Source organism: Balaenoptera physalus (genome assembly GCF_965194825.1).
Source record: "Balaenoptera physalus genome assembly, chromosome: 13".
NCBI lineage: Eukaryota > Metazoa > Chordata > Mammalia > Artiodactyla > Balaenopteridae > Balaenoptera > Balaenoptera physalus.
In genome coordinates, this window is record NC_138892.1 from 30,823,894 (window position 1) to 31,033,372 (window position 209,479).

At 38.6% G+C, this 209,479-nt stretch overlaps 2 protein-coding genes and 1 long non-coding RNA gene across 16 annotated transcripts; 2 read left to right on the top strand and 1 right to left on the bottom strand.

Annotated features, from left to right (window-relative positions):
- Positions 1–770: 770 nt before the first annotated feature.
- On the top strand, positions 771–133,856 carry ATP2B1 (ATPase plasma membrane Ca2+ transporting 1). Of its 12 annotated transcripts, none has more exons than XM_082418883.1 (22): positions 772–1,262; positions 57,762–58,187; positions 71,660–71,857; positions 85,390–85,644; positions 85,733–85,858; positions 89,792–89,932; positions 92,397–92,435; positions 93,191–93,352; positions 94,866–95,080; positions 97,480–97,722; positions 99,075–99,316; positions 101,906–102,143; positions 107,295–107,474; positions 108,113–108,200; positions 108,576–108,682; positions 116,019–116,210; positions 116,441–116,654; positions 117,120–117,331; positions 118,710–118,817; positions 120,635–120,817; positions 121,203–121,289; positions 130,585–133,856. In XM_082418883.1, exons 2-22 carry the CDS (start codon positions 57,980–57,982, stop codon positions 130,894–130,896), a joined length of 3,750 nt encoding a protein of 1,249 aa, XP_082275009.1. In that variant the 5' UTR covers positions 772–1,262; positions 57,762–57,979; the 3' UTR covers positions 130,897–133,856. The 12 variants fall into 12 exon arrangements, with proteins under 12 accessions (XP_082275011.1, XP_082275009.1, XP_082275019.1 ...); XM_082418893.1 differs by having other exon boundaries at positions 121,203–121,354; positions 130,585–130,734; XM_082418887.1 differs by lacking the exon at positions 772–1,262 and adding an exon at positions 1,623–1,889.
- On the bottom strand, positions 66,353–71,649 carry LOC309640425. Its single transcript, XR_014252206.1, has 2 exons — positions 68,304–71,649; positions 66,353–66,645 (listed from the first exon to the last, which is right to left on the bottom strand). It is a non-coding gene; the product is annotated as an uncharacterized lncRNA (long non-coding RNA).
- A 9,047-nt stretch (positions 133,857–142,903) lies between the features above and the next one.
- Positions 142,904–149,739, top strand: LOC309640411 (uncharacterized protein). Of its 3 annotated transcripts, XM_082419157.1 has the most exons (3): positions 142,904–146,074; positions 147,411–147,677; positions 148,979–149,739. In XM_082419157.1, exons 1-3 carry the CDS (start codon positions 146,055–146,057, stop codon positions 149,124–149,126), a joined length of 435 nt encoding a protein of 144 aa, XP_082275283.1. In that variant the 5' UTR covers positions 142,904–146,054; the 3' UTR covers positions 149,127–149,739. The 3 variants fall into 3 exon arrangements, 1 of the variants encoding a protein (XP_082275283.1); XR_014252191.1 differs by having other exon boundaries at positions 142,904–148,264; XR_014252192.1 differs by having other exon boundaries at positions 142,904–147,664.
- The last annotated feature ends 59,740 nt before the right edge of the window (positions 149,740–209,479 follow it).

The following is a 209,479-nucleotide window of genomic DNA, read 5'->3' on the forward strand; positions in this document are numbered from 1 at the left end:
AGAAAACCCATTTTATTTCTGAAGATGTCACTACGGTGATTTCTTTTTTATTAACTTGCAAAATCTCTTGAAGGTTGTGGCACAGCATGTTACCTTTCAGCATCTCAATCCCTACTCCCTGAGATGCTACAAGTGAACTGAAGAGCCAAAGGCTTGGCATAGGTAGAAAAAGCAAACCCCAAAGGAAGACACGGGGATTCTGAGCGCAGATCCTGATGGGCCTGTTCGCACCGGCCGAACGCCTGCGTTAACTCTTTGGGCGCTGCAGCGGGTATCCCCGGAGTCTACGGGCCCGACCGGCAGAAACAGAGATGGGGCGCCCCTCGCCCGTGGGGGGTGTGGGCTGTCCTCCCCCAAGGAGGGAGCGAGCTAGGCGGCACTTTTGTCGTCCGGTGCGTGCGTCACGGCCCGGGACAGGAACCGAGTCCGGTACGGAGTTGAGCAGAGACGTGGCGAGGAGCCGCTCAAATGTCCGCGGACGCGGGGGTCTGCGTTAACCTGTCCTCGCCTTGAGGGCTCGCCCTAGCCCGCCCGCCAGCCCGGCTCCCGGGCTCGGAGGAGCGCAGGCCCGGGGTTGCCTCGGGAGGGACCCCAGGTAAAGGGCGCCCAAGTCCGCCTGCGGCAGACATCGCTCTCCTGCTTCCACAGTTGCGGGAGCCGCCCGGACCCGCTCCGAAACAGCAGCTGTGACTGACGGAGTCACCGCCCCGCTTGCCCGACCCACCCCCTCCTCCCCCTCCGCCCCCCGCCCCGATACGTCATGGAAACACGGACGTCAGAGCCTTTCAGCCAATCGCTGGCAGCGACAGGAGGAAAGGGGCGAACGGGAGGGGGCGGGGGCAGCGGCCGGCCGAGGCGCTCAGCGGAGGAAGAGAGGGAGGGGCGCGTGGAGGCGCGAGTCCCCCGCCCCTCACTCCGGCCACCCTTTCCCCACCGTGCGGCAAGTGCTAATCGCCGGGCGCGCGCTCGCCAGCCGGGGGCGCGCTCTCCGGGTCCTCCCCTTAAACGCCCTCTCCGCTCCGCTCAGCTCCCAGTCTCCGTCCGAGTCGCGCTTCCTCCCGCGCGCGCGCGCCTGCCCGCCCCCAGGCTCCCCGCGGGCCGCGTCACGTGACCGCGCCTAGCCAAGGCGGCAGCGGCGGCAGCGCGAGCTTCGGCGGCGGCGGCGGCGGCGGCAGTGGCAGCGGCAGTGGCAGCAGCTGCGCCGCCAGCGTGGAGCGGGAGGCGAGAGGGTGTGGAGAGAAGGGGGCGCCAGACCGGAACGGGTGAGTGTTCACCTCCCTTTGCCTCCCCCGGCAATCTTGCGGGCCACCCGGTGCAAGCGGGGCCCCTGCCCGAAGCTTCGCGCAGCCCCCTCGTGCTCCGCTGTCCGCTCTCCGGGGGCCGCGGGCCCCGCCCCGAGCGGGTCGGGCTGCGGTGCTCACGGAGGGGCTGCACCCCGCCCGCCGCTGCCTTTGCGGACGGCGGCGTGAGGCCGGCGGAGCTGCCCGTGCTGAGCGCGGCGCGCCCTGTGTGCGGCTCTGCGGAGCTCAGGAGGCGGGTCCTGCGGGGACGCGGGCGGCCACTCGGCGGCAGCCGGGCTCTGGGCGGGGGCCGGCCGGGCGCCGCCTCCTCCTCCTCCGCCGCCGCCGCCGCCGCCTCCTCGCAGTGCAGCGTGAGTAGGGAGCCCCGGCTGGTGGACGCCGAACCTCTCGGCTCCGTGGCCACCTCATCCTCGAGGTGCAGCCGAATCTCCGCGTGGCGCCCCGAGTCCTGCGAGCCGCCTGCGGACGGGCTGAGGACCGAGCCCCCGTTCTCTGCGTTTCCCGCTGTCCTCACCGCCCCCTCCCCCGACCCTCCTGCAGCCTCCCCTTCCTTTCCCCTTCGGAAAATGGTTCCTGCTGCTGGGTGAGGTGAGTGGCGGCCGCCGCCCGTCCGCGGCGGGGGCGGCGGGACAGGTCACCTGCGGGGGAGGCCGGGCGGAACACGGAGGTGGGGGCGTCGCGGCGGGGCTCCTGACAGCTGGGTGCTCCGTGGACTGCGCGGATTCGGGAGAAGTTGGCGGGGGCGTTCCGGCGCCCCCTCGCAGGTTGTCTCCCGCCGCGCCCGCCCCGGCAGATCGTAAAGGTGAGCGGCTTCCTCGGCGTGCGCCTCAGCGCCGGGTCCGGCCGGGAGTCCCCGCGCAGGGCTCCAGGGACGGGGCTCGGTGGGACTTCGCGTCTAACCCCCCAGCTCTTCAGTTCTCCGAGCCGCCTCCGCCGCGCCATAGCCCATCCTGCGGCCGGCCGCCCCCGCTCCAGCGCCTGGTGACCTTGAGGGCAACGGTGCCCGGCACTTTTTCCCCGCGCCCCGGGAGGGTCACCCCTCTAATCCCTGGCTTCAGCCCCACTGGCGCTCCGCGGGCGGAGAGCGGGGCCGGGGTCGGCCCCCGGCTGGGGCTAGTTGATTGATGCGTGTCACACCGGACGGTGATTCCCCGGGAGTTGGAGAAGCGTCTCGCCTTTATCCCAGCGTCTGTGGTCTGGCCTCCCAGGATGTTCTCGGTTGCTTCCGATTCGCGTTCTTAGACTTAGTTTAAAAGAAAGAGAGAAAGAAAAAATCCTGCGTCCTCCACCCCCTTTTTGGAAGGGTCAGTAAGAGCCGCATTCCAGTTGCGGGGGTGGGGGTGTGTGCTCCCTTTATTCCATCCTGCTGGAGAATCCTGTGGCTTAGCTAGTTAGCGACCCCTGGTTCTGCGTCGCGGTCACTGGCCAGGTTGGTGTCTGTGCGCATTTCATTCACCAGTTTTCTGCCGGACTCGCAGCGCTGGGAGTGCTCGAATCCTGTGCGGTGCAGCGGTGCTTGGCGCGGAGGGGAGGGCAAGAGGTGCTCAGGGGGTCTTTAAACCTGTGGAGGGCTCGACCCTCCTCTGCACGCGTAATTTTGCCTTTCCTGGGGTTAGAGCTCAGCAGGCAGCCACCTTTGGCCGCTATGCATGCTACTTTTCTGGGTTTATTAATAATCTAATGGCTCCTGTTGGTATCGATTGCTGTTCATGATAAATTAGTTATATGGATTTTTTTTCATACGCGTGTAGGTATATGCTTATATCTGGACTGTCTGCCTTTCAACATGGAAGCCTTTGTTGTGTTTCACCTCCCCCCACCTGAGGACAGTCTTATTTTAAAATAAAGCTCTTGTTCAGCGTGGGTGTATTTTATAATAAAAGTACTTGTAAGGATCTGCTTTGTATGAGGCTCTCCTCGGGCAGAGGGTGTGTAACCCTTTGGATAGTGGCCCACGTGAGTGAATGAAGGGCCTTCACCGCTTGTCCTGCTGCCAGCCTTCCCCAGACTCCCTGTCCTTGTGTGTGGCAGAGGCGGATTGGGGGAATTAGAGGGATTGGAGGAGAATCTGCTTTTTGTACTTGAGCGTTTCATCTGGGTCCCCCTCCGCCTCTTTTTTTCTTTTTTGTCCTGGTGAGTTCAAATTTGAAGTAAATAGGAACATATTCCTTAAAGGGAGACTTTGAGAACTAGTATATGAAATGGGCCCCATGATTTCAGGGGGACGTTTTAGTTTCTGTGCTTTGCATGAATCGCTGTAATTAAGGGCGGATCTCTGTCCTGATTTTGGCTTGGGTGTAACTGCAAAGATCTTTGAAAAGTAAGTTATTTCCTACCATATAGTCTGCAAAAGTGAGTCACAATCGGGTGAGTTGAGGACAGAGTGCCACCTTTAATTTAAAATTTCAGCATTTTCTTTTATTAAAATGGTGAAAATTCAGAGAACACCCTCTTGATTTTTGTTGCAGTTGTCATTACTGGCATCCCCATTTAGATGTGTAAGGTGAAATTGTCTTCATTCTCCTGTATTCTGCAATTCCTCACTCTTAGGGGTGTTTCTGCAATTGTATGGGAAATCATGGTTTCTTCACTGAAGCTTGGGATTTAGTGTAGAACTCTGAGATGAAGTGAGAAACTAGATTTGATTTGTGCTTATGATAAAATAATAGGGGCAATGATAGTTTGGATCTACTTAGGAAAAGAAATAAGGAAAGTAATAGCTTCATCGTAAATAGATATTTAAAACTAGCCGTTGCCACCAAATAAGGGTACCCACCACCAAGATAGTGGTTTTATAAATTTTTTTAGCTTCTGTGCTATAAAGAGATTCCAAAGTAAACATGCAAAATTATTAACCTTGTTTGAATAAGGTATAGTAATTTTTTTTTGTTTTTCATTTTCCAACAGCTTGCCTTTTATGGTTTGACTGCAAATTTTACAATTAATTGTTTTTAAATAATACAAATGAGGACTTCCAGCAGGAGTACTTACCCTCAAAGTTATTGAAGACCATATTGGAAAAAGTGGTTTCTGTGCATGGCTCTTCTCAAATGTATCAATATCTTATATAAAAATGAATGGAGTTTTTAATGCTTAGAAAACAAGTGCTGTAGTGATAGCTAAATGGGTGCGATTTCCTTCCCTGACCACTTGGTCCCTCCTGTCCCCCCTCCCTCACAAATCAAAAACTTGAGATACACTATGTCTTTAGACACAGGATATCTTCTGATGATTGTGACTGCAGATGTAACATAAAGAAAAAAGGATTCAGCTTTCAAGTAATGAATAAATAAATGTGTGGATATTACTAAATATAGTTTTAATTGCAAACCACAAGATCGTTACCATTTCTATCTGCATTTAATTTTTAATCCACCACTTGTAGTTTCTTCATAGACTACTGTAAAGCATAAGCTATTGAGCTACAGATAGTTTTATTAAGTTAAAAAATCTGCTTGTGATGAAAGGTAGTTTATGCTTTTCAGTCTGGAATATGGCCCCAGGTTAAAGGACATCATTTGAGCAGTTAGGTTGATGTATGCAGAGTGATTATACATCGTTACGCGTATCTTGATAGAATCCTTGATTTGGGGGTTAAATTTACCAATTTCCTTTGTCTGACAGATATGTTAACTTCATTTTGGGTGCAGCATTCTCTTACCATGTGAATTGAGTTGTATAGGTCAACAGGTTTTAAGAGGAATGGCCAACTGCAGCTATTGATGGTCTTTTGCAATACTAACAAAAAAGTGTATTGGCCCCCTTTTTTATTTTCCTTATGTTTTTACACATACATGCAGTTGAAACTGGTCATTTCACTTTTTACTTCTGGAATTTTGTAATGAGTGAGAAGATTAAAGGAGTAAGGATCAGGAAGCAGAAAATTAAGTTTTTGCAGCTTGGCTAAGAGTATTTACTCCATTGGAGAGGAATAGTTATTTTCTGATAGGTGTCATGATATATATAGAAGGGTACGTGAGAGCAGCTTATTTTGGAATGTATAGAATCTGAGGTAACATTGAAGGAAAATGATACAATAGGTATGGGGATAATTTTCAAAAAAAAAAACTTTAAAAGATTTGGTTTTTAGCTTTTACAGATATTTTATACACACACACATATACATTGTTGTCTTGTTAAAATTTTTTATTATGGAAATTGTCCAGCATGTGAAAGTAGAATAATATACTTAGTGACCAGTTTTGAGTTATCAATTCATGGTGCATCTAATTTCATTTCTATTTTTACACAAGAAATAGATCTATTATAAATGGGGGCATAAGACAGATGACTGTATTAAATTCTTATGTTTTATATTTATAATTTATAGGATATATACAATAATGTACAATATCTAGTTGAATCTGAAAGGTCAGTTTTTATGTTTGTTGTTTCTGTAATAGTCTGTTTTACAGCAGACACCTAAAGACAGTGTCTCTCAAATTTTACTCTTAATGATAATGCCTTTGATTTATAAAATGCTTTACAGTATTTCAGAGTGTATTACATAGTATCCCTTTTGAGTCTCACAATAAATCTGTGAAATTAGTAGATAGCTGTACCTTTCTTGTTTTTTAGGTAGGTAGAATGATTTCTCTAGGTCCTAAGGTCATATAATATAGCCAGCAGCTAGATTAGCCAGAACTGGATGCCTTCTAGTTTTTGCTTCATTGCTCTTTCCATTATACATGTCTGTGTAAGTTTGTGAAAGTTACATGTTTATGAGAATCAGGTTCTGACCACAGTAAATTTAATAGTGGAATATAAACAGATTTGTTTGGGTTTAACTTATAAATTTAATCATTGCTTGTATTTGGTATAATGTAAGCAGTTCATACCCTGATTGCTTAACAGCTGAGTAAATGAATTTGAACATATTTGAAATACTATATTTTTAATATTGTGGATAGGATTATTTTTAAGTTAGGAATTATGTTTACAAAGACTTGTTAGTCCTTGAAATGATTAGGGGTGTCTTAAATCTTGAGTTAAAAATAAAGTGGCCTGTACTAAAAGTTTCTTTTTCTAATTTCTGCTGTCATTTTTTCATGTATTTGGTTTTTTTCTGCCACAGCTTGTTACCTAAGTCTTTTTGAAATATTAATTCGGTATTTAATGAAATTTAATTTTAAAAGGTCCCAAATGAGATTTTAGTTCTTGATATCCAAAACCTTGCTATAAAGCTCACAGGGAAGGTGGTGGTTCTGCAGAAAGTGTGCAGGAGGGTCACCTGGGGGAGTTACTGAAAGTGCAGACTCCTTGGCATTGCCCCTGCAAATCTGATTCAGCAGATGTGAGTGGGGCCCAGTAGTCAGCATTTTGAGAAACACTCACGTTGAGTTTGCATTTCGCTTAAAATTATGTTACGTAGTAGAGATGCCTTTATAAATTAGAAAGACATCATTGATTTATTTGACTATGAACATAGTGCTTTCAAGTAGTTTTGACTATTGTAGCCAAGTTTGATTTGTGGACTTGGTGGTTTTTGTGACAATTGTAAGACTGGTAAATTGAAAATATTTTTTTATCTGTGTGCACTGTCTTCTTTCAGAAGATTCATCTACGGTTATTGAGTTACTTATTAAGCACTGTAAAAGTCCTAGATGGAAAATGTTCTTCTCTGTTTGTTTTCATGCCCCAGTGTCTGCCATTTCCAAATGACTTGAACATGGGGGCTTATGTAAAAATAATGCATGCTGTGTCAGTACAGTACTGTATATTTATATACGTATGATATGCTTTAGTCTAGCTCTTATTTTATGTTAGAAGGAAAGACTTTGGATGTTCCTTCAAACTAAAAGGACATAAATTGGTGGATAAGTAGTGGTCCTTATTAATTTCAGTTAACAAGTAGCTGTTCCTTCAAAAACAGCAGGTTAGTCCTTAATGATCTTTCAAGAGTATTAATAAGACTAATTGATAATTTACCATTCTGTGCATGAAAACAGAAGTTACTGCTGTTTCACTTAATGTTAAAGAACAGATTATATAGTTCAGCAGTCTACTGTAAGAGCCATTTGATGTAAACTGATCTGACTTTAACCATTTTATCTACTCTATATGGATTACCTTCTATTTAAGACCAGATTTAAAATGCAATTGTTTTTGCTTCATTTATGACACTATAGTAAGTAGCCTGCATCTGTTTTTAAAGTACATTTTATAATGAAATTAATTTCAAAGCAGGTCCATCTCAAGACTGTGCTGAACACTTTTTTGATCATTTGTTACAAAACCTTAGGCTTGTTCGCTGCGCTTTAGAATATATTTAGGAATCATGGGTTATAATTTACTAATGGTTGTGGAAATCTAAGCTCGTAAAGATTTCTGGCAGAGAGATCCAGATAAACTATGGGTTAACCTTTCACCATATTCTTTTAAAGCTATTTTTCATTAAAATTTTCCTAAATAACTGTGTTAATTATTCTAAACAGTATGCAGTGTTTTTAGTTACCTCTTTGGTAGGAGTATTATTTGGTATTTCTAAGTACAATAACTTCCAACAATGTGGTGTCTCAAAATCCAGGATACGTGGATTTGTATTAATATTTTTGTCACTTCGGCCTCTGGAGGAAAAAATAAGGATAGTTTTGAATGGACCAGTGCTTGCTTACATTGTGAAATCTGAGATGATACTCCCTAACTGTAAGCTGGTGTGACTATTATAAAGACTTAACAGATTTAGGACTAAAAGTTGTGTGTTCTGAAAAGTAGATCATAAAAAGGATTTGTCTGTTTAAAAGATGCTTTTTAAATAACTTGATTATTAACAATGTGGATTTATTGTTCATTGTATTAATTCAGTGAGTTGGTTTGCTCCCAGAAGGATTCTAAGCAATCTTTTACTCTCAAAATTCTCAGATCTGCTGCTCTAATCTACCTTTGATATTTGTGCCAGAATTTTCTTGTTTTTAAGTAGTTTTGCTGCTGTCATTTCTTGACTAAAACGCTCAGTGGTTCCTCATTTTTCTCTTTATCAAGATGCAGCTTGACTCTGAAGGCCTTTTATAAAATAGCTCAGTATTCTAAAGTGCATTTTAGAACACCTATTCTAAGAAATATTAATAGGGGTTTTATGGAGGGAGAGGGGCAAAACCCAAATCCGAGATAGGCTGGTTCATGCAGTTTCCCATTTGGGACTTCTCCCATATTTTGCTATGGTAATACAGACTGAATCTATCTAAATGTGTTTAGTGTTTTAAAAGCTCCCTGTTTCACAGAATCCCTTTTAGTGGAGCACCCACTTGTTGCTTTTCTGTATTACTTAACCAGGATCTCACCACTTTGCACACCTCCGGGGGGTGCTGTTCGCAATGTGAATCACGTTTCTGGAGTTGAGAGCAGAGCTGCAGTACTATACTGCTGACTCCCCACTGCGGGACAGTCATGTCTGGCAGTCTTCTGCGTACACTCTTCTCATTCCTTTTGCTGTGACTTCATTATGATTTTCCTCTCACTTGATGGGACCCTTGATCTTGTCTGTCTAAATGTTCCCATCCTTCAAAACTCAGCATTCATCTACCTTTCGCAGTCATCACTCATTAACTTTCTTGTCTGAATTGCTGTACATTTGTAGTCTGGGTTATACAGTTCCCATCTATTATATATCCTTTTTGTCTTAGTAATTTCATTCAGATAAGAACATGAGTTCTTGAGGATATATAGGGTTTTATCCCATAAATGTTCAATCAGTATTTTTCTGGCGGATTGAGTTAGGACTTAGACATTGTGTAACTCGCGTGAAGGTAAAGTGAATAAAGTGGAGGAACTTTTCTTGGAGAATTTCTAAAGACTTTTTACCTTTGAAATTTTAGCTTTGCTCAGATGGATTCATAGGACAACCTGTTTTACTTCTGAAGGGCAGCCGCGTTTCATAGACTGTTGCTGGGACAATAGAATTTAGCTTCTCCGTAGGAAGTCATTTCCATTTCTTAACTGCAGTGTAGTAATTTGTCCATTTTAGACAAATTACAGTAGCTAAAATTTATGTCTTAAAATGACCAGTTTCACTTTTCTTTTAGCTCATGACATCTTTTCCTTTCATCAGCATTGATGTTCTTAAGATGTGCTTGTTGTATCTGTAATCCATTAGCATATTGCATGATGTAAAATGCCATAATTTGAAGCATATATTATGGTCTAAAATTTACAGTATGATACCCTTGTAGTTACTGTTTATCGATAGGAGTACTCTTGGAGCTAAGTTTTTAAATGTCTTTTTGCTGCAGGTTCTGATTTTCTGAGAGAGTTCTTCTTCATGCATTGAGAGTGAACTATTGTCCCATGACTTGGTGCATGATCACTGTGGGCATCAGGAAGATGTGTAGATATTTAGTCTCTGTTAAAGTTTAAAGCATAGCAATGTGGTTATTCTTCTAACTGCCTTCCTTAGGTCAAGGCAGGAAAGCCTGTACCTGACTTTATCATTTCTGTTGAATGCTCGTGTAGTACGTGGAGTCATAATTTCAAACATTTAAGCAATTAATGATTTATATAGATTTGGCACATAAGCTGTTGTAGTTTTAAATGCTTGAAAAAAGTTGCTCTCCATAGATTATTCACTTTCCAGTGTTTAGCACCGCTGAAACTGTACAGGTGTACTGATCTTGAGTGTTCTCCCAACCCTTTTACATTTTATAGACCTAACTCTTGGTAAGGTATTATAGAAGGAATTAATCGTTGATCAAAAGAGGAGTGTAGAATGGTTTTAGTAGTGAAAAAAATAAAAAGAAAGCTGTGAAGGCAGACATCAGTGGAATCAGCAAAAGTGAAATGGGTTAGAGTATGATCTTTTCCTACTAGATTTTGATGTTTCCTATTGGGACAGACGTGGATGGCATTGGCATATACTCCATGCTGCCTTGCTTATACTTAGAGTTACGTGAAATTTTCAGTTCCTTTGCTATAATTCTGTCCTTTTTTTCTCTACTTACGCCCCAAATCAAGTGAGTGATGCTTTACCTACCATTTTTTGTTTGTTTAAAAAGTGAATCACAGACTTCAGGTACTTTGCACACTCTTGACAACTAGTACTGTGGTGGAGAACTGTTGAGTTAAAGGGCAAATATAGGGACCTGAAAACAAGGAAGGTCAGTCAGTGAAATGGGAAAGAGATGATGGCAAAGTCCAGGGAAAGGATATCCTCCAGCATCAGACCCTCTGCATGTCAGGTATCAGAAAAACAAACACCAATCAGCCCTTTTTTGCATGAAGAGTGGATTTAGGATACAATTTAAATTCACCTGCCTTTAAGCTTAAACTCCACTTCTTTAATATCTATATTGAACACTGGAACTTACCTGATTCTCTTTTGCCTCTGGATGCTCTTGCCACATCGTTCCTTTTGCCAGGAACGAATGCCCACCTTTCTCAGAGACTGTATATCTGTATTTTTTTGAAGTATAGTTGATTTACAATGTCGTGTTAGTTTCAGGTGTAAAGCTCAGTGATTCAGGTGTATATATGATTGGATTTCAGATTCTTTCCCCTTATAGGTTATTAGAAAATATTGAGTATAGTTCCCTGTGCTGTACAGTAGGTCCTTGAGCCTGTGTATCTTCATGGTATTACTATGTGTGACTAGACCTAAAACTTCTGATTTGGGTTTTTAACTCTGTGATGTTGTCTTAAGATCTCTTCAGATTTAAATTTGAGTTTTATCGTTGCCACTAAAAAGCCAAGTGACCATGGGTAAATCACTTGGTTTCTTTGTTACCTCCCACAAAAGTACAAAATACAAAATCAGAGAATTTTATTAACTTGTCTCTCTTGGAAGTTTTGACTTTTAAAACAATATGTCCACAGTAGGTCTTCTTCTCCCTCCACCTTGTCCCAAATTTTCAACTGTTGAATTTATTTTTTAGGTTTACCATCTGATTTTGCCTTTAATTTATCATTTGGTGTTTCATCGATGATATGCTGTTTCATTCATGAAGACAGTTTAGCTTTTCAATAAATCTATTTATCTAAGATTTCCATTAAAGAAGTGGCATATCAGTGGCATTTGACACCTGCTCCCTGTCAGAGTTTGCTAAAATGAGAGTGAGTGTGGGTTTACAGTATTTGTTAAGATCCGCAGCCACCTTCCCTCACTTTGCTTTCAGGATGCTGGCCAGAGTTGAAGTGTCTTCTCTGAGAACTCTGACTAGCTCAAGGGAAAGGAACCACTAATCTGCTTTCTGTCATTATAGATTAATTTGAACTTTCTAAGGTCTATATACATGGAATCATAAGGTATGTGTTCTTTTTTGGTCTGGCTTTCATTCAGCATAATTATTTTAAATTCATCCATGCTGCATATATTAATAGTTCAATTCTTATTATTGCTGGTAAAGATTTCATTGCATGGATATACCGCAGTTTGTTTATCCATTTACCCATGGATAGCCTTTTGGGTTCCAGTAACTTATGGTGTCTGTTCAGATCTTTTGTCCACTTTTTCATTAGGTTGTTTGTCTTATTATTGAGTTGTAGTTTGTTTATATCCTCTAAATAAAAGTACTTTGGGAAGCATTTGTGCTTGTGCTGGGGGTGGGAGGAGGAATGGTGTTTAAAGAGATTTATGTATCTAACACCTAAAACTGAAAAAGCAAGCAGGAGCACTGCAAGTATTATTTGTAGAAATGGAGTTAGGTACTGAAACGAAAGATACCTGTTCCTTGTTGCCTGTGAATGGAAACTGGGATAAGGGGACTAAAAAAACTGCTGATGTTTTTAAAAAGTCTTATAGACCTGTTTCTGTAAACAAACTTCATGCATGTATAAGTTTGTCAAAACTAAAAATGAATACATGAGTGGAATAAGTTTATATCTGTGGATAAGCCAGATATGTCCCCTGTTCCGTTCTTGTGTCTGCGTGCAGTCTTGTGCAACTGAGATGCAGAATTCAGTACTACTTTGAATAAAAGAATCCATTTTTACTAAAGCGTAAGTGAGCAATGTGGACTTGACTGAAAACTTATTTAGGGGAGGCAGTCCACTTAAGTTCCTTGATTTCTCCCTCAAGTCTTCCTCCACTTTGCAAGTTCAAATTTCTTCCTCCTTTATTATGTTGAACAGTTGCTTGCCTTCTTTGGTTCCTTAGTTTCCCTTGGATTGTCCCTCACCATCACCACTACTCCACATGCACTCCAAGCAGCTCATAAAAACATATGAAGACATTTTTTTCTAAATAGTTACATATAGTCCTGTCCCTAGCTAAGAGTTTGGTATATGATTTCTTTATTTCTTCATCTGGGTAAGTATAGCATTTAATCCCATGAAATGTTGATTTGTGAGAGACTCTTTAATATGTTAAGGAGTACCCTTCTGTAGGTGTGTCTTAACAATTAACCATATTTTAAAATTCCACCCCCTTCACTAATTTCCTGTCTTCCTTTTGAAGAATTTGATATTTGACAGAATTTCTTCCTCCTGCTCTTTCTTTGAAGGAAGAATCTCAGAGGGAGACAGTAGTCATCCCTTAAGAGATGCTGGAACTCAGAAAAGAAAAACAAAAACCTATGGTTCTTTTGTCAAACTGGCATGAAAAATAGACCAACTATAAAACACACTAATTACTTGGACTTAGATAAAGGGAATTTTAAAATGTTTAATAAAATGAACACTGGTGTAGCTGCTTTCTACCTGCCAGATACTGTTTCAAGGAATTTACAGATATTAACCTGTTTAAATGAGTGGGTTCTGTGGAATTTGGGGGAGAGAGATTCTCTACCGAAAAAGATGAGAGGGGTTATTAATGGTTTTAAAAGGGAATCCTGGAATACAGTGACTTACATAACTTTTCTATCAATTTAAAATGTAACAATACTGATTGTATAATTTTTGGAAAATATAGAACAATGTAAAAATGAAACAATCACTATCTCTGAGAAATAGCTTTAACATTTTGATTTATTTTTGAACTTTAAAAAAACTTGTACATCTATTAACATGCTTGAGATAATGTAGGTATAATTGTGTGATTTTAAAAAGCTTTGTATTATTTTCTCCTGTCACCAGATTTTTTTCATCAACATCATTTTAATAAGTGTGATATTCCATCCCATGGCTAGTCCCTTGTTAGTGGATGTTTGGGTCTTAAGTTTTTCTCTTATGTTAAATAATCCTCTAGTGAACATCTTTCTTTTGTAGATTTTATCTTCATTTATGATTGTTTCCTTTGTAATTTCTGGGTTTAAAGGATTTCGGTAGTTTGTTATCTTTTGATTAACATTCTTTGCCAGCCTCGTTGCTGAGAGGCTAGTTAAGTATTTAGGATTCTTTGTCTTTTCCTGCTATGTGTACAGTTTGTGCCACTAAACTTTTAGGTCTTTGCTTTACTTTCTCAAATTCTCATAGCCCTCTTAAAAATTCATAATTTGTTGTTGTTTACATGTTTGACACCTCCACGAGGTGTTCAGTTTGAGAGCAGGGACTGTTTATCTTTCTGTTACTCGCCTCTGGCACATGACTTTTACCTGTGATGTTCTTAACGACTCTTGAATGAGCCTCTTGTGTCTGGTCTTGAGCTTGAGTCCACTGACTTCAGACTCCAGTAAAATGCTTGTTTTGTCTCTCTTTATTTTATTTTATTTTTTAAAAGTCTTTATGGAATTTGTTACAATATTGCTTCTGCTTTATGTTTTGGTTTCTTGGCCCCAAAGCATGTGGGATCCTAGCTCCCTGACCAGGGACCGAACCCGCACCCCCCGCTTTGGAAGGCGAAGTCCCAACCACTGGATCGCCAGGAAAGTCCCTGTCTCTCTTTAGAAAGTGTAATATGCTTGTGGTGAGACTTTATCACAAGGCACTTTTTCTTTTAACTTAAGCTGAAAATATGTCAGCTGAATCATACTATTGAAGATGAGAAATAGTTTGTTATAACTGTGTTATATAAGTTTAATTCCTTCTGAAACGGTTCCACCATCCCTGCTTTTAAAGGGTAAGATAAACTTTACTAAGTGGAGTAGAATACTAAGAAGAAGCCCTTAGAAATAGATGTTACTTTTATTATTATTTATTTCAAAATGCTGATAAAGTTTTGTAAAATCCTTCTTACAGATTAATACATTTTTTTTTTAACAGAGGAGAAAATTCTCCAAAAGTTTGACATTAAGCTTTTAAGTGCAAGTGTATGTTGAATTAATCCAAAAAAGTGGAGGTTCTGTATTTGTATATGAAATAAAACTTTAGGTTTAGGAAGGTGTCCTAGCAGGCTCTTCCTGTGACATTGTATCTGACTTTTTTTTAGTGCTCAGACTTTGAGTGGAAAACTTAAGATTTTGGATAAATAAATTCCTTCAAAAAATAGTTATGTGATCACTGTGCTAGACAGTAATAACTGTGACCTGCCAAGAAAGAGAGTCTGTTATGCAGAGCTTTCAGTCCGTCTCACTTGGTGTGTCCAGCGTTCCTTCTTGGTTTCCTTTTTTGTGCGGTGATTCATCAGGTGCTGTATGCTTCCAAGGAACCAGTGTTAAGTGTATGCACATGTCTCCTTCCTAGTCTTTGCTCTCTTCCTATAATGAATAGGGATATATTGTTTCCAGCTATTCTTTTTTTTTTTTTTAGAGAATGACATTTAAAAAAAATTTTTATTTATTTTTAATTAATTTATGTATTTATTTTTGGCTGCATTGGGTCTTCGTTGCGGTGCATGAGCTTCTCTCATTGCGGTGGCTTCTCTTGTTGCGGAGCACCGGCTCTAGGCATGTGGGCTTCAGTAGTTGTGGCTCGTGGACTCTAGAGTGCGGGCTCAGTAGTTGTGGCGTATGGGCTTAGGTGCTCTGTGGCATGTGGGGTCTTCCCAGACCAGGGGTCGGACCCGTGTCCCTGGCATTGGCAGGCGGATTCTTAACCACTGCACCACCAGGGAAGTTCCTCCAGCTATTCTTATACAAAGAAGAAAGACATTTTGGAGTCAGCTGTCAAACCTTCATATGGCAGTAGTTTTGCTACCATCGTTTCCTATTCTTAGGACGCTTGATGGTGATCTCTTTCCTTCTGTCGCTATTACTTTTGAAGTTTTTTTGTTTGTTTGTTTTGTGGGTTTTTTTGTTTGTTTTTTAAAGTTGCACTGAGCTCTGCTTATATACCACATACAACCAAGGTAGAGAGCCAGACTGTCAGTTCTGAGTTGCGTCATAATCTTGGACTTGCCCCCACTGTCTCCTTTCTTCTTCTTTTTCTTTTTTTATAAATTTATTTATTTATTTTTGGCTGCACTGGGTCGCTCAGTAGTTGTGGCGCACGGGCTTAGGTGCTCTGCGGCATGTGGGATCTTCCTGGACCAGGGCTTGAACCGTATCCCCTGCATTGGCAGGTGGATTCTTAACCTCTGAGCCACCAGGGAAGTCCCCTGTCTCCATTCTTGTAGATTCAAGTTGAATGTTTCCCCAAGCTGAGGCTGTATTGGTGAAGGTCTTTGTGCTGAAAGGAAGGAAAACTCCTCCTTTGAGGGGTCTCTTTGGCTATGCCTCTCCAATATATTCAATACTAGGTAGCCCCATAAGGCAGGTGCTGCAAGGAGTTGAAAGGAAGAATTTTTGAGTGGTTTTTGGGATCTAGAGAGATTATAGTTTAACTTAAATCTGCAAATGTATGCTTAGAGATTAGAGTCATCAAAAGTCACTAGATTATAGCAGTGTTGAGGACTTTAAAGATGACAGCTGCAGAAGTGGGATGTGACAAGAGGAGGGAGAATAGGACAGATTATGTAGTTGGTTGAATGTAACTTTTTACATTTAGTTAGTAGTTAGACATCAACGTATATGTTTGACTATTCAAAGCAGGTTTTTTTCTCTTAAGTACTGCCTCTTAATTACTTAGAAAAGTTAAAGGTGTAAAAGGATAAAATTATCATGACATTCCTCTAATGTTGAAGTCAGTGAATAATGGTGGTCTTGTCATGGAGTGCAATTTAGTGGATTAATTGCCATCCAAAATGCCTCTGAAAGGGAAAAGAATGAAAGAGGAAGGAGACCAGAAGAATGGGGAGAGGTGTGGGATAGTTTCTCTCCTAGCCTGAAGGCTATTTTTTATCTAGCTTCCTGAACCATGTAAAACATGTAGAAAACCAGGAAATTGGCAGACAGGCCCTCTTAGAAGCCAGGAGTCCATGCATCAGATCTCTCAGTGCCTCGCTCCACTTTAGGTATTTAGTTTGTTTACTAGTATTTTAAATAGATTTCTATGGCATTTTGATAACTGGTTTCCCAGCACACTGCAGATGAGAGCAGATTTGGAGGAACTGGAAAGGTAGTTCAGAAGCAGGCACAAGTATTACCAAAAAAAAATTGAAAATTGATGTCGTGAAAAAGGTTTTTAAAATTAAAAATTGGAATTCACAAAACTTAATAGCCATGGAAAATTTGGTTCAAAAACAGTGTAGCTCTGTGCTGCTCTCCTCATCTGGACAAGTCATCTTGTAGGACTCATCATGAAACTGCTTCGTGAAGCCCTCCCAACCTCTCCAGAAAATTGGATGCTCTCTCTTGGCACTTACGGAATTCTCAGGTTGTCCAGTTAGACTCTGAGCCCCCCGTAGGACCCCATTTCTGCTGTCACAGTGATCACCTCAAGTCATACCAGGAGTTCTTACTGTGGTACAGACATGCCCAGCCTGCTTGTTATTCTCTGACTGACATATCAATACTTTGTACATCATACTTTGTCTAAGTTCCTCGTATTACAAAATACTGCTGTCTCTTCAAGACACACTTTAAAAGCCAGTTCTTTGATGAGGCGTTCCCCCACCTTCCCTAGGCAGGGTCATTTCCATGTCTGTGTTGCCATTGCTTTGTATTGTCAGTGTTTCCTTGGTTCTGAAACATTAATTAGAAAATAAATTACTGATTTAATAATAGTTACGGGAGGTAAAAGTAGAAATTAAAAATACATACAGAAATACTTCGGCTAACTGGCAGGGGCATGTTACAGGCATATTCCACTTTCTTCGGTATAGGAAAATCTGAGTCCAAGCCTTTCCTGAGCTTTAAGTCATCTAAATCATTTTGGCCATTTGATTAAGAATCACAGCATGGTAACATGTTGCTTTTTATAACCTATGTTCTGTGATCTTAACTTTCTTAACAACTTTACAGTTGACCTGTAACTTTGAAACTTATATATAGGTTTTGTCTGCATTTCTTATTGGTTTAAACTCAAGGGTTTTTTTTATTGTCTTTGTGTATTTTAATTTTTTTGTCTTTAATAGTAACTGACTGCTAATGCATGAAAAGGAAACACTGCCCTTTCTTAGTTTGATAATTCTGTGGTTTTTCTGAGAGGTGGCAAATTGTTCCCTTTAATTGTTTTGCCTGGCATGTGACAAACAATCTCTGTATAAACTAGCTTTTGGTTTCAGTGTTACTTTTTAATTATAAACTTCTGAAAGATATTTTAAGCAAAAATTGGGGATGCAAATTCCCATCAACTCAACAAGTGTGTAATTTCCTATTTTATGGGCTAAAAATGCTGGGAAGTGGAAAGAATGATTTCTGAAATATATTTAAGCCAGAGAAATACAGTATTTCTAAAATATCTTTTATTATCTTATATTTATCTGTCAAGTTCACACTCCTAGATAAACAGAGTTCTTCAAGGGTGAGGTCTAAGTTGGTGCTTGTCTCTATCCCCGGGACCTAGCATAACACCTGGCACATTATAGGTCTTTAAAAAGAAAAAAAAAAAAAAAGAGCGGTAATCCTCAGTGGTTACTTGCTGGTTTAATCATGTTTGACTTTTTCAAATTGTCCAAGAAAGTTTTGTGGTATGTTGTTGAAAGATTTTTGTGTAAAAATATTAAAATAAACTTTTTTTCTTTGTAAGGATAAGCTTCAGCTTACGGCAAATATCTCACAACCCAATTTTGCTCCATAAATAAGTGCTTTTGACACGAAGAGTTTGAATATTATACTGGTAACAGTCACAGACTTCAGATCACTGCTTTAGTTAAAGAAAATAGATTTGGCGTACTGGCTATAATATTTGAGGTCATGAGGATAAAGAATCTGATTTTCTTTGATAGTTAGAAGAAGATTGATTGTGTCAGAAGCATGTTACATGTAACAGTTACTATCATATTTATTCTGCATAGCAGCCCTCCAGATAAGATGATGGCTTCTTTCTCTGGAGATAGAGAAATGAGTCAATTCACCTGCCCAGATGCTCCGTGGCAGAGAAGGCCTGTGGCCCCAGCTGTCTAACCTGCCACTCTGCTGCTCTTACTGCTATATACTGTTGAGCCTCTCACGTGTTACCAGAAGTTTGAAAGTAATGTCAAGGGCTAGATTTTTTTTTTTTTTTCTTTTTCTTTCTTGGAACTAAAGTGTTCTTGGATGATTTTTGACATGCTTACTTGTTTACCTAAGGCTTGATGAAGAATGTACAGGAGGCTAGAGATTTGGCTTATTCTGATTGACTCTAAATATTGACTACAAAAAGCCAAATTTAAATCTAGTTCTGCTTAGGTTATAGGAAGTTTGTGCCACACATTTAAAGTGACAGTGAAGACGTGATATTATCTTAATCTTAAAAGGAGAATTTATGTTACCAAAGATATTAGGAAATAGTAATTGTTAATGAAGTGTGGTATGTCTGATGATATCTGGGGAAAAAGGTTAAGGTCTGTAATAGAAAAACATAACATTGGAGATTCAAGGAAGCGTTCATGTCAAAATTAATAAGTGATAAATAATAATTGGCAAAACACATGTTTATTAATTTTTTAAAAGCATAATTCTGTTGAATTCATTCCACAAGACTGAACAATTCATTTGGGTTTAGGATGTTGACATTCTGAATGGATTGAGATTCTGTGTTATGAAATATTGCCTTTTATAGACACTTGCCTATGATAAACAATAGGTTCTGTGATATAATTATGTTTTAAACCAATGTCCCTATAACATATAGTGTGTGAACCATTCACTTGTTAATGAAACTTATCTACAAAATTACTCTTGTTTTTTTTTTTAACATCTTTATTAGAGTATAATTGCTTTACAATGGTGTGTTAGTTTCTGCTTTATAACAAAGTGAATCAGTTATACATATACATATATCCCCATAGCTCTTCAAAATTACTCTTGTTGATGTATCTTCTAGAAAATGGAGATTTGCTGTCATTGAGGATATTTCCTTTTAAAAGTGCCCCAGACTCTAAAGGAAATTTCAAAATAGGAGTGCTTGAAATGTTTTTAGCAATGACAGCCTTACTAGGATGAGCTAACATAATTAATTCTTAGTGTAAAAATAGATATTGTTAGGTTATGTATTTTGATACCTCAGTTATTTCTTTATAGTCACACTACATAGTCATAGTAAGCATCTAGCATAGAGTCTAGATTTACTAGATGCTTAGTAAATACTTACTGGAAAGAATCCAACCATCCAGAAAGTTCACAACTGGCATTTCTATACATTTTAAGAGTCAATATGTCAATATGAATTTAATTCAAAAAGTGAGTTAAGCAGTCAATATGAATTTAATTCAAAAAGTGAGTTCCAGGTTTGTCATGGGATCAGTATGAATTCAGTGCAGACCATTACAACTTCTGTATTTATACTCTTCTACAATGACATTTAATATTTAGAAAACACTTGCTAAACTTCTGTATGCATAACACAGTGTGTACCATGTGTATGGTGTAGGATAGGAGATGAAGGTGAGGATACAAAAGAAGTATCTCCCTAATTGGTTTATGATACATTAGGTACGATAGATGAATATACGTATTTATATAGCAAATTAAAGAACAGATGAGGATTAAGAAACCATATTGATGGTTTATATAAAATGTGTGTATATATACGCAGTGGAATATTATTCAACCATAAAAAAAGAAAGACATCTTGCTATTTATGATAGCATGGATGAACTTTGAGGACATTATGCTAAATAAGTCAGACAGAGGAAGACAAATACTGTATGATCTCACTTATATGTGGAATCTAAAAAACAAACCAGAACAAACAGATTGGTGATTTGCGGGGGTTTTGGCGGGAGGCAAATGGGTGAAGGTGGTCAAAAGTTACACACCCTGGGGATGTAGTATATATAGCGTGGGGACTATAGTTAATAATACTGTATTGTATAGTTGAAAGTTGCTAAGAGTAGATTTTTAAAAGTTCTCATCACAGGAAAAAAGGTTGTAACTGTGTGTGGTGATGGATATGAACTAGACTCATTGTGGTAGTCATTGTGCAATATATACAAATATTGAATCATGTTTACATCTGAAACTAATATAATGTTACCTGTCAGTTATATCTCAATTAAAAAAATATTGAGTATAGGCCATTTGGAATAAGGCAGCCTCCGAGCTGCAGATACGAATTTGTGTTCTTAAGTTTCATCTTAGAAGCATGAAGGTTATTAGTTCTATTATTAGTCTGCGGCCAGGAAGGCAGGTCATATGGTAGAGGCTATTTTACAGTTCATTTCCAGTGTTTTGTAAGTGTTGTAAGTTGGGAGACCAGAGTGAGGTGAAGCTTAGCTATTGGAAGACCCAATTTCCTTCTGAGTCAGAAAAATTAAGTGTATTTAGTGTTTAGACTACTTTTAAACATTTGTTTGTAAACTGGTAATATTAAATCAGTACTAGAGTTGCTGTATTTTGCAAGTAGAAATACAGGGCACTCAGTTAAATTGAATTTCAGATGAATAATTCTTTAGTGTAAGTGTATTCCAAGTAATGGATGGGATGTACTTATACTAAAAATTATTTATTCGTTGTCTGAAATTTAGATTTAAGTGGGTGTTCTATATTTTACTCAGCAGCCCTGTTAAAACCTGACAAGACAGGCAGTAACAGAATGTGAATCTTTTCTCTAAGTTGGAAAACAGGAAGTTGAAATATAGATCATACATAGGTTTTTAAAAGTATGCCAATATTGAAAAAGTTTGAAGAGCATCTGTTCATTGCCAATCACAATACAGAGGAGGTTTTTAGATTGTGGATGGAAACAGCTGAAGTCAGTAGAGTGAACCAAGGTTCTGAACCATTAAAGTGAACTTAAAACTGACTCTACATTGTGGCTCACCTTCCGGCTTCTCATGTTTTTTCTGGTAGAAGAGACTATAAGCAAAAGATACGAGTAGTCTTAAATCCATGGAAGGGAACCACTGATATTTTTGCACTTGGACTAGGAGAGGTAATGAGGGGCAGCATTTTGAGGGCAAAGACTTTAAGAGCTAGAAAAGATCTTAGAGAACTTGGTCCAACCCTCTCTTTTTTAGATGAGAAAACTGAGATCTGGGCACCCCACAACTTGCCCAAGATTGCACAGTGAGGATGAAAAACCAGATCAGAATCCCATCTTAGTGCCCATTCTACTGTTAGGTGTTTAGCTCTCCTGAACTTTGACAGACATAGTATCCCTTCAGCGAAATATTTGAGTGCCAGCTTTATGTTGTCTCTGGTATAGCTTCAGGTACTATGCTAGGTGCCGGATAATTTTGGTTAAAGCAGGTAGTCTGTGTCCTGTATAAATGGAAATTTATTGTCTTTCCATTTATTTATTGTAAGCAGTTGGTGCTCAGTGAGCAAGGTGTACGATAAAATGGCTTCATTAACATGTGTAATCTAGAGCTAGAACTCTGATGCCTGATCCCTGAAGTTTACTCCCCTGTTCTGCAGTTTGTAATAGTTGTGCAAAAACTAGTGTCTCCAGATATTTTATAACCAAAACATCTATGCAACTGATAAGTGTTAACTGTTCTTTGTAGTTCACTCAGTTACCCTCAATAATGAAGAGTAATACCGATGAGACCTCAGTGTTTGTATGAAAGGAAGTGTTATAAATTCATCCCCTGGTAGACTGAACAGACAACAATCTTGGCCGAAGGCCTCAGCATCATCTTGGGTTAGATGCCTACCGAGGACCTTATTCTGGAATGATGTCTCGTTTGTGAGGTAGATGCCTTTGGGTGCTTATAAGGAGTTCTCAGTTGGTCAGCACTGTGGTCCTGGTTTTCCTGTTCTCACTTGGAAGAGAGCGTTCTTACGTGTTCCTGGGCTTTTTTCTTTTTTTAAACATCTGACTTAGTATTCTGCATATGACTGAATTGATGGAAAAGATGATCTTGCATGTACTGTATGAGTTTTGCCTTCTTATTTTGACATCTTTCACTGGTTTTCAGATATGTGAAGCATACTTGGTTTGATTTAAACATTGAAAACGCAGTTATTCTAACTTGTAAAATCTAGCAACTAAAATCACCGGGTGAGTAACTTTTATTTGAATCCCTTGTTGAACTTATCCCCCCAAATTAGTGTTTTTCTTTCTCAGCAAATATGGTTAAAACTTAATGTTTCTTTTATTCAGATGCCCCAGTTTTATAATTTTTACCATCAGTTCTTCATCAGATGATGTACAGTAAGAGGAAGAATGATCCAAATTTATACTTTCCCAAGGATATTTAGAATGTTTTAAAGATGGATCTCACTTACAAACTTGACTGCCTCTTTAAATTGGAGCAAAATTTTTCTAATCGATAACTCTTCAGGGTAAATTCTAATTAGTTACATTTTTTAAAGGTATTTTGTGTGGTAGCATCTTTATGGGAGAATGATACTGTCGTTGTTATTTAAATGGGGAAGGGACTAGGTGGTTAGATTGGTCACTTTCTTGACCTCACTGCCTAATAAGTTGGGAGAGGCTAATCATTTGTATTTCTAGAAAACATAAGTAACTCCATAAGGGTAATTTGTTAATTATGGATATATGGTAGAGACAGGATCATATTTTTGTTTGGATTAATACCCAGTTGTTTTAGTGTGTGTGTGGCCACTGTGGCCACTTAACTGTCAGTTTAACTAAGCATATTTGCTGTGTGTGTCTGTGCATGCACACACACACCACTTGAAATATGACACTCTTCTCAATCATGTAGTTTTGTGTTGAGATTGAACATAAATATGCTGTGCACTGATGTAGGCATAGTGAAGCATGTGGAAATAACCTGTGTCTAGAGGGTTCTCTGAGGCTGGTTAGGCTGTTGATGAATATGATTGGTTGGCTAATATTCATTTATTACCTGTTAGTATTTCTTAATGAAGAGTGTACTCAGTGTAGCACTATTTTTGCTAAAATTTCCTTTTAGATTTTTTGGAAGGTTTAGTGGTGTGCTGCATTATCACATTTTATTCAGTGTAGAATGGATAAAGGGGGAAATACAGTTGCGATTTTAAAATCCTTAACTACGAACTGAACTGAAAGTGAGTGTGCTCAAAAGCGTATTAGTTATCTGGCTTTCTTGTAGTAGGGGAAAACAGGGGACAAGAATTTGAGAAAGGGATCTAGTCTTTGCTTAGACAAGTAAAGAGCAGACCAAAGTCAAATTAGGATAGATTGTAGATATTGGAAGCAGCACCATTTTGTACTTGGAAATAGACTTCTAACAGGTTAAGCTGCATATGCTTCTGGTTTATCTGCCCAGGGAAGTGGGGTATAAGATAACCCTTCTTTTATCATCTAAAAAGGGTGAAATATTGACTGGAAGAACGAGTTTTACAGTTGCCTAAGGGAACTTCAGACAGTTTTCTTTTAACAATGGCCAGTATTTTCATTGATACCTAAAGAAAAATATCAGAATTAAATATTGCTTGAGGTAAAAGGGAATGTATAAGTCTTCTAGGACCACCGTAACAAAATAACCACAGGCTGCTTGGCTTAAACAACAGAAGTTAATTTTTCTCACAGTTCTGGATGCTGGAAGTCCCACAGATCGAGGTGTTGGCAAGTTTAGTTTTCTCCTGAGGCCTCTCTTCCAGGCTTGTAGATGGCTGCCTTGCTGTGTCCTTATCTGGCTTTTTCTCTTTTGTGCACCTCTGGCTTCTCTTTCTCTTATAAGGACACCAATTCTATTGCACTGGGCCCCATCTTTATGACCTCATTTAATCCTAATTACCTCTTTAAAAAGCCCTGTCTCCAAAGACAGTCACCTTTTGGGTTAGGGCTTCCACGTAAGAATTCTGAGGAGATACAGTTCAGTCCATAACAGGGAAAGCAAAGAAATTCACTCTCTAAAGTGTAATTTTAGTCAACTAGAACATGGTTCTCAAATTTTAGCATGCATCAGAATCACCTGGAGGCTTGTTAAAAACACATTGCTGGGTCCCACCCACAGAGTTTCTGATTTAATACGTCTGGAGTGGGTCTGAGAATTTGCATTTCTAACAAGCTCCAAGGTATGCTGAAGCTGCTGGTCTGCAGACCGTGCTTTGAGAATCACTGATGTTGTATTTCCCATTTGAATTGAGAGAAGTTGCTGAAGAATGCCCCCGAGAGTCCCCCAAGGAACTCTCTCCTTGGGGAAGGAAGTGATGAGATGGACTGCAGTGGGAAATAGAAGATGTACTGGGAATGTCGAGGAAATATTGGTCTGCTCACTGGCTACCATGTTTGTTCTCAGTAAGTTAAAGAGACATTTGATTGGATGTTGAAAGCAAGCACTTCTGTTTTCTGTTATGGGAGGAAAATTGACTCTAGACTTGGTTATTAAGGAATTTAATTCCCAGAATATTTATCACATCCTTCAAATCTTTGCTGAAATGTCCCCCTCTTGGTGAGGCATTCCCTGATCATCCTATTAAATTGCATCTGTGAATTTAAAGACTTTATCCCAAGAAAAGAGGGCAAAGGCAGGTGCTATAGTGAAAAATACAAATTAGGTAGAGTGGTGCCTGATGCTTAGAATTTAATGTTTATTTAGTTTAAACAGACTTTTGGCTTGAAGTGTAGGCCGTGAATAAAATTGGGTTGTACTTCAAAAGTTCATTTTTGTGGGTTTAGAACTTGAAACAAATTTTCTCATAGAAATAAAACTATAAACAGTTGGTCAACAAAATCCAAAAATGAAGTTAAATCACTAGTACTATACTAGCCTGAGATCTGGGAGTCCCCACTATATTAATATGGAGTAGCAGGCAAGAGGGAGAGAGACCAAATTCCCTTTCCTCACCAGTCTCAGATGGACCAAGAGAGAAGATTAAATTTTACAGTGTGAATATAAAGCTCTGTGTTAAATTCTCCAAAATAACCCAACTTTTCTTATAAAACACTGCTCTTGGTGTGGGTGATTTTAGCTGGGTATTGAAATAGCCCTAAGTCATTTTTTCCCCTCATACTTAGAAATTCTTGTATTTTAAGATGTGTATAGACATGTATATGTGTGTATATATGTTTCATATACATAAAAAATATATGAAATTGTGAATTCATACTGATAGCTCCCATACTAGTCCAGCCCACAGGGCTCTTTGTCCCCCATTCCATTTTTTTGGTCTCTCTCTACTTCCACAGTGAGAACTGTAGCTCCCCACATTAACACTTTCTTTGAGAACGTCTACATCCATGCCACGCTGACAGACAGAGGTACTAAGAGAAATTTAAGGCTTGTTTACAGTCCCTTTTCCTCTAGGCGAAGGCAATGTAGTAAAAATAATACTGTGTCTGAAAGTTAACTTGCATTGCCCCCCCCCAACCCCATACACTTTCAGAGTTGTCATTTTATTCATTTGAAATACAGTTGGGTTCATTTACTTATGTTGTATTCTCTTTTAACTTCTCGCCCCAACCCGTTTTGTTTCAATTTTATATTTTGAATATGTAGAACACTAATGTGCTTCCAAAAGTCAAAACTACACATAAAAAATGTATAATCAAAATACTTGGTCCTTTTCCTTTTCCCTTCTACCCTCTCATCCCTGTTCTTTTTGCAAGTAGCTAATTTTTTTGTTTTCTGGTTTATTCTTTCTATGTTTCTTTTCTCAAAAATAAACAGACTTGTGTATCATTTCTTATTTCTCTTTTCTTACACAAAATGGGGTGTATGCGGCTCTGCTTTTTCCCCTATTCCGTATACCCTGCGCATCTCTCCAGATTGGCTTATACATGGCTTCCTCTTTTTTCTTGGTTTTTTTTTGTTTTGATTTAATAGCTTTGTGGTATTCTGCTGTATGTGCTCCGCAACCACTCTCCTATGTTTGGACATTTTAGGTAGTTTTCAGCATTTTGAAGTTATAAATAATGCTGCAACAAATGTGCATGTGTATTTTCATATTGTTAAGATATATCTTCAAAGTAAATTCCTGTGAGATTGCTGATGTGAAGGGTCAATTAATAGTAGTTTTATTAGCTATTGTCAGGTTAGGGATATGCCATGCTCTGGTTGTCTGTTGCTGCTTAATCGTGTAACAATTCTTTTATTATGCTTCTAGATTCTAGGTCAGAAATATAGGTAGGGGGACATGAGAGTGGCTTGTCTCGAGCTTCTGTCTGGAAGTCTCAGGTAGCTGGGAGGTGACTAGAAACATTAGGGACTAGAATTCTCTGGCAGCTTCTTTACTTATATCTGGTGCCTGGACTGAGATGGCTGAAATTGGGCTCAGTTCAGACTGTCAACCAGAATATGTACACATGGTCTCTCAGTGAGCTTGGGCTTCTTGACAGAATTGGCAGCCTGGGTTCTGAGAAGGCATATGTATCAGGAGAGTGAGCATTCCAAGACAGCCAGACAGAAGCTACACGACCTTTTATGACCTAGCTTCCAGTCCCATAGTGTTGCTTCTGTGGTACTCTGTTGGGGGAGGTAGTCACAAGTCTGTCCAGATTCAAGGGTAGAGACATGAACTTCGCCTCTTCATGGGAGTAATGTCAAAAAATTTACAACTGTGTGTTACAACTGCTGCATGATATTTTGCATACATTGCTGGTGCATTGATTGTTTCCTCAAAGCCTCACTAAACAGTACATTTTCCAGCTTTTGAATTTTCGCTACTGTGTATGGTGAGAGGTGGTATTTCACCATAGATTTAATTTGCATTTTTCTTATAAGTGACATTGAACATCTTTCCCTGTTTTTAAGGACTGTTTTTGTATTTTAGTGAATTTATTCTTATGTGGTGTAAAGAATGCTTAGGTATGATTTTATCTATGTCTAAATAGTCAGTTGTCCCAATACAATTTATGAAAAAGCCCATCTTTGCTTCTCATTACTCTCAAGTCATTTGAGTTACCATCATTATCATATACTACTTGTAATATATATTTGGGTCTATTTCTGAACTTTGTATTCTAGTCCATTGGTCTATTCATGTATCAGGACCATACTCTTTTATTCATAGGGACTTTCCAGTACATTTTAATATCTGGTAAGGCTAATCTCCCCATCATAGCTCTTCCTTTGCTGTGGCTTCCTGTCTATTCTTGTGTGTTTATTTTTCCATATAAACTTTAGCATCAACTTGTCTAGTTCCAGAAAAAAAGCTCATTGTTTTTATTTGGATTGCATTACATTTACAAATTGACTTAGGGAAAATGGACATCTTGATGATGTTGAGAGGTCCTAATCATGAACAAGGAATGTCTGCATTTGGTCAAGTCTGCATTTGTGTCTTTCAGGAGTGTCAGGGTTTTTTTTAATATAGATTTTGAGCATTTGTTAAGTTTATTCCTAAGTTATTTTTAATCTTGTTGGTTGCTATTGTGATGAAGTTTTCCATTAAATCTTCTAATTGGTTATTAGCTGTGTATGAAAAGGCCGTTGATTTTTGCATGTTAATTTTAACCCTTGTGCCGTACTCAGTTGTTTTATTATTGAGTTAGTTTTCATTGATTCTCTCAGTTCTGAAGTTTAGGGTCTTCCAGGTATATTATCATGGCATCTGAAAAGATTGTTTTATTTTTCTTTTCCGATTCTTATAGCTCCAGTTGTTCTCTTTTTTCTAATCCATTGGCTAATACTTTCAGAATGATGTTAAATAGTGGTGGACCTGACAGTATTTTTTCCTTGTTTTTGACCTTATATTGAATGCCTCTAGTATTTCCCCATTAATTGACAGACTTTAAGATTGAGATATAGATAGATAAAATTTATTAAGTATTTGTTTATTTCTGCTAACTAATAGATTTTCTAATATTGGAGTATTGCATTCCTGGTATAAATATCACTTTATTGTGGTGTATTTTTTCCTTATGTGGTGTTGGAGTCTGCAGAAATCCTAAATAAAATATTAGCATCAATTTTCATAAGTGATATTAGTCTACACTTTTATTCTATCTTTATTAGGTTTAGATATCAATGTTATATTTGCTTCATAAGGAACTTGAAAGTTGTCTTTTATTTACTATTCCCTGAAGCAATTTATGTAGCATTGGGACTCTGGTCTTCAAACTTTTGGTAGAATTGCTCTGTGAAACTCTCTGAACCTGGTGCTCTTTTGTGGAGGTTTTTCTTTGGTAATGTTTTCTGTTTATCTTTGCTGTGGTCAGTTTTGGTAAGCCGTATTTTCTTAAGAAATTATCCATTTCATTTGGTTTTAAGATCTATTTACCTAGAGGTCTTCAATCTATTTTTTGAAGTTTCCTCTGCATAGTTATTTCCTCTTCTGTCATTTTATTTTAGTATATTTGTGCATTTTGTCTACTTTGTCAGCATGTATAACATGTACATTCTGTTCTTTTAACCATGTTCCCACCTTTGTCTTAGTTCTGTAGTTAAATGTATTAAATGCTCACCCTTAAACTTTTTGCTGAAGATTCCCCAAGGATCCCTTAGTTGAATGAAGTTCATCTTCTAGTAAATTTTTCAGGAAGGGCATGTGTACATTGTATTTCTGGGTTTTTGTGTCTTCACAACTGTTTTCTTTGGTAGACTTAATATTTGAAGGAAAGCTTGGCTCCCACATTCTTAAATTTCTTGAAAATGCTGCTCTGCTCCACTATCGTCTTTCATGGGTTTTTTTTGTTTGTTTGTTTTGGTGTTTTTACTAAGATGTGTCTTGAAGTAGATTGTTCCAGGTCAGCTTTCCCAGGTATACAGTGGACCCTTTCAAGGTGCTGGTTTAGATCTTATTTTTGGAAAGATTTCTTGAACAATAGTTTTAAATATTCTGTTCCATTTTTCTTTTCTTAAAGGCCTCTAATTATACAGTGTGGGATCTCTTGCATGTCTTATATTTCATACACTCTCTTCTGTCTCTTTTTACTCCTTTCTTATTTTCATTCTCTTATTTTCCTGCCTTCAATGTCTCTTACTAGATTTCCACTCAAATCCAATCTCTCCTGAGCACTTTGTAATTTATTCTTAATTTCAGAAATGGTTTTATCCTTTTCTCTTTGATTTCTTCTTTGAGATTGATAATTCCTGTTGCATTTCTTCCTAGAATTTTGTTCATTTCTGCTTTTAGCTTTTGAATGTTTTGTTCTAGGTGATTTTTGGTTTTGTTTTTAATGTCTTCAGATACTTGGCTTGAGGGTATTTAATTCAATTTGAAATATTGCTTCACAATTTTCTGATGTTTCATGGTTTTTGGTGTGTGTTGCTGTTTTGTGGGCGGAGTGTTCATTAGCTGAAATGTGATTTTACATTTTCTGTTTTCTTCCTCCAGTAGCTCTTTATGGAATTGGTTTGGTTTTTCCCACCTATTCCTAGGCATTTTGTGGACAAGGCTCTTAGTTCATAAATGCCTTCCGTCAAAATAGCAAAGGAGATTTTTCTAATGAATGATGGCAATAGTGAAGGGAATTAGGCAGAAATTTGTCTTTTTCTCTTTGGTTTCTTCAGGATCCTTAAATTTTCTTTCTTCACTTCTGTCTCTCTAAGGGACACCTCTCTTTTCTATTAATCTGCTTCTTCCCCAGAAGTGCTGCTTGTTTGAGCTTGCGTTTTTGTTGCTGTTGTCTTTCAGTCTCTTTCTGTGTCACTGATGATGTCAACTACCAAATTCCAGTGTTGAGTGTTTTGATATTTGATGTTGGACTTCCCTCTTCTGTGGGTGATTTTGTCTGTGCTTCATCTGTGTTCTCTGGTCCCTTCTCTTTAAGTGTCCCTTCTCCTGTGTCAGGCTCCCATAGGTTTGCAAAGGCAGTGGGAGCTCTCTTGGATTTTGGTGTTGATTTCTCCACTTGCAGGTACTTTGAAATTTGTGGTGTTCTGTCTCCTAGTAATATTGGAGGTCATGTGTGGTTTTATTTGCACTTTTTGTGATTTTATGTATTTTGAGGAGAGAGAGATTGGGATTCAGGCTGTTACCATTATACTTCTGACTCAGAAGTTCCAGAGGAGCTTTTTAAAATTAAGGTTCTTAAATGCTAGTCCTGGAGACTCTGATTCTATTGGTGTGGAGTGAAGCCTAGGACTTTATATGTTTTTTTAAAGCTCTGTAGATTAATTTGGATACAGAGCTAGTTGGGGAACTGCTTGCCTTAGACCAGGGACTAGCAAACTTTTTCTGTAAAGGACCAGATATTAATAATTATTTTAGGCTTTCAAGAGTCCGTACAGTCTTTGCTGCATACCCTTTTTCTTTTTTTTTTTTTTAACCCTTTAAAACTATTTTAAAAATCATTCTTAGCTTTAGGCCTTGCAAAAACAAGGTATAGGCAATTTTGGCTAATGCATGCCATTCAAATGCCTTTTTCTGAACTTGGCTTGAAAGTTAGTGTTTACTAACTAGTGTTTACTAATGTTTACTTTTTTCTGAGAACCTGGAACAAGGAATGTTTTCAGTGCGTTAAGCAGCTTTGGATCTTCTCAGGTGTATAAACCAAGAGATGGGTTGAGGTATAAGCCAGAAAGCATGGAAATAACAGTATGAAATGGAAAATGGAAATGTAGGTGTTACTGGTTAGCCGCTTCAAGAACAAAAGCACTTTATGTGATTCCTTGTAAACTACCTGATTTCACAAAATATTGCACTTTGATGGATGCCTAGCGTATTGACCAGCACAGTGTGTAAAAATATGCAAATGAGGAGCCCTTGGGGTTGCAAATATCCCTCTAGAGTTATTTGTTTAAATTTTAAGAATTTATACCAAATTTATTTGACTTTTTGCACAGCTGATACTGAGCTCTGACCGTGTACAGGTTCAATTCCTTCTTAAGGCAACTCTTGATTTGTGTTAGTAAGACAGATGTGAAATAGCTTCCTATTTCCCATGGCCACAGGGCATGTTCTTAGTCTTAAAGCTGTTATTCTGTTGTTTAAATGTATTGGAGAAGGTGCATGAAATCTTGCTATGTGGACCACCATCCTTGCCACTTCTGATTCCCCAGCAGTAGTTTTAAACAGGCTTTACAACATAAGTCTCATGTGAGGAGCAAAGAGATCATTTTGGAAGGTGAAGTAACACGAATAACAGTACTATAGAGGTGAGAAGGAGTAGAGCTTATTAATTAACAGGCTCGTTGTTATTAATCTTTAGCCGTCTCTGAATGCCATCCGCTGACAGGTTCTTCTCTCTCCACTTATTATAAGAAAACATGAAATGGAGGTCAAATGGCCACTTAAAAAAAAACCCAAAAAAGTCCTTTTAAACTTCGAGAGTCACATAGTTTAATCTTCTGTAGTCCATGAAGATATTGACTTCTATCATGGAATCCCTATGGTTTGAAGCCATGGGGTTTAAAAAAAAAAAAAAAAAGCACTTTGTTAGTCACCTTTATTTTTTGGTGACAAGTCATCCTGTTTATCTTCATTATTCACTGCTGCAGTCAGTGTTTAAAAGTCTTTCATACAGACTCTTTGTTTGGGAGGGGGAGGGGCAGTTAGTAGGTTAGTGATTTTGCTTGATGCAGTGTCCTTGACTCCTCCACTTTTTTGGAGATGCTGTGATTTTCATTTCCTTGCCTAATAAGAAAAATGGACAAATGTAGTTATAGTTCCATACCCTTTCCTGGCACCGTGGTGCATTTTTCATAGAAGCCAGAATAATCTTAAAGTACAAATCAGACCATATCACCTTGTAATTAATGTTCAAACTCCTTGCCATGGCCTACAAGTCCCTCGATATCTGGCTTCTCCCAGCTCATCACCCCGCCTCATCATGCACTGTGCAGTAGCTACATTGGCCTTCTTTCTCTCCCTTTGGATAGAACGTTTCAGCCTTGTTTCTACTTTAGGCCTCTCCTGTTTTCTCCACCAGGAATGCTTCTTCCTTCACACCTTCTTGAGGCTGCTTCCTTGTCATTGCTGAGGACACTCTCAAGTACTCCTCTTCATCCTCTCTGAAGTAGTGCCCCTTCCCTGCATGCTGTCCTTCTTTCATGCATTTATCATTCTTAGAAAATAGCTGGAGGAGACACATAGTTAGTAGAAGTCAAGGTTCATTAGGGCAGGAACATGGTCATGTTCACCACTGAGTTCTGGGTCCCTGAAGTATTATTGCCTAGCACACAATAGACATATGTTGAGGAATAAATGGAAGCTTTTGCCACTGTGTATGGTTTTTATTTCAATTATTATTCTCTTTCATTGTTGATAAAATATGAACAATGCTGTAATTCCCCCACCCCACTCCACTCCTCTTGGTGGAAGTTAAGGACTAATTCAGCTGAGCTTGGAAATGCAGGGGTTGCCTCTTACCTACTCTGACTATTTGATCCATGGGTTTTAAGAGTAAAGTTTTTTTAAAGGAGAAACATTTCAGCATTAAGGATAAGCACATAATAGTATATCTTGGAAAGCTGTCTATAATCAGTTACCTCTTTAAAATAAATTTTCACTGTTCAGTTCCATGAATTAGGTAACGAAGAGTTGCACTACTTGCACTTTTATTTGATTACCAGAATACCAGGAGGATGGTTTCACCTTTTTTTTTTTAAATAAGAGGGTGGTTTTTGTGCTTTCCCATAAAGGCATCTGAATTTAGATTTCTGTGGAAGTGACTTCTCCCTGGAGTTGCCTTAACCATTGACCCACACAGAAAAGGAGCTCAGATTCTCTTTGTGCTTTCAAGTCTTACACTCACCACCCCCACCCCAACCCCCATGAATATATAATCAAGTGCTTTTAAAACTCCCTGGCCAAGTTTCCTCAGTATCAAAGACCTATTCAGGGAAATTTTCAGGAGACTTTGAAGATCACTGCTGCCTTCCCTTCTGATTTAGTATAATGTTAATGCAGGCAGGCTTTGGTTGTAGCAAACTAAAACTCCTACTAATTTTTTTGAGGACTTCTCCATTCTGTACTTATGGCTTCCCCCACCCCCATTAGAAAATCTCAATGCAGGGATTAGTATTGATAATATTTCATCTTATTCCTTTTTTGTCCCACTTATTGAACATGTAGCCTGCTATCTGGTATATGAGATCTCCCCTAGTTGTGGCATTTGAAAATTGTATGTCTTTTATGTCTACCTTTAGGTTTTTGATGAAAAACATTGGACAGGATGAACCTATAATTTAATTGATAGGCTACTACTGGTGAGCTTAGGAATAGCCACACCTGATTTTCTGGTACTATAGAGAAGAAGAAATGAACACTGGTGCGGTTTGGTACCAGGAGAAATAAGCAAAAGCAAAAAGAGGTGAGGGAGCCTGGTGATGTGTTTTCAAGGAAGTGTAACTGGTTTTACTTCCAGTACAGTTTTCCTTTGAAGATGGTAGGGGAGGACACACAAGAGAGTACACTTGTTCTCTGTCATTTTCGGTCTTCAAATGAATGAAGTACAAGTGTCATTATAAGCTTGGTCCTGTGTTCTTGCATTTAAAAGATGGTGAATCAGATATTGCCATTAGTGAGTTAGGAGGAGAATATTTGAAGGACAAATTAATCTCCGTTGGGAACTATTTCTTAAAATGTTCATTAGCGTACTAGAAAGATTTGGGGAGGGTATAATCACTGCCTCCCACTTACCAGCACACAATTGAAATTAAACTCCTGTGGATAAATCACTCAAAACAGCTGGGCTTTGCATAGGAGTACCTCAAAAGTTGGACCCTGGATCCATGAAAAATACAAGGTGTTTAATATCCTGCAGGGTCTGTATTCAGTATCGTTTGGCAGTGATAAAGAAAGCGTCTGTCTGCTGTTCCTTGTGTTGCTTTCCTGGCACTGTTGGTTATAAGAGGTATTGTTAATAGTCAAAATTGTGAAGTACTTTTCGGACTAGCACTGTGATTGGTTTTGGAGGGGTGGTGGTTGTTTTTTGTTTTTGAGAAAGACTTAAAAATTTTTTGATCCATAGTGGATACTGTTTCCTACAGACTTTTCTTCTAAGGAGAGAACAGTGATTTGAAACTGTAAAAAAGGATACTTTTTCTTTTGTTTGTGTTCTGTAGTAATAACAATAATAATAATAATAATTAATGGCTGCTTTGTAAATCTGGGAATTATAATTGTTTTAAAAATGTGTATTTAGAAGGGTAATTATCTTGTAAAACTGTGGGAGCTGGAAAATTTTGTTTTATGTGAAGTGGCAACAGCTATCAAATGAATAAGCTGCATCTACTTGCAGTTTTTGTACCCTCAGATAAGTAAAAGTGGTGTCTTCACTAGTGGAGACTTGGTATTCCCCAGACTTTGCATACCACTTTGTTATCCTTTTAATGTAAATAATATCTACAAAAACAGCAATAGTAGAAACGCTCTTCTCATTTAAAAATTGAAATATAGTAAATGCTTATTTTTCAGATCTTTTCTAGGAGAACATTGTAATTTTTATTTTATTTTATATTTTTTTGAATTTTATTTTACTTTTTTCTATACAGCAGGTTCTTATTAGTTATCTATTTTATACACATCAGTGTATACATGTCAATCCCAATCTCCCAGTTCACCCCACCACCACCCCCACCCCCCCCCACCACTTTCCGCCCTTGGTGTCCATACGTTTGTTCAAGGAGAACATTATGATTTTTAACTGCACTTAAATCTGATGCTGCCGCACAAGGTCTTACAAGATCTATCATCAGTAATTCTGCCAACCATCAGCTGTATAAACTGTGTCTGTAATTCTTTTGCAGTGCCTTATATGGTTCTGTACATCCAGGGTGAAATCAGGAAATATTTATTGTTGAGAGTAAATCGAAAACCTTGGGTTTTAGCTCCTTAATTTCTCCTTGCAGAACCCGCAGTGGAAGAGGAAATTGGAAGGTTCTCCCTACATGCACTTCTTTCCCTATGACAATGCCCAGCCCCAGCTTCCAGTTTGTGTTATACATACTGGTCACTGGCAGACAACAGGTTCAGCTGCCTTCAAAGCTAACACCTCTCTACTAATTACCCTCTCCCTCCACGGAGGAAATATTTTGATGACAATAGGTCTCTGAGGTTGTAAAAACAATTTTCTGGCCTAAATAGATTTAAGTATTCTTTAAGTAGCATTGTTTTCCAAGAACCTTTTATCTTTTTTTTTTTTTTTCTGAAATAATTATACCTAAAAATAAGTTCTGGCTAGTTAGGGCTTTAAGTTAAAAAAGCAGCAGCACATCTACCACTAGAAGAAATGGATTCTGGGGCAGCCTGGAGAGGACCCTTTTCTTACCTGTTTTATTATAGTGGTAACTAATGGTTGAATCATGTGAAATATTTTCATGATTATGATCTTGAGTTGTGAGGGCCACTTTTCTGGCATGTAGTAAAAACTTCATTGCTTCAGTTTTAAGTTACATAACAGCAATATTGGGGAGGGTACAAATTTTATATTTGCATGGTTTTTCTAGCATTATAGTTAAATAGTACCATTTGTTCATTTAGCAAACATTCAAGTGCCTGCCTTGTGCCAGACTACATACTCCACTCTACGGGTAAAAGATGTGCTCCTTAGTCTTATTGTTAATACAGGAAGAACACAGATATTCTCAAAGTTCAGAATAATATCTTTAAAAGAATGAATAGTAATGCTGCTTTCAGGTACAAGTGTGTCATCCTTCATAATAGACAAGTATTTTGGCTTTGAAAGAGATATGTTGACGTTTATATAATACGATTCCCTATGTACTGTTACATGTATGTCTTAATTGTGAAAATCGTGAACATAAGCTTAATTGGTAGAACAAATTGAGGTTTTCTTGTCTGTTTTTAATGATGAATTCTCTTCTTGGTCTATAAACCTTTTCCTTTTTTTGGCTGCGCCGCAGGGCATGCGGGATCTTAGTTCCCCGGCCAGGGATGGAACGTGCGCCTCCTGCATTGGAAGCGCGGAGTCTCAGCCACTGGACCGCCAGGGAAATCCCTGTATTTTCATATGTAGTGTGACGCTTTTCACATAATGAGCTTCAGTAAATACTGATGATAATGAAAATTCCTGATCTCTTCAACATATGATCATTCAGAATTAAAATTCCCATAGAATTTTAGTGACATGCTGAATTTCTGAATAGATGAACATCTCAGAGAGGTCTAATATCATGCTTCAATATATATGTGAGCATATATGCAAAGGCAGGGCAGAGTGGGGAGGAGCAAACCACACTGCTTGGGTGTGAATCCTAGCTCTGTCCTTAACAGCTTTGTGACCTTGGACAAATTACTTAACCTGCTTCATTCACTTCAGTTTCCTCAGAGGGAAAGGAAAGTAATAGTACCAATCTCACAGGGCCATCGTGTTCCATAAAACACTATGGAAATGTTAGTTATCATTGGTAGCATCATCGTCATAATCATTCAACTTCGTGTAAAACCCATAGCACAATGCTCTCTATATAGTAAACACTTAAAATTGGTTGGTTCTTCTAATGCATTTGGCAACAAGCCAAAGAGGTAGTACTCAGAGGTCTCAGAGGTGTTTACGCCGTCATGGGCACAATTTCAAAGAATCTGTTTTTAATGCTACCTTGTGGCCAAAGCTTTCCCCACTTAGCCATCCCTGTGTTCCCCCGAATATCCCATGTGCATTTTGTATTTTCTGGCTAATTCGAAAAGGCTCTAATGAGACATACTGTTTTAAACCCTGTATGAGCTTAATGCCCACTTTTTTCCTTCTTCCAGATCTGTGAATAACTAAAAGTTAAAAAAGAATCAACTAGTGTATACTTACCACAGTTGTAGTTAAATAATTGTATAGTTAGTAGTTTCATATATATATATATATATATATAAAAATATCTTCTCCAGAAGAATGTAAATTCTGTGGAGACAGAGATGATTCTGTTTTGTTTCCCTCCGTGTCCCCAATGCCTAGCACTCAAATGCACCTTGAATGAGGAAAATGTTTGCATGCTTGTTCTTTTCATGCTAATGTTAGTAAGGGATTACAAGTAAGTGTACATGAATGAAGATCTTCACCTCTTCTGAAACTTGGTAGGCTAATTGAGGAGGTACACAGTTTATAGAGTTAGAAAAACCCAACTTTCAACGCTTGAATAAATGAGAAAACTAGCTGTATGCTGTTACCTATTCTATACCTCCTGATTGTAAGTATTTTCAGGGGGATGGCGACCCAGTGCTAGGTATGACATTCGCTCTGCCACTGTTGTTACTCATGCCATATTCATATTATCCACATTTCTCATTTGCCTCATTTAAAAGTCTCCAATAATGGCCAATATGTATAAGGCCAGTACTGCCCTTATTAAGAAGATGGATATCCTTAAGGTTCAAGTTAAAATTTGCCATAATAAAGAACAAATTCCATCTAATCTTAAGGGAGAAATGTTGGATGCTTCGGAAAGACACATTATACAAGATGTCATATTCATTCTCTTTTAATACTCATGACAGCCTTGAGGGGTTGATAACAACATATCTAATATTTATTTTGTAGACATGATCTATCACTCTTACGACAGGGTCTGAAATTCAGTGTTTCGGAGGGAATAGAAAGGATGGAAATGATTAGATTGAGAAGGAAAAGGAATTTAGCTACTGATTGGCTATTGGGGAGAGAGTGAGAAATCAGAGGCGCTTTTGAGCTGAAGTGGTCGATACTTTGACTGAAATAGGAAAGGATAGAACCGTGTTTCCTAAAATATTCTGTGAAACACTGGTTCCTAGAGATATTAATAGGTGCTCCATTGGCGGGGGTGGTGGGGGAGAAACAGTAGTTAAAAATAAGTTCAGGAAATGCTACATATAATATTTCCCTCTTGTAGATTCACAAAATTGCATGGCTGTGCAAAGTCTGACTAAAGAAACCTATTTGCTATGCTGACCTTTTCACATCATAGCTGTTAACATATTGTGAATTAGCCTTCTCTAAGACACCAGTTTGGAAAAGTCTGGTCTAGAGGAATTTGGGGATTGGTAATAGGAATGGATTTTGAGGTTTTAGCTTGAGGTTAAAACTAAAAATTAAATGACCATCAGGATTTTTGAGGTGAGTGAGAAATGAGGTCTGAAAGTATAGTTTTGTAGGTGAATTACATGGAAGCAAGAGACAAAACTGGAAAAGAAAATACTAATATCCAGTTGAAATCCTGAACCCAAGACTATTGAATTGCACCTGGGTCCTTCAGATAAAGGCACAGCTTTTCAATACCTCACGTATATGCAGAGATCATGTTGACTCTGTAGAATCCACAGTAGGCAGATAACGGGGAGTACAGATAGTGTTTGTAAGTACAAGTCTAGAGTTATAACTGTTGAGTGCTGGTGAGATAAGAGTAGAGGACCCCAGACTTTACTGGGATGGGTGTAGAGGCAGAAAGTGGATAGGGGAGCCAGTCAGAGAAACAGGAAGGGATGCTAAGAGAGATAGATATAAAACTAGAAAGTGCACGTGGAATGCGAGGGAGGAGTGTTTCACCGGATAAGCAGCCATTGGTGTAGATAAGAAAGGGATATCAGATCCTTGGGCCCAACTCCTCCATTTTACCCATGAAAAACTGAGAGCAAGGAAGGAGAGTGATTTGCTCAGGATTAAATGTTAGCACAGCAGAGTCAGGATTAGAATCTGGTCGCTTCTGTTATCTCTTTGTACTCTAGAGATGTCAAAAGGGAAGAGACTGCTAATGATAATGTTGAGGTTATCTCCTCTCTTGGGAGGATGAGGATTGGCTGTCCCCCAAAGGGCCCTCACAGGATAGGGATTACATCCCTTAGTAGGTTTACCATGATAAAGAGTCTGAGACTTGCAGGCTCTGAAACTCAGTTCATCTACACTCTAATAATCGATTTTTTGGATCAGACTATAATTATCAAAGCCTCATGAGATTGATATAAAAATCAGAATGTCAGTTTATTAATTTACGTGGGAAAAAAAAAGTAACTGCCTTGGGAAACAGATTCTCAAGTCCTGGCTAACACATTCTCTTCCCCGTAGATTTTGCCACATGAGATGCCATATTATAATTAGAAGGTTGCTTAGTATGTCAGCAGAACAAGTGGTATAATGTTTGGAATGTGTAATGGAGTCAGGCTTTTCTTACCCTCTCAAAGGCCAGTTACCTCATCTGGCAGTTGGGGTAATAATAGTACAATACCTTGTTCACAGGGTGTTGAAAGGATTAGGTAGAGTATACTGTGTATTGTTTAGCACAGTACCTGGAACATCAGTGTTATAGTTCTTCCCAGTTAGGATACAAATACTACTGGAACCTCATCGTGGCTTAGAATACTCTGCTAAACACTGCTTGAATGAGAAAGGCCAGGTTTTCTTTTGCTGTTCTAACAGCTGTCTTTTGCCTGTTCTTTCATGGTTGGCCCGCCATTTCTGATTGTTAAATGCCCCCCCCCCAATTAAGTTAAATTAACTCATTCAGTCTAGCTAATGTCTGACCTTGAGAACTGGGAACCATTTTAATCTTTTTAGTATACTTGATGTGGATACTCTGCTCAATCGATTATATTAGGTTGAACCATATGAAATTGCTGATATTCTACTGGTTTTCACATAGAAAAACGGCAGTGTCATATGGCTTAATCTAATATACTGATTTTAAAATTTAATTCCTTCCAGGTGGTCCCAGTAGTTTCTGTTATGAGGAGCTAAGTCTGTTGATGAGTTCAGAAGACTTTCCTTTAAATGCAAAGAGCTGTACTCTTATACTTCTCTTCCTGTGATCAGGTTCTGAGAAGGTTCTTCTGTTGTATGTCTGCTTGTGTCCTTTGTGTAGTATACTATTTTTCTTTTTCCTTTTTTTAAAAAAATTAATTAATTATTTTTGGCTGCATTGGGTCTTTGTTGCTGCACGCGGGCTTTCTCTAGTTGCCGTTGAGTGGGGTCTGCTCTTCATTGTGATGTGCGGGCTTCTCACTGCGGTGGCTTCTCTTTGTTGTGGAGCATGGGTTCTAGGCGCTCAGGCTTCAGTAGTTGTGGCACACGGGCTCAGGAGTTGTGGCTTGCGGGCTCTAGAGCGCAAGCTCAGTAGTTGTGGCGCACGTGCTTAGTTCCTCCGCGGCATGTGGGATCTTCCCAGACCAGGGCTCGAACCCATGTCCCTGCATTGGCGGGCGGATTCTTAACCGCTGCGCCACCAGCGAAGCCCTAGTATACTATTTTTCGTCTTTTCTTTACATTTACTCTCTTACTTGCTCAGGCCAGCATTGAACATATGAATGATTATTCGTAATTCCTAGACTGGTAGTTTACATGGTGCATTTTCTATTTAAGTTATTAAATCAATGTTTGCTGCTCATTGTACATTCTGTGTATGATATCCTGGATCATGGCCATTAACTTTAAAATGTTCAAAGTTTTGGTAAGGATACTGTGGGTCAGTACCAAAATAGGCAAATTCTTCCATTGCACTAGAATTTCAATGTAATGCTGATAGATCAAAGTCAGAATGTCTAATAATTGAAGGCAAATATGTCATTTTTATAATGCTCAGCTAACATCCACAGGATTTAAGAAAGACAGTAATCTGTAGGCTACTCTGACAAAACAGCTAATTCCCCCTAGTGTTTTCTGGTTCTTGTCCATTTACAATATGTGAATTCTAAATGGTTATAATCGTTGGATAGATATAGATCTGTATTTCCGCCCTGAATATTGTGCCACAAAGAGTTTTCCAGGTTGGTGTTTAGTTTTCTTAATCATTATTTTTAAGTTTTGAAGAATCTTCAACAATTAATCATCTAATTTTAATTGTGGGAAGAAAACCTTTTTTCTGCCTCTGGGGTGTCACTCCACTGTTCTTTTTTAAAGTAGATCAATCTACTTTGTAGATCAACTGTTAGAAAATTCTGGATGTGATCCAGGCCTCTTGCTTTTTAATTCTTAAATTCTGTTAGGTGTCATTATATATAAGGACATCACATTCAAATATTGAATTTAATGTCTTCACTTACTTAGCAAGTATGTATTATGTGACTTCTGTATCAGTAGCTTGACTTAAGTATTATACAATGTTCACTGCACATGACGGTTTATTGGAAACTAAAAATGTGTTACTGCTAATTATAACAATTAAATAGCTATGGTTTATTAAGTACTTACTATTAAGTGCCAGGCTCTAAGACATTGGGATGAGTTCTAAGATATTTCATGTATTAATTCATTAAAACCTCTTCAAAATTATGAAGTAAGTGGTGTTATCTCCATTTCACAAACGAGGAAGCTAAAACACTGGGTAAATTGCCGAAGGTCACCCAGCAAGTACAGAAAAGCGCTGAAATGAAATCTAAGAAGTTGTGGACCTGCCATCATCGTAGTCATGATTCCCTGGTGAGCCAGGCATCCTCTTGAGTGCTGAAATAATCTCTGCTTCTCTGGAACTGACAGTTCCATTTGCCGGCACCCGAGACAGGCCTTACTTAAAGGACCAGTATCTTAAATGCATTGCAACATGTTTTCCAGTTCAGTTCAATTACTCTGTATTGAGCCGTTTCTGTGGGAAGGTGTTGTAGCCGTAGGTGGTCACTAGGAGATTCAGAAATGAGCAAGACCAACTTGTCCTCAGAGCTTACATTTTAATCAGGAAGAAAGTCATGTACACAAGTAATTGTAGTACATATTGAATGTTATAGTGGCTCAAAACCTACAGAAGCAGAAGTAGACTAGTAATTCCATGTCATGGTGTCGAAGAAGGGAGGGCACGTTAACTGTTTCTTGAAGGAGAAGTTAGTAGAAAGGCAAAGGGAATAGGCCAGCTTTCATTAGGAAAAATGACGCTAGGAGATTATTTGAAACTTGTCCAAAGAAAAAGGAGGTGGGGAACCTGAGAGTGATACTGAAACAAATGGATGAGAGGAGTGGTGCTGATTTGGTACATGACACCATGCTGAAGCCGTCAATATCCACATTTCTTCTACTGAAGACCTCTACAGAGGAGAGATGCTTATGGGCTAGATGCTGCCCAGTGTCTTATCACCATCTTAAAAGTACTCCTTCCTTCTCATCTCCTTCCTGGTTCCTTCATTTTACTTTTTGCAAGTGCTGTGAAAGTGTTCTGACCTTTTCAAAGGGTGATGCACGTCTCTCATTGGTTTTAGAAGATGATTTATAAGAGTTTTATAAAATGATTTATAAATCATTTGTATTAAGAAATTATCATAAAGAAATAGGAAGTCAGGAGCTTTTGAAATCTGCATGTTTTCTCCCAAGTACTATATTAATATTAACCTGAAGTTTTGGGGGGGGGGTTTGTTTGTTTGTTTTTAATGTGTGTGCCTGATTTTTTAAATATTCTGTGATGGGAGCTTGAGGATTCTAATTGCATTGATCTTCTACAATTTAGATGGACTCTTACCCATTTTTATTCTAGTGAACAGTTAAGCAATTTATTAGCCTCTGTAAGAGCTATGAAAGGAACACAAGTTGTGGCTACTCCCTCAGAAAGCTTAAGTTGTATTTAAGAAGAGAAGATAAACTTTTAAGAAACCTTCCAAGCATATAAGTAGATAGTGTTTTTATCATGGTATCATCTTTTTCCTGTGCTGCCTCCTTATTTTCCTGTGCTCAGGTATGTCAAACTATCACTCACACGTCTGTTTTCAGCCCTTTCATCACCTCTCCCCAGCCCTGCCTCAATCCAGGTGTGTCCTAGACAGTGAAGCCTTTCTCAAAACCACATCCCCATTAACACTCGTCACTTTGTGTGCTCACCCAGCCTTTCCTGATGCTCTCTACAACACTTAATTGTGTTTGCTTGTATACTTGTCTTTCTTCCTCAGTTAGGCCGCAGACTCCTTGAAGAAAGAGAGTTGGATGTAGGGCTTACTCAGATATGTTTGGAACTGATAGGAACTTCAGAGAAAACAACAGATATGGAGGGGTAAGTGTAATAATATTGGTGATTGAGTTAGATTTGCTGCAAGATACTCAAATGTTCATGTCTGTTAACAATTGAAAACATTGGCCTGGAGCTTGATCAAGTCCTTAGATATAGGTCATGATGTGATATCAGCTTCTCTGAGAGGCCTGTGGATAGATCCCTGGGTGATAACCTCATTTAGGGTATGGTAAAGATTTAAAAAGCCAGGAAATATGTGGGCTGAGGAGTATTGCTTAGAGACCTGGGAGAACTAAGTAAGAAATATATTGGATAGGAGGGAAGAATACTGTCAAATGACACAAAAATACATAGGAGGCTGAGGACTGAGAAGAAGCCTGAGATTATTAATCACCACAAGCAGCCAACCTGGGAGTGGGAGGATGGATCTAGTTTGCCCAGCGTCAAGGTGAGAGCAGGTGATCAGGAAGAAGCGTTGAGGATAGACCTTACAAGAGGTGGTAAAAGGAAGGGAAAAAAACATATCTTGTTTGCCTAACAAAATCCAGGAGACGACTGTTTTGGGTGGGAGGAGGAGAGAACGGTCTTTTATGGGGTCGAATGTATCTGAATATTGAAGTTGAAGGAACCAGTACAAAGTAGTGGCCATGGCTTGCAGTGGCTGTCAAGGAAATAAGGAAGTATGGTCTTGGAGTAGACTTGAGTAGCCTGGAGAGGCAAGAGCTGGAGTAATTTAGGAGACTCCAAATAGAAAAAGGAACATGCTAGGAAGTTAGAGATGTGTCAGTGGATCATATGTTACTGAGAAAAACAAGTTTCTAATGGAATTTAAAATTTTAAACGGCATTGCTCAGCCAGATGGTATGTCTCTTCAGGGGTAGCTAATTAACCAGATGAGTGTAGTATGAGAATAAAAGAGCAAGGGACGACAGAAGAGCAAAACTGGAATCTCTGACCATTGGGAAGTTAGTTTTCTTAGGGAGGTAAGTATGATCAGAAAAGGTCTTGACTGCCTTTGAGCCTGGAGGTCAGGATATATATACAAGATTCCTTAAAAAAAAAAAAAAAAAGATTCCTTATAGGTGAAGAGAAATAGAAGTTGCACCAGAGAGGAAGTCTTGAAAATAGAACAATTCCAAGTGATGATGACTTCTAATGTGTAGCTCTACCCTTGAATAGCAGTCACAGAGTACAAATCAAAGTCTTGGAATTAAGGTCAGGAACTGTGTGAAACCAGGGAGTTTGAAGGATCATCAACATGATGTGATGGAGTGGTTACGGCTCAACACATCCCCTGATGTCCATATTCTTTGCCCTTTGGTGAGTTAACTGTAAATCAGGTTCTTGCCTAACATCCTCTTAAAATATAGCTTACCTTGTTTTTCAACCAGATTTTCTGAATGTGTTGCAAAAGTGAGTATTGATTTACTGGGCTGTTCTTTAGTAACCATGGCTGGAAATTGCAAAAGACCATCGACTAATCAAACGGTATAAAGAAAAAGGAGATAAAGGAATGGAAAAGGGTCTTCTGCCCTTAGCTCTGTGTTCAGTTGGTTTAAATATTGGAATAAATAATCCTTGAAATCTAGAGTTTTTAATTAAGAAGACAGAAAGCTCATGTTAAATTTATAGATAAGAGTTATGCTTCCCTAAATATTGCCAACTTTATTTTTGTGAGCTCGTTCAGTGACATAATGAGCATCCTGTTTCCTTAAGCATTTAAGTGTAGGTTCTTGTGAACTGACAGGATAGAAGCTCTTAAGAACTGAGTAGGCTGATAGAGCAGCTGGTGTGACATTCAAGTGTTCATATTGCCTTCTAGCTCCTGAACAGAAGGAAAAAAAACAGTTTTAATTTAGAAATCTTTCTTGACTATAGCTGAAATTCTCAAAACCAGTGAGACTAGAAAATGAGAGAACATTTCGTTCTCATATTTAACTGTAGATAGAATATGTTCTTATATTTGTTGGTAAGCAGCACTGGATTATATAAAATTGCTTCTGAGCTTTTCAAAGGCCTTTCTTTCGCGTGGAAACAATTATTGTTAGGATGAAAGTTCTTAAAACGCCTAAATAGAACAATAGGATAGGAGAAAACAAAGGATAGTTTATTTCTGGGAGAGAGCAGGAGAAGGTAGATATCTGAATTGTAGTTCTCTGTTAAATTTGTTAAAATTTAATATTTTTAGGTGTTTAAAATCATTTTACATATGTTCAAGATAAAGCAACGTGTCTTCACGTTTCTTTAAATAAAGGAAATTATTTGCAGTATTTGTATAATACATCAATATACCTGGTATTAAAAATAAAAACAAAGTAACTGTATTTTTAGAATATGGTGTGCTTTCAGTTATTCATGCAAATTAAGAATAGCATAACAAAGAACCATGAGTAATTTGCTTATATTGTTGTTGGGAAATTTTGGATTAAGGTGATAATCCAACAGTTTGTTCCTTAGTCAGATTTCAGGGCATACTTATTATCTATAATAGTGGTTCTCCAGACCAGCAGCATCAGTATCACCATCGCCTGAGAAGTTTTTCGAAATGTAAATTCTTGCGTCCTGCCCTGCATCTACTGAATTGCTGGGGATCAGAGATCACCAGCAGTCTGTGTATTAAAGAGCCCTTCAGGTCATTCTCATGCAGGCTGAGGTTTGAGAACCACTCATTCCTAGTTAGGACACCCTTACCAGAGACACAGGCATCATCAATGTTGGGAACAAGATGAGTCCAACTGATTTGACCATAAAGCAAAATTGTCTATAGTGAACTTCAAGTAATCTGTGTTTGGGATCATTCACATTAAAATTTTATCATATCTTCTGCTTAATTAAGTACTCTGGCATAAACAAATTATCTGTGCTGGAAATGACACTTATCAAAAGAGTAATTGTCTTACAGCCCCAGGGAGGGGGATGAATCACCAGTTTACAGAAACTGTTCTGCTTTGGGCTGACATATTTCTTTATAAACTAAAGACTATGGGGGAAAAGGAGCTGTACTGGGGGCTAGGATAAGGAAACTGGGTGGTTTTTTCACACTTTTACTAAGCCAGACTGCTATAGTGTGGTTTCATCATTTTAATTGAATAGTGAAATTATGAGATAGGAGAGAAACAACAAAAAAATGAACCTTGTAAATGCACACGCAAATAAACTGATCTCATGCTCGCTACCTAAAAACAGATGGAAACAGTTATGGTCAGGATTACAGTGCCACCCAATCCCTCTCCACTGACTCCCTTGACAATTTCAAGACGAAGAAGAAGCAGTGAAAAATGAGAAAAAGCAACCAGAGGTGGCACTGTGGTGGGAACAAGAGTCAACATCAGAGAAATTAAGGCAATAGTACATTTCAAGAGTGAGGTAGTGATTAACAGTAACAAAGGTTGCCAGTAGGTCAGATAAGAGGGACTAAATGTGTCTGTTAGATTTAGGAAAAAGAGAGGTCAGTGGTCACCTTGAAGAGTAGTTTTTGGTGCAGCACAGAAGCAGCTGGTTTGAAATGAGGTGATCTGTGAGTTGGAGATAAAATAGAAATGGCAAATTTAAGAAAGGATGATAGCTAGATGAGGGTTGGAGGATTTTCTTACCAATCTGCCTTTACAGGTAAGATTTTTATCTCTTAATTCTTTAGATCTAATTGCTAACTTTATTACCATATTGATTTGGCATAATTGTAATTTAACATGAGTAATCCTAACAAATTATTTCTCAAATAAATATATCATTTCTTCTAGGCTTTATGAAGTATTGAAGCTCAGCATTGTTGCTTTGCATAGCCTTGAGAGTCTAGGACTCAGTTAAGAACCACTGCCATGTTGCAGTCATTATATAATTTATTTGGAAATCTGAATTACCTTTAACTTACATTGTCTGAAATAATTTAAAGGAAAGTTTGTATATTTGCATACCAAAGTGGTTTGAAAACTCCTTGAAGGCTATGACTTTCTCTTAACAAACTAAACACCTAGCATATTATTTTAAACATAGCATTAGGAGTTTTGTATTGCTCTGCTGTTTGAATTGCCATTGATTACTAATGTAAAACCTGTTTTTCAAATTGATTTTTAGCTAAGGTTCAAACAGGAATATTTCCATTCAATAAACATTGAGCACCTACTATATTCCTGACAGTGCTGGGGTTAAAAATAAATGGCACAAATCCTGCCTTGAGTTCACAGTTCATTGGGGAAGACAGAGAGGTAAACAGATCATTGCAGCTGTGTGTTAACGAAATTGAGTTATTTGTAGTGAGGTGGATGGACCTAGAGTCTCGGGCAGAGTGAAGTAAGTCAGAAAGAGAAAAACAAATACTGTATGCTAACACATACATATGGAATCTAAAAAAAAAATGGTTCTGAAGAACCTAGGGGCAGGACAGGAATAAAGACACAGACGTAGAGAATGGACTTGAGGACATGGGGAGTGGGAAGGGTAAGCTGGGACAAAGTGAGAGAGGGGCATTGACATATATACACTACCAAATGTAAAATAGATAGCTAGTGGGAAGCAGCCGCATAGCACAGGGAGATCAGCTCAGTGCTTTGCAACCACTTAGAGGGGTGGGATAGGGAGGGTGGGAGGGAGACGAAAGAGGGAGGAGATATGGGGATGTATGTATATGTATAGCTGATTCACTTTGTTATACAGCAGCAACTAACACAACACTGTAAAGCAATTATACTCCAATAAAGATGTTAAAAAAACAAAAAGCTGTAATAGAAGAACAAGTTAGTGCCTCCACTATTCTAATCTACTTGCTTCCCACCCTGAGAGATTTGCTGAAGTGGTCATTCTGAATTTATCACTGGCAGCATCTGTAACTTGCCCTTGAAAGTATTATATTTAGTCTCTGTCTCTGAAAGAGTCTAGTGGGTAAGTAACTTACTGAGGGGAGTGGGACTAATTTTTGTCAACACAGACACAGCCATGGTATTCATGAATTTTTTTGAGACTAATAAATCAGGTGTTGTAGTCTGTGCTTATTTTCTGCTTATCCGTTCTATGAAACAAATCCTGTTTGGTGAATTTAATCTTATGTAAATGTATCGTTCTTTACTCACCTGATGTAAATTACTTTTCTAAACAAGCTTTATACGCTCTTTTATGCAAGCGTGTATGTTTTCTTTAAGCCCTTAAAACTCGATTAATGCACGTTCAGAGTAACATTAAAATTAAGTAATCCCTTGGTTCTTCAGAGTGTTTTAATGGAATAATTTGAATGTAACAAAATTTGGTAAAAGAAACTTCCCACCACTCACGATCTTGAGGTGTCCACTCTTTGATATGTATGATATTAGACCATCTGCTCTTTCCTCCATTACAGTCAAATATTACATGCTAGTACTTATATATTCAGTAATTTACAGTACATTTTTGTCATTTCTTATTAAAATTGCTTTAATTTTTTAAAGACTAAATTTTAGGGTATGAGTTAGGTATAAGATTTTTTTTTCTGCAGAAGGTGACTATAAGGAAGTTGAAAGAGCATAGTACCTCTTGCTTAAGATATGAAGATCAGAGATAAATAAGGCATGGTTTTTGTCTTTAAATAAATGTTCAGTATAACAGACCTAAATTTAGGCATAGTTATAACAGTCCAGATTCCCTCAGGGAACATTTAAGGTAGCGAGTTTCAGGTTGTTCACTGACTGAGAGTTACTGCTAGTGTCTGGTGGGGCTGGGTGAGGCTGGATTTCTTAATTTATGAGCTAGTGCTCACTGTCAATAACATGCCAATAGCAGCTACAGTGAGAAACAGCTATAAAGATGTTATCCCTCTTCTCACAACTACTTGTCTACAGAGGAATTTGAATTAATTTTTATGTTTAAAAAAAAAGCTAAGAAAATGGAGATTTTGTGAGTGTTCTTTTTTGAAAGGCTGCAGTCAAAAACTTTTACCCTTTTGTCAGTCAAATGGTGTGTCTAATAGTTAGGGTGTCAGTACCCATTTTGAAGTACAATGCCAGTTATTTCCCCATAGTAGCCTCCTTAAAACCTGTATGTTGTTACGATTTATCCCATGATTTAAATTTTGATCTTTTACTCTTCTTTTTAATGATTTTTGTGAGCATTTAATGCTTGCTTTCTTTTATTCTTTTTGGAAGTAGATGATGAGGAGTGTTTGGTTTCAATGGGTATAAAATGAGCAATTGAATTTGATCTTCAACATCCCTTTCAGCTGTTAAAGTCTATGATATTTTCCTTTGTAATCATTTTTTAGCAGAATGCTGGCTTTTTAAAATTTGTATATTGTTGGTATTTTTACTTTGATTTAGAAACTTTTACAATTTTTCTAAGTGAATGAAAATAAGCTGTCTTTAGAGGATTTTCCCCCCCAAACCCCAGATCCATAATTTGTGTTCCTATAGAACCAGTCATGGACTAAGAACCTTTGTAAATACTGTTTTTTTATTTTTAAACATTTACTGAGACATGTAATAGACCTAGTAAATAGAAATTTGACTTAACACTTAAATTATTTCAGTATATGAATGAAAATTTGAAGATATTTTATTTTACCTTAAGAGAACTGTTTGAATTTTCTTGGGAAAGAATATATGAAAACAGAAGTAACTTAATGTACTGAAGTAGTTACCGAATCTATAAACATTGGAAAATTAAAGAGTAAGGTTTAGGACTATAACTTTTTCTGTTAGTGTTGAAATTTCATCCCAAATTGGGAGTGATTTGAAAAAAATCAAGATTACTTAGGAATCTTTAGTTGACTCAGAGGACACTTTAAGAGATTAATGAAAGTTTAAATGAAAGGATTGGTTTCTAACAAGTAAATTACTTTTGATTTATAACCAGTTTGTGTAAATTCAGGGTTGAAATTAATCAAACGTCTTTCCTAAGCTTATGAACACAATTAGCAGATCTTCAAATTAGATGGTATGTTTCATACACTATATTAAAAAAACAAGAATAAGTTTTCTTGTCTGGGGTATGTTCTCTTTGAAGTAGTCTTGCCTAAAAGGAATCTTGATTTTTAAAAGCTGAACAGTTTAAGATCAGTGGGGAATGGAGTGCTGGACAGGAAGTTGTTTACATATGTAAAGCATACTTATTGCATCAGGACTTATGGTGTTACCTTTTGAATCAGGAATGGATTTTTTTTTTAAATTTTATTTACTTATTTATTTATTTATGGCTGTGTTGGGTCTTCGTTTCTGTGGGAGGGCCTTCTCTAGTTGCAGCAAGCGGGGGCCACTCTTCATCGCGGTGTGCGGGCCTCTTACTATCGCGGCCTCTCTTGTTGCGGAGCACAGGCTCCAGACGCGCAGGCTCACTAGTTGTGGCTCATGGGCCCAGTTGCTCCGCGGCATGTGGGATCCTCCCAGGCCAGGGCTCGAACCTGTGTCCCCTGCATTGGCAGGCAGATTCTCAACCACTGCACCACCACCAGGGAAGCCCAGGAATGGATTTTTTTTTTTTTTTATAAACATATTTTTGATTCAGCTGTCTCACTTTTTTTTTTTTTTTTTTAACTTTGGGTTTATTTATTTTATTTATTTATCTATTTATGGCTGTGTTGGGTCCTCGCCTCCGCGCAAGGGCTCCCTCCAGCCGCGGCAAGCGGGGGCCACTCCTCATCGCGGTGCGCGGGCCTCCTGCCATCGCGGCCTCTCTTGTTGCGGAGCACAGGCTCCAGACGCGCAGGCTCAGCAATTGTGGCTCACGGGCCCAGCCGCTCCGCGGCATGTGGGATCCTCCCAGACCAGGGCCTGAACCCGTGTCCCCTGCATCAGCAGGCAGACTCTCAACCACTGCGCCACCAGGGAAGCCCCCCAGGAATGGATTTTTTAAAGACTAGAGTCATCACCAAAAGGGCATGGGCTGTCTTCAAGTATTGAACTCTCTTCCATACATTCTTTTAGTATAGCTCTGTCAACCCCAAGCGCAGGGAGCCTAACTGACCGAGGGACCCTTTATTGGTCAGGGTTCTCCAGAGAAAAAGAACCAATAAGAAATCTATCCATATAGTGATTTATTTTGAGGAATTTGCTCAGGCAGTTACAGAGACTGAGAAGTCCCACTGTCTGCCATCTACAAACTAAAGACCCAGGAAAGCTGGTGTTTTAGATCAGTCTGAAGTCCTGAGAACCAGGGAAGTCAGTGGGTAATTCCCAGTCTGAGGGCAGGGGAAGACTGGACAGTCAGGCAGGGAGGGGTGGGTACGACTTACCATTTCTTCACTTTGTTTTATTTGGGCCCTCACTGGATTCGATGATGCCCACCCACATTGTGAAGGGCAATCTGCTTTACTTAGTCTACCCATTCAAATGCTAATCTCATCCAGAAACACCCCTGTAGGCACACCCAGAAGTAATGTTTAGCCAAATTATCTGAGCATCTTTTGATTTAGTCAAGTTGACGTAAAATTAATTGTTATAGATCCGTCCCAGTTTGGGATAACTTGTTACTAAGTTCTGCCTCAGCCAAAAATCTACCTCTCTGTAACTTTCTTTCATTTCATTCTAGTTGTGCCCTCCACTACTCCACAGAATATATCTAGTCACTATTCTACACTAAAATTTCAAATGTTTTATGCTATCACTTATATGTGGAATCTAAAATACAATACAAATGAACATATCTATGAAACAGACAGACTCACAGACATAGCGAACAGGCTAGTGGTTGCCAAGGGGGAGGGAGGTGGGGGAGGGAAGGACGGGAAGTTTGGGATTAGCAGATGCAAACTATTATATATAGTACGGGTAAACAACAAGGTCCTACTGTATAGGACAGGGAACTATATTCAGTATGCTGTGATAAACCATAATGGAAACGTATATGAAAAAGAATATATGTATAACTGAATCATTTTGCTATACAGCAGAAATTAACACAACACTATAAATCAACAATACTTCAATGAAATTTTTTTAAAAATTTCAAATGTTTGAAAATAGCTATCATGAAATATGCATCCCCTAGACTGAATTTCTTCCACTACTTCAGTGGACTGATTTTCTGACATCTTCAACATTCTCTTTATTATTTTTTACACTATGTTTCTCATGGTAATTCAGACCTGACCAATGTGAAATCTGGTAGGCCTGTTGTCTATAATACAAATAAAAGTTGGTGCCTCTCTTTTGTTCATCAGTCTTTTTGATGTATTCAGTCATCAGTGCTTTATCTGTATAGCAGAGCTTCACTTATATTAGACTGTCATCAGGATTCTCTTTTCCTCTAGATTTAGAAATATAGTAAAAATAGCTAACATGTATTTACGATTTACTGTGTGTCAGGCTAATTTCACACTGTTTTACATATATTCACACATTTAGGGAGGTGTGTTATTTGTTATTATGTCTGTGTTTTACAGATGATCCTGTAACATTTTAGATGTGTTTGTCCAAGGCAAAGTAGAATCGGTCTATTAACTCCCTTTGTTAGTTGTTACACTCCTGTCATTGCTGCCTAAGACAGCTTGGGAGTGGGAGGGGAAAGCACTTACATTAATTAACATCAAGCTAATGCATACAGAGCTTTGAGTAAACTGAACCTTTGTCTTTGAATATATACTGTTTTATTTCTTGTATGTCATGTTTGTACAGTTATGTTTTTGGAATTAAATGTAGGAGACCATACTTTTGTACCAATTAAAGTTAGCTTCCCATTCCCACCTGTCTCCGATTCCGATTCTGTCATCTAACATACTTGCTGACTTACCTAGCTTCAAGTCATCTACAGATTGGAGAAACATAACTTCTATATTTTCACAGCACTAAAAAGTTTCGAGCAGTCAGGAATTAGGAGCCCAGTAATGCATTTAAAAACACCTTTCAGGTTGTTCCTTTTATTCTAATACACTTAGTTATAGTAGCATATACTTTCTTGCCTGCAGGAATCTTGTGTTACTGTATAATATTAATAATCATTTTTATTTTTAAAATTTATTTATTTATTTATTTATTTATTTTTGGCTGTGTTGGGTCTTCGTTGCTGTGCGTGGGCTTTCTCTAGTTGTGGCGAGTGGGGGCTACTCTTCATTGCCGTGCGCGGGCTTCTCATTGCGGTGGCTTCTCTTGTTGCAGAGCATGGGCGCTAGGCGTGCAGGCTTCAGTAGTTGAGGCACACGAGCTCAGTAGTTGTGGCTTGTGGGCTGTAGAGCGCAGGCTTCAGTAGTTGAGGCACACGAGCTCAGTAGTTGTGGCTTGTGGGCTGTAGAGCGCAGGCTCAGTAGTTGTGGCGCACGGGCTTAGTTGCTTCGTGGCATGTGAGATCTTCCTGGACCAAGGCTCGAACCCGTGTCCCCTGCATTGGTAGGCGGATTCTTAGCTACTGTGCCACCAGGGAAGTCCCTAATAATCACTTCTAGAGCTCCATATTTCATCCAATTCCATATTTCATCCCCAAATTTACTTATCTCTTCCACTATATTTCTTGTAGTTTTTCTAATGTGTGATATTTTTGTTGTTGTTATCATTGTTGAGTCTAAATAATATCTATACAACCATTCCACAATCTATAAGGCAAGTGACCTTGTGAAAGAAGGGATTGAATCGTAATATTAACAAAACTGTCTCTTTATGAGCTTCACTCAGTACTAAGACCTCATAGTCATCCTTTTGTTTTCTTTTGGGGGCCTGCCCATTCACAGTAAAGCTTATGTGTCAGTTGGAATCCATCTTATTCTTCTTTTTGAAGACTGTAACTATTTTTGCCCACTCTAGTCTTAAACCACCTCTGTCTTTTTATGTATTCCCTCAAAGATTATCAATAGTGGTTGGGTCAGAGACGTCATCTCGGGATTCTGGGATAAATTATATAGGCCTATGTAGATTAGGTATGTGTTTTCCTTAACATCCCCCTCTTGTGGAGCCTGAGCTTCCACTTAACATTTCTTCTTTAACTTTTCAAATGGAAGGTCAGAATCTTTTAGTGAACGATGAGAAGCAAAGTAGATGTTCTACTGTGTTGTACCTCAATCCCAAATAGCATGTCTCTTGATTGTCATGTTGTAGCTAACAAATGAGAAGCAAAACTTTTTTGTTGTCTTTGGCATTTTTGTCAATTCACTAGTTAGGTGAGTAAAAGAGTGAAGAGTTGGCAGAGAGGAAAATAGGGGGAGAGGCTATAGATGATCTAGAAATAGACGACAGCCCAATTTATCATTTGTAGGTAATCAGTAATTCAAGTAGTCTACTTTTGGAAAGCGGCTCGTTTGCATTTGGTGGTTTTCCCTGGACCTCTCTTTCTTTAAACAGTGGGGGGACTGAACATGGTTGGTAATCATGTACTTATCAAAGCCTTATGGGTTGCAAAGTCATAGACAATCCCCAAAAGGAATTTATTGAACAAATTAATGAAAAGATTATGGATAGGACAGGCTTTAGGCATTGATTGACCAAGGGGCTCAAATGATCTAGCACTGACAGACATATGTCCTCCCTCCCTCCCTTTTAGATCCTTTCTCAGAGGCTTTCCACATCTCAGATTTAAGTTCAGTAAGAAGAAACAAGTCTCTGTTCCAGAGTCACAGCAGGTGCCTTGTTGTCACCTATGTATTGGTCTTTGTTGAGTCACATGCACGTTACTGAACCCATCATCCTTATGGTCAGGGGAATGTCTGGATATGGGGATGGGCCACACTGAGAGTTGGGGAAGGGCAGATCCCCAAACAGAAAGTGAGGCCATTGCTGAGAAATGGGGGAGAAGGATGAGCTGATGTGGCAGATAACAAATATCCACTATAATGTCTATTAAATTCTGTTTTTATTGTATAAATTGGTACATTTGGTGTTGTTTGTTTTTTAACCTACAGAAATTTCCATTTCAACCTAATAAACATGAAGACTTAAAGTAGAGACAGTATAGTAGAAGAAGCATGGCTTTTGAGTTGCAAACAGAGATTTCAGATCCTAGCTATGTTATGTATCCTTATTGTTGAGAAATTTAAGGGCACCCAATAAATAACACGCTTCTCTCCTGCTTGAATTCTGTGAAGAGAAAAGACAAATATTGGCACATAGGAATAAAAACAGTTTTATTACTGACAAAAGCTGAAATGAAAGTTTTTGTGTGACAACAATGAAGTTCTAATATTGAATCCAGAGCTAAACAGTTATTTATCACCACCCCCCCCACCCCCGGGCTCCCGGACACTTTGAACAATAGGCTTTTTTACCTGGGGGTCTGCCCCTAATAACTCAGACCAGAATGGATGAGTCCTGCAGACATCAGGCTCACAAAGAACACAGGGAGGTGAGGAAGCTACATATGTCTAGTTCTTCTCCGAAAATCTGTCAAGCAGCTCATTTCACCTCAGTGGTAATGGGTTGGGTAGGAGGTCAGAAATTGTTGAGGAAAATTCCTCTTTGTGGAAACCAGAGGAATGATGACATACATGCCTCCAACACATAAACTAATGAACCTTAATTGTTTTATCTCTTCAGTAAATAATAATAATTTATTTTAGGGTTGGTGTGATGTTCAGATACCAAGAAATTTGGGGTATGAAAACTCAGAGTATCAAATAACCACCCTCTTCAGTTTTTGAAGTTGGGTTATTATAATAATTGATGTGTGAGTAGGAACCCACTTTGCCTAGGAGATGAGTAAAATTAGTAATAATTGGGCAAGCAGAAGGATTTGTGAAGTGGGAGGAAGCAGGCAAGAAAATGTCTTACAGAGTTCATAACTATCACATCCTTGTAAATTTAAGCCAAGGCAAGCAAACTTTCCCTCCACTAGCCATCCTCAACCATTTAGTTTTTAGCCCGTTCTCCTGTCCAGTGCTTCTCACATTGTGCTCTCTGAACTAATAACATCAGTATCCCCTGAGAATTTGTTAGGAAAGCAAATTCTGGAGCCCACCCTTATCCTACTGAAACTCTGGAAGTGGGGCCCAGCAATCTGTATTTTAACAAGTCCTCTAGGCAATTTTGATGGATATTGAACCACATACCATGATTTGCAAACATCCCCATAACAGTTTCATAGCTGGATATTAATTGTACTTGCAAGTAATCTTTTCTAGTTCCTCATCATTAAGCATTTATTAAATATGGAATATTTGGGGGAGGGAGAGAGGCTGAATAGGTAAAATAGAGCTTAGGCTTGAATGCCAAACAGATATGAACAATAAGACTGTGTTTTCATTCTATAGGTTTAGATAGAGTGGCATGATAACTGTTTAAAAGACTAACTGTAGCAGCAAAATGTAGAAGGGATTCATTGTAGGAGATAATAGAATGAGAGAGAAACTCTAGGGATAGTGATTATAATTTGTGTAGGGGGACTCAAAGATCAGGAAGAAAAGGGGATCTGTAGAAGAGGCTTTTCAAAGGAAGAGTTAATTGAACTCAGTTCACTGAAAGCTGGGGTGGACAGAATCAAAGATGATTTAAGATCTCAAATCCAGATGATTAAGATAATGATAGTTGGGAAGGGAGCTTTCTAATTAGAGAATAAGATGAATCCATTGTTGGGCATGTTAACTTTGAGGTCATACTTTAAAGGACATATATTGAGAAGGAAGAGTTGAGAGCTCATTTTTAGGTGGTTTAGAGTAAGAGGAGAACTTGAAAGTACATTTGTCCCTTGGTATTGGCAGGAGATTGGTTCTAGGACACCCCCCACCCCCCGCCAAGCCCCCACAGGATACCAAAATCTGTGGATGCTCAAGTCCCTTACTGTTGGCCCTCTATCTGTGGGTTCCACGTTTGCAGATTCAACCAAGAATTGTGAAGAAAATTAAAATAATGCATTCATTCATTCTTGAAATGCTTATTGAATGTCTACCATGGGTCTGGCACAGTTCTAGGTTCTCAGCATATAGAAATGGACCAACCCATGCCCTGTATGCAGAACTAATATTGTAGGTGGAGGGAGACAACAAATAAGTAAATCAATGAACAAGATAATTTCAGATAATACTAAGGGTCAGCAAAGAAAATAAAACAGAGTAACGGTAAAGAGTGACTAAGGGGTAGAGAATTTCTTTAGATAGTCAACGAAGACCTGAGGCAGTGACATGTGACAGAAATCAGTTGGAAAATGTGAAACATGTGAAAGATAGTTTTAGGAAGCCAAAAGTTGCTGGCATCACAGAGTGGCCAAGGAGAGTTGCAGGAAAACATATGAGAAGTTCACTGTGCTTTTTGCCCTTTCGGGGACTCTCCCATATGAAAGGTTTGGAGAGACAGGGTAGTGTATTTGAAGGAACATGGGTTTAGAGGCATCCCAACTCATTCATGTCAGGCATCTGTGGGCTGTGTAGAAACCCCTCAATTTCTCTGAGGCTTATTCTTCTCAGTAGAGTAAGGAGCAGTAACACCTCATGGGATTAAATTGTGATGATTAAATGAGAGAATGAATTTAAAGCAACTAACGTAGTGCTTAATGATAACTATTAATAATCCATAACAGTTATGTGAAATATAGTTTCATTTAATAATGGTGAAAGCTAATGTCTCTTGATATACAATTTTATTTAGAAGTTATACTTTGACCTTTTATCATGCAAAACATTTTAAGGGCATGAAACTACAGTAAAAAATATTTTTGCAATTAAATGATATACTTTGATTAGCTACCTGATGACACTTAGAAAGTATGCTTATATGCATAATACTCTCATATGGATTTTACTAATTTTAAATATTTTCTTCTTACAGATGTGTACGTCTCATGACTGATAGGAAGAAACTAGTCATGGGCCAAAGGTCAAGATACTTCCCTGGGAAATGCTGCTGATGCTCCTCTACGAAGTCATACAATGAGTGTTTGGTTTAAGAAAGATTTTCATATTTAAAAGATTTTCATCTTGGATATATATCAAGTGAAAATTAGAGTCTTTTGGGAAACATTTTCCTCCTGTTAAATTATACTTGTAATGGGCGACATGGCAAACAACTCGGTTGCATATGGTGGTGTAAAAAACTCTTTGAAGGAAGCTAATCATGATGGAGACTTTGGAATTACACTCGCAGAGCTGCGGGCTCTCATGGAGCTCAGGTCTACAGATGCATTACGAAAAATACAGGAAAGCTATGGAGATGTCTATGGAATTTGCACCAGGTTAAAAACATCTCCCAATGAAGGTGAGTTTTATTACATTCATTTTTAGTACTTTGGCGAGTTCTGTAATTGGCTCATAAATAAGCATGCTTAGATTGTCTTGGCTATTGTTTGATTATGCCATATTTTTCGTGGCATTAAAGATTGGTGTAAAGTAACTTTAGATCAAAAAAAGTGTTGCAAATTAATTTATATATTTTAAGTTGGTGGGAGAAAGTATTTTGTACTGTCGCACATATTGCTGCTTGTTTACGATAGCATGATTGTCTTTCCACTTGAGCTGGAATCAGGCTTGGTAGTTCCCAGGGGATTCAGTGGAACTAAACCCTGCTCACTATCCTTCATTTTGCCAGGCGGCTTAAAATAGCTTTCACTGCCAGTAGCTGACCAAGTTTGCTTTTTTTTTTTTTAACCTAAACTTTAACAATTAGTTCAGAAGGTACCAGAGCAAATGGAGTAGATTAGATGGCAATTTTTAATTTAGTGGGCATTTCCTTTGATTAAAAATAGTTTTCAGTCTTCGAATTATATTCAGTTTCCCTGTGTTCAAAGAAATCTTTGGTTTCATAATTCTTGATTTGTAGTACATTTCTTTTTGAAAAACAGAAACGTTCATTATAACTTCATTGCGTTATGGTCTTTGAAATGGTTTGAAGGGATAATCTTTTATTTAATACATTGATCATGTTGAATATAAAGGTAAGGTTAGGAAGTTTCCAAAAAGGATTTCCAAATTGCAAAGGGGGGGGGGAAGGATACATGAGGATGAATGTTTGGTGATTACAATTTATTTTAGTAAGGAAGGGAAATTATTAATGCTAAAGTTTAAAAGATATTAGTATATATTCCAAAGCCAATTCTAGAAAAATTGTGCTTCAGTGTTTTTCTTAACATTTTTCCTAAAACATCTTATGCCTTGCCACTACTTGTGATAAATTTTAAGGTAATAGCAAAAAGTTATTTCCAAAGTTGTAAAAGAATTTTAAATCACACTAAAAGATTCTTTAAAACCTTTATGTAATTCTATGTGAATTGCTCATTGTTTTATTGGTAGGTAGTTGCTTTAATTTTTCTGAGGTAGCATGGTCTTGAGGAAGCTAATGTCAGTATTCACATATATCCTAAAAGGGCTTCCTCAGATCAGTTGGAGTATATTCTTTTTTCTGTAAAGTCTTCCAGATTGTCTGGATCTTTTCCTCAAGTCAGAACCACTAGAAACATGGACTTCTCAGTTATACATTAAATATGCTGCACCATTTTAAGAGCTGGACCCCTGCTGCTTAAATTCAGTGAATCAGGAACAGACCCATGGAACTTTTAATAGATGTAATTTGACAAACTTTGGAGTTTGTTCAGTATGCAAATCTACTTTAAAATGTTAGCTAACTTCATATAACTTCAGAGATTTGTACATTAAGTTGCTATTCTCAATTGGTAGATTCATTAATTCAACCGTATGTACATACTACGTTTAATCTAAAACCTAATTTTGGATGTTTCATGATCACCAAATTGATAGGGTATATTAACATTAAAAACCCTCAATATTTATAACAACATAGTTTGTTCATAAAAACGATATTGGGGCTTCCCTGGTGGTGCAGTGGTTAAGAACCCGCCTGACCATGCAGGGGACATGGGTTTGAGCCCTGGTCCGGGAAGATCCCACATGCCACAGAGCAACTAAGCCCGTGCGCCACAACTGCTGAGCCCGCATGCTGCAACTACTGAAGCCTGCGTGCCTAGAGCCCGTGCTCCGCAACAAGAGAAGCCACCGCAATGAGAAGCCCGCACGCCGCAACAAAGAGTAGCCCCCGCTCGCTGCAACTAGAGAAAGCGCGTGCGCAGCAACAAAGACCCAGCGTAGCAAAAATAAATAATAAGTTAATTAATTAATTTTAAAAAACCTAATATTGAACTTCACTTTGAAATCTGCACATATTTGCACTTCCCTCAACCATGTCTTTGTGTTTCCCTGCTGTTAGTTATGAGAAGACAAAACTTCTGATTAACTAAAAACCCTTCCATGGTGCTTTTTCATTTTTAATGGACATTATTTCTCTTTAGTTTGCACTGCAGTTTCTTTTGTGTTGTTGTTTTGGGCAGTTCTCCTTACATTGATTTTGGTTTAATTAGTGAAGTTTATTAAATTAACGGAAACTTTGTACCTAGTACAGTAGGTTTTAAAATTTAAGGAGGGGATGGTTATGTACCTCTTTTACAACATGGTGGAAGTTGTGGATAATCTCTAGAAATATTCACTTAACACTCAAAATTTTGTGTGTATTGTTGCTGCTTTGTGCTATTAAACAAGTGTATGCCATTTCCCCCGTCTTTTATTCTTAGAAAATTCTTGCTCATCTTCTTCCTAGTATTGTGAATTTAATTTTTGTCAAAATTTGTACAAACTTTTGTCTTCACTGTTTATATATATATAGTTTGTCATTTTGAAATATTCTTCTAAAGAATGTGAAAAAGCCATTGTAAGCATTATGTTTGTGTTTACAGTCGTCGTAAGAATAAATAAAAACAACAGCAGCCTTCACAGAAATGTTATTTCCAAAGGAATAGTTCTAGTTTAATTTAGAAATAATTCACTCAGAAGCTAATGAATATTTTGTCACTGATCAACTAGGCAAATGGTAACAAATGACTCATCCCTGGGAATAATCAGCTAGGAGTTTTTATGCCCAAGTAAAATGATCTAGACAATAAGTAGCCTTTTTTTTTTTTTAGTATAATCTGCTTATAGTCAGGGAAAGTGAGATAACAATGATTAAAGTACAGGAATTTTGGTTAGGTAAAACTGAAGTTTATCTGTCACTTTAGTTCATTCATTCATTCATTGACACACAGTCTTTTGTCAGATCTAGATTAATGATAGTCATATGTTTTATATACCCCCTAAAAAAAGAATTAGTGTTGGCAGTTTTAACTGTAAGATAATCGTAAGTGTATAATTAAATTACATCCCAATTTCAGAGATGTTAATAAAATATAAGAATGTGTGTGTTTTAGAATTGCTGAGATATTGTGTTTATTGGGTATCTCCTATCTTGTTGGCACTTACCTAGGCTCTGGGCATACATCCATGAATAAAAGAAAACTTCCTGCCTTATTTTTACATGGGGAAGACAAGTTCACAAGACAAATGAGATGTGTAGTGTGTTAGTGATATATGCCTAAGAGAAAAATGAGTGGAGAAGGAAAATCAGAAATATTTGGGATGTAGATATTAGATTGCTCTAAAGTCTGGAGGAACAATTAAAGATGTTTCTTAAGAACAACAACGATAATAAGTGACGCGTAGATAACGCTTTTTGTGCCAAATTGGTAGTTAGTACTTATAAATATCAACTTACTTTATCCTCACAACAACCTTATCCTGTTTTACAGCCAAAGAACCCACAGCACAAAAAGGTTAAGCAACTTAGCTGAAGTCTCACAGCTCATAAGTCCCGAGGAGGGATTCAAACCTAGACAGAGGACATGCTTTTAACTACTGTAGTGTACTTCGTGTTATAAAAGTTCATCTCATTCAGCTTGCGAAAGAGTTGAGAGATTGAGAAAGAAGTACCTGTATTCTCTCGTCACAATAGTATTTTTTTGATGGCAGGAATTACATGATGAAAAAAAAAATGGGGATTTAAGATTCTGTTTATTAGTTGGTCTTTAAAATATGCCCTCCTCAGGAAGTTGTGTTTGTGTGCTTCCTCATTTGGCCTGCTAATTTATTGCTTGTTTTCTAGCAGAGCAGTGCTTTAACTTGATTTCAAGCATACTGTACGTGTACTGATCAATAGGAAGTGTTTTGAGCCAGATGTAATTTTCATATTAAAAACTTCCTAGTGGTTCTGATTAATTATCTTTACTCTTAAAAGAATTAGAACTGTACATTTCAAGGTTAACTGGAATGAGATTTATTGCTTCATATTTTTGGTTTTATGTGTTAGCAAGCACCTATCTTATAGTCCTCAGAATCCAAGAATGTACTTTTAAGGCAAAATAATCTTCTAATATCCTAACTATATAAAACTGCCATTACAGTTTTGTTCTTCTGTATCATTATTGTTTCCCTACATTAACCTTCTTATTCCTGTTCTAAACCATATTTCTTGATCTTTTTATTGTTACCCTAGCTTTTGGTATCTTTCCCATTTTAATGTGTTCCTATGTTATCTATATTATATTTTATATTGGATGGTAGAATAGACTCTAATAAGATTTACAGAATGCAAATCTCAGCCCTTGGTATCATTTATTATTCATAGTACTGTATCAAGCAAAGGATAAAAATGAATTCATAAAAATTAAAGATAGGTACTGAATGGTACTCTGTAAGAGGCATGACTTTATGGATTTGTAAAGGGCAGGAAAGCAAATGAGACACCAAGCTTTTTAAGTGGTAGTTGCTAAAATTAGGTAGACGAGAACAAAAAAACAAAGGAAATAAGGAAACAGTGGTAGAGAGAAGCAAAAGTAGTGTGTGGTAGGAAGCAGGGTAGAGTCAACAGCAATTGTCCCTGGCTGACTAATGTTTCCATAATGTTTCAGATGGCAGTTTATATTTGCACTTGCTAGTAGTAAGGTTGTTGGTAATGGTGTGCTTTGACCATGTCTTCATGATGTAATACAATAAAATTGACATTCACACATGGAAATATATTTTAACTCTCGAAAGAAGTCAGCCTTTTGCCCAGGATAAATCATTACTGACTTACAGGCTACTACAAGACCACTGTGATTCCCTGATGTATGTGTTTGGTCATACAGGTTGGTTTTAGGCATTCGACAAGGATTTGCATGGCCATGGTGTGCCAGCCACGTATGTTTTAATACTTGTATACAGTTATCAATGAGGGTTTTCTATTGATGATCCTGTGTGACCTTGTCCTAGAAATTTATTCCTGCTATAATAGAGAATTGTATACCCCAATAAATTTTTTTTAAAAATAGAGAATTATACATTTAATTTAAATCCTGCTCAGATTACCAGTTTTCATTGCTTATTAATTTTTTGCAGATAATTGTAACACTGACTACTTCTCAAACCTTGTAGCATATATATATTATTTTTTAAAGTTGTACTTGATAGAGCCTGAAGTAACATCGCTTTGTTAGTTTTTTCAAGTTCAGTTTTTCTCAGTACAATAGACATATTTCCTTCCCAAAGCATTCTCTTCTGCTTTCATAACACTATACTCTCAAGGTTTGCTTTCTTCCTATCTGGCCCGTTTCATCCGCCTCCTGTGCTTTCCTTTCAGTGTTGGCAGGCCTTGTGTTTCTGTTCACGGTGCACTCTGCATTCTCCCAGGGTGATGCTCTCCACTTCTAAGACTTCACATCTGACTCTGACATCTGTGGCTCCAGTCCAGGCTTTTCTCCCAGGCTTTGGGCCTTTTGAAAGCTCAGTTGCTTTTAGACATCTTCGTTTTCTCAGCCTCTCCAAACTTTCCCTTCTGAAAGCATATTTCCTCTTTCCCCCTTTGCAGTGAAACTGTTATCCACCTTGCTAGATAGACTTGACTTTGATAGGAGTCTTTCACCTGTTCTCACTCACTGGGTCGACAAGACGTGGAAATTCTAACTCCTAACTGTCTCTTAACTCAAGGGTGTCTGCTTCTCTACCTCCCCACCACCCTGCTGGAGGCTGCTGTCTTTCTCTTGCATAATTCAGGTAACAACATACTAACTGGTGTTTTTTCCTGTCTCCCTTCACGCTGCCTGTCACTTTCCTGCTGAAAGCTGGCAGTGGTTTTCCACTGCCCTTAGAAGGAAGTTCAGACTTCTCACTTAGGTTAAGAAATTTCTTTGGGATCTGGCTCCTGCTTACCTCATCTCATCTCATCTCATTTTCCAACTCTCCTCCTCAGTATTTGAGGCATAGCAAAATTTTCAGTTTTCTTAAATACTGTTGTCCCAAGCTCACTCTTGTTTCTGGTCCTGTTACATGATGATCTTTTCACCTAAAACACTCTCCCTCACCCTTCCTGTGACTGTCTCTCGTAATCATTCCTGAGATCTCAAGTTTGGTATCTTAGAACTCCCTTGTCCACCCCAACCCCGTAAATTTGGATTCCAGTTCCCTTTGCTGGCTTCCATTAACAGCCTCACCGCCCGCATCATAATATGTAACACACTGGCTTGTGATTAACTGATTACTTGTGAAGTCTGCCCCACCAAACTGTGAGTTCCTTGAAGGCAAGTGCCAGAGAAAGACATCCTGTCTGACTCATTTCCCCTTGTATGTTTATGCCTATCACAGTATCTGGCCCATGGTTGGCATTCAGGAACTAAGCCTAAGTTTGAATTTAGACAGTGATTCACTTAAATTTGAGGGCAGTCTCCTTTTCTTTTGAAATTGAAAATATGATGAGGGTATTAGTCTGTTTTTCAAGAAGAATGAACACAAACACAAATTTTCACATACTTTCTTGATCTGTGTGTTTTCCTGTGGCCCTCACTTAAAGAATGCAGGCTGGCTGCTGCCACCACTACCACTACACACACACACACGCGCGCGCGCGCACACACACACACACAAATACTGACATAATTTCAAGTACAGAATTTGATAAGATTGGGATGTGCTATGTAATAGCCATGATTTTCAGTTAAATCCACCTGCTTTCTATATTCCATTACTCTCCCCTCTTCATTTTCTAAAATTGAGACATGTTTTTATTAGCCCCAGCAGTTGGAATGCTACATTTTTTTTTTTTTTGCTAAAACATCAAGCTATTGATAGAATTTGCATTTTATTCCATAATCTATCCCTTTCACACATCAAGACAGTATTCTTGAGCCATTATCTATTCATAGAATGGTAGATCCAGACCCCAAAAGCATATATTCTGAGCTGGTTTTGTTTTTTCTCTTTGTCAAGCTAACTGGGCCCTAATGAGATCAATGCCCTTGGCCTTATTGCTGCTACACTACAATCAACGGAGCCAACAGGACTAGGCAGAAGATTCTCAGTGTATTTATTCATACGTTATTCTAAATGATTTGATATCATATCTCCTCTCTTTTTAAAACTAGGACCATGTATTCTCATTACCAGTTCCAACTGCTTACCTTTCTCTTCCCTGCAAACTTTGCTTTCTCCCCCCTCACAGTGGAGCCTCTTCCTACACCTATAATAGGCTAACACCCACGCCCTGGATTCCATTTACTCTGGCTTCTTCAAAGGCTTTGCTCTAGATTAACTAGTCTGTGTCTCTCCTGTATCACCAGTGTGGTCTTCTCTAGTTGGTCATTTCCATTGCTAAATAACTTGCCTTAATATCTGTCACTCATCTTTAAAAAGCAAAACGGGTTTTATTTACCCATTTTAATTCACCTTTACTGCTTTATTTTACTTTTACTGCTTTGTTTCTCTCCATTGCATCACACTCCTAGAAGAAGTTACTGTACTCATTGTTTCCACTTAACTAATTCCCATTATCTGTCAAATTCTTTCTAATCTGACTTTCTTCCATACCTCCACTGGAAGATTCCTTATCAAGGCCATCGGCCTCCATCTAGTGAAAGCCAGTTATCCATTCTCTGTCTTCATTTTACTCCACTTTTGTAACACCATTTGATATAATTAGCCACATCATCTTTTTTAAAACTCCCTTTCTGTAATACTGCATGAATCTATTTGTATGTGTATCCCCTTTTCTTCTCAGTTTTCTTTGGTGTTTTAAGAACCCTAGCTGATCTTCAAATCAAATGTTGGAGTGCTCCAAGGCTCTTGCCTCAGCCCTGCTTTCTTCTTGTCAACTTACTTTAGCTTTCTAGAAGCTCTCATTAGGCCCATGGCTCCAGAATCATCTGTATATTGAGGACTCTCTGGCTCAGATCTCTCTGTGAGTTCTGAATATGGATAACCGGCTGTCTACTAGACATTCCCACTTCTTGTTTAATGGTGATCTCATGTTTAAATCGATAAAGCAGAACCATTAACTCCTGCCTACCTTTTTCCACCCAAATCTACAGTTCCCAAAGCCTGCCCTATCTTGGTAAATGTCTCTATCATCCATCCACTTGAGTGCATGGACAAAAAAGAATCTAGGTATCATTCTTTATCCTTCTTTTCTTCTTTCATCCACATCCACTCCTTCAGCAAGTTCTGTCTGATCTCCTTACAAGATACCTGGCAGATTCAGTGACTCTGCCTCCATTTCTTTCTTTTTTTTAAAAAAATTTATTTATTTATTTGGCTGCTTTGGGTCTTTGTTGCTGCGCTCAGGCTACTCTTCATTGCAGTGCGTGGGCTTCTCATTGCGGTGGCTTCTCTTGTGGAGCTTGGGCTCTAGGCGCACGGGCTTCAGTAGTTGTGGCTCATGGGCTCTAGAGCACAGGCTCAGCAGCTGTGGCGCACGGGCTTAGTTGCTCTGCTGCACGTTGGGATCTTCCTGGACCAGGGCTCGAACCCATGTCCCCTGCATTGGCAGGTGGATTCTTAACCACTGTGCCACCAGGGAAGTCCTCTGCCTCCATTTCTTTCTTTTTTTTTTTTTTTTTTAACATCTTTATTGAAGTATAATTGCCTTACAATGGTGTGTTAGCTTCTGCTTTATAACAAGGTGAATCAGTTATACATATACAATATGTTCCCATTTCTCTTCCCTCTTGCATCTCCCTCCCTCCCACCCTCCCCATCCCATCCCTCTAGGTGGTCACAAAGCACCGAGCTGATCTCCCTGTGCTATGTGGCTGCTTCCCACTAGTTATCTATTTTACATTTGGTAGTGTATATATGTCCGTGACACTCTCTTACCCTGTCACATCTCACCCCACCCCCTCCCCATATCCTCAAGTCCATTCTGTAGTAGGTCTGTGTCTTTATTCCCGTCTTGCCACTAGGTTCTTCATGGCCTTTTTTTTTTTTTTTTTTTTTCCCTTAGATTCCGTATATATGTGTTAGCATACTGTATTTGTTATTCTCTTTCTTTTTTTTTTTTTTTTTTTTTTTTTTTTACTATGGATAGGGCCACACTGGCCTCATTGCTCTTTTTTTTTTTTTTTTAATTTTATTTATTTATTTATTTATGGCTGTGTTGGGTCTTCGCCTCTGTGCGAGGGCTTTCTCCAGTTGTGGCAAGTGGGGGCCACTCTTCATCGCGGTGCGCGGGCCTTTCACTATTGGCCTCTCTTGTTGTGGAGCACAGGCTCCAGACGCGCAGGCTCAGCAATTGTGGCTCACGGGCCCAGTCGCTCCGCGGCATGTGGGATCTTCCCAGACCAGGGCTCGAACCCGTGTCCCCTGCATTGGCAGGCAGACTCTCAACCACTGCGCCACCAGGGAAGCCCTGTTTTTCTCTTTCTGACTTACTTCACTCTGTATGACAGACTGTAACTCCATCCACCTCATTACAAATACCTCCATTTCATTTCTTTTTATGGCTGAGTAATATTCCATTGTATATATGTGCCACATCTTCTTTATCCATTCATCTGTCGATGGACATTTAGGTTGCTTCCATGTCCTGGCTATTGTAAATAGAGCTGCAATGAACATTTTGGTACATGACTCTTTTTGACCTATGGTTTTCTCAGGGTATATGCCCAGTAGTGGGATTGCTGGGTCGTATGGTAGTTCTATTTGTAGTTTTTTAAGGAACCTCCATACTGTTCTCCATAGTGGCTGTATCAATTTACATTCCCACCAACAGTGCAAGAGTGTTCCCTTTCCTCCACACCCTCTCCAGCATTTATTGTTTCTAGATTTTTTGATGATGGCCATTCTGACCGGTGTGAGATGATATCTCATTGTAGTTTTGATTTGCATTTCTCTAATGATTAATGATGTTGAGCATTCTTTCATGTGTCTGTAGGCCATCTGTATATCTTCTTTGGAGAAATGTCTATTTAGGTCTTCTGCCCATTTTTGGATTGGGTTGTTCGTTTTTTTTGTTATTGAGCTGCATGAGCTGCTTGTAAATCTTAGAGATTAATCCTTTGTCAGTTGCTTCATTTGCAAATATTTTCTCCCATTCTGAGGGTTGTCTTTTGGTCTTGTTTATGGTTTCCTTTGCTGTGCAAAAGCTTTTAAGTTTCATTAGGTCCCATTTGTTTATTTGTGTTCTTATTTCCATTTCTCTGGGAGCTGGGTCAGAAAGAATCTTGCTGTGATGTATGTCATCCTCTGCCTCCATTTCTGAACCCAGGTGCAAACTACCACCATCTCTTACTTTATACTGCAGCGGCCTCCCAGCTGGTCTTTTCTTCCACTCTCCAACTCTTCAATTTATCCTTCAGACAATTTAAATGAAATTAGTTATCACTACCCTGCTATAAAGCCTTCTAGTGGTATCCATTGCACTTAGAATAAATGCCAGTCCTCTCTTCATACTATTTTAATTGTCTCTTTATTTATCTCCCTCCAGTATAATATAAGCTTGCTGAATGTAAGACTTGTTTTGTTCACAATGGCTTTTTAGCAAGTAGAACAGTACCTGGAAGTAGCAGATATTCAGTAAGTATCAGGAGTCAGGGGAGGGGGGACAGACTGCTGCAGAACTCTGAACTTCATTATATTTAGATTATGTGAGTTTATTATTTTACATGAATAGAAATCAGCTGTCCCCAAAATGGAGTTAAAACCTATAGTGTTCAGTCTGTAACTTGTCTTTCTCCTTACTTACCTTAACTAACTGTTGCCCTGTAGTTTATGGTTTATAAACTTTGTACCTTCTCCTTTGGTCCTCCCAAACTATCTGAGTTATACCAATAAATATTAATGCCCCCCCAACCCCAAAGGGGTTAAGTGACTTGCACAAGATTTCAGTAGGTGAATTGGAGCCTAGGTTTTCTAATTCCTAAACCAGACAGCTTTAGTGGTGCAGTGACCTAGGTGTGTGCTTGTATATGTGGTGGGAGCATAGGAAGAATTACGATAACCTTTGGATCAGCTGCTTTTTTACTTTCCTTATTCCCTCCAAGATACATTTTTAAGCGATCTTTATGGCTGTTCTTTTCAGCATTAACAAAATATTGGCCCCTGTTACAACCAATATAAGTTAAGATTTAATCAACTATTTTTATAGTTGCAGTGGTGATATTTAAAACTGAGGTGTTTTATGTAGTTAATGGTAGACTCTATTAAGGGTGAGTTAAACTGATAGAACCAGTATCTTCAAACATACTTCTTAGAAAGAATTGGAGACTGACACAGGGAGGGATAACAATCTTTTTTTTTTTGCTGTAAGGGCATTAAAATATAAGACAGAGCAAACCTACCCACTGTCTAATATCATCCTTTCATAAAAGAAAGGGTATTTTATTTGAAAAGCAGTAAGCACATAATTTCAGAACATCTCAAAGTATAGTTCTTTAAAACAAATACATTCTGTTTTGTGGGAAACCTCACTGCATCGATTCCCTCATCCCCCGATTAAACCACAGACTGTTGTTAACTGTTTGCAGACAGGATTGATGAGGGGCATTGCTCTCGCCTGAAGAAACAGTGTGTGGATTCTAAGTTATAATTTGCAAGTTTCCTCTCTCATATTGTCTTTCCCCCTAGTCCTTTGTCCCCTAGTCCAGTGCAGTCCTTCACTGCCTTTCTATCCATTGACTCTGACTCAAAGCCTAGAGCTCTGTGGAAGCTTTCAGTTGATGACTTTTGTCATCAGAAATCTAAGATGCTTTTTGAACTGCCTAGTGTGGACCCGACTGTGCTACAGTTGCTTGTGAAAACATTCTCTGGAAGCTTTTTGGTGTCTTTAACAAGTAAATAAGTAGTTAATAAATAAAAAACCAAAGTAAATAATTACTTTAAGATCTGTATATTCATCTCTCATTGTTGTAATAATGAACTTCCTTTGTTTTCTCTCTTCTGCTCTTTGCCCACCTCTGCATCCAGAGTAATAGCTGAAACACTTAAAGCCGAGAGCCTTACAGTGATCTGCTGTTTCCCTGTCTTCTTCCTATGCTGTTCTCTTAGAATGAATTCTTGCCAAAAAATAAAGAGTTGAGGTTAAATGGATTATAAATTTAAATTTATAATGATAAATGAAAAGTCATGTCATCCTGGTATCTCTGTCCTCTTCTTCAGTGTTCTTTTCCTTTTTTAAAAAAAATTATTTATTTATTTTTGGCTGCGTTGGGTCTTTGCTGCTCCACGCGGGCTCTTCTCTAGTTGTGGCGAGTGGGGCTGCTCTTTGTTGCAGTGCGCGGGCTTCTCACTGCAGTGGCTTCTCGTTGCAGAGCACGGGCTCTAGGCACGCAGGCTTCAGTAGCTGTGGCACACGGGCTCAGTAGTTGTGGCTCGTAGGCTCTAGAGTGCAGGCTCAGTAGTTGTGGCGCACAGGCTTAGTTGCTCCGTGGCATGTGGGATCTTCCCGGGCCACAGCTCGAACCTGTGTCCCCTGCATTGGCAGGTGGATTCTTAACCACTGCGCCACCAGGGAAGTCCCTTCTTCAGTGTTCTTAAACTAAGGAAAAATGTCATTTGTCACTGCTGCCTGTGTTTTCATAGTCCCACAATAATGTAAATATGTACATGCTTTGCATTAGCTAGTTGGGATATATGTAGGCTCGACAGGATCAGCAGGATTAAATTAGAGAAGGACTTGCTTGGTAGGGTGAAGGAAAGGCAAATTTGATCATCCAGCTCTCTTTTAACCTTTTGCTTCATAGCTTTCTAATTCCATGCTCCAGGCAATAAATAGTATGTCCTACAAGGTACCTTTTTCTTTACAGTGATGGTCAGTCAATAGCACTACCTGTTTCTTTAACTGGAAATAAATCCTAAAAAGTAAACTTGAAGGAAAGGTCATCCTAAGTCTCCTGTTTTTTTTGTGACTTGCAAATCTTTTATCAATTGAAGTATAATAGACCTTTTTTTTTTTTTTTTGGACCGTGCCACGCCTTACAGGATCTTAGTTCCCCAACCAGAGATTGAACCTGGGCCCTGGCAGTGAAAGTTCTAACCACTGGACTGCCAGGGAATTCCCTATAACAGACCTTTTAGACTAGAAGTTTTAGAGCTTACAGTGGATGAACTTTTCATTGTTTTTCAGCAAATAAGAATGAAAATAAAAGACTTTTACTTATTAAGTTAACCAAGATGCAATAAGTAAATCAAATAAATATCTTTATATACTTCCCCACTTTTGGAGGAAAAATATCATAAGTAAAGGTCAGGGAAATGTTTAATTCCGATATAAAACCATCAAACTCATATCATTTCTGGTCTCTAGCAGTCTATAAGATGGTGTAAGACAGTATGATCAAAAACAAGCAGTTTGGAAAAGTGGAAATTCTTAGTTCAACCTTGTGTCATCTACTTAAAATGTTCTCTTAAAGCATTGCACATGTTTTTTGGTGATTTAAATTATGTACACTTAGTCTAACTCATGAGAATAAACCATTTTGTTAGGGTCTTATGAATTGTGTCTAAATGTAACGAATTTAAAGTGTAGAGAATGAATGTGTTTTTGAATAAAATATTTTCATTTGTAAGTAGTAAAACTGTTCACTTAAATTTATTTCTTTTTATTAGGTTTAAGTGGAAACCCTGCAGATATAGAGAGAAGAGAAGCTGTATTTGGAAAGAATTTTATACCTCCTAAAAAGCCAAAAACCTTTCTTCAATTAGTATGGGAAGCATTACAAGATGTCACTTTAATTATATTAGAAATTGCAGCCATAGTATCACTGGGCCTTTCTTTTTATCAACCTCCAGAAGGGGATAATGCACGTAAGTAAATTGGGCGGGGGGAGGGAAGACTCTTATGTGTGATGCTAAGTTCAGTGCATTTGCTTACTTAATACATAATAACAATAGCAGGCCAGCTTTTATTAACTGCTTTGTACTAGATATCATTCTAATAGTGCTCTTAATAGTTCTTTAAATATATTACCTCAGATAATTTTCCCAGTAACCCTATAAGATAGACAGTGTCACCTCCATTTTACAAGTGAGACACAGAGGTTAAGTAACCTACCCGTGTATGCATATGCTGTGTCTGGCAAAGCACTAAGCCATATATATGATGTGTTATGTGTCATCATGATTTTTAAGTTCTTTAGAACACTATTGTGAAGTAATTAGTTTTTAATTTGGGGTGTTTTTTTTAATCTTTTGGAAAATCATTATGAAAGCAAAAATTTATTCTTTTCCCTAATCTATTACTTTTCAAGTTCTCAAAATGTTATATATATTTTGTTATATACATGATTTGGATAATCTCCTTGCCATCTTAGAAATGTTTATGCTACAAAGTACTCTGACCAGTGGAAAAATATAGAATGGTAATTCTGCTTTAACCTGTAACTGCACATGATTTTGTTTTTCTCTCATCTTTCTATGTCCTTCATTTCTCTCTTTTTTTTTCTTTTGCTGCGTTGGGTCTTCGTTGCTGCGCGCGGGCTTTCTCTAGTTGCATAGAGCAGGGGCTACTCTTTGTTGTGGTGCGCAGGCTTCTCATTGCAGTGGCTTCTCTTGTTGCGGAGCATGGGCTCTAGGGTGCGCGGGCTTCAGTAGTTGTGGCACGCGGGCTCTAGAGCACAGGCTCAGTAGTTGTGGCGCACCGGCTTAGTTGCTCCGCGGCATGTGGGAACTTCCTGGACCAGGGATTGAACCCATGTCCCCTGCATTGGCAGGCGGATTCTTAACCACTGTGCCACCAGGGAAGTACCCCTTCATTTCTCTTTTAAATTTCTTCTTCTTTTCCCTTAAAACAAATTATTTAAAATGGGTATTTCCAACATTACATTCTATAACTGCCTGGAGATCTAGCTTGGGTTTTGGTCACTATATTTAAGTAGCTATAGAGTGAACCATTAGTATTTTATATATCAGAAGAGTGATTCACCAAAATATTTTTGTTTGTGAAAGCTTCATTCTTCTGCCTTTTAAGTTATGAAGAGTTTAATAAATATTTGCTAACTCTAAAAGTTGGCTTAGGTAATCATTTAAAGTAATTCTTTCAAAGGTATGCCTAGAGCTCATGTGAGAGAGAACTTTTGGCGGGTGCGGGGGGGAGGAGGTAGTGGGTCACAGCATAAGCGAGCGGATCTGAGGCTGAAGTCTGTGGAGATCAGGATTTCTCAGAGGGGCACTGTTGACATTTTGCACCAGAACATTCATTGTCACCTTGGCAACCAAGAGTATCTCCAGAGGTAGCCAGGTATCTTATGGGGGGGGGGCAAAATTACCTGCAGTTGAGAATCACTGATGTAGATAAGAAAGGATTTAGGCAATATTCTTGTCAGTATTGAGCCAAATTATTTTTTAAACTTTTATTTATTAAATAAGCGGTACATGTTTTGCTGTTGAAAAATTAGAGGGGAAATGACAATTCAAGGGAAATCATATTTACTGAAAATCCCACTTTTTAGAGGTTATCATTTTGATATATATCCTCTGAGATTTTTTAAATGTTTTTGTGTATGTGTTTGTGGTGCTCATGTATATGTATGTGTGCACAAGTGGGTGGGTGTGAGGATGTGTAAGTGTGTGTGTCTTTTCGTCTGGAAAGGGAGGTGATACCATGTTTAGCAACATGCAGTTAAATTCTTTACTGCTTGGTTTATCCAACTGTCATTATAGAATACTGGGAATTGGTGTTCTAGACTTGAGTGCGTTAGCAGATGATTAAAAACTTTTTACTTTTAACATTTTTTCCGAAGACTATAAGAAAACTGAAGAAAAATATTTTCAGTGGGAGTAGGTTCTTACTAACGGGATCTGGGCAAATCTTGGAATTCAGACTGTTTCATTTGTAGGATATAGTGACAGGCCCTTTTTCATATTTGCTTAAGGAGATAACTGGTATTAGATCCAACTGAGAAGATAATCTAGAGTTGTTGGTGTCTTAAGGCCCTTAAAGAGGCTCAAAATCTACCAGAAGGTGTTAATAAACCATATAAAGGTATTTTTGCTCCATGGTAAAAGTTATTTAGTGTTTGCATTTTTTTAAAAAACACTTATTAGTATATTTCATGTATCTTTTCATCATGTTATGTTTAACACTAAGAAGTGGATACTTGCTTAAAAGGAAATCCATTAATTGTTAATCTATAGTCATAGAAATCCAAATTATCAAAATTTCTTACTAGTACTGTTTAGTGTGAAAATAAGCACTATAACCCACATAAATCTATAGTCACTGTATACAACTAGTGGTTCTCAAACTCTTTGGTCTCAGAACCCTTTTACACTCTCTAAGTATTGAGAACTCCAAAGAGGTTTTGATTATGTGAGTTATATCTGTAGGTATTTACTGTATTCTAAATTAAAACTGAGAAATTTAAAAATATTTATCAGTGCATTTAAAAATAATAAATATTATAATATATAATTATAATTACTATAATTAATTATTAATGAAGTTTGAAATGAAATAATGAAGAGTAGTGGTGTTTGTAACGTCATTGTATCTCATTGAGGTCTGGCTTAATTGAAGATAACTGGATTCTCATCTGCTTCTGCATTCATTTTGTTGTATTTAGCACATGTAATGTAGTCTTTGGAAAGTTTCACTATACATTCATGAAATATGAGGCAAAATAGCATCTTAGTGTTATTCTAAAAATAGTTTTGACCTCGAGGATCCCCCTGGAGTTCCTAAACAACACTTTGAGAACTGCTTTTCTATGCTATTAATATATGCACTTGATATACCACCCAAGAATCACGTAGGGGATTTTAGAATGGCATATTTGCCCTGTGTTAGAGAGCATAGGCTGAATTTAGATGGTGTGTACCTCTCAGGCAAATATATTTACAAGGGAGCACCTTTAGTAAAAATCGATTTTTATTACTGTATTTACACTTGGACTTTACTGAAAACATTATTAAAATACTTTTTTTTTCCATGTATAATTGGTAAACTACAGTCCTTTCCTAACTTTGATTTTGAGATTACTTTCTTTTTTCCCTGCAGCTCCCTTAAAAATTTGTAATGGTTATCAGTAGGAAAAAGATTCAGTTTCTAGAAATACTTTAATACTGTTTATTTCAAGATCATTCTAACTTTATCTGTGTAATATAAAGTAGAACTATATATGAAATGAAATATGTCACTAACTTGTTTCACACTCTCTTTTGAAATATTCAGTAGTTTAGTTATAAATACATAGGCATGTGAGATTTAAAGCTGAAAATTAAATAATTGTCTCACAATTCCTTTCCCTTAACCTCTGTTGCATTGTCTTTAAACTTTTTTGGTTATTTAGCCTATAAAGAAAAGATAGGAGCACACGTCTCCAAATGATGCATTTATGAATTATATATATTTAAAGTTATTTATACTGTGAGCATTTTAAAACATATACACAAATAGAAATTAAAGATTAAAAAGGTGAACGTTTAAATTTTTGATTTTTAGTAGCCTTAAAACATCCTTATTGGGCTTCCCTGGTGGCGCGGTGGGTGAGAATCTGCCCGCCAATGCAGGTGACACGGGTTCGAGCCCTGGTCTGGGAAGATCCCACATGCCGCGGAGCAACTAGGCCCATGAGCCCCAACTACTGAGCCTGCGCATCTGGAGCCTGTGCCCCGCAACAAAAGAGGCCGCGACAGTGAAAGGCCCGTGCGCCGTGATGAAGAGTGGCCCCCGCTTGCCGCAACAAGAGAAAGCCCTTGCACAGAAACGAAGATCCAACACAGCCATAAATAAATAAATAAATAAATAAAATTTTTTTAAAACCATCATTATTAATAGCATGATTGAATATACATTATTATATTTTATAATCTTGATTTAGCCTGATTTGGGTCTAAGTTTGTTTTCTTTCAGAACTTGGTTTTAATATCTCTCATAGCTGGAAAAAACTCAACATTAGGTAAATCCAAGTGGAAGATTTTAGTGTACTCACTAAATCATGATACTTATTTTCACTTCCATCCGCCAGTTATGTAAAAGTTTTTCTTGAAATATGACTGGTAAATTTCATCTTCTGATATGAGTCTGTCATTCTTGCACACTATTAAAAAGTATTGCTTTTTCTTTTCAGTCTGCAGCAAGGGAATCCCCTGCCATCACTTGATTTTAATTTAATTTAATATATTTTTAATTGTATTTTATTTTATTTATTTTTTAATTGTATTTTATTTTATTTTTTGACCATATGGTGCAGGCATGTGGGATCTTAGTTCCCTGACCAGGGATCAAACCCGCACCCCCTGCAGTGAAAGTGCAGAGTCTTAACCACTGAACCACCAGGGAAGTCCCAAGTATTGCATTTTTATATTTTTAACCAGTAAGACCACTGTAGTGCTTTATTTGGAAGATAATATTTTAGCACTGCCTCAAGGTTGGTGAAAGTGGTCAATATAGTATTTCAACCTTCATCTGTTCTTGAGATCAGACTTGCTTTATGTAATTCAGAGAGCAAATCTCTGATATTCTGGGCAGGGCGAGAGGTAAGGGGGAGCTGTCTTTACAGCTTCTACTATTTAAAATAATGTAAACCATAGATTCACTTAACTGGTTATTGTATGCAATGATACATAGTTATTTCTTCAGCTTGAAAATAAATAGAAGTTTTAGTATTTGGATGGCGGGGCCAGCACTCTCAGTAGATCATCTAGCCATCTCCTTTGGAGAACATGCTTTATACCCATTGGTGGCTGAATCCTGCTGATCTTCACAGGGATATTTTTTGTGATTGTTCACATCATGCCCATTTGATGAGGAAGGTGATTGTTCCATTTCACGCAAATTGATTTTTCTGCAGCTTCTGTCTTCTCTCCCTTTATCTGTCCCACATACCTCTCCCTGATTCATCTTTATTCAGCACCCTTGCACCTCAAGTCCTCTCTTCAGTTCATGCTCACTATTCTGGAATATGCTTTAATCATTTCTAGTGTCATTGGTTTACTCATTATTTTCTTGTGAATAATCCATTTCCTGTTCTGCATTTCCTAAGAGAACCATTGACTTTCAGACATTTTAGCTCAACGCTCAGTAAGAAAGAACTTTACATAGGAACAAAGAAGAACATACTCCTTCATGTGAATTTAAAACTAACCAAAGTAAGCTTTCAAAAAACAGTTCACCTTTACTACATGTATATCCTTTTCTGTTTTGTTCTGTTTCATTTTTCAAAATTCTGGTCATGAGCCACTGAATTGATTTTATTTTATTTTATTTATTTATTTTAAAAACAACTTTATTGGAGTATAATTGCTTTAGAGTGGTGTGTTAGTTTCTGCTTTATAACAGAGCGAATCAGCTATACATATACTGTATCCCCATATCTCCTCCCTCTTGCATCTCCCTCCCACCCTCCCTATCCCACCCCTCTAGGTGGTCACGAAGCACCGAGCTGATCTCCCTGTGCTATGTGGCTGCTTCCCACTAGCTATCGATTTTACATTTGGTAGTGTATATATGTCCATGCCACTATCTCACTTTGTCCCAGCTTACCCTTCCCCCTCCCCGTGTCCTCAAGTCCATTCTCTATGTCTGCGTCTTTATTCCTGTCCTGCCCCTAGGGTCTTCAGAACCATTTTCTTAGATTCCATATATATGTGTTAGCATATGGTATTTGTTTTTCTCTTTCTGACTTACTTCACTCTGTATGACAGACTCTAGGTCCATCCACCTCACTACAAATAACTCAATTTTACTTCTTTTTATGGCCGAGTAATATTCCATTGTATATATGTGCCACATCTTCATTATCCATTCATCTGTTGATGGACACTTAGGTGGCTTCCATGTCCTGGCTATTGTAAATAGAGCTGCAGTGAACATTGTGGTACATGACTCTTTTTGAATTATGGTTTTCTCAGGGTACATGCCCAGTAGTGACATTGCTGGGTCGTATGGTAGTTCTATTTTTAGTTTTTTAAGGAACATCCTTACTGTCCTCCATAGTGGCTGTATCAGTTTATATTTCCACCAGCAGCATAAGAGGATTCCCTTTTCTCCACACCCTCTCCAGCATTTATTGTTTGTAGATTTTTTGATGATGGCCATTCTGACGGGTGTGAGGTGATACCTCATTGTAGTTTTTATTTGCATTTCTCTAATGATTACTGATGTTGAGCATTCTTTCATGTGTCTGTAGGCCATCTGTATATCTTCTTTGGAGAAATGTCTATTTAGGTCTTCTGCCCATTTTTGGATTGGGTTGTTCGTTTTTTTGTTATTGAGCTGCATGAGCTGCTTGTAAATCTTAGAGATTAATCCTTTGTCAGTTGCTTCATTTGCAAATATTTTCTCCCATTCTGAGGGTTGTCTTTTCGTCTTGTTTATGGTTTCCTTTGCTGTGCAAAAACTTTTAAGTTTTATTAGGTCCCATTTGTTTATTTTTGTTTTTATTTCCATTTCTCTAGGAGGTGGGTCAAAAAGGATCTTGCTGTGATTTATGTCAGCGTGTTCTGCCTATGTTTTCCTCTAAGAGTTTTATGGTGTCTGGCCTTACATGTAGGTCTTTAATCCATTTTGAGTTTATTTTTGGTTATGGTGTTAGGGAGTGTTCTAATTTCATTCTTTTCCATGTAGCTGTCCAGTTTTGCCAGCACCACTTATTGAAGAGGCTGTCTTTTCTCCATTGTATATTCTTGCCTCCTTTATCAAAGATAAGGTGACCATATGTGTGTGGGTTTATCTCTGGGCTTTCTATCCTGTTCCATTGATCTATATTTCTGTCTTTGTGCCAGTACCATCCTGTCTTGATTACTGTAGCTTTGTAGTATAGTCTGAAGTCAGGAAGCCTGATTCCTCCAGCTCCGTTTTTCTTTCTCAAGATTGCTTTGGCTATTCGGGGTCTTTTGTGTTTCCATACAAATTGTGAAATTTTTTGTTCTAGTTCTGTGTAAAATGCCATTGGTAGTTTGATAGGGATTGCATTGAATCTGTAGATTGCTTTGGGTAGTATAGTCATTTTCACAATGTTGATTCTTCCAATCCAAGAACATGGTATATCTCTCCATCTGTTTGTATCATCTTTAATTTCTTTCATCAGTATCTTATGGTTTTCTGCATACAGGTCTTTTGTCTCCTTAGGTAGGTTTATTCCTAGGTATTTATTCTTTTTGTTGCGATGGTAAATGGGAGTGTTTCCTTAATTTCTCTTTCAGATTTTTCATCATTAGTGAATAGGAATGCAAGAGATTTCTGTGCATTAATTTTGTATCCTGCTACTTTACCAAATTCATTGATTAGCTGTAGTAGTTTTCTGGTAGCATCTTTAGGATTCTCTGTGTATAGTATCATGTCATCTGCAAACAGTGACAGCTTAACTTCTTTTCCGATTTGGATTCCTTTTATTTCTTTTTCTTCTCTGATTGCTGTGGCTAGAACTTCCAAAACTATGTTGAATAGTAGTGGTGAGAGTGGACAACCTTGTCTTGTTCCTGATCTTAGAGGAAATGTTTGTTTCAGTTTTTCACCATTGAGAACAATGTTGGCTGTGGGTTTGTCATATACGGCCTTTATTATGATGCGGTAAGTTCCCTCTGTCCCTACTTTCTGGAGGGTTTTTATCATAAATGGGTGTTGAATTTTGTTGAAAGCTTTTTCTGCATCTATTGAGATGATCATATGGTTTTTCTCCTTCAGTTTGTTAATATGGTTTATCACATTGATTTGCATATATTGAAGAATCCTTGCATTCCCGGGATAAACCCCACTTGATCATGGTGTCTGATCCTTCTAATGTGCTGTTGGATTCTGTTTGCTAGTATTTTGTTGAGGATTTTTGCATCTATGTTCATCAGTGATATTGGCCTGTAGTTTTCTTTCTTTGTGACATCTTTGTCTGGTTTTGGTATCAGGGTGATGGTGGCCTCGTAGAATGAGTTTGGGAGCGTTCCTCTCTCTGCTATATTTTGGAAGAGTTTGAGAAGGATAGGTGTTAGCTCTTCTCTAAATGTTTGAAAGAATTCGCCTGTGAAGCCATTTGGTCCTGGGCTTTTGTTGGAAGATTTTTAATCACAGTGTCAATTTCAGTGCTTGTGATTGGTCTGTTTATATTTTCTATTTCTTCCTGGTTCAGTCTTGGAAGGTTGTGCATTTCTAAGAATCTGTCCATTTCTTCCAGGTTGTCCATTTTATTGGCATAGGGTTGCTTGTAATAATCTCTCATGATCCTTTGTATTTCTGCAGTGTCAGTTGTTACCTCTCCTTTTTCATTTCTAATTCTATTGAGTTGAGTCTTCTCCCTTTTTTTCTTGATGAGTCTGGCTAATGGTTTATCAATTTTGTTTATCTTGTCAAAGAACCAGCCTTTAGTTTCATTGATCTTTGCTATTGTTTCCTTCATTTCTTTTTCATTTATTTCTGATCTGATCTTTATGATTTCTTTCCTTCTGCTAACTTTGGGGCGTTTTTCTTCTTCTTTCTCTAACTGCTTTAGGTGTAAGGTTAGGTTGTTTATTTGAGATGTTTCTTGTTTCTTGAGGTAGGATTGTATTGCTATAAACTTCCCTCTTTGAACTGCTTTTGCTGCATCCCATAGATTTTGGGTTGTCGTGTTCTCATTGTCATTTTTTTCTAGGTATTTTTTGATTTCCTCTTTGATTTCTTCAGTGATCTCTTGGTTATTTAGTATATTGTTTAGCCTCCATGTGTTTGTATTTTTTACAGATTTTTTCCTGTAATTGATATCTAGTCTCATAGCATTGTGGTTGGAAAAGATACTTTATACGATTTCTATTTTCTTAAATTTACCTTGATTTGTGACCCAAGATATCCTGGAGAATGTTCCATGAGCACTTGAGAAGAAAGTGTATTCTGTTGTTTTTGGATGGAATGTCCTATAAATATCAGTTAAGTCCATCTTGTTTAATGTATCATTTAAAGCTTGTGTTTCCTTTTTTAATTCATTTTGGATGATCTGTCCATTGGTGAAAGTGGGGTGTTGAAGTCCTCTACTACGATTGTGTTACTGTCAATTTCCCCTTCTATGGCTGTTAGCATTTGCCTTATGTATTGAGCTGCTCCTATGTTTGGTGCATAAATATTTACAATTGTTATATCATTCTCTTGGATTGATCCTTTGATCATTATGTAGTGTCCTTCTTAGTCTCTTGTAATAGTCTATTTTAAAGTCTATTTTGTTTGATATGAGAATTACTACTCCAGCTTTCTTTAATTTCCATTTGCATGGAATATCTTTTTCCATCCCCTCACTTTCAGTGTGTATGTGTCCCTATGTCTGAAGTGGGTCTCTTGTAGACAGCATATACATGGGTCTTGTTTTTGTATCCATTCAGCCAGTCTGTGTCTTTTGGTGGGAGCATTTAATCCATTTACGTTTAAGGTAGTTATCGATATGTATGTTCCTATTACCATTTTCTTAGTTGTTTTGGGCTTATTATTGTAGGTCTTTTCCTTCTCTTGTGTTTCCTGCCTAGAGAAGTTCCTTTAGCATTTGTTGTAAAGCTGGTTTGGTGGTGCTGAATTCTCTTAGCTTTTGCTTGTCTGTAAAGGTTTTAATTTCTCCATCCAATCTGAATGCGATCCTTGCTGGGTAGAGTAATCTTGGTTGTAGGTTTTTCCCTTTCATCCCTTTAAATATGTCCTGCCACTCCTTTCTGGCTTGCAGAGTTTCTGCTGAAAGATCAGTTGTTAACCTTATGGGGATTCCTTTGTTTGTTAATTTTTGTTTTTCCCTTGCTGCTTTTAATATTTTTTCTTTGTATTTAATTTTTGATAGTTTGATTAATATGTGTCTTGGCATGTTTCTCCTTGGATTTATCCTGTATGGGACTCTCTGCACTTCCTGGACTTGATTGACTATTTCCTTTCCCACATTAGGGAAGTTTTCAGCTATAATCTTTTCAAATATTTTCTCTTTCCCTTTCTTTTTTCTCTTTTTCTTCTGGTACCCCTATAATTCGAATGTTGGTGCGTTTAATGTTGTCCCAGAGGTCTCTGAGACTGTCGTCAATTCTTTTCATTCTTTTTTCTTTATTCTGCTCTGTGGCAGTTATTTCCACTATTTTATCTTACAGGTCACTTATCCGTTCTTCTGCATCAGTTATTCTGCTATTGATTCCTTCTAGAGAATTTTTAATTTCATTTATTGTGTTGTTCGTCATTGTTTGTTTGCTCTTTCGTTCTTCTAGGTCCTTGTTAAACGTTTCTTTTAGTTTCTCCATTCTATTTCCAATATTTTGGATCATTACTCTGAACTCATTTTCAGGTAGACTGCTTATTTCCTGTTCATTTGTTTGGTCTGTTGGATTTTTACCTTGCTTCCTCATCCGCTGTGTTTCTCTGTCTTCTCATTTTGCTTAACTTACTGTGTTTGGTGTCTCCTTTTCACAGGCTGCAGGTTCATACTTCCCGTTGTTTTTGGTGTCTGCCCCCTGTGGCTAAGGTTGGTTCAGTGGGTTGTGTAGGCTTCCTGGTGGAGGGGACTGGTGCCTGTGTTTTGGTGGATGAGGCTGGATCTTGTCTTTCTGGTGGGCAGGACTGCATCCGGTGGTGTGTTTTGGGGTGTCTGTGACCTTAATGTGATATTAGGCAGCCTGTCTGCTAATGGGTGGAGTTGTGTTCCTGTCTTGCTTGTTCTTTGGCATAGGATGTCCAGCACTGTAGTTTGCTGGTCGTTGAGTGGAGCTGGGTCTTAGAGTTGAGATCGAGATCTCTGGGAGAGCTTTCGCAGTTTGACATTAGGTGGAGCCGGGAGGTCTGTGGTGCACCAGTGTCCTGAACTTGGCTCTCCCACCTCAAGAGGCTCAGGCCTGACACCCGGCCGGAGCACCAAGACCCTGTCAGCCACACTGCTCAGAAGAAAAGGGAGAGAAAAAGAAAGAGAAAGTAAAATAAAGTTATTAAAATTTTTTTAAAAATTACTAAAAGTACAAAAAGAATTAAAAAGTAATAAAAAAAGAAAGAAAGAAGAGAGCAACCAAACCAAAAAACAAATCCACCAATGATAACAAGCGCTAAAAACTATCCTAAAAAAACAAAAATGGACAGACAGAACCCTAGGACAAGTGGTTAAATCAAAGCTATACAGACAAAATCACACAAAGTCCACCTCCTCAATTTTGGGATGATTCTTTGTCTATTCAGGTATTCCACAGATGCAGGTACATCAAGTTGATTGTGGAGATTTAATCGGCTGCTCCTGAGGCTGCTGCGAGCGATTTCCCATTCTCTTCTTTGTTCGCACAGCTCCTGGGGTTCAGCTTTGGATTTGGCCCCGCCTCTGCGTGTAGGTCGCCGGAGGACATCTGTTCCCCGCCCAGACAGGACAGGTTTAAAGTAGCAGCTCGTTAGGGGGCTCTGGCACACTCAGGCTGTGAGGAGGGAATGGTACGGAATATGGAATGCGGGGTGAGCCTGCGGCGGCAGCGGCTGGCATGACGTTGCAACAGCCTGAGGCGCGCGTGTGTTCTCCCGGGGAAGTTGTCCATGGATCATGGGACTCTGGCAGTGGCGGGCTGCAAAGGCTCCCGGGAGGGGAGGTGTGGATAGTGACCTGTGCTTGCACACAGGCTTCTTGGTGGCTGCAGCAGCAGCCTTAGCGTCTCATGCCCATCTCTGGGGTCCGTGCTGGTAGCCGCGGCTCACGCCCGTCTCTGGAGCTCGTTTAGGCGGTGCTCCGAATCCCCTCTCCTCGCGCATCTGGAAACAATGGTCTCTCGCCTCTTGGGCAGGTCCGGACTTTTTCCTGGACTCCCTCCCGGCTAGCTGTGGCGCACTAGCCCCCTTCAGGCTGTGTTTACGCCGCCAACCCCAGTCCTCTCCCTGCGATCCGACTGAAGTTCGAGCCTCAGCCCCCAAACCCCACCCGCCCCGGCGGGTGAGCAGACAAGCCTCTGGGGCTGGTGAGTGCTGGTCGGCACCGACCCTCTGTGCGGGAGTCTCTCCGCTTTGCCCTCCGCACCCCTGTGGCTGCGCTCTCCTCCGTGGCTCCGAAGCTTCCCCCCCGCCCCCGCTACCCCATCTCCACCAGTGAAGGGGCTTCCTAGTGTGTGGAAACCTTTCCTCCTTCACAGCTCCCTCCCCGAGGTGCAGGTCCCATCCCTATTCTTTTGTCTCTGTATTTTCTTTTTTCTTTTGCCCTACCCAGGTACGTGGGGAGTTTTCTGCCTTTGGGAGGTCTGAGATCTTCTGCCAGCATTCAGTAGGTGTTCTGTAGGAGTTGTTCCACACGTAGATGTATTTCCTATATATTTGTGGGGAGGAATGTGATCTCCGCATCCTACTCCTCCGCCATCTTGAAGGTCTGAATTGATTTTAGACTCACAAATAGATTACAGCCCAAGGTTCAAAAAGCACCGTCCTTGTTCTTTCTTCACCATTACTGGCCCTACAGTTTTGAGGTTTCTTTTGTCCCCGCCTCTGTCTTTTTCTAAAGTCTTTTTTGCCATAGAGCCTCTGTGCTGACTTTAATCTCTCCCCGAAATCCTCTTCCCTTAAATCTATATGGCTAGTTCCCTCATATCATTTGGCTCAAATGTCATGGACACCTCAGAGGGGCCTTCTCTGTTCACCCAACCACAGTTAGCCCTCTTTTTTCATTTGCTAACACATCGCCATATTTTATTTTCTTCATGGCACTTACGATATCTGAAATTAATTATTTGTGTTTTATTATCTGATTTTTTCATATCCCATTCACACCTACCAGTCTGAGTATAGGTTCCCTGAGGAGAAAGAGCTTATATGTCTTATTCACTGTTACACCCTTAGCTTTGAAAACAGTGTTGGCACCTAAAGTAGGTGCTCAAACAGTTGAATGAATGAGTAGCACTTTGCTTAAATTTTTATGTTATGAAAGTCAAGCTTTTATCATACTCCAGTGAAACTGATATGGTAAATAAGCATGGTTCATGGGTAAACACATAATACTTAACTTTCCATGTACGACTTGCCTACTCTATGTAGTAATAGCATTAACTATTGGTTGAGTATGAAGGATGTCTCAGCCACTGTTCTACCTTCTTTACAAGTGTCTTCGCATTTAATTCTCTCAACAACTCTGCCGTAAGTGGTGGTCTCCTAATTTGACAGATGAAGAAACTGAGTCTCAAAAATAAGTAACTTGCCTTAGGGTCGAGATTTAATCTTCCCCAGTGTCCTCACTCTTAACAGGTACCCTAGACTGCCTCCCTACCCTAAAGATGAGAATCCTCAGAGGCAGGGAACTTGAAATTAACAGAGTAAGCGTCGTCATCATTATGGAGTGCTTTGAATCAATAAAGTGTTTAGAGCTGTAAGCAAAGTTAACGGGGCATATAAACATTATAATTACATATCTGTTGCCATCAATTCAGAATCTTTTTTGATAAGCATTTTCTTTCTTTCCAAATAGTTTGTGGAGACGTCTCTGTTGGAGAGGAAGAAGGTGAAGGTGAAACTGGTTGGATTGAAGGAGCTGCGATCCTCTTGTCAGTAGTGTGTGTAGTATTAGTAACAGCTTTCAATGACTGGAGTAAGGAAAAACAGTTTAGAGGTTTGCAGAGTCGAATTGAACAAGAACAGAAGTTCACAGTCATCAGGGGTGGTCAGGTCATTCAGATACCTGTAGCTGACATTACAGTTGGAGATATTGCTCAAGTGAAATATGGTAAGTAAAAAAGGGCAGTGCATCTTACACATGATGTGATGTTATTGTAATCTTGTTCACAGTTTAGCGTACCTTTATTTTGTTTTAGGTGATCTTCTTCCCGCTGATGGCATACTTATTCAAGGCAATGATCTTAAAATTGATGAAAGCTCATTGACTGGTGAATCTGATCATGTTAAGAAGTCTTTAGATAAGGATCCCTTACTTTTATCAGGTATGAATTTCTTTTATAACTGAACTTTTTCCTCCTCCTCAGCTATATACCACTGTCAGCAAACAGTTCCCCGAAGAGCCAGTAATGTGAAGAGGATTCTGTATTTTATGTTAGCTTCTACCCTTATAAATCTTAGAGACTTTCTTTTGTAAGTCAGCAGAGACATTAGAGATCTTTAAATCCAGAACTGTATTTTACAAATGAGGAACCCGAGTCCAAAAAAATGAAGAGATTTGAGAGTCGGTGTTAGTTAATGTTAGTATAATGATAAAACTAAAGTATAAGCCTAATGATCTCTGTTAAATTGATCTGTTTTACATTTATTCTTAAGGGCTATTGTAATATAAAATTAAAGAATGATTGTGTGTTTAAAGCAAATTAATGAATTCTCTATGATGGTCTACAAAGGATAGGATTAAAAAAAAAAAACAACTCATAAAATCCTTAAAATTAACCTAATCTTGCTCCCTCATTTAACTACTGAGGAATGAGTCTGAGACATTAACTGTTTATCTAAGGTAATATGATTAATGATAAATAGGTCCAAGAGTAGTACCACATCTACTAGGCAGAACTGAATTTGCACACGGTTAAGACATGTTCTGAAAATCTAAGGCTTTGTGTAGGTGAGGGTACTGTCTGAAAAGGGGAGGTGGGTGTCTACTTAGGAGGCTTTTACAACAGCTTAACTGTTGATAGCTAGACCTAAGGTTAATTGGAAATGAAATGGAAGGGATGATGAAAAAAATTACAAGCTGCCTTCTAAGATGCTACATGAAAGGAAACCAGAGTACCACAACTTGTCTCCAAAATTACACCAGTTCCTTAACTTTTGATTTTCACTTTCCTACTCTTAATTTTCTAGTGTTCTTTATAGAATTTACAAAATTACTTGTAAGACATTTGGTTTAAATATATTTTTAGATTGAGTTATACTAGCATTTGGAGTAAGAAAATGTTGCCTATTTGTCTTTAATTATTATTTTCAGATGTTAATGGAATGCTAACATTTCCCACATTGTAAGGAGATTCTGCTTATTTAAATATTTAATAACTTGGCAGCTATACTTTCTCACTTCTTCTCTGTGAACTTTATATTCTAATTGGTTGGACATGGTTTTACTGAAACCAAAGTCAAACCTGTGACAAGGGTCAGTTAAGTTAGAATCACAACTTCGGGGCACATACCTAAGTTTAACTATTACCTTTTTAAGATTTGTAAATATATGCCAAAAGGCTTATTGTAAAACGTCCCACCACTAAAAATCAGAGTAATTTCATGTATATACATTTATAAACAGCATTATAAATAGGGGGAAAGTTTCATTTTAATATAGACTTTTGTTTCTTTGAAAAAATCTTGGGATTTGTATACCTTCAATATCCTGCACTACTAAGAACATTCCTACTCTATTTGAATTTTCCTTTATATTGCTCTGCTTGAAATTCATTCCAAATAGAAATATCTTGGATATATAATGTATTTAAGTTTAATGTATACTTATTTTACTTATTCCTTGCCATACGTCTAAGAAACTGTGGTTAATGTTAGCCAAGTAAAATCTATGATTTTTCCAAAGGAGAGGGAAGCTAGCTGGTCATACCTAACTGCCATAGACTGACCAGGCCACAGTGTTTGGTGAACTGAGGTAGTCTCCTCTTGCCTTTTTGCCATGTATACCTCATGGGCTTTGATGTGCGTCTAGCTTATTCACACGATGCTTAGCTCTTCAGAATGACATCCTTTAACGGAACCTTGGTCCTTTTCTGTTTCAACAGAGATGGCTGGTAAGGTTTTGTAGACTCAGGTTCCCGACACACCAAGTATACCAAGAGGACTCTATAAATTTTCCATGTTTAAGAAAAGACTGAAATAACTTTCTGGAGTCCCTTATCACAGTACGGGTGGGAAAGTTTTTCTGCATTTATTTCCATCTTCCAAAAATGTACTGAAAACATGAAATGCATTTATTTTTAAATTTATTCTCATGATGCCATCTCTTACTGCTGTTCTTGGCTTTTTAAATTTAGATGTTTAAAAGCAGTTATTCAGTTAGCGGTAGGGATATGACCAGAACAAAAACTGTTTACTTTGCCTGAGCATATTAGCTGCCAACATTTGATTACCTGTGGTAGAGAAGAACAGAACATAAAAAATTGAAATTTGCTGAAAGCTAGAATTGTTAAAAGAAACAAACTGTCTTTTACATTTAGTCCTTGCTCAATAAATATTGTTTCACTGTCCTTAATTTAATTTCTTGTTTCCCTTGCATTTTTACTGGCAAAGAAGCTAATAATTAGTGAAACAGTCAGAATATAGATTTTTTAAAGCAAAAAAATCAAAGGCCTAAAAAATTCATATTGGATAAATTACTTAGTAATTAATAGCCAAATATAAATTCTTAGGTACTGGAGTAAGTACGTATGCTTTACGATCTTATTTTGCAAATAACAATTGAACATTGTTTTGGTACACAGGATGGTATAGTACGTGCTACAGACCCTGCCCTCCAGGTGGTTGTAAACTAGGAGATCAAATAAATAAATGATAACTATAAAGAAGACTTTATTGAGTATATTAAAAAGAGTTAAGTTTTGAAAGTTACTTAAAATCACAGAAATATTAGAGAGGTGGGAAGCCTTTTAATGAGTGAGGGAAAGATGCAGAGGTGTGGTCGTACAGGTTGGAGAGTTGTGAGCAACCTTAGTGACATTATATCATAAGAAGAATATTCCCTCTGTCCTCTGACAGAGCTGAATTGAATCTGCCTTGTCACTTAATAGTTGTGTAACCTTGGGCAAGTTTCTAGGAAATAAGAATAATAATGCCTGCTGCTTGCAAGACTGTTGTGAGGGACAGAGTCAGAATTCAGTCAGTGTTCCCATCTCTGCTCCCCAGCTTTTTTTTTTTTTTTTTTTTTTTAAAACAATGGTTTCATGAGCAGTGATGGGGGGCCTCTGTGTTTTGTTTTGTTTTGTTTTTTAAATTTATTTATTTTTATTTATTTATGGCTGTGTTGGGTCTTCGTTTCTGTGCGAGGGCTTTCTCTAGTTGTGGCAAGCGGGGGCCACTCTTCATCGCGGTGCGCGGGCCTCTCACTATCGCGGCCTCTCTTGTTGCGGAGCACAGGCTCCAGACGCGCAGACTCAGTAATTGTGGCTCACGGGCCCAGTTGCTCCGCGGCATGTGGGATCTTCCCAGACCAGGGCTCGAACCCATGTCCCCTGCATTGGCAGGCAGATTCTCAACCACTGCGCCACCAGGGAAGCCCTCCCCAGCTTTTTGTAATGGAGTTTCATGTTAGGCTAATGGATGAAAAAGTTTGGAGTGTTGTTTGGTCTCCATGTGAAGACTTTGAACTTTATCCAGTAGGCAGTGAGGGTCAGAAGTTTTGGAGCCGTGAGAGGCTTATGATAAAATCACATCTTAGGAAGGGTAAACTTATTTCAGGGTGAACTGGAAAGACAGAAACTAGCTAGGCAGCTGTTGCAGTGATCTAGGTGGGCTGGCATGAAAACCTGGGTTAGGGAGAGGTGGTGGGGTTGGCTTGGGAATATGTCAGTTGTTGGTGTGTGATCCTTTTTGTTGTAAGCACATTTCTTTATAAGTGAATTGTCCCTAATAATAATAATACAGTTATAATTTAAATATTGAACATTCATTGAACCCCTAAAATTCCAGGCAATGTGCCAAACACTTTACACTTACAGACTTAATTTGCGTCTCATTTTTACAAAGTGTAGGTACTGTTATCCACGTTTATGGACTAGTAATTGAGATGTTACAGTTTGCCCAGTATCACATGATAAATGAGTGGTAGAGTGAGCTTTGAACTCAGATGACTTATAACAGACTTAAAACCTTAAGCACAAGAATTTAGGTTTTATTTAATGTCTTGTTGAATTTTAAAAACACATTTTCTGTTGTCGTAGGTACTCATGTAATGGAAGGCTCTGGAAGAATGGTAGTTACTGCTGTGGGTATAAATTCTCAAACTGGAATTATCTTTACCTTGCTTGGAGCTGGAGGTGAAGAGGAAGAGAAGAAAGATGAGAAGAAAAAGGAAAAGAAAAGTAAGGATAGCAATATGCTATAAGAATTGGCATTTGGAAATACAGCAGCCTAGATTGTAAGAACTCATCCAAAAAATAAACTGTTTCATCAGATTTTGAAATGAAGAGTTCTACAAAAAATTAGTTACCCAACATAGTACCTTCAAGTGGTAGAATTGATGGAGGGGGAATTTTTTTTTAAGACTTAGTAGTCCGAGGAGGGCTTTATGAAGGAAGATATCAATCCTGCTTTACCATAGCCAGATGAATTCGGCATCTCCTTGAATACTTTAAAATCTCCCTGTCATTTGACCAGCAAAATGAATTAAACTCCCACTTCCTTTGCTTATTTTTTTGCTACTTCGTTAGTAGCTTTCCTTGTCAACCATATCACTTTTTGGCCTCATTGAGCTTTTCATCTTTTTCATGTTTTCTACTACTCACATTTCCCAGTCTGTACTTATGTACTTGGTTTTTAGACATAAGATCAAGACTTCACTTTGACACCTCATGTGTTTGTCTTGTTATATTCAGCCCATCATTAGATATCAAGGTTTTAAATTTTTAATCTTGACCCATTGTATCTGCTGTCCTTCCAAGGGGATCTATTATCAGCAAACTTGATAACCATAGTTTATCCACAAGGATCTTATAAGAAGCAGTTATACATAGGGAAATAGCTCAGGATCACTTAGTTGGGGGGTATGTCCCCTTTTTAAAAAAGCCCTCCTCACCCTTTACTCAAGAGTTTTTCCCTTTAGGGCAACAGCACTTTACTGTGGTTTAACCGCTTAGATTTATTTAATTTTACTTGGGCTAGTAAGCCCATATTTCTCTCACACACATAAGTATTTTGAGATCTTATAAATGCCTCACTAAAAGTCTTGGCTTGCTATATCTACAGCAGTGTTTTTAATATTTAGGTGTTTTGGTTCGGTTTCTGGGTTTTGTCTTGAGCTGTGAAATCTTGATTTCAAAGAGAACTATGTTTGAAGAGTTCTGGCTGCTGGCAAGGGAGGCAGGCCCCACACTGTAGGTTTTTCCTGTCCCACTCTTCTCAGCAGCCCTCCACGTGCCGCCCTAAGGGGCCAGTGTGTAGTGCTGATACCATTTCTGGACCGCTTTATATGCGTTATCTCAATAATCCTTACAACCATACAGAAAAGACTATTTATCTTTTTGCTGACAAGTAAACTGAGGCTTATGGAGGTTGCATAACTTGCTCCAGGTCGAAGATCTAATTAGTGGCAGATCAGACCTACTTGTCTGACTCAAAAGTGTGTGCTTTTCACCATATATTGTGTTGCATCCTAATTTACAGGAGACTAAAGTCAATAGACCCTATTAAAAAAAGAAAGGGAAGTTCACATCATGACCTTGTTCCTGTTGACCCTACAGTTTCTTTTCCAATAAGCACCTTTTTTTCCTAAGATCTTATATACCTATTTTTATTAATCCAGTCAAGAGTATTCCCAGGAATTAACATCTAACTGACTGCTGTTTTTGATTCTTGGTGAGAGTGTGGGGGGGGGCGGTGGGCGGGGAATGGTAGACACCATTTTTTCATCTGTGGACTTCCAGCTCTTTTACCATTCCCTTGAATAAATTGATATTATATATTAATATAATCCGGGGTAATCTGTCTCAGTTGCCTTCATAATCTGGAATGTGAATGTTTGGTCTCTTTCCAAAGTTGGGCTCATTCACAGTAGCTAGGTATTCTGTCTCCTCACCTGTCTTGAGCATCTGTTCCTCCTTGACCATATTTGTTCCACGTTTTCCAGTTTGAAGGTAGGTCTCCTTGATAGAGAAGTTGAAAGAAGAATAGGCTGAGTGGTTCTCTTTCCTCTTCGTCATTTTTAATATTACACTCCCTACTCCAAACAATAGACCCATTCCCTCCTTGATTACTTTTTATGTTAGACATTCTCATCTTTCTGTTTCCTCCAAATCTAAGTGAATTTGGGGATTACCTTAACTAGTAGTTTTACTGTCTTATTTTGTACCTTCATATTCTAGTTTTACTTGCTTGCCTCCCCTATCTTTTATACATACCAATTTGGTTCTCATTCCCATCAGAGTTCTCCTGTGTGCCTGTTGTCTTCCTATGACATTCCTTCCTCCCTCTACCCCTTCCCTTTTCCACATTCTTAGGCTTATATTTGTATTTAGTTTGAAAACCTCTTGTACCATATTTGGGTGTATTGCACCATAAAAAAAAGTAAAGTCTTATGGAGAAATCAACCAAATATAGATGCCCCAAATTATTTTGGAGTGTCCCCCCATGGTTAAGACCTAGGGAGTGATTGAGCCAGAAGGTCATTATGGGCCAAATGCTTTCTAATCTGTATACACACACACGCACACACACACACACCCCATTGTGTAACAGTTCTGTTATAGAAATGTGAGCTACCTTTGCATAATTTAACATGGCTGTATTCATTTCTTTTGGAAAGCTTTAATTCCCATTTTGTTCCTACAGATAAGAAACAAGACGGAGCTATTGAGAATCGCAACAAAGGTAAATTCAGGAGGATAAAAGTACACTTAGCTTGTTCTCATTATATCCACAAATATATCTCTTGTGTACTGTATTCATCCAAAAGTAGGATGTATACGGAAAATTAACAATCTGTATTACTTGGGTGAATGTCTCTTTGGTCAGTGCCTGACTTATGCTGCCTTTACAATGTTAATAAGACTTTAATTATGACCTGTGGTAGTAAGCTTAGAAAGGTCCAGATGTAGGTAACTTTAAACTTAAGCATTTCAGTGTTTTATCATTGGTTACAATATGATTGCTAGCAAAAATGCATAAGAAACAAAATATAAAATGTAAATTTTTTTGCAGCTATTTAATAGTCTGTAAACATATGTGCATTTCTCTATATGTGTGGTCCTACATAATGTTCTACATTATGGTCATAACTTATATGGGAGGGACTTATGGTGTTTGGAATGAGTCTCATTATCTAACACAACACACAGGAAGAAAAATGATTTGGTATTTAGCTCTTTCAGGACCCTGTATTTCTTCTTATGCCTCATCCCTATTTCCTAGCTCAACATTCTCAAATCTGGTACAGAGTTTCAAAACCTAGTGTCACTAATTGTCTTATTTTCTCTGGGTAGGCACAGACATACACAGGAAGCTAAATGTTTAAGTTTTTGTGTTTCTATAAGAAATTGATTTTTTTCCCCCAAAATTGCTTGAAAATGTTAACAGTTACGTGTGCCTTTAAAATGTAGTGAAGTTATATTTGCTCTTCGATGCAGCAAAAGCCCAGGATGGTGCAGCCATGGAAATGCAGCCTTTGAAGAGTGAAGAAGGTGGAGATGGTGATGAAAAAGACAAAAAGAAAGCAAATTTGCCAAAAAAGGAAAAATCTGTTTTACAAGGGAAACTAACAAAGCTGGCTGTTCAGATTGGCAAAGCAGGTATGATATATACGAGAAAATAAGATGTTTTGTTTTAAAATATGCTGCCTTTCTATTTAAAAATCATCTTTGACATACTTAAGACTGGAAATCATTGCTTTGTGAGCGGAAGAGGAATTAAAAATATTTTCAGTTTTATCTACAATGTACCAGGCCTTTGAGTTACTGTAGATCCTCATAATATTTTGCAGCTTGGGAACTGTTATCCTCATTTTATGTAGAGGGAGTGTCCTCTGTCAACTAGCTAATGAATAAGTGGTCACGTTAGGATTAGCGCCTAAGGCTGCCCAATTCACAAGCCCACGCGCTCCTCTCTGAATTTCTGGGAGCAACAGAGAGAGGGCTTAGCAGTGAGGTTACTCCGTGAAGATTACCCAGCTATATTTTAATAAAAAGAAATTTCACCGCACATTTTCTTATCTTTTTTCTGACTATGAAAAAAAAATTAGGTGTGTGTTTTTCTAAAAGTTACAGTTAACTTAAATTGAATGGATTAGTTAGCGTTAGAATGGATCATCCTGGTGAGGCTGAAGTCATAAATCACAACCATCACTAGAAAACACCTGTTAACAGAACTACTCTTCAGAGGAAATAAAACAGAGCTTTAGCTAAAAACATAGCATGCCCTTCAACAGTATCATCTTTATGAAAGAACACCTGTGGGCTAAATCAGACTACACTATTAAAGTCACTTACATTGCATCATTCTGTTACTTCTTATGACTGTGTTGCAAAAAGTTAATTTTTGCTTCTGTCCTCAAAAAGCTTATTATCTAATAGCAAATATTTGATTTTGATAATATGTAGCCAAATGGTAATACTGACTCATACAGTGTTGGGGAAAAGGGTGGATTTAAGATGGTGATGGGATTTTAGTAGACATTGAATTGGATTATTAGACCCAGATAGGTGAACATGCCTTATTTTGTAATACTCATTTATAAGGGGCTAAATATCCCACAAAACAGAAAGGTGTAAATGATTTGTAATATATGATTAACTGTTGGTTTGCTAAGTTAATAAAGCAGTAAGGATAGATGAAAAAAATTAAGTAATTTTGGTAATTTGTGTTTTTTTCGTAAAAAACATGGGGTTCAGTATTTAATTCTAGGTCTCCCCATTGATCAGGTTCTTATCAACTTCTCTTTTGTCATGAAAGCAGCTTGCCAACGTGTAGAGCACCAGCTTATACTAAGCTTTTGGTATTTCCTTGTCATTGCATGTTATTTTGTCTCGGCTTTAGTAGAAGACTGAAGATACGATTAAGTCTAGAAAAGAATCATAAACACTTTTTTCCCACTTCTCCTGGGTTTCGGGACTATACTTGGAAGCAGAAATTAAATCTGATAATGTCAAGTGATGAGTTAAGCACGAAAAAGGATGTAACAGTTTCTCAGCGAAATTAAAATAAATATCACCAAAGTAGTTATAATTCTTCCAGTGGCTAATATGTAACTGACTATGAATTGTGTCTAGAATATTTAATAATTACATTTTCCTTCTTTTTATGTAGGTTTGTTGATGTCTGCCATCACAGTTATCATTCTCGTATTATATTTTGTAATTGATACATTCTGGGTTCAGAAGAGACCGTGGCTTGCTGAGTGCACACCGATTTACATACAGTATTTTGTGAAGTTCTTCATTATTGGAGTTACGGTTTTAGTGGTAGCAGTGCCAGAAGGTCTTCCACTCGCAGTCACTATCTCACTGGCTTATTCAGTCAAGGTAAGCAGAAAAGAAAGTCTCAGCTGGTGTAGAAAATGTACAACTGGTTGCTCTTTTCTCTTGGGTTCTGGAACTAGGGGATTTCCATAAGTTTACACTGTTTTCTTTAGCGCTGTCATTGATTCCCTTCTCCTCCCCCCCAGTTGAAGATCTCTGCATCGAGACCTATACATTCCTGGGATGGCAGACTTGACACAAAGCTAAGCATAACTCTGCTGGGGAAAGTTCTAGCTTAATTTTCCTCATATGATAGTTATGTTGTCCTGTCCCCTCCTGTTTCCAATCTGTAACATTGAAGTAAGCATGCTTGTCATTTGCCTGTGGTACAAGAGCAGACAGGTTTACTTGAATCCAACCGTCTAAGGCCTCCTTGTTTCCACACTTGGACCCTTATGACCCCACGGTCCTGCCTTCACATGGTAGACTCATGTTTCTAAAAAATAATTCAGATCATCTTGTTTCCTTTTATAAAACCCTCCAGTGGCTTCTTGTCAGAATGAAATCCAAGGCTCCTTGCTGTGGCCTGCAGGGCCCTGCCCCATCTGGCCTTTGCTTTCCTCTAGTGTTCATCTCCCACCTCTCTCTCCCCCTCTGGTCCAGCCTCACCAGCCTTCCTGCTGTTTCTCAAATACCCCAACCCTGTTCTCATTTCAGGACCCTTGTGCTCCTTCCTTTGAATCATCAGCTCTCTAACTTTACTCAGGTCTCTCCACGTATCACCTTCTCTGACCACTCCATTTACAATGGCTAACTCCTCCTTGTTCTCTTAGTAGAATGCTGAAAAAATGAGCTTCAGTGGCTTTGCTAGCTGCTGGTTACCTAAAGGAATATTCTGTTTGAAGATTACTAATCTACTTTTTAATCAATTTTATATCTTATATGGAAAAGGTGGCTTCACATGTAAAATTATACCTGATGAAAGAATGCTGCTCTTGTCAATTTTCTAATATTAATTAATATTTCTCCTTAAGTAGTATTGCTGACAGAGAGCAATACAAAGTAATTGGTCATAGTTTCTGCTCCAGCACTCTTACCTTCAGTGTTTCCAAGAATTTTCAACAGATGTGTCATGATAAGAATATTTTTTGCTTACTGTTTGAGTTTATTTTCAGGCATTTCACATCTTTTGTTTCAAAAATAAAATGGTAAATGTGTCAAAGTAATAATGAAATACAGTGTAATCATCTATTTGATGTTTTAAAATAATTAGAAATAATTGGGGTAAACGTAAGTTTTAGACACATGGGTAAAATCAGTCATTCTATCAATACTGTCATTAGTTCACTTTGAATAGTCATTAATGATATTAATTTTTCAATTGATCAAAAAGATATAGGCAGGATTGATTTGCAGTCCTTTCGTAGAAAATAAATAAGAGCATTTTTCTTTAAGTTTTTATTAAATGTTTATTTTAGCCCAAATGTTACCAGTCACTTTTCTTTTCATTGAGGTGTGGTCCTTATGGCTCCTGTGTTAGTGTTTGGCAAAACTGAACACATTTTCTTTACTGCAGAACTTCCTTCTTTTAATGTTCAGTATTAATGTAAATCACAGTAATCTTCCTTCCCCATATTTATTTCTTCAAGGAATCAGTTTCTTGCAGTATCTTGCATATTAGTAGTCACAGAACATACTTTGTAAAATAACTCTTTACAGGTTTTAACCCATTCCAGGTATGCTTTAAGAATCAATTATCAAGCATTTTAACCTAAATGCTTTTTGGAGCTACAGTGAAACTCTTGTTCTTTTTAGAAACTGTCTTTTTCTTGTAAATAAGAGGAAGGGATGATCCTGAGGATGAGAAGACCAAGTGTACCAACATATGGAAAAGATAAAAATGATCCTTTCTGGTTTTGTTATGTTACCTCAATCTATCAGAGTCAAAAGAAAAAAAAAAATCAGGCAGCTACATGCCCACAAACTCTATATTTAACTGATAAGCTACTTTTTCCTTGGTGACTGATACAAGAATCTTTTGTTTTCCACTTAATAAGGAGACTTAATCCTTACATGTTATATACTCTTACATGGCTGTAAGTACCTCTGTACTTAGAGTACAAATTATTATAGCTCTTGTAATTTGAGGACACTTCACAGAAGTGTTGGAGGCATATAGTCAGCATGATTTGCATATGGGTGCAGGTATCTGTATTCATTTACTAGATTATGTTATGTAGTGGGGAAATGACTGAAACCACTGAAAGCTAATACTCTATTTAGCTTATTTGAATAGGTCAAATATACTAAATTCTTCCAGTATTAAATCGGTGCTTTATACTGTGTATCCATGTAAAGTTGGGAGTTTTAGTTCTGATTTTAAAGCAGTTTATAATCATTTTAATATAATGAGGTCATTGGTTTTCTATGTAGCTTAACTCCTTTTTTTTTGGTCACTGTAGAAAATGATGAAAGATAATAACTTAGTGAGGCATCTGGATGCTTGTGAAACCATGGGAAATGCTACAGCTATTTGTTCAGATAAAACAGGAACATTGACAATGAACAGAATGACAGTTGTTCAAGCTTACATAAATGAAAAACATTATAAAAAGATTCCTGAACCAGAAGCTATTCCACCAAATATTTTGTCCTACCTTGTAACAGGAATTTCTGTGAATTGTGCTTATACATCAAAAATATTGGTAAGCTTTCTTTAATAATTAATTTATATATGAAAATTAATTTTTTCAATTTGTGATGATTTGACTGTATGTAGCTTTTAAGCTCTATCATTACTATTTATAAATTGAAGAAATGAATTGTGTTAAGTTTTTAAAAGGCATATATCCATATACTGTATTTAATTTTCCTTTGATACAATTTGTTACTAGTAAGATCTGTTGATCAACATATACATTCTGTTTATTTGTATTCTTCGTCTCCTGTATTTTGAATTTCCTGCGTTTAGAAACTCTTGAGCCTAACAACCAGAATAAGTCCTTAATTTTAAATTTTTACTTTGCTCATTTTGTGAAAGACTAGTCTATCTTACTATAGAAAATTAACTCAATTTACTAGAGAAGATTTTGAAACTAGATTTCAACTTAAAATAATATGTTTTATATATGCTTGCTATATGCTCTGTTTGGTTTCTCAGTAGATCCTACCTGTAAGGTGATCCTTAAACCTTTTGGGACTAACTGAATAAAGTAATTCTAGACTTGTACTACCTTAGAATAAAATATTTTTAACTTTGCAAGTTTTAAAAGTCTTTATTTATAACATAAAGCATGAAATTGTTTGGCTGATATGTGTTCTAGTGATTTGTGGGTGAAGACCATAAACAAAATTAGTATTTCATGAATTGGATTATTGGACTGGAAAGTTATGAGATCTTGATTCTAGATCTAGCTTTGCCTTAGCTGTAAGTCTGAGCTTTACTTTCTTCAATTGTTAAGTAAAGATGGTTACATCTGCCCTTAATACTGTTGTGATGATTACATGAGAAGGTATTTGTGAAGATACTATGAAGGAAATAAAGTTTTTATATATATTTAAGTCAACAGTGCTTCATTTTAATGCTTATACTTTTATTTTAAGCCATAAAAATTGGTAAAGTAGATTTAATTTTGAATTATTTAATGTAAACATTCAATGAAAACAAGAGAAAAGGAAAGGAATTAAAATTTCTTAAGTCCCATATGTGTCAGGAACCAACTTTAAAAGTTACATGTCGTATTTAATTCTTGGGTCATAAGAGCGCCTATTTTCCAGACGCTGAAGCCAAGGACCACAGCAGTTGGGTAATTTGCCAAAAGTTCACATAGCTAGTGACTGGCGGGGCTGAGATCGGAATCCGTGTCATCTTTGTTCCAGAGCTTCTTTCTACCTTACTTTTTCTATGTCCCTCTTTGAAATGCTAAAACTAATAGAAGTTTTCTATATAATTTCTGTATAATTTTGTTTTAGAATGTCTCGTTCTGTTTTACATTATAAATTAAACTGTCGTAGAGAAACAAGATGATACTAGCTTCTAAACCTTTTTTTCTTATAGCCACCAGAGAAAGAGGGTGGATTACCACGTCATGTTGGTAATAAAACTGAATGTGCCTTGTTGGGACTTCTTTTGGATTTAAAACGGGATTATCAGGATGTTAGAAATGAAATACCAGAAGAAGCACTGTACAAAGTCTACACCTTCAATTCTGTTAGGAAGTCCATGAGTACTGTCCTGAAAAATTCAGATGGAAGTTATCGAATATTCAGCAAGGGTGCATCTGAGATAATTCTGAAAAAGTAAGAGTAAAATGCTTAGATGAATAATTTGCTAACTATAGTTGCTTTATGGAATATCTACTATGTTATTATTGTTGCTATTTTCTTTTTGTGAATATCAGGCATTTGCTAGGACCTTGGAGTTTTTTAGTATATTTTAATGGTATCGCTCTTTTGCCCAGGGTATTCTGTCATTTTCATACTCCAGCTTCTTTTATTTCTTAGTATTTTGCTACAGGGAAAATAAGCCCATTACATTCAATCTGGTAGGTTTAATGAAGTGAACATTGATATTTGTTCTTAAACATGTTGACTCCATTGTTATGTAGGATCATGAAAAATAAAAGCCTTCTGGGAAGAAAACCTGCTGTTTATGTCTTCAACACTGCATTGTAGATAGTGATGAATGAATTATATATTAGTTTTTAGAACAGCAAAGCATTAAAACTGGATCTTGAGAATCCTTTTATATCAGAGTGAGGTTTTATCATATTTATGCTGCTGCAGCGTCGTATTTAAATATCTGCTGTCATTTTGAATGGTAATCTTTCTTTTGTACTGTCCTTGTACACACCAGTCGCCTCAATTTTGACATCACATGTTTATGTATAGTTTCCCTAATGCTTATTTGTTATTACAGGTGTTGAAATTATTTTGATTTTTTTTTTAATTCCAGTAGAGAAGTAGAAAACTTTTTTTTTTTTAATTAAGAGCATTTTTGGAAAATTAGAACTCACTTAAAATTGTAATATTTGAAATATTTCCAATTTTAATTAGCTTATATGTAGATTATAATCCAGTGTTATCTTAATGAACACTTGTCAGATTATAATCTAACAGGTTTAAGAGAAAATACATATAAATGAAAATGCAGAATATGACAGATGTACACAAAGTTTTAAGATGAGAGGTCATACTATGAAGGGTGTAGTATTTAAGATAGGTTTCGGTATGAAGTAAGATCAAGTTGAAGGTAGCCACATTGGAGGGAAGGAAGTGGGAATATGCAGACCATATTGGGGGAATAGCTAATAGTCAGACAGTTCAGCTGAGTGGTGATGGGCTTTTGTGGCACACAGGACATCTTTCTTCCCTTTACATATGCTTGGTTATCTGATTTCTGTGAAATGTTAGAAATCTTGCATCCGTGGCTTGCTGAGAAGCAGGTAGGTGGTATGGGAGAGATTTTTCAATCAAAACCAAATCAGGCTTTGGCTCTTCTGCAACTAAGTAGTTTTGAGATGCTGGGAAGATTCTTCCATTGGCTTCCATTTTCCTTCACTGAAAAAGAGGATGATGACCACCAATTCTAAGACCCTGAGATAAAATAATGCATGTAAAACATCCAGCATGGAGTATATTAAGTATACAATAACTCTTTCCACAGTGAGATTTACTTTTGCTGTGGAGTCTCTTAAATGTTAGCCTGAGCAGTTAAAACAGTTAAGTAGGCCGGATAATGCAGCTGAAGAATTTTTTTCATCAGGTAGCAGAATGAGCATAGCTGTGGGACTGAGGATAATTCTTGCATCAGGGAATAAGGTGGGTTGTGGGGGGAAAAAAGGATGGACTGGAGACCGATATCATTTAAAAGCCTATTACAGTAGCTCTGGCTTGAAGTAAGAGCCAGAAGAAGGCAGTAGAGTAGCAGGGGGAATAGAAAGGAGAGGAAACATTCGGTAGACTGTTCAGAGAACAAATACATAGGACTTAGGAGCTAATGCTATATAGATGATGAGGAGAAAGGAAGTATTCAGGTGAGAGTTTAGACTTAACATTGAAATTATTGGGAGTAATGTTGATGTCTGTTCAATGGGCAGTGAGGAGACAGCCTTTAGTCTTGCATGCAGTAAATTTAAGGTACGGTACAACATCTGAGTAGACTGTCAGAGTGGAAAGCTTTGGAAAACGATCAAAACAGAAGATGGGGATTTGGGAATCACCTGCCTAGAAGCAGGAGGCAGTGGCATCACCAAGGGAGAAGAACATAAAGAGGCAATGTGAAAAAATAAACTTTAAATAGGGAAGTATACAGTGTAACTTATTTACTACACAGTTAAAGAGTTGTAGTTTGTTTCGCTGAAACTAAAACTATTTTGGCATTATCTCTCTCATTCTGATAGCGTGCTTATTTTAACAGTAAGTTATTTTTTTTCTTTCATGGTTAAAACAATATAGGTGATGAAACAGCATCTCAGGTAAGGGTTGATTGAACGTGGCTTTTTACTTTAAAAGAAGGAAATATCTGGAAATTTTGTGTTAATTAAAATTAATGTCTAATTCTGTACCAAAATGGACAGGCATATAGTTTATTCTTCTCTGCCACGAGGGTTTTTTGTGAAAATTTAGAAGCCCTGCACTTCCAAAAAAGAAGTGTCTAAAGTAACTTGAATGGAGCATGGTCAAGTGAGAACCATAAAAAGAGAACTGTATTTTGTAAAGGGGAGGGTGAAAGGTGAATGTGATTTAAGTCTGTAAAAGCACAACATATGTAATTCTCTGAATTCCGGGTAATCAGATTCCATGACTCTAGCCCTTCCAGTTCACTTAAATGGCATTAACCATTATTTTTGTTAATTATTGATGTTTGGATTCAACGTTTCCTTATAGGTGTTTCAAAATCTTGAGTGCTAATGGTGAGGCAAAAGTATTCAGACCAAGGGACCGTGATGATATTGTAAAAACTGTGATTGAACCGATGGCATCAGAAGGCTTGAGAACCATATGTCTTGCATTCAGAGATTTCCCAGCAGGAGAACCAGAACCAGAATGGGATAATGAAAATGATATTGTCACCGGCCTTACATGCATTGCTGTTGTGGGGATTGAAGATCCTGTGAGACCTGAGGTGGTGAAACATTCTGTGTTCTGCATGTGCAGAAGGCACTAACTGTAACCAGTTTTCTAGTAAAATTCTTAGTGTTTGTGATTTTATTTCTCTCCTATGTGAATCCAAGATTAGTGAAATAATAGTGCTTGTGCTGCATGTGCTACCTGTTTATGGTTTTTAATTAGATAACTTCTCTTTGGGATCCTGTATGTTTATAGCATAACCAGTGCCTTGAACTGGGTAGGTTTTGTCGATTGATATTTATATTAAATTACATAGTAAATGCCATTAAGTTATTTGTTTTCATGGTCTGTAGTCCAGCACTGTCCAATAGGACTTTCTGCAACCATAGAATTGTTCTGTGTTGTTCCATATCATAGCTACTAGGCACATGTGACTACTGAGATTTTGAGGTGTAGCTAGTGCAACTGAAAAACTGAATTAAAAAAATTTTTTTTTCAATTTATATTTAAACATCTTGTTACCATATTGGACAGTCCGCAGCTCTAGACTTTGCTTTTCTTCTTTAAATCTTTTTTTTTTTTTTTTTTTTTTTTTAAGTCTATTGAGCAACTGCTGTGTGCCAGCCACTATGCTAAGATACTGGAGACATAAAGATTTTTGAGATCTGGTTCCTGGCCTCAAAGAAGTCACTGTCCTGGGCAGGGATGGACAAACACATAATTATAACCAGGATGTTAGTACATAGTTAGATACATATGTAGAGCATGTTATATGAGCCCCCAACCTTCTAAAGTAATTATATCTTTTTATTGCATTCTTACTGTGTGCCAGATATTATGCCAAGTGCTTTACATGTATTATTTCATTTAATATTCACCTCTGAGTTATAAGTATTAGTACTTACTTGAAAGATGAAGAAAAATTGAGATGTATAGAGGTTAGCTCTAGACATTAGAGCTAGTGTGTTCAAACCCAGCTCTGTATAAAATACATTTGCTTAAAAGACCCCACTGTGTTATGTTAACCATGAGAGGGGTCAAGTAAGACTTCCTAGAGGTTAATTACCTGATGTGAGTCTCAAAGGATGAAGAGGTATTGGCTAGACGAGGAGAGAGAGTGAGCGGTAAGCACATTGTGAGCAAAGAAGCAACATGAATAAAAGCACAAAGGCAAAAACAGCTTTTGTTCAGTGGCTGTCATCAACTAATTGATTCAACATCCAGTGTGTAATGCCAGGCACTCTCCTAGGAACTGGAAATACTGCACTAAACAAAATAATTATGAAACTTATACTCTAGAGGTAACACAACAGATAAACAGATAAAGTGATAGGTACATAGGCAGTATGCCAAGTGAAGACCCATCCTGTGAGGAATAAGACTTGGTCCCTGCCCTCATAGGCCTTATATTCTAATTGGCGTGAGGTAGCAGGGGAGCATCAGATATGACTATTACAAGTGTGATAAGGACTGTAAAGGATATGCACAGGGTGATAAAAAAGATAGCAGAGACCACATTAAGGATCTCTGAAGATGTAACATTTGAGTTGAGGTCTGATGGCTAAAAATGAGCCAGCCATGTAAATAGCTGCAAGAACAGTATTCCAGAAAAATGGCACAAAAAATATAGGACACTTAAGAAGAGAAAGTATTTAGATTTTCAGAGGTGGAAAGGAGGCCAGTGTGGCTGTAAGTTTGGACAAGAAAGGGCAGATGAGATTATCTTTGGCCTTACTAGGCAATAAGAGCTCTGAATTTTATTCTGAAATTCAGTGGGAAGTCGTTGAAGAAATTCAGGCTGGGAAGTGACATGATTCATGTTGTTAAAATAGTATTTGGGGTACTATGTAAGAAATGAATTAAAAAGAGGAGTAGAAGCAGGGAACCCAATGAGATTATTGCAGTGATCCCAGGCAAGAGATGATCATGGCTTAGAACTACAGTTGTGGCAGGGAAGATGGAAAGAAAGGTATGATTTTAAAGTAAATAGAGGTAGAACCAATAGGAATGAATATATTGGGTTTGGATATACTCTTTTTGACATTGTTGAGATCTCTGAAACATCCAATTATATGTCAAGCAGGCAGTTGAACCTAGAAGCCTGAAAGTGAAGTAGGCTGGAGAATTCACATATGAGGCTAAAGGAGATCTCGTGAGGAAAGTGCGTAGCTAGAGCAGTAAGCTTAGGACTGGGATATCTCTACAATTAGATCTCTTCTGGAGGAGTGGGGAATCAGTCTCCAACTTGCATAACTGAGTGGCTGGTAGATGGTATTACCAATGTAATAAGAGAGTCAGACGAAGCTGCCTATTTAGAGATCAAGTTTGGGGTTCTGGAGTTTCAAATGCTTATGAAACATCCAGGTGGATCATGTTTGCCAACCTTTGGTCGAAGGAAAACCATTAGAAGTTTTATACATTGATTTATGGCTTAAATCTTATCTAAATATAATATTAAATCAGGATGTTTTCAACTTTTGTCCTTTGGAAAATGTATTGCTCATTTTGTGTTCTTAGCACTGAGGTTGATGGACAGTTTTATCTTTTTTTAAACACGTAAGTGGCAATTAATTTCTTCAGTATCACAAAATGAGATGAGTATTTTCATACTGAAATGAGACAATGTAATAGGACGTAGCTTTCCCAAGTAGGTCTTCTGGATTGTACAGTTCTGATGTAGAGAATCTTGATTAATTAGATGTCTAGACTAAATCTAGCTTTATTGCATATGCATAGATAGTTAAACAAGATTCTTGGCTTCTCTTCAGTTTATCTGTAAAAGTGGAGGTAGTTTGTAAGTTTTAAGTGGAAGTATTTGGTGGTTAGTGGACTATTAATAAATTTAGTTTACTTTCTTAAATATTATTTGCCACATAGCTTTAACCAAGACCAGTTTCTGCCTCTTATTCATTGTTTCCTATTCCAAATGATCTCAGGGTACCACCCAGTGAGTGCTAAGATGGACAAATCTGGTTACTTTCTATCTCAAATGAGAAGTGAGAAATACATTTATACAGCAGACCAGTGTTTTCAAAATCAAATATTGATTTTTTTAAACAATAGAGGGATGTATAATATGAAAGCACAGTTCTGTCTAGGTAGGCCATGAAAGCTCCCAGAGATGTTACATTTACACTGTTTACAATAGAAGTCACAAACAGCATATAGGCCAAAGTTAGCCTTCAATCAAGTTATATGTGGACTCTGTGTGTGTGTGTGTGTGTGTGTGTGTGTGTGTGTGTGTGTGTGTTTAAAACATCAGGTTTGAGAGTACACACAAATCTGGGTTTCTGCTTTCTCTTGAAATTATAGATTCTGTCAACATTTCCACCGTGATTAAAAAAAAAAAAAGACTAGAGCTGAGTGCTCTTCTATTAGGATTGTCTTGGATTTGTCACTTTCAGTGTTTTTTCCTCATTTCTGTTACCCGCATGGCCCTGTGGGTATTTGCATTTGCGACCTCTGTTCTAGTAGGATCGACATGGATTTTCTGGTTAGAGAAGAACAGGAAAGGATTTTCTAGGCAAAGAGAATTACAGAAGCACAGGCACAAAAATAATACATTGATTATTCATCTATCAAGCTGTGTATAGTAGAAAAAAAATTTAGATAAATCTAGGAAACTACTCTTTTTTTTTTAATTCTTTTGTGAAACACAACCATGATACTTAAAACTTTTAACAATAATTCCTAAATATTTATTATTTTTTAAATTTCCTAAATTGTGTCACAAATGCTTATTCAAATCAGGATCCAAAATCCACACGTTAAATTTATTGCCATGCCTCTCAAGTCTCTTTTAATCTAAAGGATCTATAGGTTTCCTCCCTTTTCCATTCTTGCAATTTCTCTGTCAAAGAACAAATTGTTTTTTTCTTTCAATTAGCAAGTAAACTATTGTTTCACTGGAAATTATTTGTAGAAGGACATGTGTCCTGGAGAGTATTCTACATTCTATAATAGATTTTGCCAATTGCATTCCTTCTATTTCCTGTGAACTGGTAGTTAGATCTAGAGTAGGGTTTCCAGATAAAATACAGGACACCCAATTAAATTTGCATTTCACCTAAACAATGAATTTTTTTTTTAGTGTAAGGGTGCTCAATAGTGCAATATTTGGTCATCTTGTATTTTTTTAATTGAAGTATAGTCAATTTACAATATTGTGTTAGTTTCAGGTGTACAACAAAGTGATTCGGTTATACATATATTTTTCTTTTTTTTATTCTTTTCCATTATAGGTTATTACAAGATATTGAATATAGTTCCCTGTGCTATATAGTAAATCCTTGTTTTTTATCTACTAGGGAGCTATTCTGAAGCTCAAGTGTGATACTCTGTTATACTGAGAACTTTGTGGTTTATAGTATAACAGTTGAGGAATCGTATATTTTTGAAAAAGTGTATTAAAAAAAGAACTGTATTGTCGGGTATATCAGATGTTTTAAAGGGGAAACGAACATAAACACAAGGATGCCAATTTAAAAAAGCTATTGCAGTAGCACAGGCAACAAACATTGGAGACCAGGTACAGGGAAGGTTTGAGGTAGAATCGCAGGACTCACTGGCCCTTAAGGATGTATAGGGTAAGGAGTTTGAAGATATCAGATAATCTTTACGTTTCTCTTAGATAGAAAACATGGTTTCCGTTTTAGACACCCAAATTCTGATGTCTATTTTCTGATGGAACTAGGAATCCAGCTCTCACAATGAGCTGGGAAAAATATGTAGGTCTGAAAGTTATTAGCATGTAGCTAGTACTTGGAGGTTCCAGAATAGGTAAGATAACCCTTAAAAGATCAAGAATGGGGAAAAACAAGTGAGCCTCCCTTAACCCCAAAGAACACCAACATTTTACTCTGGTGTGGTCTGGGCAGTAAAACCAGAACGGTGGAAAGCCAACCAGGAAAGAATTGCCTAATGGTTGCTAGGGGAAAAAGGCGCTTTAAAAAGCCTTTGGCAAATAAATAATGTAAGCAAATTAAGTCAGATGATAACTGAAAGTGAAGCCTGAACTAGGACTGTGGCAGTGGAAGGGGAAAGAAGAGATTATTGGGACTACTTCAAGAAATAATATCTTGAGATGTAATTAAGGTTGTCATTTGTGGGACTATGAGGCAATGTATATTTGTTCGGTGGGATTTTTCCCCACCCTGGAAATACTAATTTTCTTTTCATCATGTGAATTTTTTTCCGCATTAACCAGGTGCCAGATGCAATAAAGAAATGTCAGAGGGCTGGAATTACTGTGAGGATGGTCACTGGTGATAATATTAATACTGCTCGGGCTATTGCTACCAAATGTGGTATTTTACATCCTGGGGAAGATTTCCTGTGCCTAGAAGGTAAAGATTTCAACAGAAGAATACGAAATGAAAAAGGCGAGGTAAGCATTTTTTATTTTTTAAGTTGATATATTTTTAGTATATTAGGAATTTCATTGGACAGATACATCTTGAATACGCACTACGTGTTAGGCATCGCACCTGGATCAGTGCAGCTGTCACCCCAAGAAGCAAAACAGTAGCATTTTAGGAAATAAAGGGGACAAGTGATAAAGAAATTTGCCCTAAAGGGAGTGAGTGCTTCATTTTTTCAGTCTGGGCCCAAGAAGTACAATATGTGTAAGCAACTAATGGGAGATGAGTTTGGAAGGGTTACTATGGAACATGTTTTAGGGGACCCCAAACCCTGCACTACTTACGCTAAGGAGTTTCCATTTTCATAGGCAGTGGGGAGATGGTTAGAATTTGATCTTGTAATGATATATATAACAGCGGTTCTGCGTTAGAGTGACTAGAGATCTTTTTAAAACGCTGATTACTAGGCCCCACCTCAGAGTGTCTTATAAGATAGATCTTGGGTCTCGCTAAGCAATTTCCATTTCTAACAAGTTCCCAGGAGTTGCTGATACCGCTGGTCTGTCCACCACACTTTGAGAACCACTGATACAAATGCTAGGTCGCTAACTTGGAAATAGAAAACTAGGCTTGGGCACGTTTTAACTTTGACAAAAATTTATAGATTGAGCAAGAGCGGATAGACAAGATTTGGCCAAAGCTTCGAGTGCTTGCAAGGTCATCTCCTACTGACAAACATACACTGGTTAAAGGTGAGTAGATTTTACAATTACTCCGCAATTTCTTAATAGAGAAATGCGTTCTGCTTCCTAAAATAGTAATAGATACGGAATATTAGATTGAATCGTGGATATCATCTTCTCCAATAAAATCTAAATACATTTCCTTTTGATACCTTAGGTGAATTGTGTTTATCTTCAGTGATTAAAACAGGATATAACTCCTAATACAACAATTTCTGGAGTTGTTCCTTGCCCAACATCTCAGCAGTTTCCATTTCTCTGTGTTTAATTATTTATTTTTAACTCTGAGTCTGTAAAACTGGCTAGCTAGCATATTCTGCAGAATCACTTTATTATTAATTAAACAGATTGTTTTTACAGCATAAATACTTACTTTTATTTCAGGTATAATTGACAGCACTGTCTCAGAACAACGCCAGGTTGTAGCTGTAACTGGTGATGGTACAAATGATGGCCCAGCATTAAAGAAAGCTGATGTTGGATTTGCAATGGTAGGAACTTAACCTAATTCAAATATTCAGATGTAATTTACTGGCTGGGTTTTCTGTTTGTTTGGTTTGTTTGTTTGTTACTAAATTGCTGTTGATTTTAAACACTGTCCCTCAAGAGTAGCTTAAGGGATAATATGTAAGCCTAAATGGGTTTATACGTCTAATTAGTTTATATAATACCTTTATTTGATGCTGGAAGATGACATGACTTCTTTTGAACAGTTATAATAATATCATACATTTACCTTGTACTCTGTAAAATACATAAATGTCTGTCTTCTCATCTAAACCTTACAGTCCTCTTAAACAGGAGACAGGCTTAGAACAGTTATATGTATTTAAATTAAGAATATGATTAAGAATCTTCCACTCAACTGAAAAAGTCTTAAGGGTAACTTTTAATAGTAATCATTTCATGTATAATAGATGTAATCTTTTTTTTTTTTTTGTAATCTTTTTTGATTGAAAAAAAAGATCTACTTCACCCCACCCAAGTTCTCAATTTATATTTGATTATTAAAAGAGCTAGGAAATTTTAGCATTTCATTATTATTTTCTTTATACTGTAGCCATAATACTGATGAAGTGTTTACTATAAAGTAGTTATCATGAAATACATATGCTACATAAATGTTTAATGATTGAAATTAGATTGTTATATCTTTGAATCCAGTCCTTCTGATTTTTCAGTGTTGGAATGAATCTTTGTACTTTCAGTGCCATAGAAAATTTAAGTATTTTATTTAATTTTAATTTGATTTATTTCATTTTTGGAAAATACAGGTTCATAATCACAATTCTCAAATCCAAAAATCTGAAAACTGAAATTTTTTTTCCTAAATTTGCAGCAGAATCATTTGATTGCAAAAACTATTCTGAATGATATGAGGATGTTATTTGTCCCACTTAATATGAACGTTCATAGTCATTGTAGAGATATTAATGTGTTTTTATGGGATGCTAACCCTCTCTGGGAGAATTTGTGATAGAAGGTATGTGCCTCATTGTCTTGCTAAAGCATGAGAGACTTTGAATTCTGAAACACAGTGTGCCCCCAAGTGTTTCAGAAAGGAGAATATTTATGTGTACCAATGTTTATTTGCATAATTTGCCCCCCTGGTATTTTGCTACTAAAATAGGGGTTTAGCAGAACCACCACCATGGTAGCTGCCTTTTAACAAGAGTGAGGGAGATGGAAGAAGGAAATGATATGGGTAAAGTACCCTCAACCAATAGCTGTGAACCCAAAGATTCCCACCCTGCCCTATCCCAAACTTATTATGGTAAGCAGTGCATTGGTGAGAACTTCTGGAGAGCTGGGAGAAGAAGCTGAAGGGATAAGGAATATTTAAGGGCTTTTCCTTTGGCTGTAAGCAAAACAGGATCATTCATTTTAGAAACACGGGATCACTCATTGCTGCTCTTGAGCATTTGGCAGGATTCTTACTTCTACTTTCATCTGGACAGCTGACCAGGAAGGTATTTATATACAATGCATTTTAATATTAAAAAAAACAAAAAACAAACTTTCTTCCTAAAACTTAGGTGTTTAAGGCAGATACTAAGGGCTTTAAATAAATGCAGGTAAATATAGTAATTCAAACAGAAACACAGTACAGCAGCTGCTCTGTTTGTTTGATTTTTAAGCCTTGAAAGTTTTAGGTCCATTTTACCACTTTTTTTTTTTTAAAGGTAGCATGTCAAAAAAATCTAAATTTATTTTAAATGCACAGAGAAAAACTAAGTGCATAGTGGCTTGGACTTGAAAGCACTCTTGCTCAAGCTTGAATTTACTTTGTATATTTGTTCAGTTCTTCAATTTCATATTTTAAAACTGAAAGTTGAAATTATTTGTCTTGGGCTTTTATTAGATACCCACAAGAAATTGCTTTTGTGTGTGTGTGAGAGATGAAGTGTCTCTTTTTTTAAATTTATTATTTTATTTTATTTATTTTTGTCTGTGTTGGGTCTTTGTTGCTGTGCGCAGGCTTTCTCTAGTTGGAGCGAGCAGGGGCTACTCTTTGATGTGGTGCGCGTGCTTCTCACTGCGGTGGCTTCTCTTGTTGCGGAGCACGGGCTCTAGGCACGTGGGCTTCAGTAGTTGTGGCTCACGAGCTCAGTAGTTGTGGCTCACGGGCTCTAGAGCACAGGCTCAGTAGTTTTGGCGCACCGGCTTAGTTGCTCCGCGGCATGTAGGATCTTCCCAGACCAGGGCTCGAACCCGTGTCCCCTGCATTGGCAGGCAGATTCTTAACCACTGCGCCACCAGGGAAGCCCAAGAAATTGCTATTGATTATTTCTTTTTAAACCTGTGTCTTATTTTTCAGGCAGAAATAGCATTTTAAAACACTCTATTCTCTGTCTCTCTGTTTATATATATAGGTGTGTGTGTGTGTATGTATACACACACACACACTTACATTTAGTAAATTCAACATTAAGATAAAATTTACAACAATAAATTAAAGGGACTTTAATGTGAGTACATTGCAAAGAGGCCTGGCATTTTCCCCTGTTTAGCCACTCCTTTTAGAATTCCTTTAGATAGCAAGCTTCCATGCTGTGTTTAAAATATGATTACATTATTTTTTAAATTATATTGCATTATTCTTACCAAAATTCAGTTAACCACACATGTACAGATATTTCTGTCATCATACACTGAATGCCATGATGTATTTCTGTAACCAAATATGCATCTGTGGTAGTAAAATCTTCCCTAAGGTAATTAAAATATCTTCATTTAATTTAAAGTGTTTTTAGACTTTGGGTTAATAATAATTTGTTTCTCCTCCAAACATTAAGAAGCTGTTTTCAATATTCTGGGCCAGAAACATTACAGGTGAGTAGTTGCTGCCTCCTAAAGGTTCAGCACACAAGGAAGTAAACCATTGAAGCACGGTGGCAGCCAGTGAAGGACTAAACACTGCACAGAGAGTGCCTCAAGGAAGAAGTCCTTGACTCTGCCTGTAGAGACTGGGGAGAGTTTTCTGAAAGAGGTGCCATTTGAATGGAGAGAGGGAGAAAAGTACTGCCAAGAGACCCTTCTAGAATTGCAAGTAGTTTAACTTCACTAGAAGAGGGTGTGGTGTTGGTGGGTACTGGAATGTGACGATCAGAAGGGCCTTGAATATGAAGATGAGGAATTTGTTCTTGTATCCTGTAGATGAGCACTTCCCAAGCAGACTTCTCATGCAGTAAAACAAATTTGGAGACTCACAATGCATGCTAGCATACAGCTCTTAAGAAGCTTATAAAAAGCTGTTTTAACGTTTTTTGATGGAGAGTTTCCCAAACTTGTTTCACTATGGAACTAGTTTTTATTTGGACACCAATTAACATCTTAAAGTAGCTTTTTAAATTTTGAAAGATTTTGAACAAGGGAGTGTGAGATTTGCATTTGCAAAAGATGGAGGATGATTAGAGGCAAGGAAACCTGTTGGGTTTAGATGTGTTAAATATGTTGCACATTAAAAGTAAAGTATACAGGGAATTCCCTGGTATTCCCTGGCGGGCCAGTGGTTAGGACTCCGTGCTTTCACTGCCGAGGGCTCCGGTTCAGTCCCTGGTCGGGGAACTAAGATGCCACAAGCGGCACAGTGCAGCCGAAAAAAAGAAAAAAAAAAAAAAAAGTAAAGTATACAGATTAGGAGTTAGAGACTAAAATTTGAAATTAAGATTGCTCCTTCATGGAGTATTTTGAGAAAAACTTGTTTTGGACTTTGTGTTTATCAAAACAATATTGCATAGCATTTAAAAAGTCAAACAGTTCTATAAGACTTAATAACTATGTCCCCTACCACATATCATTTCTTCCAGCTAATTTTTTGACTAAAGAAAACCAACTATTTTCACTGTTTGTTTTCCTTAGTTGTTTGCCTCCATGTACCTAAATGGCATGATTACAAGGGTTTTTTAATTTTTTTATATTTTTAAATTAATTTTTATTGGAGTATAGTGCTTTACAATGTTGTGTTAGTTTCTACTGTACAGAAAAGTGAATCAGCTATATGTATACATATATCCACTCTTTTTTGGATTTCCTTCCCATTTAGGTCACCACAGAGCACTGAGTAGAGTTCCCTGTGTTATACAGTAGGTTCTCACTAGTTATCTATTTTATACATAGTATCAATAGTGTATATATGTCAATCCCAATCTCCCAGTTCATAGGTTTTTGTTTGTTTGTTTGTTTGTTTTTTAATTTTATTTATTTATTTATTTTTTGGCTGTGTTGGGTCTTCACTTCCGCGCGAGGGCCTCCTCCAGCCGTGGCAAGCGGGGGCCACTCTTCATCGCGGTGCGCGGGCCTCTCACTGTCGCGGCCTCTCTTGTTGCGGAGCACAGGCTCCAGACACGCAGGCTCAGTAGTTGTGGCTCACGGGCCCAGCAGCTCCGCGGCATGTGGGATCTTCCCAGACCAGGGCCCGAACCCGTGTCCCCTGCATCGGCAGGCAGACTCTCAACCACTGCGCCACCAGGGAAGCCCCCATAGGTTTTTTATTGTTTTAATATAAAGCATTTGTTAATGACTCTTCATTAAGGAAGATAAGGATTTAGCACTTTCACAGGCACACAGACACCTGTATGCATTCATGCACACTACCTATCCTGTTACTCTTCCATCAGAGTTAGAGGTCAGTCAATATACCGTCCTTATTGTGATTAGAAATGCTGTTCCAAGCTGAGCCATGTGGTCTGTTATAATTACTTTTACTTCCTTGCACAACTTTTTGTATTCCCTATACATTTTCTTTTTCAATTCACTTTTTAATCTTTAAATTATTTATCTATCTATTTTCTTAGTTTTTTTATGTACTTAATACTAATTCATCACTCCTTTCATTACGTCAGAGACATCAGGTACTTTTACCAGTTTTGCCTTCTTAGAGATCCCTCTCCCAGATCTTCTGATGTGCTTCAATCTGGACTGTTTGCTAAGCCTGCTACACAGCTGTCTCTTCTTTCTCCATACCTAAGAATTTCCTTTTCCTCTCTCTTATGTTAGATTTTGAATTTCCTGAATTTGATGTCAGTGTCTTTTTTGGTTTACTCTCTAATGTAGTAAAGCCATCTCCTCCAATAGATCCCTGAGAAAAAGGGTTCATGAGAGTTAAACTTTTTCATAACTTTTATGACTGAAATCTCTATTCTCTCCTCAAAGAATCCTCCTTGATACTTAGTCTGACTTGGTATAAAAATCTAGGTTGACAGTAATTTTCACTCAGAATTTTGAATTTGTACCTCCATTGTTATTACATACCATTTTGAATTGTGAACCTCCTTCCCCCCTGCCACACACAGACACACTTTTTGGAGGTATATAAGTCTTTCCTTTGTTCTCAGTCCTCTGAAATGTCGTGATGGTTTGTCTTAGGGCAACTTTTTACTATGAAAACTCATTTTCTTCAATTTTGTGAAATTTTCTTATACTCGTCTTATGTCTTCTCCAGTGTCTCTTCTTTGTGGGATAGTCCCCTCTGATTTTTGAACCTCTTGGACTTACCTTATTATCTTGTCTCTTTTTTCCTGTCTACCATACCTTTGTCATCTTGCAGGAATATTTCCTCAACTTCTGTTGTTTTTTCATTTCTGTGATCATATATTTAATTTCCAAGAGTTGTTTTTGGATCTCTGAGTTCTTGTTCTTGTTTCATTGCTGACCTTTTGCCTTTCTAAGGATTTGATTTTTTTTAATAAAAATCAGCTTTTATCTCTGTGTAGTGTTTGTGTCTCCATATGCCTTTTGGTTTAGTCTCTGTCTTTCAGGTTAGTGCTTTCTTCAGATGTCAAAGTGATTCTTGGTTGTCTCTGCATATTTTACCAGTAGAAAGCTGAAAAGCTGGAAAGCCTTAGGCCTCTAAGTGGGATTTATTGACCAGAAGCTTCCCAGTAAAGTGATCTGGCTTGGCCATTTCACTTCCTTAGGGTACCTTGAATTTTCAGTATTTTTAGGTCTCTTCTCCTATGATGGTCAGATTTTCAGGAAAGAATTTTCAAATGTGCTGCCTAGAGGGCAATCCTGAATACTGGTATTCTGGGAAACAAGTAGAAAAAGGAGGGTAGTGGTCTCTACATTCATTAAACAGAGTTACTCTTAACCCCTTTTTTTCAATATAGCACCTCCTATACTCAGCAGCACTTGGTATCCTTCAGTCTAAACGTTCTCTGTTATACCCTCCCTAGTAAATTAGCAGGCAGTCTTCTGCCAGGTTAGAGGAAGTGGCAGACTTCCTGGTTGCGTGGATGTGGGAAGGGACTCGGAGGCTCTAGCTGCCTTTTCTTTTAATTTTGTTATTAAAATGTAACGCACATACAGGAAAGTGTCTGTGTCATAAGTAAACACTGAATGGATTATCACAAGTAAACAGACCTGTTCTATGCAAGGCAAGAAATAGAATATGACCTATGCCCCCAGATGCCTCAACCACACTCCCTTCTAATTACGGCCGTGTCTCTCTGCAGAGATAACCAGTATTCTGAAGATTCCTTTTGTCTGGTTTTGAACTTCGTACATAAGAATCATATATCATGTATTATTCTGAGTCCGTCTTCCTTTATTCATCATTTTTCATGTGAGATTCATCTGTGTTATTGTATATAGCTGTAGTTCACTCATTTTTATCAGTCCACAACTTATTAATCCATCCCATTCCACTGTTGAGGGACATTGTTATTCTTAGTTTAGGCCCTCTAAGTACTGCTTCAGCGTCTTCGGTAGACTTTAAGAATCCTCCTGTTCTTTTTCACGCCTTCACCCCTACCTCCAGTGCTGCCTGGTGCTGCCGAGTCCTGAGCCTTACATAAGAGAGTCCTGTAGTGCAGAAAGGCTGCTACTCTGCTCTCCTACTGTTGATTTAGGATTCAGCTTTCTGGAGTGTGCTGAGTTTGTTCCTACTTGGTTATCTGCTTTCCAGCCTCTTAAGATGTTTTTGCAGTGTCTCTTTTCCCACTAACTTTTTGACTTTGTTTTTATTTTTTAATTAAAAAAAAAAAATCTTTTAGTGTGACTTTTGGAAGGAACTTGGGTAGTGCCTTTGGAAGGAACTTGGGTAGTGCCTGTGTCCATTCCTCTTTTTGTTTTTTTAAACTCAATTTGAACATTATTGTCAATGCCTCATTCATTATGTTCGATTTCTGCTGAGATAGAATGTCTTTCTGAGAGATAGTACAATATCTTAGACTAACTATATTACCCCCTTTTATGGTAAATTTAAGTCAATAATTATTAAGTATAATGGTAAATTTTTGTTTATAAAATATATATTATCCTTTCAAATATTTAAAGGTTATATTTTAAACATTCAGTCTAATTCACAGAAATTTTCTTTAATAGGGTATCGCTGGAACTGACGTAGCTAAAGAAGCATCTGATATTATTCTCACAGATGACAACTTTACAAGCATTGTTAAAGCAGTTATGTGGGGACGAAATGTCTATGATAGCATCTCAAAATTCCTTCAGTTCCAGCTTACTGTTAATGTAGTAGCAGTGATTGTGGCTTTCACGGGCGCCTGTATTACTCAAGTAGGTTGACAATTTATTCATTAAAACTTGTTTATTTTAGAGCAAAGATGTGTATAATCTACCTTTTTAAAGTACTTAAATATTTAAATAAGTTGAAGCTTAGTATTTTAGGTTAATTCATATAAAAATGTAATCCTGTTCTGTTAAGTTTTTAAATAGAAACGGCTTCCTGAGAATTGCAGAGTCCCTGAATAGTTGTAAATGTCTATTAAGAAACCTGTCTTTTCTAGGATTCACCGCTTAAGGCTGTGCAGATGCTCTGGGTAAATCTCATAATGGATACGCTCGCTTCCCTGGCTCTGGCAACTGAACCCCCCACTGAGTCTCTCCTGCTTCGGAAGCCTTATGGTAGAAATAAGCCTCTCATCTCACGCACAATGATGAAGAATATTTTGGGTCATGCATTCTATCAGCTTGTAGTAGTCTTTACACTCTTGTTTGCTGGTAAGAATTTAATGCCTGATAAAGTTTCAGTTGTTTCTGTTCCAAGCTAATATCCCAGATGGTTTTAATGTTACAAATTTTTCAAGAATATAAGTTATTTTCTTTCTGACTCCCCATTTATCTTTAATTTCTTCTGTTTATCAGTGGATCCTTAGTACATTTTGAGAGGCAGTGTGATAGATTGGGGCAGTGGGGGAGTAAAAAGAGTCCTAATTTCTTGTCCTTGGCTTTACCACTAACTTAGATATGTGATCCTGAACATGTCACCATAGTTTTGGGGGCTTCCGTTTCCTCCTGTATAAAATAAAAGAGGGTTGTACTAGAGAATCCCAGGTCCCTTCCAACTCTTTCTGTGCTGCCGTTTGAGAGCAAAGAAAGGTCTGACTAGGTTTTATTGCATACTTCCTTGAAATGTTAAATTATTTTGTATGATAATTACAAAATGGTAATTTTTCATTCTTTCAGGAGAAAAGTTTTTTGATATTGATAGTGGAAGAAATGCTCCTTTGCATGCTCCTCCATCGGAACATTATACTATTGTTTTTAATACCTTTGTACTGATGCAACTTTTCAACGAAATAAATGCTCGGAAAATTCATGGTGAAAGAAATGTGTTTGAAGGAATCTTTAATAATGCCATCTTCTGCACAATTGTTTTAGGCACATTTGTGGTACAGGTGGGTAATTGTAAAAGATAGTTTCAAATATGATTATTATGTGGAGATCTTAGGTGAACAGGTGGCTTGTTCCAGAAATTACTTGACTGCAATGTGTGGGCCTTCTGTGTATTGCCTTGATGACATCAAAAGAACTCGAGTGAAAATTTGCCCCATCCTGAAATTCTACGTGTGAATGAGTACATTAAACTAATACTACTTTAATTGCACTACTGGTTCTGTGGCTGTGATACTTCACACTCACTGTGATTCTGATTATTCTACATTGTTATTATGAAAACTGTTGTAATTTTTATGTTATTTAAGGCCAGTCTTATAGTCAACCACTTTTTAGTCCAGCTAGAGTGATCCCTTAATTGCTTCTAGCAATTAATAGTAGTTGTATTTGTACAGTTGAGTTCATTATTAAAAAATAAAAGGTTTTGAAATGAATATTTTAAAATCCATGTGATTCTGAATGGCCTCATCCAGACCTGCTACGTGCCAGTTTTCCATTTTGTAATATTGTCAAAACAAAGTAGAAGAGGAGTGGGAGAATGCGGTGTGAGAAGTGGGGTTGAGATGAAATAGAAAGGACCGAATTTTCCCATTTTTATAAAGGTCATTCTAAGGACAAAACTAAGTATCACTTTACATATGGTAAATTTTATATAATTATATACTATACCTATGTTTTTATATCATCTTGGATTCTATGGTACTCCTCTATGTAAATGGTTGTTATTAGCAGAATCTGGAATCAAAGCAGGTAAGTGAATATGGTGCATGATCACACCAGGAAGTCAGTAAGCACAGTAAGATTTAAACTTAAAAGGTGAGCTTTTCAACAATAGAATCAAACAGGATGGTGCTAGTTTCAAAATGAAGATCTAAGAATTTTGAAGTTTATTCAGTCTATACCTTGTGTACTGTGGATACCGAAACCAAAACCCTAGACTTAATTATTTCTGTGCAGACTGTTTCTGTTTTAGCTTTCAACTTCTGTAAACTTTAGGGGAAGTGTTGCTTACTTGCTGTGTAGTTTCTGGAAGTATTTTATAAAAAAATCATTGTTCATGACATACTAAAATTTTAGTTTTTACTTACTATTAAAGTTAGGTTTATTTTATCTGTTTTTAATATATGGGGATTGCAAAAATGTAACTGCCTGTCTCTCTATCAAGCAAGTCTGATAAAACTTAGTTCCTCGCATAGGTTGATATACCCAAAACAGTTGATGGTAGGGTGTCATTCTTCAATGCCTTCGTGCTACTCAAAGTGTGGTCTGTGGACCAGCTACTGGTCTGTTCATTACAAGTCCACAATGAGATAAGGAGCATGGGCCAGAGTATAAGTCAACAACTTCACTAAATAAATTTATTCTTGATTATTCCTCTAGATAATAATTGTGCAGTTTGGTGGAAAACCTTTCAGTTGTTCAGAACTTTCAATAGAACAGTGGCTATGGTCAATATTCCTAGGAATGGGAACGTTACTCTGGGGCCAGGTAAAAAAATCTCATCATTTTTTGTTCAAACCTACAGTGATTTTTTAAAAAAATTTCTAGTGTGTGTATTCTTTAATCAGTTCTATAACTTGATTCTAAGTAGTTTTCATTCTGTTTTTTAGAACAAGTTTTACAATTGTTATTAAGTTGATGCATTTATAACTGGTTAGAATGCTGATATCTGTATCTTTCGCTCTATGACCTACTTTTGCATTTTCAGATTTAATATTTTAATAAAATATTATATACTTTAGACTTTTTATCATTTTGTTATGTAATTTAATACAAGTGTAGCATTGGAAAAATCTTGAGTTTCAGTTGATGTGAAGAATGTTTCTATAAAAATACTGGTATCTGGAAAAATAGGCCACAAAATGACATTTTAGATTATTTGGATCAAATGGCTTCAACAGTGTACGTATAAAATACAATGCCTGAAAAATTAGATATCCTTAATCTTCACTATGGGTAGCTGACTTGCAGATATATGTCATTATTTTTTAAAAGATAAGTGGTAACGGTGTGTGTGCTGTTCATTTTAAATCCATTACCATCACTATAAAACTGATAGAATCTGTACCAACATTTTCATAAATGAAAACTAGCCTATGTTATGGTGTGTAACTGATGTGAGCTAATTTACTGTCATTTTGCAAGTCAGTCAGACTGAATATTCAGATTGTACTTAACCTTAACTCAGTCTTTATGTGCCTTTTATCTCACCTTTTTCTTAATTGTGTTTCTAGGTTCTGAGGTTTCTCTTCTTACTCATTATAAAGACCTCTTTCATTGAGATCTTCTTTTAAGCAGGATCCATACTGGGCCCACAGTTGTTTTTTTTTTTATTACCGTTCTAGTTACTTTATAATGTTCCCTCACAGGCAAAACCAAACCCTACAACCTCCCCCAAAATCTGGCTAATTTCAGGAAGAGGAAATTCAGTACAGTGTACATGCCTAACAGGCATCAGTTACTGTCTTTGATTGACGTCGTCTATTGATTTTAAGTGTGCGATGGTAGAAAGCACTGATTTTGTTGGTCAGGAAACCTAGGGTCTTAGTCACTCCATGAACAAGTCACTTCCAGTGTCTCTGAACCTGTTTCATCTCTAAAATGAGGTGGTTGGACTACAAGTTCTCTGAGCAGTTCTGATTCTGACTGCATGCCTGTTTCTCCCAGTTTCCTTAAGGAATGGCTGTGAACACCTATAAGTTCATACATATTGGTATTTTGGTATTTTTTATGCCTTCTCGGGCATCTGTTCCTGTTTGGTGTCATTCTCAATCAGTATTAATCCAATTTTAAATAGTTGTACTTTTTGAAAATAAATACATTGAATAAACAAAAGCTATTTTCAGCTCAGCCTTGAAGATTTTCTGAATTTTGGTATGTTTTTTTCTCATTGAATTCTTAAAGCACTAATGAAATGTAAACTTCTTTTGCATCATATAAGATCACCTATTTTCATTTTATTTGAAATAAATATCATTAATATGAGTTTAAGGAAATATGTATATATCAAAGCATGGTTGTATAATTTACTGTCTTGAATGTCCTAAATAAAATATGAAAATGTAATCAGGTTATTTCCATTCAGGAAAACTTTTTAGCCTTCAAACTTAAATCTTTTGTGTAGCTAAGAGAAGAATATTTTTTGTTCTGAGAAAGAAAGCCTCTGATGGACAGGATCTCATTGCTTCATTGGTAAAGATAGTTGGCTATACTTGCAACTTTCCATACCTTTTTTGTATTAAAGTTGATCGGTTTAATTGTAGTTTGATATGATTTGTTTCTAAGTTCTTTCCCCTGTGTTGTAGCTTATTTCAACAATTCCAACTAGCCGTTTAAAATTCCTAAAAGAAGCTGGTCATGGAACACAAAAGGAAGAAATACCTGAGGAGGAGTTAGCAGAGGACGTGGAAGAGATTGATCACGCTGAGCGGGAGTTACGGCGTGGCCAGATCTTGTGGTTTAGAGGTCTGAACAGAATCCAAACGCAGGTATGGGTCTGGTGGAGAGGTAGGAGAGACGATGGGAGCGGGAGCCGAGGGCTTTGCACCTGGGGAGGAGGTTTGAATGTGCTCCTTTGCTTCCTTTCTAGCCTCCCCAACCCACAAAACTTATTCTTTTGAAAAATAGTACTGGTGCCTGGAATGAGTGAAAGTTTTAACTGACCATGAAAGAATGTGTCTATATGCCCCTAAGCTCCTTTTTTCCTAGCTTTTTTCCCCCCCTTCATCTCCAAATGCTACTCTTGCCTATTTATCTGCTCTGTAAAAAGTGCCTTTTTCTTTACTTTTTATATGTTGATAGATGGAATGGTCCTTTCTCTTGTTCTCTCTCTCTCTTGCTGAGCAAGCTGTCACAATCTCTGATTCCTTGCAGATGGATGTAGTGAATGCTTTCCAGAGTGGAAGTTCCATTCAGGGGGCTCTAAGGCGGCAACCCTCCATCGCCAGCCAGCATCATGATGTAACAAATATTTCTACCCCTACACATGTAGTGTTTTCCTCTTCTACTGCTTCTACTACTGTGGGGTGTGAGTGTGTGTTCCTAAGTGCATGAAATTAACATTTCCTACTTCACACACCTAACGTTTCTCATTTTCTCCTTAATGTTTAAATTCATTGTTCAGGCTTTTCATAAAGCTTTCTTTTCGTAAAGTGGATTGAGACCTCAAAGTGTTGTCGTTGTGGTTGTTTTATTTCTTAGAGGGTTAGATAACAGGTGGAACAATTGCAACCAAAGATCAGACATGAAATCTGTGACCTTGTCTCTATGCTAACTCTGATAGTTAATATGGGGAATAAAATTGTAGCTTAGAATTTGTGAAACGACTATACATTTTTGAGTATATGCCTTTAAACATGTTCCATACTGCATGATTCCCAAAAGCATGTGATTTGAAACTGATCTAACAGAACCAAGAAATGGCATTTTTAAAGCTAAAAATGAACTTAAGCATTCTGACTTGTATCTTGTTCAGTTTGTAAAGTAAGTTAGTACCCTGAAGAAAAGTTCTGAGCATATAGCCAGGTGTTTGCCTTCTTAGCTTGGACTTTGTGGCCTTGCTGTGAATTTTTAATTTATTTTGTTTTGTTTTGAGACTGCATCCCTGTATAAGCTTCAAAGTTCTTTGGTATTTATGTGGGTTTTTTTCATTTATATAATCAATTTAATTTAGGATTGCTTCCTAGATAAGAAAACGTTCTATTAAGTTTTCCAAAGAAGTAGGGAAAGTGCATTTCTTTTAATTTTTTTTCAGTTTTTTTTTTTTTTTTTTTTTTTTAAGTTTACTCATTTCTCACACCACTGCCCACCTCCCAGCTCTTGCAGCAACCAATTTGTTTTTTGTATCTATGAGCTTGGTTTGGGTTTCATTTTTTTTAGATTCCACATATAAGAGAGATCATACGGTATTTGTCTTTCTCTGTCTGACTTATTTCACTTAGGATAATAATGCCTTCAGGGTTCATCTGTGTTTTCACAAATATCAAGATTTCCTTTTTTATGGTTAAATAATGTTCCTCTATGTGTGTGTGTGTGTGTGTACACCATACTGTATCCATTCATTCATCAGTGGACACTTAGGTTGTTTCTGTTTCATTTTATCAAATGTGAGGTAATATCTCATTGTGGGTTTTGATTTGCATTTCCCTGATGATTAGTGATATTGAGCATCTTTTCATGTACCTATTGGCCATTTGTAGATAGGTTTTGGAAAAATGTCTGTTTGGATCTTTTGACCATATTTTAATTGGATTGTTTGGTTTTCTTGCTATCAAGTTGTACAGGTTTTTTGTATATTTTGGATATTGGCCCTATATCAGATATATGATTTGCTAATATTTTCTCCCATTCTGTAGGTTGCCTTTTCATTTTGTTCATAGTTTTCTCTAATGTGTAGAAGCTTTTTAGTTTGATGTAATCCCACTTGTTTAATTTTGCTTTTCTTGCTTTTGGTGTCAGATTCAAAAAATCATCATCATCCTATGTCAAGGAGCTTACTTACCATCTATGTTTTTTTCTAGGAGTTTTATGGTTTCAGGTCTAACGTTAAAGTCTTTATAATCAATTCTGAGTTCATTTTTGTGTGGTGTGAGATAATAGTGGTACAGTTTCATTCTTTTGCATATGGCTGTCCAGTTTTCCTAACACCATCTATTTAAGAGACTGTCTTTCCCCATTGTATATTCTTGACTTCTTTATTGTCAATTAATTGACCATATATGCATGGGTTTATTTCTAGGGTCTCTGTTCTGTTCCATTGATCTATATGTCCATTTTTATGCAAACTCATACCAGTGCCATTCAGTTTTAATTACTATATCTTTGTAATATAGTTGAAATCAGGGAGCCTCCAGCTTTGTTCTTATTTCTCAAGATTGCCTTGACTATTTGGGGTCTTTTGTGGTTCCATACAAATTTTAGGATTGTTTGTTCTATTTCTTTGAAAAATGGCATTGGAATTTTGATAGGGATTTCATTGAATCTGTATTGCTTTGGGTAATATGGGCATTTTAACAATATGAATTCTTCCAATCTGTGAACATGGAGTATCTTTTCACTTATTTGTGTCGTCTTTAGTTTCTTTCATTAATGTCTTGTAGTTTTCAATATACAGGTCTTTCACCTCCTTGGTTAAATTTATTCTTAGATATTTTATTATTTTTTTGATACAGTTGTAAATGAGATTGTTTTCTTTTTTTTTTAATTTAGTTATTTTTGACTGCATTGGGTCTTCGTTGCTGCGCATGGGCTTTTCTCTATTTGCAGTGAGCGGGGGCTACTCTTCCTTGCAGTGCACAGGCTTCTCATTGCGGTGGCTTCTCTTGTTGCGGAACTTGAGCTCTAGGCGTGCGGGCTTCAGTAGTTGTGGCACACGGGCTCAGTAGTTGTGGCTCACGGGCTCTAGAGTGCAGGCTCAGTAGTTGTGGCACATGGGCTTAGTTGCTCCGCAGCATGTGGGATCTTCCCAGCCCAGGGCTTGAACCTGTGTCCCCTGCACTGGCAGGCGGATTCTTAACCACTGTGCTACCAGAGAAGTCCGGGATCATTTTCTTAATTTCCCTTTCAAATAGGTTATTAGTGTAAAGAAATATAACAGATTTTTGCATATTGATTTTGTATCTTGCAACTTTACTGAATTCGTTTATTAGTTCTGACAGATTTTTGATGGAGTGTTTAGGGTTTTCTATATATAATATCATCTGCAGACAGTGACAGGTTTATGTCTTCCTTTCCAATTTGGATGCCTTTTGTTTCTTTTTCTTGCCTAATTGCTCTAGTTAAGACTTCCAGTACTATGTTGAATAAAAGTGACAAGAGTGAACATCCTTGTCTTGTTCCTGACCTTAGAGGAAAAGCTTTCAGCTTTTCGCTGTTAAGTATGATGTTAGCTCTGGGTTTGTCCCTTCATTATGTTGATGTATGTTCCCTCTATACCTGTTTTGTTAAGAGCTTTTATCATAAATGGATGTTGAATTTTGTCAAGTGCTTTTCTGCTTCTGTTGAAAGATGATCATTTGATTTATATTGCTGAATTATTACAGGTCATAATTTTCATTAATTGACTAGAATGACAGATTTTCTTTCAGGTTTTTAGTAAATGACTTTTAGTAAAAGGTTTTTAGTAAACTCTCCAGAAGTCTTATAACCTATATCGTTCTTACTCTGAATTAGTGTCTTGAGTCCATGGTGGATTCTTAGTATATTAGAGTCATTAAAAATACAAACCCACCCATTCCTCATGCCTACCCGTGAAGTCAGCTAAGATACCTGATTTGGCCAGAAACCTATCTTTTCCATTTGGTCTTTAGCCAACTAAGGACTAGAGGAACCTTGGGAAGCTGGGGAGAGGATGAATTGAGGGGAAAAAACAATGCTGTTTACGCAGAGCCTATCTGTTCACTCTTTGCTTAAGTAATTTTCATTTGTTATTTTTGACAGTGTTGCAAAACAGCCAGAACAGGAACTATCCCCATTTTATAGGTGTGAAAACTGACTTGGAGTTTAAATGACTTGTCCATGGCTGATAAGCAGAGGCAGCATGATGTAGAGCAAAGAGCAGACAAGTGCTGTAAAGACAAACTGACCCTGTAACATTTAGACAGGATGTTAAATTTACATACGTGGACAGATAGGAATCTTCCTTTTAGAAATTACTGTGGTACTACCTACCTGAATGAAATGGTGTATGCAAATTGCCTGGCCTTACTCCTGGGATGGCTGATGTCAGATGCATGCCTCCCTCCTATGGATTTCACATTATTCCTGGCTTTCGAGGACATATTACCACTCATCCCTTCATCTCCTACTATTAGTGTTCATTTAGTTGTATTTCATAAACAGTGGAAGGCCTACCATATGCCAAGGCTGCTAGAACCTCCAGATCTTGTCATCTAGTAAGGGAAGCAAACAAGGAGTTGGGGATTTCTACATGGTAATGAAACAGAGAATGTTATAACAGGGTCCTTCACCCACCCTGAGAAGTCAGGAAAAATTACCGAAAGGAAATGATTCCCAAGCTGACCTGACAGAATTTGGCGGTTGAGGAAAGCAGACCTCAGCTGACATAGTTTGATACTAAAAGAGTAATGGAATGTAAGGAGTTGATGAGGCTAGAATGGAAAGTAAGCATCTGTTTATATCCCACAGGAAGGAGCCAAACTGAGACTTAATCCCTCCCCTCAAAACTTTAAATTTTAAAAATTTCAAACTGACAGACAAGTTGAAAGATTAATACATGAATAATCTTCACCTGGATTTACCACTTCCTAATATTTTATGATGTCTGCTTTATCTATATAATATTAATATATACTTTTTTTTGAGCCATTTGAAAGTAAGTAGCAGATATCATAAATGCCATCTCTAAATACTTCACTATGTGCTCTCCTATATAATCATACTATATAATCACGTCCAAGAAATCTATCTTTGACACCATTTTATCTAATATACAGTCCATATTCAGATTTCTCCAGTTGCCCCAAAAATGTCCTTTATAGCTTTTTTGATCCAGGATCGAAGGAAAGACATTCAATAACGTGTGTTATGACTCTTCAGTCTCCTTTAACCTGGATCCATTTTCTCTACCTTTATTTTTTGTAGTATTGACTTTTTAAAAAAATCCAGGCAAATTGTCTTATAAAGTGTCCTGCATTCTGGATTTGGTTGTTTCCTCTTGATTAGCTTTATGTTAAACTTTTTTTGACAAGTTTATCTCCTAGGTGGTATATATTCTGTTTATTTTTACTTCAGAAAATTTTAAGTAATTGACTTCTTTCACTTGGAGTGGTATCACATGACCTTAGGTGTATCATATTTATTGTATTTCTCTGTATAATTGTATTCCAGGCTTTATATTAAATATCAAATCAAGCACAAACTCTGTTTGAAGACATAGTCACCCACACCTGCTTCAGGTGATGTGCTCTGTGCTCTTTTCTGATGCACAACTATATATGAAACCTGTGAGTTGCTGGGCACATGTATTGAGGGTAATGGTGTTAATACATTTAATGAAAGGTGTAAATTCCTCATTGCTTTCCTGCCCTAATATAGAATAATCTTAGAAATATCTGTGTTTGTCAAACTTCTTTGACTCTTTTTTTTTAACCTTTTTTTTTTTACTGAAGTATAGTTAATTTACAATGTTGTGTTAACTTCAAGTGTACAGCAAAGTGATTCAGTTATACATATATATATTCTTTTTCAGATTCTTTTCCATTATAGGTTATTATAAGATATTGAATAGAGTTCCCTGTGCTATACAGTAGGTCCTTATGGTTTTCTATTTTATATATAGCTGTGTGTATATGTTAATCCCAACCTCCTAATTTATCCCTCCCCCCTCCCCCACTATCCTCTCTGGTAACCATCTGGAGTCTTTGCTGTGCTAAATGAAGAAATTATAATCCATTTCAACTTTGTCATATACTAGGCTTGTAACATCTCTGGAGAGGGCATCTTTTTTCCCTCACTTATTAGTCAGATCTTTTAAAAATCTGAAGAGGAAACTTTCTATAGTTTTTCTTTATAAAGTGTATCCTTCTAATATCAGTCTTCACGGTTAGTAAATTCTTTTGCTAAATCAATAGTTACGCCTTCCCGGAAAGGAGAGACTGAGAGAAAATTTGGCCTTCCAGATAAAGGATTGGCAAACCATAGCCTGTGGGCCATATCTGGCCTGTTGCCTGTTTTTAACTGGAACATAGCCATGCTCATTCATTTCATTACTGTCTGGTAGTTTTACACTACAAAGGCAGAGTTGAGTAGCTGCATCAGGGACCGTATGGCTCACTAAACCTAAAATATTTGCTATCTGGCCCTTTACAGAAAATGTTTTCCAACCCCTATTCCAGGTAATTAAAACATTACATATTACACAGGTGAGTCTCACTTTGAGAAAATTTGATATGCAAGTACACAGCTTTGAAAAGCAACCTCGAATTTTATTCCCTTTTGCAAAGTATCTTTTACTTTACCATTGAAATTCTTTATGGTGCACATAATAAAGGTAGTGATGAATACAAATTGCAGAAATGGGCAGTCTGTCGTAGAAGGTAAGATAGATCAGCTACTGATTAAGTAGCCTCATAGTTTAGAGCCGTCTCCTTACATACAGTGTTTTGGGTAGTAATATTTTCTACTATCAAAAGTTAGGATTATATTTAAGAAAATGGGTGGTTTAGCAGGGTACATGATCTTAATTTGATTTGTTACTTAAAGTTTAATGTAATGCTTACATATTCAGTTTCCTAAAATTACTTTATGATCATAATAATCATTTCATTTTTTTGTTTGCCATATGTGCCTCATTCATGCCTCTGATTTTTTTTCCTCAATAATTTACTGTTTAAAAAATTTCCTTGACATAGGGATTGTTGAATTTTTCTTAATTCTAATAATTTTAGGAGTTATAGTTTTGTGCATAGTAGGTCTTAATAGCTACTAAAAGAATTGAGTTAAAAGACTAGATAAACAATAAGGTTTGGATTGTCAAAGATGGGTAATCATTTTCTGCTTAAACTGATTTCTTTGTGTTATTAAAATAGTTTTCTGTCTACCTACAGTATAATGCACACAGTTGGCACTTTTTAATTACTCAGAATTACCACAGTACTGTGAGAATTTTACCTTATAGAAGGTAACAGATGAGGGCAAGTATAAACTAGGTCAGTGTCACACCTTAGATCGAGAGTGCTTTCTTATTTATGAGTAGAAAGTAAAACAAATCTGGCTCAGTGGCCCCTAGTTAATCTAGATGTTATTGTGTGTGCCTAATGTGAGAACTGTTTATTGAAAATTGTATTGTGCCTAATGTGAGAACTGTTTATTGAAAATTGTATTGCTTTAAGTATTTCTAAGCTGTCCTTGTAATGTGCTGACCTAAATCTTAGGAAGTATCTTCTTCTACTGAGGTTAGTTATAAAGCTGATGTCCATACGTTCTCTTCTTTTATTGACTTGAAAGAACCTGGAGTTGGGAGTACAGAAAGCTTGGTTCTAAGACATTCTGGCACTAATTTGTAGTGACCCAGCAAGGCAGCCACCTGTCCTCAGTTGCTCAGTTTCATTATTTGTAAAGTGGTTGAAATAAACTATCTCAAATATCCTTTCAAGCTTCGATGTTCTAGGATAACTTAATACATTTTGTCAGATAGGAAAAATAATCTTAGCAAAACTGGAAAGCTTTGGTAAAAAGGAATCTAATTTCACCTGCCACAGGTGTGAGTGTAATCGTTTATACAAATATACTCACTGCACTCACCTGCTTATAACTCTTTGCGCTTGCCCTCCTAGAGCTTTGCTGACTCCCAAATCTCTAACTTAAACCCATACCTTTCTTCTGAGCTCTGGATATTTTCACTTGGATGTTCTGCAACTCCCCAAATTTAACATGTTTCAAAAATTGATTTTTATTTTCCCCTTGATTCTTCACTACTGCCCTCTACCCAGACTGGTCAAAACAAAACAGATCTCAACTGCTTCTCTAGCTCCATTAGCAATACCAGCAACCAAGTCAAATAAGCAACAACTTTAGAGTCATCTTGAGCAGCTCTCATCACTCACCAGACTTGCTGGCTGGTCCTCCAGTTTGTATTCTCTATGCCTACTGGCCACTGACAGCAGTGAACATAGGAGTGCAGGAATCGCTCCAAGATCTTGATTTCAATTCCTTTGGATAAATTCTTAGAAGTGGGGATCTGGAATAGTCAGACTCATACCAGCAGAGTAGAATGGTGGTTACCAGGGGCTAGAGGGAGGGGGAATTGGGAGATGTTGGTCAAAGGGTACAACATTTCAGTAATACAAGATGAATAAGTTCTGGAGATCTAACGTATAGCATGGTGACTACAGGTAAAAATACTGTACTGTATTGTATACTTGAAATTTGCTAGGAGGGTACAATCCCAAGTGTTCTCAACACACACAAATGATAACTGTGTGAGGTAGTGAATATGTTAATTAACTTGATTGTAGTGATTATTTCATAGTGTAGATGTATATCAAATAGTCTTGTATGCCTTAAATATATACAGTAAAAAGTGGGCATAAACTGCTGCATTTTCAAAAAAATAAATTCAAATATCCCTGTGAAGAAATTAATTTTTTCCATGCCATTGTCTTATGAGGTGAATTTAGTGACTTATGAGATGACTTTAGTGATCTTTTTTTTGGAATATCAGTATCAGTTACTTCTCTTAACATTATGAGTAAATGATGTCTTCATTGCTAAACAGGATTCGTTAGAAAGCAAAAGCAAACACTATTTGAATTGATGTATACTAGATGCTCAACTATTTGGATTTTGTCTTTTTTTTTTTTTTTTTTTTAACTCTTCACGGCACTGGGTTAATGAGACCTAATGTCAGTATGTGCGGGAATGTATTTGAGTCGATTATTCATTAACCTGTCTTCATCCATACAGCATACTTCTGAGAAGGAAGGTGAATTGTTGAGCTATATGTTTAAGGGTGAAAATGCTAGAAGACTTTGTGTCTTCTCCTGGGGAAATTTTTCACAGAAGGATCCCAGAGGGCTTTTTGTTTTGTGTTGTTTTGTTTTAAATCTGTTCTTTCCAATGAAGTGTAGTATGTAAATTTATTTGTTTTATTATTATAGAGAAAAATACTAACCTTGACTGACAAATGGCATATACTCAAATATTTATAGCTGTTTAATGGCATTTTATAGATATTTATTTGGGTTTTGTCTTTTTATTTTTTAATTAAGGGCATAGTGGGGTAGATGTGAGTTCATTGTGACATTCAGCTTATATTTGCTTGGCTTTTTCATAGTCGGTGACACCCTGATTCCTAGCATGATTAATAGTAACCCTCTGTGCTTGACTTTGTTTAACTTATTTGAATTGTTTTCAAAAATTATAATTTTTTTCATTTAAAAAAATTAGCTAAAGCTGTGTATGGTTACTTTTATGTTTGTTTTCTGTTGATTTTGTTTTTTTAGGGAAAAAAATCCTATAAAATGGCTATTAAATTCTTAGCCAGTGACAATGAGATTTTCTTAGTATTACTTTGAATTCTACACCTCTTAATTCTTAGAGTATGTGGTTTTGTTGGTCTGTAGCGTCCTACTAAAATATTCATTTTTTTTTACAGTGTATTGCAAGTTCCACTGCATTACATGCAAATATGATTCACTCATACCTAGCTGTTTGTGGATTCAAACTCATAAATGAACCATTTTTAAATTAAGCTAATGGCGTACTGATATCTTTCTGTGTTTTCTGATGTTTACAGATTCGAGTGGTGAATGCATTTCGTAGTTCTTTATATGAAGGGTTAGAAAAACCGGAATCAAGAAGTTCAATTCACAACTTTATGACACATCCTGAGTTTAGGATAGAAGATTCAGAGCCTCACATCCCCCTTATTGATGACACTGATGCTGAAGATGATGCTCCTACAAAACGTAACTCCAGTCCTCCACCCTCTCCCAACAAAAATAACAATGCTGTTGACAGCGGGATTTACCTTACAATAGAAATGAACAAGTCTGCTACCTCTTCATCCCCAGGAAGCCCACTACATAGTTTGGAAACATCACTCTGATTGTAAGCTGAATGTTAACACACTAGCTGCATTGTAAAGAAACAAATTGAAACTGGGTCTTTTCACATATTGTGACGGACAAGATAGTATTCTTGTCTTTGGACTTCAACAGAAGACACACTTGTACGAATGTAGATTTATTTTTTTAAAAAAAAAAAAAGCAAAGCTTTCTGCCAGACTGAGGGTGCTTTTTGGGGGGTGGGAGAAATGAACTGACAGAAACAGTAACTCAGCTTAAGTTGACCTGTGGATCATCAGTAGAACCTAAGAATGGTCCTGAACAGTGTATTAGCAAAGCTTTAGTTTATCTCAGTCCTTGGTGGGAGAGAGGGAGGAGTAAAGCTGGGCAAGCAAGCAAAGAGCCCTGGATCATTGAATTGATGCTTTAATTTCTGCTGTTGGCTGTTAATAATTTGGATTATTTATGTTTATAAATGATACAGATCTGTTTACAAGGTTTGTAGATACTTTTTTTGTTCCTGTTCATAGATGGGAAGCTTCCTTATAACTGATGCAGAGAAAAATTAGTCCTTCAAATACTGCTGTATTTTCAGGAAAAAAAAGGGGGGGGGTGTTTCTATTGAAACTGTACTAAATTTTTGCCTACAATTTACCTTGTTAAATATTGTAGATAAATTGCTAATACTAATAGCCAAATAGATAACACTAATGCTTTGTTTAAAAAAACAACAAAAAACAAACAAAACAAAACAAAAAAACATGAGCAGTGGTGTTCTAATGAAGTTATGGCATCTGTCCTAATTAGTTTCTTAAATACATTTACTACTTAATGGTTTTGAAACAACTGTTTAATTTTTAAAATTTTTGAAAACTTGCTAATAACCTTTGTTCAGAATTTAGTAGATTGTTTAATGCAGGACATCAACTACATAATGAAAGATGCTTGAAATGCTTTTGTTATTTCAGGCAAATCAAATTAAATCAAACTATCAAACTACAAGAAAACTTTAGTCCTTTTTGTTTTTGTCTAAACATGTTAGTTCAGTGATGTCTTGGTGAACTGTGAGTGAACTGTATTGATTTTTTTAATAAATCCTTAGAAACCTTCATACAGCATGAGGGCTGTTGGCATTTTGAAAAAGGTTAATAAGTAGAAGCATACATGTTTTCCTTTTGTTTTTGAAACTTGTTTGTAAACTTAAATAAATATGCCCTTTTATTAAATAAATACACAGCAATGTTTTTTTAAAAAGAAATTTCAGCTTCTTTACTCAATTCTACATATATGGTGCATCGGTCTGTTCTCTTTAACCACAATTGGAATAAATTTCAAGATGGTAACAGCCCCATGAAGTACCCCCTTTAATTTCTTGGTGGCAGTCTAATAGAACCAAATTAAGGAAATCATTGCAGTTTGACATGTTCTTCATAGAGTTTAGTTTGTCTAAAATAGTCTCACAGTTTAAAAAAAATAATGACCACCATTGTCTTTGATACATTTGTTTTCATTCTTAAGTGGCCAAATAACAAATCAGGTAAAATGAGATTATGTGAAAAGGTAGGAAAGGTCCTAAAAATATACATATTTAGATGTAATAATTAACCATATGCTGGAATGCCCATCTCTAAGCCAGTTGGAGTCTTTAAGTCTTTTTTTCTTTTGTCTACCTTCTCCCCCTTTTTGCCTCTGTCTTTACCTTTTAGGAACTGGCATTGTGTTAGGGCCCAGATTGCATCAGATATACAATCCTCAGGCTGACATAAAGTTTACGAGGACTACTACAACATCTGAGAGTGCTGACCCAGCAAAGAAACATTTAGTTGATGGTGCTTGATATTTTTGGTGGGTGGGGGAGAATCTTTTTCTCTCCATCAGTCCTTTGCAGTTAGCCTCTGCAAGACTTAGAAAAACATTGTCTCTGTCAGCATTTGTAACTGTACATTATTCATCAGGTATTTATAGCAAATCATACTGTAAAAAGAGGTAGCATGATATGCTGGAAAGCATATGAGGCTAGGAGTCAGGACCTGGTTTCTAGTCTTGATTTTGCCATTAACGTGCTGCATGACCTTGGGGAAATCATTTACCCTAAATGAGGGTGGTGGACTAGACTATCTTGAAGAACCCTTTCAGCTCTAAAAATTTACCCTATCAACTGGAGAGCCTACAAGGCATAGGGAATAGAGAAAAGGGAAATGTTTTCAGTTTTCTTTTTTATTTTGGTTATGCTTAAATATGAATGTAATTACCAAAAGATTTAGAAGTGCATGTGCTTTGGAGGATTTGTATTGAGCTTTTACAGTATTCATTTTTCAACTCAAGGCAATGGCTTTTTACACCAACTCTAATCCATAAACGGGTCTTATGACATCCATGAAGTAGTAGCAAGACATGCTTAGTGTGTATTTCTCTCTTTGAGACACTGTAATTTCTACCAGAAATTTCCAGAGCATTATGTAAGTAGAAAAAAATGCAAACAAGCTGTTAAAGATCTTGGATCCCATTATATAGTATGTATAGCTGAAATCAGCATCTGTAATTCAATCACGTTTTCTCTTTTATCCTCTAACCAAAAAATTGTTTAATTTTGCATCCCAAATGTTTTTAATCTTTGTATATTTTTTAAAAACCTTTTTCTCCTCATCATTGCCTTTTTTGTGGTTGTAAATAGACTTACTTGCACTTTGAAGATGAGTTACTCCTTGTCATCTTATAAATATGTGATATGGTAATTTTCATAACAGATGTCAGTTTTGAACCAAGAAATGGTGATTTGTTTATAAGCAAAAAAAAAAAAAAACTGGCTTCATTTCTGTGAAATTGCTCTTTGAAAATTTCTTTTTACACGTGTAAGCCAACTGAGATACCGTGATGGTGTTGATTTCTTTCAATGATGCTTACCATCTATTTTAGCCACTGAGCCTTTTATTATTTGTCTATTTGTAAAGTTTATTTGTCTTAACTCATTTAATAAATATACTGTTTATCTGTTTCTGAATGGGGACTGAACTTTTTGAATATTTAAATTGATTCGAACATCATATTTGGGAATTTTTTTTTTCTACTTGGAATTTAAAAAATCTAATTGATGAAGATTCTGTAATGTACTTGAAATGTTATGGCTGTGTTACAGTGAATCAGTGTTCTAATATGCATGATCTTGCCCCTAGAATGAAAGTGGATATATTGTCCCTACTCTCCTACCCACTGTCTTCAATCTTTGTAGCACAAGAGATAATTTTTGCAGTCCAGGGGAGAGTAATGTTTGGGTTTTAGAAAAGATTAGTTTTTCACATTAAATATAAGACCTTATTTTTTCATTAACTAATGCAAAGTTGTCAATAGCAGTTATCTGAACGTTATGGTAACAAAATTAATCAGATTGCCCTCAGCTGGTTTTTATAATAAATTATTAACATAAGTTAGCAACTTTGTTGAAATACTGAGAAAACTTTAAATGATTATTAATACCATATTTTTCCATCAGTAAAAATTATTCAGTTAATGCGTATATACAAGTACCATATTTATGACATGAGAGATGTTTTCTACTTTGTCAAGTTTGATTTTATATATTATGTATTAAGATTGAATTTTGAATTAAGTCCCTTTGTAAAATTTACTGAATAAGAAAGGGAAGTTTCTGTAAGTTACTGCTTATTGACATTTTTTCTTCCCTGTGTCTTTAGAGAGCTCCTGTCATGTTACAGCTGCCTTTGTTCTTTTAACGAACTGCACTCTTAAGACTCTGACGTCCAAACCCCATATCAACCTGTATCTTTTTAAATTACTGTTACACTCATTTGTAGACCAAAAATACCTTTTAATAGCATAATTATACCACCGAACTAAAAACAATCTTTGAAAGATCCTTGAAAAATTGTCTTTATTTTAGAATAAGCATTATAAAAATACCATAAAGAATGTTTCATGCTGTAATGGGAGTCGTCATGGTTGTATTCCTGTACTTCTCTTATCAGTACATGTCAAAAAGGAAATGATCTTTATCCTTATAATGTAACTTCCTTTCAATAGATAGATGATTTTGTCTCTTAAACTCTCAATAGCTTATTTTTGTACTTTCTGTCTTAACTACTTCTTTAACATTTTCCCTATTTGTTAGAAAAATACTTCAGCTTGCAGATGAATATACTAAATGTAGGCATGTTTAATCTCTATTCTCTGAATTCAGTGTCATTATTGAACACGATAATATTAATGGTTCCAAAGTAGGAAATTAAAGGAAGAAATATGAATATGTGTTTATACGGTATCAGTCTTTGCACAACTTTCTTAATCAGCACTGTGTCCTAGGAAAACTAGTTTCCAAATCAGTACCACCCAAATCTGGGTGGGGTGTTCAATGCGGTAAGTTCCCTAAGAATTCTCTTAATTAAATCAGAGTTACAAGGACCACATAACTTCCGAATTACTTTTTAGGTAATTAATTAAATACAGACACTCTCTCCTTACCTATTAAAAGGAATCTTGTTGTATCATAAGTTAATATCAGTGGAGTACCTGATATATGCTGAGCACTTTATGTGGATTATGTAAATATTGTTAACAACCCTCTGTACTGTTGCTGCCATTTTACATAGGGAGAGACTGAAGCTTAGAGACTTTAACTAACTTGCTCTTGGTCACATGGTGAGGAATTTACACCAAGGCTGACCTTCTCAAGAACCCCAAGCTGGTAGCTATTGGGTTTTACTGTAGTACTAGCATCTTGATAACCTGAGTCAGGGCCCAGTGCCTAAAAAGCTTAAATTTTAAGTGTTCCTTTGTTGTTGTTCTTTTCTGACATCAAATGCATCAGAGATGATCTTAAAGGTTCTTCATAACCTTCCTGGGTTATGAAGAGACTGAGGCAAAGAATCACCGATTAAGATGTATAATCCATGCTTTCCTTATGATCAGACCTCCTCTACCTGAAGAGTGAAAGATAAACTAAGTAGATTTTTTTTTTTTTTTTTTTGGCCGTGCCACACAGCATGTGAGATCTTAGTTCCCTGACCAGGGATCGAACCTGCGTCCCCTGCGGTGGATGTGCGGAGTCTTAACCACTGGACCTCCAGGGAAATCCCAGAATGGTGTTTTTAATAGCATATTTTGGGTAGAAGTTTTCGTTATTCAATACTTTTAAGATCGGTATGTTTATTCAAAGTTTCATCGTGTTTTTTTTTTTTTTTACTTGAGAAAATTAAATTTTATTGACACCAAGGATACTTAGGCCACATCACCAAAAAAAATTTATGGCAGTATCAGTAGTGCCTTTTAATTAAATGACAAATTGGAAGTGTTTAACAACTTGTCCCTTTTTCTTGACATATATGATTAAGAATATATCTTTTTATCAAAATGTAAAATACCATCTGGCAGAAGTAACAATTATTCTGTTGGCTTTATACATTAAATCACTGTACTTTAAAAAGTAAATATTTTCCTATTTTTCTTTATTCTTGTGCTAGATCTATATAATATTCAAAAACTGCATAATTCAAAAACTGTTAGTGGATATAACAAAACTGACTATGAATTCTGAACAGAAAACAATGTTTCTTAAAATTTTTTCCAAACATTTCTTAAAAATTCAAATGGCAATAGCTCTTTTCTAATATTCATAATTGTAAAGTTAGGCTATCTGAAAACCTACTGTTACAATTTCTTGTTAGACACATAGTTAGACTTTGTATATGACAGTTATGTGTATATGCATGGAGTGCTCTTTGCAAAAAGGAAGGAATTTTTATAAGGTTGATGCATTTTGAACGGGTATGTATTAATGCTAATAGCCAGAGTTATTCATTCATTTGACAAACCTGTCAGGTTCAGAAGATACCAAATGAGCAGGAAAAAGTTTCATAGTATTAACCTAAAAAGTCATCGCTTTATTTCCTAAATAATTTGTAATGAAAATTTATCACACTAATGAGATAATAGCATTTTTCTTGAAATTTGTGAAACTAAAGAATAGGGTGTTTTATATTTCTTGAAGAATTATTTGGTCCTCCAGCTGTATTTCCCTTGGTGAAAATTCTTAATGTTTTAATATTTAGCCTAAGGGAGTAACCCTACTGCACATTAGGCTTTAATAATTTTTTTTTTTTTTTTTTTTTTTTTATTTATGACTGTGTTGAGTCTTCGTTTCTGTGCGAGGGCTTTCTCTAGTTGCGGCAAGTGGGGACCACTCTTCATCGTGGTGCGCGGGCCTCTCACCATCGCGGCCTCTCTTGTTGCGGAGCACAGGCTCCAGACGCGCAGGCTCAGCAATTGTGGCTCACGGGCCCAGTTGCTCCGTGGCATGTGGGATCTTCCCAGACCAGGGCTCGAACCCGTGTCCCCTGCATTGGCAGGCAGATTCTCAACCACTGCGCCACCAGGGAAGCCCGGCTTTAATAATTTTTAAAATAAGAAAATTACAGCCATTATTTCACTACTGTTTTAATACCATTTTACATTAATGTTTATGGTTTGTGAATAGCCAGCCTCCCAGTCTGTAAAAATAAGATGCTTGCTGATTTTTATAATCTTTAAGGTAACATTTATCTTAGTGAAGATAATATTTTTAGACTCTTTTTTTCCTGTAAGGCTGCTTTTAAACTCATAAATATTTAGTCTGAGGCATAACCTTAGTGAGTAGCTTGAGACAAATGCAAAAATATTTAAAACGTGGACTCAGGGACACCTGTGTTATCCGAGGTTAGAAATTCAACTTTAGGCTGTTTTTGATTTATCTAGGATTCTAAATCTTTTAACCATAAGCCTGCTCTTTCAGTTGGCTTCAAATCCTCCAAGAAGGGTAGTCTGTAGTATCTAAACTCTTTCACTTTCTCACTGTTACAGACTTGGGATGGGAAGTAGGTCCCAACAACTGAAGAGTGGTGGTGGAGAGAGTGAATTGTGACAGTGAAGCCACACCACGTTTCCTGAGTCCAGGACTCAACTGCTTAAGAACACTACGCTAGTGTCTGTCTCCCCTTTCCTGGTCCCCAAAATGTCTGACTGATAACTGCTTTCCTGCCCTTTATCTACATCTCCTGCTTTCCATTTATTCATTCACTCAACAGATATTTGGTACCTGTCATGGGAAATGCATACGGTTCTAGACTTGGGAAAACCAAGCAAGGTCCTTCTGTGCAGGAGTTTAAATTGTAGTGGGTAGGAGAGACAGACCTATATGAGGTGGTAAGGGATGATGCCATGTTACATAGTGTGGTCAGGGAACCCTCTCAAATGAGGTGACATTTGAGCAGAGACCTGAAGGAAGTGAAAGAGCCAACTTCCTGGTTGTCTGGAAGAGCCTTCCAGCAAGAGGTTCCAGTAGCTGGTGCTTGGCAACTTTGAGGAACAGCAAGTGTAGCTGGAGTGGAGGGAACCAGTGGGAGAGTGGTAGGGTATAGGCTGAGAGATGCAATGGGAGGCTTTGCCCAACCCTATAAGCCCTGGCAAGAACTTTGGCTCTTAGGCTGACTGAGATGGGAAGCCAGTGGAGGTTTTTGAGCAGAGTGGCAATGAGTCTGACCTTTGAAAGGATCATTGGCTGTTCAACACAGAGCGAGAAGTTGGAAGTTAGAAAACCAGTTAGGAAGCTATTGCCTTTTTCAGATGCATTCCATTCCAGCTTAGCTTTTTCTGCTGCTTCTGTGGCCCCAAAGCTTTCTTCTAGAAGCTTCAAGCTACTAAAGAGTCTTGTGGACCCCTTATTTCTTTGTATGTTTTACCTTTATGCTTGATCCAGATGACATAAGGCTGGTGTCATTTTTACAGTCAACTCGCAGAACCTAGGTACTTTCCTAATTTGCTTTAGCCTGTATGCAGTTTCCCAAATGAATCACAGTACTACGTTTTTACTCGGTGTTATTCAGCAACATGGTCCCAAATAGAAGATGGTAATTTTTCAGCTGTTCAGTCTCTAAGACTATAAGTGCACCTTCTGCAAACTATCCTTTTTTTTTTTTTTTTTTGCTTTGTGAAAGCTCTTTACACCAGCTAATTTTATTTTTTATACCAAGTCTGGTTGTTGGTCTATTGATTCTTTCATCATCTCCCGGTCTTTTTTAGCTACTAATTTTCCTGGCTCCATCCTAATGAAGGTACTCCAGTTGGCTACCTCACTCCTGCTCTGTCATTGACCGAGATGGCTTTGCCTCCTTGACATTTCACACCTTGGTTCCTAATCCTGAACCCCCTCTACTTCCTTCCTGTCCTCAGCTTCAGAGTATACTCACAGTCTTGCTGGTGACCACAGTTCACACTCATTTCCTGGTTTTCCTCACTGATGCTCAAACCAACCTTTAATTTGTCCCTTATTCTTTTAAGGGTCATTCCTCATTGTATTTATTCCAAACCTTTTACATTTTTCTCAGGACAAGGATTCAAGATGTGGTTTGTCCGTCTAGAACGTACCTTTCCCATTCTACCTCTCACTGTCAACTAAACCTATATTTTTTTCACACATTTTAGCAGATATCTGCCTCACCTTATACTTCTATTACTGGTTTTTGGTCCAAAGAACATGATTTTACATCTGTCTCTATTAAACTGTTGCTTTAGTCCATTCATACCACTTTGACTCCTAATTTTATCATCTAGTTTATTCTTAACCCTTCTCAGCTTAATGCTGCCCAAGACAGTGATTAGCTTTCCTTCTATTCCTTTATGGAAACCACTGTTTCACAACAAAACTGAAAGACGTAAACAAGACGGATCTGCCAATAACCCTTTGCCTTACTTTTCAAAACCACTACCAGGTTGATATTAATGCCCTTTTAATCCAGTCACTCAACCCATTAGGGATCACCTAATTAAATGTTCTGTCATCCTACACACAAATAGCCATCAGATCCAAAAGTAGATGTCTTGTTGAAATACTGTCAACTACATTTCCTGTTTTGCTACAAATACTTTTTCCTTGGTTTCAAGTACTTTTGTCAGTTTCTTGATTTTCACTGTTATTACCCTTGTCTATTCCCTCTTTGCCTTAAGCCCACACACTTAGGTTTCTTAACTGTGTTGTCCACACCCCGTCCTCTTTTCTTTCCCATCATCCATCTATCCAACACGTAACCCAAAATATTCCTAAATCACCACTGTGCCCACATCATCCCTCCTCTCCTCAAAAAACAGGTAAATACCAGAGTTTAAAAAAGAACACATATTAAATGGCTCGCTATTTGCTCCTAACAACTCTGGCCTCACATGGTTGTCACCTGCCCTCTTTCCACTGCTCTGACCACATTTTCTGTTCGTGTTCTCTTCCCATTCCTGTGGATTCCTCCTTGAAGCTCCACGTTCTTGGCCCTTTTTTTACCATATACCTCTTCATGGTGCATGTACTGCCCGACCTCCTTCCACCCTCAACACCTCAGATATATAAGGGAGAAATAGTGAAGAGTGCTTTTTTAGGGGGAAATCACCTCTGTAGAAGAGGGTGCTGAGGCTTAAAGATCTCTTGAGGTTTAGGGAAAGGTGATGTAACGTCAGAAGAGGATTTGCCTAGAAGTCAGACCTGGGGTTTGGTCCCAATTCTGCCTTGTGCCAGCTTTTAATACCTTCAGGCTTCATTTTCCTCAACAGGATTGTGACTGTTAACGATTCTTCCCCAGTTTTGGATGTTCAGATGAGCTTGGAAACATGAAAGCACTTTAACAATTATAAAGAGCAATGCAAGATGGTACTATTGACTCAGTAGCAACAGAAACAATTCTGTGAAGAGCTATTCCTGCCTCTCCCTATAAATTTGGTTTAAATAGAAATCTTCAGAGTTGAAAAGTGCCCTTAAATCCCAACTGGTTTATAAACACCCAAGGCTTTGTGAAGAGTACCCTGGAGATTCATCTCACTAGAAATAATAGTGTTTGCTTCCATTTCCTTTTTTTCTGTGCTTTAGTCACTATAAACATTTTCCCTTTTAAAAAGAAGCAGCTTGCTTGCCTCTTGCACATCTGGAGAATCAGATGAGTGTGCTATTAACCCACTCAATTTTTTTTTTCTTTTTTACTATGTTATTATTTAGGTGAACACCACTGATGGTTTTGGGACTGTTACCTAGTTTTAATGGCTTTTTTGATCCTAGTCATGACTATTTCCATAATGGACCATGGGATAAGTCCATATTTCCCAAACTTTGCTGCACATTGGAGTTACCCAGGGAACTTTAAAACATACTGGCCCCAGGCTCCCACCCCCAGGCATTGTGGTAGAGGCTGCGGCCTGGGCTTCAGGATTTTTAAAAACTTCCCAGGTGATTCTATTATGCAGCCAGAGTTTGGGAACTACTGGGTTAAACAGAGGGAAGCATTGAAAACTACAGTGCTGAAATGCAAGAAGATATAATGAAGAGCATAAAAAGTAATAATTTTGTAAATTTGCCCTTCAAGATGTTCAGTAGCAGAAGTCCTGTTTCCTTGGACAAAATGCTTTTAAAACATCGGGTTCTCTAGTACTTCTTTAAAAATCAATGTTAAGAAGAGAAAATATACTGTATAGAGGATTATATTGAATTTAGGGTTTTTTTTAATTTACTGTGATTAAAAAGTAACCTAAAATACATTTTAGTAAGAAGTTAAAACCTCTTTATCTTATTTGAAAAGCAAATTATGACCAATTTTAAAATAAACTAATTGGGTTTAATGAAAGCAAAATGAAAGGATTTCAAATATCAGGTCATGAAATTTTACTTGTTTTTTAATTTCTAGTCTATATTTACAGATGCAATCTCAAAATCAAGCAATATGCCATTTTAGAATTTTTTCTAGCATATTAACACTTTTTGGCATAGTTAAAAATAAACAGCATGTACAGCTTGACAGGCAAATGTCATTTTATGATGAATGTTAAATATTATATTAAAATATTTATAATACATTATTTAAGAGTATACATCTTTAAAATAAGATTTTACATAAAACCACTTTATCTTGTACCTGGAAAATATTACTAATTGATTTTTTTCTATTTCTAAGAATAAAAGTTAAATTAGTCAAAAAAGTTTGGCTCCAACCATCCATTTAGTTAATCCCTAAAAGACCCCAAAACATTGCCCAACTGGTGGTCTGTCCTATGCTTGACTGTTTTCAGCAACAGTTACAGAGCACACACTAACATTTATTGAGCCCCTACTCTGGGTGACTTGCTTTTCTGTTTTACCTCAGTATGTCATTACAACTCTATTCCCCTTTTATAATAATTTAAGAGACTTGCTTATGGCCACACACCTGGTCAGCATCATGTGGGACTGAATCCAGAACTGTTCAACAACCAAACTCATGACCATTACGTCAGATGGTAAAGCCTCTTCAGCTCAGTCCAGTCACTCCAAGGGCTAGAATCAGGATCATATCAAACCAGTCCTTCATGGAGTTTTCAGATACCTAAGGCAGCTTGCATGTCCCCCCAAACTCCATCCCCATCTTCTCTTTTCCATGCTCAACATCTCCAGTTTCTACAACTGTTCTTCATAGTAGGGTGACTGTATGTCCCAGGTTACCAGGGATAGTCTTTGTGTACAAACCTACCATCCCAATGTGATTATGAAGAACTCCTGTCTTTTACTCTCAAGTGTTCTAGACTGAATGATAAAAATTATATGTTTTCAAGTTGCCTCATCATCTTGGTCCGTTTCCTCCAATGTGGTTATATCCTTCTGTGTCTGCAGTCTGGCAGCTATTATTTTGAAATTGTGGAGTTTGGGATTCTACTGCTTTGACAAGTGGAAAATTGAGAAAAGATGTGGAACCACTTTTTTTCATCTATACAGATGACAGAGAAACTCCACAGTACATCCTGCTGGTAGGGGTAGCTCTCAAAGTTCAGTATGTAAGGCTCAATATATCTCCTAAAGTTTCTAGCTGAGAAGACCACTGTAATCCATTGTGCAATTCTCTACACAGAGCTGTCTGGATGAAACCTAGCTTTCTTCCACCCAAGAGACCAAGGATATAATTTGGCTTGATCTGTGTTTCAGAGGCAAATGCTTAAATATCTTAAAAATTATATATATATATATATATATATATATATATATATATATATATATATATATATATATATGCTTACCAAAGATACAATTACAAATCAGACATTTCTTTGAGGATAGCATATAATAAAGTGACTTATGTATAGGCCCTCAATTAATAATTTCAAATGAATGAAGTCAGGTCAGGGTTTTGAAAATATGCTTCCCTGCATGATTTTACTAGCAATTCAAGTGTTTAATAACAAAGGCTTGTTTACGTATATTATACCACATCGTCATAATAGAATAATAAGCAATCATTAAAAATGTAAAAATAATTTTAAAAATCATATACTTTTTATAGCCGGCTTTTTTCATTCTGTATTATATTGTAAATAATTACATGTCAATACTTTAGACTCAGTTCCTTAAAAAAATGAGTTGTGTGACTTAGGTCATGTTATTTAGTCTCTGTGAGACTTCATCCTGTAAAATTGGGGTAACAGTATATCTACACATCTCTCAGGGTTATTGTGATGATCAAAGGAGATGAAATGTCAGAAAGTCCTAGCACAGAGCACAGCCTGTGCTCAAAAAAAAAATCTCAGTAAATACTCTGTGGGTTATGATAGTAAGAGCTTTCATTAAAGGGGTATTATTAGCAAATTATTTAATATGTACTGATTCCAGTACCATGAGGGAAGCAAAGTAGATCCAATAGTGTAAACTGGTAGCCTGCGAGCTGTATATGATCCATCGGTGTGTTTCATTTGTCCAGAATGGTAATGGTCCAAAAGGGTTTTTTTTGTTTTTTTTAATGTTCTTAATTGATTGCCTGCATTGACAATTAGATTTCACTAAAAACATCCAAACTGTTGGCATCTAGCAACATTAGACCCTGATTCCCATATGGTAACAATAGCTTGGTACTTTACCCTCTCTGGTTTGCCACAGTCTCCACCACTCCCTATAGCTCCACACCATTGTTATTTATCAGTATTGGTGACCATTTATTACTGTTTCTCTCAGAGTAAAACTAAGAGGAAAGTGAAATATTTTTATTGCTATCAAGTGTGGAATAATATAAGATTGATAATGATTTACTCTCAAGAAAAATTCTTCTCACTCTGGTCTTTTTCACTCATATATGTTACCTGCCTGACCACATAGGTGTTTGTGTGGAACCTATAGCCTCTCATAAAATTCTAGAGCTATAACAAACCAGCACTTTGGACCAGATAATCATCTTTTCTTCATTTTATAGGTGAGTTAAGACCCGTGAGAGATTGTGACATGCCCAAGGTTTTAGTCAGAAACAAATTTGAGGCCAAATCACATGTAGAATGTTGTCTCTCTATATATTTATTAGACTTCTAAAAGTTTTATTATTTTTGTCTTAATTTTTAAATAATGGAAATTAGTGTAAATTAATTCTCTTCAGAGTAAACAAACCCTCCAATACCTCTTCCCTCTACAAAACACGTATGTAATTCATGGCTTTTTAAATGCATATTTTTAGCATTTTCTTATAATGTCAAGAAACATTTTAGTTCAATAAGCTTTAGTTTTGTTGTAATGCTTGTAGCGAATTTTAAAAGACCATTTGAAAAGTACTGTATTTTGCATTAATGGTTTTCCTTTTTTTCAAGAATTGGGAACCTGGTTAGAACTTGTCCTTGAAGGCCATGCAACCTTGAAACATGCATGTGGAGGTAGTTTTGGTGTTTCTCCAAAACATTACTTAATACAAATAACAAACAACTGAATTAAATCATTTTATTTTTATGTTCTTTTTCTTCCCCTCTCCAGTTTCTGGAAAGGGAAACAGCCCAAAGGAGTTGGAAAGCAGATGACATGGGTAATTCACAAGTGGCTCTATACTAAATAAGCGGGGCATTATTAGTATGTATAAAAATATAAAGCTCTTTTGAAATTTATAATGCGACTAATTGAGTTAATTTGAAGATAGAACAAAAGAATTATAGCTAGTAGTTCCATTAAGAAAACAGTGTTTTATGCTTTCCCTTTGGGAACATTACCTTTTATCATTGGACTTGATAGTTTTATATGGGAGATTTTGGATTATATTTGTTATGAAACAATCCCAATTATAAATAGCTTTGGTTTTTATTTCAAAGAGTATTATTATTATTTAGATTATAAGAATAATCTATGCTCATTATTAAATAAGGAAGTTATCTAATGACAAGGAAAACTACCATTAACCCCACTGCACAGACTTAAAATATGGGTGTGTATATTTAGAAGCTTGTTCTGTGAGTTAATACCACAGCTCATGTCTTCAGAAATGTCCACAATGGGAGTTCTGGATATTAAAAAAAAAAAAAAAAGTTTGCTGGATTTTAGGAATAGCCTAATGCAATCCTCATTGTTGGTAGGGACAAAGGACACCTAAACCAAACAAACCAACCACCTGTATGAAGGTTGAAGTCATGGTCTATCGATCTTAGTGACCAGGCCAATGGAGGGGAAGAGAGCAGAGGAGCTTGGCTCACAGTGAGGCTTCTCCTGGGAAAGAAAGACACGAAAGGGAGAAGAGCTGTGAGCTGTGTGGTTAGAGGCCCTGGCAACTGTGCAGTCAAGGCTGCCTTCCAAGAGGACTGTAGGGTGAAACAGCATTATTACCAGTAGCCTGAGTGTCTCTCCTACAGAGCCCTCATAAATTGAGGCGAGGACGTACACAGAGAAGCCGTTTCTCCATCAGTCAGAGAGGAAGATTAAGGTAGGCTTATAAGAAGAGGTTCAAATGGCCATAGTCCCAAGGACCAAATGAGGAAGACCCAAGCAGATGGTAATGGGTGAGCAGACCGGAGCAAGACGGCCTTTACAGAAATAAGCAGTCTTGCTATGCTCATCACTCGATGTGATGCTTTAAATTCTGGTCCAGAAACCACTCTGGGTGTCTAACTTATGCAGGGACTGTCCTTGGCAGAAGGGGTACCAAAACGAAAAAGGCACAATCCCCAGTATCTGAGACTGATACAGGAACAATTATGATAAAGTGATAAGTGCAAGAACGATGCTAAACAGGGCATGTCGGAGGATTAACTCCAACAAGGATGGAATCCAGGGTTAAAGAAGGCTTATCAGAGAAATCCCCAGGGCAAGAAATTGAGAGATGGATGGGGATCTGCCAGCCCTGGGAGACGGATGGAGACAGGCTAGACAGAGAAAACAGCTGATGCAGAGCAGCAGGGAGACAGAGATGTTTTCGTCATGATCTACGAGCTTATCAGGTAAGCAGTAGTTCTGAATCCACTACCCTTTAAGATTAATTGAATGACACATGTTTACAATATAGTACAAATCTCTCTAGAACAGGCTAATGGTAAAGACTTATCTTGATTAACTAGATTCTTGGAGATGTGGGATTGTATTGCTGTTAAATACATAAAGGCATTCAGACGACAATAACTGTTGGATAATAAGAATTTTGGAAACTAACAATGAATAGCTTATAAATGTGTGCTTCTAACATGTTCTGTTCCAGCATTTAAACCTTTCCCCTTAACAATCTTGATTATGCTATGAATTTGCTAAACTCACCTTCTTTTTGCTTCCATCTAAAGCAAAATAAATCCTGAATCTGAATAATAAATATTTACTGTACTATTTTGTGTTTAAAAAAAAAAAAAAAGCTTTTTTTTTTGGTTACCAGAAGGACAGTCTACCCTTTAATGAATGGTTTACCTACCAAATATTTTCTCATGGTTGGATTTGGTGACAGAAGGGACAAGAAGTCTTAAATATAAATATCTTTAAAGTCATACCTTCACTGCCAATTGTATAACTTCATGTCAAGATCTAACATAATTAGAAAAAATAAATTCTCTCTGTTATGCCAACATAACTAATTCCATGACATTTGAATCATCTCAAAGCTAAAATTGTTTCATGATTTCTTTTATCCAAGCCTTTTAAGTATACAGTACATGTTACTGTGTACTCAGTTTTTTGGAATGTGGAGGCAGCATCTGATTTAATATTTTCTATTTGGGTTGTTTACTTTGTAGTCAAACATTCTTCAAAAACATTTTCCTCTCCCCCCCACATTTTCCATCCAAGGCTGTCAGTTCCTATTTAGAAAGGTTAATGGAGATCTGGAGTCTCCAAGCCTCTGATACAGAAGCAGCTCTTGCTGGCCTTTGAATTTGCTGCCAGGTCTGATTCTACATGTAAATATTTGCCTGAGTGGGTTAAATTCTCTTTTTCCACAAGAGTGGGGGAAGTGAGGTTACCATAATAAAACTTATGAGAAAACTAACTTTCGTTTCTGCATACTTCTTTGGCTAAATTCTTGGTTGTTGTCAAATTTGCGGATGTCTTCATTACTGCTCTTCATTAAACTTTTAGTCTCCTTTGGAATGGCTGAGTCGACCGGGAGATAATACAGTGCATTTGCAGGAGCCCAGGCTGTTTTAATTAACTCCCCTTTAATGTCACAGAGGAGGCTGGGTCGAGTGGGCCCTTTGCCATGACCCTTAGCTCTTGAAAAGTGAGCATCTTCTTAGGAGAGCCAGCTTAAAGCAACTTACTTTGGAATGCTGACATGTTTCTGTTTTACCTCTCCAGAAAGCAGACCCTGCTTTGGAATGTGGTGGAAATAACCACAGAAGAAATCGTCTGTGAGCCGAAGAACTTGCCGCTAACGGTGGCTTTCTGCCACAGCCTCCTGACGGGAAGGAAGAAACCTTGTCTGTTTGCAGCACTTCACTTCCTCTTTCCAGCCAGAGGTCACCCACCCGATTCAGACAGGAGGAAGGGAGCTGACGGAACCAGCCCCTGTGCTCACTGCCTTTGCCTGCGCTGTTCACTGGGAGTACAACGTGAGCCACAAGGGTGATTTTAAATTTTCTAGTAGCCACCTTAAAAAAAGTAAAAAGAAGCAGATGAAGTGAATTTTAATAGTATATTTTAACCCAACATATCTAAAATATTATCATTTCAACGTGCAATCACTAGAAACTTTATTAACAAGATATTTTACTTTTTCAAATGGAGTCTTCTGTTGCTTCTTTTACACTCAGAGCATATCTCAATTCAGATATTCACTTTCCATGGAAACAGATGTTCGGTTATTTCGATTTCATAAAATTCACAGCTGCAATGACAGATTCACAAGTTGTTCCGAGCATACTAAAAATTGTGTTCCGATAACTGAACCAAGTATCAGTTTTTAAAAATTAATTGAAGTTAAAGTATTCCATTTCTCAGGTGCACTAGCCCACATTTCAAGTGCTCGAAAGCCACATGTGGCTGGTGACTTCCACACTGACAGCACAGAATTACAGCCTTGCTACTGAAAGTGTGGTCCACACACCAGCATTACCTGGGATTGGAAATGGGATTTTATTGGAATCTCGGACCTCACCCCTGACCTACTGAATCAGAATCTACAGTTAACAAGACTTCCTGGTGATTCATATGTACGGTATAGTTCGGGAAGCACTGATCTATTTAAGACACCAGGAAAGCTGGTATTATTGCATCTATTTTATAGATGAGTATACTGAGGCTCAGGTTGAATAATTGTCTGAAATCACAGAGCTAATAAGTGTAGGAGCTAAAATTCAAACAACTCAAATCTTGCCCATTTTTAAGCCCACACTCTTTATAATATTTATCACTCAAAGCATGGAACATGTTACTAATGATATGAAAGTTAATTTTAAATGGTACCCAGAGAGCACTTTAAAAAGCACTAAATACAAAGTTTGAAGATTTGACCCTTTTCTGTCCTCTTTTAAGTTTTTAAATAAGGTCAAAGATAAAGTCTCTGATTGGTGTCATTATGTTTTCAGTACCTAACGTTTGCTGTAAGTGGGCCATAGCCTCAGAACTTTCAGTAAAGTATGTAGATAGATCTTCATAGCTTTGTCTCCTTTCATTGTATTTATTCTTACTTTTACCGTCTATTTATGACAAATGATGCTGGCTCTCCATTTACAGCAGTGATACACAGAGTAGATGTATTTAAGTAAGAGAGTGGTTATAAATGTGAGTGTAGACAGGGCACAGCTATGGCCACATGGGGAAGGAGGCATGGGAGTGATAAGGGGTGGGAAACACTCAGTGCCAGTAGCAGTTCAAGCCCTAGAGAAGACTGGGAAGCACAAAAATATTGTGTGTTTTTGTTGCAGGTGCCCCATCAAAGCACTTAACAATGGTTGTAGATTCTTTGCGCCTGTGATGGATGTAATTGTATTTGGTTGGTTGGTTGGTTGCCCAGCATCTCCTACCTCCTGGCACAGAAAACAAAAGGTCCTCCTTTTGACCTCCTCAATCTGACAGCAAAGCTGTGGCGCCTCCAATTGGATGCTTCTGTTCCTGGATTTACATAAAGCATGTGCCGTGGAGAAGCAAGGGCAGTGGCTACACTAATGGTCGTGGTGGCAGTGATTTCCATGGCAGGATCCATCAGGGGCAGCAGGAATGCCAGACCAGGCTCTGACCTGATTCAGGGGCCCAGGCTCCCTTAGCAACGTTCCATTTTCTATGTGGATTTCTCTCCAGGTTTCCTACGGTATCTGCGGCTCTGGCAGCATCATTCCAAAACTGCCTCTTCCCTTTATGGTAACCACAGATGGTTTCTGTCTTTTGCAAATAAAAACCCTGACTGTTAGAATGGGATTATTTGATTGTCTGTCAAACCCACTAGATGACTAGTTCCCAGGAGAGTGGAGTCTGTAACTGCTTGTTCACGTGGCATAATGTCCCGGGGCCTGTCCTGGTTTCAAACAAAGTTAGTGCTTAATAGTTATTTGATGAATGAATGAATGAGGGTTAAGCATAGAGGAGATACCGATAACCAATGTTGAAAAGTCATGCTTTTACTTTCTCAAAATGCAATAAATGTATTCTATGATTTAAGAGAATCTATGAAAATTAAACTTCAAAGATAAATTAGTGGGCTTCCCTGGTGGCGCAGTGGTTGAGAATCTGCCTGCCAATGCAGGGGACACGGGTTCGAGCCCTGGTCTGGGAAGATCCCACATGCCGCGGAGCAACTACGCCCGTGAGCCACAATTGCTGAGCCTGCGCGTCTGGAGCCTGTGCTCCGCAACAAGAGAGGCCGCTACAGTGAGAGGCCCGCGCACCATGATGAAGAGTGGCCCCCACTTGCCACAACTAGAGAAAGCCCTCGCACAGAAACGAAGACCCAACACAGCCATAAATGAATGAATAAATAAATAAATGAATAAATAAAAAAAATTAAAAAAAAAAAAAAAGTATTTGTTAAAAAAAAAAAAAAAAAAGATAAATTAGTAATAACATCTAAATGGAAAGAACTCTTTATTTCCAACTGACACACCCAAGATTCCTTCTCTGATTTTTCCGGTGTTGAGTTTTGTTTTGTAACTATAAACTCTTAGGGGAGCTTAGAGCATAAAGATAAAAGTTAATTTTTGTGCAGTGAATATACAACGCTTTCAAAATGAAAGGAAATGAAGTATTTGAAAAATGACATATTCAGAACCATTGGCAACCCGACATGGCTCAACCATGAAGACTACACGTGTCTGAACTAGAAACGTCAATCACAGAATTTTCAGAAACGAGTATGTGGCATGCTAAATTGCAAAGCTGTGCCAAAAGCAGTTTACCAACATTATTAAGCTTCACAACAACCAAGGAGTTACCTACTTTGGGGGCCCTTTTCCAGGTGAGGAAACTGAGACGCAGCAGAGAAACTAATTTGCCTAAGGTCAAGGAGCTAATGATAACCGCACAGCTAAGGAGTTAGGATTTAAACTCCAGCCTGACTCCAAAGCTGAAGATTTTAAGCACCGTGCTATACTTGTCGCCGAAGAGATTTGTGGCATATATTTGTAATAAACACCCTTGACTCCATTGTTAATGCTTGACAGCTGGCAGCTTTTAGGTCCCCCTTCTTTTTTGTGCTCCACATCTGGGCAAGCCTATATGGAAGCTGGTACCTTCCCTCTCTTTGTGCCAGCGAGGAAGTTCACTTCACTCCAACCCTAGCTACTAATCACACACGCAAAAGCCACTCACCCCTTCCTTCTCTCCAGTCATTTTCAGCCCACCTTGGGTGACTGCCCTGTTCTCCCCAGAAAGCCTCAGTGCATGAGTAATAAATCTCTTCATAGTTTCTCGGTGTTCATGTGGCATCATCCATCTCAACATCCAAACAAATTTGGAGGCAGGGGGTGCTGATCCCAGCCTCCGTGAGACAACCTCAGGACAGTATTCCATGTCAGCATTGTGGCATATGAAGACAGAAGCCTTCAGTGAAGACTGCTATAAGAAAAAAGATGCTATGAAACTCATTACTGCATTGGCTGCACAAAGAACATTTATTATCTTGTCTAATTTTTGTGAATACTATTGACAAGGAGGGAAGTTCCTTCTTTTTTCCCCACTCCAACCTTGTCCGTTTTCCCCTAGGAAATTTTCCAGCTCAGGGGAGTAAGAATTGATTATCTGACTGGTATATTCATAAAACTGAATTTTATTAGTGGCCAGGATAACTCAGTGTAACTCAGTAGCACTCAGATCTGACCCTCTTCTGTTTGTTGCCACTAAAACATTCAATTCGGTGACTGAAGACCCCACAATTGACATTGTCTTCCATCCCCTGGACCTGTCCTCGCTATCCTCCCTCCTCAGCTTAAATTCCATAGTCAGTCACTGTCGTCACTCCTTGCCTACATCCCCATCTCCATCACCATCTCTCCTTTCATCATACCCTGGTTAAATCCACCTCTCTGCCTACTCAGCACCTGCCCTTGAAGGTGGTTGGAGAAAACAGAGCCATGGTGATGGACCTCACCGCGAATTTAAGACAGCAGCCCTCAGGTGACCCCATAATGCTGCCAGGAATCCATGCTGCGTGCCCTCGGCCCTTCTCCACTGCCTTCTCTTTCCCCAAACCTCTTAACTCACCCTCCCACATTCTCACTCTCGGCTGATGACCTTGCATCCTGCTTCACTGGGAAACTGAACCAACCAGAAGAGAATCCCATTGAGCCCCAATACCACATGGACTTGCCAACTGCTGAACCCACACACTCCGACCCTCTGCCTGGCATCAGAGGAATTCTATGTGTTCCTAAGCCCCATGGGCGCCAGACCCCTCACCTGCACGAGGACATCGCCTCAGCAATTTGCCATGTCTCATCAGCCTTTTACTTTTTGCTGCCTATTCCCAGGCATGTAAGCTGACTCCTGAACTCATTTCCCCATACTAGTCACCACGCTATTCTTTTACTCCTTTTCACAGCAAAATTTCTCCAAGAGATATCTCTACTATCATCCCCAATTCCTCTCCTCACATCCTCTTTTAACATCACTACACTCAGCCTTTCAGCCCTGTGATTCCATGCTGCTCTTGCCGTGAAAATTCAATGTCCTCCATGTTGTTTAATCCCATGTTCAGATCTAGATCCTCATCTTACTAAACCAAGTGACATCATTTGACAGTTGATGACTCTTTCCTCCATGACACACTTTCTTCACTTGCTTCCCAGACACCACACACTCTTGGTTTTGATTGTATTTTGCTGGTTACTCCCTCTCGGTCTCTTTTAATGATTTCTTCATCTTAATGTTGGACTGCCCCAGGTATCGGTCCTTGATTCTCTACCTTTACTCACTTCCTTGATGATCTCATTATGACCTGAAATACAAATCTTTAGGCAGTCATATCCAAATGTGTATTTCCAGCCCAGACTCCTTTCCTGAACTCCAGGTTTGTGTACCCAAGGCTTATTTGACATCTCTACTTGGATGTCTAATAGACATCCGGAAATCAACATTTCCCCAAAAAAGCTCCTGATCTGTCCCCCATCCATAGTCATCTCAATTGATGGCAGCTTCATCCTTACCGTTTCTCAGGCCAAACTTTGAAATCATTTTTGATTTTCCTCTTTCTCTTACGCCCCATCTCCAATCCAGCAAGAAATTCTGTTAGCTTTACCTTGGAAAGATATTCAGAACCCAAGCCCTTACACCACCTCCACTGCTATTGCCCTAGTCTGACACCATCACCTCTGTATAGATCACTGCAGTAGCATCCTGACTGCTCTGCCCTTTTCCCCTGAGGTCAATTCTTGATGGAGGAACCATGATGAGTGTTTTAAATATAAGTCAGATGATGTTGTCACTCTGAACCCTGCAATGGCTGCCTACTCACATCCCCACAGTATCCTCCAGGCCCTTTACAATCTGTCCTCTCCATCCTTGCTTTACCTCTCCAGCCTCATCTTCTCTGACTCTCCTCATCACCCCTTCTCCATAAGCTACCATGGGCCTTTGCTGTTCCTTCAAAACACCAGGTGTGGTCTCATTGTAAGCCTTTGCATTAATTGTTACCTCTGTCTGGAACACTCCTCCCACAGATAGCCACATGACTGACTTCCTCACCTCCTCTGAGTCTTTGATACCCTGACCACCTGCAACAGCTTGAATTTTCCAAAAATGGCCATAACAATATCTCATCCTGAGACTCTTTTTACAATGTCACCTTTCCACTCTCCCAACTAAGATATGGCGTCTATGTTCCTTCCCCTTTGAACCTGGATGAAACTCTGTGACTCTCTCAGCCAGGAGAGAGATTTTATGTGACTTGAGGCTCGGTCATAAAAGACAATGCATTACCATTCCCCAGTGAAAGGACCAAGGTTTCTTACAGAAATTAGAGTATATGGTAGGGAAAATACAAGTGATCCTGGAAACATCTTATAGCACTAGAATGTAAAGAAGTGCTAAAAAAATTAAAGAATGGGAGCATGTCAAAGGGACACAAGAGCCAAACTAAAGGACCCCCCAAGGCCCAAAGCTGGAACAATTTGGGCAATAAAATAATGTAGTATTGTAGTATTATAACCCAAAGTATAAAATAAATATATGTGAGTTCACACTGATATAAATAAACAAGTGAGGGAGGAAAGACATTCCAAATAGAAGAATTCCAAATGATCCATGTAGATACTACCCCTTCAGGAGATGGAGTTAAGCCTCACTCCCCTTTTGAGCGTGGATTAGACTTAGTGACTTGCTTCCTAAGAATCGAATATGGGGGGAAAATAGCAACTTCACTGTGGAAAAACATGGCAAACATGACCTTAACCAGGTGATCAAAATTAATATCACTAGTGATATCACATGGATATCTTGTACCTCCACGTGGGAAAGGCACTTTCCTTTGTGGTATTCTTTCCAAAAATCCATCCCCTCAGTCTAGTCATGAGAAAAACATCAGATGAATCCAACTTGAGGGGCATTCTATAAAGTAACTGACTAGTACCCCTCAAAACTGTCATAGACCCGAGGAAACTAAGGAGACATGAAAATAAATGCAAAGTGGGATCATGGATTAGATCCTGGAACAGAAAAATAAGAGGACATTAATGAAAAAACTAGTGAAATCCTAATAAAGAGAATAATGAATAGTTATGAGTGAATGTTAATTTTTTAATTTTGACAAATGTACTAGGAGGGAAGATCGTTAACAGTGGAAACTGAAACTGGGTTAGGGATGTACAGAAACTCTGTACTCCGTGTGCAACTTTTGTGTAAGTCTAAAATTATTCTGAAATAAATTTTATTTAAAAATAAAGAGGCAGGACTTCCCTGGTAGCACAGTGGTTAAGAATCCGCCTGCCAATGCAGGGGACAAGGGTTTGATCCCCGCTCTGGGAGGATCCCACATCCCCAGAGCAACTAAGCCTGTGCGCCACAACTACAGAGCCTGCACTCTAGAGCCTCCGTGCCGCAACTACTGAGGCCATGTGCTGCAACTACTGAAGCCCACCCGCCTAGAGCCCGTGCTCCACAACAAGAGAAGCCACCGCAATGAGAAGCCCGCGCATCGCAACAAAGAGTAGCCCCCACTCGCCGCACCTAGCGAAAGCCCACGTGCAGCAACGAAGACCCAACACAGGCAAAAATAAATAAATTAAATAAATAAATAATTAAATAATTAAATAATTAAATAATTAAAAAAATAAAAGTAAAGAGGCAATATAGCTTCATCTAGGCCTCTTTTTCCCTTTCTCTCTCTCTGTCTCCCTACCCTCACCCCCCTTGCTCTTCATTCCGGATGTCAAGCTGTGAGAACATCCAGTGTACATGGAGGCACCTGGTGCAGACGTTCCAGCCGACAGTCCTAGGGACAGTTTCAAATGCTGGCCAACATTAAGCACCAGACACAAGTGTGAGGAAGCCTCTGAGAGGATCCCAGCGCCAGCCACCACCTGACTGCACCTGTGTGAGAGGCTGTGAATGAGAATGCCTGGGTGAGCTGCCTCTCCCTCAGAACCATGGGAGACAATGGTTGTAAGAGACTGTGACTGTTTATGCCACTAAGTTTGGGGTGCTTTGTTACACAGATGACATCATCCTCCTTCCCGGGTTAGTTACGCCCTGTTCTTTCTCCTTCTCCATGTAGCAGAAGAGACAAGCAGACTCAGAAAATTGCGGGGGACATGATCCCACTTTACAGGCACACCTACATGTGCATTTCCAGGAGGAGACAGGAGATCTGACTTCTGCTTCAAGCCTTAACCTCATGCCAAATGTGGTTATTACCAGGCAGCCTTGGCTTGAGAAAATAGTGAGTGGTTGAGCATCTATTAATCAAGCAGTAATATGATTCCCATTCTGCTATTATTCTCTGTGTATACAGGGTCCTGAAGAATGAGCTCCAAGACTGCGTATTGAGAAGGTAGGATCCCAGCATATCTGAGTGGTTGTATAATACACTAAAAATCCTCACCCTTTACAATGTAGAGGAAAATATCTCCCTGGTGTCTTTTTTTTTTTAACATCTTTATTGGAGTATAATTGCCTTACAATGTTGTGTTAGTTTCTGCTATATAACAAAGTGAATCAGCTATATGTATACATATATCCCCTTATCCCATCCCTCTTGCGTCTCCCTCCCACCCTCCCTATCCCACCCCTCTAGGTGGTTACAAAGCACCGAGTTGATCTCCCTGTGCTATGCAGGAGCTTCCCACTAGCTATCTATTTTACATTTGGTAGTGTATATATGTCCATGCCACTCTTTCACTTCGTCCCACCTTCCCCTTCCCCCTTCCCGTGTCCTCAAGTCCATTCTCTATGTCTGTGTCTTTATTCCTGTCCGGCCCCTAGGTTCTTCAGAACCATTTTTTTTAGATTCCATATATATGTGTTAGCATACGGTATTTGTTTTTCTCTTTCTGGCTTACTTCACTCTGTATGACAGACTCTAGGTCCATCCACCTCACTACAAATAACTCAATTTTGTTTCTTTTCATGGCAGAGTAATATTCCATTGTATATATGCGCCACAATTTCTTTATCCATTTGTCGATTGATGGACACTTAGGTTGCTTGTAGTAATCTCCCATGATCCTTTGTATTTCTGCAGTGTCAGTTGTTACTTCTCCTTTTTCATTTCTAATTCTATTGAGTTGAGCGTTCTCCCTTTTTTTCTTCATGAGTCTGGCTAATGGTTTATCAATTTTGTTTATCTTCTCAAAGAACCAGCCTTTAGTTTTATTGATCTTTGCTATTGTTTCCTTCATTTATTTCTGATCTGATCTTATGATTTGTTTCCTTCTGCTAACTTTGGGGGGTTTTTGTTCTTCTTTCTCTAATTGCTTTAGGTGTAAGTTTAGGTTGTTTATTTGAGATGTTTCTTGTTTCTTGAGGTAGGATTGTATTGCTATAAACTTCCCTCTTTGAACTGCTTTTGCTGCATCCCATAGGTTTTGGGTTGTCATGTTTTCATTGTCATTTGTTTCTAGCTATTTTTTGATTTCCTCTTTGACTTCTTCAGTGATCTCTTGGTTATCTAGCAGTGTATTGTTTAGCCTCCATGTGTTTGTATTTTTTACAGATTTTTTCCTGTAATTGATATCTAGTCTCATAGTGTTGTGGTCAGAAAAGATACTTGATACAATTTGAATTTTCTTAAATTTACCAAGGCTTGATTTGTGACCCAAGATATGATCTATCCTGGAGAATGTTCCATCAGTACTTGAGAAGAAAGTGTATTCTGTTGTTTTTGGATGGAATGTCCTATAAATATCAATTAAGTCCATCTTGTTTAATGTATCATTTAAAGCTTGTGTTTCTTTCTTTATTTTCATTTTGGATGATCTGTCCATTGGTGAAAGTGGGGTGTTAAAGTCCCCTACTGCGATTGTGTTATTGTCAATTTCCCCTTTTATGGCTGTTAGCATTTGCCTTATGTATTGAGCTGCTCCTATGTTGGGTGCATAAATATGTACAATTGTTATATCTTCTCTTGGATTGATCCCTTGATCATTATGTAGTGTCCTTCTTTGTTTCTTGTAATAGTCTTTATTTTACAAGTCTATTTTGTCTGATAAGAGAATTGCTACTCCAGCTTTCTTTTGATTTCCATTTGCATGGAATACCCTTTTCCATTCCCTCACTTTCAGTCTGTATGTGTCCCTAGGTCTGAAGTGGGTCTCTTGCAGACAGCATATATACGGGTCTTGTTTTTGTATCCATTCAGCCAGTCTATGTCTTTTGGTTGGAGCATTTAATCCATTTACATTTAAGGTAATTATCGATATGTATATTTCTATTACCATTTTCTTAATTGTTTTGGGTTTATTATTGTAGGTCTTTTCCTTCTCTTGTGCTTCCTGCCTAGAGAAGTTCCTTTAGCATTTGTTGTAAAGCTGCTTTGGTGGTGCTGAATTCTCTTAGCTTTGCTTGTCTGTAAAGGTTTTAATTTCTTCATTGAATCTGAATGAGATCCTTGCTGGGTAGAGTAATCTTGGTTGTAGGTTTTTCCCTTTCATCCCTTTAAATATGTTCTGCCACTCCCTTCTGGCTTGCAGTTTCTGCTGAAAGATCAGCTGTTAACCTTATGGGATTCCCTTGTATGTTATTTTTTGTTTTTCCCTTGCTGCTTTTAATATTTTTTCTTTGTATTTAATTTTTGATAGTTTGATTAATATATGTCTTGGCGTGCTTCTCCTTGGATTTATCCTGTATGGGACTCTCTGCACTTCCTGGACTTGGTTGACTATTTCCTTTCCCATATTAGGGAAGTTTTCAACTGTAATCTCTCCAAATATTTTCTCATTCCCTTTCTTTTTCTCTTCTTCTTCTGGTGCCCCTATAATTCGAATGTTGGTGCGTTTAATGCTGTCCCAGAGGTCTAAGACTGTCCTCAATTCTTTTCATTCTTTTTTCTTTATTCTGCTCTGCGGTAGTTATTTCCACTATTTTACCTTCCAGCTCACTTATCTGTTCTTCTGCCTCAGTTATTCTGCTATTGATTCCTTCTAGAGAATTTTTAATTTCATTTATTGTGTTGTTCATCATTGTTTGTTTCCTCTTTAGTTCTTCTAGGTACTTGTTAAATGTTTCTTGTTTTTTCTCTATTTATTTCCAAGATTTTGGATCATCTTCACTATCATTATTCTGAATTCTTTTTTCAGGTAGACTGCCTATTTCCTCTTAATTTGTTTGGTCTGGCGGGTTTTTACCTTGCTCCTTCATCTCCTGCATATTTCTGTGTCTTCTCATTTTGTTTAACTTACTGTGTTTGGGGTCTCATTTTTGCAGGCTGCAGGTACATAGTTCCCGTTGTTTTTGGTGACTGCCCCCAGTCAGTGAGGTTGGTTCACTGGCTTGTGCAGGCTTCCTGGTGGAGGGTATTGGTGCCTGTGTTCTGATGGGTGTGACTGGATCTTGTCTTTCTGGTGAGCAGGGTCACATCCAGTGGTGTGTTTTGGGGTGTCTGTGAACTTATTATGATTTTAGGCAGCCTCTCTGCTCATGGGTTAGGTTGTCTTCCTGTCTTGCAATTTTTTTGTCATGGGGCATCCAGCACTGGAGCTTGCTGGCCATTTGGTGGAGCTGGGTCTTAGTGTTGAGACAGAGATCTCTGGGAGAGCTCTCGCCGATTGATATTACATGGGGTTGGGAGGTTTCTGGTGGTCCAACATCCTGGACTTGGCTCTCCTGTCTTGGAGGCTCAGGCCTGACACCCTGCCAGAGCACTAAGACCCTGTCAGCCACATGGCTCAGAAGTAAAGGAAGAAAAAAAAGGAAGAAAAAATAAAATAAAATAATAATAATAAAATTAAATTAAAAAAAAAAGAAGAGAGCAACCAAACCAATAAACAAATCCACCAGTGATAACAAGCACTAAAAACTAGACTAAGATAAACATAAAATCAGAAACAAATCAGGCACAGACACCAAACCCCAAGTCTACAGTTGCTCCCAAAATCCACTACCTCAATTTTGGGAACATTTGTTGTCTATTCAGGTATTCCGTAGTTGCAGAGTTCATCAAGTTGACTGCAGGGATTTAATCCCCTGCTCCTGAGGCTACACGAAGAAATTTCCCTTTCTCTTCTTTGCTCGCACAGCTCCTGGGGTTCAGCTTTGGTTTTGGCCCCACCTCTGCATGTAGGTTGCCCTCAGGTGTCTGTTCCCTGCCCAGACAGGAGAGGGTTAAAGCAGCAGCTGATTAGGGCTCTCTTGCTCTCTCAGGCCAGGGAGAGGGAGGGTAATGTAGTCATAATTGGAATGCGGGGTGAGCCTGTGGTGGCAGAGACCAGAACAGCCTGAAGCACACCATGAGTTCTCCCAGGGAAGTTGTCCCTGGACCACGGGACTCTGGCAGTGGCGGGCTGCACAGGCTCCCGGGAGGGGCGGTGTGGATAGTGACCTGTGCTCGCACACAGGCTTCTTGGTGGCAGCAGCAGCAGCAGCCTTAGTGTTTCATGCTCGTCCCTGGGGTCCGAGCTGATAGCTGCAGCTCACGCCCATCTCTGGAGCTCGCTTAGGCAGTGCTCTGCCTTCTGTGGGCACACTGGGAAGGAATCCTCTCTCCTCATGCACCCAGAAACAATGGTCTCTTGCCTCTCAGGCAGTTCCAGACCTTTTCCCGGACTCCCTCCTGGCTAGCTGTGGCGCACTAGCCCCCTTAAGGCTGTGTTCACGCAGCCAACCCCAGTCCTCTCCCTGGGATCCGACCCGAAGCCCGAGCCTCAGCTCCCAGCCCCCACCCATCCCGGCGGGTGAGCAGACAAGCCTCTCAGGCTTGTGAGTGCTGGTCGGCACCGATCCTCCGTGCGGGAATCTCTCCACTTTGCCCTCTGCACCCCTGTTGCTGCGCTCTCCTCCGTGGCTCCGAAGCTTCCCCACCACCCATCCCCTGTTTCCGCCCTTGAAGGGGCTTCCTAGTGTGTGGAAACTTTTCCTCCTTCACAGCTCCCTCCCAGACATGCAGGCCCCGTCCCTGTTATTTTTGTCTCTGTTTTGTCTTTTTTCTTTTGTCCTACCCAGGTACTTGGGGATTTTCTTGCCTTTTGGGAGGTCTGAGGTCTTCTGCCAGCGTTCAGTAGGTGTTCTGTAGGAGTTGTTCCACGTGTAGATGCATTTTTGACGTATTTGTGTGGATGAAGGTGATCTGCACGTCTTACTCCTCTGCCATCTTGAAGGCTCCCCCCAACCACTGCCCTCCCTGGAGTCTTAGTACCAAGAGTTGTTCTGTGTTTCAGGGCAACAGATCTTTTGCTTTTGCCTTTTGGTCACTGAAACCACATCGAGTGATCTTTCATTGGCTGGCAGAAATTTCCAAGCTGAGTTAGCAGGTCACTGCTGGCAGGTGGACTAGGTCTAGTGCACAATATACACCCCTGGCTTCTAGCTTCATCTTCATTCCTATTGTACAGTGTTCCACCCATCCTATGTGTTGTCTTACATGCAGCTTTATTTTCCTTCTGGAAGGAGGGTATAAATAAAATAAATATACAAATACTTAATAATGTTAAGTGCCTCTTACAGAATGAATGCCCAGTAGATGAGTTTCCTTGGTCTTTGCCTAGTCCTGAGCTTTATTGAGACTATTAGGTGTCTACAGCCCTGTCTGTGCTTTCTGCTGATGGAGTCCAATAAATGGACATGTGAGCAGAACCTCTGTTGAGTCCCCTTTTCCCTTTGCTGTCCATTTTAAATGAGAATTGGGCTCCAGCAGTTTCAAGGAGGCCTGACCCACTTTGACCTGGGCTACAAGTTTGGGTACACTACTGTGGTGAAGACAAAGTACTAGTATCTTTTGGAGTGTAACTTGGCAAGGAGTGTGAGTGGACCCAGTTCAGATCATAGCACTAGTCACTTTGAGGCTTCAAAGAGGAATTTTTGTTCACTGAATTGCTAGAGTGAGATCTGTAAATTTCTGTAACTCTGAGTCTTTGGTCTCTCCTAAAACAAATATATCATCAGCTTTAACAATCCCAGAAGGTAAAAAATCTACATAGTGGAAGATTCTTGTAATTGTGTCAAGTTTCTTTATGAGAAAAAGAAGAAACCTTGCGGGGGCTGTCAGAATAATATAAGACAGCTTGTGGTTTTTTGCCTTGAGTTTGCGTGGGCAGGAAATTTATTCTTTGCTTGGTACATCTTTGAGCTGCACACAGCTGTGTGAGATCTCAGCTCTTTACAAATTGCTAATAAAGAAGATAATGCCAACATTTGCACTCTGCTCAGAAGTCAACTGCTGAAGATTTAAATCTAGATTTCTGGAGAGAAAATCTTAATCTTTTGAGTCATGTCAATATGTTTTTAAATTCATTTCTTAACACTGAAGTGAACTAAAATTAGAATTTGGAATAAGCTAGGAGCAATGAAACAATTTTCTCATCCATCTAACATGTACTTACTGAACATCTAATCTATGTAAATGCATTTAGCAATTTTTAAAAAGTGACAACATAGGTCTGATCTCCAAGTACAAGGATTCTATTAAGTTTTGGCCAAAGAGGAAGAAGGTAATTAATGTTTGTTGAGTCCTTACTATGTGTCATGGACTTGGCTTGGGTTTATATAACTGTTATGACATAAATATTATGGATCCCATTTTACATATGAGGATACTGAAGCTACATAACCAGTAAGTGACAAAGTGGGATTTAACCTCAGAGTAATTGATTCCAAAGCCTGCTATATCACATTGCCTCCTACAATATAAATTTTCATCTTGATTAGAAAAATTTCTTTTATTTTACTTTTTTAAATGTTCTTATAAATATTTTTAATTCATTTAAAGTAGATTTAAATACATTGAAAGCACAAAGAAGATAAATATATATATATATTTCTCTGATATAACCATTTATTTTTAAGTTAATGTGGTATTGGATATGAATGTGGGAAGTAAAGTGAAATGAAGCAGTCCCAAGATGGTGTCTGGTCACCTTGAGTTCATCCCTGCTACTATCCTCCGATCCTTCCTTCTTTCCATCCATCCCATTAATTGATCTCCTACCATATTCTATCCTGGAGTAGGCATTGGAATGAGGAGATAAAAAGAAATGGACTTCACTCCCAAAGCATTTTCAGGTGAGTGAGTGAAAAGGATACATAAAGTAAGCAACTTAAATATAATGTATTTCATGAAAAGAAGTACTAGGGACAATAGGATCTTGGAAGAAGTTGTGCACTTGGAGGAGTAAGAAAGTGATATTTGAGGGCTTCCCTGGTGGTGCAGTGGTTAAGAATCCAACTGCCAATACAGGGGACACGGGTTCAAACCCTGGTCGGGGAAGATCCCACATGCTGCGGAGAAACTAAGCCCATGCACCACAACTACTGAGCCCACGTGCCACAACTACTGAAGCCCACGCACCTAGAGCCTGTGTTCTGCAACAAGAGAAGCCACCACAATGAGAAGCCCACTCACCACAACAAAGAGTATCCCCCACTCGCCGCAACTAGAGAAAGCTAGTGCACAGCAACGAAGACCCAATGCAGCCAAAAATAAATAAAACATTTTTTTAAAAAAAATCAACATTGTGAGAATGAGTATACTACCCAAAGCAATCTACAGATTCAATGCAATCCCTATCAAATTACCAATGGCATTTTTTACGGAGCTAGAACAAATCATCTTAAAATTTGTATGGAGACACAAAAGACCCCGAATAGCCAAAGCAGTCTTGAGGCAAAAAAATGGAGCTGGAGGAATCAGACTCCCTGACTTCAGACTATACTACAAAGCTACAGTAATCAAGACAATATGGTACTGGCACAAAAACAGAAACATAGATCAATGGAACAAGATAGAAAGCCCAGAGATTAACCCACGCACCTATGGTCAACTAATCTATGACAAAGGAGGCAAAGATATACAATGGAGAAAAGACAGTCTCTTCAATAAGTGGTGCTGGGAAAACTGGACAGCTACATGTAAAAGAATGAAATTAGAATACTCCCTAACACCATACACAAAAATAAACTCAAAATGGATTAGAGACCTAAATATAAGACTGGACACTATAAAACTCTTAGAGGAAAACATAGGAAGAACACTCTTTGACATAAATCACAGCAAGATCTTTTTTGATCCACCTCCTAGAGTAATGGAAATAAAAACAAAAATAAACAAGTGGGACCTAATGAAACTTCAAAGCTTTTGCACAGCAAAGGAAACCAGAAACAAGACGAAAAGACAACCCTCAGAATGGGAGAAAATATTTGCAAATGAATCAACGGACAAAGGATTAATCTCCAAAATATATAAACAGCTCATTCAGCTCAATATCAAAGAAACAAACACCCCAATCCAAAAATGGGCAGAAGACCTAAATAGACATTTCTCCAAAGAAGACATACAGATGGCCACGAAGCACATGAAAAGCTGCTCAACATCACTAATTATTAGAGAAATGCAAATCAAAACTACAATGAGGTATCACCTCACTCCTGTTAGAATGGAGATCATCAGAAAATCTACAAACAACAAATGCTGGAGAGGGTGTGGAGAAAAGGGAACCCTCTTGCACTGTTGGTGGGAATGTAAATTGATACAGCCACTCTGGAGAACAATATGGAGGTTCCTTAAAAAACTAAAAATAGAATTACCATATGACCCAGCAATCCCACTACTGGGCATATACCCAGAGAAAACCGTAATTCAAAAAGACACATGCACCCGAATGTTCATTGCAGCACTATTTACAATAGCCAGCTCATGGAAGCAACCTAAATGCCCATCAACAGACGAATGGATAAAGAAGTTGTGGTACATATATACAATGGAATATTACTCAGCCATAAAAAGGAACGAAATTGAGTCATTTGTTGAGACGTGGATGGATCTAGAGACTGTCATACAGAGTGAAGTAAGTCAGAAAGAGAAAAACAAATATCATATATTAATGCATGTATGTGGAACCTAGAAAAATGGTACAGATGAGCCAGTTTGCAGGGCAGAAGTTGAGACACAGATGTAGAGAATGGACATATGGACACCAAGGGGGGAAAACCGCGGTGGGGTGGGGATGGTGGTGTGCTGAATTGGGCGATTGGGATTGACATGTATACACTGATATGTATAAAATTGATGCCTAATAAGAACCTGCAGTATAAAAAAACAAACAAAACAACTAATACTAAACTTTCATTGGGTTATTTGTATGGAAATATGTTAATATAAATGTTTCAGACATTACATGAAATTTCTAAAAATCTTATATTTTTATTTGTATGGAAATATGTATGGAAATATGTTAATATAAATGTTTCAGACATTACATAAAAAAAAAAAAAAAAAGAAAGTGATGTTTGAGATTCACCTTGAAGGAGGGATAAGAGATGAACCGAAAACATTCTGCTTGGATAACAAAGGGAGAGGGTTAGATTAAACTGAACTACTACATCCATAATAACTCACATACCACTGATCCACACTGAAAGATGCGGCTAACTGCTTCCCTTTCATAATTCTAGTCGCATCCAGATGTCAGCTGGGAATACCACCAATTTGTCTCTTCCAGGTTCAAGGAAATCTTTACACTCTACTCTTGGAGCCCTATTCATTTCTAAATGCAGACTGGAACATATATAGGAGTTAGAAAATCCTCATCCTAGAATATGCCAAGATTCTCCCAAATTCACCACTAAATGTGGTTATGATGGGGGAAGAGGAGAACTTTGGAGCTGTGCAGTCATTCTCAAAATTCATGCTTCTCAAGTATGGTCTAAGGCTCTGGCTCAGAATCCATTTGGGGGTACTCACTGAAAATGGGGTGTCCTAGCCCTACCCTATGGCTCTGAGTCAGAATCTTTGATCATGAGACCCAGGAATCCTCATATAAACAAAATCTGTGGTTGAATCTGATGCTCCAAAGCCATCCTTGGGAATTACCTGGCAGTCCAGTGGTTAGGACTCGGTGCTTTCACTGCCGGGAGCCCGGGTTTGATCCCTGGTCAGGGAACTAAGATCCCGTAAGCCGTGCAGCATGGCCAAAAAAAAAAAGCCATCTTTGACCTGTACAACTTTGGGTCCAGAGCTTTCCCAGAACTGGTATAAGAAGACTTTGAAACTGCTCATTGCCATCATGTAAAACTGCTTGTTAATCCAAAAAAAAAAAAGAAGAAGAGGAAGCAAGAAACTCATTATGTGCAAAGTATTGTACTAAGTGCTGGCGGAGGATAAATAGAGTTACGTGGGAGGGCCCGTCTCTCCAGGAGCTTGTGTCAAGGAACAAACACCAAGACAGAGTTAGGAGGGCAGGAGGTCTACTGGGGGTAATGCCTATGAAAAGTAAAGGGATGAGGGAGCAGGACACAACAAGGTGAGCGTTTAGACCATGATGCATCTCTAAGACCATCCTGGACAGCCCAATGGAGAGCTCCAGCTCATCGACTTCCTGTAGAGGAGTCCCAAGTTAAGCAGAGGTGGCCAGGCCCTGGTACCCCTGCCACACTTAGTCACTGGCTACAGCTACCCTGAGAGAGTGTGTCCTTGCCTCAAACATTGCGCCAAACCCCAAAGTTGTTGCAGCTAGAAGCTGTCGCCTGACTCTGCTGCTTATGAAGTTCCCTCTTGAAGAGAGTTCTGAGAGGTGTGCCCCCAGGGCTGCCCCCGAACTCGGGCTCTAAATGGAGATTTAAAGGTCTCATCCTTATCAGTGGAACATCAGGAAGAAGGGGTGTGGCAATCGTGAGGAATCAGGCACATGTCCCTGGAGCCAGACAGAGCTGGATTAGAATCTCAGCTGTCACTTAGTATGTGACCTCAGGTAGGTGACCTGACTCTCCAAGACTCTCCTCAGTGGTCAGAGTGGGGTGGTTATAAAAGGACATTTGGGGCTGGCTAATAAGAGTTCAAACGGTCCCTGACTGATCACGGTTTGACTCATGATTTTTCAACTTTTATGATGGTATGAAAGCGATACACATCTAGTAGAAACTGTACTTCGAATTTTGAATTTTGATCTTTCCCTGGGCTGTCCATATGTGGTACGGTACTGTCTCATGATGCTGGGCAGAGTCTGTGAGCTCAGCTCCCAGTCAGCCCCGAGATCACAAGCGGAAGTGATCAATACACTCACAACCATTCTTGTCCTTCCAGTACAGTATTCAATAAAGTACATGAGATATGCAACACTTTATTATAAATTAGGCTTTGTGTTAGATGATTTTGCCCAACTGTAGTCTGATGTAAGTGCTCTGAGAACTTTTAAGGTAGGTTAGGCTAAGCTCTGATGTTTGGTGTGTTAGGTGTATTATAAACACGTTTTTGCTTACTGTATTTTGAACTTGCGATGGGTGTATTGGGATATAACCCCAACGTAAGTCGAGAAAGATCTGTATAGACAATATTATATCTAATAATACGTACATACACCCACCCACACACTCATACATACACCGCAATCTGCCTCTTCCTTTGCATGCAAGTTTTGTTTCCTAATAAAGAAGAGAAACTAGAAAACAGGAAAGGCAAGCAGGCTAGCAATGGCACAGTGTCTGTTGTTGAGCTGGTCCAGATTGGATTCGTATCCCTTTTGTGGTTGGCACAGGTTTGTGTGGTCGGGTTTATGTGGATGGCTAGATTCATGTCATAGTATTAATATTTACAGAAATGATAGTATGTGTAGGCCACACTGGGGTTGATGAAAAAGACTGCTCAAGGTTAGATGACTGTGTTAGGGCTCTGGTCACTCAGTCCCCACCAGGCTGCCCCAGGGGCCAAGGGGACCAATATCCCCTGTAACCTCTGTGGTTCACTGCTGTGCCAGTGTACTGTTGGGAAGCTCTGCCATTAGCTCATAGATCTCATCAGGAGATTTGACGAGCTTCTGGCCACGTGAAAAACTGCTAAAGGCATGAGGTGACACAGAGGGAGGTGAGACATTCTCCCTATCTCTTCATTCAACTCAGAGATGTTTGAGCAACCCAAGTACCAGAACATTTGGTAGCATCTGCAGCTGAGATCTTGGGTGTAGATACTGTCATTTCACAGTGACATCTGTGCGTGAAGAAAAAGAACAGAACAGACTGTGTGGTGACTTGAGGCTGACAGACCGGTTTATAAGAAACCATAAGGGAGATACTGTGATTTATAAGAAATACATATTTGGTCATTCAGATGACTAAACATATTTTTCATATATATTTGGTCTTTGTCCCAGGTTCCTGGCTCACAGCTTTCAGAACGCTTGGGACTTCCTGGGCAATAAGCAATGGGAGCATCTCTTGTCATAATATTTGATCTTTGTCCTCAGTTCCTGAAATCACTTCAGAATCGTAAAGGTGAAACGGATGCCTTTTTATTCATAACAAGACCCTTTCCACTACAGCTGAGTTTATGTTAATGTGTGACTTTGGTAAGCACCAAGCATGGAGGCTGGCTGCCAAGGGAACCGAGCATGATTAGGGCATTGGAACTTTCAATTCTACCCTCCAGCCTCCAGAGAGCGCGGGGGCTGCTGATTGCATTCAATCACCAACAGCTAATGATGTAGTCAATCATGCCTATGTAACGAAGCCTCCATAACACCCAAAATGATGGGGTTCAGAGAGCGTCTGCGTTGGTGAACACGTGGAGATGTGGGCAGAGTGGTGCCCTTGCAGAGGGCACGGAAGCTTGGTGCCCTTTTCTCATGCCTTGCCTTTAGGCATCTCTTCCATCTGGCTGTTCCTGAGTTGTATCCTTTGTAATAAATCGGTTATCTGGTGAGTAAATGGGTTTTCTGAGTCCTGTGAGCCACTCTACCAAATTAATCAAACTGAGGGAAGGGGTCCTGGGAGCCTCTGATTTATACCCAGTCAGTCAGAAGTACAGGTAACAGGTAACCTGGGTTTGAGATTGACATCTGAAGTGCAGGGTGGTCTTGTGGGACTGAGCCCTTTACCTGCGGAATCTGATGCCGTCTCAGGGTGGATAGTGTCCAAATTGAGCTGAGTGGCAGGACATTCAGCGGCTGTTCAAGAGCTGCTTGTTGGTGGTATGAGGAAGCCCCTCCCCCATTGGAAACTGGTGACCAGAGCCCCTTTAATGAGGCACCCCTTGAGGGACACCCAGAAAAAAATTGTGGAATATTGGAGGAAACTTTTAACCCAAGAAAGAGCTGAGTCACAAGAAAACTACTTCTCAGGGAGTTGAGAGGATTAAACAAGCTAAGTCATGTAAAGTCTGGCACATGCTAAGTGCTCCATAAGTGGTAAATGCGTTGCATGTATTGGGTCTTCTATCATGTCTCTGTCTGCAGGTAACAGAAAATAACTCCAATATACTTAAACCGACAAAGAATTGTGTGCTTGTGTATGTGTGTGTGTCTGTGTGTGTGTGAAAGGTAGGATGTGGTGAGTGTGATGTTTATTATAAGAAAATAGAGTTATCTCATGGGACCTGAGGGCTAGAATCTACCTGACCCTCAGGAGAGACTGGAACCTAGAACCGCAAAACTGGTCAGAACTCAGGCAACTTCAATGAGTGGGTTTCTCTACGGACCAACTTCCTTTACTTGGCAGTCCACTCGGTGGGTGAAAATGTAACAGCACAACCCCTGAGCTCTCCTCCCCTTCAGCCCATATGGAGAATTCCTTAATGCAGACTCCCCAGAAGAATATCTGATTGGCCTAATTTAGGTGATGTGTCCAAACGTTCTTCGAATGAACTTTGGCCTGGAGTGGGGGACCCCATAGCATGCACACAGACCCCTGGTGGCCCTCCTGGGATCAGGATGAGCAGATGCTCCGTGCGTCTCCACCTCAGGTCTGATGCAGGTCTCAGGGGGGGAAAGAGAGTATACCCATCTTAGGATAACTTGAGGAAATTGTAAGGAAAGGACTACTTACAAAGGTGAGCAGGATATAGGGAACCGGAGGAAGGTACTACTCAAGCCGGGCTGTTCCCACCCCTGGACCCACCCAGAGAAGGATAAGGAGTGGTTATCAGAACCCAAGGGCCCAGAAGAACTGTGCAATTCCTCTGTGGGCTGCAGCAGCCCAAGATGACCCTGGAAGGAGGGAGCCTGGAAAATAGATTCCCTCGCATCACTTCCTTCCTTCCCTTGGATCACTTGCAAGTCACTCCGTGGCTGAACCAGGACGTAAGGGAGACCCTTGTGCTATAGCCTCTATAGGCCTGCCTGCTGGGGAAGAGAATGGAAGGAAAAAGGTAGAGGGTGTGTCTCGGGGGCAGAGGGATATATCTGGCACTGACACTTTTCACACTACTTAAGGAAATCACTCTTCTACCTAGTATTTAATAGCTCTCTTTAAAAACAAACCAGCAAGTTTATAGCATCAGACCTATCATCCAGACCCTAATTTCCATAATTCCCACTTCAATCAAAATAGGCTATTAACCATTCTACTTACTCCAAACTCCCACTCCTTGCCGCCCCACCTCACCCCACTTACCCACCCAAGAAAAAATTCAAACCCCACCTACTTCCTAAGGTCTTCCATTGAACAATCTCCCCCGTCCCCGATTTCTTTAAACTCTGTGAGACTTGGCGCTGTCCCATTTCCTGCTCTGTGCTGTAACTTTGTCCAGCTTCATGCTCACTCATCTCTGCGTCCCTATAGAAACGCCCACAGAAGATGCTCTGGAATGTTCGCTAAGTTGTTACTGAAGGAGGTTTGAAGAGTTTGGCAAACCTCATTTTTTCTGGGATGGCGTTCCTTCTTTTAAGATTGCTTAATGGATTCTTTAAGCTTGAAATTTGGAAATACACAGTTCAACAAGGTAGAACATTTGCGAAAGGACTTATGTCTCCCTCACAGCACTGGCACGGCTCCATTGCCCTTGGGTTACTTTTGAAGAACTTTGATTTGTTTTGACTGTTTCTGAGAAACAGAACACAGGAGTGAATCACTCTCCTATCTCTTACAAAGCAATAAGAGATGGAGTTAAAATTATTAAAACCCATGTGGACTGTATCTTGACATGGTATTAACTTAAAATCAATTCATACAAGATACAATTGAAGGTGAGTCCAAAAATTACATACAATATTCTGTTTCACACCTTTTAACCTTATTCCAAGAATTCATTTGGCATCTGGAAAACCACCCAATTTTCCAATTGGGACATTAGAATCAGAAAGTAGTTCACCCTTTCCAGTCTGATAATCTCAAGATCACCCTCAAGACTTCTGTCTTTATATTTAGAGACACTTCCCAGCATGTATAGTTACTATTCAAGGACATGCTGTTAAAATAGGGGTCATCAGCCTATCTTCTTTTTCAACCTGCCATCTTTCCATCCTGTTACTTCTACTTTGAACTCATTATTGTTGATCCTCTAGGCTCTTTCCTGTTCCTGCATTCAGTGGAACACCACACCACATCTCTCCTGTCTGCTTACAGACCATTTAATTTTCCTGACCCCAGGGGCTCTTTCACAAAGCCATGAGCACTGAATAAGAAAACACAAGTAAATCAATTAGGAGTTCAATGATGCCGGTGATAATACCCAGAAAGTTTTGTGAGAAAGATTAAATAAGGTAATGCATGCAAAACAGCAGCCTCTAGAGGCTCATGATAAATACAAAATAAACATTGGCTCTACAGTTCTCCAAATAATGAGAAAATGGCTTCCCTTTCCAAGATTATTCATCTTTGGAGGCCAGACAAAAAGCTGGTGTGGCTGCAATAAGCACTGGGGCCACCCAGCACCTCCTATCTGTACTTCTGGGCAAGACTTGCTTGGTTGGTAAATAAGCAAGTTTGGAAAAGAACAACTTTGGGCTCAGTGAGCTCCTGTCCCTTTGCATTAGCAGTGGTAACATCTAGAAAACAACAGTGCTCACCTCCTGCATAGCCGCACAAAAGTGCTTAGGTATTTCTCTTTGACAGATTTCATCACTCTCTCAGGGTTCTAAATTCTTTAACTTTTAAGATCAAGCTTCTGCTACAGTCCTAAACTTTGCCTTTTGGGAGGTAAACGGCGCTTTCATATCAAATGGAAAGTTTAGCTGGGGAACTACCCCTCTGGCCTTGGTAACCAGTCTTCCTGGAAAAATACCAGACTACTACAGAAAAATCCAATCCTGAATTCCCAAACTTGTAAGACAGTTTGTTTGTTTCTTCTCTTTGAGTTCTCTAGTTTCCTTCAAGTATACCACTGATTTTATCTTTCCTCTTCCCAAGCCCTAAAATCCTGCAGTGAATTGTAATAATAACAATAAATACCACCAATTACACCGTGGCCAACTCTTGGCATATGCTGTCCATTCAGTTCTCATATTAACTCTATGATGTAGGTACGAACATTATTTCTAATTTACAGGTGAGCTACCGAGGTTTCAGGGAAGTTAATTGTCCAAAGTCAAATTGCTGGTAAATGGTGAAGCCAGAACTTAAACTCATTTCCGAATCCAAAGCCGGTGCTTTTAATCTCTGTGCCTGACTGTACCTGGGACCTTCCCCACTCTAACCGTCCTTCTCTGGTTTTGATGATGTTTTCGGCTATATTCATTTAAGTATCTTGCTTCTGTCTGTTAGTCTATGATTATATTTAATTCAGTTTAAAGCTATGCTGAGCTCTGTAACAGATACAAAGAATTTTGCCCTTAATTTTCTCAAAACTTAACTTTCTTTACCCAAGTGAGGTGGACATCCATTTGGATAATAAATTCTGGCCTTACTTCCTTCTCCACACAAAATTAGTGAACACATTAGCAAAGCACTGGACACAAGGCATTAATCTTGTGGTTCTATTAACTGCTGACTTCCTGAAAAGACCACCAAATTAACCTATTGTTCAAGCAAAGCCAAGTTCATAGCTTATTGCAATGAAGGAGAGCACTGTCTTGACATCATCTTAGTGTGTCTCAGAGGGAGACAACAAGGATGGGTATTTATTAGGTTTAGGTGAGATTTTCAGCGTGGGGACCTGCTTGTGGCTAGGCCAAGTGTGTGACACAATGGTTTAAGATCAGTGAACTCAGCAAGGTGTAGGTTTTGAAGTGACTCTTGATGAGTAAGTAACCCTTTGATAAGCAATCTGCTTTTCCCAGGTGAGCTGTCTAGCCTTCAGGTAAATGAATTTTCAGGATGTCCTTAAGACAAATATTTTGCAAGCTTTATCTTCTTGGGCAAGAACTTCCCAGAATAGAAAGTTATGTTCCTGTAGCCAGTCCTATTTCATACAGTTGCACACAGTTTTTCTCAGTTCTTTTTTTTTCTTTTTTTTTAAAGGTGTAGGCTTATTTATTTATTTTTGGTTGTGTTGGGTCTTCGTTTCTGTGCGAGGACTTTCTCTAGTTGCGGCAAGTGGGGGCCACTCTTCATCGCGGTGCGCGGGCCTCTCACTATCGCGGCCTCTCTTGTTGCGGAGCACAGGCTCCAGACGCGCAGGCTCAGTAATTGTGGCTCACGGGCCTAGTTGCTCCGCGGCATGTGGGATCTTCCCAGACCAGGGCTCGAACCCGTGTCCCCTGCATTGGCAGGCAGATTCTCAACCACTGTGCCGCCAGGGAAGCCCCTCAGTTCTTTATGTCTCTTATCTATAAGTGGAGATGATTCTAGCACTTACCTCATAGAGTTATTATGAGGTTTAATGAGTTAATGGAGGTTAAGCACTTAGAAAAGGCACACAGAAGGTGCAATGTATGTATTTATTATCATCTTTACAAGCTAGTACATTTTAATTAGTCTTGCCCTTGCCAGACTGAGGAGGACTTTCAATCTAAATGGACTTTTAAGGAGGAGTTTTTCTGATAAAGTCAGATTTATAGCAACGATAGTCATCTGACAGCTTCACGTTACTTTGTTACTTCAGCCATTCTGAATAAACAAAATTCATAAAATTTGCATATATTGTCCTGGCTTTTATCTTTCCTGAACTCTAGATGTGTATTTCCTGTCAGAAATGAAACTCACTTTCCCAAAGTGGAACTCTCATCTTTCCCTTCTAATGTGTTCTCCCAGCACCCATCTTGGCACTACTAGAACCACTCAAACCCAGGACTGAAGACAAAGTGAGCTCTGCTTTCTTACCCCATCCTCCCATGCAGGCTCTTGTCAAAGGTCTCAGTCGTTCAGCAAATATTAGGTGAACACCTTGTACGTTCCAGGTGCTATGACCAGTACGGGGGATAAAATCGTGAGCAAAACAGATATGGAACCTCCCCTCACCGAGCATACAGTCTATGGTAGAGATGGATGTTAGATGTAAAGTTACAATTGCCACAAGTGCTATTGGGAAGGGGTGACATAAACACAGGCATGTCATGATAACTGAGACCGCTTACCTCCATATACTGTAACTGGGGCCTCAGAACTAAGGTCACCTACACCAACATGACTGCATGATTTGTTCCAGTAATACTTGCCCAGGGAGCTGAGGCTATATCCCAGTAAATGTCTTTATCGTTTGCTTTAAGGACTTTCTAAAAATCAATTTATCTGAACTTTAGCTGCTCAAACAGTCAGTTTCTCAGGATAACAGAACACTTAACTGGCAAACTCCTTGCTCGTCAAACAACTGTTTACTTATCAAGATTTGCTGCAAGACCCCCAGCTCACTCTAAATTCACCAATCTGAAATGATTCGGTAAAGAACTTCGCCTGATCTCAATCAGATCCCCTTAAAACCACTTGAGTCTAGACCTCAAAAACCTATAAATACCAGCTCCCGACTTCTCCCTCTGAGACATTTCTAAGTTTTATTTGATTGACAGGTTATGCCGGTGGTTTTTTGGAGACTCTATACTCAATAATCATTAAACTGATAGGGGCTATGAAGTCAAAACCCAGGGACAAGAATGGATAGCAAAAGATGTGATCTGGAATGAGAGTGGAGAAGAGAACTTGGAAGCCTCCGGAGGAAATGATGTTAGAACTGAAACCTTAACGTTGAGGAGGAATTAACTAGATAAAGAGTGAAGGAGAGAGAGTGTTCCAGGCAAAGGCCTTGAGTTGGGAGAGAACTGTATTTTTCTAGAATGGAAAGAAGGCTGTTGTGTTTGGAGCAGCGAGAATACAGAGAAAGATAGGAGGAAATGAAGCTAAGGGATGGGCAGGGCCAGCAAGATCCTAAGGACCTTGTATGATTTGTGGGAGATTGGAGCTCTTATCCCTGAAAGTAAAGGTCAGCTATTGAAGGGCTTAAAGCAGAAGAGTAGTAGGATCTGATCTGATACCTTAACGAGATCACTCTGGCTGTTGAGTGGATGTAGTGATTGCAGAGGAGCAAAAACTGATGGGAGATAGTGAAGAGCTGCTGTAGAACACCAGAAAAAAAGACTAAGATTGATCTGTCACCTGTATTGTAATCCAAGTCCATCCTACACTGCCCACTCCCAGTTTGGGTTTTCACCATAGCCTCTTACCTTAGTCTAACCAAGACCATTCTAACCCAACTCTAGGACCTAACTAACTCTCTGATCTCAGTACCCCGTTTTATAAAATGGGGTAAGTAATAACACATATACTTCTCACTTAATTCAGCAAATACTTTGGAGCACCTGTTATATGCCCGGCATGTGCTGAGTCCCAGAAATTTACTTATGAGCAGGACAAACATATCCTGCCCCCCAAAAACCATAGGATCAAGTAAAACAATGTATGTCAAAGCTCTTTGAAAACTGTATAACTTTAGGTTTTGTATATATTTTTATTTTCCGTTTATTTGATGTTTTGACACTTTTTTTAAAAAAGCCTTTCTGGCTGGAGAGAGATAGTTCCTGAGGCTAGCAAACTTAAGGGATAGCCAAGGACTCATCCGGGAACATGCCTTTGATATGCAAACTAACAAATCCAAAACTATACCTCCTCTATCAGGCCCTACACCCCAGCAGACAATATCTCTCTGCCTTAATCATCCTAGGCCAGGTGTCAGGTGACTAGAGACACCCTTATAGTTTAGAGCCCACAGAAATTATTCAAACCAGCCAATCCTAGACTGTTTACCCTGAACTGCCTTGTCTTTCCCACAGAAACTGCAAAAAGGTTCTAGCTTCAGCTTTCCCCTTTTTCTTGTCTTCTGCTTGAAGATAAAACCCAAATTCTGGTGCTTTCCCTGTAACCCTGTATGGCAAGCCGTCACTCCCCTCTAGACCTGTGAGCATAATAAAATTTGTTTTCTTGTGCCTCTCCTGCATCTCTTCTTGTGGCTGCACTTGACTGACCATCACATAAAAGAACACAGCAGAACACTTTTGATTGCAAGTAACAAAAACACAAATCACACATCATGAACAAAAAGGAAATTTATTAACTCATGTACCTGAAAAGTCTAGGAGTATCCTGATGTTAGGCATCTTTGTATCTATGAAATCAAGAAACGACATAAGGGATCCATATCTTTCTGCACCTCTTAGATGGGCTACTTCCACATCATGGACCAAATGGCCACCAGCAGCGTAAGAACAATCTTGACAGAAAGAGTACATCTTTCAGGAGTGCTCCAAGAGAAAAATTCAACGCAGAATTCTGATTGGCCTGGCTTAGATGATTGTACCCATCCTTGTTTCAACCTAAGGCTGGTGCCAACCTGGATGTAGTATTCTGTCTGGACCTAGATCATGTGAGCATTCCTGGAGGAAGGAACTGGGGGAGTCAGTTCTCCTGAACAATGTTTCTAAGGGTTGGTGTGAGGGAAGATTGGTTCCCCAGTGGAAGGTTTTCTGGGGAAAGAACAACTGCAATAACATGCCCACAATGAAGATGTTGCAAACAAATATTAGGCTTTATAATTAGGACCCAAATATCTGATGTCTCTGAGATAGTCTTTGTGAGTCTCAATATAAATAGAAGAGAGGAAGGAAGAAGAAATAAGAAGGAAAAGCGAAATATGGAATAATAATAGCTAGAGGATGTCACTGTGTGTATCAAGCTGATGACTTTCAGCATGAAAGAAACCTGAAGATGTTTTTAGTCTGAGGAAGGTGAAGTTGAACACACTGGAGAGAAAGGAAAAAAAAAAATCAATGGAAAATGGTCAAGGAGGAGAAAGAGTAAAGAACATAGGAAGAGGGTTTTAGTTTTGAGGAGGGATATCTCATCTTTCAACACAGGAAAGAAAGAGGTTTTGATGGATGTGGATGTACCATACTTAAAAATCATCCATTTTTTAAAGACAAATTTTTTTTTCTTAAAACATCTCTTGTATAGGAATTGTCTTAACATTGTTTCATAATTTACTGCAGCATTATTTAGTGTTATATGACATAATGGTGCTTCTTATAATCAATAGTCTCTGAGATTTGATGAAATTTGGCAGGTAATTGTATCAGTAACTGTTTGACCACCTCCATGCTCTTCGTTTTCTGAGCAGGTGAAGTAAGAGATGAGGTGAGGTCATTTGCCAATAGGGATGGGGTTGGAATTTGGATGAGGTCAGTCCAGCCCCGGCTCTGAATTTACTCTTAGCTCCACCAGTTACTAGTGAAGTCCTTGGTCAAGTTTAACATCCTTAAGCTTCAGTTTTCTCATCTATAAAATAACAGTACCTAACCTATATGTTTGAAGACTAAATGAGATAAATTTATGGGAAAAAAAACCCTGAGCCATATGCCTGAGCCATAGAAACTGTGAGTAAAGGTTAGTTGCTGTTGTTCTTAACTTTATTTTTGGTTCAGAGAAGTGTGCATGTTTGGAAGAGCTGCCGTGGCGAGTGGGCATGAAACCACACTTCTCAGATGGGACTCGATTTCACAGTCTTACAACTGAAATCAAACAACTCATCTCGGACTTAATGAAGCTCAGGTTCTTTTTTTTTTTTTTTTTTTAACATCTTTATTGAAGTATAATTGCCTTACAATGGTGTGTTAGCTTCTGCTTTATAACAAAGTGAATCAGTTATACACATACAATATGTTCCCATATCTCTTCCCTCTTGCATCTCCCTCCCTCCCACCCTCCCCATCCCACCCCTCTAGGTGGTCACAAAGCACCAAGCTGATCTCCCTGTGCTATGTGGAAGCTCAGGTTCTTTATGTCTCGGCCCAGAAGGAATTCAGCAAGAGGCAAAGTGATAGGTAAGAAGTAGATTTATTTATATCCTTTGTAAAGAGGTTGCAGGAAAATGGGGCTCAAGAAGATGGTCATGTCCCAGGTCTTGGGGGAGTTTCTGGGACAGGCCACCAAGTGAGGGTCCTTGGCTTCTCGCAGGAAAGAATTCAAGACTGAGCCAAAGTAAAGTGAAAGCAGAGATACACATTCCATAGGCAGAATGCAGGTCCATCTCAAAAGGCTCTGAGAGCAGCCCTCAGGTGTGGGGATGGTTAGTTTTTCTGGTCTGGGTAATTTCATAGGCTAAAGAGGAGTGGGAGGAGTATTCCAACTATTTGGGGGAAGGTGCGGGGATTTCCAGGAATTGGGCCACCGCCCACTTTTTGGCCGTTTATGGTCAGCCTTGGAACTGCCATGGCGCCTGTGGGTGTGTCAGTTAGCATATGCTAATATATTACAATGAGTGTATAATGAGGCTCAAGGTCCGCTGGAAGTCGACTCTTCCGCCATCTTGGGCCTAGTGGGTTCTAACCAGTTTATGTCGTATCCTCAACGGCTATGTGATTTTTAATGGTTGTCCCCTGCCCACTTCCCTCCTGTCTCAGGAGAGAGAACTAAGAGCAAGAGGAGCAGTGCTGAGAACCCACCTGAGAGTTGAAGCAATAAGTCTACAGCGCCACAGTCTGCCCAGTGCCGTGAGTACGTCCGACCGATCAGGTATAGGGTGGCGATGGCTGGGTGAGGGCAGCAACATGCCAACCCTGTAGCCACTGCTGCTGGGCCTTTGCCTTTACTGTTCTCTTGCCGGCTACACCTTATCCCCGTGGCCACGTGGCTCCTGCCCTCACTTCACTCCGACTTTTCCTCCAGAGTCACTTCTACTGGGCCGCCTCCCTGGCCACCCTCCTGAGAGTAACACTCTACCTCGCCCTGCTTGATGTCTTCATTAGCACGCAGCGGCACTGTAGGGGAGAACGAATCCTACTTCTACCCTTCAAGGTTCTCAGCTGGGGCCCCTGTAACAAAAGACAGATTAAAAAGAAAAAAGCAAATGGAAGTTTATTAACATGTATATCTCATATACATGGGAGAAACTCAGGGAACAGTAACTCAGAGGTGATTTAGAATTTGGGCTTAAACACCATCTTCAGCTACAACAAAAGAAGAAAGGTGTGGGGAGGCAAGTTCTGGGAAAGTGACCAGGAAAAGTATAATAAAGAAGAATAAGTTTTGTTATGCAGAGTTAGGTCTGTGCCTTCTCTAGGCTAAGAGGTTTCTGTGATTTAGGGTTGTCTTCTCCCCAGTACAGAGTGGGAGACATCCTCACAAATGGAGATTTCTCTTATAAATGCAAATTTTCCTTACAAAAGAGTAACTTCTACTCTGATTTCAGAGCTTCACCTGTGTCTGCTATTTTTCCAAATAATCAGCTTAAAATAATCCTTATGCAAAAGAGGCATATTTTGGGGTGACATATTCTGGTATCCTACAGCACCTAACATTAGAGTACATTTTAATTTGTTTATGTATTTATTGCCTGTCTTCCTGGCGAGTAAGGAGGCGGTGACTTGGTTTTGTTCACTGCTCTATCTCCAATGTCTGGTACAGAACAGACACATAAATAATTGTTGAGCAAACAAATGAATAAATGAATGAATGGAGGGTGAGGGGGTGACTCAGGTAATCATCAGAAGCCGAGGTTGCAATGGAAGGAAATGAAGCTAGAAGGCAACTGATACCCACTTGCTCATTCATTCAAAACTATTTCTTGTGCCTGTTCTGCGCCTACTCTGTTCTTGGTGCTGAAGGCCAATTAGTGAGGAAAACAGACAAAATTCCCGTTCTCTGGGGTTTATGTTCTACTGCGGGAGAGTCAAAATAAGCATGATCAATAATTAATTATGTACTGTGTTAGAAAGGGATCTGTACTATGGAAAAGTAGAGCAGGACAAGGGGAATGTAGAATACAGGCCAGAGGGTGGGACAGACTGGAAGTTGATCACAGAGAATCTTGAAGCCGCCTGGGTGAAGATTTTTCTAGGCAGAAGGTACAGCTAGTGCAAGGGGCCGAAGGTAGGAACAGGTCTGGAGTGTACAAGGAATAGCCAAGAGGCTGGTGTGCCTGCAGCAGAGCAAGACAGGGGAGAAGGCCTGGGAATGAGGAGGGTACGATGCTGGGCATCGTCAGCCATTGTAAGGATTTGGGATGTGATACTGAGCGAGGGGGAGCCATGTAGGATTTTAGGTAGTAGAGATAAATTTATGGATTTACATTAACATGACCTGGATTTACATTTACATTAACATGACCTGGATTTTGTTTTAAACAATTTAAGGGAGAATTAGCCCCACTTTATAACTAAGAAAACTGAAGTTCAGAGGGCAAGTTTATTTATTCAAAATCACAAAGCAAGTGACCATGCTGGGATTGGAACCCAAGACACTCTACACTCATGTTCTTAGACAACACACGCACTGTCTCCCCAAAAGACACATGCAGCACAGGGCACCTCCGGTGCCCCGAGAGCAGCGTTCCAGCTCTGTGTGGGACCTGAGAGTGGCCCGCCAGCAGCAGGAGCTGTGTGCCACAGTCCCTCTTTGTGAGTTTGTCCTTCCAGCCTACAAAGAGCCACCACCCTCACTCACCCCTCCACCTGTTGCGTAATATCAGTGAGTCAGAAGAGTGTCAGCCAAATGCCACCAGCCCCAGCCCCCAACTCCAGAGGAAACTCTGTCCTTAAATTTCAGCTCTGTCCTTTCACAACCCTTGTGAAGGGAACTGCCCCAACCCTGACCCCAACTTTCTGTGGCCTTATTTATATAGGCATTTATGACCCAAGGGCAGCCCATCCATTGACTAGGCTGTGACATTACTGTGGCCCAGTAAAATTCTGTAACCCATTAGAACTAGACAATTCTAAGAACTCTCCCTGTTAGTAGTGGGAACAGGAGTCAATGCATAAGCAGAGGACTCAGTGGGTAGAGAGAGGAAAATGGAGCAAATAGCTGAACGTAGCAGATAGGCTGAGACAGCGGGTCCAGGCTGATGCTGCCTGAGTTCCTGAGCTGTTTACAGAAGTAATGCACGTGGATTCCTGCAAGTAGCCCCCACTTTTCCTGAGGTAACCTGAAGACTAACCAAGCCAAGCTGAAGCAAGTTCACTCTTTTTTTTTTGACCGCGTTGGGTCTTCGTTGCCGTGCGCGGGCTTTCTCTAGTTGCGGCGAGCGGAGGCTACTCTTTGTTGCAATGCACGGACTTCTCATTGTGGTGGCTTCTCCTGTTGCAGAGCATGGGCTCAAGGTGCACAGGCTTCAGTAGTTGCAGCAAACAGGCTCAGTAGTTGTGGCACACGGGCTTAGTTGTTCCGCAGCAGGCATGTGGGATCTTCCCGGACCAGGGATCGAACCCGTGTCCCCTGCATTGGCAGGCGGATTCTTAACTCCTGCACCACCAGGGAAGTCCAGGTCGCTCTTGATATTTTCAAAAGATACTGCCTTCTGCTCCACATGGCACAGGGAGGTCACCACCTCCCCTGGCTATGCTATCCTTGTGGTTGTCTGCTCTGTGAGTGCCGGAGAGACAGAACCCAGCCTGGAGTCAAGGTCAAATCTCCTTACTTCCATCAGTGGGGTTCTAGATGATGCCTCCCTGTTCTGATTGATGTTCAAACCATGAAAAATATTTCACCCTCCTTCCTACCAGGCATTTTCCTCTTATTTTTACTACGACTGCTAACCTAGCCCAAACTAGAGATCCTAAAATAATCCTAGTAAGTTAAAGCCACTTTCTAATATTCAGCTCAATCCAGTAAATACTAAGTGAATATCTGTTACATGCTGGGTATTGGGAGCAACTGTGCATAAGGCAGGTAAGTTCTCAGGGAGCTTCAGTCTAAAAAAAAAAAAAAAAAATCAACAAATTTGTAGTCTTATTTTGGGCCTGGTGGCACAGTTCTGTTGTGTATAGAGCTTTGTTTTGAGGATCATAGAAAAGCAATGGTTTCGCCTTCTTGTGAGCTTAAGAACTTGAAGCTGGTCATTTGGTGACCCAGCAAACTCATGGAACATATTGCAGGAAAAGCTGATTAAAGCTAAAGCTTGTCTCCTTGTCTCATGGACTGAACACTCCCATTAAGGTTTGAATGTCCTCCTTGTTCCTTTAAATGTGGCATCAGGCCAAGTCATTAACTTTCTGATAGCCTGTCCTTTCCCCCCAGCTATCTGTTCCAGATCTGCACTCGGTGACTCAAGTTGCATGGATGCTTTGATGGAAATTGGGAATGAACACACATGTAGAATATTAAATCTGAAAGTAGTTTGCCTAAATAGTTTTCTATCCTAGATAAATGGAAAAGGAAAACTGAGAAAAATGACAATTTTCCGCCTGTTTTATATATCTGTGCAATCTTCTGTGTTTTTTCCAGTCTCATTTTTTAAATTAACATACAGTAAAATTGACCTTTTTGTATGTACTGTCCTATAAATTTTAACAAGTATATAAATTCATGTAACCATCACCAGGATCAAGATACAGAACAGTTCTATCCTGCCTGAAATGCCCTCATGTTATCCCTTTGCCATCATACTCTCTCCCCAACCCCTAATCTGTTCTCCATCACTACGACTTTGTCCTTTAGAGACTTTCATATAAATGAAATAATTGAGTAGGTAACCTTCTGAGACTGGTTACTTTCACTCAGCTTAATGCCTTTGAGATTCATCCAAGTTGTAGAATCATTCGAAGTTGGTTTCATTATATTGCTGAGTAGTATTCCATTATTCAGATTTACCACTGTTTGTTTATCTATCCACTAATTGAAGGACATTTGGGTTGTTTCCAATTTTTGGTGATTATGACTAGAGCCACTATATAAACAATTATGTACAAAGCTTGTTTGTTTGTTTTTGTAAATGTATGTATTTCTCTATGATAAATACCCAGGAATAGGATTGCTGGATATGGTGAGTGTGAATGAAATAAGTCAGACAGAGAAAGACAAATATTATATGATAATCGCTTATATGTGGAATCTAAAAAAATGCTACAAATGAACTTATTTACAAAACAGAAATACAGTCACAGATGTAGAAAACAAACTTATGGTTACCAGGAGGAAAAGGTGAGGGGGATAAATTTGGAGACTGGGATTGACAAGTTCCCACTTCTATATATAAAATAGATAACTAATAAGGACCTACTGTATAGCACAGGAAACTCTTCTCTAGACTCTGTAATGACTTATATGGGAAAAGAATCTAAAAAAGAGTGGATATATGTATATGTATATCTGATACACTTTGCGGTACAGCAGGAACTGACACAACATTGTAAATCAACTATATGCTAATAAAAATTTAAACAAACAAACTTCCAAACTTTTTCCAGAGGGCTTGTACCATTTTATATCCCCACCAACAAAGTATGAGAATTATAGTTGCTCTGCATCCTTGCTACCACTTGGTATTTTGGTAATTTTTATGTTAACCATGGTAATAGATGTGTCATTGTAGCTATAATTTGTATTTCCTTAACGGCTAATGATATTGAACATCTTTTCATGGGCTTATTTGCCATCTTTGCATTCTCCTTGGTAAAGTATCTATTCAGGTCTTTTGTCCATTTTAATATTGGATTGTTTTTTAAAATTTTTTTTATTGAAGGATAGTTGATTTACAACATTGTGTTACTTTTTGGTATACAGCAAAGTGATTCAGTTATACACATATATGTATATTCTTTTTCATATTCTTTTCCATTATGGTTTATTACAGGATATTGAACATAGTTCCCTGTGCTATACAGTAGGACCTTGTTGTTTATCTATTTTATGTATAGTAGTTTGTATTTGCTAATCCCAAACTCCTAATTTATCCCTCCTCCACCCCCTTTCCCCTTTCCCCTGATAGTGTTGATCCGGGGAAAGAAAAGATGTTTTGAGTAACAATCAGTTTGTTTTCTACGTCTGTGAGTCTCTTTCTGTTTCATAAATAAGTTCATTTGTGTCATATTTTAGATTTCACATATAGATGATATCATATGGTATTTGTCTTTCTCCTTGACTTACTTCACTTAGTATGATAATCTCTAGGTCCATCCATGTTGCTGCAAATGGCATTATTTCATTCATTTTATGGCTGAGTAGTATTCCATTGTATATGTGTGCTACATCTTCTTTATCCATTCATCTGTCAATGGACATTTAGGTTGCTTCCATGTCTTGACTATTGTAAATAGTGCTGTTTGTATATCTTGGAAATTAAGCCCTTGTCAGTCACATTGTTTGCAAATATTTTCTCCTAATACATAGGTTGTCTTTTCATTTCATTTACGGTTTCCTTTGCTGTACAAAAGCTTATAAGTTTGATTAAGCCTCATTTGTTTACTTCTGCTTTTCTTTCTATTGCCTTGGGAGACTGACCTAAGTAAACATTGATACGATTTATGTCAGAGTTGAATTTTTTTCTTATTGTTGATATTTGAGGGTTCTTTATGTATTCTGGATAAAAGTTCTTTTTTAGAAATATTATTTGCAAATTTTTTGTCCCAGTTTGTAGCTTGTCTTTTCATGCTCTTAATGTCTTTTGTAGAGCAAAAATTTGATGAAGTCCAATTTATCAATTTCTTCTTTTATGTTTCATGCTTTTGGTGTTTTTTGTTTGTTTTGTTTTTTGTTTGTTTGTTTTTGTTTTTTACTCTTTAAACTGTTGATATGGTGAATTGCATTGACTGATATTCAACGTGGAACCAGTCTTGTGTTGGTAGGGTAAATTCCACTTGGCATTGTATATTATTGTTTTTACATATTGTTGGACAGACTTGAATTTCAAGAGATACCAGAGGGGAAAAAGTGATAAAATCACCATCTTGGTCATCTTCTCCAATCTGCCTGCTACTATTTACCTTCAGGGCCCTCAGATGCTCCATGTGTTGTGTGCAGGTTTCATAGCTGCATTCAGTGGGAGGAACAGGGTGGAATGAATGAATGTGCTCACTCTATTGTACCTAGAATCGAATCTCTTCAGTATTTTTAAAAACTCCTTCAAGAGGCAAGAGAATGGTGGATGAAGTTCCCTATTCTAAATTTCCTGCCTAACCAAACATTTAAGCCTATTAATGCTAGGAAGAGGAAAAATGTAAGTGTGAGTGGATGAGGTGGGACTATCACGTAGTCATGTGAAACATTTGAAAGCCAAAAAAAGAAACGTAAGTCTTTTAAGCTTTACTTTTACAGGCTTATATTTTACCCACCATCTGTGGGAAAGGAAATAAGAAGCAAAAGGCAAGAATTAAAATAAGTTTTGGAATCAGTAAAGGACTAAAGAAAGTTTTACTGGGCAAGTTAGTATGGATTCAGAAAAGAAGGAAATACACTATACTTACTGAGGATTTTTTGTACCATCTCCAAGCCAGGGCTTGCCAGGAATTTCCCTTTTTCCATTTACCCTGCTTATAAGCCCACCACAAAGAGCAAGGCTTGGGTTTGCCTAAGCCTACGCTTGAGACAGAAATAAAACCCTTCTACCTCCAAATAGAGGACTGAGCTGTGAGACTCTGAAAGCTTTTCTTATTGCTTATCTTCTTTTTTATCTTTCGCAGCCTTGTGGATCCATAATATTATTACTTTTTCCCACACAATTAGCTAGTTTTGGCTCTCACGTCCACAGAGTCCATGGAGTCAGGTCACTATAAATATCAACCTCTACACAATGCGCCACTGTGTTAGCTGGTTTCAGCCTGAATATATTAATTACGGGGTGTGTGTGTGTTTGTGCACATGCGCGCGCGCGTGTGTATACTTTGGGAAATTTTCAAAGTCAGAGTTCAATCAAGGATATAAGATCCTGAATTGGGGGTCTCCTGACAAGAGAGACACGGGTTTTCTCCAAACCCTTTCCTACAAGTATCTCTATAATGTACTCCCATCCTGTAACTGGTTTGGGTCAGAAATGCCATATCCTCTACTCTTCAAGTGCCAAGGTTGAGAAAAGGATTGCTGGGTATGATTTATAAGACAAAAAACACAGACTATTCATCCCAAATGAGACGCTAAATTTACTTTGAAAACCTGCTCTGTTTGCCCGAGATGACTCTCATGGAAAACACCCTGGAGCCTCTGCTAAAATGAGGGTTGTTATTACCCAAAGCACTGTCCCTCCTCTCTGGAGCCTGTCAGGAAACAGAATTTGGAGTTTGGGGAAGTGAATTGCTATCAGCCTAACAGAGCAACCTAACCCAGAACGACCAGCTTGCAGGCTTTTCGTGGGCCAGGGACCATGTGTTCTTTACTTTTTCTCTTGCTCAGCCAGAACCTTCCACATGGGGGTCATCCATGAAACTATTTAACTAAGTGACATCTTGACCAGATCTGAGAATTGATTCATTCATCAACATTTAATGAGTAGCTTGCTATGGGTGAAACTTTGTTCTAGTTCCATACACTGGAATAGGAAAAAACCCCAAAAAATCCTGCTTTAAAGAGACTCTTAGTGGAAGAGGCAGAAAGAAGGTAACCAATGGTCTCAGTCAGCTTGGGCTGCCATAACAAAATACCATAGATTGGGTGGCTTAAACAACAGAAATTTATTTCTCGTGGTTCTGGAGGCTAGAAGTCCAAGATCACAGAGTTGGCTAATTCGGCTCCTAGTGAGGGCACTTTCTGGCTTGCACATGGCCACTTTCTCACTGTGTCCTTACACGGCAGAGAGAGAGCTGAATCTCTGGTGTCCCTTCTTATAAGGACACTAATCCTATTGGATCAGGGCTCCACTCTTAAGACCTCATTTAAACTCAATTACTTCTCAATCTACATTTAGCATGCCGAAGGGAAGAGCTTCAACATACAAATTTTCAGGGGATACAACTCAGACCATATCACCAATCACCAAACAAATAAATGTAATGGCAGGTAGTAGTGAGTGGTATAAAAAGAAAGTGGAAAAGACTAGCGCAGTTTGAGATCAAATGATGCTAATAGGCTTCTCTGAAGAGATGACATTAAGCAGAGGCTTCAGTGAAGAGAGGCAGTAAGCTGTTCAAAGGGGAGATGGGCCAGACGGAGGGACCAGTGAGACAGAGGCTCTGGGGCAGAAGAATGCTTGGTTACAGCAGGTAGATATTTCAGGACCAAAAAGAATTGATCAGATAGTGTTGATCAGGGGAAAGAACAGATGTTTTGAGTGAAGCAGCCTATAGGCTTTCAGCTCAGTCCCAAGTAGGAACCACATTGACCCATCTGGTCCCCAGGGTGCCCAGAGGGTACGAAGGGGAGGGAGTCTAAATGTATTTAGAATACCAGGTCTCTCTAATAATAAGAGCTAAAGCCTCTAAGAGATTTTGGCCTGTCTCCAGAGCCTTGAAATAATTCATTCAACAATTTGCAATAATTCGGAAGCTCTTGCTACTCTATGCCAGGTACTGTGTGATTGCTCATGATCATGGCTTGGCATAGAAACTGGTAAAATGTCCTTGGACTTCTTTTCCTGGGACGTAATTATTACAGTGTTAAGTGGTAAGTCAACCAGTCCTGTCGCAGGCTTGGAATACCCTAGGACAGAACTGGCTGTTCTTTCTCTATTGCTCGGTGCTTCTCTCGGAATGCTCCAGGGCTTAGTCTTTGGTTCTCTCCTCTATTTTATGTTCTCTTCCTGGTTAGCTCATCTAATCTTATAAATATAATCTCTATGCCTATTAACTTGAAATTTACATTCACATTCACACATTTATTTTGGACTCTAAACTCATATATACTTTAGTACCTACTTGACTTTTCTGTTAGGATGTCTGAGAGACATCCCAAGCTTACTGTGCCCAACACGGAACTTGTCACGTTCCTCCTCAGTCCTGCTCTACCCACAGCCTTCCTCATCTGAGGTGATGACAACTTCACCTTTGTTCAGTCCTGAAATCTCAAAACCATGCTTGACTCCTCTCTTTTCTCAAATCTCATATCCAATCCTTCAACAAATCCTGTTGGTTCAATCTTCAAAATATATCCAAACTCTGACAATTATTTACACGTCTGCTGCTGCCAGCCTGGTCCAGGTCACCGTCCTTTTTCACCTGGATTATTGCAACAGCCTCCTGACTCGTCTCCCTGTTACTAGTCTTTTCTTTTTGGTCAATATTTTAAAATTGAAATATAGTTGATTTACAATGTTTCAGGTGTACAGCAAAGTGATTTAGTTATATATAATATATATTTTAAGATATTATACATAAAATCTTTTTCAGATTCTTTTCCATTAGGTTATTAAAAGATATTGAATATAGTTCCCTGTGCTATACAGTAGGTCCTTGTTGTTTATCTGTTTTATATTAGTGTTGTGTATCTGTTAATCCCAAATTCCTAATTTATCCCCCCACCCTTTTCCCCTTTGGTAGCCATAAGTTTGCTTTCTATGTCTGTGAGTCGATTTCTGTTTTGTAAATGAGTTCATCTGTATCATTTTTTTTAGATTCTACATATAAGTGATATCATATGTTATTTGTCTTTCTCTATCTGACTTACTCCACTTAGTATGACAATCTCTAGGTCCATTGATGTTGCTGCAAATGGCATTATTTCATTCTTTTTATGGCTGACTAATATTCCATTGTGTGTGTGTGTGTGTGTGTGTGTGTGTGTGTGTGTATCTATCACATCTTCTTTATCTGTTTATCTGTTGATGGACATTTACATGGCTTCCATGTCTTGGCTATTGTAAATAGTGCTGCTATGAACATTAGGGTGCATGTATGTTTTTGAATTAGAGTTTTTGTCTTTTCTGGATATATGCCCAGGAGTGGGATTTCTGGATCATATGGTAGCTCTATTTTTGGTTTTTAAAGGAACCTCCATACTGTTCTCCATAGCGGCTGCACCAATTTACATTCCCACCAACAGTGTAGGAGGTTTCCTCTTTCTACTACTCTTCCTTCTTTGTAGTCTATTCACAAAATAGCAGCTAGATACTTTCAAAATGTAAGTCAGCTCATGCCACTCCCTTACTCAAGTTCTTGCAATGGTGTCCTATTTCATTGAAAGTAAAAACCAGAATCATACAATAGTTTACAATTATCTTTCCTCTCATTAATTCCCTGACCTCACATCTACTCCTTTCCCCTTAGCTCATCTTATCCTAATCACACTGGTTTCTTTGGCTTGAACTCATCAGGTCCTTTTCTGACTCATTGTGTCCTCTGCCTGGATTCTCCTTCTCCAGCTCTACACATGGGTAACATCTTTTTTACATCTTTGCTTAAGTATCACCTCCTTAGTGATGCCCACCTGAACATCTTATTTAAAATTGCAAACTTCCCCTACAACACTCCCAATCTCTCTTACCCTGCTCGATTTTCTTGAACATCCCTTATCACCATCTGACAAATCATGCAATTTACTTATTGTTTGTTGTTAATTGGCTGTCTTCTCTCACTAGGCATCAGTTCCACAAGGATAAGAATTCTGCCTGTTTTGCTTACTCATGTAAGCTCAGGGGTCTAGACTAGTGCCCTCTACTTACCAGATACTCAGTAAATATTTGTCTTGTGATTAATTGTTTTTAACGTAGATATGTTGCCTTCCACGCAAGTCTATAGACAATATTTAATGCAATGCCTTGCATTCTACACCTTCAATAAATGATTTTGATGGGCTGGTTAGCTGGAAGAATGCACTAATTGTGCAGCATTTTGTGAAATTGTCTAATCTAGTTTCTAGTTCATGAAAACGTTTGCAAGAATGTCATGATTATATAAAACATATTCCATTTTTCCCTTCATATTGAAGTGTAATAGACATATATAATAGTACATCTATCATAAGTGCACTGCTTGTTGTAATTTCACGAAATGAAGTTTCCCATGTAACCAATGCCCCGAGGAGGAAACACAACATTATCAGCCGCTAGATGCCCCCTTGTGCTACCTTTCCTGACTTCTGACATCATAGGTTAGTTTAAGCACATTTATTTTAAAGACTCCATGTTGGGACTCCAACAGTTTCAATAATGCTTGTATAGAACTGATCTTATAGAATTGATCTGATTTTTCCCCTGCTGACAAAGAAAATATAAAAATGAAACGTTTTAAAAAGCACAAACAAAAGGAATGTATCAGAAGCTCACATTTCAAAATAGACTTTCTGGCAAAAATCAATTAAGCTTAGATGTTGGATACATCTACTTTTACCTCAGGTACATTTAGGATGGACCATGAAATACATTATTTGTCAGAAATATATGTCAAGTGCTAAGTTATTATTCCTTTATTGCCTTCTTGGCTTGAATATTGATGCTGTTTTGTCTGTAAGAATTTTCTCATATAAAGTAAGAAGAAGCTTACTGAAGCTCCATTTAAATTTAAGGGTAAAGAACTTGCACATATGTGGGTGAGCTGTTATCCTCTATCCCTTCACATCCCCAATTCTATTCTCAGCCCTTCTCTTCCCTGCAGAGCCAGACGACTCAGACTTCCTACTGTTTCCTGCCTCTCCCTCAAACCCTACCTCTGGCCCCAGGGAATTCCCTCTGACCAAACAATCAGAAGACAGGGGGATGCTGGCCTGATTCAAGGAGGTATCTGTCTAGGGTGGCTCTGCAAGTCAGAGGGAAATCTCCCAGTAGATAGAACTTTGGGCACTACATCTGGTTGGTCACTTGACGTGAAAAAAGAGATAACCTGAGTTTTCCTGAAATACACTGATTCATGGGCAATGGCTAGCCAGGTTGGTCAACTTATCAGGGACTTAGCAATTTTTAAACATATTGGAAGATTGGGGCCAAGATCATCTGTAGGGAAATTACATCATGGATCCCTAAGAATGGCTACAGTGTTCAAAGCCATTTGAGCCCCATGTAAATGCCCCCCAGAGGACATCCATTTCATGGAAGGCTAAGTAAGGAGGAGGTCAAGACAGCCTATGCCTTGTTTGTCAGCAAGCCCCCTCCCCGGCCATCTCTGTGCTTGCATAAATGGCCCAAGTACCAAGTGGCTGTGGGAAGAAATAGACACGATGTATGGGAATGAAGACAGGCACGTCCTCTCACCGCAGCTGAGCTGGCCTCTGCCACTGCTGAGTGTCCAACTTTCTAAACCAGAATCTAACACTGAGCCCTTACTTGGCATCGTTTCCTGGGAGCACCTGCCACGCAGGTCAATTATTTTGGACCACTCCATTTTGGAAGGGGCAGTAATGTGTCTTTATGGAAATAATTGCATATTCTGGAGAGTGACTCCCCTTTCCTACCGGTGATGCTTCTGCCAGCACCACCATATGTGGTTGATAGGCTGCCTATTCACCCCCATGGTATCACACACATCATTGCCTCTGACCGAGGAACTCATTTACAATGAAATAACTGTGGTATTGGGAGCTGACATCAAGAAATCCATTGTTCTTACATCACCTAGAAGCACCTGGCTTGATGGAATGATGGAATGTCATATTGAAGACGCAGGGTTCTTTTCAATTCAATTTTTATTTTATGTTAGAGTATAGTTGATTTACAATGTTGTGTTAGTTTCAGGTATACAGTTCAGTTATCCACATACAGATATCTATTCATTTTTAGATTCTTTTCCCATGTAGGTTATTAGAGAATATTGAGTAGAGTTCCCTGTGCTATACAGTAGGTCCTTGTTGATTATCTATTGTACATATAGTAGTGTGTATATGTTAATCCCAAACTTCTGATTTATCCCTCCCCCTACCTTTCCCTTTTGGTATCCATAAAGTTTGTTTTCTAAGTCTGTGAGTCATTTTTATTTTGTAAATAAGTTCATTTGTATCATTTTTTTAGATTCATTTGTATCATTTTTTTAGATTCCCCTTATAAGTGATGTCATATGATATTTGTCTTTGTCTGACTTATTGAAGGCTCAGTTCATGGAGCCGGGGGACACAACATCTTGTGAGGCTGGGGTGTTGTTTGTCAAGCGGTCAGATCAGTAGTCAATACAAGGTATTGAATATATGGCCCTGGGAACCCAGGGGTGGAGGTGGCAGTGGTTTCTCTCAGTGTTACCCTTAATAACCCACTTCAAGAAGATTATCTTCCTGTCCCTGAAACATTGTATCTAGTGAGTTTGAGGTCCTTGTGCCAAACAGGGAGGAATATTTCCACTGGACAACAATGAAACTGCCCCCTGGCCATCTCAGGCTGTGCCTGCCACTAATTAAGGGCAGAGAATTGGGTGCCTGTAATGGGCCAGTGTGATTGATTCTGCTTATCAGGGAGAAATTGGATTGTTGCTACAAAATGGGGACAACGCTCTGTCTGGAGCCCATGGGATTTATTGCACTCCCTGTTCAATAGTCATGGTCAGTGGGAGACTGCAGCAACTCGATAAAGACAGAGCCATTAAGTACCTGGATCCTGTGGGCCTGAAGTTTTGGTCATCCCTTCAGGTAAGAACACCTTCACTGCCAAGGTGCTGTCGAGAGTAGGGGCGTCATGGACTGAACGGTGGAAGAAGGAGGTCAGGATTGTCACATTAGTTCCCCTCAGACGCAGGGCTGGAGCCACTACATTTTGGGGTCATTGTTTCTTTGTCTCGCTTTCCTGGTTGCCTTGCACCCTGCTGGGTTTAGTTTCCAGGAAGGAGCAGGACTGAACTCTGTCACCCCTCGGCGATGAGATTTTGAGTGTTCTCGTTGTTGGGGGCCTGAGTTTCTTCGGCCGAGGAAAGGACTAGAACGGAAGCTGAGTGACAACAGGATGGCCTGGCCTGGTTATTCTTAGCTCTTTTCTGGCCAGACTCTGGGGCTTGGGAGGCTGACCGCCACTACACCTGCTGCCGCCTGCTTGCCCTCTGATCGGGAGGCCCTGGCAAGAGGCTGGAGGGCAGGCGGAGGGCCAGGTCAGGGATTCCTCCTCCTGCCCCCTCGCTCCTCCCGCTGAGGCTCCAGGGCCTCTCTGCCCAGCTCAGCTCTCCGCAGGCCAGGAGCAGCACCCCTCTCTGGGGCTGAGGGCTAATCCCTGCGTGTCTCCCCAGATCTTGCTGGTTCCGTTAACCCTGCCCACGTCTCTGTAAATAATCCCTGCGTGAAATGCTTTTCAGTTAAACCCCTTTGAGGGTACCATCTGTTTCCTGCTAAGACTTCAATGGATAGAGCAGGGAAAATAGCTGAGAAATGAGAGAGCTATACCGTTGGCTGTTGTGAGGTGAAGGGAAATTTGGGGCTATACAGGCCAGCATATTACAGCAGGCCAGAAGACATGCCTTTTCACAGGCTGAAAAAGAAATCCCTACTGGTCAGAGTTTATAGTTGTTTTTTTTTAAAGTGTTGTCAGGTAGAAAAAGCCTGTGACGTTAGTTGGGTTGTGTCTAAGATCGAGGGGCTTCCTCGGATGCAGGATGATTCCTTCAGAGCTGAAAGTGGGACAGTCTTAGACAAACTGGGGTGACTGGTTACCTTAATCTGTGACTTTAGTCAGGACCTCTGAGGCCTCCCCAGATCCCCCTGCTAAAGGAACATTCCAGGCAAAGAACTGTTCTAGAACCAAGAGGCATCTCCTCTCAATACTCTGTCCATGGCAGAAAGCCTTTATGGCTCATGGCATTCTTTCTCATTAATTCTACGTGCAGTCTGAGAATCCCTCTTACCAGTGGTCCAGGCAGCCAGTATCAACTGGTCAGAGTCAGAATGCCAGACAGGAACCTGTCTGCCACCTCGGAACTAGAGCTTTGACCCCAAACCCAATAGCTGAACTGGACCAAGTAGAGCCTCCAGAACCCCTTTTGCCCGTATAACCCCGGGCCTTGCCAAAGCGGCAGACAACATGGCCTTTTTGGCTCTTTTGCACCTGGCCCAGAACCTGACCTTGTCTCTCTCTGTGTCTCTCCATCTATTGTAAAAGCTTCAGAGCCTGACAGTATGTTGTAAGGATAGCAGTTCATACCTTTGTAGTATTAACAACATGCCTGGCGTTGCCCTAAGTGTATTTATCTATTATATTTTAGAGAATGAGGAAACAGAGTGGTAAGTGATTTACGTGACTGACCCTGGTCACATGGGTAGCATGTGGTAGACTCAGGATTACATCTGTTCTTCAGGCTCTGAAATCTCTTAGGTGTTACACTGTGGTGCCTCTCATCTTGTTCACCTGGGTATCCCTGGCACCCAGCCCGAAGCCTAGCAGGTAGTCAGTGTTCAATCATTAAATATGTGCTTAAAATTGTTAAATGAAAATAAATCCTTACATAGAAAGTTTCCTCTCTTTTCAAGCCTCCTTTCACTGGACCCTCCTTTTCACACTGCCCTGGTTTTATTAAGCTTCTAAGGAAGGGCAAGCTTTGACCTAGTGGACTAAACCTGCAACCCAGGAGAAAAACAGAGTAGAATAGTCCAGTGTAATGTGGGTCTAAATCCAGGTGCTCTCAGTCTCCTAATCTGTAAAATGGGATTTTAAATGGTGTTTACCTTGAAGAGTTGTACTAAATGTTGTGCTAAAACTTGGCACACAGTGAAGAATACTTAGAGTTAGCTTTGATTTATTTAATTGGTATTATTACAAATCAATCCAAATGTAGTAAATCTAAGTGCAAAGGGGAAATTTCCATTTCTGGGAACAATCCCTTTCCAATTCTGAGTTCCATCCCCTACCGAAGGGCTCTTTTTGTGGAATCTATTTTGTCCTTAGCCTCTATTGACGTTTCTTCTCTGGCACGATTGAGTGTAAGGAGAGAAATCCTTGAGCGCCCTCTAGAGGCCAGTGGTGCTCCAACTTTGAAATCTTCAGTGATGTCCTGAGACCCACGGGATGCTTTCTGAGATTTTGCTGATTCCTCCAGCTGTTTGTCACTTCTTCTGTACTGAATGTTTTCTGTTTGTCCCTTTGGGTCTACTCTCCACCACTTTCCACTCTGCTCTGGGCCCCTGGATGCTGACCTGTAAAGACTGCCTCCATTGCTTCCCTTGCCCACTAACTTCCAGTTTATTTTAACCAGTGGAAGTCACCAGCATTGAGGTCTGGGGTATTATTTCCCCTGGCCCCTCCCAGCCAGGTTGCCAAGAGAAGACAGTACCCTTATAGCAAAGCCCACAGCTCCTGTCATGCAGACTCTGAGATATCTGGTCCCTCGGTGTTGGCTCTCCATGTTCCCCCTTCAGACCTAGGGATGGAAATGGCTTTGTGCTGTTATTACCCCCACAGCACAGCATATCTCAGTTGTTTCGCCTAATCCTGCCACACCATTGTAAACAGTCCCTTTATTAAGCTCTCCTCAATTCCGCTATTTGAGAGTGGCATCTGGCTCCTGACAGATTCTACTCATACTGTGTCCAAATTCCTCAGGTTGAAACTCTCATCTCTCCCTCACCTCCCTGGTACCCTGCGCTCCAACAAACCAACTACTTACAGTTTCCATGCTATAACATGCTGCTTAGCGCTCCAAGATTGTCAGATTACTTCATCTATCTGCAGTGCCCTTATACACTCCATGTCCAAACCCTTTACAACCCACTCTCATCCCTGGCCTTTACCCAATCCCAATCCCCTTTCCCGTTTAGAGGTGATGACAACTTAATTCTTCTCTTCTTCTGCCCATTCAAACTCACCCAAAGGACTACTTCTTCCTCTGTCTCTGTATGAAATCTGGGTGGGATGCAAGGAGGAGTGGGAAGCCCCATGCCTTATCTGTTCTTTCAATGACAATAAAATGTCTTCCAGTCACCTCTAATTCAAAATAGTGTTATTTAATTAAAACATCCATCTCTCTCCCCTTTTGCTTTCCTTGTGGCGGGGTGGAGGCGGGGGTATCACAGAGTTGCAGGAGAGTCGGGAAGAAAGGGCAGGGCACACTCATCTCCTCCTCTGCCCCGGCTCCTCTCTCTTCACATCTGTCCATCTGCAAAGAGGGAGTATTCTAGTTTGCTCTCTTAGTTGTTGGGTAAACTCTGCTTTGCTGGAGTGAAGGGCTGGATTAGGTGAGAACAGGGTTAGTTCAGTTTAGAAGCCTGCTAGCAAGCCTGTTTGGTTATATACTTAGTACCTAAGCCAAATCCTTTACTGTTACAGCATCAGTGGTATCAAGACTGGCATTTCGACCTCCATCTGTCTGAAACCTGTAGGGCTCAACTGCTTCTCCATTTGGGTGGGAAAGAGAGGTCTTCTTTGGGGGCTCCCTTAAACACCATCACAATCCATACACATGATTTTATTTTCCAAATAGTCTGTGAATATTTCCAAATCAGTTTACAACTTTTAAAATGTGGAAGAGTTTTTACTGAGCCTGCGCGTCTGGAGCTTGTGCTCCACAACAAGAGAGGCCGCAACAGTGAGAGGCCCGCGCACCACGATGAAGAGTGGCCCCCGCTCGCCGCAACTAGAGAAAGCCCTTGCACAGAAACGAAGACCCAACACAGCCAAAAATAAATAAATAAATAAAATAAATAAATTTTAAAAAAATGTGGAAGAGTTTAACTAAACATCTGGATTTCCAGCTTGTCATGATAATTTCAATGATTCGATGACACCAGGGCTGCCTTCCTCATGGCAACAATTTGAGACTGAGTGGCAGCTGTCCCCTTTAGGTGAGAGGGGCAGGCACTTTCCAGTTCTCTGCAATTCCTGTTGGGCTAGAAAATAAAAATGTACGATGTCCCACTTAAAGTTCAGATAAACAGCGATTTTATTATATTTTATTGTTTTCAGTGTATGTCCCATGTAATTCGTGCAATTCAGTTATGGTACCCTGTATTGTATCTGGTAACCCTACAGTCTAACCTGTTTCACTGATTTTTGTTATCTGCTTGGGCCCAGAAGGTAGGTGGGTTTTCTACCCTTGTACTCGTTTTTACTTATATTTATATTTTTATCTAAAATATTACATGGTTCATAGTACTGTGTGCTTAATAATGTTTATAACATGAATATATCAATATAGTCTGAGGACAAAAATTATATTCCATAGAGAAGGTCACTAAGTCACACAAGATGGATAAAAAGTCGTAACCTCTTGCTGAGCTCATCTTGAGTAAAGAAGATATATTTGTGTTCAAGGGCTAGCCCTGAACTGGAATTCTGGAGCGCTGACTTGTAGGGTTGGCTCCGTGATGGTCTAGCTGAATGGAGTTGGGAAAGTCAACGAGCCTTCAGAGATTTCTAGTTTCTCATCTCTAATAGAAAGGAATCGAAAGACTTCCCAGGGCCCCTACCAAAGCTAATGTTTTGCAGCTTTTTGTTGTTCTGAGTATTCATCAGAAAAAGATTAGCATGTGCAGAATTTGACAGCAGTATTTCTCAGCAGCAGCAGGAGAAAAGTCAATTAGTGACTCTGTATTGGTGATAATAAATCAACTCACATATGAATAGGTTACTTTTTCATGTCTCCAGGCACTATTTCAGGAACTCCTGATCTAACACAGGAAATAGAAACCTAGAAGAGTACACAGTAGACTGCTTTTTCAGAAGTTCAAGAGGCGATTAACTGACATCCACCAAGATTTGATAACAGCTACTTAGGGAGAAAATATATAAATTATCACATCTCATGCCAAGTCAAAAAACTAAAACAGTGATTTTTTTTTAAAGTATGTCTTACAGTGAAGAAACTGTAGTATATATATGGTGAGTTTACGGGATTGCCAATTATTTGAAACATTCTGAACACCAGGAGAAGACCAGCCCATAACAGTGAATCAACATTTATTGAGCTTTTAACAAGTGCCAGGCACTGTGCTAAGTGCTTTCATTTAACCCGAGTTCTCAACTTTGGCACTATTGACATTTGGGACTGGATAGTTATTGCAAGGGGCTGTCCTATGCATTGCAGTATGTTTAGCAACACCCTTGCTGTCTACCCAGCAGATGCCAGTAGCACCCACACCCCCAGTTGTGACAACCATAAGTGTCTCTCTCTAGACATTGCCAAATGTCCCCCCAAGGAAGGTGGGGGGGAGATTGTCCCTAGTTACGAACCACTGATTTAAATGATCCAATTGAATTGAATAGTTCACAGAAACGGAGCAGGGTAAGGTCCTTGCAGTCTTCGTCGTGCTGAGGCCGTGCTGTGGGCCATGCAGACCTGGGAGGGAGCCTTCTCCTCTGGTGCCTCGTTTTCCACTTGGCTTCCAGGGTGCCCAAGCAGTGCAGCCTGTGTTAAGTGTCTCACCAGACTCAACCACAAAGCAGCTTCTCCTGCTTCTCCCTCTGCCCCCCTCTCTCCATGAGACTCAGACTGAGTTCCTGGACCTGGGGAAGCTAAGACACAACAATGCTGTCCTCTGACCTGCCTCCCATCTCCCTTCTGTGATAAAAGAGTATTTACTCAAAACTTAGGGGAGGTCAGAAAACAGAAGGATAAGTCTCCAACTGCTATTAAACACTTACTATCTGTCACGCAGCAGGCGGTAATAATACCCATGTTAGCTCTGTGGTGTTAAATTCTAAAATGGATGACTCTCATTTATTTTATGGAAATAAATGGAAATTTCCAGGCTACTCTCTGAGCTTTTTTTCCCCCAATTACTTACTCATTTGACTTGAAAACACACTGGTATTTAACTTTTCACTAGCATAAACATAGTTGAGTCCTTTACTAATAAATTTTATCTTGTTTGTAATGTTTTCATTCTGTTCCGTGAGGATGATTGATATAAAGTTTACATTCTGGTAAAAGCTAAGTGGCTATCCCATATGAGCTAACTGGGTTAACTGGGTCGCTTGCAAGGCAAGCAGCTGAAACCATGGGGACAAAGGCTAGTGTTGAAGCAGAAAGCTGACAGCAGTTCTCAAGACAGGAACAAGAATTGATTTAGGATGTCGGTACTTCGATCTTGTGTCAACAACCTGGAAAGCCGTGTGGCTGACAGGGTCTTGGTGCTCCAGCCAGGGGTCAGACCTGAGCCTCTGAAATGGGAGAGCCGAGTTCAGGACATTGGACCACCAGAGACATCCTGGCCCCAAGTAATATCAATCAGCGAGGGCTCTCCCGGAAATCTCCATCTCAACATTAAGACCCAGCTCCACTCAATGACCAGCAAGCTCCAGGGCGGGACACCCCATGCCAAACAACTTAGCAAGACAGGAACACAGCCCCACCCATTAGCAGAGAGGCTGCCTAAAACCATACTAAGTTCACAGACACCCCAAAACACACCGCCAGACACGGTCCTGCCCACCAGAAAGAAAAGATCCAGCCTCATCCATCAGAACACAGGCACCAGTCCCCTCCACCAGGAAGCCTACACAACCCACTAAACCAACCTTAGCCACTGGGGGAAGACACCAAAAACAACGGGAACTACGAGCCTGTGAAAAGGAGACCCTAAACACAGTAAGCTAAACAAAATGAGAAGACAGAGAAATATGCACCACATGAAGGAGCAAGGTAAAAACCCTCCAGACCAAACAAATGAAGAGGAAATAGGCAGTCTATCCGAAAAAGAATTCAGAGTAATGATAGTATGGATGATCCAAAATCTTGGAAATAGAATGGAGAAAATACAAAAAACGTTTAATAAGGACCCAGAAGAACTAAAGAGCAAACAAACAATGATGAACAACACAATAAATGAAATTAAAAATTCTAAAGAAGGAATCAATAGCAGAATAACTGAGGCAGAAGAATGGATAAGTTCTACCTGGAAGATAAAATAGTGGAAATAACTGCTACAGAGCAGAATAAAGAAAAAAGAATGAAGAGAATTGAAGACAGTCTCAGAGACCTCTGGGACAATATTAAACACACCAACATTTGAATAATAGGGGTCCCAGAAGAAGAAGAGACAAAGAAAGGGAATGAGAAAATATTTGAAGAGATTATAGTTGAAAACTTCCCTAATATGAGAAAGGAAATAATTAAGTCCAGGAAACTCACAGAGTCCCATACAGGATAAATCCAAGGAGAAAAACGCCAAGACACATATTAATCAAATTATCAAAAATTAAATACAAAGAAAAAATATTAAATACAGCAAGGGAAAAGCAACAAATGGCATACAAGGGAATCCCCATGAGGTTAACAGCTGATCTTTCAGCAGAAACTCTGCAAGCCAGAAGGGAGTGGCAGAACATATTTAAAGTGATGAAAGGGAAAAACCTACAACCAAGACTACTCTGCCCAGCAAGGATCTCATTCAGATCAGATGGAGAAATTTAAACGTTTACAGACAAGCAAAAGCTAAGAGAATTCAGCACCACCAAACCAGCTTTACAACAAATGCTAAAGGAACTTCTCTAGGCAGGAAACACAAAAGAAGGAAAAGACCTACAAAAACAAACCCAAAACAATTAAGAAAATGGTAATAGGAACATACATATTGATAATTACCTTAAATGTAAATGGATTAAATGCTCCCACCAAAAGACATAGACTGGCTGAATGGATACAAAAATAAGACCCCAATATATGCTGTCTACAAGAGACGCACTTCAGACCTAGGGACACATACAGAGTGAAAGTGAGGGGATGGAAAAAGATATTCCATGCAAATGGAAATCAAAAGAAAGCTCGAGTAGCAAGTCTCATATCAGACAAAATAGACTTTAAAATAAAGACTATTACAAGAGACAAAGAAGGACACTACATAATGATCAAGGGATCAATCCAAGAAGAAGATATAAGAATTGTAAATATTTATGCACCCAACATAGGAACACCTCAATACATAAGGCAAATGTTAACAGCCATAAAATGGGAAATCGACAGTAACACAATCATACTAGGGGACTTTAACACCCCACTTTCACCAATGGACAGGTCATCCAAAATGAAAATAAATAAAGAAACACAAGCTTTGAATGATACATTAAACAAGATGGACTTAATTGATATTTATAGGACATTCCATCCAAAAACAACAGAATACTCTTTATTCTCAAGTACTCGTGGAACATTCTCCAGGATAGATCATATCTTGGGTCACAAATCAAGCCTCGGTAAATTTAAGAAAATTGAAACCATATCAAGTATCTTTTCTGACCACAACACTATGAGACTAGATATCAATAACAGGACAAAATCTGTAAAAGATACAAACACATGGAGACTAAACATTACACTACTTAGTAACCAAGAAATCACTGAAGAAATAAAAGAGGAAATCAAAAAATACCTAGAAAAAAATGACAATGAAAACACGACGACTCAAAACCTATGGGATGCAGCAAAAGCAGTTCTCAGAGGGAAGTTTATAACAATACAATCCTACCTCAAGAAACAAGAAACATCTCAAGTAAACAACCTAACCTTACACCTAAAGCAATTAGAGAAAGAAGAACAAAAAACTCCAAAGTTAGCAGAAGGAAAGAAATCATAAAGACAGATCAGAAATAAATGAAAAAGAAATGAAGGAAACGATAGCAAAGATCAATAAAACTAAAAGCTGGTTCTTTGAGAAGATAAACAAAATTGATAAACCATTAGATAGACTCATGAAGGAAAAAAGGGAGAAGACTCAACTCAATAGAATTCCAAATGAAAAAGGAGAAGTAACAACTGACACTGCAGAAATACAAAGGATCATGAAAGAATACTACAAGCAACTATATGCCAATAAAATGGACAACCTGGAAGAAATGGACAAATTCTTAGAAAAGCACAACCTTCCAAGACTGAACCAGGAAGAAACAGAAAATATAAACAGATCAATCACAAGCACTGAAATTGAGACTGTGATTACAAATCTTCCAATAAACAAAAGTCCAGGACCAGATGTCTTCACAGGCGAATTCTATCAAACATTTAGAGAAGAGCTAACACCTATCCTTCTCAAACTCTTCCAAAATATAGCAGAGGGAGGAATGCTCCCAAACTCATTCTACAAGGCCACCATCACCCTGATACCAAAACCAGACAAAGATGTCACAAAGAAAGAACACTACAGGCCAATATCACTGATGAACATAGATGTAAAAATCCTCAACAAAATACTAGCAAACAGAATCCAACAGCACATTAAAAGGATCATACACCATGATCAAGAGGGGTTTATCCCAGGAATGCAAGGATTCTTCAATATACGCAAATCAATCAATGTGATAAACCATATTAACAAACTGAAGGAGAAAAAGCATATGATCATCTCAATAGATGCAGAAAAAGCTTTCGACAAAATTCAACACCCATTTATGATAAAAACTCTCCAGAAAGTAGGCATAGAGGGAACTTACCTCAACATAATAAAGGCCATATATGACAAACCCACAGCCAACATCGTTCTCAATGGTGAAAAACTGAAACCATTTCCACTAAGATCAGGAACAAGACAAGGTCGTCCACTCTCACCACTATTTTTCAACATAATTTTGGAAGTTTTAGCCACAGCAATGAGAGAAGAAAAAGAAATAAAAGGAATCCAAATCAGAAAAGAAATAGTAAAGCTGTCACTGTTTGCAGATGACATGATATTATACATAGAGAATCCTAAAGATGCTACCAGAAAACTACTACAGCTAATCAATTAATTTGGTAAAGCAGCAGGATACAAAATTAATGCACAGAAATCTCTAGCATTCTTATACACTAATAATAAAAATCTGAAAGAGAAATTAAGGAACACTCCCATTTACCACTGCAACAAAAAGAATAAAATACCTAGGAATAAACCTACCTAAGGAGACAAAAGACCTGTATGCAGAAAACTATAAGACACTGATGAAAGAAATTAAAGATGATACAAACAGTTGGAGCAATATACCTTGTTCTTGGATTGGAAGAATCAACATTGTGAAAATGACTATACTACCCAAAGCAATCTACAGATTCAATGCAATCCCTATCAAACTACCAATGGCATTTTTCACAGACCTAGAACAAAAAATTTCACAATTTGTATGGAAACACAAAAGACCCCGAATAGCCAAAGCAACCTTGAGAAAGAAAAACGGAGCTGGAGGAATCAGGCTCCCTGACTTCAGACTATACTACAAAGCTACAGTAATCAAGACAGTATTGTACTGGCACAAAAACAGAAATATAGATCAATGGAACAGGATAGAAAGCCCAGAGATAAACCCATGCACATATGGTCACCTTATTTTTGATAAAGGAGGCAAGAATACACAACGGAGAAAAGACAGCCTCTTCAATAAGTGGTGCTGGGAAAACTGGACAGCTACATGTAAAAGAATGAAATTAGAACACTCTCTAACACCATACACAAAAATAAACTTAAAATGGATTAGAGACCTAAACGTAAGGCCAGACACTATAAACCTCTTAGAGGAAAACATAGGCAGAACACTCTATGACATAAATCACAGCAAGATCCTGTTTTGACCCACCTCCTAGAGAAATGGAAATAAATACAAAAATAAACAGATAGGACCTAATGAAACTTAAAAGCTGTTGCACAGCAAAGGAAACCATAAACAAGACCAAAAGACAATGCTCAGAATGGGAGAAAATATTTGCAAATAAAGCAACTGACAAAGGATTGATTAATCTCCAAAATATACAAGCAGCTCATGCAGCTCAATATCAGTAAAACAAAAAACCCAATCCAAAAATGGGAAGAAGACCTAAATAGACATTTCTCCAAAGATGATATACAGATCACCAGCAAACACATGAAAGAATGCTCAACATCACTAGTCATTAGAGAAGTGCAAATCAAAGCTACAATGAGGTATCACCTCACACCGGTCAGAATGGCCATCAACAAAAAATCTACAAACAATAAATGCTGGAGAGGGTGTGGAGAAAAGGGAACCCTCTTGCACTGTTGGTGGGAATGTAAATTGATACAGCCACTATGGAGAACAGTATGGAGGTTCCTTAAAAACTAAAAGTGGAACTACCATATGACCCAGCCATCCGACTACTGGGCATATACCCTGAGAAAACCATAATTCAAGAAGAATCATGTACCACAATGTTCATTGCAGCTCTATTTACAATAGCCAGGACATGGAAGCAACCTAAGTGTCCATCAACAGATGAATGGATAATGAAGATGTGGCACATATATACAATGGAATATTACTCAGCCATAAAAAGAAACAAAATTGAGTTATTTGTAGTGAGGTGGATGGACCTAGAGTCTGTCATACAGAGTGAAGTAAGCCAGAAGGAGAAAAACAAATTCCGTATGCTAACACATATATATGGAAAAAAATGGTTCTGATGAACCTAGGGGCAGGACAGGAATAAAGACGCAGACGTAGAGAATGGACTTGAGGACACGGGGAGGGGGAAGGGTAAGCTGGGACAAAGTGAGAGAGTGGCATGGACATATATACACTACCAAATGTAAAACAGATAGCTAGTGGGAAGCAACCACATAGCACAGGGAGATCAGCTTGGTGCTTTGTGACCACCTAGAGGGGTGGGATAGGGAGGGTTGGAGGGAGATGCAAGAGGGAGGAGATATGGGGATATATGTACATGTACAGCTGATTCACTTTGTCATAAAGCAGAAACTAACGCACCATTGTAAAGCAATTATACTCCAATAAAGACGTTAAAAAAAGAAAAACAGAGAGAAAAACAAAAACCGTATGCTAACACATATATATGGAATCTAAAAAAAAAAAAAATGGTTCTGAAGAACGTAGGGGCAGGACTGGAATAAAGATGCAGAGGTAGAGAATGGAGCTGAGGACATGGGGAGGGGGAAGTGTAAGCTGGGACAAAGTGAGAGAGTGGCATAGACATATATACACTACCGAATGTAAAATAGATAGCTAGTGGGAAGCAGCCACATAGCACAGGGAGATCAGCTCATGCTCTGTGTCCACCTAGAGGGGTGGGATAAGAAGGGTGGGAGGGAGACACAAGAGGGAGGGCATATGGGGATATATGTATACATATAGCTGATTCACTTTGTTATACAGCAGCAACTAACACAACAATGTTAAGCAATTATACTCCAATAAAGATGTTTTTTAAAAAAAAGATAAGTGGTTACCTGTGTTTATTCATTTAAAGAAAAAATTTTATTTAATATTTTTAAGTATAAAAAGCAAGGTTTTTATACTTAAGTTGTGAAACTATCACCATTATCTAATTACAGAATAGTTTCATCTCCCCCAGAAAGGAGCCCCTTTCTCATTAGTAGTCACTCCTCATTCTTTCCTCCCTGCAGTCCCTGGCAACCATGAATCCACTTTCTGTCTCTATGGGTTTGTCTGTTCTGAGCATCTCTTTTGAATGGGATCAAATATTGTTTACTGGCTTCTTTCACTTAGCGTAATGTTTTCATGTTTTATCCATGTTGTAGCATAAATCATTCCTTTTTATTGCCAGATAATATTCCATTGTATGGATGTACCACATTTTGTTTGCCCATTAATCAGTTGATGGACATTTAGGTTGTTTCTACTTTTGGCTATTATGAGTAATAGTGCTATGAACATTTGTGTCCAAGTTTTTGTGTGGATATATATGTTCAGTTATCATTGGTACATACCTAGGAGTGGAATTGGTTGGTAATATGGTAACTCTATGTTTAACTTTTTTGAGGAACAGTTTGGAAATTCTTCACAAAGTTAAACATCCAGTTACCATATCACCCAACGATTCTACTACTAGGTATAAAGTGGCCACATCATTTTACATTGCCACCACCCACTTAGGAGTGTTTCAATTTCTCCATATCCTCACCAACACTTTTTATTTTCCATTTTTCTCCTCTGCTTTATTGAGATATAATTGACATATAACTTTGTGTAAGTTTAAGATGTACAATGTGATGATTTGATAAACAGCTATATTGCAAAAAGTTTACCATGATAAGGTTAGTTCATACATCCTTTACCTCAAATAATTACCATTTTGTTGTTGTTGTTGTTATTAGGGTGAGAACATCAAAGCTTTACTCTCATATCAACTTTTAAATTTACAATACAGTGTTGTTAACTATAGTCACCATGCTGTACATTTGATCCCCCAAACTTATTCATCTTATAATTGAAAGTTTGTACCCTTTGACCAACATCTCCCTTTTTACCCTACTCCTCAGCCCCGGCAGCCACCATTCTACTTTATTTCTATGAGTTTGATGTTTTTAGATTCCACATATGAGATCATACAGTATTTGTCTTTGTGTGAATTATTTTACTTAGCATAATGCCCTCAAAGTCCATCCATGCTGTCACAAATGGCAGGATTCCCTTCTGTTTTTTAATGGCATATATTTATATATATTTTCCCCCATTTCTTGGCTATTGTGAATAATGCTGCAATAAATATGAGTGCAAATTTCTCTTTGAGATCCTGTTTTCATTTCCTTTGGATATATACCCAGAAGTGGGATTGCTGGATCAAATGGTAGTTCTATTTTTAACTTTTTGAGGGACTTCCATACTGTTTTCATAGTGGTTGCACCAATTTACATTCCCACCAACAGTGCACAAAGGTTCCCTTTTCTCTATATCCTTACCAACACTTGGTATCTCTCATTCTCTTGATGATAGCCATTCTAACAGGTGATTCTCTCATTATGGTTTTGATTTGCATTTCCCTGATGATTAGTGATTTTGAACACCTTTTCATGTACCTGTTGACCATTTGTATGTCTTTTTTGGAAAAATATCTATTAGTTCCTCTATTTTTTATTCAGATTGTTTTTTGCTATTGAGTTGTATGAGTTCTTCATATACTTTGGGTATTAACCCCTTATCAAAGATATGATTTGCAAATATTTTCTCCCATTCCATAGGTTGCCTTTTTAGTTTGTTGATTGTTTCTTTTGCTGTGCAGAAGCCTTTTAGTTTGATGTAGTCTCACTTATTAATTTTAGTCTTTATTGCTTATGCTTTTGATGTCATATCAAAAAATCATTGCTACAACCAGTGTCTAGGAGTTTTCCCCTTATGTTTTCTTCTAGCAATTGTATGGCTTCAGGTCTTATGTTTAAGTCTTTAATCCATTTCAAGCTAATTTTTGTGAGTGATGTAAGATAGGGGTCCAGTTTTATCCTTCTGCATGTGGTCATCTAGTTTTCCCAAAACAGTTTATTGAAGGGACTGTCCTTTTCCCATTGAGTATTCTTGGGCTCCCTTGTCAAATATTAGTTGACCATACATGTAAGAGTTTTTATGTGCTTTCAATTCTGTTTCATTGGACTGTGTGTCTGCTTTTATACCATTACCATACTGTTTTGATTACTATAACTTTGTATTATAGTGTGAAATAAAGAATGGTTATGCCTCAAGCTTTGTTCTTCTCAGGATTGCTTTGACTAGTTGAGGTCTTTTGTGGTTCCATGCAAATTTTAGGATTGTTTTTTCTATTTCTGTGAAAAATGCCATTGGAATTTTGATAGGGATTGCATTGAATCTATAAATGGCTTTGGGTAGTATGGACAAATTAATATTAATAATATTAATTCTTCTGATTAATGAACACAGGACATTTTTCCACTTATTTTTCTTCAATTTCTTTCATCAGGTGTCTTATAGTGTTTCATGTATAGATCATCCACTTCCTTGGTGAAATTTATTCCTAAGTATTTTGTTTTCGATGCTATAGTAAACAGGATGTTCTCTTTATTTTTCGGATAGTTCATTGTTAGTGTGTAGAAATGCAGCTGATTTTTGTGCGTTGGTTTTGTATCCTGTAACTTTACTGAATTTGTTTATTAGGTCTAACAGTTTTTTTTGGTAGAGTCTTTAGGATGTTCTATATACAAGATCATGTCATCATCAAACAGACAATTTAACTGCTTCCTTTCCAACTTGGATGCCTTTTGTTTCTTTTTCTTGCCTAACTGCTCTGTCTAGGGTTTCCAGTACTATGTTGAATTGGAGTGGTGAGAGTGGGCACCTTTGTCTTGTTCTTGATCTTCGAGGAAAAGCTTTCAACCTTTCACCACTGAGTATGAATACCTGTGAGTTTGTCATATATGGCCTTTATAATGTTGAAGTATATTTCTTCTATACTCAATTTATTAAGAGTGTCTATCATAAAAGTATGTAGAATTTTGTCAAGTACTTTTTCTGTATCTATTAAGATGATCATATGATTTTTGTCTTTCATTCTTTTAATGTAGTATATTATATTTATTGATTTGCATATGTTGAAACATCCTTGCAACCTAGGATTATTCATCTTTTTGATTATAGCTATCCTAGTGGCTGTGAAGTAGTATCTCATTGTGGTTTTGATTTTCATTTCTCTAATTACTAATGATGTTGGGAATCTTTTAATGTGCTTTCTGGCCATTTATATATCTTCTTTGGTGAAATGTCTTTTCAAATCATTTGCCTATTTTTTAGTTGTGAGGCATACATGTTTGAAGAAAAATAGAAGTTAAATGTGATAAGGAATGAGAGGGGGCATGAATTTTAAAAAAGCTTGTGAGACCTAAGTGAAGTAAAAGAAGGGGGTCATGCAAAGATTTTAGAGAAGTAAAGGCAGAGGAATCAGCAAGGGCTATGCAGAAAATAAAACATGGTAATTGGATAGGGAATGACTGGAAAGAAGGGCCACACTAAATAGGGTAGTCTCTGAAGCCTCTTTGAGGGGTGTCGTTTAAGCAAAAACCTGCCAGCCATCTTCAATTCCATCTTTCCCTTCATCCCTCTTACACAGTCACTTGACAAGTCCTAGTGATGCTTCACCTCAACTGACCTTCCAATGCATAAGCTTATGATTAGGATGGAGAGGGAAAGGGGGCATGTACTGCCTTTTCTTTCTAATGGGAAAAAGGAGAAAATTCTTACAAGTGGTAAACTGATACAATGGTCAAAATACACGCAATAAGCTAGGTAAATTGATAATTCGGGATTTTATTTGTTCTGAGACAGTAAAATCTTCGTTCTTTTTTTAAAAAATTAAATATTGAACTGTAAGCCCGAAAAGAGGAGTCACCAGTGCCTCAAAGTAGGTCAGATAACCATTTGCCAACAGGTACTATTGGTTCAGGACCAAGGACAGCATTCACAGTTTTTCTGCCCCCTCCCCTTCATTTTATTTATGTCACACTTGAACACACCTATCAATTTCTTTACATCCCTACTGCCAGTACTCCAACAATGCCAGAATCCCCCATTCCTGTAGTGCCCTCCATTCTACTGAAGTTCATCCCACGAACGGGATGCCTTTATTTATGTACTTTCTTCCCCTTCAATACGTCTCTCTTACTTTTTTTTTTTTCAATTATGGTAAAATATACACAACATAAATTTACTATTTAGCCATTTGTAAGTATATAGCTCAGTGACATTAAGTACATTCGCACTGTTGTGCAACTCTTACCATCATCCATCTAGAGCTTCATTATCTCCTCAAACTGAAACTCTGTACCCATTAAATAGTAACTCCCCATCTCCTCCTCCCCTCCGCCCCCGGCAACCACCATTCTACTTCCTGTCTCCTCCCTGCGTCCCACCACCACCACCACCACCACTTTTTAAAAAAATAAATTTATTTATTTATTTATTTTATTTTTGGCTCCGTTGGGTCTTTGTTGCTGCACACGGGCTTTCTCTAGTTGCAGCGAGCAGGGGCTACTCTTCGTTGTGGTGTGCGGGCTTCTCATTGCAGTGGCTTCTCTTGCTGCGGAGCACGGGCTCTAGGCGCATGGGCTTCAGTAGTTGTGGCACGTGGGCTCAGTAGTTGTGGCTCATGGGCTCTAGAGCACAGGCTTAGTAGTTGTGGTGCATGGGCTTAGCTGCTCCGCGGCATATGGGATCTTCCTGGACCAGGGATCAAACCCATGTCCCCTGCATTGGCAGGCGGATTCTTAACCACTGCATCACCAGGAACCTCTCCACCAACACTTTTTATTTAGTCTGCTGATTGCCACAGAATGGTTCATTGATAGCATAAGTGTCACATCTAGGAAATATAAATGCAAATTCTTGGACCCCTGACCTACTGAACCAGAAACTCTCAAGTGGGACCCAGCTATTTGCATTTTAACAAGTCCTTCAGGTGATCCTAATGCCCATTTCCTGCAGAAGTTTTCTGCAATGGCTTAACTATTGGCCTAGGGAAGCTGGGATGTTGGATATAAAATAAGAGTTGGTTTGAGGTTCAGACCACACAGCCACAAAATGCATTTTAAAAAGTCCCGTGGCATGATTTGCCCCATGGCTCCCAAATATTGATGTACATTATAATCACCTGGAAAGCTTGTTTAAGAACATATAGATTTCTTGCCTTCACATCAGCATTTCTAAATCAAAATATCTGGGGTGGGGCCCAAGAATTGGTACTTAAGCTACCCAGGTGATTCTTATGTATTTGTTGGCAACATGCAGGATAGGCAGACACAGGTAAGTCTTGAAGTCAGAAAGTAATTTAGGGATTATGGAAATACTTCAGAAGGCAGAGGCAGAGGGGCTGGAGCCAAAGAACAGAAGGATAGGAAGATAAAATCTGTTGTGAGGATATAGTGGATAGGATTTCGTGACTTAATGTTGATTGACAAATCATTCACAGTCTTTTTTTTTTTTTTTTAAAGGTTAATGCTTTAATGATTCAGAAGGATCTGGTACTTTCCTTTCTATGTATTCTCCTATACTTTGAAGTAACTGCATCCAGAAGAGAGTTACACTGCCGGGC

Bases quoted from the DNA above. Each gene is read 5' to 3' on its own strand.
- LOC309640411 (XM_082419157.1), top strand. From the start codon at position 146,055: ATGATCTACGAGCTTATCAG. The intron at 146,075-147,410 runs GTAAGCAGTAGT...TTACCTCTCCAG, and splicing joins ATGATCTACGAGCTTATCAG to AAAGCAGACCCTGCTTTGGA. The intron at 147,678-148,978 runs GTGATTTTAAAT...TTTTTGTTGCAG, and splicing joins GTACAACGTGAGCCACAAGG to GTGCCCCATCAAAGCACTTA.
- ATP2B1 (XM_082418883.1), top strand. From the start codon at position 57,980: ATGGGCGACATGGCAAACAACTCGGTTGCATATGGTGGTGTAAAAAAC. The intron at 58,188-71,659 runs GTGAGTTTTATT...TCTTTTTATTAG, and splicing joins AAAAACATCTCCCAATGAAG to GTTTAAGTGGAAACCCTGCA. The intron at 116,655-117,119 runs GTAAGAATTTAA...TCATTCTTTCAG, and splicing joins CTTTACACTCTTGTTTGCTG to GAGAAAAGTTTTTTGATATT.